General features: G+C 43.0%; 3 protein-coding genes, 2 non-coding genes and 1 pseudogene across 17 annotated transcripts; 3 read left to right on the plus strand and 3 right to left on the minus strand.

Moving 5' to 3' along the window:
- Positions 1-4,799: 4,799 nt before the first annotated feature.
- On the minus strand, positions 4,800-112,747 carry LCP1 (lymphocyte cytosolic protein 1). 2 transcript variants are annotated; one of them, XM_086328940.1, is made up of 16 exons: positions 112,590-112,747; positions 49,534-49,621; positions 48,261-48,424; positions 47,958-48,087; positions 45,385-45,517; positions 42,650-42,731; positions 40,350-40,515; positions 38,593-38,735; positions 35,643-35,738; positions 29,864-30,059; positions 27,688-27,766; positions 26,107-26,221; positions 24,936-25,069; positions 17,240-17,363; positions 8,996-9,120; positions 4,800-6,940 (listed from the first exon to the last, which is right to left on the minus strand). In XM_086328940.1, the coding sequence occupies exons 2-16, from the start codon at positions 49,595-49,597 to the stop codon at positions 6,808-6,810; spliced, it is 1,884 nt and encodes a 627-aa protein (XP_086185066.1). In that variant the 5' UTR covers positions 49,598-49,621; positions 112,590-112,747; the 3' UTR covers positions 4,800-6,807. The 2 variants fall into 2 exon arrangements, with proteins under 2 accessions (XP_086185066.1, XP_086185065.1); XM_086328939.1 differs by lacking the exon at positions 112,590-112,747 and adding an exon at positions 74,241-74,303.
- On the plus strand, positions 32,133-33,324 carry LOC147361425 (heterogeneous nuclear ribonucleoprotein D-like pseudogene; annotated as a pseudogene). Its single transcript, XR_015137888.1, has one exon. The product of XR_015137888.1 is annotated as a heterogeneous nuclear ribonucleoprotein D-like pseudogene (transcript).
- On the minus strand, positions 47,601-47,673 carry TRNAR-CCU (transfer RNA arginine (anticodon CCU)). Its single transcript has one exon. It is a non-coding gene; the product is annotated as a tRNA-Arg (tRNA).
- Positions 112,674-146,862, plus strand: LRRC63 (leucine rich repeat containing 63). 4 transcript variants are annotated; one of them, XM_086328941.1, is made up of 11 exons: positions 112,674-113,075; positions 113,710-113,947; positions 118,544-118,759; positions 125,153-125,824; positions 126,759-126,827; positions 130,675-130,835; positions 135,495-135,593; positions 138,076-138,212; positions 142,792-142,875; positions 143,833-144,072; positions 144,621-146,862. In XM_086328941.1, exons 2-11 carry the CDS (start codon positions 113,863-113,865, stop codon positions 144,676-144,678), a joined length of 1,821 nt encoding a protein of 606 aa, XP_086185067.1. In that variant the 5' UTR covers positions 112,674-113,075; positions 113,710-113,862; the 3' UTR covers positions 144,679-146,862. The 4 variants fall into 4 exon arrangements, with proteins under 4 accessions (XP_086185067.1, XP_086185069.1, XP_086185068.1 ...); XM_086328942.1 differs by lacking the exon at positions 118,544-118,759 and having other exon boundaries at positions 112,680-113,075; XM_086328943.1 differs by lacking the exons at positions 142,792-142,875; positions 143,833-144,072; positions 144,621-146,862 and adding an exon at positions 140,611-142,226.
- LOC147361428 (small nucleolar RNA SNORA48) lies at positions 135,010-135,154 on the plus strand. Its single transcript, XR_015138538.1, has one exon. It is a non-coding gene; the product is annotated as a small nucleolar RNA SNORA48 (small nucleolar RNA).
- A 23,012-nt stretch (positions 146,863-169,874) lies between the features above and the next one.
- Positions 169,875-213,162, minus strand: RUBCNL (rubicon like autophagy enhancer). 8 transcript variants are annotated; one of them, XM_086328951.1, is made up of 14 exons: positions 212,860-213,162; positions 194,300-194,926; positions 190,696-190,778; positions 190,023-190,233; positions 187,826-187,924; positions 187,021-187,081; positions 186,117-186,249; positions 184,368-184,513; positions 182,586-182,650; positions 178,627-178,865; positions 177,272-177,333; positions 174,449-174,602; positions 173,163-173,253; positions 169,875-171,753 (listed from the first exon to the last, which is right to left on the minus strand). In XM_086328951.1, exons 2-14 carry the CDS (start codon positions 194,832-194,834, stop codon positions 171,641-171,643), a joined length of 1,992 nt encoding a protein of 663 aa, XP_086185077.1. In that variant the 5' UTR covers positions 194,835-194,926; positions 212,860-213,162; the 3' UTR covers positions 169,875-171,640. The 8 variants fall into 8 exon arrangements, 6 of the variants coding, with proteins under 6 accessions (XP_086185077.1, XP_086185078.1, XP_086185074.1 ...); XM_086328952.1 differs by lacking the exon at positions 212,860-213,162 and adding an exon at positions 210,581-210,718; XM_086328948.1 differs by lacking the exon at positions 212,860-213,162 and adding an exon at positions 210,244-210,428.
- Positions 213,163-256,432: the final 43,270 nt, after the last annotated feature.

Below are 256,432 nucleotides of genomic sequence, written 5' to 3' on the forward strand. Positions count from 1 at the left end.
AGACTCCGTGTTCCCAGTGAAGGGGGCCAAGGTTTGATCCCTGGTCAGAGGACTAGATCCTGCATGCTGCAACTAAGAGATTTGTGCTAAGTCACTTTAGTCATGTCTGACTCTTTGCTGTGAACAGTAGCCCTCCAGGCTCCTCTGTCCACAGAGATTTTCAAGGCAACAACACTGGAATGGGTTGCCATGCCCTCCTCCAGGGGATCTTCCTGACCCAGGGATGGAACCCGCATCTCTTATGTCTCCTATATTGGCAGGCAGATTCTTTACCACTAATGCCACCTGGGAAGTCCAAGAGATCCCACATGTGGCAATGAAGATCCCACGTGCTGCAAGACTCAGCACAGCCAAATAAATAAATATAGATAAATAGATATTAAAAAAGAGAAGACATCTCTTTCATGACAGTGTTTCTCAAACTTAAATGAGAAAACCCATGGATTAACTGGGAATCCTATTAAACTGAAGATTCTGATACATTAGGTCTGGGGTGAGGATGAGATTCTGTTTTCTAAGCAGCTTTTGGGTGCCCCTGGCCTGAGCCTCAAACTTCGAGCAAGGAGGTTTGAACATTCTGACTCTTAACAGGGGGCCCCTGGTCTAGCCCAGCTCAACAATGCTGCCAGCCAGATCATTAACTCTTATGCTGTATTGCACAGAACTTTAGAATTAAATATTTGCATGCATTTCTAATCCTTTAAAAAGTTATTATTCCAAAAATTATATACAGTAACTCTTTATTAACCAAAATGCTTATTTAAATGGAACTCTCCAGTTTTTACATGCCTATTAATATTGGATTGGCCAAGAAGTTCATTTGGGTTTTTCTGTGAGACGGTATGGAAAAACCTGAATGAACTTTTTGACCAACCCAATATAAAAATCCCTGCCATTTTCCCAACCTGTCCCTGAGTTGTTACAGGTGAGATTGTGGGTACTGACTGGTTTATCTGTGTTTTTATGCTGGACCTAACATGGATTACTAAGTATATGTAGACATTAGACATGAGAAAACATTTACACAATTTACTTTTTCCTTTTTTTTTTTTTGGTCACCCACGCACAGTCTCAGTTGGTAAACTCTGTTTTACAAAAAATGGGGAGAGACAACATTGTGGAAACAGCGGTCCTTGGCAGCTGAGAGTTTAATTATTGGAATTTTATTAGGAAACTGTCAGAGGAACTAGATTTCACAAGAGGCTCAGTCAGCACCGCTGACTCATGCGGAGCATCAGCTTCGGTTATGGGATCACGGGCTGGCAGAGACGTACCATGTCCAACTCCCTAAGCAGTGCCAGCATTTAATCCGAGAGCACTGCACATCCTGGGGGCGGGGGGCAGAGAGCAAAGGTTGACGACAGCTCTACAGCTGCTGACTGATAAAAGGTAGAGTAACTGCAGGGAGAGTGGGCCTTGGAGCCACCCAGGTACACCAGGAGTCCAAGGGAATGTCTCTTCTGTATCAAGGATCAGTCCAAGATGGGCTTGTTTTAGGTGGACTGAGTTTCCTTACTTTTTACAATCGAGACCACAACTGTGCTCTAAATCATGTCTCACTTTTTTGCGACACCATGGACTGTAGCTGGCCAGGCTCTTCTGTCCATGGAATTCTCCAGGCAAGTATATGGAGTGAGTTGCCATCTCTTTCTCCAGGGGACTTCCCTACCCAGGGATTGAACCCCTATCTGCTGCTTTGGCAGGCAGGTTCTTTACCCCTGAGCCACCTGGGAAGCCCGTGTGTGTTTAGGTCGATAAAATCACTAGATTGGCTGAGACTTGAAAAGCCCCTCTAGTCCAGAGCATTGCCTCAGCCAGGCTCGAATGGCATAATTTCCAAACAAACAGGAATCCATCCCTTTTTAAACACTCTGCCGAAAGGTCTGTTTCGCAACTCTTCTCCCAATAACTTCTCTCTGCTTGGCATCTCTCACAGTCAGGAAACACTCGTTTATGTCTAATACAAATCAACTTTAAAAAGTTAACCAGCTCTCATTAAAAGTCCAGTAAGTCCTTGGTATTCCTGGGGACATGAGCATGACGGGGCATGGTTCCTGCCCATGTCTCACTAGTTAGAACTCAACTCTTCTGTAAAAGGTTGCTAATCTTTCCTTCAGAAATAATTTCCCCCCTGAACCCCTACAGGCTTCCCTGGTAGCCCAGATGGTAAAGAATCTGCCTATAATGCAGGAGACTTGAGTTTGATTCCTGGGTGAGGAAGGTCCCCTGAAGAAGGGAATGGCAACCCACTCCTGTATTCTTGCCTGGGGAATCCCAAGGACAGAGGAGCCTGGCGGGCTACAGTCCACGGGGTCATAAAGAGTTGGACACAACTGAAGCGACTTAGCATACACGCACATAAGCCCCCATATTTCATTTATAAATTTGTTATAGCAGGGATCACATTCTGCTTTTGATTACATCTTCCCCGTGCATATGATCTCTTTGCTGGATTAACCTGCTTTAGACAGAAAATGGAGACGATGGGAGGGGTTCAAGCCATCCTAGCTCAGGGCTCTTTGTCAAATACTTTGAGAAAACTTCAAAGGAGGATTTAAGCGTTACTTTCCAATGTTCAATATCTTTGCCAGAGCAGAAACTTGATTAAGTACCTGTTAAATGAAAATGAATGTTCCAAGCACAAGAAGTGGACACAGTCTTCACTGTGGCTTTATTTGCTGTAGCAAAGGATGGAAGCAACCTATTCATTTATCGGCCACTGGTTAGATACAGGTTGGCACAGCCATATGACAGCATACTATGCATCTGTTGAAAAGATTGAGGCAGGTCTCTATCTGCCAACATGGAGCAATCTCAAAGGTACGGTGTGACGAAAACACACAATGTTGTGTATGGCATGATGACATTTCCAGTAAAAAGATGTGTGTGTGTAACAAGAGCACAGAATGTTTCTAGAAGGATACAAACTGAGGGACTGGGACAGAGGGAGTGGTGGGCTGATGAACCAGCCCTCAGGGGATAAAAAACCCTATCTGTAGAGTCTGATTGTTTCTGTGGTGTAAATACCCTCATCCTGGCCAACTTCAAAATAATACGGTCTGACAACTGGAGCCAACTAGAACCAATATGAGCTGGCTCATAGGGGTGGGAAGGTGGCAGGCTTTCCACTATAGAGCCTTCGGTACAATTTTACTTTCTGATATCATACTTGGATAGACTAAAATGTTAATAATAAACTCTTAAATTTTGAAAGGACTTCCCTGGTGGCCCAGTGGCTAAGAGTCCATGTTCCCAATGCAGGGGGCCCACATTCCACCCCTGGTCGGGGAACTAGATCCCACATGCTGCAACTAAGAGTTCGAATGCCCCAACTAGAGACCCCTTATACTGCAATGAAGACCTGGTTCAGCTCAGTTCAGTTCAGTTGCTCAGTTGTGCCCGACTCTTTGCGACCCCATGAATCGCAGCACGCCAGGCCTCCCTGTCCATCACCAACTCCCGGAGTTCACCCAGACTCACGTCCATCGAGTCAGTGATGCCATCCAGCCATCTCATCCTCTGTCATCCCCTTCTCCTCCTGCCCCCAATCCCTCCCAGCATCAGAGTCTTTTCCAATGAGTCAACTCTTCGCATGAGGTGGCCAAAGGACTGGAGCTTCCACTTTAGCATCATTCCTTCCAAAGAAATCCCAGGGCTGATCTCCTTCAGAATGGACTGGATGGATCTCCTTGCAGTCCAAGGGACTCTCAAGAGTCTTCTCCAACACCACAGTTCAAAAGCATCAATTCTTCGGCGCTCAGCTTTCTTCACAGTCCAACTCTCACAGCCAAATAAAGAATTTATCTCAAAAAAATAATCCTGAGATTACATGGGTTAAAAAAAGAAAGGTAACTAGTGGGATGTCCACTAGAGTGAAAAAATAAAAAAAGGAACTAGCATTAAAAACCTAAAAAAAAATCTTTTAAGAAAAACTGTCCTGCTTTGATTGCTATATTCCATTGCCTTCCAGTCTGCAAGACTCTAGTTTTCTTCCCTTGATAGTATTCTGCTTACCTGTAGCTGTTCAGTCCTCCTGGTCAGGACCTATCAAGGCAGTCTTACATACAAAAGACAACACTTAGCCCTCTCGATATGTAGGGAAGACCACTACCTTGAACGTGTAGAAGCTGCAGGAATATTAGGCCAGAAAAGAGCCATCTCCAAAGACTGCTGCTGGAGGAGCCGGGACACACAGCTTAAGCACAAGAGCCCAACTCTGCAGCGGCTGTGTGGGTGAGGGACACCTCGGGAAGTCAGGATGTGACCACGCCAAACAACAGCTTACCCGAGGGAGCCAGTTACAGCAGAATTCTTCAGCACTCTGAGCATCCTCTGCAGCATTCTGCAGCATCACCTCTACCAGCCAGTGTGAGGCCCAGACTAGGGAGGAGACGCCAGGGACCGCCAGCCCCAAAGATTCCTCCTCGAATCACTTAGAAGCCCTTTCACACCAATCCCCAAGTCTGGCTTTTGGGCACAAGTGGGTTCCATGTGTTTCTGAGAATTTGTGTCTTACCTTTCATTTTGACCTCCTAGTGGTCTGACTCCCGCCAACTTACTCTTCAGCTTTCAGCTAAAATATTTCTCCTTTGGGGGTTTCCTCTGTTGTAAGCCCCTCTCACCCTGCCCTCATCAATTACTCATAGCACCTGGCAGTGGTGTGTTTTTCCTGATCAGTCTCTCTTGATCAGCTGAGCTCAAGGCCTGCCTCATTTGCGGGCATATTTCCCAAACCTGGCACATGTAGGGCCTCAGTGCATGTTGGCTGAATGAATAACTCATGAAACCTTCAGAAGACGTCCGATATGGGGAACATTTTATTTGGAGAGATCTTGATTGAGCATTATTTTATCTTCATTTTCCATTAAGGCAATAACATTCCTCCTGGAGGCAGACGGGGGGGAGAATCGTCTGGGGGCTACATTAAGTGCAGATTAAGACAAAGCCAACCACTCTGAAATCAAATGCTTTAGAAATACAGATTATGGGCTAGGAGAAGCCATATCTTGGCTTCCTGAGCCCACTGACAAGGAGCAGACTGGGATAATGCATTTCAGTCGCTTTGAAAAATGACTAAGTTCCACTACACACCCCTAAAGCAGATACCTCCTCCATGAACACGTTCACCATGACAGAAGGGGTCTGGCATCAGTGCCCAATGCTCTGTTGCTATTTAGCCTTTGGTAAGTTTTCAAGGAAATTGCAGGCTATTAGAACTGCTCAAGAGTACAGTGTCCCTTGGGTTTTGTTTAAGAATTCTTTAAATATCCAGTAAATTAACTCTTCATAAAGCGACTGTGCCTGTTCCTAGCCAGCTTGATACCTGGCTAGGTATGTGTATATGTGAGGGTGTTGGTGGGGGTCAAGTTTGGGGTTGAGGTGGGGGTACTGTTCATTGGCACATATGACCCCTGGGCATTTGGGGGTACCAAAAAAGTAAACATTGATCCTATGGCCCGGCAGACATCATATGCACTATGATCTAAGAGCTAATGAAATCAGAACAAGCAGTTCCCAGTCGCCAGATATTTAGCCACACTGTATAACTAGATCTAATAAAACATTAGTCACGCAGTTGTGTCTGACTCTGTGCGACCCCATGGACTGTAGCCCGCCAGGCTCCTCTGTCCATCGAATTCTCCAGGCAAGAATACTGGACTGGGCTGCTGTTTCCTTCTCCAAGATCTAATGCTGCTGCTGCTGCTAAGTCGCTTCAGTCATGTCCGACTCTGTGCGACCCCATAGATGGCAGCCCACCAGGCTCTGCCGTCCCTGGGATTCTCCAGGCAAGAACACTGGAGTGGGTTGCCATAATACACAGGGCTAAATGCACAGAGGCAGCACCTGAGACCAGAAACTTTGTTATGACTCCACACTGCCCTCTAGTGGTTTGCTGCTCAATGACCCCCCCTCCTTGAACACTTCCTTCCACCAACAGTTAAGAATCTATCTGAAGGCATGGTATTTAAGATAGTAGATCTGGTCAGAGCCCAGATCCTAGGGTTAAAAACAGAGGGCTTCTCATTGACTGAAAAAATAAAATCTGATGACATCTGGGACCCTAGTTTTGAGAAAATGTTCTGATGATAAGTCTTCGTTCTGGAGATTAGTAGACACAGTTCTAAGAAAATGTTCTGATGATATGTCTTAGGTCTGGAGGTTACCAGACACTCTTGGGGACCCCAATACAGTCTGACTTGTCAGATGACCCAGAAGGCCCAAGAGGAGGGTGGCCAGCAGAGGGTAGCCACAGAGAGGGCAGGTTCTGCCGGGGTGGAGAGCAAAGTCACAACAGGTAGACCCAGGCAGAAGGGCAACAGGAAGGAGGCTTGTAACAGAGCAAACGCTGGCCTCCAGAAGCCAGCTTTAGGCTGGTTTCACGATTCTCCCCTCCGATGATTCTCCCCTCCTGGTTCTCACCCCGAACAAGAAGGCAGACAATGTAAGCTGGTTTGAAAGATTATGTTAAAATGAACTACACTTGAGACTTCTATACCTGACTACAACGGCAAAGGCAGGAAAGGTGCCTGGGAAGTAAGATCTCTTTTTCTCTACATTTTCAAAGAAGCAATCAATTCAATGATAAAAAAATATTTGTAAGAGACTGGGTCTTTTGCAAAGAATAAAGCACTTTTTGTTAAATACATGAAGGCTACTTGGCGGAACAGATATACATTTTTTTTTGGAACTGTGAATAATGTCATCGAGTTGAAACTTTGGAATGGCTGACTCCTCCCGTGTTTCCCGGGGGCACCAGGCATGAGCAGCCAGAGACCCACACACACCCCCTACCCCGCCCACTGGGCCTTACACCCTCTTCATTCCTTTCCCCATGAGGCAAGCGAACACGGTCATGACCATCTTGGGGTTCACTTCCACCAAGTCTTCTGGAAGCGCATACACTCTCGCTCCAATTTTTCGGGCCATAGAGATGGCATACCTAAAAGAGAAAAGAGGAGGGATGAGGGGAGCCTGAGCAAGTATGAAGGGGACCCCTCAGGGTCAGAGTTATTGTCATTCTATATAATATATACTATACACTCTATGAAAGAAAGTGAAAATGTTGGTGACTCAGGCGTGTCTGACTCTTTGTAACCCTATGGACTATAGGCTGCCAGGCTCCTCTGTCCATGGAATTCTCCAGGCAAAAATTCTGGAATGGGTTGCCATTCCCTTCTCCAGGGGATCTTCCCGGACCCAGGGATCAAACCCAGGCTTTCTGCATTGCAGGCAGATTCTTTACCATCTGAGCCTCCAGCGGAGCCTTCTATGCTGTAAACTACCTACTGTGCCGAGGTCACTCCTGGTACGGCTGCAGCCAATCAATCACTGGCTTCCTCTCGAGGTTTGTGGGCAAGTCTTAGCTTGACAAAGCTCCCAACTCCATCAAACTTGCTGTCCAGCCTCGTGATAATCACCAAATGTATCACTTGTCCTTAAAGAGCTTCCTAGCTCCCACCACTTTTGGTGCTTATTTGCTTGGGGTCTACTGTGGCAGAAAAAGTCACAGACTTGAACAAGAGTGTGTGATAGGGAAGGACCGCAGACTCCACTTCAGCTACAGAACATTGTTTACAAGGCAGAAGAAAAAAAGAGGAAATGCATCTGTAATACCATGACCCTACCCATCAATTCTTTATTTTTTTAAAATCTTTTTTGGCTGCAAGGAATATGGGATCTTAGTTCCCTGACCAGGAATCGAACCCACGCCCCCTGCTTTGGAAGCTCAGAGTCTTAACCACTGGAGCTCCAGGGAATTTCACCCTGCCCCCTTTCTTTTCTTTTCTTCCCCGTCCATTCTTTTCTTCCTTTTTCCATTCTAATTCTTGCCCACATGCATGTGTATTTATTTATGCTACTATAATCGTAGAATAACCAGAGTTTTATATTACACATTTTTCACATAAGATTACCATAGCTGCATCAGAATATTTTTGCTCTGTTTATAGTTACAGGAAGATAGTTTTATTAGTTGTAGTCTACTTGCAAATAAGCCCACACTATTATTATCTGGCAGTTCTTTTATTCTGCTCATTTGTTATCTAGCAACCTCTTACAATGGTTGCTCCAGAGATTCTTCATTCCACCCAAGGCCCCGTGACTCCCTCCACTCTTCTGAAATAACTTTACTCATACTTTAGCGATCACATTAATGTAAGAGCTCCAGGCAAGGGTAGCCCCATTCTTTCTCCTTGTCCATCTCTCAGTCACTTCCTCCATATTAATGATTAATGAAGTACAATTAATTTTTCCATTATAAAATATAGAGGAAAAGTTGTTCAAAAATTAGAAAACAGAACTTAAAAAATATGCATGATCTTGCCACCATAGCCATTTTTAGGATTCTATATTTGGGGCTTCCCTGGCAGCTCAGATGGTAAAGAATGTGCCTGGCATGCAGGAGACCCAGGTTCCATGGGGAAGATCCCCTGGAGATAGGAACGGATACCCACTCCAGTAAGAATACTAGAGAATTCCATGGGCAGAGGAACCTGGCAGGCTACAGTCCATGGAGTTGCAAAAGAGTCAGCGACTACACAAGAACAACCCTCACTCTGCATGTAACGCAAAGAGCAGCTGCTCTCAAACCAGTGACGACTCTGGCCTTGAACCCCACCCCTGCCCAGGTACATCCATGGATATTCACAAATAGGGCGTTTAACTCCGCACCCACCATGTACAAACTCTACTCAGGAAACCTCCTATAGATTTTGATAAGGAAATTAGTGTTAGGAAATTGTAGGCTTGCTTATCAGTTGGAAGTCAACTGTTTTCCATTTCAATTGTTACCAGTTGTGTTCTTGTCTTGTTCCCTCTCACACCTGGAACCTTAAACTGTCACTGCACAGTAGCAGATATAAGGGTGATGGGACGCAGTAAGTCACGAGAAGGAAAAGCATCAGTAGTGAAACTGAATTGTCTGCATGGAGGCATGGGCACTCGACCCCACAGCCACCCGCTCCTTCCCTCCCTGACCTCGGGCTTGTTCACGTACTTTGCGTTGTTGAGTTTTTCTTCTTCATTCAGGTTCTCCGTCTTCAGAAGGTCATAGTTAATGGAACCTGGCTGAATGGCATCGATGAGATCAAGGACCGGCAGACTTGTGCTGATCTTCGGGTCCTGCACAGAGAGAAAGCATGGGCTTCATCAATATGCTCCCAGGTTACTTCTGTTTGGCTCAAGGAAAGTGGGTGGTTCTTTTCAATTTTTGGTTGCTCCATGTGGCATGTTCCCTGATAGCTCAGCTGGTAAAGAATCCGCCTGCAATGCAGGAGACCCCAGTTCAATTCCTGGGTAGCGAAGATCTGCTGGAGAAGGGATAGGCTACCCACTCCAGTACTCTTGGGCTTCCCTTGTAGCTCAGCTGGTAAAGAATCCACCTGCAATGTGGGAGACCTGGGTTCGAAAGATCCCCTGGAGAAGGGAAAGGCTACCCACTCCAGTATTCTGGCCTGGAGAATTCCATGGACTGTATAGTCATGGAGTTGCAGAGTCAGACAAGACTGAGCGACTTTCACTTTCACTTTCCATGTGCCATGTGGGAGCTTAGTTCCCTGACCAGGGATGGAACTTGTGTCTCCTGCATTGGAAGTGTGGAGACTTAACCACTGGACCGCCAAGAAAGTCCCTTCTCTTTCCTTTTAAATATGAAATATACACGTCCTGGTCTGGGAAATGCCACAGTGTGGCACCTGCTGTTTCAAACCAAGTGCTGTTTCTCTAGGGGGCGTCAGCAGCTTCCTGGTGGTTCACTATGCAGAGGAAACCCACTGTCTGCCAACAGGCAGGGAGTCGTTCACCCAGAGCTGTGAATGCACAAAACTCTGCTCTCTCTCTTGGGTACCTGAGAGTACAGACAGGGAGAGGCGACTGCATGTCACCATCTGAGCACAGTCAAGTCTAAACTAGAGATCTCTTCAAAAAAATTAGAGATACCAAGGGAACATTTCATGCAAAGATGGGCTCGATAAAGGACAGAAATGGTATGGACCTAACAGAAGCAGAAGATATTAAGAAGAGGTGGCAAGAATACACAGAAGAACTGTACAAAAAAGATCTTAACGACCCAGATAATCACGATGGTGTGATCACTGACCTAGAGCCAGACATCCTGGAATGTGAAGTCAAGTGGGCCTTAGCAAGCATCACTACGAACAAAGCTAGTGGAGGTGATAGAATTCCAGTTGAGCTATTTCAAATCCTGAAAGATGATGCTGTGAAAGTGCTGCACTCAATGTGTCAGCAAATTTGGAAAACTCAGCAGTGGCCACAGGACTGGAAAAGGTCAGTTTCCATTCCAATCCCAAAGAAACACAATGCCAAAGAATGCTCCAACTACTGCACAATTGCACTCATCTCACACGCTAGTAAAGTAATGCTCAAAATTCTCCAGGCTTCAGCAATACGTGAACCGTGAACTTCCAGATGTTCAAGCTGGTTTTAGAAAAGGCAGAGGAACCAGAGATCAAATTGCCAACATCCGCTGGATCATCAAAAAAGCAAGAGAGTTCCAGAAAAACATCTATTTCTGCTTTATTGACTATGCCAAAGCCTTGGACTGTGTGGATCACAATAAACTGTGGAAAATTCTGAAAGAGATGGGAATACCAGACCATCTGACCTGCCTCTTGAGAAATATGTATGTAGGTCAGGAAGCAACAGTTAGAACTGGACATGGAACATCAGACTGGTTCCAAATAAGAAAAGGAGTACGTCAAGGCTGTATATTGTCACCCTGCTTATTTAACTTCTATGCAGAGTACATCATGAGAAACACTGGACTGGAAGAAACACAAGCTGGAATCAAGATTGCCAGGAGAAATATCAATAACCTCAGATATGCAGATGACACCACCCTTATGGCAGAAAGTGAAGAGAAACTAAAAAGCTTCTTGATGAAAGTGAAAGAGGAGAATGAAAAAGTTGGCTTAAAGCTCAACATTCAGAAAACGAAGATCATGGCATCCGGTCCCATCACTTCATGGGAAATAGATGGGGAAACAGTGGAAACAGTGTCAGACTTTATTTTGGGGGGCTCCAAAATCACTGCAGATGGTGACTGCAGCCATGAAATTAAAAGACGCTTACTCCTTGGAAGGAAAGTTATGACCAACCTAGATAGCATATTCAAAAGCAGAGACATTACTTTGCCAACAAAGGTTCGTCTAATCAAGGCTGTGGTTTTTCCTGTGGTCATGTATGGATGTGAGAATTGGACGGTGAAGAAGGCTGAGCGCCGAAGAATTGATGCTTTTGAACTGTGGTGTTGGAGAAGACTCTTGAGAGTCCCTTGGACTGCAAGGAGATCCAACCAGTCCATTCTGACGGAGATCAGCCCTGGGATTTCTTTGGAAGGAATGATGCTAAAGCTGAAACTCCAGTACTTTGGCCACCTGATGCGAAGAGTTGACTCATTGGAAAAGACTCTGATGCTGGGAGGGATTGTGGGCAGGAGGAGAAGGGGATGACAGAGGATGAGATGGCTGGATGGCATCACTGACTCAATGGACGTGAGTCTGAGTGAATTCCGGGAGTTGGTGATGGACAGGGAGGCCTGGCGTGCTGAGATTCATGGGGTTGCCCGACTGGACACGACTGAGCGACTGAACTGAAATGAAGTCTAAACACCTCATACCTCGAGGGTCCAAATCAGAGTCAATTCTAAGCAAGAAACAAGACACAGGACCCCTGCAAGATGTTAGGTCTCCAGCACAGGCCCTCTGCAGAGGTACAAAAATATTAAAAAAAAAAAAAAAAGAAAGAAAGATCAGAAGGGTAGGGACTTCCTTGGTTGCAGTCCAATAGTTAAGACTCCCCCAATGGAAAGGGTAAGGGTTCGATCCCTGGTCGGGGAACTAAGATCCCACACGCTGTGCAGCACGGCCAAGAAATAAAAATGAATGAAATAATTATAATAAAACAACGTAAAAAATAGGATGGGTCCATTTTTACTTATTTCTGGGTAATATAAGTGAAAGTCGCTCAGTCGTGTCCAACTCTCTGCAACCCCATGGACTACAGCCTACCAGGCTCCTCTGTCCCTGGAACTCTCCAGGCAAGAATACTGGAGTGGGCTGCCATTTCCTTCTCCAGGGGATCTTCCCAACCCAGGGATCGAATCCAGGTCTCCTATATTGCAGGCAGACTCATTACTGTCTGAGTCACCAGGGAAGCCCAGGTAATATAAGACCTACCACAAAATTAAAATCAATATACATATAACCATTTCTAATTTCCATTATTAGCCAGAGCTTCTATCTCCATAGAATTTTTTGGTGAAGAAGCACAAGGAAAGCAAAATGGAGAGACTGGAGTTTCAGCTTCTTCCCTACTTTCTTTTTTTTTTTTTTTTTGTGGTGGCACTATTTATTTCATATCTAATTTCACATCATGGTAGCTAACATTATTTGGGTGAAACTCTCTGGTACATATTATAATGATGAGTGATGAGCTGAGTTGTACAAACTCTCTGACTACCCTTCATGATGAAAAAAGGCAATAGACCCCAAGAAGGACTTCATTAAGTGTGTTTCTGGTCCAATAATCAGTTTCAGGACATACTGCTTCATCACCATCATCGAAGAGAAACTCTGACTGACCTCACAGATTCTAATCATGCTGTCACTTCAGTCATATCTGACTCTTTGTTTTTTTTTTTTTCCTTGTTAATTTTCTGTTTAGTTGATCTATCCATAGGTGTGAGTGGGGTATTAAAGTCTCCCACTATTATTGTGTTGTTGTTAATTTCTCCTTTCATACTTGTTAGCATTTGTCTTACATACTGCGGTGCTCCCATGTTGGGTGGATATATATTTATAATTGTTATATCTTCTTCTTGGATTGATCCTTTGATCATTATGTAGTGACCATCTTTGTCTCTTTTCACAGCCTTTGTTTTAAAGTCTATTTTATCTGATATGAGTATTGCTACTCCTGCTTTCTTTTGGTCCCTATTTGCATGGAAAATCTTTTTCCAGCCCTTCACTTTCTGTCTGTATATGTCCCCTGTTTTGAGGTGGGTCTCTTGTAGACAACATATGTAGGGGTCTTGTTTTTGTATCCATTCAGCCAGTCTTTGTCTTTTGGTTGGGGCATTCAACCCATTTACGTTTAAGGTAATTACTGATAAGTATGATCCCGTTGCCATTTACTTTATTGTTTTGGGTTCGAGTTTATACACCATTTTTGTGTTTCCTGTCTAGAGAATATCCTTTAGTATTTGTTGGAGAGCTGGTTTGGTGGTGCAGAATTCTCTCAGCTTTTGCTTGTCTGAAAAGCTTTTGATTTCTCCTTCATACTTGAATGAGATCCTTGCTGGGTACAATAATCTGGGCTGTAGGTTATTTTCTTTCATCATTTTAAGTATGTCTTGCCATTCCCTCCTGGCTTGAAGAGTTGCTATTGAAAGATCAGCTGTTATCCTTATGGGAATTCCCTTGTGTGTTATTTGTTGTTTTTCCCTTGCTGCTTTTAATATTTGTTCTTTGTGTTTGATCTTTGTTAATTTGATTAATATGTGTCTTGGGGTGTTTCTCCTTGGGTTTATCCTGTTTGGGACTCTCTGGGTTTCTTGGACTTGGGTGATTATTTCCTTCCCCATTTTAGGGAAGTTTTCAACTATTATCTCCTCAAGTATTTTCTCATGGTCTTTCTTTTTGTCTTCTTCTTCTGGAACCCCTATGATTCGAATGTTGTAGCGTTTAATATTGTCCTGGAGGTCTCTGAAATTGTCCTCATTTCTTTTAATTCGTTTTTCTTTTATCCTCTCTGATTCATTTATTTCTACCATTCTATCTTCTAATTCACTAATCCTATCTTCTGCCTCTGTTATTCTACTATTTGTTGGCTCCAGAGTGTTTTTAATTTCATTTATTGCATTATTCATTATATATTGACTCTTTTTTATTTCTTCTAGGTCCTTGTTAAACCTTTCTTGCATCTTCTCAATCCTTGTCTCCAGGCTATTTATCTGTGATTCCATTTTAATTTCAAGATTTTGGATCAATTTCACTATCATTATTTGGAATTCTTTATCAGGTAGATTCCCTATCTCTTCCTCTTTTGTTTGGTTTGGTGGGCATTTATCCTGTTCCTTTATCTGCTGGGTATTCCTCTGTCTCTTCATCTTGTTTAAATTGCTGAGTTTGGGAGTCCTTTCTGTATTCTGGCAGTTTGTGGAGTTCTCTTTATTGTGGCGTTTCCTCGCTGTGTGTGGGTATGTAGAGGTGGCTTGTCAAGGTTTCCTGGTTAGGGAAGCTTGTGTCGGTGTTCTGGTGGGTGGAGCTGTATTTCTTCTCTTTGTTCAGTCGTGCTGTGGGGAGGGAGGGAGGGATGCTGCAAACAAATGACACTGGCGTGCGCTCGCAGTGCCTCAGCCACACTGGGTCTGCCCCCGCTCACGGCGCGTGTAGCCTCCCTGCCCACACTGCTCAGGCTCTAGGTTGTTCCGCCGGGAACAATCCGAGGCTGACCCTGGGTTGCATGCACCTCCCAGGTCCAAGCCGCTCAGGTTCAGGCACTCAGGTAGTCCTCAGAGGCGGAGACTCAGTTGGGCCTGCGTTTTGTGCTCTTCCCAGGTCCGAGCAGCTCAGGTGATGAGGTGTTTGGCGAGCGCCAATGCTGCGACTTATCGCCTCCCCGCCACTCAGTTATCTGGGTGTAAAACCGGCGCACCTTCTCAGGCAGATGTTGACCGTCCAGACCCCCAATAAGTTTTAGTTAGCAAAGAAGCCAGTTTTATAGATAATGTCTCTCTGGGGCTGCGATTGCCCCCTTCCGGCTCTGGCTGCCTGTCACCGGAGGGGGAAGGTCTGCAGCCGGCTATCTCTGTTTAGTCCTTTGTTCCGTGCGCGGGCTGGTGGTGTCTTAGGTTAGGGCTGGCTTTTCGCATGGTAGATATCCCACAGTCTGGTTTGCTAGCCCAAATTATTTCGCTCAGATAGTGCTCAGGGTATTCAGGCCAGATTCTTACTCTCAGCGATGCAGCCCACGCCGCGCCTCCCTGCCCAGCCCCCGCTTGCTAATGGCGGATGCAGGCGTCTGCGCCGCTTCTCCGCTGGGGGAGTTACCGTAGGGCTCGCAATCTGCGAGTTTTAATTGTTTATTTATTTTTTCTCCCTGTTATGTTGCCCTCTGTGCTTCCAAAGCTCGGCACGGATTCGGCAGTGAGAAGGTTTCCTGGTGTTTGGAAACTTCTCTCTTTTTAAGACTCCCTTCCCTGGACGGAACTCCGTCCCTCCCTCTTTTGTCTCTTTTATTGTCTTTAATATTTTTTCCTACCTCCTTTCAAGGAGTTGGGTTGCTTTTCTGGGTGCCTGATGTCCTCTGCCGGCATTCAGAAGTTGTTTTGTGGAATTTACTTGACGTTTAAATGCTCTTTTGATGAATTTGTGGGGGAGAAAGTGTTTTCCGCGTCCTACTCCTCCGCCATCTTGGCGCCTTCCCTCCTTCCCTACTTTCTTCCCACAGTCTTGGGGGGCTGATGGGCAGCGAGATGGTCAGCAGTCAGCAGCGTTCATAGGTGAGGGGGGACCAGGACTGTTTCTACAGTGGCTAATGGGGGGTGGGCTATGCTCATTTTTTTAAAGGTTTCACTTAAAATCCCAGTCTGGTGCTCTGTGATGAGGACAGGGGGACGGGAGGGAGGCTCAAGAGGGAGGTGATATATGTATTATTATGGCTCATTCACATTGTTGCACAGCAGAAACCAACACAACATTGTAAAAATTAAAAAACAACAAAAATAAATCGTGTTTCTTTCGTTTTTTTTTTTGACCAATTCTGTAATGCCTTGGTGAGAAGACAGGAGAAAATTCACCCTGAGCATCACAAGGAGAAAAAAATTATCAAACATTCCAAAGAGGAACACCCCAGAAACTGCCAGGTAATGCAAAGGGCTGCATTCCTGTAAAGTGGCAGCTGTTCTACCAAGAGACACACTCCCGGGACTGTTTAACCATCGTGTCATAGCCACGGTCACGTGATCTACAGATACACTCTGCTCTAGAACCTCACCTTGCAGGGAGAGGTGCTTTCCATTCCCTAGTGGACACCACCTGCAATTACTAGCTGTGACTTCAGGAGTTAAATGAGCCCCCAGATTCCTCATTATACAATCAGGAAAATGGTGGGACTTCCCTCGTGGATCAGTGGTTAAGACTCCATGCTTCCATCACAGGGGGCACAGGTTCGATCCCTGGTCAGGGAACTAAGATCCCACATGCCACGCAAAGCGGTAAAAAAAAAAAAAAAAATCAGGGAAATGGTAACGCTATCTTCACGATATCTGTGAACAAGAAGGCCTTACAAACAAGACGGCCCTGGTCCTCAGAGTGCAGTCCATCCTGGGAGAGCCCTTCACCACCTTCCCTGATCTCTTTCTGGAAAGATTTGTTCACGTTGATCACCAGTCTCTGCTTCAACCGCTGCTCAGCTCTTCAGACCAAACAAATGGTAGGTGGAGGGCAGACAGAGCTGGCTGTTTCCTGTGCTGAGCTCACAGAGTCCAGGCGCCCCTGGTATAGCCCAGCCCAGAGATACATCCCTTGCCCTTTCTGGGAGGGGAGAGATTTTCACTTTTCTCTTGATTTTGAAGCAGAGGATCGACATCATGACAAACTGCCTCATCCACCCTGTTAATATAACTCTGAAGGGGTCCCTCCCCCAATCTTGACCTTTAAATAGAGAAAATGTAGTTACGACGGGACGCCGACACTATACTGTGGATCAAGTGCTCAGGGCCCTTGAGAAAGAATCCAGCTAATGTTCAAAACATGAGACGAGAAATGTAATAAAATATAATGCTGTTATTAATAAAAATGGGATTTGGATACAAGTACACAATTGCTTTTTTTACTTAAAAAAAAAAAAAGAAGAAAATACCCGTGGGAGATCTTCTAGCATTTTACATCTCACCCACATCATGTTAACAATCTGAACCATGGAGCTGTGCACGCTTAAAAAAATACTATATTTTATATTACTTTGGAAGAACGATGCCTAAAATCCCTTATAAAAAATGACTGGGTTTTTTAAATTAATTATTAGGGAGGAAAATGACAAGAAATTTGTCAATGAAACGGCCTATGAACATCAAAACAATAAGGGGTCATTCAAGCAAAATCAAAATGGGAGGGGTGCCTCAAAGACCTCATACTGAAGGTCACTCTTGAAGACAGAGTGAAAGCAATAAAGATCAGCATAAAGCTCAGGGGGCCGCGCGGGAGACAAAGCACGTTACCTTGAAACTAGAGATGCATGAATTCTTCTCCGCTTCCTTCAGTGTTTCATTCACCCAGCTGACAATAGTGTCATCATTGACCTTCTGCCCGCCTCCAATGTCTTCAAGAATATTCAACGTGTACCTGAACAAAACCAAGAATGACTTCTGGAGAAAAGTCACTAAAGAATTCACAATTGTATAGCACAGGGAACTCTTCTCCATACTCTGCTGCTGCTGCTAAGTCGCTTCAGTTATGTCCAGCACCGTGTGACCCCATAGACAGCAGCCCACAAGGCTCCTCCGTCCATGGGATTTTCCAGGCAAGAGTACTGGAGTGGGGTGCCATTGCCTTCTCCATCTCAATACTCTATAATGACCTAAATGGGAAAAGACTCTAAAAGACACTGGATATATGTATTTGTATAACTGAATCACTTTGCTGTTCAGCAGAAAGTAACACAACATTGTAAGTCAACTATACTCCAATAAAAATTTTTAAAAATATATGAAGAAGAATTCACTATTCACAGAGTTGCCAGCATAGAAGTTTTTATTTTTTCCTGTCGCAGAAGATGGCCTGGATACCATTGCAGTTGAGGAACAAAGAATATGTAATAACACTAGTTCCTTTTAGAATAACAAAATAGAACTTTATATGTAGAGTGTGATGCAGAGCAAATACCACCGTCATTGTGGGAAGGCAAAGCAGAAGGGAAGCAAGGAGAGAAAAATGAAGCAAAGGCTTTGAACCAGTGGTGCTTTTCTTAAAGGAACCATGAAAATCAAGGAACAATTCAATGTTAGGCAAGCCCATAGCCCAAGCACATATATTCAGACAAGACTATCATTCAAAAAGACGTATGCACCCCTATGTTCAGAGCAGCACCATTCACAATAGGCAAGACATGGAGACAACCTGAATGTCCTCTGATAATGGATAAAGGAGACACACACACACACACATACACACAGGAATATTACTCGACACAAAAAGCATGAAATAACACATTTACAGCAACATGGATGAAACTAGAGGTGATCGTACTAAGTGAAGTAGGCCAGAAAGAGAAAGACAAACACCATATGATATCTTTTATACGTGGAATCTAAAATATGACATGCATGAACCTATCTACAAAACAGAAACAGATTCACAGACACGGAGAATAGACTTCTGTCTGCCGAGGGGGAAAGGGGCGGGGAAGGGAGGTATTGGAAGTATTTGGGGTTAGCAGATACAAACTGTTAATTATAGAATGAGATAAACAACAAGGCCCCACTCTATAGCACAGAGAACTGTATTCAACATCCTGTGACAAACCACAATGGGAAAAATATGGAAAAGAATGTATAAACATACATATATATATGTGCATGTATACCCGAATCACTGCTGTACAGCAGAAATTAACACAGCATTGTAAATCAGCTACAGGTCAATAAAAAAGGAAAAGCCCGACCAGCTAACATAAGAAAGAAAAAACATAAAAGTTTCCCCGGTATAAGACAGAAGTAGAAATTAATCTCTAGTTAATCTCTAGTTTGAGAGTAAGAACGATGGTATGGGGAGGGAGGAGGGAGGAGGGTTCAGGATGGGGAACACATGTATACCTGTGGTGGATTCATTTTGATATTTGGCAAAACTAATACAATTATGTAAAGTTTAAAAATCAAAAAAAAAAAAAAGAACTGCCTTTGAGACACACGATTATGAGAAATGTGGTGGTGGGGAACATTACGATGCTTCAAACTCTTAAAATTCCAGGGAGCCGAGAAGGCTCACCATTCCCCAAGCTGATCCCTCTCAAAAGGGAAATAGAGAGGCAAGCAGTGAGCAAGTGGGCAGGTCGGCTGGCCTCAGGGTTCAGTCTTGTTAAGGGGGAGAGGGAGGTGGTCAAATTACCCACGAAAGACTAGGGTTTCAGTGCGCATCGTCCAAACTGAAATTCAAGTCTCCAGCCTGTCTGGAGGGCCTCCCTAAATGAGGTCACCCTCCGCCCGGGGTTTTGCTTACATAACCCATCGGGTATCTTCCTCCAGTTAACGCTTCTGTGGAAAACACCGTCCTTCATGATCTCCCACACAGCTTTCAAGTGTTATCTCTGAAAAAGGAGTAACGACCCACTTTCTTCAGATGAAAGCACTTCCCCATCACTGGTGATGAGGAGGAAAAGAGCTTCTGCAACTTGTCTTTAGCAAAAAATAAAATTTGGTGGAGGGGGGAGTGCTTCCCTGGTGGCTCAGTGGTAAAGAATCTGCCTGCCAAACTAGAAGACATAAGCGATGCAGGTTCAATCCCTGGGTTGGGAAGATCCTTGGGAGGAGGAAATGGCAACCCACTCCAGTATTCTTGCCTGGAAAATCCCACAGACAGAGGATCCTGGCGGGCCACAGTCCATGGGGTTGCAAAAAGTCAAACTCAACTTGAGAGATTGAGCACGCACACACGTACGCTTATTGTTGATTCACTTTGCTGTATAGCAGAGCCGTCTATGGGGTCGCACAGAGTCGGACACGACTGAAGCGACTTAGCAGCAGCAGCAGCAGCAGAAACTAATACAACTGTAAAGCAATTATACTCCAATAAAGATTAAAGAAATGAAATGGCCCCATGAGTCCCAGCTTTAGGCTGGGCCTCATCCAACAGCAGGGGATGGATGGGATTTGGGGCTGGAGGGGCTGTGATTATGACTTTCGTGCTTTCCTGCCATGGAACTCGTGGTTTATTGATATAATATGTGACCCGGAGGGGCAAACCTAGCTGCTTTGTTTTTCACAGACCTATCCCCAATTCGCTGTCCACAGCCTCTTTGATGTGGAGAGAATTCCCTCCTTTGCCTGCTGCAGACTCGGCTCCTTTGCTGGAGTCTACTGTTGCTGTCTGCTGGCAGTCTACTTGCCTCAGGCTTTTGTCTCCAAATGTACACACACGCAATCTGCCAGCTTTCCAATCTGAGAACAATTTCCAGGCTACTGAAGGGGAAAGGGAGGTTTAGGCTCTCATTTGTTTTTAGGGGGGAAATGACATGCCATTTATTGTCCAGATAAATGACCAAATTAACACATCTGTGCAAACCAGTGACATAAATTTCAGCTAGAACTGGCTCTAAATTTATTAGACCTGTTAATATGTGGCACACAGAGAAAGAAAAAAATCCCCTTCTGCTGGAATTTACATAATCAGTCATTTCATCACCTTCAACAGTAAGGAATTTCTCTGTCCATTTTCTTATATGAAATTATTATTATTATTTTTTAATCTTTTGACCATGCCACACAGCATGTGGGATCTTAGTTGCCTGATAGGGATCAAATCGTGCCCCAAGCATTGGCAGCTTGGAGTCTTAACCACTGAACCACCAGGGAAGTCCCCACAATTCTTATACAGTAAAGATTCATGAGAAATAGGACTTATTAACCAGGAAGAGACTCAGCTCAAACTAGCCCTTGTTATATATATATATATATACCAGCCTTGTTGTTGGGTCACATTTTTATAAAACTCAAAACAAAGATCATATTACGAGGTGATTTTCAGATATTATGAAATTCAAAATAGAATAGAGTTGGCCTGAGTATTTTTTTAAGTCACTAAAACAAAATATCAAAGATGCTTTCATCTCCAGACCCAAGAGTCAATTTAACTGTGGCAACTAAAAAGACTTTGGTTTTGGTTTTCAAAGCAATCAGTACCAAAAGCCATTCTGTTAAGAATTAAACACACACGGGAAATAAAATAGTGGGGAGTTCAGAAGGCGTTTCTGAAAATACACTGGTAAGAACAGCTCTTAGGAACTTTCAGCAATGTTCTAGATACAGGCATTGTAACAGGGACTACAGTTAAAGCTGCTTTAGCTCTGGTGTTTTCTGTGCCAGAGAAGCCTATGACATCTGCCTTTGATCATTAAAGAGATCCCAGTTGAGAAAAGGGTAATGGAGCATCATATTTGATAAAGTAAATGTAAATCAGGTAGTGATTATGATCACTTCTGACCACCCTCCATCACCTGGGAACACTGACATAATTACTCTGAGGACCATTATAAATATTAGGACCTGCAGACAGTGGCCTGGGAATAGAGCTTCTGTGCTTCAGGAAATGACAACCCTTGTCTCTGCCATTACATTGTTAGATATAATGTAATGTGACATATGGTTTCTGGGGCTTCCTTCCAGGTAGAAAAATGAATTAAGTCATTCTAACTTAGGCTCTCGGAGAAGGCAATGGCAACCCACTCCAGTACTCTGGAAAATCCCATGGGCAGAGGAGCCTGGTAGGCTGCAGTCCAGGAGGTCGCTAAAATTCAGACACAACTGAGTGACTTCACTTTCACACATTGGAGAAGGAAATGGCAACCCACTTCAGTGTTCTTGCCTGGAGAATCCCAGGGACGGGGGAGCCTGGTGGGCTGCCATCTATGGGGTCGCACAGAGTCGGACACGACTGAAGTGACTTAGCAGCAGCAACAGCAGCAGCAACATAGGTTCTAATTAAGGAATGGAAGACTTCAGCCTGCTCAGGGATATCAGTATAGGAGGAAAAGAGCAAAGCATATAAAAGTGAACAAGTTAATGCTTACAGCTTTGCTATCTAGAATTCTCCCTAGGCTCATGCTTTTGTACCAAAAATTGTTTACTTTTCTCATCATTTATCTTGCATTTGTGTATCTTATTATATTCTACTATTGATTAAATAATTTGTCCACAGAGCTCTCACATTTTAATCAAATTTATATTTGGCTCTACAAGGTATGCACATGAGTTTGAGTGAACTCCGGGAGACAGTGAAGGACAGGGGAGCCTGGTGTGCTGCAGTCCATGGGGTTTCAAAGACACGACTGAGTGACTCAGCAACAACTAAAAGGTATCTAAAGTTCTCTGTTATAGAAGTAGCAGGAAATTCTGCTTCTGGTCATGATGGAATAACAGGAATCAGACTGACCCTTCTGCCTTAAACACATAAAACCCAATGAAAAAACATGAAATGGTGTTGTCTAGACTTGATGACTGAAAGCACAAAACAGGGGTCCCTGAGAAGGAAAACGAATGTGGTGAGCCCTAAGATTGTCCCAGCTGATCGCACAGAGAATTTCCAGGCTGCAGTGCAGGGCAAGAGAACTCAAACAGAGCATGACAGTCTCGATGAGCTGATGGGACAGGGTTGCGAACTCAAGGAAGCCACGGTGCTAGAATGTGTGTGGCAGAAGAGCAGAGAGAAGAGAGCTGCCCAGAGAGTAGAGTCATCTAGAACAAAAGCTCCAGAGATCTTCAGAAGTTCTGCCTCGAGTGCTTAGCAGAGTGCGACTTGGTGCATGCATTTGAGCAAATACACTGAGGCTGGGAAAAGAACTTGCAGAAATGAATGGGCAGAGCAATCCTTGGAGTTCACACAAGCGTGGGATACATCTGGCTCCCACCAGTCAGAGTAGACAAATCTCATGATATATGGAGCATCAAATAAAGTACTCAGATGAGATTATCTCAGTATTGAGAAGCAAAATGAGCTCGAGATTAATTAAGATTTTAAGTAAGCCCCCAAAGAATCAAATTTTGTTTAAGTAACGTAACTGCATCCCACCAATCCATCCTAAAGGAGATCAGGCCTGGGCGTTCATTGGAAGGACTGATGTTGAAGCTGAAACACCAATACTTTGGCCACCTGATGCAAAGAGCTGATTCATTTGAAAAGACCTTGATTCTGGGAAAGATTGAGGGCAGGAGGAGAAGGAGATGACAGAAGATGAGATGGTTGGATGGCATCACTAACTCAATGGACATGGGTTTGGGTAGATTCCGGGAGTTGGTGATGGACAGGGAGGCCTGGCTTGCTGTGGTTCATGGGGTCGCAAAGAGTCAGACACAACTGAGCAACTGAATTGAACTGCATCCCAGTGGCTCAGAGGGTAAACTGTCTATCTGCAATACAGGAGACCCAGGTTCGATTCCTGGGTTGGGAAGATCCCCTGGAGAAGGAAATGGCAACCCACTCCAGTACCCTTGCCTGGAAAATCCCATGGACGGAGAAGCCTGGTAGGCTACAGTCCATGGGGTCGCAAAGAATCAGACACGACTGAGGGATTTCACTTTCTTTAAAGGAATACAGAAATATCTAGCAAATGGCAAGGTAAAATTCACAATGCCTTACATACAGCGAAAAATCAGTAGGCATTCCAGGAAGCAAGAAAGTATGAGCCATAGTGAGGTTAAAAATCAATTAATAGAAACAGAAATAGCAGTTATTGTACTTATATTCTATAGCTCAAGAAGGTTAAGAGATAAAGGAGATGTCAAAAAGACCTAAATCAAATTTCTACATATGAAAACTATAAAGTCTGAGATGAAAAACATATACACCAAATGGAATTAATGGTAGACGTTGTAGAAGAGAGTAGTGAATTTAAGACAATAGAAATTATCCCAAATGAAACAGAGAAGAAAAAATGAAACATAAAAAGATGATCTGAGTATCAATGAATTCTGGGACAACTTCAATGATCAAATACTTAAGAGTCCTGAAAAACTAGGGTGGGTGGATACAGGAGTCAAATTTGAATAAATAAAGGCCAACGTTTTTCCAAATTTGATGAAAATTGTAAACCCACAGATGCAAGAAGCTCAACAAACCTCAAGTGCAAGAAACACCAAAGTACATCATAATCAAACTACTTAAAAGCGATGATTAAGAGAAAATCTTGAAAGAAGCCAGAAAAGAAAAGACATGACCTACGGAGGAACAAAGGAGAAGTCAATGGCAACCCACTCCAGTATTCTTCCCTGGAGACTCCCATGGCCAGAGGGGCCTGGCAGGCCATGGGCCACAGGGTCGAAAGCAGACACAACTGAAGCGACTCAGCACTGAGGAACAAAGATAAGAAATACAATAGATTTATCACTGGAAACAATGCAAGCTAGAAGACAGTGAACGCTACCTTCAAAATAACGAAAGAAAAAACTATTAACCTAGAATTCTACACTCAGATAAAATACCTTGCAAAAATGAAATAAAGAGTTTATCAGACATATAGAAGCTGAAATAATTCCTTGCCAACAGATCTGCACCACTAGAAATATTTCAAGTAGAAGGCAAATGGTATCAGATAGAAATCTGGATCTAGAGCATGAAAAGAGAAGCACCCGAAATGACAGATATGTAGGTAAATATAGCATATTTCCCCCCTTTATTTTGAAAGTCCCTTTAAAGGATAAGCAACTGTATTTACATCAATCAGTTAAAAGTTAGAGGATGGGGGAAAAAACGTATCATGCTAAAACTAATCAAGAAGCTGTATCACTATCTGGAAAAATAGCTTTTAGAGAAAAAGAGTATCATCAGGCATAGGGTAACTCCATATGAAAAAGGGTGATTCATTAAGAATTAAGGTTGTTATGACAACCTTAAATGCTAATGAACTTGACAATAGAATTTCAAAGTACCTGAAACAAAACTGATAGAAATGAAAGAAAAAACAAACAAACAAAAAAGCAGGACACGCCCAGCCCCCCTACACACTCCTTTGGGTTTCATTTTAGCTTAAAATATAGTTTTACTGGATTAAATCACATTCCTGAAATTTGCTAGTACTTTTCTAGATTAAAAAATACATTCAATCAAACCAATATTGTAAAGCGACCATCAATTAATTAAAAATAAACAAATATAATTTAAAAAATAAAGAATTTGTTCAACAAAATGCCATTCCCTGAGCTGTATTACCTTCTCATTAACTGCCAGACCAAGGCCAACGTTAGGGTGCGGTTTCCTTCATTGAGGTCTTGTCCCCCAATGCCAACCAGGGAGAACTTTGCTTGATTCTTCCCCAGTTCCACTGCATAGTTACAATTCTCAAGCTGTTAATGAGCAGGAAACAATCTAATCATCATCTCTTTGATGATAAATACCAGAGGAAGTAAGATGATAAAAATAGACACAAAATGAAATAATAAGGTCAGACTGAATAATCTCTCAAGTCTCTAGTTCTGCAATTCTAGGATTCTAAATTAGTCAAATAATTTTCCATCTTTTTAAAAAATTTTATTTGGCTGCACCGGGTCTCAGTTGGGGCATGCAGGATCTGGTTTCCCAACCAGGACTGAAACCCCAGACCCCCTGCAATGAGAGCTTGGAGTCTTAACCACTGGACCATCAGGGAAGCCTGATTTATTTCCACCTTTTCTTAAAGAGTGCCACTCACTCTCATCAAAAGAAAAAAAAATATTCATAGTATACCAGGTGTAAAGCCAAAATGAGTTATTATGATGACCATTTTCATGGCTCTATCCCATGACATAACTAGAAAGCCATACTAAATAACCTGTCTATAATATCCCTAAAATAGTTGCATTTGTAGAGACTGACCTGGAAAATCCAGATCCTGTAAGCACACAGTAGACCGACATATGGGATGGGTGTTCCCGTGGCTACGATTCACGGATTACTGGGTCACAGGGACGATAAATGGTGGGAAATGTTCGTGCCACCCCCATGGCTGTGGCTGCTTTTACAAAACAATGTGTTCTCACTAGACATACTATTTGTACATGTCAAACTGTTAGCACAGGTTTCGATCCTTTAGAAAATTAGAATGAGGATCTTGCTGGAGGGAAAGGCACCCCACAGCTCTGCTTGCTCTAATTATCTTAATTAGAATTTTTACATCATGACGCTTAAAGACATCCAACACAGAATTATAAATAAGCAATCAGCTGAAATAATGAACTCCCTTTAATAAAAACCACTCAGGTTTCTGATTGCTGTACTCTTAAGTTAATCCCTGGATAAGCATTTCTTATCTGAGCTTGGCTTCCTGATAAAAGTATTCACACAGTGCTCTTGTGGGCTTATGACTTCATCTGACGACCAGAACCTCACAAGAGTCATCATTTACCTTCTTCATGTTACCCCCCAGTTTGGGGTATGGTGGTTTGTTTACTCTGCTCCAGTCAACAGGGACTTTAATCTTTTCATAGAGCTGGAAGATGACCAGGGCATCTGATAAGTCACTAAATGAAAACAAACACAAAGAATTCTCAGATACCCAACATTTATGGAGGGCCTGGAGCGGGCCAGGCAATTCTTTACATATTAGTTCAAGGAACATTCCCAGCAACTTGGCCACACTGGTATCAGTCACTTCATCTTTAGAGGGGAGGAAATTCTGACTCAGAGAAAGGGAGGGAGCTTCCTAGAAGTGTCCTCCAGGTGTGACCACTAATACCTCTTCAGCAGAAACATATATTCTCCAGAAAAATAAATAGCTCCAACAGCATTGGAGACACGCCCACAAACTGAACATTTACTGTTTGGCCTGCTTGTGAGCAGATCTTGGGTAGATGTGTCAGAGAGTCGATTTGTTCTTTTGCTGCTGGATTATGAATTTTGTACAGTAAGTCCCCAACATATGAACCTTCAAGTTGCAAACTTTCAAAGACGCAAATGTATGTTTGCATGTCTAATCACATAAGTTAGAGCATGTGTCTGGCATACATTGTCATGCGCCTGCACCCTCTACAAGTGGCTATGCTTCTGGGTACTTGACTGTACAGGCTTCCCTGGTGGCTCAGACAGTAAAGCGCCTGTCTAGAATGCGGGAGACCCGGGCTCGAGCCCTGGGTTGGGAAGATCCCCTGGAGAAGGAAATGGCAATCCACTCCAGTACTATTGCCTGGAAAATCCCATGGACAGAGGAGCCTGGTAGGCTACAGTCTATGGGATCACAAAGAATCGGACACAACTGAGTGATTTCATTTCATCTTCCCTGGTGGCTCATCGGAAAAGAATCCACCTGCCAATGCAGGAGATGTGGGTTTGATCCCTGGGTTGGGAAGATCCTCTGGAGAAAGAAATGGCAACCCACTCCAGTATTCTTGCCTGCGAAATTCCATGGAGAGAGGAGCCTGGCAGGCTATAGTCCATGGGGGAACAAAGAGTCGGACACGACTGAGCAACTGAACATGCTCGTAGGATGCGCATATAGAGTACAGTATCTTTATTTCTTGCCTGTCCGTTGATGCCAGCCCCTGTGTGCCAGCTGCTGTACTGTACCACAATACTTTCCAAGGTACCGTAAGATTAAAAATGTTTTTCTTTATTTTTGTGTTTGTTTTTAATGTATTATTTGTGTGGAAAGTATTATAAACCTATTACAGTACAGTACTACATAGCCGATTGCGTTAGTTGGTTACCTAGGCTGACTTTGTTGGGCTTTTGAACAAAATGGGCTTATGAACACCCTCTCCGAACGGAACTCATTCATATGTAGGGGACTTGCTATACTAAATACATAGCAAGGTTGGTGTATGCAAGTGAGTTTTTCAACACCTGCTGCTCAATTCGGCGTTTCCCCTCTTCTCACTGAGGTGCGCACATTTTTCGAAGAGAACTGCACACCAGAGTGATATCTGAAATCTTGGGCATCTTCACAGGTCTTGGTATCTCATATTCAGGAAGAGGCCCTCAATATTCTTACCTGTACAAATGATTGACTCGCGGGTTTACACCCAAGGAGTTCATCCAGTTCCTAAACGTCCGCTCTTCTCTCGTCTCACCTAAATGAATGAAGGCTAGTTATCTTTCAGGCACCAAGAAAATATGCTTTTTTATGATCAAAGTTTAACTAAAGCAGCTGTCACAAACACCGAAAGTAGAATTAAAAAATATAAAAACCCTAACGGATTTGAATGAGGGTTGCTATTCTGCATTAATTGTTTTTCCATTTCAGTTCAATGAGAACAGCATCTATTATTATTAACAGCGTACAAGAGCCCATGAGGGTAAACTGTTCAGGGTTGTCCCTCAAAGGCTTACATTCTTTCTGGAAGAACATGTGTTTTGAGAATCAAAGAGGGATCATGCAAGCTAGAGGGCTACCATATGAGGTGGATATTTATATTTGAGTTCAGATAAAGGAGAAAATTGTACAGGCTACATTTGGAGGCAGTGCAATTTGAGCTCTACCTTAGAGGGCTAGTAAAATCTGGATGGTAAAGAGAAAATAGGAGGGGATGTGGGGGGACAAGTAAGGAGGGCGGGGTAGGAGATTATGTAAATATGAACACAAAGGGAACGACAGACAAGGTCTGTATTAAGACTATTAGAAACTGACTTTTCAGATATCTGTGTAGTGCAGTCCACACCGATAAGGCTGTCTAGTGGCTGGAACCAGAATCGGGGATCTTTGGATGCCAGGTAGCAGATTTTGGTTGATATATTAGACAATGACAGTCATTATGGGTTCTTTTTTAATTACTATAATAAATTCTCGAGCAAGGCAGAGTTATAATGAAAGCAGTACTATGATGTGTTTGGCAGCAGTGCGCAGAATTACTGAAAGGCAATATGCATTTAAATTAAACACACAGAGGGGACAGTGTTTGACACCAGCACATAGGAGCATTCAAGTGCTTGATGGATGGAGGGCTAGGCCCCTAAGACCTATTGAAACAGTTTGTGTATGATTTAGTAAGAGTCCGGAAGAGCAGAAAGGAAAAATAACAATCTAAAAGTCGTTCTGTGGGAAGAATTATTAGTATTTGCTGATTCAAGAGATTTAGGGGTGAAGGAGAGGAAGATACCAAAGTGGAACCCAGGGTTTTGGTGACTGAAGAGAGAAAAATGTGGTATGATTCATGGAAATGGAGAATTTCTAAACGAGAGTGGATGGGATGGGAGGTTGGGGGGTGGGTAGAGAGGCAATGCAGGAGGGGGGAAATGATCAATTCTGCTTTTCATATTGATCAATTCTGATCAATACGCTGAATTTCAACTGACAGTGATGGACCCAAATGTAGATTATCTAGAAGCAGCTGGAAATGGGTGGTGAGAGGGCTTGGCATACAAACTTGGTAGTCAACAGAATGCATGGGCCCCTGACCACCACACATCAATCATACAAATGCAGAGCGCTGGAACATGGATTGACTGCATTTCCAGCTGGAGTAAAGCACTGCAGAAAAGGATTAATCTTTAAAATGTAGATTTCCTTTCTTTGGGGATATTCATTTATTATTATTTTTGCATTGATTTTTCTATCTCAATATTGGGACTCATTCACAATGGAAAAAAGAGAAAAACATCTCTGGCAACTTCACCTATTAGAACCTGACTAAAAGCTATGTGACTTTTATCTAGGTTTAGGGCATTAACCCCCTAAATATAACTGTCATGGATTTTGCCTCAAAATATTATTCCATGACCCCCATTACCCAAATCAGAGACAAAACAAAAACCTCAGTAAGCACCTCTTAGCATAAGTTAAATATCACTTTTAGATGACAAGTGGCTGCAATTTCTTGCCTCTAGGAATTAACACTCAGTCCATTAAGTACATAAATTAGGCTTTTGGAACTCAGGATTTATTTCATCCAATAATTAAATGCACTGTCTTCCCTAAAACATTTAATTCTGATAATGGATGAAGCCCATGTATAATGGATACGATAGAATGGTAGTTGATTATTCCTCCTTGGCTGTAATTGACTTGATTAATCTATTTATTCTCTTTGTTAGGTACCAGAGAATTGATGACCTGTTCGCAAATCTCCCACGTGAGGGGCTTATGTTTGCTTAGGAGGTGATTCTGAATTACTCTTGAATTACAACTGTGACTGCTTCTCAGAACATTTACCCAACTGGTTTCCAGTTACCTTCAAGAGCCCCCCAGTCGATGTCCTGATTCTCAGGCTTGTGCAGGGCAGGGTATTTGTTAAAGAGGTTGGCAATAAAAGCCAAGTTCAGCTTGGGGTTTCCTCGGACAACATCCGTGGCCGTGACAAACTGGCGGCAGCCCAGCCTCTCCGCCTGCTGCAACATGCATTCTGCCCTCTGGATGTCGTCTTTCTCCTGCGATGGAAAAGGACACCCATCTCAAGGCTGGGTCAGAGCTTCTCCAGGCACAAAGCAGACACGGGTTACATGAAAAACAGACGGGCATCTTACCAAAACCCTCAGTGTTCGACCTCAGGGAGACACCTAATAAGAGCAAATCATTCCTTCCATTTGCCTGGACCCACATCACAAGGGCGCTTCCCTGGTGGCTCAGACAATAAATAATCTGCCTGCAATGTGGGAGACCCAGGTTCTATCCCTGGGTTGGGAAGATCCCCTAGAGAAAGGACTGGCTACCTACTCCAGTATCCTCCCATGGACAGAGGAGCCTGGTGGGCTACAGTTCATGGGTCATGAAGATTCAGACATGACTGAGTGATTAACACACATACACACACACAAATCAGAGTTTCAAGTAAGAGGAATATCCACTTAATTAATCGAGTCTTCCTATCTTTATACAGAGCAGGACCATTTCAGATGAATGGCTGTCTCGTTTTTAAAGAGATGCAATAGATTCTACAATTTTATCATTTAAGTTGATCTTAATTATTTTCAACCATTAGGCTTTCTTTTTATTATCTTCTGGCATAGCAGCAGCAGTAGTAATATTAGTCGCTCAGTTGTGTCCGACTCTTTGAAACCCCATGCACTGTAGCCCATCAGGCTCCTCTGTCCATGCGATTCTCCAGGCAAGAATACTGGAGTGGGTAGCTGTTCCCTTCTCCAGGCAATCTTCTTGTACAGACTTCACAAAAAGTTCATTTATTAAATAATAAATTACATTTATTTTTAGTTCATTAAAAATATTTACATCTGCAAACAAGCGCTTTTGATTAGTTTAACTTCTTTACCCACATTCAGCTGGTGTACCTGCAACTCTGACAAGATAAAATTTAACCTACATAGTGTCACTGATAGAATATATAACACCAATTTGGCTTTGCAGACTTCAGATTGAACATCAATAAACTGTGGAAAATTCTGAAAGAGATGGGAATACCAGACCACCTGATCTGCTTCTTGAGAAATTTGTATGCAGGTCAGGAAGCAACAGTTAGAACTGGACATGCAACAACAGACTGGTTCCAAATAGGAAAAGGAGTTCGTCAAGGCTGTATATTGTCACCTTGCTTATTTAACTTCTATGCAGAGTACATCATGAGAAACGCTGGACTGGAAGAAACACAAGCTGGAATCAAGACTGCCGGGAGAAATATCAATAACCTCAGATATGCAGATGACACCACCCTTATGGCAGAAAGTGAAGAGGAACTAAAAAGCCTCTTGATGAAAGTGAAAGTGGAGAGTGAAAAAGTTGGCTTAAAGCTCAACATTCAGAAAACGAAGATCATGGCATCTGGTCCCATCACTTCATGGGAAATAGATGGGGAAACAGTGGAAACAGTGTCAGACTTTATTTCGGGGGGCTCCAAAATCACTGCAGATGGTGACTGCAGCCATGAAATTAAAAGACGCTTACTCCTTGGAAGGAAAGTTATGACCAACCTAGATAGCATATTCAAAAGCAGAGACATTACTTTGCCAACAAAGGTTCGTCTAGTCAAGGCTATGGTTTTTCCTGTGGTCATGTATGGATGTGAGAGTTGGACTGAGAAGTTGGCTGAGTGCCGAAGAATTGATGCCTTTGAACTGTGGTGTTGGAGAAGACTCTTGAGAGTCCCTTGGACTGCAAGGAGATCCAACCAGTCCATTCTGAAGGAGATCAGCCCTGGGATTTCTTTGGAAGGAATGATGCTAAAGCTGAAACTCCAGTACTTTGGCCACCTCATTCGAAGAGTTGACTCATTGGAGAAGACTCTGATGCTGGGAGGGATTGGGGGCAAAAGGAGAAGGGGACGACAGAGGATGAGATGGCTGGATGGCATCACTGACTCGATGGACGTGAGTCTGAGTGAACTCTGGGAGTTGGTGATGGACAGGGAGGCCTGGCGTGCTGTGATTCATGGGGTCGCAAAGAGTTGGACACGACTGAGCGACTGATCTGATCTGATCTGATCTGATACAATACAACGCTCCTCCGCCACTGCGGCCGCGACTTGGTCTGAGCGCCAGGACCCTCCGGCGGACCACTCCGCAGCTATGGAAGACATGAACGAGTACAGCGACATAGAAGAATTCGCAGAGGGATCCAAGATCAACGCGAGCAAGAACCAGCAGGATGACGGTAAAATGTTTATTGGAGGTTTGAGCTGGGATACAAGCAAGAAAGATCTAACTGAATATTTGTCTCGATTTGGGGAAGTTGTGGACTGCACGATGAAAACAGATCCTGTTACTGGAAGATCAGGAGGATTTGGATTTGTGCTTTTCAAGCATGCTGCTAGTGTTGATAAGGTTTTGGAACTGAAAGAACACAAACTGGATGGCAAATTGATAGACCCTAAAAGGGCCAAAGTTTTAAAGGGGAAGGAACCCCCAAAAAAGGTTTTCGTGGGTGGATTGAGCCCAGATACTTCAGAGGAACAAATTAAAAGAATATTTTGGAGCCTTTGGAGAGATTGAAAATATTGAACTTCCTGTGGATACAAAAACAAATGAAAGAAGAGGATTTTGCTTTATTACATACATAGACGAGGAGCCAGTAAAGAAATTGTTAGAAAGCAGATACCATCAAACTGGTTCTGGGAAGTGTGAAATCAAAGTTGCACAACCCAAAGAGGTAGCAACAGCAGCAACAAAAGGGAGGAAGAGGCGCTACAGCTGGTGGGCGAGGTGGTACTAGGGCTCGAGGCCGAGGTCAGGGCCAAAACTGCAACCAAGGATTTAATAACTATCATGATCAAGGATATGGGAATTACAGTGGTGCCTATGGTGGTGATCAAAACTGTAGTGGCTATGGCGGCTATGATTATACTGGGTATAACTATGGGAACTATGAATATGGACGGGGATATGCAGACTACAGTGGCCAACAGAGCACTTATGGCAAGGCATCCCGAGGGGGTGGCAATCACCAAAACAATTACCAGCCGTATTAAAGGGGACACTGCCGAAAACAGGAAGAGATTGCCAAAGTAACCATCTTGCAGGAGGACACTGAAGGTTGGTCTTCTGTTGATCTAAGATGATTATTTTGTAAAAGACTTTCTAGTGTACAAGACACAATTTGTGTCCAATTGTATATAGCCGCCAATTAGTTTTCTTGGTTTTTACTTTGTCTTTTGCTATCTGTGTTATGACTCTGTGGATTTGTGTTTATACAGACTTTGTTTGTATGATTACATGTTAAACCCCAAATAAATGCTTCCTTATGTGATTGTTTTTCTATATCAGGTACTAAATAACTCTGTAAAAGTGTAATTTTAAATAAGCAATGATTAACGCACAGTTTATTTTGTAGGGAGTCTTGCTCCATAGGAAGAGAAAACTGTGGTCCTTTATGAATAGGCAGCTACAGTGTCTGCTCTTTTGCCCTTGTTTGTTAGATGTATTCTGTGCTCTCAAGGGAGAAGGAAATGGCAACCCACTCCAGTGTTCTTGCCTGGAGAATCCCAGGGATGGGGGAGCCTGGTGGGCTGCCGTCTATGGGGTCACATAGAGTCGGACACGACTGAAGCAACTTAGCAGTAGCATGCTCTTAAGACTTCATTTTCCTCTCTAACCGAGGCTTCCATCATAACCTTTAATGTTGTTTCCTCTCTGCCTATCTGGAGACATTGTCATGAAAGCTTCTGTGGCATAGTTATACTGTTGTGATTAGTGGGAGCTTTCTAGTAGACCATGAGTCTCTGGTTATATTTTGAAAAGTAAATTTTTAATGGCACAAAGCATGCTGGTAGCTCCTTTTATGAAGAAAATGTTTTGCTTTGTTCTTGTCTTTGGAAAGGCATTTTTCAATGGATTGTTGTATTCAGTGGTCTGCTAGAAAGAGCTTTGACTAATCATAATATCATAACTTTGTTTTCTTGATTTAAATGTCCAGATATACCCATTGCGGAGTCGGGGGCCTAAAGCTGTGTTATAAGAGCTACAGGTTAAGAATAGCAGATATGGTTAGATTTTACACAACAATTTTGGCAAATAGGTATGAAGTTATTAAAGTTTGAACAAAACTTAGATTAAAAGATTTGAAGTAGTAGTTAAGTCAATTAATTGTATTCTATTCTGTTGGTTTAATGTCACAGCAAGCACCAAACTGAACAAAATGTTTTCTCTTGGGGCCTTGTTAGGAAGCTGTACTGGGTGTTAACTGTTAGATGGTGTGAGTTCTTAGAAGGCATGGGTAGTGGGTTTCAGTCATTTTTTTATGTGGTTAGTGCATGAGCTGAGTAGCTGAGCATAATCACACTCAGACATAAAAGAGTAATGGAGAAGGCTAACCCTTGATTCTCATGTAAATGCAAGTCTTGTGTGACCAAGTCATGTCATTACAACACATCTTCCTGGTGCATTAAAAAGAAAGCCTTTTAGCTCTAGATTTGGGAGGATATCCTAGATAAGTTCAAGTCTTGAATTTTACATTCAGTGTAGTTAACTGAGTTTAATGTTTTCGGTCTTGTTGCCTTGGTTTCATGTTCGCCATTAGGATTGGCATGCATGTTTACCTGTGGAATAGTTCACCTCACCTTCAGCCACGTGTAAATGTTTTTGTGCTAATGAACCTGCCTCTTGCTTTCCTTGGTGCTTGCAACTTTCTTTATTCCAGTGATGTTTGTACTTGATGGGCTATCAAGTTATAATGCTTTTGGCCTTGTTTTGCTATTTGACCTTAAACCTAAGCCAAGTACCAGTGTTGGCTATTGCAAGGGATTGTTTATTCTTTCAACATGCAACCTTAGGGGACAGAAAGGAGATTTTCATTTTAAGTTATGTTGTCAAGTCAGTAGGTACAGTGTCTTTAGGGCAGTAAATCTTGTAAGTTCAAATATATGATTAGGTGACAAGTTGACACTGAGATTGTCCTTCCCCTGATCAAAAATGAATAAAAGCTTTTTTTAAACAAACAAACAAAAAAGTCTATTCAAATAGGACTAGAGAATTTCTAGTCATTTATAAGCAGACTCTTGTAATAGAAGACTTAAGTTTTGTTGAAACACAGTTCACTGCCTTTTAATGCTCTTGAAAGTCTATGAAAGCACTAATTTTCAGACAACTAGAACTTACTAAAACTGGAATTATCTCTTAATATGATGCTTTACTAGTTAATACTATAGATTATATATTTCAGATGCTTTACTTCTCATTCAGGAATAAGTTTTTTTCTTTCAAATTTATTTTTAAAAAATATTTATTTATTTTTTGGCCGAGTTAGGTCCTGGTTGTGGTACGTAGGAACTACACTGTGTAATTCAGGATCTTTTGTTGCAATGCATGGACTCCACTCCTCTCTTTGCTTAATGTTTAGTTCCAGATTCAATTTTCCACAATTACTACCCCAAACTGTTAACAGTTTTTAAAAATTTAACAGGGATGTTAAAATTTAACATTTAAAATTTTAAATGTTAAATTTTTAAAATTTAAAAATTTAAGCAGAGATGTCCACTCATGGACCTCGAGCCAGCATCACGCAGGGCAATGGAACCACCAATGCAGAAGAACAATGGCATCGACACACGACTTGGGGTGTGGACTTACCCTCAGTCCTGACATGTCAATAACAACAGCAGGAATACCTTCTTCATCTCCTTTTGGAGCCACCTGTTCAAGCAGGTGGTAATAAGCTTTCGAGTCCTGTGAGAAATGAGGAAATTACAATTTCAAGATGGCATAGCTAATTAGACACTTAGCACAACAATAATTTCCCCAAAGCAAACATATTTCATTTCTTATCCAACTATCATTCAAGAATGCAACTTAATTAACAAAGCTGGGAACATTCACTAATTTTCATTTTCCACTTGTCCTTTACATATTATATTTATTTGCCTTTCTTTCTAAAAGAAGTATAACAGTTAAAAATACAGGACATACATAAAAGGCAACCCAAAGAAGCAAATACTATTCTGCTGCCCTCAGGGGAGAAAATAATTTATTTACATGTATTAAATTGTATACAGGAAAATATATATACCTTTATATTGCTGTAGAAGTCAGTCAGCTAAGATTTAATTTAAAAAAAAAGTGACAGAAAAAGGAAGCAGAAGTTTAAAGCAGAGTTTAAAAATACATTTAAATGGACAATCAGCAAAAGAAAAAGATTTCACAGACAAAAAATTGAAGCATTCACAAGCAGTCTTTATGCCAAAGGAGAAATATTAAGTGCACTTAATATTGATCAAGAAGCTAGAAAAAGTGATTAAATTTCATTATCTCAGGATATAGATATTGCATTATCATGTTTTCTTAGATTCTGGAAATAGGTTTATTGACAAGAAATTTTCAGAATCACAGTCAAAGTTCCTCATTCAATGAAAGCATACGAATTTTCAGGTAATTTGTTATTTAAATCGCTGAAAGACATCTGTTTCTCTGTTTGTTTTTGAAAACTGGGTAGAGCCTGAGGAAACCAGAGGTACGCTCACCCTTGTGACCTTGGAAAGATGAGAAGAGACAGTGCCAGGCCCTGATGCTGCATCCGGGACCAGATTTGAGTCTCTTCACGCTACCCTCCCCTTCTCTTACTTTCTGCTATAGCTCTTTCAAAGTCAGTGAAAGTTCCATGCAGCTGCTCTGTTGTTTAGTCCCTAAGTTGTGTCCTACCCTTGCAACCCCATGGACTGTGGCCCACCAGGCTCCTCCGTCCTTGGGATTCTCCAGGCAAGAATATTGGAGTGGGTTGCCATTTCCTTCTCCAGGGAATCTCCCCGACCCAGGGAGCGAACTCAGGTCTCCTGCATTGGCAGGCGGGTTCTTTACCATCTGAGCCACCAGGGAAGCCCTCCATGCAGATGTTAGGCATGAATAAAATCTGCATGTCACATGTCACATCCATTTAGCTTTGCTAAGAGTCATCTCATTTCATGGGACCCTAAGAAACGTGTTTCACTCTGTGTTGGGTGTTTTCCCCTCCTTTGCTGACTTGCTGTGATTTAAAGGCATCCCCTCAAGTTGCCAGAGGTTGACTTATACATCTCAGCACTGACCTAGGTGGTGATGCAGCTGCTCCTGGAGAACAGCCACAACCCCTGTACCTGTGCTCAGCCTGCCAGCTCCCATCTCATGTTCTAAAGAACACAGCCTTTCAGTCACAGGAAATCAGGTACATTTATGGCTCAGACTAAGCATCCTAATTTTGTCTGAAAAGTGTGGCTGAAATAATGGCCAAGTCTAACTGTTGAGTGCAGAGGGAGATAATGCTGTCCAACTGCTAATTCTAGGCTGGCTGCTCATGCCAGAAGAATGTGAATAACCAATGAAATTGTGTAGTTAGAAAAAAAAATGGCATTACTAGCTTATGTCCTAAGGAATAGGGGACTTTCCATCTAGAAGCTTTGCTCTAGATGGCAGACCTTGAATTCTAAAAGCCAGAGAAAGAGGGAAGCTGTCACTCAAGAATCAAAAGCTGGAGTTGATGCTCAGTGAGTCACGTGACCTTTCCTCTGACCCTTCGTCTTTGGAGAAAATGTCTTTTTTTTAACTTTTGAGAAAGTGGAAGACTGAATTATTTTCCTCACGTTGCACACCATCATCTCATACCATTTCCTGCCGGGGACTGACATTCCTTCCTGCTCCTTAAGCTCTTTCTATCTGGATATATCTATCATCAAAGCCAACAAGCTGGTCCTTTCACCCTGACATGGAACTTTTCACAAACTTGCAAACCGCAAAGCATGTTTCCTTAGCTTTTCAACCTTTGGATCCCTGTTGTAGGATTAATTGTGTCTTCTACATTTTCTGGGGTTAATTCTCATTGCAGATGATTTCCAGAATCATTATCTTTACAGTATCACTCTGGTTTCTACAAATGCAAAGCTTTCAAGAAGTTTACAAATTGTTTTTAGAGGAGCACTGTGTATGGTGGTCAAGGACCATGGAGATCAACTGCTCAAGTAGAGCCCGGGCCCCATTCTCCAGCTCTGTGAACTTGAACAAGTTCCTTATATTCTCTTTACCTGGGTTTCCTTACCTGCAAAATGAGCAAAGAATAACTCTTATCTCAAAGACGTGTCATGAGGATTAGTAGAGTCGATACATGCATAAGGCAGTTAGAACAGTACCTGGCGTGCAGTCTTTGCTATGATTAGTGTAATTAGAAGAGTAATCCTGGTTTGATTTTCTTTGGAAAGGAATCCCCATCTGATGCTTCCGTTGACAAAATCAGAAAGACATTAGAATCCTATGGAGGCTCTCTCCACCTGAAAATCAGTCTTATCTCTTGCCCTTTGTCTATTTCACCCTCATCGCTCTGTGTCGGGATGTTGAAACTCTAGGGAACACCCATCATGTTTGATGCCATGCAGTTACTAGGGCCTCGGACAGATCTGCATGTGGCCCAGAGCTGGGGCTGCACACGGACCTGAGAACAGCCACTCCAACCAGCCCTGAACTTCTGAAGAGATGAAACCTGTATCTTTGTCTGTCTCCATTAACGCCCATATTCCCTCCACTGCTGTGGTTAATCGCATTCCAACTCCAGTCCTCCTACCTTGATGTCGCTGCTGAAGTTGTTGATTTTGTTGCAGCCTGCGTTTTCCAGGTGGTAGTTAGCCCATCTCAGCAGGAGCTCCTCGGGAGAGAGTTTCATCAGGTCTTCCAGGCTCTCCCCTTCTCTCAGAAGAGCAGCCAGCGCTGAAGAAACACAACGACCGAATAAAAATGAACACAGGGGATACTTGGGGTGGGAGGGGATCAGTGACAACTTAAATAAATGCAGGGGATCAGGAGTGGGGGGTTAGTGACAACTTAAACTGAGCCCTGCTGGGAAGGCAAAGGTAGCAAAAGCTATCTCTCTGGGATAGAGGGATGTATAGCCTTGGCCATGGAATAAACATCTTAGTATTATTCCCTAAAAAGAGGTATAAGGTATTATGAGCCTATTTATTATCCCCATTTTGGGGGTGGAGAAGAAAGTGAAATTGAATTGCTTAGTCGTGTCTGACTCTGTGCGACATCCGGACTGTCCATGGAATACTCCAGGCAAGAATACTGGAATGGGTAGTCATTCCCTTCTCCAGAGGATCTTCCTGACCCATGGATCGAACCTGGGTCTCCTGCAGAATTGCAGACAGATTCTTTACCATCTGAGCCACCAGGGAAGCCTCTATGGGTGGAGAAGGCATGATACCAGTGAACGTCAGCACGAGGCCTAAGAGTACACGGGCAGAGCTGTGGGAATGATCAAGACCATCGACTCGGAACACTCTGCTGGGTCTGTTAGAACACATTTCATGATAGGACATTTTTACTTTCAAGAGATCAATTTTGTGATAACGACAATGTCCTCTTGTGTATTTTCATAGGTGTTTTATATTTCAAATGCTTACCTGCATAATGACAGCAAGTCAAAAAAGTGCAATTAACTCTTTCCTCTGTGTTTCCTGGATGAATTAAATCACTTCTGCTCAGCGAGAAGGTCTAAATGTAGCTGAGGTCATTATTTGCAAATCAATATTCTTTCTGATGTGTTCTAAGTTTCCCTATTTGCTTTTTAATTCTTTATATTCTGTTTAATATAATACACTGGTTTTCAAATGGTACCCCAGAAGTCTTCACTGGGTATTTTGATTTGGACATGTTCACAAAATGTATATATAACTAAAGGCCAGAATCTGGTTACAGATGTCATATTAGTAGGATCTACACAGGAATCCTACACAGGAAAAATGAAAGGTAACAGTGCTTAGTATTGAATCTGTCAATACTACTTCTGTCGAAGGAACAGGCTGAACTGTTGAAACAGTTAGGATGCTGACAGCAGATGGAGTAAGACTGACAGCTACAATATCTGGTTGAGAACTCTGAACCCCTGAATATAATTTCCTACAACCTTGGTAAAAAGAGATTGCATTTCTCCTAATCTGGTACTATCACTGCTGTATATGAACGCGAATTGCTTTGTAAAATCCAAGTTTAAAATAGCCTAATTTGTTACAAAGCGTCTAAAGGCAAAGTGAACTCACAAAAGCTCTTGAGGTTGGAGTCCCAGACAGCTAGACAGAGCTACAGGCTCTAAACAAGCCTCCTTATGAGTCTGTGGTCTTTAAAAGGCATTTGCTCTGTTGTTTTAAAAAGTCTTGGCAGTGTGGACAGAATGGGTTATAGTAAAATGGACTGGATATAACTATAGCTTCAAAAACTGAAGATTCTGAGCTTGACAACTCATGACATCTTCCTTGTACAACCCTCAACATCGGCATTAACGAAAAGTCAGGACATTATTCATGTCTGAGGCTTTGTTCATACCTTCGTTTCTGCTGAGCTCGATGTCGGCAAATAACCCAATCTTGATGACCTGCCACAACAGTCCCAGGACCAGGTAAGGCTTCCCCTCCTTTAAGTCCTCAGCGCCGATATTAACCACGTGGCACCCGATGGCTGAGGCAGAGTTCAGAGCCAGGTTCAAATTTTCCTGAAGGAGAAAAAGTAATGCAAGTCTTGTTTTTGACTTTGCAGATGCCAAATGATCATTATTGACTGGCAAAGCAACAGTGTTTTGCTTCTGGAAAGTTCACGGGTCTAGAGGCATTGTTTTCACTAGGCTTAAATATCAGAAAAAAGCAGGAATATCTGGAAGAGAAAATCTAGCAACCTAGATACTAGGATCAGGCAGCTCACCCTGGTCAGGATGAAACTAACGAGTCCTATTTTTTCATACTGCTCTGTGATGGAGCCTTCACACTCAGCATCTCCATCAGCCAGCAGTCAAGGGGCACCTTTGAGGACAGTCACTGTCTTGTCACTGGTTATTGTCAATAACCCAGCTGTTGATGAAAATCAAGGTCATAAAAGAGAACACCAAAACAGCTTTTTGACTTGCAGACTAGATACTGAAGGAATGAAAAAGATACAAATCAACTTCCTGGAAAAGACATGGTAGTTTTTACTAGGATAATTTATTGAGTATCCATAATATCTAGGGTCCTTGAGTACACACAACATATATAAAGATACACATATGCCTATCTACACACATACAGATTATATGTTCTTATAAACTAATAACAATCTATGTAAGGTGACACATATACAGTTGGAATAGGGTCAGTGAAGTTTTCAATCAGGGTTTTTATATAGCTGACCTTGAAAGCCATGGGTTTGAGCTGCTCAGACCCACATAAGTGTATGGACCCACCATGTACAAATATTGTGTTAGTCACTCAGTCATGTCCGACTCTTTGTGATCCCACGGACTAGGGCCCACTAGACTCCTCCACCCATGGAAATCTCCAGGCAAGAATACTGGAGTATACATTTCCTTCTCCAATGTATAAATATAGTGAATATTATAGTACTCCATGATCTATGGCTGGTCGAATCCACAGATGAAGAACCATGGTTATGGAAGAACCAAATACAGGAAGCACAGACTGTAAATTATATTCAGATTTCAGATGGAGCAGAGGGTTGACACCCCAACCCTCCTGTTGTTCAAGGCTCAACTGTACTACTATTCTGGGTCTGCAAAGCAGGACTTACCAGAATCAAAGATCTGTAGAACTTGTTTACAAAACACAGGCCACCAGGGAATTTGGAAGAGAACTATGAGAAGAAAGGGCTTCCCAGATGGCTCCATGGTAAAGAATCTGCCTGCCAATGCAGGAGACGCAGGAGATGTGGGTTCAATCCCTCGGTCGAGAAGATCTCCTGGAGTAGGAAATGGCAACCCACTCCAGTATTCTTGCCTGGGAAATCCCATGGACAGAGAGGCCTGGTGGGCTACAGTCCATGGGGTTACAAAGATTCGGGCACAACTGAGCGACTGAGCACACACACACAGAGCTCAAATGACAAGTAAAAAAAATACGGGGTCCAGTTACGGCAAAGACTAAAATTTAACAGCAAGATTAAATATGACGTTAAGTGCCTTCATATACATTTAATCATAGTTCTTGCTTTGATCGCAGCTTCCATCTTTTAGGAACACAGGGTTGCTTAAATCCAAACAGGACATAATTTATTGTTCATGATTTAAGAAGTGAGACGTGGCTTCCGAGCGAGAAGATTATAATAATGTTAAAATGCTGGAACACAGCACAGAAACGCAGCTTACTTACTACCAGTCACTGTTCCAGTTAATCAACAAATCGAAGGCATAAAAATAAGTTATATTTATCACACTGGTGGCTGCGCCCTTCACCACTGTGGAGGCTGCCAGAGCACTTCCCGTGTTCACCCCCTCACTTCTTAGAAAGGCTAATCTTTTCAGATAAAATGCTGTGTATCTGGCATCAGCTCAAAGATAAATTGCCAGGGGAAGTCTGAGTTAAAACTTGAGCCAGTGTGAATTTTATTCATAAGTGGCCAAAACAAACAAAGTCTACCCCCAATGACTAACACTCACCAACTCCCCCTAGCCCCACAATATTAATAAAAGATGAAGTAAAAATGTTTTCCCCTGTGCCCACTGGTCATGACAAATCACCAGCCCAGAGCCTGGGTTGGAGGAATAATGTTTGAGCGTCTGAAAAAGCCCAGCTTGGCAGTGATGACCCATGCCTTCTAAGCACAATGCTGCATTAATTAAGGAAACAGGGAAGATGTACCTGAATGGTGAAAGGGGTGAGTTTCTTTTTGTTGATGGTCCTCTCATCAATTGTGTCTGGCACTGACAGATTGATCATTTTACTGAAAGAGAAACAATGAAAGAAAGCAGGCTTCTAAATAAAAGAGCCTAATGACATGGAATTAAAATTCTAGTGATGCCATAAGCAGATAAGACAGCACCATAATCTGCGCTACTCAGTGTTCAAATATAAAATCGGTCATGCAATTTTAACTAGATTCAAACTATTTGTGGAAAAGGTTAATCCTCCTTGAAGTCTTACTAATACAGTGAAGTAAGAAATAAGGATCCTACTTCATTCATTCACCAAAAAGCTGAACAATTATTCTGGTTCCTTTAATTAGGGAATTCTGGGTGGATAGCCAAAGCAAATTCTCCATGAGTTCTTCTCTTTCTCAGTCATGAGACTTGCCCCCACCATATAGATTATCCATACATAATCTGAGTGTATATAATGTCTAAATTTCTATTTGATATCTGGTCAAACTCTATACCTTCAACTAACCATATGATGAAATGTTTTATTATCTCCTGTAATCATTACAGTATCTGTACTTTGGAAATGTCTGCCACTTAAGTATCTAACATATTGACCAGACATTCAAAATAAGCAATTATTAATTATGAAAAACTGATTTTATCCACTTTGCATTGGTTTAACCTCCATGAGGTTATTAAAAATAAAAGTTCTTTGGCCACTTCCATCTTATTTAAAGAAGTTGGGGGAAAAAATCCAAAGGAACAACAACAAAATCAAAGAATAATAACCTTGAATGTGATTATTCCTTTTTTTAAATAAAAGAAATCAGCATTGACATCTTTCCTAACAATTTTTAAGCAACTACCTTTTCTTATGGTTGTTCTTTAAGTATGTATTTCCACAACTTTGCTGTGTGTGTGTGTGTGTACATTATTTAAATAAAAAGCACTTCACTGAAATTTAGGCAAAACAAACCCCTAAATCATTATTTGAAAAATACGAAACTAATAGTGAACTGGAAGCTATGAGAGATGGAAGGAGAGCAGCGTGGCTCAGAAAAGAAAAAGATATCCCTGTCTTTGAAAAGCTTATAGTTGGGGGATTCTCCTGGTGGTTCAGGGGCTAAGACTCCACGCTCCCAGTGGAGAGGGCCAGGGTTCAATCCCTACTCAGGGAACTAGATACTGCATGCCTCAACTAAAAAGACCCTGCATGCCCCAGCTAAGATTAAAGATCCTGTGTTTTGCAACTAAGACCCAGTGTAGCCAAATAAATAAATTTATTTTATTATTTAATTTTACTTATTTTATCATTTAAAAATAAATAAAATTTATTTATTAAAAAGAAAAGCTTATAGTCAAATTTCAGAGACAAAAGATAAAGTTATGTTAACAGCCCAAAGCAGAGCACTATAATGGCTCCCTAAGGACTACAAACTATATGCGCTTTAAGAATTCAGTGAAGGGAGAGATCACCAGGAGTTGGAACAGACCAGAAACGTTTATAGTAAATGGATTCATGTAGGAGGAGAGGGTGGGGAAGGGCATTCTTAAAAAGGAAAATAAAAGGCAAAACCAGAGTTGCAAGATGTAAGCAGGCTGTGTATGGGGAAGAGTGAGCATGGCTGCTGGTGGAGCCCTTCACTGGTACCCTGGACTGGGGGCCTGAGTCATGCAGGTCTTGGCAGGTAGGGCTAGGAGATTGAGGGAAGACCAGGCGATGCATGGGGTACCCGCGGAAGGAGTCACGACCTGATCCTGTGCGCTAGGTTCTTGATGCCTTTTTTTTTTTTTTTTAAGTTGAACTTTATAAAAATGAAATCTCACAGTGAACTCTAATAAATAAAATGCAATTGCTCTGGTCAGAGCAGAGGAAGGATGGAGGGGGGAGGTTGGTTAAAGTCCTGCCCACTCATCCTTTCCTTCAATTCCTGAGCCCACCTGAGACGAGGCATTTCAAGCCTCCTCAATTACTCCACGTTTCACGATGTCAGAGAGGCTGCCAAAGCAACAGCCACAGCGGCTCTTTCAAAGACACCGTCCTGAACGGACCGACGGCGCTGAGAGGCCTCCCATGGAGAGGATACAGCCCTCCTCTTCCAGACACCCCCAGCATGTGAGCACCACTCAATAGTCCCTCTGCTTGAGGACTGGCGTCAGGTGCTTTGATCATCATGCTGCTGTTTCCTATTCAATTCTATGCACTCTCATGACGGGCCATGCTCAGATGAAGAAAAATGGCATAGAATCCAAAAGTAATTGCTATTGACCTTGTGTTCCTATGGCCCTGTGTTCACGTTTCTCTCTGATCTATGCCTCCTTCTCCTCCACCCGAGTGAGAGTAGTTTTATATTTCTCATTATTAGTTGCTTTAAAAAAAAAAAGTGTACCATTTTTAAGTCTTTATTGAATTTGTTACAGTATTGCCTCTACTTTATATTTTGGTTTTTTGGCTGAGAGGCCTGTGGGATTTTAGATCCCTGACCAGGGATTGAACCCCCACCCCCTGCGTTGCAAGCGGAAGTGCTAACTGCTGGACCACCAGGGAAGTCCCATAAATTGCTTTTGAAATCAGTTTGCTCTCCTGGACCTTCCACATGAAAATCCAGAAAAGCATCAGATCCAGCTTAGCATCAAAGGAAGTGAGCCTAAAAGGATCAACACAGTGATGGTGGGTATTCCAGAAAATTCTAGGGAAACTTTTGGAAGCCAAGAAGGGAGTGTTTTTTTTTTTACCAAAGCACGATGCCATCTCCAACAGCACTGAAGAGATCATTGGTGTTAGGATCCATTGGGATGACGTGCCGACAATCGGGGTCATTTTCCAGGGCTTTGTTTATCCAGTTGACAAAGGCATACTTCTCTTCCTCTGCAAGTAAATGATTAAAGTGACTTATCTGCAAAGTGAAAATCTGGTACAAGCAAAATCATATACACACATGGCTCTTAGATTCTCATGCCCAGAAGAGACATTGTGAGGTTCATCAGGTCCATTATCCTATCATCTCACCTTTATTGATAATAAAAAATCTCAGATGATTTGGGAAATAGGCACAGAATCTCTTTTATGTCCAAGTCATAAAACATACATATAGTAAGCAAATTCAGAAGCTATAGATATGCAAATATATTTAGAAGTAAATGCAAAAATGAAGTGAAGTGAAGTGAAAATCACCCAGTTATGTTCAGTTCTTTGCAACTCCATGGACTACATCCCAACAGGCTCCTCTGTCCATGGAATTTCCCAGGCAAGAATACTGGAGTGGTTGCCATTTCCTACTCCCTGTGTAGGGAATCTTCCCAACCCAGGGATCAAACCCAGGTCTCCTGCATTGCAGGCAGACCCTTTGCTGTCTGAGCCACTACCTATTTTTATATATGTAAATACATAAATAATTAAATGTTTATGTGTATTTCTATACAATCTAAATATGAATATGGTCCAATGCTTACATGATAAAACTCAGGGTTCAGCCTCTCACCCTGCTGCTTTCAGCGTGGGGCGATCACAGGCAATCTTTGCAATGTCTCTGAGATTCTTTACACAATTACAGGCATCTCTGCTTTTCAAAAGTTCACTTGATGCCACCTTGTTTTTGCAAAAGAGCTACATCAGTACCTGTTTTTGCTCACTACGAGAAACCCGCAGGGGATTTTCGCTTTTATGAAAACAGGTGAAAAGTAAAAATAGTGCTCAGTGTTTGTTTTGCAGAAGCAGTGGGTATCCCAGCAGGGAGAGGACCACCGCCCAGCTCCTTTCTTGGGACTACACACAGTATCCCAGCATCAAGCTGCTATCGCTCTGAACTGAGTCTGTGAGCATCTGTCTCATCTCAATGTATTCCGTGCATCCATCAGCAAGATATGACCTAAGGTAACTGCTTCTTCACTTTGCGATGGCAGCCCACTCCAGCACTCTTGCCTGGAAAATCCCATGGACGGAGGAGCCTGGTGGGCTGCAGTCCATGGGGTCGCGAAGAGTCGGACACGACTGAGCGCCTTCCCTTTCACTTTTCACTTTCATGCATTGGAGAAGGAAATGGCAACCCACTCCAGTGTTCTTGCCTGGAGAATCCCAGGAACGGGGGAGCCTGGTGGGCTGCCGTCTATGGGGTCGCACAGAGTCGGATACAACTGAAGAGACTTAGCAGCAGCAGCAACTGCTTCTTCACTTTGCACCACTTGGGTTTACAGAAGGTTTCATAGAAACACTGTACTTTCAGATAGTGGGGGGAAATTGTATGATGAAATTGCTATGAAATGAAATCACTTGTGATATGATATTTCTTTCGTATCAGTAAAGCTGCTAGAAATTTACTTTAAAAATTTTAATAAAGCTTCAAGTTATGCCTTATAGCCCAGCACTGTGTTTCCCAAATTGTGCATTACTGAAAGCAAGAATGTCCCTCAGAAGAATTCTGACTCACAACAGTTTGGGAAACAATGCATAGCATATTACTGTCTTGAAGATTTCACACAGCATATTATTGTCTTGAAGATTCCTATGCACATTTACAAAGCAAAAGCCTGTAAAATTTGCTATATTTAAAAATAAAAGACTGAACTTGGTCTTTGCCATTAAGAATGATACATAACCATGAGCTGATCTTTAAGATCAAACTGTGTTTTGAAGACCTCAGGAATTACTGGAATTATTGGATTACTGTACTGTTTGGGCTATTAGAAGTTTCCATGAAGGCTGATGGATGGCAGCCTTCAGAATAAATACACAATTTTCCTCCAAATCAATGAAAACACAATTTTTTTTTGGACTGCTCAGCAAGAATTAAGAACCATCATGAATTTTGGAGGTAGAAGCCTTTTTGTTCAAAAGATTTTCAGAGGAGTTTTGGCAGCCTTTAATATGCTTTTTAAATTTGTTTTTTTTTTTTTTTTTAATTCACGTATTTATTTGGCTGCACCGAGTCTTAGTTGCAGCAGGTGGGATCTAGTTCCCTGACCAGGGATTGAACCCAGGGCCCCTGTATTAGGAGTGCAGAGTCTTAGCCACTGGACCACCAGGGAAGCCCCTGTAATATACTTTTTAAATGCTGATGAGATTACTTGGCATTGGACCCTATCTAGAGCCGGAACTGTGGGCCCACTTATACACAGGAAGATAAGCAGTAGTTAATAAACTCAGGTTAACTTCTGTCTTTCTTTGCACCCTTTAGGTTTGAATGCTGAGTCTGGAATCTGTAACCACAAAAGACGTGGATCCTTTCGACATGGTTCGCTCTCCCCTTGTCCCCAGTTCATCCAACCATCTCTCCACCTCTGCTTCCCGGCTCCCACGCTGGTACACCTACCTGAGTATGAGTGTTGAGTGCCAACACTAGACTGCTCAGAAGTGCCCCCGATCGCACAAATCCCTTCTTTCTTATTGATAGCTTTTCTAAAGGTCTTGGCAACCTCTGTGCTTTTCAAGCCATGAAAAACCTGCAAAAACATAATGTCTCTTTAGAAACCTAATCTGTGATGTAGAAAACCATAAAGGAAACAATAAGCTATGCTGAAGCAAGAAAGGTGAGACTGTATTTTGTATTCCTGGTATTTCTCAAATTGAACTTCCAGTTTCAAATGCATCTCCTTGGCTTCTGCATCCTACTCACCTTGATAAACTCATCAAAGCTGATCTTCCCATCCTGGTCCAGGTCACCTGTGGTCATCAGGTTTTCTGTAATTTCTCTCACCCGGTACCCAGGCAGAGGCAAGCAGGCAGCCTTGAACAAGTCATTCAGTTCATTGCAGCTGATGTACCCATTGCCATCAGTATCTGTAAGGCAAATGAGGAGCTGATGGCTCAGGGCAATTTGGGTCACAGCACAAAGAGAGGTGAGAGAAGGCCTGATGGGAGGACAGTGGTGGGGAGAAGGGGTCATTCGGGGGTTGTGAGCTGACCCCATGCAAAGTCAGAATCTCACAAGAGACCTCCTGCTATTATAAATGGGTGTTACCATCATTTCCAGCATCCAAGAGTCAAAATTTCAACAAAGAGGTTCTGCCAACAAGCTGAAGAGACTCTTACAGAAACAGATGGGAAAATAAATCACAGACTTGGAGCTACAGATTAAGAAAAAGTATTTGTTGTTGTTTAGTCACTAAGTTCAGAGAAGGAGATGGCACCCCACTCCAGTACTATTGCCTGGAAAATCCCATGGACGGAGGAGCCTGGTGGGCTGCAGTCCATGAGGTCGCTAAGAGTCGGACACGACTCAGCGACTTCACTTTCACTTTTCACTTTCATGCACTGGAGAAGGAAATGGCAACCCACTCCAGTGTTCTTGCCTGGAGAATCCCAGGGATGGCGGAGCCTGGTGGGCTGCCATCTATGGGGTGGCACAGAGTCGGACACGACTGAGGCGACTTAGCAGCAGCAGCAGTCACTAAGTTATATATCTGACTCTACAGAGACCCCGTGGACTGTAGCCCACCAGGCTCCTCTGTCCATGGGATTCTCCAGGCAAGAATACTGGAGAGGGCTGCCAGTTCCTTCTCCAGGGGATCTTCCCGACCCAGGGATCAAACCCGAATCTCTTACTAGATGGTAGATGGATTCTTTACCACTGAGTCATCTGGGAAATAAGGAATACTGTAAAAACAAAGGAAATTTAAAAAAAAAAGACAAGCTATAAAAGCTGAGACTTAGTGGTCATTTCCAGGAAAAGCTACAGGTGAAAAAGGGCTCATATGCCATGTTTTGATAGAGAAAGAAGTAATTTTCTTGAAGAATAGCTTTCAAAAATATTTCCCTAGCTCCTGTAATCAATAGCACTGTATTCCTGCCCTTTCTACTATTTTGCTCATGTTACCAGTCATTGATTCTGTCCTGAAGCTACTAAAAAAGTAGAGAATTGTGTGACTTGAGGTATCAGGTTCACTCACCCACTTTGGCAAAAGCTTCTCTGAGCTCCAGCATTTCTTCATCGGACACTGATCCTCTGGCCATTTTTTACTGCGTTAGGCAACAGTTCTGCAGAGAGGGGACAACACAGGAGTGACTGATATGCATCTTCTTAAGATACCACATCGAGAAGAAATTCTTATTTAGTAAGTAAAGAAATATTTCTTTGCACCCCTTATGACTTATAATTATCTTCCCAAAAGGTAAGAAACAGACTTTTTCTTATTTTATCTTTTTCAAATTTTTTAACTTTTTACTTTATATTGGAGTTTAGCCAGTTAACAATGTTGTAATAGTTTCAGGTGGACAGCAAAGCAACTCAACTATACACACATATGAGTGAGCGAGGGAGAGTTGCTCAGTCATGTCTGACTCTTTGCGACCCCATGGACTGAAGCCCACCAGGCTCCTCTATCCATGGAATTCTCCAGGCAAGGATACTGGAGTGGGTTGCCATTCCCTTCTCCAGGGCATCTTCCCAACCCATTCTCCCCTAAAATCCCCTCCCATCCAGGCTGCCACATAACACTGAGCAGAGCTTCCTGTGCTCTACAGAAGGTCCTTGTTCATTATCAAAGAAATAGCCTTTGTCTTAACTGGACTCCACTTTTTGGTCCCCAGAGATTGTCCTCAACATGCAGAAAACTAAGATCATGGCATCCGGTCTCATCACTTCATGGCAAATAGACGGGGAAACAATGGAAACAGTAACAGACTTTATTTTGGGGGGCTCCAAAATCACTGCAGATGGTGATTGCAGCCATGAAATTAAAAGAGGCTTGCTCCCTGGAAGAAAAGCTATGACCAACCTAGACAGCATATTAAAAAGCAGAGACATTACTTTGTCAACAAAGGTCCAGCTAGTCAAAGCTATGATTTTTCCAGTAGTCATGTATGGATGTGAGAGTTGGACTACAAGGAAAGCTGAGTGCAGAAGAATTGATGCTTTTGAACTGTGGTGTTGGAGGATTCTCTTGAGAGTCCCTTAGACTACAAGGAGATCCAACCAGTCCATCCTAAAGGAGATCAGTCCTGGGTGTTCATTGGAAGGACTGATGTTGAAGCTGAAGCTCCAATACTTTGACACCTGATGCGAAGAGCTGACTCATTTGAAAAGACCCTGATGCTGGGAAAGATTGGGGGCGGGAGGAGAAGGGGACGACAGAGGATGAGATGGTTGGATGGCATCACCAACTAATGGACATGAGTCCATGAGTTTGAGTAAACTCCGGAAGTTGGTGATGGACAAGGAGGCCTGGCGTGCTGCAGTCCATGGGGTCGCAAAGAGTCAGACACGACTGAGCGACTGAACTGAACTGAACTGAAAGAAGGTCCACACTGTTTCTCTCCTCCCTGTGATCCAGGCTGCTCCTCACGTCAGGAGATGGAGCTGATTTCCTCTCCTTGAATCTAGGCTGACTCTGTGACTACTGTTAGTATTTAGCGGGCTGGAGAAAGCCATGTCTGGGCTGGAAACTTCTTCCTGTGTTCGGGAATGCTCCCTCCTTCTGGGATGCTCATCCTTGGGATGGTCCCTCTTGGAAACCAGCTGCCATGCTCTGAGATGTCTAAGCCACAGGAAGAATGATAATTGGATGCTCTGGTTAATGGTCCCTGCTGAACTCCCAGGCAGCAGCCAGGATCAACTGCCAGCCAGCAGAGCGAGCCAGTTTGGACATTCCAGCGCATTTAAGCCCCTGGGTGATGAACACAGTCCCAGACAACATCACATGAAGCAGAACTGCCCAGAATTCTGATACCAAGAGAATTGAAAGATAGGTTTAAAACCCCGACATTTTGGAGTAGTTTGAAACACAGAAATATATGACTAAAACACAATTTTCACAGAAATGTCATTTTTAGGGATATGGTTATGTTCATATTTCAAATGAATATGTTTGGCCAAGTCAACAGATAACTTCAAAGGCAGTTATCAAATTTCTCTAAGTATTTTAGAAAAGAGGAAGGGAATCTGATTGTCTAAGAAGTCTAATGGGAATTTGAGGGACTTTTTAGGTATTCTCAGAAAGGCTAGTGTTGATTAAGAAACTTTGCTAGTACTGGAGTAATTTCCCTTTCCCTGCACGTGATTGCTGCCCTCTAGTGGGCAGAAAGAGAATGCAACAGAAAATGGATTTGTCTTTGGATGGAGGAGCCTGGTAGGCTGCAGTCCATGGGGTCGCCTTATAAGAGTCGGACACGACTGAGAGACTTCACTTTCACTTTTCTCTTTCATGCACTGGAGAAGGAAATGGCAACCCACTCCAGTGTTCTTGCCTGGAGAATCCCAGGGATGTGGGAGCCTGGTGGGCTTCCGTCTATGGGGTCGCACAGAGTCGGACACGACTGAAGCGACTTAGCAGCAGTAGCAGCGGCAGTGTATTCTTGCCTGGAGAATTCCATGGATAGAGGAGCCTGGCAGGCTACAGTCCATGGGGTAGCAAAGAGTCGAAACGACTAAGGGACTAACACAGTAGCTAATTCACAGGCCCATGTTTCAAACAGGAGTTCCATTAAAGCTTACGGAATTTCCCAATGGGGAAGGGATAAGTGGGGTGAGAAGTGTTTCTATTTACATTTGGGGCATTTTAGTGAAGTTACTGACTTTAAAAAATATTTACAATTTGTGACAGAATGTTGTTTTAAATGGATTTCCTTTTTTATATCTGCACTTCACTTCTGCTGTACTTTTTCTCAGTGACAACGAACCACACAAGACAGTGAAGAGTTTTAACACAAACCTGTTGGCCAAAAAAAATGCATTATGCTCAATTTTGCAAATACACATCCCGTATTCACCAACTCACTATACCGCCTCATACATTTATCCCATGTATTAATAGTTTCAAACTTTCATTTTCCTAAGCAACCCTCTGTGAACAGAATCCTTACATGTAAACAACAGTAACAAAAATAACTCTGGGGAGGGATAAATTAAGAGTATGGGATTAACAGATACACAGTCCTATATATAAAATACACACACAACAAGGATTTACTGAATAGCACAGGGAACTATATTTGATACCTTGCAATAACCGAAAATGCAAAAGAATCTGAAAAAGAATAGACATTTATAAAGGAATCATTGTGCTGTACACCTGAAACTAATATAATATTGTAAATTATTATATAAAATAAATACCATTAAAATATAAAATTAAACATAAAATAACTATTATATTAAAATATAATATTGTAAATCCAATCTAAAAAAAAAAACAACTCTGAAAGACTTCGGTTGAAAAAAACCCAAATGCCCCCCCGTCCACCTCCACTATCCCATCTTCTTGCCACCTTACACACTGGTGGGAACTCCAAAGAGCATGATTTTAAAACTGTGGAATTATATATATTGTTATTATTTTGATTCCTTTAAATTGTGGGGTTTTATATATTGTTACTATTTCAATTTATATTGTTATTATTTCAATATATAATTTAAGTTATATATGGTTATTATTTCCATTTTTCAATATATATATAATTGTGGAATTATATATATTGCTATTATTTCAATCTTTTATTATCAAAAGTATCTATGGTATTTTTTTTTATGGTATTATTATTTACCTTATATCTAAAAAGGTATTGGCCCATTAGGTTCTCTGACAGAAGGCAGAAACCGTTGAGCGCTTAACTGTGTAAGGAAACGCAATCTCACCCATCACAATAACCTCAGAGCCCGGCAGCACCGGTTACCTGACTTTCTTGCTTTCACTTCTCTTCCTTCCTTTTGTGCTTGTCTGTTTCTCTGTCTCCCTCCCTCCCTCCCTTCCTTCCTTCTTTTCTTTCTTCCCTTGAGGTTTGTTGTTATTGTTAGTTTCCTTTTTAAAAATCAAGCCAGAAGACGTAGGAGACATGGGTTAGATCCCTGGGTCAGGAATATTCCAATATTCCCCCAGAGAAGGAAATGGCAACCCACTCCAGTATCCTTGCCTGTGAAATCCCAGGGACAGAGGAGCCTGGTGGGGTACAGTCCACGGGGCTGCAAAGAGTCAGACATGACTGAGCGCACACGCGTGTACCATGCACTTGTTCCAAACCAATTTGAGCCCAGTTACAAGGATAGATGCAAGCCTTAGACCTACACCCAACAAAAGGTGATCGAGCATAAGAGTAATAAGCACGGGTGAAACAAAACAACGGCGAGGGACAGCCTTAATCCTTCAAACACTGCACACTGTGAAAATCTAGTTCCAAGTTCTCCAGAGGTTAAAGGCGAAAAAGGAGCTATCACTTACACAATTCATTCTATTTATGTGAGAAAAGTCAGTTTTCTTAGGGCAGCGGAACTGAAGCCCGAGGGCAGTACCTTCACCCAAACTGGGTAAGAGGACATTCACGGGGTGTCCTGTGAATGCAAGTTCTGTGTTTCTTGTAATGTCCCACAGTGAAGACTGACGGCTCGGCTACACGCATTCGCACTTCATAGAGCAGGAATCAGAAGCTCAGAGAAGTTAAGATTCATCTCTCAGACCACAAAGCCGGGTAGAGTCTCCTCTCCTCTCCCATGCTGTCTGTTCAGGACGCTTTGCATCTCTCTTAGATGCTCATTTCATCCACCCATTCACTCATCCAGCAATAATTGAGTATGTATTGGATTGGCCAAAAAATTCGTTCGGGTCTTTGCATTAGCTGCTGACCTTGAACAGACTTTTTTGCCAACCCAATATATAACATGTCTGGCCTATGCGAGATTAAAAAAAAAATAAACTAGAATATGAAGTGTGTATCCAGGTGTTCTAGCTTAGGAAGTTTTTGCTTTCCTGTGTTAAGAAATTAAGGCTTCTGATGGCAGATACCAGTGTGTAATTTTGCATACTTCACTAAATTCTTATGACTAATTTGGTTTGATTCTTCTTTATACTCAATACCAATAAGAGAAGGCTCTCCTCCATTATATTTTAGCAAAGTCTTTGGTAAAGCCTGGCCCTTCGTGTTTTGGGGGTGTCTTATTTCTTGGTTCACAGATGTTCACAGGGTTACTAGATACATCGATTCACTTACAAATATTTATGAAAACCTACTACAAGGCAGGCACTGTTCTTCATTTGAGGTGAGTGTGCTGCCCTAGCTACTCTGAAAACATGAACCAATGTTAAAGATCAAGAGAATGAATGGGGTCTCTGAATCTAAACTTGGCCTATTCTTTGACAGAGGACTTTTAGATTTTAGAGCACGTGAGTGAGTGGTGAGAAAGACGTGTAAAGAGGCGGGGAATGAGACTGCCTTTTAAGGATCAAGGGCAGGGTTGAGGAAAAAGCAAAGAATTACAGCCTTGGGTGACAAAGAACATCTAAAGATCATGGTTCAGAGGACTTCCCTGGTGATCCAGGGGTTAAGACTCCACCTTCCAATGGAGGGGGTGTGGATTCCATCCCTGGTTGGGGAGCTCAGATCCCATGTACCTTACAGCCAAAAAACCAAAACACAACATAGAAACAATATTATAGCAAACTCAATAAAGACTTTAAAAATGGTTCACATCAAAAAATAAAAAAATAAAGATCATGGTATAGTGGAAAAACAAAAAATACTTCAGCATGAAAATTGCAGGACCCATTCAAATAAAAGATCTAGGGAAGGAAATAGGGTTATTTTAAAACCTTCTAAAAGATGTATATAAATGGGGAGGATTAACTCAGACAGAGGATCTCAGGGGAGGATCTCTCAGAGAGAAATCAGTCCTGAATATTCATTGGAAGGACTGATACTGAAGCTGAAACTCCAATACTTTGGCCACCTGATGTAAAGAACTGACTCATTTGAAAAGACCCTGATGCTGGGAAAGATTGAAGGCAGGAAGAAGGGGATGACAGAGGATGAGATTGTTGGATGGCATCACCGACTCAATGGACAAGAGTTTGAGTAAACTCCGGGAGTTGTTGATGGACTGGGAGGCCTAGCGTGCTGCAGTCCATGGGGTCGCAAAGAGTCGGACACGACTGAGTGACTGAACTGAACTGAACCAAGATGCCAAATAGTGAGACAGCCTTTCAGTGAAAAAAATTCAAAACCCTCCCTGGTGGCTTAGGTAAAGAATCTGCCTGCAATGCAGGAGACCGGGGTTCCATCTCTGGGTCAGGAAGATCTCCTGGAGAAGAAATGGCAACCCACTCCAGTATTCTTGCCTGGAGAATTCCACGGACACAGGAGCCTGGTGGGCTACAGTTCATGTTATGGGTCACAAAGAGTTGGACACAACTGAGCAACTAACACTTCCGCTTTTCAGTGATTTAAAAGCTAAAGGGAAAGAGAATAGATTGAATTCGTTTGAGAGGAGAAGCAGAGAAGTAGTCACCAAACTAAATTACTTCGATATTGTTTGTTGTTTGTTGAGCCCAAACAGGAATAGATGTTGAGGGAGTATCTCTTTTACCATCAGAGTGAGCTGTAAATCCTGGAAACACAATCCAACTTGTATCATTTAGCACAACTCCCTCATTTTATAGAGAGACAGACTGAAGTTCCAATGAGATGAAGTGCTTTGCTTATAAGTCTTCAAAGCACTTCCCGGGTAGGGTCTGTAACAGAAAGAGCAGAGCAGCAGAAGGCAGGAGTGACCATTAATCGGGCCATTAAGATCCACAACTACAGAACAGACCCTTTAATTAAACAGCGTTTCACAGAGCAGGGCAGGAAGAAGAGGTAATTAATGGAAAAATTTGCAGAGTGGACCATTTCTAAGAAGGACATGGCTGGGGTTACACTCATAAGGTACTTCACACAGTCTATTAATATGAAAAAAACATTTGCCCATGTTAATTCTTGTGTGTTTGATGGCTTGTGTTGTAATTATGTGAGTTAGTTTCATAAAGATAATTGACGAGGGTCTGTTTGTAAATTACTGGCACCATATTGGCAGCTGACTCTAGAGAGGTCACTGCAGTAAGGAGACTGGCTATGGTCATTTGGAAGCTCCCATGTGGAGCTTAGAGAGATGGCTGAGGAAGGCGTGTCCCTTCCAGGGCGTGAACGAGCCCTTTCTCGCAGCTTCTGCAGTAAGTGGGGTCCTTTTAAATGATTGCATCATCTAACTATAACTTTGCCAAGAACCACTTTAAGGTCTTTTGAAAATCAGTGGTGAGTTCTGGAACCCCATTTCTGAACCACTGCCCAAATCATAAATCTAAGAAGACAAACCTCACATCATTCATCTAAGTCACGTCTGGCCGCTCATTTTTCTGCAAGCACTTAAATTTATTAAATCAATGATTACAGAATCCCAGGACATTTGGCCAAAGAACGAACCAGTCGTTCTTTTCAGAAGGTTATTTTTAAAGCCTCAGGAAAATCAAATTACCACTCCTACCCCCCTCTCCAAGCTTCAAAAGCCACAAAACCTGTTCCTTCTTTTAGGTCATCGAGTTCTAAGTCTCTGTTTAAAGGAGGCTGGTATTTTCCAGATGGGTAGTGAAAAAGAATTTCTCAGAATGACTTCTTACACTAAAAGCATCTCACTCAAGTTCCCTGAAATCTACATGTAGAAACTATTTGTAGGAGTTTATTACGGAACACAGTGCTGGAGAACTTACAGAAGGAAATGCATGCTGTAAAATGAATGTTAAAATGGAAGCTGAATTTTCTCTGAGGAGTTTCCTAACTGACAATGAAAAGAAGCAGAAAGGCTGATAACACGTGATCTGTGCAGAGTGGAACGGCTACCTGGGCTCACGTCATTTTTGAAAGCAGGTAATGCTGTGTGGGTGGGTACTTTGATTCGATAGATTGATACCCAATTACATAACTGCTAGGATCAGAGTCCTATCTGTAACCTGGCATTACATTGCCAAGGGACTGTTTTGAATGTGCCCTACTTTTTCTGCAACTTGACACAGTGGGGAAAGTACAACAGGAAACTGGGGACCCAGGTTCCCAGCTTTCCCTCTGATTCAGTACGTATCCAGGAGAAAACTGTACAACTTCCAAACCCCTCACTGAGCACTAAGTAAACCCCAAACAACACAACATCCAGAACATCATCGATCTACCATCTCTAGCCCTGCACTCTGATGATGAACGAAGTGAAACATACAATGCTTAGGATTCCAAAGCCAAATAAAATCCCCATAAATTTTTGGAAAAGCAATCATGCTACAGTTGTTATCAGATAAGGAAGGAATTTTGCTTTCCCTTAATCCTGTTCCCTTTCCTTTACAAAGCGGAACACTGTGTGGTCAGCGGGGGCTCAGGGGGCATAATTTTCTATGTATGCTTGGAATACCATTTCTCTGTGGATACAGATACTCCAAACTTTCACAGACAGGATGATTCTCAACACGTATTTTTCAAATGCCTTTGTTTTTAAGAACCAAATAACGATGCGTGTGTGCCAAGCCGCTCAGTCGTGCCCGACTCTTAGAGACACCAAGGACTGACTGTAGCCCGCCGGGCTCCTCTGTCCGTGGGATTCTCCAGGCAGGAATGCTGGAGTGGGTTGCCACGCCCTCCTCCAGGGGATCTTCCCCACCCAGGAATCGAACCCAGGTCTCTTATGTCTCCTACACTGGCAGGTAGGTCCTTTACCCCTAGTGCCACCTGGGAAGCCCCAAAATAACTATAAATGTCCTTAAATACAGACGACCATTTAAAGGGGTCCTTGTGAATTCTGCGGTCAGGTCAGAATCTCTTTTAGATTGCCTGTTCTCTCCCCGCAGACACCACTGGTTCTCCCAAGGCTCTGCAGACGGCAGGACTCTTCTCTGCAAGTCTCAGAGGGAAACATGCAGCAGTCAGTGAAGCATGGGACACTGTTCCCGCACAGGCTCAGCGGCTCTCTCTCTATCTCATGTGGTGAAAACACCCCCGGGGAGCCGGCAGCCCCAATTCCTCCAAACCTGATGGACCTGACCTTGCTGTGGGGTCTCTGTGATCTGATCAGCCTCAGAAGCTGAGGGGCTTCTGCAGCTGCATTAGCAATGGCACACAGAGCCCAGCTCTGGCCCCAACTAAGGAGTGCCCAGCTCCCCATCTCCCCTCCCAGCACACCCCAATGCCTGTTTTCTACCAAGCTGCCCACTCCACTAAGGATGCGACACAGGGTAAACCTCTGGCAAGCAAAAGGGATGCTCCAGGCTGGAGTTGCCAGGCCCTCCTTGCCTTGGCCTCTGTCTCCTTCCTGGGGCTGTAGACAGTGATAGTCTTGGCATTCACATCTAGAAAGACCACAGCTACCCTTCATTCCACATTCAACCACAAGGACTTAAGATCCAGACTTTCACCTATTGGAAGCTCAGGGAACCCCAAACACGTCTTTTCAAAAAGCTGAATGTTATTAAGGGCTAATTGATAAGCCACTATGACAGCATTGTCTCAGTATCAGACGTCATTCATTTCCTTCATTCATTCACTCCACCTATGAGTCTATGTGCAAAGTACCACCCTGGTTACTAGGTACAAGCAAGGGACTCCCTGGGACGTCATGAAGCCCACAGTTAAACGTCAAGTTTCAGATCCAACACAGATAACAGCTCGTTACTGCCAAATGGGTAACAGAATGAAAAGAGTTCTGAAGATCAAAAATGAACCCATGAAAAGGCTAAGCACAGGGCTGCAAGGGTCGAGGGGGGTAAGATGAGATAAGAGTAAGGAATTAGCACAGAAGCTTATCAAAACATAAAAACATCAAACATCGCAATCAGCCCATGCAATACAGGGAAGCAGATAATTTATACATGTGGACATCTCCAAGGAAACCACAAAACTAGCAGGGAGTAGAAAAGAGAGCTTGGGGATTGGGAGACCCAGGCTGCTACCTGTCTGTGCAACATCAGGCTCCACTGAGCCTCTCTGGGCCTCAGCTTCCTCATCTGTAAATTGGGAGATGAAGTCCCTTCCGTGTTAAAAGTTCCAAGTCTGTTCACTAGCTGACAAATGTAAAGTACAAGCTAGAGCCAGGGTGAGGTGTGTTTCAAGTGAGCCTAGAATAAGGGCCAGGGGCCATGAGGAGCTGTGGCCGTGGCCCTGAAGCATTTCTGGGGAGAAGAACCTTCTCTGCAGTAGACCCAGCATCTCCCAGCCCCACCTGGTTCCTGCTCTTACCTCAGCGTTGGGAAAAGCTCTGTCCTCATGCATTCTCCTCACTGACCCAGGCAGATGCCCATGGCTCAGCGGCTCCACTGCTCATCCCAGAGCAGGGAAGCTTCCAGAACGCCACGTGAGCTCTGCTTTCTGGGAGGTCGCTGCACACATCTTAAGTCTGGCTGCTCCAGTTCATTCCTGGTTTCTAGGCAAGACTGCACGCGCACTGTCCCAGAAAGAGAGCCATCTACTATTTTCTCAAAAATATCCAAATAAGGCAAGCCGACAAACTCTCCGGTGTCTCACATCCCTACCCTGTAACCTAAATCTTCACTGATATGATGAAAGTGCACTCTCTTGGGCTATTCTCAGAGGGAATTACAGAAGCGGCTCGATTCATAAAAATTCCGTCACATGCCTTGGTGAGAGCCACTGGACCTTCAAAAAAAAATTCTTTAGACCTGTTTTTGGAGGCTCTCTTTCTCCCAATCTTTAAATAGTTTTCTTTGCTATCTTCTGGGTCTATGCCAAGTTCCTTAAATGAGAATACAAGAATAACAAGAGTCATAGGATGTAGAGATAAAAGGACCAGATTTCCTATCTGGTCACTCCCCTATCACAGAGGAGTGAAATGACACCCAAGTTAAAGAATGTGCCCAGTGTCACAGAGCTCACTGGGACTGCAGTCCAGGGCTCCTTACCTCTCCTCTTTCCTTGATAATAAGTTTTCAAACGTAGGAGGGAATGCTGTTCTTTAAGTAAGACCTGCTCAATGTAATGGGAAAGTACAAACGCCCCATGATTTCAAATATCTTATGAATACAATTTCAGGTATGTTTCTTGCACTGGAAGGAGAACTTAGTCTAGGTAACGAGAAGGCAGTGTCCAGGTACAGAGTACAAACAAAACATGCCCATTACAATGTACAAATCCTACCGGCACTTTCAGGGTTACAATGACTGAGGCAGGACGAACGCCCTGTGTATTTATCTGCAACTTCATTTTTTACTTTGCAGGAAGGACTTCTGATAGTTTTAAGCAGCCCAAAAGTAAACCACAGTAAGATAACTCACACTGAGGCATAACATTCTAAAAACAAAACGCCAAATTCATAGGGGAATATGAAAATGACACCCTCAGACATCTCAGATTAGCAAGGTTTGAGACATCCTGTCCTTCCAGCTGCTGAGTGGGGCTCTGTGAGTCCTTCCTTCTCTGAGGTGCGGTTCAGACCTCTATGGCTCAGCCCCCACATCAACACCTCCATTTCTCCCAGCAGATTCTGAGATCACAAACCATTAGTCATCTCACAGCACTGCCTCGTGGCTGGTGCTAGGTAGGTACGCAGGAAATCAGTTGTAGGTGTGAACAAGCAAACCCATAAACTAATGGTACCCAGGGCTTGAGAAGGCTACGGTCACCTTCTTTGAGGAGCTAAATACTAACATTTTCATGTGAAAGTTAAAAGTGTTAGTTGCTTAGTTATGTCTGACTCTTTGCGACCCCATGGACAAAAACCTCTGTCCATGGGATTCTCCAGGCAAGAATACTGGAGTGGGTCGCCATTTCCTCCTCCAGGGGACCTTTCTGACCAGGGGTCTCCTGCATTGCAGGCAGATTCTTTACCATCTGAGCCACCAAGGAGGCCATTCTTGTGTTCACACTTATCATATCCCTTCCACTGAGAGATACAAACATCAAAACAAGGCAAGCGGATGCGTCAAGTTTATACGAGGACACTTGGCGGGAAAAGCGACTCTGCAAGTGTCCCTCGGCTGTCTCTGAACTGGGCTGGGGGTGTTCCTGGGCCCTCGCCTCCAGCCATGGGCAGGTTCCGGCCGAGATAGCAGGGCCTGGGGCTGAGCAGTTTCTGTGAACCCTGCTGGCCACAGCTGGTGCCTCGGTCCCTACCTCAGTGTACAGTGTCTTTGGAGCCGAGTCCTGCTGCGGGGGAAGGGACTGTGGCGTGGAGACAGATCAGGACAGAAAGGAGGGGAAAATCAGCCTGGATGCACAAACTCAACAGGAACACAAGCAGGAAAGAACTAGGAATGGCTGCCAGAGTTCACCCGAATATAATTTGCACATCACTATCCGGACTGTGAAATTGCTCCTCTGGTAATCCTAAGTGTCCACCGCTAAGTTGTTTTAGTTGCTCAGTTGTGTCTGATTTTTGGGACCCCATGGACTCTAGCCCGCCAGGCTCCTCTGTCCATGGGATTTTCCAGGCCAAAAATTGGAGTGGGTTGCCATTTCCTTCTCCAGGAGATCTTCCTGACCCAGGGGTCGAACCCACGTCTCCTGCATTGGCAGGCGGGTGGGGTCGAACCCACGTCTCCTGCATTGGCAGGCGGGTTCTTTACCACTGAGCCACCAGGGAAGCCCCCTCAAAGGGTGAATAAATTGGCTTATTACATTCAGTAGAGCATGCAACAAACCAAACCAACTGAAGAACAAATTCCTGAATAAGGCCCTCTGAATTGTCATCCCCACTAAGTCAGTAGGGATGGAGAATCCCCTGGTGGCTCACAGGTTAAAGTATCTGCCTCCAATGTGGGAGACTCAGGTTTGATCCCTGGGTCGGGAAGATCCCCTGGAGAAGGAAATGGTAACCCACTCCAGTATTCTTGCCTGGAGAATCCCATGGACGGAGAAGCCTGGTAGGTTACAGTCCATGGGGTCGCAAAGAGTCGGACACGACTGAGCGACTTCACTTTCTTTCACTAAGTCAGTAAATAATAGCTATGTGATATTTGGCATTTTGCTGTTTTTACTAACTTGTTTTTAGAGTAATACATGTTTATCTTAGAGTAATATATGTTCATCTTAGAAAATGTACGTGAGTAAAAAGAATAAAATATAAACCACCTGTAACTCCCACACCTAGTGACGACTGATCTCTTTTGGTGTATATGCTTTTACATGTTTTATAAATATATACACCGTGTATGAATGTACACTTCTGCTTTCAGTCAACATCTGCCAAGTACCTACTCTATTCTAGGTCGTGGTTGGATGCTGGTGATGCAAATACAAGATGCGGCCCTGGCCTGTTAGGTAAGGGAGAAAGACACCAGTCACTAGAAAACAGGGGGACTTTTTAGATTCGCAGGAAGGGGGAACACAGCTCTCCCCAGGGGAGACATGCACGGTGCCCCGGAAGTAGTGAGATGTGACCTGAGTTTCCACAGATGGGAGGAGCCTGCTTAACGATCAGTCTTTTCCTTATACAGAGCAACGAAGCCGTACGCTCCCCACAGAAAGGTTATTTATGTTGGGCCAGAGAAAACAACAGCTAAAGGACAAACGGAGGGCGAGCTAATGTTCCCTCAGTGGTTACTCAACACTAAACGTCTTCTATGCAGTATCACACTGAATTCCACCACAACTCTATGTGGCATAACGATTATTTCCTCTTTATAGATGAGGGAACTGAGATTTAAGTAACTGGCCTGGGGTTACATCGCTCTGAACCAGGGAAACCTCAGACAGTATGGCCCTGCAGCATGAGAAAATGGGAAAATGGGGGCCCTGAAAAGGGACGCTCCTCCCCAAAGTCTCAAAGTGAGTCACTGAGTCATCAGAGAAGAGGAGAAGAGCCTCCAGAATCCTACTTTGGTCTAAAAAGTATGAGAAAAACACAAGTCAATTATGGGCTTCCCTGGTGGCTCAGATGGTAAAGTATCTACCTGCAATGTGCAAGACCCAAGTTCGATCCCCAGGTCAGGAAGATCCCCTGGAGCAGAAAATGGCAACCCACTCCAGTATTCTTGGCTGGAGAATCCCATGGACAGAGGGGCCTGGTGGCTACAGTCCATGGGGTCCCAGAGTTGGACACAACTGAGCACCTACCAAAGTCAAAGAGGTTAAAAAAAAAAAACAACCCTGAGATGCACAGTCCATGAAATGTAAGATGGACTTACATCTTCTGTATTCCATATGTGGATGGGGAAGAGGATAATGGGAGGATTTCTTCCACTGGTTTCAAGAACAGCACACGTTTAGTTTAAAGCTTTACCGAGGCTATAACAAGACCACTTTCTCCCAGTCTAAGCGAGTGTGAGGGCATGACAGGTTTCTTACAAACCTCATCCAACCACTGATGATCTTATCTTTCTTTATGAAATTAGGCTTGCTATATACATAAAAAGGAGTGAACTAGGAAATAACATCATAAAGCAAAAAGATGCTGGATTTTCTGATGCAGTGGCTTCTTCCTGCATACTTGCATACACATTACTTAAATTCTATGAGTCTCGGTTTCTTTATATGTAAAACGGGGATATCCAAAAACAGAACTACCATATGAACTACCATATGAACTACCTCTTCCATAGAGGAAGAAATGGCAAACCACTCCAGTGTTCTTGCTGGGAAAATCCCATGAACAGAGGAGCCTGGCAGGCTACACTCTGTGGGGTTGCAAAGAGTCGGACATGACCGAGCACTCAAGCACACACACATACACACACATGAACAACCTAAGTGTCCATCAACAGGTGAATGGATAAAGACGATGTGGTACGTATATACAATGGAACATTACTCAACCATGTAAAGGAACAAAACTGGGTCACTGGTAGAGATGTGAATGGACCTGTCATACAGAGTGAAGTGAGTCAGAAAGAGAAAAACAATTATCATAAATTGATGCACATATAAGGAAACTAGAGAAAAGATACAAATGAACCTAGTTTCAGGGCAGGAACAGAGATGCAGATGTAGAGAACAGATGTGTGGACACAGGGCGGGGGTGGAGGGTGGGATGAACTGGGAGATTAGGGTTCACAGACTATCATGTGCTAAACAGACAGCTAGCGGGAGCCTGCGGTACAGCACAGGAAGCCCCGTGTAGTGCTCCATGATGACCAACATGGGCAGGCTGAGGGTGGAGGTGGAATAGAGGGTCAAGAGGGAGAGCATATGTATATACACACAGCTGATTCTTTATCTTATATGCAGAGTACATCATGAGAAACGCTGGGCTGGATGAAGCACAAGCTGGAATCAAGATTGCTGGGAGAAATATCAATAACCTCAGATATGCAGATGACACCACCCTTATGGCAGAAAGCGAAGAGGAACTAAAGAGCCTCTTGATGAAAGTGAAAGAGGAGAGTGAAAAAGTTGGCTAAAGCTCAACATTCAGAAAACAAAGATCACGGCATCTGGTCCCATCACTTCATGGCAAATAGATGGGGAAACAGTGGAAACAGTGGCAGACTTTATTTTCTTGGGCTCCAAAATTACTGCAGATGGTGATTGCAGCCATGAAATTAAAAGATGCTTGCTTCTTGGAAGGAAAGTTATGACCAACCCAGATAGCATATTCAAAAGCAGAGACATTACTTTGCCAATAAAAGTCTGTCTAGTCAAAGCTATGGTTTTTCCAGTAGTCACGTATGGATGTGAGAGTTGGACTATAAAGAAAGCTGAGCACCGAAGAACTGATGCTTTTGAACTGTGGTGTTGGAGAAGACTCTTGAGAGTCCCTTGGACTGCAAGGAGATCCAACCAACCCATCCTAAAGGAAATCAGTCCTAAATATTCATTTAAGGACTGATGCTGAAGCTGAAACTCCAATACTTTGGCCACCTGATGCAAAGAACTGACTCATCTGAAAAGACCCTGATGCTGGGAAAGATTGAAGGTGGGAGGAGAAGGGGACGACAGAGGATGAGATGGTTGGATGGCATCACCAACTCAGTGGACATGAGTTTGAGCAAGCTCCACGAGTTAGTGATGGATAGGGAGGCCTGGCATGCTGCAGTCCATGGGGTTGCAAAGAGTTGGACACAACTGAGTGACTGAACTAACTAAATAGCTATAGCTGATTCACTCTATTGTACACAATTACATTCCCACGAAAATAATAATGTCACAGTGCTCATCCATAGAGCTGTGTTAGAATAGAACAAGACAAAGTGTGTCAACTGCACAAAGCAGTGCTTGGTGAAGGAGGAAGAAAGGAAGAAAGGAAAGGGCAGACGGAGGGAGGGAAGAAAGAGACAAATAAAAAAGGACCAGAACTTCTGTTACAAAATTATCTTGGGGGAAAAAACCCAATTTCCATTATGAATTGTATGAAATATTATGTAGAGTCACTGCTTAAAATTCACACTTGTTATGTGTGTGTATGTGTAAATCTAGATTTCACACTTATGCTTTATCTTCAAATGATCTTAGCTTGGCTTGCTCTGGCTCCTGTACCACTTCTCTCCTCCGGAGTCCTTGAAGTCAGTTTCAAAAGCAACTGCGGAATTAGTAGATGATACCCACCAGAAGCCAACAGGAACACTATTGGCTGATCTCATGCTGAGTGGTCAAGGGACTCTGGGCTCAGTCTTGCCTGAGATACTTATTGTGGAAAGTACCTTCTAACAGTTGAGGAAGTGTGGCCAGAGTGGGAAAATGTTAATCTTAACATTAGCAATCTTAAGAAAAGCCTGACCACATCCATTATGAGTCATGAAATGAGAAGAGATCTCTGAGTATTGGTGATGAAGACCGCTGGCCTACGACTCCTCACTCTCGGGTACACTGATGCTTGGGGGCTGATTCTGTTGGCCTTTTTTCTGCCTCTATCTCTTATCCACTCCTGAAGTCTCCAGGCATTTTTTGGAAAAACACTAAAACATTGTGCAGTTGACAATCGTGTCCTAGGGCCGACAACGGAAGCTTCTATTTATTCTCAATAAGGCAACCTCATTTTCTATGGGCTCCTTGGAATAGTTCTTTTGGAATCTCTAAAGACAAGCTCCTTCTCAAAAAAAAAAAGACAGGAGTTACAGGTAAATTGAGGCAGAAATTTGTATTTGTTTGATGTACTATACTTATCTTCACTTTGTTGGAAGCCACAGTTCAGGGGGCAAATATTTACCAATTCCAGTTTACTCATGGGGTAAGCTGTAACATTTCTTTTGTCAAAATTTTAAATAACTAAATAGCCTAGTTGAATCCCTTCCTAACTCTTATTTTAAGGACTTTGCACCATCGAATCCTCAAGCATTTATATATTTGTTTGTCAATTATGTTTTGTATACCAGGAGACCCATGAAAAGCAGAGTTCGGATCTCTGCCTGATAGAAAATTAGGAATAATCATTGAATATTCAATCACAGAAAGGAAAACTTAGACTTATTAGAAAGCAGCCAGTGGATCATGTGAGAAAATACAATGCAAAGAAAACAGGAGAGGTTTACACATTTAAGAAACTGTGAATATTAGAATGGGAAAGAGGCAAGGCATCAATCTCGGCTCCGACCAGCTCTGTGACCTTGGACGTAAGTCTCCCCAAACCTCAGTTGGTCATCTATCGTAAGATGATGATAACATCGCTCTTAGGCAGTTTTTGTGTAGAAATATAAAAGCAAATACTTGTCAAGTGCTTAGCACGATGCCCCACAAATAGTAAGGGCTCAACAAGTCAGTGGGGCTTCCCAGCGGCCTCAGTGGTAAGGAATCCACCTGCCAATGCAAGAGATGCAGGTTTGATCCCTGGGTGGGGAAGATCCCCTGGAGGAGGAAATGGCAACTGCTCCAGTATTCTTGCCCGGAAAATTCCATGGACAGAGGAGCCTGATGGACTACAGTCCTTGGGGTCACAAAGGGTCGGACACGACAGAGCGTGCACACACACACGAGTTGGCATTGATGGTGAGTGTGGCAGAGTGAGAGGTACACAGACTGATGAACTGGGGAAACGGAAGAGGAAATGGACCCAAGAGCAGAGCCAGGGAGTAGACAGCACTTTCCTCTATTTTGTAGATGAGGAAACCAAGCTTAAGAGACCTGCTGGGGTTCCACGTTTAGTGAAAAACTAGAAAAGGGAACCTAAATTTGCTTGCTTTTTATACCATGCTTATTTGTCTCATGCACAGAAACTGTAGATACTGAGACTCACAAGCTTTAAAAAAAAACTGACATTATGTATGATATTTAATCCATTTATATTACATGCATTATATTCAATCACCAGACAGATTAAGTGTCCCAACTATCTCTCTCCATGGTCACAGGAAAGAAACAGGGACTCAGGGATATTTTGGTGAAAAATCTCAAAAGACAATGAAGGAAGGGAAAAATCTGAAAAAAGTCCTCAAAGGTGCCTATGATAGTCCATCTTGTCAAAGGGAAATTTTCTTAAATGTTATAAAGCATGAGAAGTGAGGGGAAAGTTCATTCACGTCTTTGAGATGACGAAAAGGGGGCTCAATATGCAAAACTGCATACGTGTTCCTCATTTTCTTCTCACTTTCTCTTTGCTTCCATGATGTAGCTTTCTCTATAAGGAGTGTATATTTCACTCTTCTTTCTGATCTGGCCCCCCTGGTGAAGGTAATGTGAGCAGATGACATCAAGGACATGCAAAGGATCCACATTTTAAAATGTGACACCTGAAGTTAACAAAGATGCAATTCTAGTTCGAAATTTTGCCTGAGGAATGGCGAAAGCGAAGAGGGTGCAGATAGTATACAAATGCATTCGTGCACCTCTTCTCTTCATTTGGATCTACAGTTTGGATAAATACTGGTGACAACTACCAAACTGAGGGATCCAACTGCAGGCTATCATTGAATTGTAAAGTAATTAGTTCATTCATTTACTTCCCTCTCGAAAGTACAACCAGGAGAAAAAAAAAGGAACATAAATTATTTGGGAGGTTGCAATTCACAGGCAGCGTTAATTTGTCTGTCAGATTTGGTGTCTTGGCTTTTCTGCCTGTAGAGAATGTAATCCATAATCTCTTTTCCATTTTAGCTCAGCCAGTCAAGAGGGTGTGTGGGGGTGTGTGTGTGTGTGTGTGTGTGAGAGAGAGAGAGAGAGAGAGAGAGAGAGAGAGAGAGACAAAGACAGGTGTTGAGGGGGGAGGTAGAGGGAGATAATACAGACAGACAAAGAGAGACAGCATGAGAGTGTGTCCATCTGTCCGTGGAACCGCTGCTAGACTAAAACAAGAATCAATGTTGCAGCCACAAAACTGTGGCTTTCTTTGCAGGTTCCTCAATTTAACATCTTAGCTTTTCCTTCCGCCAGAAAAAACAACCGACCATATTGGAGAAACAAGCCTCCTTACAACGTAAAGTGGGGCTGAGGCAGGCATGGCTCTGAAGTTGAGCAAAACTCATTTTAACTCAGTAAGTGGGTCACTTTTTACCTCTATTCTTCAGCTCACAATTAAAACAATCTTTTATTCTTTGGCAGTTTTAGGACACCTATATTTGGCCATTACTATATAATTATAGATATGTGTGCTTGGTATATCTATAATTATATAGTTATAGCCAAATATAGGTGTCCTAAAACTGTGAAAGATTGTGTGCTTGGGTATAAATACAAACTTGTTTAATTTATTCATGTCTATCAATCACAATAGTTAGAAAATGGGAAAGCCACTTGGCTAAAGTATTCTAACCTTCTAGGATGGAGAACTTTTCAAAGCTTTAGGGGTAGAGATATTTTGTGACCTAGGCTCTGGTCTATAAGTTGGTAAAAACAAAACAGTCAAGAGCAAAGAGGGACTGAGTAAATACTGATGATGTTGACAAAGAAGAGTCTTTAAAAAAAACAATTAATAATACAGATGCATTTATCTGGGATACATTATTATTACTTGAGTGCAACTCAAGGGTCTAGGCACAAATAACCATCATGGTCTGCTACCTGTTTATTCCAGGAGGTTTTCCCTGGAATTTAGCAGTTAATACAAAGTTGATTCAACTGTAGAAAAGTGAAGTAATATCAAATATTCGAAGCATTAACCTGCTTTCATACATGAAGTACCTATGTCACAGGATTGCTGGGATGACTAAATGTATTAATATGGTCAAAACACTTAGAAAAACAATTCAAAATAGTGCTACAGAAGGCTTAGCTGTTACTATAAAAGTAATGAACTGAAATTCTTTGTTCCCTATATGCTGTTTGTAGTATCTTATAAGACGGAGCGATTATGAAATTACTGGGAAGACTGATGTAATGACTGAAATTGACTAACAAAACAAGGGGAACGGTCAGTAGCATAAGGAAGTTGAATCAGGAGGGGACTGAGGAAAGCAAGAGGGGATGGCCATCCGGGGAACTCGGTGTTCACAGTAACTGGAGGGAGATGCCCCAGATGATGAATATCTGATCAAGTGGAACTTCTTAGAACTTCAAATGAGAACAACGAGAAACATGAAATCTTTTGATTTCAGAAGTACGTTAAAAAAAAAGAAAAAGAAGTGCATTGCCATCTGGCAAAATACGGAAACTTGAAACTCTTGGAAACTGCAGACACTGATTAGTTTTATATTTTGGTGGACCATTCTAATTTTTATTTCTTCAGGATTCAATAGGTAGGTAGAATAGAATCATTGGATGGTATCTGTGAGTTGGAAAGCTAGCAAACAAACAAAAAAATCCTAAGAAGGCAATTAGATGAACCTAAATGTCACTTTGGCAGCCTGGGTGGGAGGGGAGTTTGGGGCAGAATGGATACATGTATGTGTACGGCTGAGTCCCTTTGCTGTCCACCTGAAACTGTCACAACATTGTTAACTGGCTATATCCCAATATAAAATCAAAAGGTTTTTTCTTAAGTAGCTGAATTTAAAACCAAGGAAGGATAAAACATGATTTTTCTGTGAAAAGTACAATAAATAAATAATGTCATTTTGCTATAAAATCTATTAGTCATAAAGTCATTAGACTTTATAATCTTCACAGACTTTTGACTCTTCATAAATATAATCTTATGAGAAAATGTCTTAGTTTTATTTTATCAAACTTGATTTTTTTAAATATTCATTTGCCACCTCTCCTATATACACAGAGAGGCCTTTGCTCTTTTTGTAACAAGAAGAAGTTGGCAAGAGATTTTTCTGAGAAGAGTGCAAAGTGAATAAGGAAAAATCAATGATACCCGTTCCTGTGTTCTTGGTCATATGCTTACGATCAGGTACATAATTTTGGTATGGGTAGCTAAGCTAATGTGTTTAAAACACTTAAAGCTCAGTTAATGTATTTAAACTAAAATAATGAGATTGATTTTGCCTGTTGGCTACAGTCATCAGACACTTTCTTCAATTCCTTGAAGTCAATGTCCATTTAGTGCTCTAAAATGAAGACCAGTGCTTTGACAAAAAGGAAGCGTGTTAGAATGTAAAATTCTATACTGTTGTTATATCTTCTTGCATAGCAGTCACTGGGGGAACTCAGTAAATATTAAATTAACAAGTGAGACCTACGAAAAGACTTCCATGCATTTCTAAGGAACTGAGAAAAACTGAATAAAGATCATGAGCACCTCCCACCTGCCAGGATGGACACAGAGCAGGAGCTCAGACTGTCGGCAAATTAAGGGCTTGAAAACAATACGATTACTGCCCTACTTAAAGCATTACGCAAACAAACACAGAAGAAACAATGGAGGCAAGGAAGGTGGGGCAGGAAGCAGTAGGAAAGACCTGCAGGAGGACAGAGGTGTTTACATAAAAAAGAAAGCACTTGGAAAAACCACTGGAGTGAAAAGAAGTGAAAAGAGCACGGAACTTTCTGGCGGCTTGTGGTCTTGGGCACCTAGAATGTGGGTGTCAGGGGAGTAAGAAGATGGTGGGCGGCAGCTAGAGCAGAAGGAAGTGACAAAGAAATGAGGTTGGGGAAGTGGTTGAGGCAGGTCGGTGGAGGCGCACAACTCTTGAGTAAAATTATGCATTCATTAAAAGAGAACACTTCTTCATTCTATTATTATATGAAACCCACAGTGCTATCTCTTACTTATGAAAATGTTTCTGGATTTACGGCAATTTTTTTCTTTTCTTCTTTCTCTCTTTCTTCAAATCGTAAATGCCAACATCTCTTCAGTCAGCTTCAGAACTAAAAACCTATCACGATCTACATCTGGGGAAAAGATGCTGGTGTGGAAGAGAGGACCTGGAATACACAGATGCTTCCAGAGAGGCAGGATAGAGCCTGAAATCCTGGCTTCTCACAGCCCCTCCCCACCTCCAACTGCCCAGTGACCTTGGGCCACTTCTTTCAACAACTAAGCCCACTCCTCATCTCTAAAGGTAGTTGGGTGTGGGCAGGGAGAAGGGGGAGAATTAAATGAAGTCATGCATAAAGAGTGGCTTACGCAGTGCACTTATCAACAGTAAGTGTTATTACTACTTTCTTTGTCCTCTCTAATTTAAATAAATATATTTGAATGAGAACGTTACTTGTTGGTCTCCCATTCCCCAAAGGGTTCAGCAAAAGAATTAGCTTGTTGTTCAGTCGCTGAATCATGTTCGACTCTTTTGTGACCCCATGGACTACAGCCCGCCAGACTCCTCTGTCCATGGGATGCTGGACAGAACACTGGAGTGGGTTACCATTTCCTCCTCCAGGAGTTCTTCCCAACCCAAAGATCGAACCTGCGTCTCCTGCATTGGCAGGCGGGTTCTTTCCCACTGAGCCACCTGGAAATTAGAAATGGTGTGAAAATACTGAAATTGTTTCCCAAATTACAGATTGTTTCGAGGCATAATCTATGAAGGAGACAAAATTTAAAATGTGACAAGAGAAAACATCTTTGGGATAGCTAATAAAATGTCCTGCCTCAGCAGTGTTGTTCACAGGGCATGATCCAGAACATTTTTCCCTGATATTACTGGGGGTAAACGAGAATGAAGAGAAATGGTATTTTGTAACATATCATGATAATTGATGATTTAACAATCTAAACTTGATTCCATTTTCATTTCCTCCCAATGTAAAGAAAATACTGACATAATTTTGCATCCTAATTCATTTTTTTCTCATCAATATTTTTACTTAAAACATGACACAGTATATTTTCAATCTCTTCTTTTTGGGGGTTCAATCCTTCTCCCTCAACTCCACATTTTTGCTAGTTTAAAACTATTCAAGTGAGATGTGTCCAACAATATTGATGATCACATTTTACAACTTCAGAAATTCACATTTACAGGTAAATGGTTAATTCCATTCAAATTTGTGCAAAGATGTTCTTTAAACCATTTTATTTACTAGAAACCAATTATGATAAATTTATGCAAATTCAAAATCAAGATATGTGTGGATAAACCACCTTTATTTTAATGATAGTTTTTTAAGTTGTCCTGAGGAGGTAATTTTAGAAAACAAGTTGCTATAGTTAATTGGGCTTCCCAGGTGGCTCTAGTAGTAAAGAACCCACATGCCAATGCAGGAGACGTAACAGACATGGGTTCGATCCCTGGGTTGGGAAGATTCCCTGCAGGAAGGCATGGCAACCCACTCCAGTATTCTTACCTGGAGAATCCTGTGGACAGAGGAGCCTGGTGGGCTACAGTCCACGGAGTCGCAAAGAGTCGGACATGACTGAAGCAACTTAGCACATACTTAATTAAGAAAAATTAGGTTTTGATAAGTATGCTGATAAATGAATCCATTTGCAATCTGAATGGCTTTTATGTTTATCATTTGTCAACGGTTCTTAATATCGTTGAATAATGACAATTAATCAAGGCTGATGTTACAAGTTTCAAGGACTGAGTTTCAACAAAGTTTCTGGAAAAAATATCCCATAGCAACTTTATAAGAATTTCTATTGCAGACAGAAGCCCTTCCTCCATAACTTAACGGTCATTTGTATGGTTATGAGGACATCAAGTAGTTCAGACAATTCTACAAAGCAGTACAATTAAGCAACACAAATTGCTTTTATTTTTAGAGAATAAATGGAGAAGAGACAGCCTCTAGTTCAATGTGGCTACTAAGCACACCCATTAAAAACTGTTGGCACCAAAAATCACTCAAACCACCAGTGTCACACTCAAGACGTTAACATATCCACTAAAGTACCGTAAAGAAGCTTTTTCCTTTAAAGAAAAACATAACCACAGGAGCTAAAATTAAACTATCCCCATCAGGCCAATGAGCAGTAATGACCATCTAAATGATCAATATCCACTTTCCTGAGAACATTTGAAAGTAGATAAAATCACAGTAAACAGCCTCCCTGAAATAAAGCAATACAAATAAATCAGAACATGGTTTGGTTTTAAAACGAAAAAAAAAAAAAATCATGTGCTATAGGGTACAGCATAGGGAATTCTGCTCCGTGTTATGTGGCCGCCTGAATGGGGGAAAATGGATACATGTATATGTAAGCTGAGTCCCTTCCCTGTTCACGGAAACCATCACAACAGTGTTAGCTGGCTACCCCTCAATGCAAAGTATGAGCAAGCACCGGGACATGAGTTTGAGCAAAGCTCCGGGAGATGGTGAAGGCCAGGGAAGCCGGGCACGCCGCAGTCCATGGGGTTGCAGACTGAGTGCAGGATTGCACGACTGAATGACAACAACACAAAACAAAAAGATTTTAAAAAGGAAAAACAAAACAAAACATAGCTTTTGGGGAAGGAGTGATAACTGTGGATAGCTGGAGAAGTCACCTCCCAGAGCAAGATCGGAGGGGACGGGAGGGGTTCCCCTCTAGGCGACCACACGGGGTGGCTGCAGCTTTGCTGAGCACTTCACCTGGGGCGGGGGCAGAGTTCACGGGGGACAAGCGTGACAGGTGCTCGGATCTCTAGTCCCCTGAAAGCAGAGTCCACAACCCACAGAACCAGAACCGCCCAACAAGCAGAACATCGTAAGCACTCGGGAACGGTAAAAAAAAGACAGAGAGAAAATTTACCTGGCAGCCAAACTGTTCTCAGTGGTGCTGGCGTGTGACCAGAAAACCCCTTCTTTCTGATCTGGAGAACAACTTTGTTAACCCCGGGTGTGTGGTCACAAGGCAGGAAGTTACTAGAATGACAAATCATCAGCCAGGAAAGAAATAGATTTTGTCTTTATAAGGACATTTTACTTAACGTGTTTTTTTTTTTTTTCCTCATGTCCCCTCCCCCACAAAAATCACCTGACAGGTCACACTGAAATCCAGAAGCTTCTTACCACTTCCTCTTTATAAAGCATTTTTCTCTCTCCCTCCCTTTCTTTCTCCTCTAGCTGGCTTGTAGACGCTGGGCTACTGAAACCTGTTTGATTTCAGATAACTACCTTGACTTTTCACTCTGACCCTAATTGAGAATGCAATGCTCTGGTGCTTAGCTTCTGACAGCAGAGATAAACAAATTATTCATTTTTAATGAAAGAGCCAAAGGAAGAGGTGGCGGTGTCCCCAAAACCAGCTAAAAGGGATTTCCTTGGGAAAGCCTCGCCCCAGGAGAAACCAAACCCCTCTTAAGAGTCCTGAACAATGATCTTATTGGTGCAAACAAAACAAAAAGATCTCTTTAAGGGAAAGGGCTCAAAAAGAAAGATATATTATTTACTCACTCTTTTATTTATAGAACACCTATGTACTAGGGATCTCTTTAACCCAGTTAAAGATTTCAATTATTTAGACATTTCCTACCAAGAACACCTACAGCAGTGACCAGGTTCAGTGGGTTGGCTAAATTCCTTCCTAGTCTTCCCAAGTAGCTCAGCAGTAAAGAATCCACCTGTCAATGCAGGATGATGCAAGAGATGCAGGTTTGATCCCTGAGTCAGGGAAGATCCCCTGGAGGAGGAAATGGCAACCTGATCCAGTATTCTTGCCTGGAAAATCCCACGCAAAGAGGAGCCTGGTGGGGCTACAGTCCACGGGGTCACAAAAATTCCATGACTGAGCACACAAATTAATCCTATGGACCAGGTTTATTTTCTGAATACACATTTTATAAAATTAGCAAAAGAATAAAAAAACTCAACTCTATGCCAAAACCTTGACTGCCCATCCTGAGGGCTAATTCTTATCTTCAAAGGGAAGTGCTCAATGCTCAAAAAGCCTAAACACTGGTTGTGAAGGTTGTGTAGCATCCTGAGTCATGCATGACAGAACGTTACTCATTGCCTGTCTCCATGTTGCCTGGAGCCTGTGTAGCTCCAGCGACCAGCCTGCTATGGAGGAAAGAGAATCTGAGGCTCTGCTCCGGCTGATAGTGAGTTAAAGATGTTTTGATCATTCAATAAGTTTCTGTATTTGCAAAGGCTCTGGTTGGGGCAGGGCGGGGAGCTGCCCTTATACTTCTTTTGCTTCTTTGATTTCTCCTCTAGAAAGTTCTTGCTTCTGACCTCAAATGTCAGATCAAGCCCTTCTGGTATCTCCATCTACTTCATTCGCCAGCGGTGTGACAATGTCTTGGTCAGAACCCTACAGGGGCCATCTCTGGGGAGAGGGTGGGCAGAAGAACAGGAAGAGATGGTGGAGATTCAGCCTGTTATAGAGTGCTTCACCTCACAGAGAACCCTCAACCCTTTTGTGACTCCCCAGGGAAGACTGAGGGGGTGAACTAGACCTCATTTTCTCCATTGCATCTTTCAGTTCAGTTCAGTTCAGTCGCTCAGTTGTGTCTGACTCTTTGCGACCCCATGAATCACAGCACGCCAGGCCTCCCTGTCCATCACTAACTCCCGGAGTTCACTCAGACTCATGTCCATTGAGTCAGTGATGCCATCCAGCCATCTCATCCTCTGTCGTCCCCTTCTCCTCCTGCCCCCAATCCCTCCCAGCATCAGAGTCTTTTCCAAGGAGTCAGCTCTTTGCATGAGGTAGCCAAAGTACTGGAGTTTCAGCTTTAGCATCATTCCTTCCAAAGAAATCCCAGGGCTGATCTCCTTCAGAATGGACTGGTTGGATCTCCTTGCAGTCCAAGGGACTCTCAAGAGTCTTCTCCAACACCACAGTTCAAAAGCGTCAATTCTTCGGTGCTCAGCCTTCTTCACAGTCCAACTCTCACATCCATACATGACCATAGGAAAAACCATAGCCTTGACTAGACGGACCTTTGTTGGCAAAGTAATGTCTCTGCTTTTGAATATGCTATCTAGGTTGGTCATAACTTCCCTTCCAAGGAGTTTGGGGTTCAAGAGGCACCTAAATTCTTTCAGGACACCAGAGACACATCCATGCATCACTGTGACAGGACTGATCACCCTACGAAGCAGCCAAAGGCTGGTGGTTTCCACTTTGGTGGGTCAATCATAGGTCATCCATGCAGCAGCACAGATAATGTAGTGGTCCTAAAGGATGAAAGTATGTGAGATCGCTGTGGATCTCCCTTGTGGTTTCAGGATGGAATGGAGGGGTGACAGTAATGTTTCATAAAGAAGAACAGAGACTCATCTCATTTACCCTCTGCTCTCCCGTGTCTACTGGAGCCTGGTCATCAGACCTCCGAGGATCTAAAGGAAGAACAATATACACTGCAGCGTGGCTTCAGTGGGTGTTTGAGTGCCTGTCTGGCAGCGCTGGTGATTCAGAAATGAGTAAGACACGACTGCAGCTCTCAAGGAGCACACAGTCTAGAGGAGAAAAACATGTAAGTCAGTAAATGTCATCGATGAAAGAGGTGAAAAGGCAGTGGAACACTGAGCCAGAGGCAGATGTCAGCACAGAGGATGTTGGAAGAGGGTGAAATGTGTGGTTATGCCTAGCAGCTGATTCAGGTCAAAAAAAAAAAACAACACACATCGGACTCCAGGCGACATCTACATTCTAGAAGATGAAAGCCATTGAATTGTGCTGCCTGCAACCACCCACCTGCAGGAACCCTCCATGCGAGCACTGGCTCAGCCCTGGCCCCACCTCAGCCAACCACCAGCACCTCACCCACATCCTGAGCCACTCCTTCAGTTGTAATCTCACCATCTGCCTCCCAGCAGCACCAGGCTACCCAGTGGAGGCAGGCAACTGTTTAGGTGTTAGACCAAAGTTTTTTCAGAGGAGTATTTTATCTCTGTCAGTGTTTAAAATTGCTTGTGCAGCATGCTAATGAACAGTAGACCCATCTGGGTTTCATTATTCTTAGGGGCTTCCCTGATAGCTCAGTTGATAAAGAATCCGCCTGCAATGCAGGAGACCCCAGTTCCATTCCTGGGTCGGGAAGATCCCCTGGAGAAGGGGTGGGCTACACACTCCAGTATTCTTGGGCTTCCTTGTGGCTTAGCTGGTAAAGAATCCACCTGTAATGTGGCAGACCTAGGTTTGATCCCTGGGTTGGGAAGATCTCCTGGAGAAGGGAAAGGCTACCCTTTCTGGTATTTTGGCCTGGAGAATTCCATGGACTATATATCCATGGGGTTGAAAATACTTGGACGCGACTGAGTGACTTTTACTTTCTATAGATCATGCCCCACTGATGCTGCTTGACTTTCATTTTCACTTTCTATAAATCATGCCCCGAAGATGGCCTGTGCTCAGAGAGGACTCCTCCCACCTCCTACCCCACCATGCACACACCTGTCCTGCCACCTCCGCCACTCCCCTGGCCTGTGCTTTGCCTTCCCTCTACTCCTGCAGCCCTCCCTCCTGTATCCCACCCCCGTATGCTCACAGCCTCAGTCCCTAAAACATCAGCTGCTATGCTCCAGCCACTGAACCGCTGCTGCAGAAAGTCCCAGAAACAGAGTTGAAATGCTATAAATTCAAGCTACTTGCCTTTGAATTACTTTATTAGACATACTTAATTAGACATACTTTTGTTCAATTTCATTCCTGCCTGACAGCAGGCATCCTCAAACTGGGATTCACGGACTCCAAGCATTTTATGCATGATTTTGTGTATGTGGGCTTTTTTTCTGGCTTCATCATACTATTTATCATAGTATCAAAGAGATCATCACAGAATCCCAAAGTTAGACTGAAGAGATTCTCATCTCTCGCCTCAATCTCTCATTCCACCCTCCTGCATCCTTTCCTGCCCCAAGATTCCTGCCCCTGTTGACTGAGATGATACCTAAGTCATCAGGTGTGAATCCCTTTCTCCAGCCTCCTCAACTCTCACAAGACCCACCTTCTCCTTCTCTTTCATGCTTAGAGGGGGAGGTGTCATCTCTCCTTTCAAGGTCAATAGGTCTGCATTTTAATCTTTATCTTGTATCATCTGTTTTGATACATTGCTCCATCAATTATCTCGTGTTTTTTAAGCATCTTTAACTGCTTATGATTTCTCCATCTGCCCTTCACACACTGTGGGAATTGATCAAAGGGGACAACACCTCTACCTCACCCTACTGCCCCTCCCCTGCCCCTGATATTTGATGCGCAGGACATAAGAGTAATTAAGATGAACATAATCTCCATTTTTGCAGAATGTCCACTGTAGTCAAGGATGCAGACCAGTGACTTCGCAGTGGTACTCAGAACCACGACAGAAGAAAAGCTGGGTGCCCATGGGAATACACACCACTAACCCAGACTCAGGGTCTGGGAGGCATGCAGAATAAAGACTAGGAGTACAGATGCTGGGCCACTTCTCTGGTTGTCAAACCTCAACTCTACTGCTGTATTGGAGAGGAAATGGCAATCTACTCCAGTATTCTTGTCTTGAAAGATCCCATGGACAGAGGAACCTGGCAGGCTATAGCTCTTGGGGTCATAAAGAGCCAGACATGACTTAGCAACTGAGAATGCACTGCTGTATTAGGTGTGTGACCTTGGGCAAATTATCTACTGTTTTTCATCTAGAAGGTGGGGAGAAGGATAGTGTCTGTTTGGTACGCTGCTGTGAGGGTGACATCAACTGATGCACACAGAGAACTTGGAAGAACGTGTGGCACATAGGAAATGCAATGTAAGTGTTAACTAGTCTTTTACTCTTTAGACCAGGCTCTGGACTTGGATGCCCTGGTGGCGCAGATGGTAAAAAAAAAAAAATCTGCCTGCAAAATGGGAGACCTGGGTTCATTCCCTAGGTCAGGAAGATCCCCTGGAGAAGGGGATGGCTACCCACTCCACTATTCTTGCCTGGGTAATTCCACAGACAGGGGAGCCTGGTGGGCTACAGTCCATGGATGGGGATGCAAAGAGTCAGAGATGACTCAACGACTAACGCTTTCACTTTCTGGACTAGATAGTTCACCTACATTATTTTACTTATTCCTCAAAAAATCCTATGAATTAGGTATTATTTTTAAATTTCCTTCAATTTTTCTAAAACTACAGTTTCCAAATCTACACTACCTCTCCACTGTAGAATTATACACTGACATCTTTGCTCTGAGATGACTCAGGACCTCCCACCCAGGCTGGTACAGCATGCTCTCCTACTGCTGCTGCTGCGGCTGCTGCTAAGTCACTTCAGTCGTGTCTGACTCTGTGCCACCCCACAGACGGCAGCCCACCAGGCTCCCCTGTCCCTGGGATTCCCCAGGCAAGAACACTGGAGTGGGTTGCCATTTCCTTCTCCAATGCATGAAACTGAAAAGTGAAAGTGAAGTCGCTCAGTGTGTCCGAACCTCAGCAACCCCATGGACTGCAGCCCACCAGGCTCCTCCGTCCATGGGATTTTCCAGGCAAGAGTACTGGAGTGGGGTGCCATTGCCTTCTCCGTGCTCTCCTCCTACCTGGGCTTGTTTCATGCAACTTGTTTGAGCTTTTGACTGTTAGCAGAAAAAACACAAACAGAGGTCTTGAATGTGCTTCCATGATTCGACTTGGTCTCCTGTACTTCTGAGTCCACTGACCATGAGAAAACCACGAGCATGCCTGTGGGCTCAGTCATTTCACTCATGTCTGACTTTTTTGCATCCCCATGGACTGTAGCCCACCAGGCTCCTCTATCCATGGGATTCTCCAGGCAAGAATACTGGAGTGGGTTGCCATGCCCTCCTCCATGGGATCTTCCTGATCCAGGATTTGAACCCCACGTCTCCTGCATTGCGGGTAGATTCTTCACCACTGAGCCACCAGTGAAGCCCTGAGAAAACCACATCTTTGTTCAACAGGAAAGAGGAGATGCTTGAGGTGAACCTGAACCCACTGCACAGCCCAGGCCAGTTCCAGTTGACCCATGTTCCGAAGCAGAGTCATCCCAGCTGACCCAGGAACCTAGGTTCCTTGCTGTAAACAACTGAGATTTGGAAGTTGTTTACTAGGCAGCCTTAACACAGAAATGGATGACATGGGAACTTCCCTGTAAGTCCAGTGTCTGAGACTCCACGTTCCCAATGCAGGGGGCCTGACTTCAATTCCTGGTCTGGAAACTAGAACCCACATGTTGCAACTAAAGATCCCACAGGTGGCAATGAAGATCCCACCACCTGAGGCAACTAAGACCCAGCATAGCCAAATAAACATTAAATTAATAAATATTTTTAAAAAGAGATGACTTGGACTTCTTCCCCAACCGTTTAAAATTGCAGTCCTACTCTTGTCATTTTCAATCACCCTCATCCTGCTCTATAGCTTCTACAGATTTAATACCTTCTAAAGTATAGCCTTTTAAATTAAGCGTACTGTCTCCTTCCAAACATAAGCTCAGTGGCACTAGCAGTAAAGAACCCACGTGTCAATGCAGGAGATTCAGGAGACTCGGGTTTGATCCCTGGGTCAGGAAGATCCCCTGGAGACGGGAATTGCAACCCACTGCAGTATTCTTGCCTGGAGAATCCCATGGACAGAGAAGCCTGGAGGGCTACATTCCAGAAGGTTAGAGAATTGGACATGACTAAAGCGATGAAGAGACTCAACGTGCATGTAGTTTAGTTCAATTCGGATGCTCAGTTGTGTTCGACTCTTTGCGACCCCATGAACCGCAGCACGCCATGCCTCCCTGTCCATCACCAACTCCCGGAGTCCACCCAAACCCATGTCCATTGTGTTGGTGATACCATCCAACCATTTCATCCTCTGTTATCCCCTTCTCCTCCTGCCCTCAATCTTTCCCAGCATTAGGGTCTTTTCAAATGAGTCAGCTCTCCAGATCAGGTGTTCAAAATATTGGAGTTTCAGCTTCAACATCAGTCCCTCCAATGAACACTCAGGACTGATTTCCTTTAGGATGGACTGGTTGGATATCCTTGCAGTCCAAGGGACTCTCAAGAGTCTTCTCCAGCACCACAGTTCAAAAGCATCAATTCTTCAGTGCTCAGCTTTCTTTATAGTCCAATTCTCACATCCATACATGACTACCGGAAAAACCATAGCCTTGACTAGATGGACCTTTGTTGGCAAGGTAATGTCTCTGCTTTGTAATATGCTGTCTAGGTTGGTCATAACTTTCCTTCAAAGGAGTAAGTGTCTTTTAATTTCATGGCTGCAATCACCATCTGCAGTGATTTTGGAGCCCCCCAAAATAAAGTCAGCCACTGTTTTCCACTGTTTCCCTGTCTATTCGCCATGAAGTGATGGAACCAGATGCCATGATCTTAGTTTTCTGAATGTTGAGCTTTAAGCCAACTTTTTCACTCTCCTCTTTCACTTTCATCAAGAGGCTCTTTAGTTCTTCTTCACTTTATGTCGTAAGGGTGGTGTCATCTGCATATCTGAGGTTACTGATATTCCTCCCGGCAATCTTGTTTCCAGCTTGTGCTTCTTCCAGCCCAGCGTTTCTCATGATGTACTCTGCATAGAAGTTAAATAAGCATGGTGACAACATACAGCCGTGACATACTCCTTTTTCCTATTTGGAAACAGTCTGTTGTTCTGTGTCCAGTTCTAACTGTTGCTTCTTGACCTGCATACAGGTTTCTCAAGAGGCAGGTCAGGTGGTCTGGAATTCCCATCTCTTTCAGAATTTTCCACAGTTTATTGTGATCTACACAGTCCAAGGCTTTGTCATAGTCAATAAAGCAGAAATAGATGTTTTTCTGGAACTCTCTTGCTTTTTCCATGATCCAGCAGATGTTGGCAATTTGATCTCTGGTTCCTCTGCCTTTTCTAAAACCAGCTTGAACATCTGGAAGTTCATGGTTTGCATATTGCTGAAGCCTGGCTTGGAGAATTTTGAGCATTACTTTACTAGTGTGTGAGATGAGTGCAATTGTGTGGTTAGTTTGAGCATTCTTTGGCATTGTCTTTCTTTGGGATTGGAATGAAAATTGACCTTTTCCAGTCCTGTGGTGACTGCTGAGTTTTCCAAATTTGCTGACATATTGAGTGCAGCACTTTCACAGAGTCATCTTTTAGGATTTGAAATAGCTCAACTGGAATTCCATCACCTCCACTAGCTTTGTTCGTAGTGATGCTTCCTAAGGCCCATCTGACTTCACGTTCCAGGATGTCCGGCTCTAGGTGAGTGTGAGTGAACACACCTTCGTGATTATCTGGGTCATGAAGATCTTTTTGTACAGTTCTTCTGTGTATTCTTGCCACCTCTTCTTAATATCTTCTGCTTCCTTTAGGTACATACCATTCCTGTCCTTTACTGTAATTAAGTTTATAGCATAAGCTTAATTACAGGCAGGTCTTTAGTGGCTCAGTTATGGAATGAGATGAAGTAGTGAATGAATGTTTACTGCACTTTTGCTTAACAGCAAAAATATGAAAGTAACAGGGGAGTGAATAAATTGTGGTTCAGTATAGTAGAGAAGGCAATGGCACCCCACTCCAGTGTTCTTGCCTGGAGAATCCCAGGGACGGGGGAGCCTGGTGGGCTGCCGTCTATTGGGTCGCACAGACTCGGACACGACTGAGGAGACTTAGCAGCAGCAGCAGCAGCATAGTGTCTAGCAGGGAAGATGAGTAAAGTAGAACTAGATTGCCAAAGCAAGAGAAAATCTTAAAAATATAAAGGTGGTGGAAAGCAAAATTGCAGAATAATACCAATATAATCTATACATTTTAAAGAACTATTATAGTGTGGTTTCTGGATGTCTCTGTATATGTGGGTGTTCATAATAAAAACATGTCTAAGTAATAATAGATAGCAGTTCAAGAACATAGTTACCTCTGGCAAGTTAGGGAGACAGTGGGAAGGCAGGCAGAAGAATCCAACTATGTCCACAGTAAAATGTTGAGACTTGGCAAAAGTAGGTGTTGAATACATGAGTGTTGATTAGGATACTCTCTTTCATCACATTTTAAATACTATTCATTTAAATTTAAAAATTACTTTTTTGATTAATAAGATCTTCACAGGGCTCAAAATGTAAAAGATGCAATAAATTATTCAGTAAAAATATTATTTTCCAACTCTATCCTCATGCAACCTAATTCTTCTTTTTTAATAATGGCTCTTTCGAGATATGATTCACATGCCATAAAACTCATCTTTTAAAAGTGAAATTCAGGTGTTTTTAGTATACTGACAGAGTTGGGCAACATCACACTATGTGCTTCCAGAACATTTTCATCACCCCCAAACGACACCTTGTACCATCAGCAGTTACTCCCCATTTAACCCCACCTCCCAAACTGCCAGCTATTATCTGCACCAACAGATTTCTCTGTTATGGACATATTATATGAATGGAATCATACAACATGTGGTCTTTAGTGACTTGCTTCTTTTACTTAGCAGATCAGATCAGATCAGATCAGTCGCTCAGTCGTGTCCGACTCTTTGCGACCCCATGAATTGCAGCACGCCAGGCCTCCCTGTCCATCACCAACTCCCGGAGTTCACTCAGACTCATGTCTATCGAGTCAGTGATGCCATCCAGCCATCTCATCCTCTGTCGTCCCCTTCTCCTCCTGCTCCCAATCCCTCCCAGCATCAGAGTCTTTTCCAATGACTCAACTCTTCGCATGAGGTGGCCAAAGTACTGGAGTTTCAGCTTTAGCATCATTCCTTCCAAAGAACACCCAGGGCTGATCTCCTTCAGAATGGACTGGTTGGAGCTCCTTGCAGTCCAAGGGATTCTCAAGAGTCTTCTCCAACACCACAGTTCAAAAGCACCAATTCTTCGGCGCTCAGCCTTCTTCACAGTCCAACTCTCACATCCATACATGACCACAGGAAAAACCATAGCCTTGACTAGACGAACCTTTGTTGGCAAAGTAATGTCTCTGCTTTTGAATATGCTATTTAGGTTGGTCATAACTTTCCTTCCAAGGAGTAAGCGTCTTTTAATTTCATGGCTGTAGTCACCATCTGCAGTGATTTTGGAGCCCCAAAAAATAGTCTGACACTGTTACTTAGCAGAATATTTTTAAGGTTCATCCATATTTGTATGGAGAAGGCAATGGCACCCCACTCCAGTACTCCTGCCTGGAAAATCCCATGGACGGAGGGGCCTGGTGGGCTGCAGTCCATGGTGTCGCTAGGAATCGGACACGACTGAGTGACTTCACTTTCACTTTTCACTTTCATGCATTGGAGAAGGAAATGGCAACCCACTCCAGTGTTCTTGCCTGGAGAATCCCAGGGACAGGGGAGCTTGGTGGCCTGCTGTCTATGGGGTCACACAGAGTCAGACACAACTGAAGTGACTTAGCAGCATATTTGCATGGGCACTTCATTCCTTCCTACAGGAGAATAATACCCACTGTATGGATATGTTGTGCCAGTCGTTCAGTCGTGTCTGACTCCTCGAAACCCCATGGGCTGTATGTAGCCCACCAGGCTCCTCTGTGATTGAATCTGGGTCTCCTGCATCATAGGTGGATTCTTTACCATCTGAGCTACCACGGAAGCCCATAAGGAGATATCACATTTTATTTATTCATTCATTAACTGATAGACATTTGAATTTCTTCCACGTTTTAGATATTCTGAATAACGTTGCTATGGACATTTGTGTACATGTCTTTTGTGTGGATATTAGTTTCAATTTTTTAATAAAATAATACATGTGCATAGTTTTAGAAGTCAAATATTACCTCCTGGTTTATAATGAAACACTGATCTCCTGACACACTTCTTCTCTACCTCTGACACCCATTCCACCGAAACAATTATTTTCAACAGTTTGGCTATCTCTCTGCCACGTCATATTTCTTGACGCTTTGCTTATACTATGCCTTGCTTGTTCAGGTTCAATATATTTTTTTAACTTCTTACTTGGGAGGTGGAGATTTATCCCTCACACTGTGTACACATCAGCCTTCCCACCATTCTCTACAACAAGATCTTAAAGGCTATGACACTCTTCAAACCAACGCGCAGTTTTCACAACGCCTATGTAAATATTCAGAGCTGAGTTCCGTAGAGAAAAATGTTTACACTTCCTTTCTTGTATCTTTTCTTTTCCATCTATTTGGCTTCTGTGTGCCCATTATTAATTCTATACCAAACTCTCTCCAACAGAACTAAAACACAATATGAAAAACCAAAAATCCAAACAATGGATCCAGTGCTCTTTTTTTTCCTCCTGGAGAGGTCCTTCCGAGAGTCTTCTGTTTTGCTCTCTGGTCCTGCTGTCCAGCTGCCATCTAGAAACTTCCATTCACCATCATCCTGGGAATCCCCTTCTTCCTCTGCATTGGATCTTCTGCTTCTGGACCACAGACTTTCCACTTTCTTGGTCTACTTCCTTTTCTTCATTAGCACATCCTTTAGTTAGATTCCCAAAGAAGACTGCATGGGACAGAAACTTCCTGAGATGTTTTATAGCTGAAAACATACTCAATCTACCTTCGTTCTTGGAAGTCCACACAATCATTTTCTTTCAAAATTATGAAGAAACTGTTCCAGTGCTGGCTGTTGAGAGGTCTGCCAACATATGGCCCTGGCTTGGGACCATACCCACAAGGACATGACCCTTGTATATCATTTTTTCTTTCTTTCTGGAAATATTTAAAGGTTTTACTATATGCCTGACATTGCAGGACTTTATGCTATGTCTTAAAGTGGGTCCATTTCCATCCACTGTGCTAGGGACTCAGTGGTCTCTTAATTTGGAAATTCAAGTATTTCAGTTCTGGGAAGTTTTTCTCTCCCTCTTTCTCTCTTATTTTCTTTCCTTAATTTTTTGATGTTCTTTTTCCTTGGGATCAGTTTTATTTGGGTGTTGGGCTTCCTGAACTGATCTTCTAATTTTCTGCCCCCTTGGTTTTTTCTGTTCTACAGTCAGGGAAGTTTTTTAACCTTTTCTTCAAAACTTCTTTTGAACATTTTATTTATCATTTTTAAAAATAACCCAAAGCTCTTTATTTGAATCTCCCTTTTTTAAATGCAAGGTAGGGGTCAGGATGGGGTGAGGAGTGTCTCGCTGACCCTTATATAAGCTTTCTATCAGCCCTCCTGTCTGACAGCTCTTTCCTGCACCCCTGCCTTCAAAGATACATGTCACTCAGAGGCCTGAGCTTTGTGAGAGTCTACAGTAGGCTTTGAATTCCTTCGTGTTCTCTCTCTTTACAAGCTTGGGGTCCAACTTTGGCATGTGTGCTCAGGCACTTTCCACAATCCATTGATTTAACACCTTCAACATCCTGCTGATGTTGCCTCATTTGATATTGGTCTCTCCTACTAGACTGGGAATCCCATGAGGCCAAGGGCTGGGTTTGTCTTGTTAACTTCTAAACACGACACCTGGCATTTCAAAAGTATTTGTTGAATAAATAAAGTGAAGAGGGCTAAGCTGAGCTTTCAAGGATGAGATGGAAAGGAGAGGCAGAAATGTACTCTGACCACAGGGGCTGGCATGTGCAGAAGGTCGTAGGTGACAGAAAGCAAGGAACATCTAGAACCTGACACAGCTGAGCATTCCTGCAGTGACGAGTGCAAGGCAGGGACTTCCCTGGTGGTCTAGTGGCTAAGACTCTGCTCTCCCAATGCAGGGGGCCCAGATCCAATCCCTGGTCGGGGAACTAGATTCCATAGGCAGCAACTAAGAGTTCACATGGCACAACGAAATATCTCGCAACTAAGATCTTGGTGCAGCCAAAAAAATATATATATAAAAAATTTTAAGTCATTTATATTAAAAAAAATGCAAGGCAGCTAGGGGTGGGGGTGGGGGAAGGTGCAAAGAAAGAGGAAAGGCTGGACAGTGTAGCAGAGACCAGATGGTGGTGTGTCAAGATGGCAGCAAGGCTGGTTCCTCCTGAGGGCTGTGAGGGACCATCCGTTCCATGCCCCTCTCCCAGCTTCTGCTGGCTGCTGGCAGCCTTTGGTTTCTTTGGTTTGCAGAGGCATCACCCACATGCCAGCCGTGTCTGAATTTCCCCTTTTTATGAGGAGACAGTCATACTGGCTGAGGGCCCACTCCAATGACCTCATATTAACGTGATCATCTGCAAACAGCTTATTGCTAAATAAAGTGACATTCACGGGCATTGGGGATTAGGACTTCAACATCCTGTGTGTGTGTGTGTGTGTGTGTGTGTGTGTGTGTGTGTGTGTGTGTTGGGCAGTGGCGGTTTGGGGGACATAATTCATAAGGGTCTTAGAAAGTGTCACAGTCAGACCTGTATTTCAGACAAATAACGGTACCTCCAATGAGAAGAAGGAGATGTTGAGGGCTGGAGTCAGGGAAAGGAGGATAAAGATCAGACCATTGCAGGTGGCCTGCTTCCACACAGTATAAGGTGATGACAAGCGGTGGGTAGATTCAAGGGACATGTGTTCAGATGAAAAGACAAGAAAGGACTGAATGGACATATAGGATGAGAGTAAATAAGGGGTAGGAGGGATCAAGGAGGCCCCCGTTTCTGGATGGGAACCTGGGTGTGGAGAATGGTACCGTTCAATGAGTCAGGAGGTGGCGCAGTGATAAAGAATCTGCAGACGAGGGTTCACTCTCTGAGTCAGGAAGATCCCCTGGAGAAGGAAAAGGCAATCCACTCCAGTATTCTTACCTGGAGAATCCCATGGACAGAGGAGCCTGGTGGGCTATAGTCCATGGGGTCACAAAGGGTCAGACAAAACTGAGTGGCTAGGCAGGCGCGTGCACACACAGACACACACACACGAGACAGGAATTCAGGAGGAGTGCATTTGGAAAAGAGGATTCTGAATTTAGGAAATGCTACCTTATTTCCTCAATTTTCTCAAAGGTTTTATAGGTCTAGCTCTTCTAAAACTGATCTGAAGGACTTGACTCAGTCTTAATGGCCTTGCAATATTTGATCCTGTTACCCATTTTTTATTTTTGCAAACTCTCTTCTCCATGAATGATTATTTATATGTAATTGCAAAATGAATAATTCCATTTTGAAATCCTGCTGTCACCTCAAATACCTAAAACTGAACTCATAGTTCTTCGGACAAAAAAGCTCATCCATACCCCATCCCTAACCTCAGTCCAGCCAGTGGTCTACCGTTAGCCCAGGACAGACCAGAGTATTCTCTACCCATATTTTTTTCTCATTCTCACATGTGGTCAAAATTGCATCTATTTTTCCCTCAAGCGTTCGTGCATGCTCATTCACTTCAGTCATGTCCTACTCCCTCAGTCCATGGGATTCTCCAGGCAAGAACACTGGAGTAGGTTGCCATGCCTGCCTCCAGGGGATCTTCCTGACCTAGGAATCGAACCTGCATTTCCTGCATTGTAGGCAGATTCTTTAACTGCTGAGCCACCAGGGAAGCCCCTTTTTCCCTCATGCTGCTGCTACTGCTGCTGCTAAGTTGCTTCAGTTGTGTCCGACTCTGTGTGACCCCATAGACGGCAGCCCACCAGGCTCCCTCGTCCCTGGGATTCTCCAGGCAAGAACACTGGAGTGGGTTGCCATTTCCTTCTCCAATGCATGAAAGTGAAAAGTGAAAGTGAAGTCGCTCAGTCGTGTCTGACTCTTCATGACCCCATAGACTGCAGCCTTCCAGGCTCCTCCGTCCATGGGATTTTCCAGGCAAGAGTACTGGAGTGGGGTGCCACTGCCTTCTCCAATCTTGTGCTCTCTGCCTCTTCTACCTTATTTAAGCCCTTACTACCATAACCCTTGGGCCTTGCATCAGCTTCCCGATTCACAATTTCCTGCCTGGCTGCTCCTTAACCCACCCTGCCTCTCACCACTCACTGCATTACTTTTCATAAAGCTACACTGTCCTCCCAACACTGTCCTGCTTGTGAATCAGCTGACAGCACTCATCACTTCCAGGACAGTGTCCAAACTCAGCCTCCATCCATCTTTCAAGCCTCATACTAATACCATAAACCCTCTGGTGCTCTTCAACTGGTCTGTCAACCCTCTGACATGCCTGGCACACCTCTCACTTCATGTGTCAGACTCCCGTGCCCTCTTCCTGCCTGGTCTCCCCACCTCCTATCTATAAATCTCAGTCATTCTCCTAGAATCAACAATAAGACTGGCTACATAATTTATGAACCCCAGTGCAAAGTGAAAACATGGTCTTTCTGTTCAAAAATGATTAAGAATTTTCAGACCCTGACAGCAGAGCATGGAGCCCTTCTGAGCACAGGGCCCAGTGTGGCATGGGCCACACGCTCATGAAGTGACCCCCGATCCAAGAACCCTTCCTTGACCATCAATCTATTCTTTCTTCCCTTCCTAAAATCTACATTGTTTGTTTATAACCCATTCTTTATACTGACAGCATACTACCTTTGTCAATTAATCTCTATGACTATCTGTGTTTGCAGCATCTTTGTTGGTTCCTCAAGCTCTTTTGTTGTTGTGGTGGTGGTGTGCTATGCTGTGCTCAGATGCATAGTTGTGTCTGATTCTTTGTGATCCCATGCGCTGTGACCTGTCAGGCTCCTCTGTCCATAGGATTCTTCCGGCAAGAACACTGGAGTGGGTTGCCATTTCCTACTCCAGGGGATCTTCCTGACTCAGGGATTGAACCCACATCTCTTGCTTGGCAAGCAGATTCTTTTACCACTGTGCCACCTGGGAAGCCTTCCAGCTATTATTAGGAAATTTCTATGTGCCAAGCCCTCAGAAAATAAGATCGAAAGACTCAGTCTCACAAACTGGAGGAGTTAACAATCTGGGAGGTTACCAAACACACTGACAATTATCATCCCCCGTGACAAACACTGTGACAGAGACACGCCCGGGGTACCAGTGGCATGGGAATAGAGAAGCAGGCAGGAAGGCCTCTTGGAAGATGTGGAGCTGAACTTCCCAAAGTGCACAGACGCTGGCCAGGCAAAGGAGCGGAAAGAGAGTGACAAAGGGCATTTCAGAAAGAGGGACCAGCATAGACAGATAGTGCAGAGGATGTTACGTGCCTCTCCCAACTGAAACGTCAGCTTCCAGAGGACAGGAATTGCACCTTCTCCTAGCACCTAACATGATTCATTTCTCATAGCAAAAATACAATAAATATCTGGTTCAGTGAGAAGGTAGGTTGATTCTATAAACAGTATGGCATTTCAAAGTTAAATCAGAGAGCAAAAGTAATTAGATGTTTCAAATATACCTCTAAACTTTATACTCTCTAAGCATGACAGTACTTCCACAGAATTTATATATGCAGCTGCCATATAAAGACTGACTCTTACACCTGTTTAATACTAATTTACTATCCCTTTTTGACAACAGTTCAGTGAAAGCTGATGAGAGCTCTTATCGCTAGGTAGATTATAAAAGGAAGAGGCTGCTCATAGCTGCAAACTTTATTTTCACAAAATGTTAAGTACATAAAAATATTATCTCTGCAATATTTCTAAGTATTAAAAAGTTGAATCCAGCACACTACGTGGGCTATGACCATTTCAAAAGCAGAAGGTCTGTGCATCTTTAGTTTATAACAATGCCCTAGATACTCACTGACATTTAATAACCCGTTGGCACTAACAGAGTCATTAAAACGGATGCAGGCTGAAATGTATGCTACCTAAGTTCAACTTCTCATGTAGGAAACACAGTATTTCTCAACTTTTGTAAATAGGTATGCTGCTACTGCAGCTGAGACCACGTTTGAGATGTTCCCAACCACCAAGAATAGAAATACAAGGACAAGAATGTTTAAATAAGCACCAACAAAACAATCTGAAGTAGGGAATGGCAACCCATTCCAGTATTCTTGCCTGGAAAATCCCCTGGACAGGGGAGCCTGGTGGGCTACAGTTCACGGGACCGCAAAGAGTCGGACATGACTGAGTGCCTGAGCATGCACATAGAAAACAATAAAAGAAAAAGTGTGAAGCAAGTATTCAGATAGAAAGCCAGAGCCTTTTATCAATGCAAACCAAAAAATAATCAAAATTTTAAAACACACAAGAAAAATATTTGAGGACGGTAGACAGGAAAAGCAAAAGGACTGAAATTTAAAATTTTAGAGACAAATCCTGATTCCAGGGTACACTAGCAGATCTTGAGTCAGGCATTTCCTCTTTCCTTGGCTGAACTTATATGTACATTGGAGAAAAATACCACCTATATCATAGGGTAACTTCAAAAATTAAATCAGTTGACACACACTAACTGTGGTCCTTGTTAGTGCCAAATTTTACTTGACTCTGAATTCATAAGTTGTTATTTATATGAAAATAATGAAATATTTCGCTATATTGATTCAAATTCATTCAATCAATCTTTAAAATTCAAATTCAACTGGAATTGATTTTGCATCTACTCTTGCTCTGTGCTGGGTACCATAACACATCTTATTGAATACTTTCAACAAACGCAAGTGGCCTTTACTTTATTTTATCTATTTATTTATTGTTTTTTTATTTGGCTGTGCCAGGCCTTAGCTGTGGCAAGCAGGATCGCTGTTGCCACTTGCCAGGATCTCTAGTTGTAGGCATGTGGGATCTAGTGCCTTGACCAGGGATTGAACCTGGGCCCCTGCATTGGGAGCACAGAGTCTTAACCACTGGACCACCAGGGAAGTCCTTACTCTATTCTAAAGTAAAGAAACTGAGGCCCAGATGAAAAGTCTTTGTGCTTTCTGTTTATCTGCACTGTAACATGAAAATATTTCTAGTCAAGTTCTCCATTCTTTAAAGAGAGGTATGAATCAGCCACTAATTCTCTACATTCCAGGCCAGAGGAAAGTCAGCATGCTGCTGCTGCTGCTGCTAAGTCGTGTCCAACTCTGTGCGACCCCATAGACAGCAGCCCACCAGGCTCCTCTGTCCCTGGGATTCTCCAGGCAAGAACACTGGAGTGGGTTGCCATTTCCTTCTCCAATGCATGAAAGTGAAAAGTGAAAGTGAAGTCACTCAGTCGTGTCCAACTCTTCATGACCCCATGGACTGCAGCCTACCAGGCTCCTCTGTCCCTGGGATTCTCCAGGCAAGAGTACTGGAGTGGGGTACCATCGCCTTCTCCGTCAGTGAACTCATACGACACAGTTTCCGGATTTCAATCACTCACTCATCAAGCAAGTGTTTATTGTGTACAATGATATGACAAGGAAGACACAAAACAAATCACCGAGGTAAAGAGAATCTTAGGAAACTTGTGTGGTAGAAAGTAAAACCATGAAATAGAAGATTTTAGATTAGTCTGGTGGCAGACAAAAGGAACAGATGGGAAGTGATTGGGAACAGGAAGAATGAGAAAAACAGGGCTGTGGATAAGGTATGAGGCAACAACTGCCCGGCCTGGATGGTAGCAGTGGGCACGGAAGCAAGAGATATTTTTGAGGCTGACTACCTCCAGAAGATACGTGAGAAGGTGACTCAAGGATGACTTTGAGGTCAGTCAGCTAAGGAATTCAGGGAAGAGGGATCTCTTGGATAGACATGTGGCATTCAGGGAAGGCAAGGGTGAAATCCACTGGGCCACAAGGAGATGAAATCCACTGGGCCAGAAGGATATTAGGGCCACACTGAAAACGCTCAGCGGAGCTCACCCGTGCAAAATGTAAGCTACGTAACTGGAGAGTGAGGCTGGGTGAAGGCAGAAGATACAGACTGGAGCTTCATCACCATAGAGCTAACGAAAACCATGAGATGGCGTCCACCTTCCTGCAGGAAAAACCACTTAGAAGTACATGAGCAGAAGCTCCAGGACTGACATCTTAACATTAAGTGGGAGAATCTAGAAAGACGGTACTGTGGAACCTATTGGCAGGGCAGCAATGGAGATGCAGACAGAGAGAACCAACTTGTGGACACAGCTGGGGAAGGACACGGTGGGGCAAACGGAGAGGGCTGCATGGAAATAGATACACTGCTATACGCAAAACAGATCGCCAGTGGGGACTTGCTGTATGACTCAGGGAACTCAAACCCGGGCTCTGGGACAACCTAGAGGGGTGGGATGGGCTGGGAGGTGGGAGGGAGGCTACAGAGGGAGGGGACATATGTATGCCTATGACTGATTCATGTTGATGTGTGGCAGAAACCAACACAATATTGTAAAGCAATTATCCTTCATTAAAAATAAAGTTTTTAAAAAGAGAGGGAGAAAAGAGCCAATTTGCTCAATTTTTTGGCATGTACAGAACTATATTTAAATAAGGCTATTTTGTTATTTCTATTACTTTATAGATTAGATACGATAATAAAGGACTACATTTTATTTTTCTGTATCCAGTAAAGGTTAAGTATCAATAAGAGAGAAGGCATGCACACTTTAAATTCTGTCCATTTTGAGAAGAACTGTACTCAGGGAACGGAAATGACAGCTGAACATGAAGTCTCTTGAACCAAATAGGAATATTAAAAGTCCATTTTCATTTACACCAATGTGTAAGCCCTGCTTCCATCAGCAAGTCCCTGGAAGTGCTCAGCAAGTCTGAAAACGTGCTTCTGCCGCACTGATCCCAACAAATTCACCCACTATTTTCCTCACTCATCCTCCTTACTGCAAGGCACTCTCAGCCGGACACTGAAAGGTCAGTGGTGCTGAAGATGGACACACTGCTCTTGTGGAGTTCATAGTCTAGTCCATGATGGTTTATACCCTGCCTCTTTGCTTCCAACCCAAAGCAATCAGGATTGAACCTCAGTGACATCTCTATTGTCCTTTGGTCACGTACTTCTTTTTATTTTTTGACTACGCTAGGTCTTCACTGTGGCACGTGGGCTTTCCCTACTTGCACTGTGCAGGCTCTCTAGTTGCGGTGCACAGGCTTGGTTGCCCTGCGGTATGCAGCATCTTAGTTCCAAGACCAGGGATCGAACTCATATCCCCTGCATTGGAAAGTGGATTCTTAACCACTGGACCACCAGGGAAGTCCCTTGTATTTCTTATGGATGAAGGCTGAGGGTGTGGTAACCAGTAAGTGGATGAACTTCTTTTAGATGAACTAGTCAGAAAATGGGACAAATATATGCCCCAGTGGTTACACATTTAAACCTGAGTAGTTGTGTGGTCCCTGCTACCACTCCAGAGGGCTGTGTTGGTTGCTACAGTGAGGTCTGGGGCCTTACAGAGGCTTCCTTGTTGTTGTTCAGTCACTCAGTCATGTCCAACTCTTTGAGACTCCACAGACAGAAGCACATCAGGCTTCCCCGTCCTTCACCACCTCCTGGAGTTTGCTCAAACTCATGTCCATTGAGTTGGTGATGCCATCCAACTATCTCATCCTCTGTCGCCCCTTTCTCCTCCTGTGCTCAATCTTTCCCAGCATCAGGGTCTTTTCCAATGAGTCAGCTCTTTGCATCAGGTGGCCAAAATATTAAAGCTTCAGTTTCAGCATCAGTGCTTCCAGTGAATATTCAGGGTTGAATTCCTTTAGAAATGACTAGGAGGCCTCTGTTCTCCTTGCTCTCCAAGGGACTCTCTAGGAGAACAGAGGCCTCCCAGTCCTTTGTAACCAGTGAGAGGAATAAGAACATGAGACGGAGAAGAATCCTTTGTCACCTCATCTCCTTTCTCATCATATTGCTCCTTTCCATGTAAATCAAGAGAAATGAAGGATAAATGAAAGATAAACAGGAACTTCCCTGGCGGTCCAGCAGTTAAGACTTTGCCCTCCAATGCAGGGGTTACAGGTTCGATCCCTGGTCAAGGAGCTAAGACCCTACATGCCTCGGCCAAAAACCCAAAACATGAAACAGAAGCAATATTGAAACAAATTCAACAAAGACTTTAAAAATGGTTCACACACACAAAAAATCTTTAAAAAGATTAAAAAATATATATTTTTAAAATTAAGAATAAAAACAAAAACAGGCCCTGGAAGAATGAACTTCTCCAAAACTATTTCGGGGGGTGGGATAGATTCACTGAAGCTACTGAATTTATAAATTTTCGTTTTGTAAGTATTCAGAGAGAGGAAGCAAACTTCAGAGGAAGTGTACCAACTCCGCTTACTCTAGCAAGATGGCAGCAGCAGGCATCAGTGAGCACACAGGATTGTTCCAATCTCTAAGCCATTTTCCTGTGTGTGATTTGAGTCATTCTCAAATACCTCCCTAGACCAGAGAGGTAACTAAACTGAGCTAAAGGTGCCAAGTGTAAGTGGCAGGGGCCGACACACTCTGGAAAATGTATGTCTTATCCAAGATAGTAGAAGGAATGAAAATTGTTCAAGAGAAACCAATAATCTGGATTCTTCTGGGAAACCACCTGATGTTTTTTAAATATCAGCAATGGATTTTAAAAAACTTAAATGTCATCTTGGTTAATCTGTGATTCATCCAGAGGTCATCAATTTACAGCCGCTGGTCTATGGCAACTTTGCTGTGTTTGCACGGAAACACGGAACTCATTACAGGTTTAGAAACATGATTCATCTTAGTGCTGGAAATCAGTGCAAGATACATAAGAATGCTAAAATGACCCAAAGGAAGAGGCATACAGCTATAATTGAAATGAAAAAAGAGAAAAATTTAAAACTTTAGAAAGATGAAAAAATAATGACCATTACTGGTGTACATACTGGATGAAGGCTGATAGTAAAAATGATACTAAAAGGTTGATAGCAAATCATGCAAAATGTTGAAACAGGATTGACCTATGTTTTAATTATCACCACCATCATCATCTGCTAGAATCTAGGGGAAAGTCTTTAGTGTGATAAATATCGTATATCTAATATTAATTCAGAGGATGAAAGCTAAGTATTTTGAGTAATAACATTCCACGGCAAATGACTGCTGAAAGTTGTGGCAAAGTATGGGTAAGTCCATTGGTTCAAGGCCTGTTTCACTAAAGCTTGTGTTAAGGTTCTAGCACAGATTCATGCATCCATCCATTCATTTGACAAATATTTATTGAGCAAGTACTATGTGCCAAGTACCATCAGAGACACTGGAGATACTATACTGCATGAATCAGACAAAAAGTTCCTGACCTTTTCAAGTTGGCATTCCAGTTGAGGCAGATAATATATTAATACAAGATACATTGGTTTATTCTATATTAGATGATACGTGATACGTCTTAGGGAGAAAAAAATTGAGTCAGGGAAAGAGAATAGAAGTTTGTGTGTAGAATGTGTGCATCCTTCTGCAGAGAGAAGGGTGAAGTGGATTTGAGATTCCAAATAAGGAGACAGGAACGGCCTCACTGAGAAGGTGACATTTGCATAGACACATGAGGGAGGTGAGGGCTGACGGTGAGGGAGCAGAAGTGAACCAAGACTTGAGGTAGGGCAAGAAAAGTCCAGGCAGAAGGAACAAGCGCAAATGCCCCGAGGGAAAGGCGCATGCGTCACTCTTAATAACAACACGATGAAGCCAAGAACTAGGAAGGGCCAGAGCAGTAGCAGTTGAGGTCAGAGAGGCCTGATCACACAAAGGGTTGGCTTTTTACCAGAATTGGCTTTTTCCCTGCAGGAAGTCACTCCAGGGAAGGCGGTCTAATAAAAGGAGTTACAGGATTTGACATATGTTTTATTTTTACTTCTTTTTGTTTTTTGGCCATGTCAAACAGCTTGCAGGATCTTAGTTCCCCAATCACAGATCAAACCTAAGTCTCATGCAATGGAAGCATGGAGTCCTAACCACTGGACTGCCAGGGAAATCCCTGACATGTTTTCAAAGAATCCTTTGGACTGCTGTCTTGATTGAACTAAAAGAGAGCAAAAGCAGGGTCAGTGAGACCAGCTGGGAGCTGTTGCAATAATCTAGGTGAGAGACAACAGTGGTTTGGACTAAGGTCTTGGCAGCGGAGATGGCAAGAAGGCATCAGATTCTGTGTAGATTTTGACATCAGCCCTGAAAGGATTTGCTGACCTGGTCTGCAGCACATGAGAAAATGAAGAGTCAGTGATGACTCCAAGGGCTCTTGCCTGAGTCATCAGAAGGATGGAGCTGGCATTAACAGACATGGGGAAGACTGGATGAAGAGCAGGTTTGAGAGGGTGGGGAAGAACAGCAAGAATTCAGTTTGAGACCCTTTAAGCCTGATGGGGATCCAATTAAGAGATGCTGAGTAGGCAGTTGGATACAGCGTCTGGAGGTCCACACTGCAGGTTTAAATTTGAAGTCATCAGCATATATTCAGTATTTAAGGCTGTGAGGTTGGATGAGATCACCTACAGGGTAAATACAGATGAAGAAGAAAACAGATCAAGTTCTGAGCTTTGGGGCACTCCAACATAAAAGGTTAGGAAAATGAAGAGGACCAGTAAAGCATACTAAGAAGGAATTCGAAGAGATAGGAGATAAATCAGGTGACTGTGATGACCTAAGGCCTAGGGAAGATAGATCTCAAGTTGAGAAGATTCAACCTCTGGAAAGCTGCTGATGGTCATATGAGGACAGACAGCAACTGACCACTGGACCCAGAAACATGGAGGCCATGAGTAAACAGGCGAGAGCAGTTTGGTGGAAGAGAGGGACTAAAGTCCCATGGGAGCAAGGCTCCAAAAGAATGGGAGGGATGAACTTGGAGACAGCAACTATAAACCGATTTCAAAAGGCTTATTGTAAGGGGAAGCAGAGAAATGTTGCGGAAGCTTATTCAAGGGGGAAGTGGGCTTAAGCGATTTTTTTTTTTTTAAGACAGGAGTAATAACAGTTTGTTCCTATGATTCCAGGAATTACCCAGCAGAGAGAAAGATAAAAATAATCCAAGAGACAGAGGAGAGATCTGTTGGAGCAATTTTCTTGAATAGATAAGAGAAGATGAGCTCCAGTGGATAAATGGTGGGGTTGGCCTTGGTTAGGAGTGGGACAACTCATCCACAGACAGAGTGAATGGTCACAGGGACTGAGAGGCAGGACTGTGGGAATTCTGATCGCTTTTTTTTTTTTAAGGATCAATTATGGTGCGTTTTTTTAAAGGATTTTTTTTTTTTTTGAGGATCATTTTTAAAGTCTTTCCAATATTGTTTCTGCTTTATGTCTTGATGTTTTGGCTGAGAGGCACTTGGGATCTTAGCTCCCAGACCAGAGATTGAACCCTTGCCCTCTGCATTGGAAGGCGAAGTCTTAACCACTGGATTGCCAGGCGAAGTCTTAACCACTGCCTCTATTTTCACAATGAAGGATTTGGGGAAAGGAGCCATAGAAGGGTTGTAAAAAAACTATTTAATATAAATAATTGTCTAGGAGTTTGGAAGAGTGAATGCTTTAGGAACAGAGGGTAAGATTGCTGAGCAATATCCAAGGCTAGGGATTACATTTAAAAAAATATTTTTCTTTTAATTTCTTAAACTTTCATTTTTGAAGTCATTTCAGAATTACAAAAAAGACACAAAAATGGTTCAAAAGAATTTCCATATGCACCTCACTCAGCTTCCCCAAATGTTAACATCTTATTTAATCACAGTACAAGTGTCCATATCAGAAAGTTATCACAGATCTACCTTCACTAAACTACAGACTGAAACTACTGAAATTTTGAAAAACTTTCAAATTTAGCAAACTGTCGTATGAATGTTCTTTTTCTAGACTAGGATTCAATCCACAATCCCATATTCTACTTAGTTGTTTTTTCAGTCTCCTCTAATCTGGGACAAGTCTTCAATCTGTCTTTCATCACCTTGACACCTTCGAAAAGGCTAGTCACAGAAGATGCCTCTGTTTGGGCTTGTCTGTCTCCTCACAATTTAAATCAGATCTGTGTTTTTGACAAAAGTGAGGTGTCCTTTTCAGTTCACTGCATCATGGGGCACATGACCTCTGCCAGGGTCTTCCACTGTAAAGGTACGGTTTCCTTTGTAATTAATAGTGACAATTAGGTGATCATGGATTTTAAAATATAAGCATTCTGCATGGTTTTCCCCCCACCCCCACACATCTCCACTGGAGTAGGTACTGAGCAGGTGGAGGGCTGATTTAAAAACGTGGTTTATTAAGTGAGGACCTCAATCAAGTTATAATGTTGAATAGTTGCAGATGCCATTAAAGAGAAGGGTTAACAGCCTCAACAGATTTTCAATGTAAATCAAGATAATCAATTACAGAAAAAGATGTTTGACAGACTGATTATCAAAGAAGATAAACTGTCCTGATTTTAAAGTTTTCCAAGACTGGTTGATTTATACCCATCTTTACAGGAAATACTTCTGGGAAATACTTCTTAAATCCATTTTTGTCATAACAGACTTAAGTAAGCATACTTGTTGATGTGTGGCAGGGGCCACCATAGTCTTGTGAAGTTATTGTCCTACAATTAAAATAAATAACTTAATTAAGAAAAAAAGAATATTTTATAAAAAAATAAGTATATCTGAAAACAGCCTTCTGAAATATATCCTGTTCATAAGTAGAAAAAATGTTCTAGACTTTCATTCATCCATCTAACAAATATTTATTGGACCAATTTGTAGTTCAGTCACTAAATTGTGTCCGGCTCTTTGGGACTCCACAGACTGCAGCACGCCAGGCTTCCCTGTCCAATATCAGGTCCCAAATTTGAACACCTGATTTGTACTACAGGTCATAGGAAAAAAAAAAAAAAGATTGTGCCAAATACCTAATTAAAACATTCCAGGGGCTCCATGAAAAATCAAGTGAAAGTGAAAGCTGCTCAGTCATGCCCCGCTCTCTGTGACTCCATGGACTATACAGTCCATGGAATTCTTCAGGCCAGAATACTGGAATGGGTAGCCTTTCCCTTCTCCAGGGGATCTTCCCAACCCAGGGATCGAACCCAGGTCTGCCACATTGCAGGTGGATTCTTTACCAGCTGAGTCCCCAGGGAAGCGAAAAGTCAAGGTTCTCCCAAATGAAACTGAAAATACGATGAAATATCCTGAACTTCTGATAAAGTAGATGTGCCTTATTACACATTTTTCTTGAGATAGGATCTTGAGCTACTATGTGGCTTCAGCTGTATACTCTCAAAGAAATGGCCAGGGGCGAGATGAAAAACATACCAGACTACAAGTCAAGAGAGCCCAGATCTAACTTTGACTGAGTTTCAACCTGTGTGGCCGATGAAGTCTGCAGAGCAAGGTGATTAAGAGCGCATGCTCTGGAGTTACACAAGCTTAGGTTCCTAACCTAGTTACTAGGGTTATTGTCTTTGTGCCTTTGGACAAACTTCTCAATTCCTCTAAGTCTGTTTCTTCATCACAACAGGAGCAGTAAACAGCACTCACAACCTAGCCTAGTTACAAGCTACACGAAGAGATGCACAGAGCGAATTTAGCAAAATGAACAATACACAGCATATGCACCGAACAAAGTCATAGCTAACAATCTTCATTATGGTTACTATTATTATTAGTCTAGAGAAGGCAATGGCACCCCACTCCAGTACTTTTGCCTAGAAAATCCCATGGACGGAGGAGCCTGGTAGGCTGCAGTCCATGGGGTCGCACAGAGTCGGACACGACTGAATCGACGCAGCAGCAGCAGCATTATTATTAGTCACCATTCTGCACTTCATTCTACATAACTGTAAAATGAATGGCAGCAACTAGACCAGAATTTCCCTAACATGAATAAAAATCTGGAAAAAATGATCCCAAACTTTGCGAGTTGTCTTTATCTTTATTAAAAAGCAAACATAAAACTTGGCATAAACTGCGTATGCCATTAGATTCCTAAAATATAAATCCAAAATCAGGTTAAAATGAAATTCAAAACAATAAGAACCAAATCAAATTAAGCATTTTAATGAGGCTAGTGGTGATTTTCTGGAATCAAATCGCCTCATGAACGTGGTGCCGCTCCCCTGTGGTGCGGCCCTTTTGTGTTCACCACTCACATTGTCTTCTGTGTTCTCATTTTTCCCGCTTCACTTTCTTTGACCTACTGCAGCCTTCAATGGCATCGCTTGGCCTTCACTTTACATGAACTCATGATTTACTTGGAGCTGGTTCTTTCTCATTAGCTCTTGAAAATTATGGGAGGAAGCTGGCCTCAATTCCAGATGCGTTTCTTAATGCCGATACCATGGATTCCCAGCTCCAAGTCTTTTAGTCACTCCCTACTGCCTGTCAGGATCCTAATATTTAAGTCTCTCCCAGACTTACATTTTCAGCCTTACCTACCCAACTTCTCTCTAGCCAAACTAGGAGAACTCCATCATAAATTGAATTTCCATGTCCCTTCAAAACTTGTATGTTGAAACCTAATCTCCAGGGTGATGGTTCTGGAGGTGAGGTCTCTGGGTGGAACCCTCATGAATGGGATTAGTGCCCTTATAAAAGAAACCTGGAGAGTGCCCTTGTCTCTTCCATCATGCCATCATGTAAAGGCACAAGAAGACAGTCACTTATGGAACAGAAAATGGGCTTCGTCAGACACCGAATCTGCTGGTGCCTAGATCTTAGATTTTCCCGCTCCCAGAACTATGAGAAATAGATGTTTACTAGGCACCCAGTCTGTGGTATTTTTGCTATAGCAGCTAGAAAAGACTAAGACACTTGCAAAATATTCCTTTAGAACTTGCTGAGATTTTCTTTATGGCCAAGTAGGGATGGTCGGAGAAGGCAATGGCACCCCACTCCAGTACTCTTGCCTGGAGAATCCCATGGATGGAGGAGCCTACAGTCCATAGGGTCGCTAAGTGTTGGACATGACTGAGCTACTTCACTTTCACTTTTCACTTTCATGGATTGGAGAAGGAAATGGCAACCCACTCCAGTATTCTTGCCTGGAGAATCCCAGGGACGGGGGAGCCTGTTGGGCTGCCGTCTATGGGGTCGCACAGAGTTGGACACGACTGATGCTACTTAGCAGCAGCAGCAGCAGCAGCAGCAGAGATGGTGATTGCAGCCATGAAATTAAAAGATGCTTACTCCTTGGAAGGAAAGTTATGACCAACCTAGATAGTATATTGAAAAGCAGAGATATAACTTTGCCAACAAAGGTCCATCTAGTCAAGGCTATGGTTTTTCCAGCAGTCATGTATGGATGTGAGAGTTGGACTGTGAAGAAAGCTGAGTGCCAAAGAATTGATGCTTTTGAACTGTGGTGTTGGAGAAGACTCTTGAGAGTCCCTTGGACTGCAAGGAGACCCAACCAGTCCATTCTAAAGGAGATCAGTCCTGGGTGTTCATTGGAAGGACTGATGCTAAAGCTGAAACTCCAATACTTTGGCCACCTCATGCGAAGAGTTGACTCATTGGAAAAGACCCTGATGCTGGGAGGGATTGGGTGCAGGAGGAGAAGGGGACGACAGAGGATGAGGTGGCTGGATGGCATCACTGACTTGATGGACATGAATTTGAGTGAACTCCGGGAGTTGGTGATGGACAGGGAGGCCTGGCATGCTGCAATTCATGGGATTGAAAAGAGTCGGACACAACTGAGTGACTGAACTGAACTGAACTGAGGCATCAATCTTGGTCAATGTTTCTTGTGTACTGAAGACACTGTGTGTTTTCTGATTACTGGATACAGTTATCTATAAATGCCTGTCTGATCAAACATCAGTTGGGTTGTTCAATTCTTCTATATCCTTAGTAATCTTTTGTTTGCTCAAGCTCTTAGTTACTGAGAAATGTGTTTTTAAAAGATCCCCATTTTAGAAGTGAATTTATCAATAACATCTCCTTGTAACTTGGTCGATTTTTTTTTCATGCATTTAGAAGTTATGTTGTTTGGTACAGACAGTCTGATCTTGGCATATCATCTTGATGAATCATTTCCTTGCATCCTTAAAAAATAAGTCCATGAGAGACTACTTTGCAATATTCATGTACTTCTTGCCCAGCCTAATGGTCCACTTCCTTGACACTTCATTGGCTAAGGTGTAGATTTTCTAGTTCTGGAGAATGGGTGTCAGTTTTGAGGACATTCTCATTTAATTCTCACAATAACTCCACGTAGGGGAGGCACCATTACTGTCTCAGTTTTACAGATGTGAACATTAACAGCCAGATCGTTGAGAAACTTGATCAAAGTTATACAGCTAGTAAATGGTGGAGATGGTACTCAAACCATGCTTGTTTGGCTTTGGGGCCCAAATATACATAATATCTCATCTTAAATAGCTGAGGTAGATAAACTGGGTACATTAGGTATACACACACACACACACACACAAAGATCCCTTCAAAATCATCAGGGGGAACAACAAATACTAAAATATAAACGTAGGCAAGACACTAGAAGAAGTCATTTATAATAGAAAACAGTAATAAACAGAGAAAAAGATGTTTAAGCTCATTAACAATCATATGCTAATTAAAATAAGATATTACTTCCCACCTATTAGCGTAGCAAAGATTAACAAATTGATGAATTCCCAGGATCAGTTAGACTGAAGGAAAATAAATATTCTTACATACAACTGGTGGGTGCTTAAATCAAGACTTCTAGAAGACAAATAGGGAATATATAATATGGAAAAAAATTCTCACATTTTTGAGAGAACAGTAAGGTTATAAAATAGCAATGGGGCAGAATATTTTAAAATTTAAATATATATATGTGTGTGTGTACATGTATATAAAATACTGTTAATTATCTACATCATATCAAACTGTTAACAGTAGTTATCGCTATTTGAAAGAATTACAGGAAATTTTTCCTCTCTCTTTTTAAATCTGTATAATTGATTTTTCGACAATAAACATACATTAATTTCATGACTCCTGAGCCTGAAAAATCAAAGGCTGGGATTGGAAAAAGTAAAGTAGGTCTGTACTGTCCCATAAGATGGCTGAGATAAAATATCAGGTGAAAAAAATTAAGTTACCAAATACTATAGATAATATAATCTCTTCACATAAAAGTTATATATTATATACATCATATATATATATATAAATTCTAGATTATTATACACACCAAACATTTAGGATTGGGGAGAAGGCAGAGAAGACATTTATTTTCTATCCTTCTGTATTATTTTTTCCCAATAAGCATTAATCAGTTTGTAATTAAAACATTCAATTAAAAATATGAAAGTTGGAAGAGCCGCTGATCAAAATCCATCAAGCAGGCACATATTTTGTTCATTAAATCACAGACATATCAAACTCAAGTGCTTCCATCCACCAAAGCTTAACAGATGTTATTTAATGGCAAATAACATTACCCAGTCTAATACCTGAAAATCAAATAGATTTATAGACATTCTTACTCTAAGACTAGTATATGGAAATATACCAATGTTGGTATAACTGAATTGAATATTGGAAAATACTGGTCAATGCTGGAAAGTATTAACATATTCAATAATTATTTAGCTACACATGCTAATTGGGGATTCCCTGGAGGCTCAGCAGTGAATAATTCTCCTGTGATGAAGAAGACACAGGACACTCAGGTTCAATCTCTGGGTCAGGAAGATCCCTTGGAGGAGGGCATGGCAACCCACTCCAGTATTCTTGCCTGGAGAATCCCATGGACAGAGGAGCCTGGTGGGCTACAGTCCATAGCGTCAAAAGAGTTGGACACAACTGAAGTGACTGACCATGCACACACACACCTATTGATTAATTGATCAATAACAGCTCATGAATGTAAATTAGTCATAGAACCTCAGAGCATGAATATGGAAGGAGGCTTAGAGGTGAGGAAACAGGTTCTCAGAAGAAGACCATGGGAGGCAGGAATAGTCCCCTGAGTCCCAGTTCAGTTTTAGAAAATTTCTAGATGGATAACACAGATGACAACCATCCCAACAGTTCTAATGGCTCTTCCTATGGAGACTGAGGATGGAGCTGTCCTAGAGTGACTCAGTAAAGGTATTTCTTATTTCACCATCGCACATTCAACAAACATACCCATTGTTTAAAAAACAATGTATAAAACCCTATAAAGGGCAATTTACTGTTTTAGGAGACAGGATCTTGATCTTATCTCTGATTGGGGCTGTGGTACTTCCAACTTCCTGTGCTTCACCCAGACCCCTTCAAAAGCCTGTCCTTTCTAAGAGAGGCACTATGAGGCACCTGGCAGAGAGGTGCCTGTTCATCTCTGTGCAGATGTTCCTGAAGGGCAGAGGTCATCTGGGGGAGTCCTAGAGGTCAAGCAGGAGACACAGTCCTCACTTGCATTTAACCAAAGTCCTTCCCTCTGAGGCTGCCTCATCCTCCAGCCACAAATGGTTAACTCAGAAAAATTCTAACCTCTTCATAGACATACCTTTCACAACTAGAGCAAGTTCTTGAAGCATTCAGTGTTCTAATACTTCCACATGTTATAGAAAACACTTCTCTCTGAAAATGACTTTTTCCTCTTGAAAATAATAAATAAATAAAATAATTTTTTTTTTTTTTTGCCAGACTACATGCCTTGTGGGATCTTAGTTCCATGACCAGGGATTGAACTTCTATCCCCCGCAGTGAAAGTGTAGAGTTTTAACCACTGGATCACCATGGAATTCCCAAAATGCATGTATTAAAAACACTTTGGACCAAGTCTAGTCCTCAGGTGTGGGTCTAAAAATTACAGCTGCTCTAATTCATTAAGAGCTGTAATCTCTTCTTACAGCTCACAGGACGAGATTAGCAAAACCGGTCCTTCTTGTTCCTAACGAAATAATTCCTACTATGCAAATGGTGGCAAGCCGGATTTGTTACACGCGTGGTTCCACTTTCAATCACTGTGGTGGCTCACCTTAGCTCCTCACTGACCCCATCTCCCTTCACTGGGGACATCAAGTGCCTCACAACTATGTGCTGAGAAGAAGCAGAGACCGAAAGTGAGGAGATGTTTTTTTCTCCTCCCCAAAGGGATCACTTGGGCAAAGTGATATGCAAAGGTACAAATCCTCTCTGGAAGCAGTCGTTTGCAATGTAGGGAGTCTGGGTTTGGGAAGAAGGGGATGGTCTGGTTTCCTTAGATGTTGTTGGAAGAAGAAGTGACTAAAAGTATCTCCGGATGGGTCTGATACAGGTGGTTTGGGGAGTGATGGGGGTGCGGGGTTCCTGGGTGCAAGGGAAGTACCCCACCAGAAATGGCATGCAAGGTCTCCATGACTCAGGACAAGGTACCCTCTAACGAGAAGCAGGAGCACAGACTTACTCTCATGCTATTTGGTGGTTGGCTGAAAATCTCTTGTAGTTACGGAACCTCTTCTCTAAAGCAAGTCTTAAGAAGAGCCATATATTAACATGTCAAACAGATTAAAAGAGTAGTTTCTTTGCTTGGAATTGCAGTGGAGGGAAGAATAAAGCCCCATAATCTGTCTTCCCTAAAGCCCCTGAGCAGAGCTGGACTCCATATCTCTCCCATTGGAGGGTATTGGTTCACCTGGAATAACTGGCAGGGTGGAGGAAACGAAGGAACAGGGTGAGGAAAAGAGCAACGTCCTGGGACTCATGGATTTCAATCCTGATACAACGTTCGACATCAAAACTTCCAGGAGCGAAGATCCCATGTACCTTACCGCCAACAAACCAAAGCATAGAAGCAATAGTATAACAAATTCAACAGAGACTTTAAAAACGGTCCACATCAAAAAAAAAAAAAAATCTTTAAAAGAAAGCATAAAGGTGGGGTGATTGAGACTGTTGTAAATCTTGAACTGTCAAAAGCAAACTTGCTGTATGATACTGAAATAAAAGGGATGGTTCTGTGTGACCAGTTGTGGTGTAACAAGTGAAAAGTTCTTCACCAACACAGAGCATATCAAGCACCACAACAGGTCCAGGCAACCGGTGCTCTTGCCTACCCACGGTCCCCGCACACAATTTAAGCCACGCAACTTAGGACAGATGGCATAATATGGCTTCACTGGTGGCTCAGTGGTAAAGAATCCTGCCAATGCAAGAGATGTGAGTACGACCCCTGGGTCAGGAAGACCCCCTGGAGAAGGAAATGGCAACCCACTCCAGTATTCTTGCCTGGAGAATTCCATGGACGTAGCAGCCTGCTGGGCTGCAACCCATGGGATCACGAGTCCGATACAACTTAGCAACTAATCAACAACACTTAGGACCAAGGGCATAAAACAGAACGATAGGTTTGAAAAACGAATCCACCATATTTACTGTTTATGATCATAAATTGCTACTTGCCTTAGAATGAAGAGTAAGTTCATTACAAAGCATTTCTGCTCACCTACGGATCTAAATGCTAGACGTCTTTTTTTGAGGACTGAACCAAGAGCAAGGAACTTCTACACCTCATGGGAACTGCATGTGCCTTTGAAGTTTGGTACAAAACCCTAGAAGGTCCCAAGGAATCAGTAGATTGTTCTCCCAAAGTCCGGAGCGCACATTAGAGAAAAAAAAAAAAAAACAGAAAAATATATGCTTTCAGAACATCTTTCCCTCTAGCAATTCCAAAGAGGGTCACTCTGCAGCTCTTTTGGGCTTTTTCACTTTTGTCTGGCTCGCCAGCTGGGCTGGAGGACACGGAGAACAAGGCAGCTTTCATCTCTGGGTCACTGGTTGACATCCATCATGGATTAGGTCCAGTTCCATCCATGTGGATGGCGACTCACGGACTCCTCACCTGAACGACACGGGTCAAGGCACGCCCTGCACCAGGATATTGTCAGGCACGAGCTGTCCCACGGTTGCTCCACAGCCCAGAGGGGCATACAGACCAATGACAGAACAGAGGGCCCTGCCCGGAGCATTGGTTAACGACCTGAGAACTGCATGCCTCTTTCACCAACGTATCAGAGATGTTAGCACACCAAGTGTGATATTTTATGGATAACTGCCCAGGAGTCACCCTTGAACCCTCCAAATAACTTCAGTTAACATCAACTATAATCACATAAAGCAGGGACAACACAGACGGGAAATCCGAGCCATTTGTTTTTAATCACTAGCATCTAATGAGAACTCAATTCTACCCTGCAAGAACTTAAGTCCCTTGACCCAGTTCTCTCTTTAAATCCTCACAATACGCTGAGTCAGGTACCATTTTACCCCAATTTTATAGGTGAAGAAACCACAGGAGGTTAGAGGGGTTGAGTAGCTGGATCAAGGGCATAGAGTTATCAAGCGGTGGCCAGGGATCTGAACACAGCAGAGCTGAGCTATGCTGCTTTTGGTTGAGACTTGATGCAGATAACACAATTTTCAATTAACATGAGAACTCTGGGGTAATATACAACATAAAATCAACACTTAGACGAGTCCCTTCCACATGGTAAGTAACCACCATCAACATTTCATCACTCACAGAATGAAAGACAATGCTTAGTCAACTTAATGTTAAGGAAACAAATATTATTTACCTTTTTCTGGTGAAGGACACAATCATACAACATATACAGATGCCTAATATCATCTGAAGGGCTTGCCAGGTAGCTCAGTGGTAAAGAATCTGCATGCCAATACCGGAACAATAGAAGACACAGGTTCGCTCCCTGGGTCAGGAATATCCCCTGGAGAAGGAAATGGCAACCCACTCCAATTTTCTTGCCTGGAGAATCCCATGGACAGAGGAGCCTGGCGGGCTACAGTCCACGGGGCTGCAAAGAGTCAGGCACGACTGAGCATGCGTGCAACACGTGCACGCACGCACAATATCAGCAGGTCACAGATAACCTAAAACAATCACTGAAACTAAGGAAATACGGAAGTCTTTCTGAGTATTCCAGGTAGTGTGACTAAATAACATTATTCTACCTGACCAACGTAATAAAAAATGTTTGAAAATTTAAAAACTTCAAGTTGTCATAACTATATATAAATAAAGCCTTTGAAAAGATTTAAAATGTCATTTTAATGTCTAAAATTATAAAGCTTCCCAGTGAATCACCTGTTGTTTTCTTAAAGTTTAAAGTTGAGCACCTAGAAAAGAGCTTTACGCATAATTTCCAATAAATCATTCTGGAATGAATGGCTGAATTCATGAATGTGCTTTTAAAACAGATAGACATTGTTCTTTCATTACGTTTGGGATTTTTTTTTTTTATTCTGTGATGCAGGTTGTATGCTGCTGCTGCTGCTGCGTCGCTTCAGTCGTGTCCAACTCTGTGCGACCCCATAGAGGGCAGCCCGCCAAGCTTCCCGTCCCTGGGATTCTCCAGGCAAGAACACTGGAGTGGGTTGCCATTTCCTTCTCCAATTCATGAAACTGAAAAGTGAAATGAAGTCGCTCAGTCGTGTCCAACTCTAGCGACCCCATGGTCTGCAGCCCACCAGGCTCCTCCGTCCATGGGATTTTCTAGGCAAAAGTACTGGAGTGGGGTGCCAGTGCCTTCTCTGGCAGGTTGTATGACCTTCCCTTATTAATAATTTTTTTGGAAAAAAAAAATCCCAGGACTATCATCCTGAAAGACAACAAGAAATAAATAACTAACTAAATAAATAAATAACTGGTTAAAAATTAAGAACAGAAATGAAGTTTTTGCTTGTGCAACAAGACGTGTTTGTGTTAGTGTGTGTTAGTCGTTCAGTCGTGTCCAACGCTTTGCAACCCCATGGACTGCACCCACCAGGCTCCTCCGTCCATGGGATTTTCTGGAAAAGAATACTGGAGTAGGTTGCCATTTCCTTCTTTAGGGGATCTTCCCCATCCAGGAATTGAACCCAGGTCTCCTGCATTGCAAGCAGACTCTTTACCGTGAGATAGGAGAGGTTTAAAAAAAAGAAGCTACTTGAAAATATCTTTATTAACATTTAAGAAAATACAAAATTGTTCTGTATGAAGCAGAATGAAAGAACATGAAACAAAAGTATATGTTTAAGCCACTGTGACTGATAAAAAGAGTAAAGACATTTTTTAGTATATATATAAAAAACTCAGGTCAAGAAAATACCTCCTTTTCAAAAGCATTTTTGTGCCTTGGCTTACCTTGGAGACTTAACGGTTTACCCAATGTGCTCTCAAAATTAACTATTCATTTTTTAAAAGAACTTCTAAGAATTAATACGAGCATAAACATAAAAATCACTGCCGTTATTTCCATAAAGTAAAATGCTAAATTAAATTTACGCTGACCAAACTATTCCAGAAACCTCCAATCCTTTTAAAAAGGAAAACAAATTAACAGAGCCTTATATAGAAAACAGAGAAAATTTCTACCAACAGTTTCTACACGATTCCAACAAAACTGAGTCTTTTCACCAATAGCAAATCTGAGATCCCCCAAGTATCCCCCACTCATTAGAAAAATCAATAGCACTACCTGCAGGGTGTACAAGGTTGCTTGTGCATAAGGCTTTTATCTCATTTTTAGCAACACTTTTTAAAAAATGCAGGATGTACACAACCTTGGCACTCACCATTACCGTGGCCTCCTGAACACAATCTGTTAAAAGTGTTGCGGTTCAGTTTGTCAAGCTTCATCGCACAGTTCTGCCAAATTGCAAAGCTAATGGGACAATCAAAAGGCTGCCTATACTGTACATTAGGTAAAGGAAGCCTTTAAAATCAAAGAGGGAGTTGTATTATTTAAAGAGACATGATTATTTAAACAAAAACAAGGAGAAAATGAGATTGAGGTAGCAATACTCTCCAAAAAATTTTTTAAATTAATAAATTAAGTAAAAATAATAAAAGAACCCAAATTGAATGTAATGTGTACTTTCTAAATCTGGCGTGCACTTGTATATCATTTCCATAGATAAAGCATATAATTTGTGTTAGAAAAACTGATATATATGTGTGTGTGTATATATACACACATATAACACCAAACCATGAATTTAATTTTCATAATCACAATCTCATTTGCCTAAACATTGCATGCTAAATAACAGAAGTAGGAAGCAGTGGAAGACAAAATATTCACACCTCTGGAGGTTACATATTAATCAGCCCTAGTTTCTGCCTGGTATTTGCTAGAAGAAATCTGCAGGCAATGAAGCCTGATGCCTGATTCCATGTGTGACAAAGCATTTTTTAAAAAACTATTGATAAGCATATCGCTTTGATTTTTGACTATGCAATCCTAAGCATAAATTTCAAAGGCCAAGCACTGGTGGGTAAAACTTAATCTCAGTAGTTCTTGCAGTTCAAACAACTTTTATGAGGACAGAGGGGGTAAAAGTGCAAGTGTTAAGTCTCTCAGTCAAGTCCAACTCTTTGCCACCCCATGGACTCTAGCCCAACAGCTCGTCTGCCCATGGGATTCTCCAGGCAAGAATACTGGAGTGGGTAGCCATTCTCTTCTCCAGGGGATCTTCCTGACCCAGGGATGGAACCCATATCTCCTGCATTGCAGGCAGATTCTTTACTATCTGAACCACCAGGGAAGCCCCAAGAGGATAGGAACCCTGCTCTATCTATTGGAACATAAACCTTTTTTATGGGTAAAAATATAAACATCTTTCACACTTACAAAATATGCACAACACATATTACTTGAGATAAAATCTAGCAAATCAGATTTGCATATTGTCAACTCTCTCATCTTGCTGAGAAGCTACTTCATCTATGCAGTGGATACAGACAAAAATGGAATAAATTCATGGTCTGGGGCAGCAGTGTAATCGGGACATAGCTATTTTAAAATTAAAAGAAACCACATGCAAAGGAAAAGAAGGTGCAGAATATTTCCCAGAATCTGATTAAATACTTTTTTGACTTTTCCACTTTTTTAAATTGACTATTTAAAAATGTATGCTTGTTCCTACGGAGAAAAAGGAAGAGTAGTTAGGGAGAAAATCTTGAAAGATCCCTAAAGTTACAAAGATTTACACACAAGTCTCATCTTCCAACAGCTGTTACTAAAGTTCCTACACTTGTAAAATAAAGCACAACAAAACACAAGACTGGAAGGAAACTCCATCTACTTTACTTTCTGAGTTGGGATTCACACATCTGCCTAATGAATTTTCTCTCTCACACTTTTTCCCTCAAATCTCCAAAGAGACGTATGCACATTCATGCAAACACACACGATGTATCAATTACTGGACATGCAGGTTCATCAACACCACGACCCAGGACACAAATCACGAAATGAATCAGGATAAATAACGAGGGCAGTGAGAAATGGGTTTCTTTCAAAGCCCGCTCGATCCTTTATGCCCTATTTCTTTCTACAAGTTTCCTCTTCAGCGAAGAACTTTAAAGGATCAGGAAGACAAAACAGGTTGCATTAAAAGAACAGAAACAGAATGCTCGCTATTCTGGAGCCCTGCAAAATCAGCCAGGCGACTAAGGCTGCGCAGAAGTGCAGGACGAAAGAACACCAGCCCGGACCCTAGATACCCGAGTTAAGCATCTTGCAAGTGAGAAAAGTAAATACATGATAGTGGTCACTGTCATTAAGAATAAAAGCAGTAATAACGATCGTCACCACGGGGTTCCGTACAGCAGGTGCACGTGGAGCGGGCTTCTCCTGCAGTCGCGCACAGCGGCCGACGAAGGCTAGAGGGCTCCGCGAGCGCCGCCCGCTGGGGCGGGACCAGCTGAGCGGGGCTCCGCGGGCGGGTGCGCGCCCCGCCCGGCCCCGCCCTCCCTCCTGCGCCTGCGCGCCCGGCAGAAGGGACGTGGGTATTGGCTTCTGGTTGCTAGGAGACTTGCCCGCTTGGCCCCACCTGGCCGGCGGGTGAAGGTGACCTGGGTGAGTGCTTTCTTTCGGGACAGCATCCCGCCGGAAGACCTGCGACCTCACTTCACCTTAATCTGCCTCCGTTCCCAAGAAGAGGAGATTAAAAAAGGAAAAGCTGATTGTTTTGAAAAGCAGCTGATTGCCCTAAAGGATAGCATCGGGGTCCAACTTTTCCAGGCACCTCTTCCAAAAATAAGAACGGGAAATTACCAGCATCAAGTGGGACGTACTACCAGGAAACAGATCGTGAGTGCTTGCGTGCCAAGTCATCTTTGGAGGGGTATAAAGCAGGCCATTTGTGCTCCGGAGCGTACCCGTCTAGACTGACAACGGAATAGCCATGTACTAGGCTCTTTGATACGACGAAGCACACAATATTTGGTTCGATCTTCAGGCATCATTTCTAAACAGTACTAATAGGGACTGGGATTGTAGAAAATCTCATTATATTGAAGGCATTTTATTTGGGGGTTAAATAGTTACGGGCCAACTGTAGTGACTGAATTTAAAATAAGTCATTATTACAGAAAGAAAACAACTTTTTGGTGAAGAGTTAGATATTGTGGATTTTCAGAGGCCATGGAGGGACTTCCTCACCTTTTTTGACGAAAAACTCTTCCCCAGTTTATAAATTGATAACATTTTGGACGTAGGAGAGAAAATGAGTGTCATTTCTACCATTCTGGAAAAGAAGTATTTACTAGCTGAAGTAACACTGCCAGATTGAATTTTTGGTTAACATTTGAAATTTTAAGATGGTCCTGATTGGTAATAGTCTATGTATTTTTAAATTTTGTGTTAATTATAAGCCAAAATTTTATCTAGATTCTTTCTATAAGACTTAAGGAATTGTTTTTCTTACCCTCTTTTTCTTTTACAGAATTCTGCTTGGACTCAGTATAGTATTAGCACGGAATGATTTTCATTAGGATTTAATCTGGATTCGAATGAATTTTTCAGCAACAATTGAAACATATTCAAAAACTTTTAAGTTCTTCACCCATAGCTGTGACAAATAGTGCTTATTATTAAAATGCAAAAACACCCACAACTTCTTCGAAGACCTTTACCTCCAAATCTCCCTAAGCTGTCTTTATGTCAGAAGAAAGTCCATGCAGGTATGTGTATTAATCAGATATGTTATTAGCTTTTTTGGTTTTTCATAGAATTTTCTCAACCTGCACAGTTCAGCATCACAGTAAAGACACTCACTGGGGACTTCCCTGGTGGTCTAGTGGCGAAGACTCCAAGTTGATAATGCAGGGCCCCCAGGGTTTGATGCCTGGTCAGGGAACTAGATCTAGACCCCACATGTTGCAGCAGCCAAATAAATAAATATAAAGATACTCACTAATGACTACAACTTACAGATTTTTGTGTAATATGGTAACATCTAATTCAAATTACAAATACAGTTGATTCTCATTTTTTGTGGATTCTGTAGGAGTGAATTTACCTAACTGCTAGAATCCATTTGTAATCCCCAACCCAGAACATTGTACTATGTTTTGTCTTTTTAACTTCAAAATATACCATGAAGAACACTTTGGAGCAGTATATGGAGCTCTTTCTCTCTCCTTTTATAATAGTGAGACTGTGTGCAGCAAGAGGGCGTATATGGTAATTCTTGGATACAGCCAAGGCAGTGAAAGCATACATATTCCCAACAGTGGTGGGAACAGGATACTGCTCTGCCTTCTTGTTTTAGCTCCCATAAACAGCTGCCACCTTTCCGGTCTAAATAGTGCCATAATTTCTGAATTCTGTACTTTTGGTTGGTGATTTAATTGTCTAAAATAGCCCCCAAGAAGGCTATGATGTGCCTTCCAGAGAGAACATATGCTTTAGATAACCTTCCTTCAAGCCTGAGTTACAGTCTTGTTGCCTGAAAGTTCAGTGTTGATGAATCAACAATCTAAAGTGTCTTTAAATAGGAGCATACTTAAAACAAGGTTGTGTGTATTGATTGGTTGCTGATAATGTTGAGATCAGAGGCTTGCAGGAACCTGACCCTGTATTTCCCCAAGAAATAATAGCTCAGTGTTGGATAATTCAGTGCTTACTGAGACTAGAGAACAGAACTGCCCTGAATCATGAGAATTGACTGTATTTATAAGCACAGTGCTAAGAACTGGAGATATAATAGTGAGTAAAACAAACTCTGCCAATTCTCTTTATTAGTTACCCTTTGGTGAGATCCAACAATCATATAATTAAATGTAAAATTACCCTGTGATAAATGCTATGAAGTAAAGGAGAGCCACTTATGATTATAACTTTATATAATACTCTTAATCCTCTATTTCTCTATATGGTATATATTGACTCCTTACTGATAAGCAATGATAAAATTAGCATACATCCTTTTCTTCCCCCCTTTCATTCTCTTCTATCACCTGATTTTAGTTGATTATATTAATTATTTTAGTGTCAACATTTATAAGCATATTAAAATATGCTTAGTCTATAACTTGATGTACAGTGCTAAATCCTATTGATGCATGGCCATAAAAGATGTGTGAATCAATACACCTATGTTATATACAATTTTCTTTCCTACATTTCCCACCTACTTTTGGTATATCATTTCTATATATTTCTACACTGTTTTATATTTCTGCATTTACAATCTGTTCTATAATAGTAATACCCACAGTTATATAGATATACTTCTCACTACCAGTTCTTTGGCTGTAGTTTTCCATTTGTTTTTCTGTTGAAGTTCATCATCTAGCACAGAGTTTCTCACTATTGCCATTTTGAGCTGGATAATTCTTTTTATGGTGGGGAGGGGGGTGGGTAGGGGGAGTACAGGGATGGATCATCTTGCTTTGGCAACTCGGATAGTTAATGACCTTGACTGTTATTAATCTTATGTCCCCAAAGGCTCTTGGCAGAGTACTTTGTATGTAATAGGTGTTCAAAATACTTGTTGAATGAATGAATGAATGAATACCTAAAATGTCTGAAGTACGATTTATAAAAATGAGTAGTCAAATATCGAAATAAAATTGAAATAAATATGTACAATTGGCATACAACACTAAATGCTGTAGAGAATTAATGACATGAATCTGGTCCCTGTCTTTCAGGACTTTTCAAGACCTTTAGTTAAACTCTATTGTGTGTATTGATATGCATGCAACGAGAACCTAAAATAACAATACAAAGCAGCATAGAATTTATGTCCAATTAATGGTACAGACAGCAGTAGTTCATAAATGTGAGAAACCCTGGGGCAGCAATGGGGTATGAGCTAAGACTTGAGAAATTAGTAAAAGTGAAGTGAAATATATTTAATTATAAATAAATTATATATTTAATTATAAATAAATTATATATTTAATTATATTTAATTATAGAGGTGTAGTTTTTGACGGCAGAATAGTCTATTGGAAAAGTAGAATTTTAACATTCTAAGAGAAAAAATAAAATAGAAATCATGGGGAAATGTATCCAAAAATAGGGAAGTCTGAACTGAGAAGACAGATATCATCTTCATTGAGCAGATTTCCCTAAGCACCTCTTCTCTTTGCATCCAGTCAGAGTACTTTCCTTTATGGTCCCAGAGTATCCCCGACCTACCCTCTGCTGACCTCTAATTCTCTAGTTTAACTGTTTCTGCCTAGTAGTATCTGTTGCTCAATTGTGTCTGACTTTTTGCAACCCCATGGGCCATAGCCCACCAGCCTCCTCTGTCCATGGGATTTCCCAGGCAAGAAGACTGGTTGTTTAGTCACTAAATCGTGTCCTACTATTATTGTGTCTGACTAAATAGTCAGAACCAACTATTTTCTGACCCCATGGACTGTATCCCTCCAGGCTCCTCTATCCATGGTATTTTCCAGTCAAGAATACTGGAGTGAGTTGCCATTTCCTTCTTCAGGGGACCTTCCTGACCCAGCGATCGAACCTGAGTCTGCTGCATTGCAGGCAGATTCTTTACCACTGCGCCACCTGGGAAGCCTATTTTCTATATTAAATTGCAAGACCTTTGATGGGAGTAAGATTTCTGCTGTGTAATTGTAGTCTCAGCACTATGTGTACAGCTAGCACATGTAAAAAGGTGAAAAAGTGTTTGTCTCTCAGTCGTGTCCAACTCTTTGCAACCCCGTGGACTATAGCCCACCAGGTTCCTCTGTCCATGGGATTCTCCAGGCAAGAATATTGGAGTGGGTAACCATTCCCTTTTCCAGGGTATTTTCCTAACCCAGGGATCGAACCCGGGTTTCCTGCATTGTAGGTGGATTCTTTACTGTCTGAGGAGGTGTTAAATGTTTGTTGAATTAATTAATGAGAACAAAAAGTATGGGTTGTGTTAATCAAGAAAGGTGGATTGTATTGGCTTGGTAATATCTTACATAAAAAACCCTGAATTTTAGCCATCCAATATAAGGTTTAAGGTATACTTTGAAAGAAGAAAATGATTTAAATTGGTTAGTAAGAGAAGGTGTTACACACTGTTTGATCAAGATAAAAAACTCAGGTCTGCCTAAAAAAAGAACAGTGTCGGAAAAGTGATCTCACTCAATCTAATAGGTAACTATTCTAAGCAATAATAATAACAATGTATTGGGTGAGTATAGTACAGGGATAAATGGAATGGATGACAGCAATTTTATATGGAAGGGAGGGAAGAATTGGGACTACACTGTTAAAAAGATACTGACCATCGCCAATAAGCAGTGTAGTGTTTGTTGAAAGTAGACTTAGATTCATTGTAAATATCTATTGCAAACTCTAGGGCAAGCATTTAAAATAATTTTATAAGTGTAATTGATATGCTGACAGAGGAATAAAACCGAAGGACAGAAACTGACTCATAAAATTCTCAACTAAAACCAGAAAAGATAGAAGAACGGAAGATTTTTAAAGCGATGGCAAAGTAAAACAGCTGCAACAAATAGAAAACTTTACAAATGTGGCCGGTGTTAAGTCAGCAATGTCAATCATTTGTTAAAATGTGAATGGTCTAAGTATGCCAGTTAAATGGTAGAAACTGTCACAGTAGGTAAGAGACAAGAGCTAATTACATATTGTCTGCAAGAAACTCCCTTTAAATATAAAAATGAGTCAGGCAGTTCAGTCGCTCAGTCGTGTCCGACTCTTTGTGACCCCATGGACTGCAGCACGCCAGGCCTCTCTGTCCCTCACCAACTCCTGGAGTTTACTCAGACTCATGTCCATTAAGTCAGTGATGCCATCCAACCATTTCATCCTCTGTCGTCCCCTTCTCCTCCCACCTTCAATCTTTCCCAGCATCAGGGTCTTTTCAAATGAGTCAGCTCTTCGCATCAGGTGGCCAAAGTATTGGAGTTTCAGCTTCAACATCAGTCCTTCCAATGAATATTCAGGACTGATTTTCTTCAGGATGGACTGGTTGGATCTCCTTGCAGTCCAAGGGACACTCAAGAGTCTTCTCCAACACCACAATGGAAAAGCATCAATTCTTCAGTGCTCAGCTTTCTTTATAGTCCAACTCTCACATCCATACATGACCACTGGAAAAACCATAGCCTTGACTAGATGGATCTTTGTTGGCAATGTAATGTCTCTGCTTTTTAATATGCTGTCTAGGTTAGTTATAACTTTTCTTCCAAGAAATAAGTGTCTTTTAATTTCATGGCTACAGTCACCCTCTGCAGTGATTTTGGAGCCCCCCAAAATAAAGTCTGCCACTGTTTCCACTGTTTCCCCATCTATTTGCCATGAAGTGATGGAGCAGCGGATGCGCGGCACAGGAGTGGCCAAGAGAAGCTACCCCACATCCAAAATCAGGAGCAACCAAGAGGAGCTACCCCATGTCCGAGGTCAGGAGCAGTGGCCAAGAGGAGTTACCCCACGTCCAAGGTCAGGAGTGATGGCCGAGAGGAGATACCTCACGTCCAAGGTCAGGAGCGGCAGCCGTGAGGAGATGCCCCACATCCAAGGTAAGGAGCAGCGGCTGCACTTTGCTGGAGCAGCCGTGAAGAGATACCCCACGTCCAAGGTAAGAGAAACCCAAGTAAGAGGGTAGGCACTGAGAGTGGGCATCAGAGGGCAGACAGACTGAAACCACAATCACAGACAACTAGCCAATCTGATCACATGGACCACAGCCTTGTCTAACTCAATGAAACTAAGCCATGCCGTGTGGGGCCACCCAAGATGGGCAGATCATGGTGGAGAGGTCTGACAGAATGTGGTCCACTGGAGAAGGGAATGGCAAACCACTTCAGTATTCGTGCCTTGAGAACCCTGTGAACAGTATGAAAAAGCAAATAGATAGGACACTGAAAGAGGAACTCCCCAGGTTGGTAGGTGCTTAATATGCTACTGGAGATCAGTGGAGAAATAACTCCAGAAAGAATGAAGGGATGGAGCCAAAGCAAAAACAATACCCAGTTGTGGATGTGACTGGTGATAGAAGCAAGGTCCGATGCTGTAAAAAGCAATATTGCATAGGAACCTGGAATATTAGGTCCATGAATTAAGGCAAATTGGAAATGGTAAAACAGGAGATGGCAAGAGTGAATGTCGACCTTCTAGGAATCAGCGAACTGAAATGGACTGGAATGGGTGAATTTAACTCAGATGACCATTATATCTACGACTGTGGGCAGGAATCCCTTAGAAGAAATGGAGTAGCCATCATGGTCAACAAAAGAGTCCGAAATGCAGTACTTGGATGCAATCTCAAAAACGACAGAACCATCTCTATTCATTTCCAAGGCAAACCATTCAATATCAAGATAATCCAAGTCTATGCCCCAAACAGTAACTCTGAAGAAGCTGAAATTGAACAATTATATGAAAACCTACAAGACCTTTTAGAACTAACACCCAAAAAGAAGTCCTTTTCACTATGGGGGACTGGAGTACAAAAATAGGTAGTCAAGAAACACCTGGAGTAACAGGCAAATTTGGCCTTGGTATACAGAATGAAGCAGGGCAAAGGCTGATAGAGTTTCACCAAGAGAATGCACTGGTCATAGCAAACACCCCCTTCCAACAACACAAGAGAAGACTCTACACATGGACATCACCAGATGGCCGACACCGAAATCAGATTGATTATATTCTTTGCAGACGAAGATGGAGAAGCTCTATACAGTCAGCAAAAACAAGATCAGGAGCTGACTTTGGCTCAGATCATGAACTCCTTATTGGCAAATTCAGACTTAAATTGAAGAAAGTGGGGAAAACCACTAGACCATTCAGGTATGACCTAAATCAAATCTCTTATGACTATACAGTGGAAGTGAGAAATAGATTTAAGGGACTAGATCTGATAGACAGAGTGCCTGATGAACTATGGATGGAGATTCATGACATTGTATAAGAGACAGGGATAAAGACCATCCCGAAGAAAAAGAAATGCAAAAACGCAAAATGGCTGTCCAAGGAGGCCTTACAAATAGCTGTGAAAAGAAGAGAAGCCAAAAGCAAAGGAGAAAAGGAAAGGTATACCCATTTGAATGCAGAGTTACAAAGAATAGCAAGGAGAGATAAGAAAGCTTTCCTCAGTGATCAGTGCAGAGAAATAGAGGAAAACAATAGAATGGGACAGACTAGAGATCTCTTCAAGAAAATTAGAGATACCAAGGGAACATTTCACGCAAAGGTGGGCTCAATAAAGGACAGAAATGGTATAGACCTAACAGAAGCAGAAGATATTAAGAAGAGGTGGCAAGAATACACAGAAGAACTATACAAAAAAGGTCTTCACAACCCAGATAATCATGATGGTGTGATCACTCACCTAGAGCCAGACATCTGGAATGTGAAGTCAAGTGAGCCTCAGGAAGCATCACTACAAACAAGGCTAGTGGAGGTGATGGAATTCCAGTTGACCTATTTCAAATCCTAAAGGATGATGCTGTAAAAGTGCTGCACTCAATATGTCAGCAAATTTGGAAAATGCAGCAGTGGCCACAAAACTGGAAAAGGTCAGTTTTCATTCCAATCCCAAAGAAAGGCAATGCCAAAGAATGCTCAAACTACCACATAATTGCACTCATCTCATACTCTAGAAAAGTAATGCTCAAAATTCTCCAAGCCAGGCTTCAGCAATATGTGAACCGTGAACTTCCAGATGTTCACGCTGGTTTTATAAAAGGCAGAGGAACCAGAGATCAAATTGCCAACATCCGCTGGATCATCAAAAAAGCAAGAGAGTTCCAGAAAAACATCTATTTCTGCTTCATTGACTATGCCAAAGCCTTGGACTGTGTGGATCACAATAAACTGTGGAAAATTCTGAAAGAGATGGGAATCCCAGACCACCTGACCTGCCTCTTGAGAAACCAGTATGCAGGTCAGGAAGCAACAGTTAAAACTGGACATGGAACAACAGACTGGTTCCAAATAGGAAAAGGAGTACGTCAAGGCTGTATGTTGTCGCCATGCTTATTTAACTTATATGCAGAGTACATCATGAGAAACGCTGGGCTGGAAGAAGCACAAGCTGGAATCAAGATTGCTGGCAGAAATATCAGTGACCTCAGACATGCAGAAGAAACCACCCTTATGGCAGAAAGTGAAGAACTAAAGAGCCTCTTGATGAAAGTGAAAGAGGAGAGTGAAAAAGTTGGCTTAAAGCTCAACATTCAGAAAACGAAGATCATGGCATCTGGCCCCATCACTTCATGGGAAATAGATGGGGAAACGGTGGAAACAGTGGCAGACTTTATTTTGGGGGGCTCCAAAATCACTGTAGATGATGATTGCAGCCATTAAATTAAAAGATGCTTACTCCTTGGAAAGTTACAACCAACCTAGACAGCATATTAAAAAGCAGACACATTACTTTGTCAACAAAGGTCCATCTAGTCAAGGCTATGGTTTTTCCAGTGGTCATGTATGGATGTGAGAGTTGAACTATAAAGAAAGCTGAGCATCAAAGAATTGATGCTTTTGAATTGTGGTGTTGGAGAAGACTCTTGAGAGTCCCTTGGACTGCAAGGAGATCCAACCAGTCCACCCTAAAGGAGATCAATCCTGGATGTTCATTGGAAGGACTGATGTTGAAGCTGAAACTCCAGTACTTTGGCCACCTGATGCGAAGAGTTGACTCATTTGAAAAGACCCTGATGCTGGGAAAGATTGAAGGTGGGAGGAGAAGGGGACAACAGAGGATGAGATGGTTGGATGTCATCACCAACTCAATGGACATGAGTTTGGATGAACTCCAGGAGTTGGTGATGGACAGGGAGGCCTGGCATGCTGCAGTTCATGGGGTGGCAAAAAGTCCGACACGACTGAGCAACTGAATGGAACTGATGGGACCAGATGCCATGATCTTCGTTTTCTGAATGTTGAGCTTTAAGCCAACTTTTTCACTCTCCTCTTTCACTTTCATCAAGAGGCTCTTTAGTTCTTCTTCACTTTCTGCCATAAGAGTGGTTTCTTCTGCATATCTGAGATTACTGATATTTCTCCCGGCAATCTTGATCCCAGCTTGTGCTTATCCAGCCCAGCATTTCTCTTGATGTACTCTGCTTAGAAGTTAAATAAGCAGGGTGACAATATACAGCCTTGACGTACTCCTTTTCCTATTTGGAACCAGTCTGTTGTTCCATGTCCAGTTCTAACTGTTGCTTCCTGACCTGCATACTGGTTTCTCAAGAGGCAGGTCAGGTGGTCTGGGATTCCCATCTCTTTCAGAATTTTCCACAGTTTATTGTGATCCACACAGTCCAAGGCTTTGGCATAGTCAATGAAGCAGAAATAGATGTTTTTCTGGAACTCTCTTGCTTTTTTGATGATCCAGCGGATGTTGGCAATATGATCTCTGATTCCCCTGCCTTTTCTAAAACCAGCATGAACATCTGGAAGTTCATGGTTCAAGTACTGTTGAAGTCTGGCTTGGAGAATTTTGAGCATTACTAGCGTGTGAGATGAGTGCAATTCTGCAGAAGTTTGAGCATTCTTTGGGATTGAAATGAAAACTGACCTTTTCCAGTCTTGTGGCCACTGCTGAGTTTTCCAAATTTGCTGACATATTGTGTGCAGCACTTTCACAGCATCATCCTTTAGGATTTGAAATAGGTCAACTGGAATTCCATCACCTCCACTAGCTTTGTTCGTAGTGATGCTTCCCAAAGCCCACTTGACTTCACATTCTAGGATGTCTCGCTCTAGGTGATTGATCACACCATTGTGATTATCTGGGTGGTGAAGATCTTTTTTGTACAGTTCTTCTGTGTATTCTTGCCACCTCTTCTTAATATCTTCTGCTTCTGTTAGGTCCATACCATTTCTGTCCTTTACTGAATCCGTCTTTGCATGAAATGTTCCCTTGGTATCTCTAATTTTCTTGAAGAGATCTCTAGTCTTGCCCATTCTATTGTTTTCCTCTATTTCTTTGCATTGATCACTGAGGAAGGCTTTCTTATCTCTCCTTGCTATTCTTTGGAACTCTGCATTCAAATGGGTATATCTTAAGGACAGAGAAAGATACTCATACTAATACTAATCAAAAGAATTCTGGAGTATCTATGTTCATTGGCTTTAAAAAAAAGTATTTATTCATTTGTTTGCAAGTTGCTGAGTGCAGGATGTAGCTCCCCGACCACTGATCAGACCTGATCCCCCTACCTTGAGAGCCCAGAGTCCTAGACACTGGACCACTAGCAAAGTCCTAGCGTGTTTTCTTATTTGTTGAATTTAAGAGCTCTTTATTTGGATGCAAGCCCTTTATCAGATGGGACATCTCTCTCCCAAGGCTTTTCTAGTCACTTTCATCTATTAGCCTTGTCTCATTTTTAGATACTAAACCACAGTGAAGTCAAGTCGCTCAGTCGTGTCCGACTCTTTGTGACCCCATGGACTGTAGCCTACCAGGCTCCTCTGTCCATGGGATTTTCCAGGCAGTAGTACTGGAGTGGATTGCCATTTCCTTCTCCAGGGGATCTTCCCGACCCAGGGATCGAACTTGGGTCTCCCTCATTGTAGACAGATGCTTTACCGTCTGAGCCACCAGGGAAGTCCTATTAAACCACAAGTCCAATCTAAATCGATACTTTCATCTAGCATGCAGTTAAACCTTGCCCTTTCACCCAACTCAGACTAGGTCTGCTAATTTTTAGACAAGCCCAGAGAAATACCTTGTTCTTTTGCTTCTCTTGCCTCACTCATAATTTCTGGTATTTTCATCGGTGGGGGCTATGGGGGAGGAAGAGTTAAGGAGTTAAGAGTGAATGTGACCGTCAGTCCTGAGTCTCTGCACTGCTCCCCCCCCTCCCCCCCAGCCAAATGCCAGGAGGTAGAGGTCAAGTAGCTTTAAGGATTCTCTTGTCTTCCTGCAGTTGGGACACAGCACTGGAAGGGCCGAATCATTTTTGTTACTCTGTAGGTGTATGAGGGTGGGGAAACCATGGTAGGGAGTGGTGAGATATTATTTTCTCCTTGTGGCATACACTCCTGTTCTCTATAGATGATTTAGACCCTAACTTGGTTGGAAGTGGGGATAAATCCTTCTTCCACCCACCATAAGGAGAGGAAGATCAGGGAAACACAAAACACTCCAAGAGCTCTATTCAGAGAAAATTCTCTCTACAAATACAGATCAGGCTCTTGCCATCTCTAATGTACGAACAACAGGTGAGAGTTGGTCTTGCTTTGGCCATCTCTTTGGCCAAATCTTGCCTTAACGAATCTACTGTCTCCTCATTAGAATACTGAAGTGCTCATCATTTATTGTGCTCAACTGAGACGATAGACAAAAATGTCATTTAACATTCCATCACATCAGAAAGAGAAAGGAGGTAGCGAAGTCCCTAAGAATGCAGGCACATTGCATTTCCTGGACCTAAGAGAGAAAAGAATACTTCTGGTTGTAACCCGGATGAACTTGTGGTACCTTTAGCCAGCATCAGAATGCTATCATGCTCAAAAGACTCCTTGGTCTGACATCTGGCTTTGAAAAGAAATGTAAATCCTTCCTCAAAGAAGTTTCAGATGAGGAAGAGATAATGATAAATAATAAACAACCCAACTTCAAGCCATTTTAACCTTCTATATTGCCAGAGATTTTAGTGGCAACTGTTCAAAAATCTCCCTTTATGTCATGCTGTTCTCCATCCATTCTATTCTTCTAAGAATAGCTCCATACTCTAACACAGTTTAGCCTTTTTAGTTCTCCAGTTATTCACTCAAACTTTATCCCTGTTAGCTAAACAAAAGTCCTGATAATTGAGTGAGTATTACAGAAACATCTTAAGAAGGTGAGGGAGGGTGAGTGGATTAAAAAAGCTATGAATGCTAATACATTAATAGTTTTGCTCCTGACACCTTGATAAACATAATCTAATTCTGCTTTCTTTTTTCTTTTTCTGGTTTAGTCGGGACTGGTGAAACTAGCCTACCACATGTACACTTCGTTCAAGAAAAAACCACTTCATTTGAAAGAGATAAAACTAGTTTTCCTGTCGTTCCAAGGGATCGAGCACAAACCCCTGTCAGTATTCAAAACCTCTTCCTTGATCATCATGTACAACAAAGAGTGATGACTATTTCAACAACTAGAAAATCTTCTAAGCAAGTCTATTGGCACATTCCAGAGACTGCTACTGGTTCCATATTTTTCCCCAGGTGTCGTTCAGCTTCAGCTCGGGTTTTTGGGAAAGAAATAAGCAAAATGGAAGGTCCAGAGAAATCAGAAGGGCCATTAAAAATACAAAACATTTACGCCAGCATTTTAAAAGACATTCTGATTCTCTCTTCGGAGTTCTCCAGAGTTCCAAGTGCCACTCCTTCAGCGCCTAGTCCCAAGCTCAAGGAGGTTCACTCCGACCACTTTTTACAAGAGAGCAACATCTATACTTTTAAGCAGCCCCTGTTTCGTTTAAGCGCAACAGTGCCGATCCCTGTACCGAGGACGCCTGTGAAAGCCCGTCAGTGGTCTGACCGTGTACGCAGCCGAACGGTGACACTCAATATTACTGATTTCCCAGGTCCCATGCTCATACCGTCACCAGTTTTACCGAGGAAACCTCTAAGACAGTCTGTGATAGGTAAATCCAGTCTGGAGATGGTCTGTAATAACGGGGTCAAGTAGAGCAAGGCAGAGGTGCATCCCAGCACATGGTGGTTCCCGCTTGGGTTTGCAGGATAGAATGATGGGATTCCTTTTCGCCTGTATGTTTAATAGATGGGGCAGAAATGCAGTGACAGGAATCCTGACCTTGCCGGTCTGGCGAGGACAGACTGGAAGCTCCACCCTCGATGGTGGTGATGGGAACCAGATCAAGCCTTTCAAAGGATCAGTTTAGTTCAGTCGCTCAGTCGTGTCCGACTCTTTTCGACCCCATGAGTCACAGCACGCCAGGCCTTCCTGTCCATCACCAACTCCCGGAGTTCACTCAGACTCACGTCCATCGAGTCTGTGATGCCATCCAGCCATCTCATCCTCTGTCGTCCCCTTCTCCTCCTGCCCCCAATCCCTCCCAGCATCAGAGTCTTTTCCAATGAGTCAACTCTTCACATGAGGTGGCCAAAGTACTGGAGTTTCAACTTCAGCATCATTCCCTCCAAAGAAATCCCAGGGCTGATCTCCTTCAGAATGGACTGATTGGATCTCCTTGCAGTCCAAGGGACTCACAAGAGTCTTCTCCAACACCACAGTTCAAAAGCATCAATTCTTTGGTGCTCAGCCTTCTTCACAGTCCAGCTCTCACATCCATACATGACCACAGGAAAAACCATAGCCTTGACTAGATGGACAGAAGCTCATAAAAAGGAGCAGTAGGAATGAATGGGCCTCTGTAAGGTGGTTTTGATGAACTCTAGAAGCAGAATGCCAGTGCAGATGGATGCCTTCCTGGGTGCATTTTTTCCATGGGTAACCTCAATTCATTAAAAGATGAACAATTATAATAATGTCCTAACATCCTCAACATGAAATTTCATGCACATCTAACCATGGTCCTATTTTAATTTTTTTTCTAGAAAGCCGTGTAACAGAACATGAACATATAGAAACTGTCCCAAAGCAAAGCGTGCTGAGCCTACATGAAGGTAAATAGAAGGTTTATATTGTTCTTTAAAAAATTATATGTATGATTCTCTCGCCATGGAAGTATTTGTGATTTTGTGCATTTGTGTATATGTGTGTGATTCACATATATGTCACACCTCATTATCAGTCCTTAAACTATTTACTCAGCAACTTTTTTTTTTTTTTTTTAATTTATTTGGCTGTGCCGGGTCTTGGGTGCAGCATGCAGGATCTTCAGTTACAGCATGCGGAATCTAGTCCCCTGACCAGGGATGGAATCTGGGCCCCCTGTATTTGGAACACAGTCTGTACCACTGGACTGCTACAGAAGTCCCCAGCTACTGTGTTTAAAGTGCTGACTATAAACCCAACTTTGTACTGATGTTGGGATCATAAAAGCTAGAGTATTCTTAATCTGAGTGGGGAAGACTGATACGGCATCATGACAGCTCCTTGCCATGTGCCAGCACTGTTTTAAATGCTTTGACCTTAGTTACTGAGCAGAAACAAATGAAAAATCGTGTTTAAAGAAAGATTACTTCATCCTACACCTCACATTATTTCTATAAGCAATTTCACAAATAGTGTGTAGTTAACAGTTCACAGTTTTCAGGTACACAAAGAAAGACAAAATGAATGGGAACTGGCAGAAAGAGTAAGCAGTAGAAACGGACCCACAGGTGTTAAGGGTGTTGGGTGTCTCTAAACTGGGCTTGCGCTGGACAACGCACTAAGGAACACAGCAGGAAACATCGGCTGAGACGCTAAGTGAGCATGAATTTTACCAGTTGCACAGGAGACAATTCTTAAAGTTTTCAAGCTCTGTTGAAGTGCAAGGGCTTTGGTAAGCTTTCAGCTGAAGACCCAGAGGACCCATGCCTTGGCAATAAGAATGGTGTTTGAGGAGAAAGGACAAAACTAAAATAGGTTATCCCCTACAAAACTCAAAACCAATCCTTGATAAATCACAGTGATACTTCCTGTCCAGTCAAAGAAAACCTAGAGACAGATGATATTGTCCAGACCCTTTAAAGTTGTTATCCAGAATGTCCAGCTTTAAATTGTAAAATCACAATTTTTTTCAACATCCTAGAAACAGGATAAAATGTCTGAAAACCAGTAGAAAGAAATAGGTAATAGGATGAGAATCGCATGTTCAGATACTAGAATTTTCAAACGAGGATTTTAAAATAATTGTGATTACTATGTTGAACAAAAATAGTTGGAGAATTTTATCAGAGAACAAAAATTTTTGTTTTTAAAAATAATCACATAAAATTTTAGAACAGGAAGCATAATATAACAAATTAGTGATTCAATGGATGGGTTTAGTAGGAGATGGTGGCTCAGATAGTAGAGAATCTGTAATGCAGGAGACCCAGGTTCGATCCTTGGGTTGGGAAGATCCCCTGGAGAAGGGCATGGCTCCCCAGCCCAGTATTCTTGCCTGGGAAATCCCATGGACGGTGGAGCCTGGCGGGCTGTAGTCCTTGAGATCTCAGAGAGTCAGACACAACTGAGTGGCTAACACTTTTCAATCTCACACTTTACACAGAAGAACACTCCAACCATAAAACTTTCTTTTTTCCTCAGTTGTATTGAGATATAATTCACATGTAACTCTGTATACATTTAAAGGGAACAGCACACTGATTTGATACATGAATACATGGTAAAATGATTACCACAATAAATTTAGTTAATACCCATCACTTCACAATTTTTTCTTGTGATGAAAATTTTAAACTTTACTCTCTCAGCAACGTTCAGATGTAGTTTCAAATATTTGTGTGTGATATCATTAACTGTAGCAACCACAGGGCTGTCTGCGCACACTAGCCTTCTAGCCACTCCTGTCCCTGTCTGTGACATAAATTACCTTCTGGGTGTCCTCCATGTCACGTGGGTGTGTGTGCTTAGTCGCTAAGCCGTGTCCGACTCTTTGCAACCTCATGGACTGTAGCCCACCAGGCTCCTATCTATGGGATTCTGCAGGCAAGAATACTGGAGCGGGTTGCTATTCCCTTCTCCAGGGGATCTTTCTGACCCAGGAATTGAACCCTCATCTCCTGCATCTCCTGCATTGCAGGCAAATTCTTTACCACTGAACCACTGAGAAGCCCCTCGATATCATAGGCCTGAACAAATCAGGTTAGCGTCTCTAACTTACAGAGTTTATTCCTCTCTGATGTTTCCCTCTTTGAAAGTTCCAGGTGAGTTTTAGCATCCTCAGATCCTTCAGAGATCTGTCAGGGAATTTCTAACCACCTCTGCCGCCTCCATCTCCCTACCTTTCAATCAAAAACCAACTGTGTAAGCTTAGCTATGAGTGTGGGTGGACAGAAAGCAGGCCGCAGACTTATGTCTTCACTCATTTTCCATTCCTGTTGCTCTAGTCCCTCCCACAAGACAAGGAATCTCTGTATCACATCATACGTCTTCATTCTGTGGCTAACTTTCACATCTGTTGATCTGAAGTGGGTCTATTTTAGAAATTAACAACTGAACATTGTTGTCTCTGGTCTAGCATGCCCCATTTCTTTTCACTGAAGCATAATATAAGAGCTGCTGAGATGATAACATTTGTTGGCACAAGTAATACAGCAAGAATGGCTGGGAATGTAAAATATATTTCAAAATATCTTCCTGCCACTCCTGGCTGTCTGCTTAAATAAGACTTAAAAAAAAAGATAGTTCTATTTATTTATTTTTGGCCAAGCTGCATGTGGGATCTTAGTTTTCCAGCCAGGGACTGAACCACCACTCCCTCACCCCCTGAATTTGAAGTTCAGAGTCTTAAACACTGGACCGCCAGGGAAATCCCTTGAGTAGACCATTCTTGAGGAAAGGTGAAACCCACAAGGATCATGATAAAGTAAATGCAGGTGGTTGCTGTGTGGCTACTCCTGAGTTGTTTAGGTTTTTATTTTCCTTTCCCTGTGTGAGGTCTTCAAACCGAGTTACATAGGGTATTGGAATCATGTGTCAAGGTGATACTAAGGAAAAAAGCAAGATTGCTCCTTGGGATGTGATCTCTATCTGAGATATGTTTATATGATGCCCTTTCTTCATTTTGTGAAGCAAGAAGTTGTTTCTGTAATTCATTGTAAAATCAGATATTTTTATATATAGTACAAAAGTCTGATGGAATCTAAATTATTGAGGTAGAAATCTATTAGCTTATGGTTTTCTTTTTGAAAGACAACTGCGCTATCTAATATTAAAAAGTTTGGCCAGTAGAACCAACTGAGGTTGGGTGGATGAAGGTTGTAGGGAATTTCTAACATGAGGTTTGAAGATTAAAAGGAATCTCTTCCAAAGGATGTATCTAGGTAACCTACTTCTGTTGACTTACTGGGCTTTTCTGGTGGCTCAGATGGTAAAGAATCTAGGAGACCCAGGTTTGATCCCTGGGTCAAGAAGATCCCCTGGAAAAGGGAATGGCTACTTGTTCCATGTGCTTGCCTGGAGAACTCCATGGACTGAGGGATCTGCAGGCTACAGTCCATGGGGTTCCTAAGAGTCAGACACAACTGAGTGACTAACACCTTCACTTTTCACTGCTGTCGTAGAAGCTTCCATGGTGGCTCAGTGTTAAAGAATCTACCTGTAATGCAAGAGATGCAGGAGATGCCTGCGGTCCCTGGGTTGGGAAGATCCTCTGGAGAAGGAAATGGCAACCCTTTCCATATTTTTGCCTGGGAAATCCCATGGACAGGGGAGCCTGGAGATCACAAACAAGTCTGACATGATTTAGTGACTAAACAACAATAGCAACAATTGTTACAATACAAAAATACCTTTTAAGTTTCATTCTAAGTGATGACGCATTTATGTTTCACATTTTGTTTTGTTTTGTTTATTTAGGTAGCATTAAATCTAAAAAAATAGAACCCACCGTGGCACCTGTCATACAAGGTGAAGGTTTCAAGACTGTTGTGGCAACACGCTATGAAACAATAGTAGCCATGACCAACCTGGCCATAATAAACTGTCAAATCCATGGAAGAAATGCACTTAATCTTAAGGTATGCTGGATACTTTTAATGGCAATTTCCTGTTGTATTGTCAGGTATTTTTTCTTTAGGTTTCCTAACTTAGGTTACTCTCCATGGTATTGAAGGAATAACATGAAGTGGTTGGGGCAACGGAGTTGTATAGTAAGAACAGTTTTGTGTTCTCTGGAAGTTAACTTGGTATCAATCCAAACTAGATGATTTAAACTTAGGATGCCAATTTAATTTTTATGGTAACCATTCCTAAAAAGCTGTCTATAAAATATACACAAAAGAGCATGAGAAAGGAATCAACATGACAGATTACAAAAAATTAATTGAATGCCAAGGAGGTAGTAATGGAGTGAACGAGGAATAGCAACAACAGCAAAATTCTAGAAAGGCAAAACCATGGTGACAGTAACGCTGTCAGTGCTTGTAATGGTTTTGGGGGGAGGGAGGGAAGCATGAACAGCAGGAGCAAAGGGGTTTTTTAGGGAAGTGAAATTATCCTGTATGATTTAATATTATCATAATGGACACATTTCATTATACACCTGTCAAGACCCATAGAATCTATGACACAAAGTTTGGACTCTGACATAAATTTTGGATTTAGGTTGATAATGATGTGCTAATGTTAGTAATGTTCAAAATTCTTCAAGCTAGGCTTCAACAGTACGTAAACCGAGAACTTCCAGATGAACAAGCTAGATTTAGAAAAAGTTGAGGAACCAGAGATCAAACTGTTGGATCATAGAAAAAGCAAGAGAATTCCAAGAAAAAACTTCTGCTTCATTGACTACGCTAAAGCCTTTGACCGTGTGGATCACAACAAACTGGAAAATTCTTCAAGAGATGGGAATACCAGACCACCTAACCTGCCTCCTGAGAAACCTGTATGCAGCACAAGAAGCAATGGTTAGTTAGAACCAGGAACTAGTTCAAAATTGGGAAAGGAGTACATTAAGGCTCCTTGTATATTGTCACCTTGCTTATTTAACTACTATGCAGAGTACAACATGCACATTGCTGGACTGGATGAATCACAAGCTGGAATCAAGATTGCCAAGAGAAATAGCAACAATCTGCAAATGATACCACCCTAATAGCAGAGGGTGAAGAGGAAATAAACAGCCTCTTGATGAGGGTGAAAAAGGAGAGTGAAAAAACTGGCTTGAAACTTAACATTCAAAAAACAAAGACCATGGCATCTGGTCCCATCACTTCGTGGCAAATAGAAGGGGAAGAAGTGGAAACAGTGACAGATTTCATTTTCTTGGTTTCTCCAAAATCACTGTAGACTGTGACTGCAGCCACAAAATTAAAAGACACTTGCCCTTGAAAAATAAGCTGTGACTAGCCCATATAGTGTATTAAAAGAAGAGACATCACTTTACTGCCAAAGATTTGTATAGTCAAACCTATGATTTTTCCAGTAGTCATATATGGATTTGAAAGGTGGACCATAAAGAAAGCTGAGAGCTGAAGAATGGATGCTTTCAAACTGTGATGCTGGAGAAGACTCTTGAAAGTCCCTTGGACTGCAAAGAGATCAAACCAGTCAGCCCTAAAAGAAATCAACCCTGAGTATTCACTAGAAGGACTGATGCTGAAGCTCTCATACTTTGGCTACCTGACGCAAAGAGCTGATTCATTGGAAAAGACCCTGATGCTGGGAAAGATTGAGGGCAGGAGGAGAAGGGGACGACAGAGGATGAGATGGTTGGATGGCATCACCGACTCAATGGACATGAGTTTGAGCAAAATTCCGGAGATAGTGAAGGAAAGGAAAGCCTGGCATGCTGCAGTCCATAGGGTTACAAAGAGTTGGACATGACTTAGCTACTGAGCAATAGCAACATTAGTCCATTGATTATAACAAAACATACTGGTATGTGAGATATTGATGTTGGGAGATACACTGGTATGTGTGGGGAATAGATATGTGGAAAAGAAAGATCTCAAATCAATAACCTAACTTTGTACTTTAAGGAACTTGAATAAAAGAGCAAACAAAACCCAAAATTAGCAGAAGGGAATAACAAAGATTAGAATGGAGATAAATGAAATAGGAAAGGAAAGCAAGAGAATCAAAGAAACCAAAAGTTAGTTCTTTGAAAAGATCAACAAAGTTGACCTTTAGCTAGACTTAAAAAGAAAGGCAGAAGGGACAAATAAATAAAATCAGGAATGCAAATGGAAAAGTTACTACTGGCTTCAGTAAATGGGATTATAAGTAAACACAGAAGTAAATGGGATTATAAGAGAACAGTAGGAACAGTTATATGCCTGCAAATTAAATATCCTGGATGAAATGAAACATTTTCTAGAAAATCACAAATTAACAAAACTGACTCAACAACAACTAGAAATCTGAGCAGACCCCTAAAAAGTAAATAGATTTAATAAATAATCAAAACTACCAAACAAAGAAGAATGCAGGACTGAATGGCTTCATGGGTAGATTTTGCTAATTGTTTAAAGGAAAATGAACATCTATACTTCCCTAAAACTTCCAGAAAATAAAAGAGATAGGGACACAATCCAATTCCACTGCTGAATAGGGGAATTCCATGCCACAAAACAATTCTTGAACACCAGCTGAGTGTTCTACAATTCAACTCAATTCTGACAGTGTCTATCCAGAGATAACATTGGGTTCCACAGGGAAAGTGCTCAGTCCCACAAGACCGCCCTCCACTTCGGACACCAATCACAAGCCCAGGATGTTGACCTGCGATTCTGACCAACCATCTACAGATTGGAGGTTCCAAGGACCCCCTCCAACTCAGGATGCCAATCATAAGGTGTTACCTATACTTCTGACCATGTCCATGCTAAATCGCTTCAGTCGTGTTGGACTTTATGCGACCCCATGAACTGTAGCCTACCAGACTCCCCTGTCCATGGGATTTTCCAGGCAATAATACCGGAGTGATTTGCCATTTCCTCCTCAAGGGGATCTTCCCAACCCAGGGACTGAACCCTCAGCTCTTACGTCTCCTGATCGGCAGGCAGATTCTTTACCACTAGTGCCACTGGGAAGCCCCATACTTGTGACTGACAGGCCGTAAATCAGAAATTCTCACAACCCACTTCTTGGCTTCCATTAATTTCCTAGAGTGGCTCACAGAACTCAGAAAAGCGATTTACTTACTTGATTACTGGTTTATTACAAAGGATATTAAAGGATATGAATCAACAGCCAGATGAAGAGATACATTGGGGAAGATATGAAGAAAGGGTTCAGAGGTTCCACACTCTCTTCAGGTGCTGCTCTTCCCAGATCTCCATGTGTTCACCAGCCTGGAATGTTCCACACTCTGTTCTTCTGGTTTTACGGAGGCTTCATTTATGGGTATAATTGATTAAATTTTTGACCATTGGTGATTGAGCTTAGTCTTTAATCATCCCCCTCTTCAGAGGTGAGGGGATTGAAAGTTCTAACCTTCTAATCACATGGTGGGTTCCTCTGATAACCAGTCTCCATTCTTAGGAGCTTTTCAAAATTTACTGCATTTACATAAGGACAGTTGTGCTATAAAGGGGTTTGTTATGAATAACAAGACACCCATTTTGCTTTTATGGCTCTGAAGCAACTTCAGGAACTGAAGATAAGGAAATAACTATTATGGCAAAAAATGTTCACATTGCTCTTATTGTCTAGGAAATTCCAAGGGTTCCGGGAGCTGGTAGCCAGGAACCATGGACGAAGTCGAACTATGTATAAGAAATATATTTTGGTCTTTCAGATGACCAAATGTATTTTTTACTAAGTAAAAATATCACAATCCAGAACACATTTTATGCTATCAGTATAACCCAGATATCATAGGAAGATGAAGACACCACAAGAAAACTATGGATCAATACACTTTGTTAATTAATTAATAAAATTGCTAAATCCATGATATGATTAAGAAAAAAAGAAACTCTGAACACCAAATTCAAAACTTAAGGAGAAACCACATTTTCTCAGACATTAAAATAGAAAATAATGAAATAATAAGAACAGTATTTTCCCAATAAATACAACTGTGATAAAATGGAAAAATTTTAGTCCAAATTAAGGGATACATCTTCCTAAGTCAGAAACTAGCATATTTAGGCAGTTAAAAATCTTAGATAGATGTTAGATTAATAAAAAGATAACACAGAAATAGAAGTAGAGACATGAAAAATAGAGGGTAAAGAGAATTAAATAACTCCCTGGCAACGGGCAAAGAGGCACCTGGTTGGTGGTGTTGCTCTTATATCAGTCAGGGGCAAAGCAGATGTCTAGTCCTTTGTTCATCCTAGCTTGATGCCTGGATTGGTGGCCAGAGCTATTTCATGCCTGGGGCACATAAAAAAAAAAAAGAGAGAATTAAATATAAAATATATGTATTTATTTCAGCATGTAGTGGACAGTCAATAAGAGTTTGCTTGTTATCAGTTGAAATAATGCCTGTCACACATATGACACTGTATTTATTACATGCATAAATACTTGGTAGTTTTCCTGTTTTGTTTATTTACATATTTAAGAAATTATTATCATGAAAGGCTAAAGTAAATGAATGGAAGATTATTCTAGGCTTGCTATTATATCAAACATTGTCATTTAGATTATGTGCTCATCTTTTTAAACTCTTGTATAAAATATTTTGTGCATGGTAAATAACTTTTTCTCTTGTCACTTTCTTCTAGGGCTTTTTTCTCCTAAATTGTCCAGATCTAACACCTTTGGCTTTCCAGTTGATATATCTTAATTTATCATATAATAACATCTGTTACTTCCCCACAGAAGTAAGTCCATTTTATTATTGTATAGATTGTCATAATTTCTTACTATTTATAATAATTATTAGTTTAAAATAGACAATTATGGTACCCTGGAGTTACTGTAGAGTAAATGTATTTTGGATTGCATCCCAAAAGACTTACTTTCAAAAGTACCAGAAGTATAGTACATTTTTCTTAGGCTGTCCGAATGACACAATCCTCAAAAGACTGTGTTACAGTCTGGTTCTCAAATATGTTCTCATAATTAAACAATGCATGTAAAATTATTTTTTTCCTGATTCTGAATAAAATCTAAGATATACCTTATCTATGTTAATTGGAAGTTTTAAAGACAATCTTTAGTGACCAGGTAATATGATGTTGTAACAAGTATTAATTATCGTAGGCTGAAATAGGATATTCTGCTCAGTAAAACATATCAAGGATAATCAGATATGGGAAGAGGTAATTCAGTGTCATTTTATATAAATAAGTCATTATGACTAATGAGGACAATTATAGCCATTCCTTTCTCCAGGGGGTCTTCCCGATCCAGGGATCAAATTCAGGTCTCCTGCATTGCTGGCAGATTCTTCACCATCTGAGACACCAGGGAAGCTCAGGACAGATTATGTTTTCTGTGTCTTTAGTCATTGTTTAATTGGTCATGGGGTGTTTTGTTGTTTTGTGAATTGATTTCCAGAATATTGACTTTTAAAGCGAATTGATTTCCAGCAAACTGACTTGCTTTCTGTTTCAAATATGCAGTATTGAAAACACACATTTTCATAATTTCTCTATAATATTGTGTTTTGCCTTTTCATCCTGTTCATGGGGTTCTCATGGCAAGAATACTGGAGTGGTCTGCCATTCCCTCCTCCAGGAGACCACATTTTGTCAGAACTCTTCACTGTGTCCCATGGATGAGATGGTTAGGCAGCATCACCGACTCAATGGACATGAGTGTGAGCAAACTCCGGGAGGCCGTGAAGGACAGGGAGACCTGGCTTGCTGCAGTCCATGGAGTCGCAGAGTTGGCCAGGACTTAGCGACTCAACAACAACTGTGTTTTTATTTTTGCTAGAAGAGTTATTTTTTCTTTTTGAGTATGTCACACTAGTTTGCTTAATTTGACTAAGACAAATTGACAAGAATTCCTGAGGAGTGTAGGGATCTTAGTTCTTCATGTTAATTTTAACCTTTCTTCTAAACAGTTATATGTGAGACATATGGATCTGTCAAAGACTACTTTAACCACTAAAACATATAACTGTATGGGAGATTTTCTGTTGTAAAATATAAAGTGCTCATTTTTAAAGTGATAGAAATAAGTAGAACTTGCCATTAAAAGGCAAATCCGTGCTGTATAGCTATAGATAAAATATTCCATTGAAAATGGCAATATCCAGACTTGGAAGTGCTTTACTAGGGGCAGGCAAATGATGCCAAGTTAAATGATGCTTAGTGTAAAAGAAATGAATAGAAGACCAGAGGCTGGCATAAATGTGGTAACTGGATTTATTACGAGTTTCATGGAAAATTCAAGGTGGTAGATGCTGGCAGAGGACAGAGCCTACTGCAATAGTTTAGGATAGAAAAAAGTAAAAGCAAAAATGGTAAATGTAACAAACCGTATAAATATTTACTTGGTCTCCTTTCTTCTCTTAGCCACAAAATCACATACAGTGCTAATTAAATAATGCAGGTCTGTAACATATACGAATGTAGTATGTATAACAATTATAGTACAAAAAAGGAAGAGGGAATAGGGCTATTTAGTAACATTTCCATATCTCACTGGAATTCAGTTAGTGTAAATCTGAAGTAGATTCTGATAAGTCAAGGTGGATATTACAAGCCTTAGAGCAATCACTAGTAACTGGGGAGAATATAGTGGGAAAAAATCATTAAAGTAATTAAAATGCTGTACTATAAAATATTCAGTTGATGCAGACAAAGACAGCAGAGGAGGAGCAAAAATGACAAGACATATAGAACACTGTGAGTTAAACTGTGATGTAAACCCAACCATGTCAATAGTAACATTAAATGTGAGTACATTCAAACACCCCAGTCAAAAACTACAGTGTGTCAGACTGGATTTAAAAAAACAAGCCCCAGTGATATTCTGTCTAAAGGAGATAGAGTGAAAGAAACAAAGAGGTTAAAAATGAAAGTATAGGAGAAGATATATCACACAGGTATCTCTTACATTCCTCATTCTTTGCATAGTTGCTTCTTACAAAACCACGAGATTGATTAAACAGGATGATTTCCCCATTTAGAAAAGGAACATCCTTAAGTCAAGGATATATAAGTATAGTAGCTACACTATCTTACCAGATCATAGATATGAATGAGGGTTAGTTATTTTGAAGACTTAGCAAAGGTACCTATTGAGATATGTGATATATTGAGAAAAATGAGTGTAAGCTACTGATTTTTCTGCTTTAGTTCAAAGGGTTTATTGTCCTACTCATGTTTATTTCTCTTTTCTATTCCTTAGATATATTGTCTCAAACATTTACAAATACTGAATCTGAGAAATAATCCTATCAAAGAAATCCCGTCTACAATTCAACAACTTAAGCTCCTTAAATCTTTGAATGTTGCCTTTAATTTGATTACCACTCTTCCACCCGGGTAAGGTTGATAGTCTGAGATTATAAACAGAGAAAATAAAGAATTTATAATTTAGAAAAGGATCAATCTCCCTTTTGAAAGCAGCTAGCTACTTTTGAGCCATTTGGTAATTCTTCTTCTGCTCCCATTAGCTGACTTGATTCTTTTTATCTTGTTAAAAAAAAACCAAAAACCTATAAGCTACATTGATGGCAATTAATGTGGGGGTGGTAAATGCACATCTAGACATGCGTTGTCTGAGTATGGATGAAGTCATCTAAAGAAGCTCAGGTGAGAACTTTATACCTATCCCTGGGGAGCCTCTTTGGATGTGGAAAGAACTCTGAACTTGGAATTAAGAATTCTAGCCTTATAATTGAGAATTTTCTATTTGATCTGGAGAAAATCACTTAACCATTCTAGACCTCGATTTCCTAATCTATAAACTAAGAATCTACCTGTATGATATCTCAGATCCTTTAAACTCCAGTAAGAATGTTGACATATGGATATAAAAGAGATGGATTTTTTTTTTCCCACATATGGACTGGTAACTGTTTAACTCCTAACGAAAGTTTTGAACCAAAACCCTAACCAAATGCCAAAACAAGGTATTTCTTCTAGATAGATTTTAACAAACTGAATGTAAGTTAAGGGCAACAAGTTAAGAGCACAGGGACTCCTAAAGAGTTGAATAATGTTTTGCAAAAGAGGGTTCTTATAGTAATTAAGAATGTACATCAAAATTTGTTTATAAAATTGTTCATCTGGCATTGTTTGCAATTAACAATCCAACAAGATCTATATTCATACATTGTAAAACTATTCGGTCATTTAAAAAATTAAAAAGTATGTAAAAATTATATCATTACTGTGTAAAAATACTTGTATACATATAAAATGTATTAAACACACATAAAATGTATTAAAAAAGAAAGAATCAATTCTAAGGGAGTAAAGATATTGCATTATGGGTTTTATTTTTGTTCAACTCCTCTATATCTCCACAGTAACATAAATTGTAGTGCCTTGCCCTGCCTTGATATGAGAATCAGCCATTTCTCTTAGGAAATCCTATTTCCTTTTTAATTGGAGGATGGTATTTCAAAAGCAAGAGCTGGGTGCTGGATAGTCCAGTTGCTACTGGAATGATATTGCTTGTAGACACTCTCAGTGGACAGAGATAAGTAACTGAAGTATATTAATCTGTGTGTACACACATGTCTATAATTGTTTCTGTGTGTACATACACACATATGTACACACAACTCACCCTCTGAAGTTATGCAGGCGTGACTGTAACAAAGGTTAAAAAAAAAAATCTTAATTTTTTTCTCAGTGAATAACAGGAGAAAAATGACATAGAAAATTACCACTTTTAACTGACAGACTGAAATTTTTGCCTTGCTTTTCTGATACAGTTTGATTTGATTAGCCAGCATGTTCTTTGGGAGAGAGAAGCTGTTTGAAATAAAGAACCTAAGAACATGCTTGTGAACATACTTACTTCATACCTGAAGTAAGAGCTGATTCTGAAAATGAACAAATTTATTCTCCCATATTGCCATTGACTAAAGATAGGGATTGAATTACTTTATGCCAATATATCTGAAGAACTGAGTGGTATGTTTGATTTCATACTAACTTGGATAAACTATTAATATTCTTATAGCTTCCATTTTTAAAAATCTGTAAATAATATTAATAGTAATGCAGTGGTCCAGTGAGCACTAAGATCATCCTAAATTGCCATGAACATATGATAGGCTCTCAATAAATAAGTTGTATTTCATGGTAGTGTGATGTTATTACATGCAATTATTAATGCTGGCACGATCTTCAGAGCCATCACCAGGGGTCTGGTTTAAATAGCTCATTGCTCAGTGATGTGCTGATAAATAAAACAATGAAATAAATGTAAAACATTCTATACATCCTAAAAATTGTGATAGATTTTTTACTAGTAGGGTATAGATTGTCAGACCAAACTGAGGATTTTTAAACAGATTGCTGTCTAAAACAGATTGCTCTCTAAAACAGATCGCTCTCTAAAATCCTATATAAATGAGATAAATTTCATCTCTAGAGCCTATAAAGTTTCTTAGCTTTCTCAGTGCTGCCTACAAGCCCAATTAAACATCACAATCAACAAGAATATATTATCAAAGATGAAAGCCTGGAATCAGACTAGTTTGCCTGTACTAAAGAAATAAAGGAAGACAAAATGATTCTAGAAACTTCCTGAGGTAAAAAAGTGAAATAACATAATTTTAAATAAATAAAAAATTGGAACAGACAGTGTTAATATTTTCTTTCCAGAGGTGAAAAAGTCTAAGATGAACATTAAACTGAAAAGGTTTGTTTATCCTTTTTTTTTTTTTTTTTTTTGCTTTTCTATTTGATCTCATTCATTTCTCAGAGCAAATGATTTAAAATTAACCAGGATCACCACACCTTTCGAACTATGATGCTGGAGAAGACTCTTGAGAGTCCCTTGGACTGCAAGGAGATCCAACCAGTCAATCCTAAAGGAAGTCAATCCAGAATATTCATTGAATGGACTGATGCGGAAGCTCTGATACATTGGCCACCTGATGTGAAGAGTCGACTCATTGGAAAAGACCCTGATGCTGTGAAAGATTGACGGCAGGAGGAGAAGGAGGTGACAGAGGATGAGACAGTTGGATGGCATCACTGACTCAATGGACATGAGCTTGAGCAAACTCTGGGAGACAGTGATTGGTGTCTGCAGTCTGTGGGGTCACAACTGAACAATAACCACCATGCCTTTCGTTCAGTTGTGATTTCCTAAATACTTTTGATGTGCTTGGCAGCATGCAAAGTGTTAGATACATTGAAATGTAAAATTGAATCCTTGGCCTCCAGAATGTCACTGTTTAGGAGACAGACATTTGTCATATAGCGTGACAAATTCTCTGATAGAGGTAAACAGAGAAGCACAGAAGAGGCTGCTCACCTATTCTGAAAAATTCAGGAAGAGTTCCTTGGAAGAGTTGACTTCCAAGTCAAGACTTAAAAAAAGGAAGCTATTTATCAAAGGGTCAAATTTTGGGGAACTGGAGATATGTGAGAACTGGGCTAATTCAGGGAATTTTAGCAAACAAATCCTGGCCTATATGTGAATATAGGGTGAACTGGACGAGTAGCCTGGGGACAGATCATGAGGACCATTACAATCCACACAAAAATAGTAGGAAGTTATGAAATATTCTGTTCATGGTGCTTTAGTTAATAATCATGCAAGTAACTTTTCATCTTTATGGAAAACAGGAAGGTATTTGATAAGAGCATTCACAAAGAGGGGATAATTACTAGGGATTTTGGTGAATGTCATACTCAGCCTTTCCATTCCAGTCTTCAAGAAGCAACTCCCACTTCCCTCCTCCAGACAGGGCTCTCTGCCTTAGTCTTCGTATTCTTTGGTTCTTACTTTTAAGTACTTCACTTAATTGGAGAAGAAAATGGCAACCCACTCCCATATTCTTGCCTGGGAAATCCCACGGACAGAGGAGCCTGGTGGGTTACAGTCTGTGGGGTTTCAAGAGTCGAAAACGATTGAAGCAACTGAGCACCATACTTCGCTTAATGGAAGGAAAAATCAAGGATATTTCCCTAGGAAAGTCTTAATGAGACTGCACTGGGTTGGAAGGTGTCCCTCAAAAGTTCATCTCCGTGCAGAACCTTAGAATGAGACCTTATATGGAAATAGGATCTTTGCAGATGGAACTGGTTAACAAGAAGTCATACTTGATTAGGGTGGGATTTGAGGGGGCTCTAAATCCAATAAATGGTGTCCTCATAAGAAGGCCACATGAAGACAGAGATGGAGACTGGAGTTATGCCTCACAAACCAAGGAACACCAAGGACTGCTGGCAGCCCCCAGAAGCTAGGAGAGGGGCAAGGGACAGCTTCTTCCTCAGAGCCTCCAGAGGAACCCACTCTGCTGATACCGTGATTTTGGACTTCTGGCCTCCTGTACTGTGAGAGAATAAATTTCTGTTGTTTTAAGCCCACCCAGACTGTGAGAATTTGTTCCGTCAGTCCTAGAAACTAATACAGCAACCAATAAAATATATATTTTAAAATATTGTTAAGAATTTCTCAGCATATTCTCAGGTGGCACAGTGGTAAAGAATCTGCTTGCCAATGCAGGAGATGCCGGGGACAGGACATCTGATCCCTGGTCAGGAAGATCCCTTGGAAATGGCAACCCACTCCAGTATTCTTGCCTGAAGAACCCTATGGACAGAGGAGCCCGGCGGGCTACAGTCCATGGGGTCTCAGAGAGTCAGACACTGCTGAGCACAAGGAATTTCTCAGGTGGTTTTTTTTCTAGGTGGGGCTTTATCCACTCCAAACATTTCTAATCAGTCTTAAGGGATAGATGAATTATTTTAGGAAAATTATTGTAATTATACCATCTATAATGCAAACAAAAGCCTATTTGTATAAGTTTCAAGATCTTAAAAATATATGATTTATCTCTGTACTTCCACCTACTGAGGAATGAAATGATTTATATCCAGTAATGATAAGCATATAAACATTTTTACAATTCATTTTCTCTTTCTATTAAAGGCTATTTTGCTTGCGTTATCTTGAGGAACTTGATATTTCCTACAATAGTATTGCTTTTATTCCAAATGATATCCAGAAACTCAGGTACTTTGCAAGTAGTAAGTACCCACAAGACATATGCCCCTTAAGGATAGAGCAAAATACAGTTATTTACTTCTTTACATTCATTTAAAATCAAACTATGTAAATATTATCTTATCTCTGAATGCCTTTTACTAGATTTTAGTTGATTTCTAAGGAGCATTATTATCTTTAGTAAAATTTGATCATTTTATTTCTGCTTTTCTAATATTTTGACCAATTATTTAATTTCCTGTGTAACAATTTTCATATTTTCATAGAAGAATTCAGCCTGTTCATATTTGTTATGGCTGATATATTTAATTTTTTGCCTTCTGTTTAACATTGTATTTACTGTCTCTTCACTTTCTCCTTTTCATATCTCTTTCTTTTTTTTTGGAGATTTTTTTTTTCAAGATGCTATTTGTTCTCTCTTTTTTTTTTTTTCTCCCTTGTTAATTTTGGAACTCCACTGAATTTTCCAAGTCTATTACTGGCTATCTTTCCTTCCCTAAAATTCATAAACACATTTTTTCCTTAATATTTTATAAAAAGCTTCACCTAACACAATGGTCTGTCTCCCCCCCCCCATTGCTGCCTCAACTAATAGTTGAGACTTCTCCCCTGAATGAAACAAAATGCATGTGTTGATGTTTAATTTGTCTATGAAAATAAATTTTCTTTGTATCCCTATTATATTATACGTTATGTAGTATAACATTCACTCTGCTATGTTTGTGATTCTTTCTTTTTCCACAGTGATGACTTGTTGCACAAAACATGTGCTTTAACGCTACCCTTTACACAAATGCGCTAATTTGCGTAATATATCAGTTGGTTGCTTTTTAAGTTAAATCTCTGGATTTTAAGGAAATACTTGACACTCATATTTTATTACTACTAAGTTTTATACCAATTTTGGGGCACACGGGGACAGATGTCCACTTTTTCCTTTTAAAATATGGTTTCCTTTGTTTGCAGATCACTTGAAAAATTGATGGTTGATGGAAACGAACTGACTAGCTTTCCACATGGAATTTTAAAGCTTAACCTGAAAAAAATCCTATTTGAGAATAATTTCACTAATCCTATTTTTTGGAAAGAGAACTCTATGAATGATCCACAACATCTTACTCAAATTGCAGCTTTGTTCTTTCTAAAGAATAATCTACATAAATATTATAATGTGATCCCAGAGGAAATCCAGAAGTTACTAAAATGGTGAGCAAATTCTGAAGTCCTTTTTACAAGACACACTTTTAAGCTTTTAAAATACAGTTTATTATAGGGCCAGATGATAGTTTTATAGTTACAACACACACACCTCACACCACACCACACCACACATGCAATTCTTTAGATTGTTCCTCTGGCTTTTCTGGCATAATAATATATTCAGCCGATCTTCTAATACTCTCAAGCTATTACTTAAATCTAAGGTGAAGGACGGATTGCGGAGATGGAGCTGGCAACTTCTATACAGTTTTAGTTAAGTCTTTTCTGTGAACCACGAGGCTTTCCTGGTGACTCAATAGTAAAGAATCCACCTGCCAATGCAGGAGACTTGGGTTCAAATCCCTGGGTTGGGAAGATCCCCTGGAGGAGGAAATGGCAACCTGCTCCATATCCTTGTCTGGAAAATTCCATAGACAGAGGAGCCTGGTGGGCTACAGTCCGTGGGGTCACAAGACTCAGACACGACTGAACACATTCCTTTGTTATTTTGTTTTGTATTCCCCAATTACTAATGAAATTTTATTTTTTTGGAGGTTCTTGGACGTTCAAATTTCTACTTCTGTGAATAGTCCGTTCATGTGCTACTGTTAAAAGTACTAATGAGCCGGTGTCTTTTTTTAACTGACCTATCAGGAAAAGGTCAGTTTTCATTCCAATCCCAAAGAAAGGCAATGCCAAAGAATGCTTAAACTACCGCACAATTGCACTCATCTCATACGCTAGTAAAGTAATGCTCAAAATTCTCCAAGCCAGGCTTCAGCAATATGTGAACTGTGAACTTCCTGATGTTCAAGCTTGTTTTAGAAAAGGCAGAGGAACCAGAGATCAAATTGCCAACATCTGCTGGATCATGGAAAAAGCAAGAGAGTTCCAGAAAAACATCTATTTCTGCTTCATTGACTATGTCAAAGCCTTTGACTGTGTGGATCACAATAAACTGTGGAAAATTCTGAAAGAGATGGGAATCCCAGACCACCTGACCTGCTTCTTGAGAAATCTGTATGCAGGTCAGGAAGCAATAGTTAGAACTGGACATGGAACAACAGACTGGTTCCAAATAGGAAAAGGAGTACATCAAGGCTGTATATTGTCACCCTGCTTATTTAACTTATATGCAGAGTACATCATGAGAAACACTGGACTGGAAGAAGCACAAGCTGGAATCAAGATTGACGGGAGAAATATCAATAACCTCAGATATGCAGAAGAAACCACCCTTATGGCAGAAAGTGAAGAGGAACTCAAAAGCCTTTTGATGAAAGTCAAAGTGGAGAGTGAAAAAGTTGGCTTAAAGCTCAACATTCAGAAAACGAAGATCATGGCATCTGGTCCCATCACTTCATGGGAAATAGATGGGGAAACAGTGTCAGACTTTATTTTTTGGGGCTCCAAAATCACTGCAGATGGTGACTGCAGCCATGAAATTAAAAGACGCTTACTCCTTGGAAGGAAAGTTATGACCAACCTGGACAGCATATTCAAAAGCAGAGACATTACTTTGCTAACAAAGGTCCATCTAGTCAAGACTGTGGTTTTTCCTGTGGTCATGTATGGATATGAGAGTTGGACTGTGAAGAAGGCTGAGCACCGAAGAATTGATGCTTTTGAACTGTGGTGTTGGAGAAGACTCTTGGGAGTCCCTTGGACTGCAGGGAGATCCAACCAGTCCATTCTGAAGGAGATCAGCCCTGGGATTTCTTTGGAAGGAATGATGCTAAAGCTGTAACTCCAGTACTTTGGCCACCTCATGCGAAGAGTTGACTCCTTGGAAAAGACTCTGATGCTGGGAGGGATTGGGGGCAGGAGGAGAAGGGGATGACAGAGGATGAGATGGCTGGATGGCATCACTGACTCGATGGATATGAGTCTGAGTGCACTCCAGGAGTTTGTGATGGACAGGGAGGCCTGGTGTGCTGTGATTCATGGGGTCGCAAAGAGTTGGACACGACTGAGCAACTGAACTGAACTGTGAGCCTTTAGAAATATGCCTGCGTGCGTGTGTGCTCAGTCATGTCTGACTCTGTGACTCCATGGACTGTGGAATATATATGCACCTCACAGACACGGAATATATACGTGTGGCTACTAATCCTACACTAGGTTATAATAGTCCCTTTGTCTTTAAAACAACATATATATTTATTTTGAGTGATAAATAAGATATGTATGTATTACAAAAAATTTGGAAAATACAGAAAAATTCCCTGTGGTCACATATAGGAGCAGCTATACTTTCCTGTTTTAGAAAATTAGGATTATTTTATACACATTTTGTGGGAATTGTCCTTAGGGTGTTTTCTTACTCTAAAGCTATACTTTCCTATTCTAGAAAATTAGGATTATTTTGTACAGATTTTTTTTAGCATTTAATTTTTCACTTGTGTATGTCAAATCCTCAGAGAGAGGGCAAGATCAATAATGGGAAAGGCCATGTTTCATACTGCTTTGAGTCTGACATAGCCTCAAGCAAAATGTCTTTCCTCTAGTAGACAGTCATGTTTCCTTCATTGCAGCACATCACAATGCGAGTGGTGTCATGGTCCAATGTTCGGTGAAGGCTTTCGCATCATCCGATCCTACGATGTTTTTGGAGTAACACAGCTTCCTGTTATATTTTATGTCTGTTCCTCTTCCTGCTATAGGAAAGTAAAGGAAAGCAACATTGTTTTCGATCATGTTCCTGAAAAAAGAATATCTCTAAATCCTGAATTGATGAATCCTACAGTGATGTATGAATCCCACTTTAAAAACCATTAAAGTTGACATATACAATCATTCATGTCTTTAAGAGCACAGTTTCTGTGTGGAGATGTCTTCTCACATGAATCCTCTTTGTAATCCTAGCTCCTTATGAACGTTTGTGATTGTTAGGGAATCTTCTCAGAATATTTTTTTGAGAAGGATTAGTAAAAAAGTATTTGAGGATTTCGAAAAAGATCTAGAAAATTTCTTTCAGAGCATGTTTAGTCTAAAAAGAAAAATGTTAAAATCCTTTGCAAAAAGGATTCATCTTACAATTGGTCTTAGTCATTGGTGGGGCTTGAGCCTATATGGATTCAAAGTCATGCAGCCAGGTTCTCAATATATGTGCATTTCTATGGAAATTTGTCCAGTGCCAACTGTCTTAATTGCGGATTGCTTTGGGGAATAAAGGATTAATTCCAATACTATATTTAGTTGTTTGAATTCATTACCCAGGCTCTTAGAAAATTGGTACCATCTTTCAATTATCTTGACCACCATCTCGTAAAGCCTGAATCCATAGGCCCGTGTCAGCATTCATTAGGCTTTCAGTAATGGTCCGGCAAGAAAATAAAGTACAAAATTACATTGCAAAGCAACATATGCATACAGTAGAACTTGAGGATTCCGGGAGTTGGTGATGGACAGGGAGGCCTGGCGTGCTGCAATTCATGGGGTCTCAAAGAGTCGGACACGACTGAGCGACTGAACTGAACTGAAGAGGAAGGTAAAAGGGCATTTTGATATAACAAACAATTTTAGAAAGGCATAGAATTGTTTCATGTATGGCATAACTTTAAAGTGCAATTAAAACTAAAATGTTATTTCTAATGAAACCTGATGAGATGAAATTATTTTAATATATACAACTATATGGCACACGGGCTTAGTTGCTCCACAGCATGGGGATCTTCCCAGATCAGAGATCGAACCCATGGCTCCTGCATTGGCAGGCGGACTCTTCACCACTGAACCACCAGGGAAGTCTGCTGCTTAGAATTTAAGGAGTGTGTGACATCTCCTGGTCAGAGGTCACTCACTGATGTCACTGTTTAACCAGTTTAACCATAACCTGCCCATAGAGGCAGTGCTTTGGGTTTTTTCATACACCTGTCATCCTACACCCTGAGCCTGGACTCTTGATAATCTGACTTACATATACTGCCCTTCTTACAACACTCCATGAATGACATCTGAAGGTTCTCCATTGGGTCACTCACTGTCACTGAGATAGCAGAGGTTGGGGTGGGGAAGCTTCACCTTCCGGGGCTTTCTCCAGCCCTGGCTGGGGCAGTTTCAATGAGCATTCCAGGTGGTCCCCCACCCCCAGGGCTCTGCTGCCTGCAGGCTCGGGGGCCAGATCCCTTCTGGCTTGCTCACAAAGGGCAGACAAGTGTCCTGTGGTGAGCAGGCGCTCCACAGCCCAACCACCCTCCTCTGGTAATGATCCATCCCTCCCCAACCTCTCTCTCCTCCCACTTTCTGGCAGCGAGGGCTGATGCTTGGTTGGAAAGCCACATATGTGTGCAGAGTTGTTCTAGCCAGCAGACACCACCACTTGGGCAGCTGCTATGCAGCAGGGCTGGTGCGGGGAAAGGAGTCAATTCTCTCCTGTCCCAAAGCCGAGATTCAGAGTCCATCCTTCAAAAAAGGCCAGGAAAAGGTGAGAGGCCCAAAGCTCCTCCACTCGATATAGGACTGCTAAGACCCCTAATATGGGACCTGGCAAGAGTTGGGGCTCAGAAAAGGGTAGCTCTTACTTTGAACATCAGTATGTGGCTCCTCAGCCCCAGCCCAGTCCTCACTTCTGTTCCATATCTGCCTTCAAGAGAGTTATGTTTTGGGTTTTTGTTTTTTCAAGATTTTTTTTTTTCATTTAAGTCACTTTTAAAGTCTTTGTTGAATTTGTCAGACTATTGCTTCTGCTATTTATGTTTGGTTTTCTGGTCACAAGTTATGCGGGATCTTTGCTCCCCAACCAGGGATGGAGCTCCTGCTGCCTGCAATGGACTGCTCGCACTTCACGCATGCATGCTCCGTTGTGTCTGACTCTGCAACCCCATGGAAGGTAGCCCACCAGCCTCCTTGTCCATGGAATTTTCCAGACCAGAATACTGGAGCGGGCTGCTACTCCTTACTTCAGGGGATCTTCCTGACCCAGAGATGGAATCCGAGTCTCTCGCACCTCCTTCGCTGGCAGGGGGATTCTTTACCATTAGTGCCACCTGGGAGGAAAAGTCAGCCACCGGACCACCAGGGGAGTCCTATGGTTTGTTTTTTTAAACAGATTTTAAACATATTTTCCAACTTCTTTTTTAAAATTCTTGACACAGTGATGCTTCCAGTTGACTGAATGTCAGTTGAGGATCTCTGATTATTTTTGTTGTTTTCATTACATTGAGTAGGGGGAGATGATATAAAGATTAATGACAGAAAATTGATTCTTCTTTCTATTTTCTCCAAGATGTGCTTAGTTAAGCACTTCTAATCTTTAAATAGGATTCCTTTGGCTAGGCCAGCAGTGCAAATGTTCCCAGTGCAATTAATCTCAGAAATCCTGCTGCTGCTGCTGCTGAGTCACTTCAGTCGTGTCAGACTCTGCGCAACCCCATAGACAGCAGCCCACCAGGCTCCCCTGTCCCTGGGATTCTCCAGGCAAAAACACTGGAGTGGGTTGCCATTTCCCTCTCCAATGCATGAAAGTGAAAAGTCAAAGTGAAGTCGCTCAGTCATGTCCGACTCTTGGCAACCCCATGGACTGCTGCCTTCCAGGCTCCTCTGTCCATGGGATTTTCCAGGCAAGAGTACTGGAGTGGGGTGCCATTGCCTTCTCCGCTCAGAAATCCATACCTCCACAAATCAAGAGTGCCAGCCCATTTTTACTACCTAACCACTTTTTCTAACATGTTTTGGAAATCTCTATTTTCCCACCAATAAGAATTGCTATATATTTGACCAGAAAATGGTGGCTGGGGAACATATATATGTAGGTGGTCAAAGGATTCAACAGGTCTTGCTCATACTTCCAGTGAGACCTGAAGATTAGTGTTTTTTTTTTTTTTTGGTAAGGGAGGAAGAAAACAAATAATAGTCACATTCACTATTATTTAAATAAGACTTTCAAACTAATTTTTTTCAGCTGGTTCAAGTCATCAGTGATTTATTGAGCACCTACTAGATAATGAGCACCATGTGCTTCATCTGCAAAGCTCTAGAGACTTTTCTGGTGGTGGAAGTGGCTAAGATTCCTCACTCCCAATGCAGGGGACCTAGGTAGGTTCGACCCCTGGTCAGGGAACTAGATCTCACATGCTGCAACTAAGAGTTCACATGCCGCAACTAAAAATCCTGCACACTGCAACTGGCACAGATGAATAAATGAGTGAATAGTAAAAAGTTAAAAAAAACCAGTCCTTAGATGTGGATATAAAGGGTTGTATGAGCAGAAAAAGGGTCAAGTTAATCCGTGGCCACTACTTCCACCTTCGCTGGTTCCCACTTGCTCAAAAAAGCAGCTGCAGCGCCCTCACCATTGGGCCCTCATGGCCCACGGACACTGCATGGGTGCAGGGTCCCTTCTGAGAGGATTTCCACCCCAGCTGCTTCTACAATTGGAAAGGATATTTCCTGGCACCCAGAGTGTGAGAAGAATAAGGATCAGTTTAGTTCAGTTCAGTTCAGTCGCTCAGTTGTGTCCGACTCTTTGCGACCCCATGAATCGCAGCACACCAGGCCTCCCTGTCCATCACCACCTCCCGGAGTTCACTCAAACTCACATCCATGGAGTCAGTGATGCCATCCAGCCATCTCATCCTCTGTCATCCCCTTCTCCTCCTGCCCCCAATCCCTCCCAGCATCAGGGTCTTTTCCAAGGAGTCAACTCTTCGCATGAGGTGGCCAAAGTACTGGAGTTTCAGCTTTAGCATCATTCCTTCCAAAGAAATCCCAGGGCTGATCTCCTTCAGAATGGACTGGTTGGATCTCCTTGCAGTCCAAGGGACTCTCAAGAGTCTTCTCCAACACCACAGTTCAAAAGCATCAATTCTTTGGTGCTCTGCTTTCTTCACAGTCCAACTCTCACATCCATACATGACTACTGGAAAAACCACAGCCTTGACTAGACGGACCTTTGTTGGCAAAGTCATGTCTCTGCTTTTCCATATGCTATCTAGGTTGGTAGTAACTTTTCTTCCAAGGAGTAAGCATCTTTTAATTTCATGGCTGCAGTCACCATCTGCAGTGATTTTGGAGCCCAAAAAAATAAAGTCTGACACTGTTTCCACTGTTTCCCCATCTATTTCCCATGAAGTGATGGGACCAGATGCCATGATCTTCGTTTTCTGAATGTTGAGCTTTAAGCCAACTTTTTCACTCTCTTCTTTCACTTTCATCAAAAGAATAAGGATAAGTCTCCTCAAAATGTCTCATTAGTTTTGAAATGTTGTTTGACCCTCCTTAACAATTGCTGAATATGTTTGTATGCATGCTAACTCACTCCTGCTGCTGCTGCTGCTGCTGCTGCTAAGTCACTTCAGTCGTGTCCGACTCTGTGCGACCCCATAGATGGCAGCCCACCAGGCTCCCCCGTCCCTGGGATTCTCCAGGCAAGAACACTGGAGTGGGTTGCCATGCTCTCCTCCAGGGGATCTTCCCAACCCGGGGATTGAACCTGCGTCTCTTAACACTTCCACATTGGCAGCCTGTCTCTTTACCACTAGAGCCACCTGGGAAGCCTGAATATGTTGATCACTTGGAAAAGCTGAACCAATTAAATTTTTACTGTTTCAAAGACAGAAAGTTGACATTAGGAAATTCTGCAGAAGCCACAGTTGGAACTTTATGGGGACAACTGGCATATTTTTCAGGAACTCAGGCCACTTAACATAATTTTAAAAAGTTCAGTAAGAACCATGGGCTAATTTAAAACTGTACAGATAATCATCAGCTTGATTTTCTTCCTTTTTTTAGTTCAATCCATATAGGTTTTAGTAAAAGGTTTTTTTTTGTACTAAAAAAAGATGTACACTAATTGCATTTTTTGATCCCTGAGTTACTCTTGCTTCGGTCATAAACTTTTAATTTAAGGAGTGAGGCACTAAAAAGTAAGAATTACCCGAGTAATTTATAGCAATGCAAAACTTGGCCCAGCACACAGATCAATAGTCTCCATAAGGCCTAGGGCAGATGCAGAGACAGTTACAAAAAGCCATTATCTAATTGGGAGATAAATGCTCAGACACCAGATTTTCAGTTGACCTTAACTGAAGATTCTCTTGGCCCCAAAAGCACAATAATAGACAGTCCTTGAAACAGCATGCAGACAAGGGCACTTTTTTGTAACATCATGTATCATAGGCAGAATTGCCTTAACCGGAACTTTTCAATTTCATTTTCCCTTTCCACTTGGCAAGACCACTGAGAAAGAGACCCCAAATGATCTCTAGTAGTCCTTTTGGCAACTTCTCAAAGACCCCTCAAACAACCCTGAATTTAGATTGCAGCTGCTTTCATTCCATTATAATAACAGAGGCTGTTTGTTATCGTAACCACTGGATCTGTCTCTTCGACCCGCTTTTTACAGTGCAAATGGAATTACAGCTATTTGTAGTTCCCAGTGGACGCAAGCAGAGAGCACATCCTGTGTAAAAGACAAATAGGTTTTTAAAAAAATAGGAAAACCATATTACCTTATATATGGACTTGAACTTGAGCAAACTCTGGGAGAGAGTCCTCCTCTAGGAGGACAGAGGAGCCTGGCGTGCTACAGTCCATGCGGTCACAAAGAATCAGACACGACTTAGCAACTGAACGACAATGCACCTTATAATGGTAATGGGGATACCATTAAGCACCATCCCAGCCTGAGGATCTAATCTTTCAGTTGACAAAGCAGAGGGCAGGTGAAGCCCAGGTTTACTCTATACCCAGCTCTGAGGTGGAGGGGACAGAAGTCTCCAAGCGTGTGAAGAAGGCTTGAGGATCCGTGATTGAAGACACCATTCAAGGAGGCTTCTAGATGCATAAGAAGTGCCCTAAGAAGGACCCGGGACAGGTCGATTAGTCTACCCTCCTCTCGCTTTCAGGCAGCCCTTCCCCATTCTGACCATTCCCTCTTTCTCAAGTGCCAGGTGACTAGCTCTCCATCCCGGAAACACTGCTTGCAGTGCTCTCTTCCCTATTTTCTGTGAGTTCCTGTTGAACACTCACTTTACTACCTTCCAAAACAGCCGAATTCTCTTTTCTTTCACAACAGGCCTTGACTTGCTCATCCTAACCACAGCCCCATCATTACCAGCCAAGGCTAATCTGAACCGCCTTTCCTTGGGGGCCAAGAAGGCTGGTCTTCAAAGACCTTTGAAAACCTTCAAAGAGATCCAGAGCCTGATCCTACAAACCTGCCGCTTAGAAAGCTTCATCAGCTCACATGAAACACACAGTTTCAGGCACTCAGTGTTCGCTCGAATGCTCCCTCAGAACACGAAGATTACCCTAAAAGCAACCCATAAAGCTTATGTGTATAGTTTCATGTCGAAGAAATCCTCACCCCTTTTTATGGCAATATGTCTGAATTAAATTGAAAGTTCCAGTTTACATAACTTTGAGACATTTAAAGAGATCTATTTCCAGAAGTGAATGGGCAGGGAGTAGACCAGAGATCTCATCCTAAAGTGGTATTTAGGTTTGCTCTAGAACATAGAGTAACAATACTCCAAATTTTCAGGCCACCATATTGTAATAATTTTTATCTGAAAAGATGCTTAGTTTTTCATCAGTAATTATGCCTAGCAATTGTCAAGCACACATTTGTGTGCTAGTTTTCCAGAAGTTAATTCTCAAATCACTCTGTGAAATAGTCCCTGTTAATATCTCTATTTTAGACACAAGGAAACTGAAAGGATGAGTTTAAAAAGGATATATTCTGAATAGTATCATTTCATATATATATATATATATGTATGTATGTATATGTATAAACTTGCTGAAGGCTCTTAATACAGAAAGTCACTCTGCTTTCTGGAAAATTCATGCCCCTACTCATGAACACACCAGCAGTCAACATCATCTTTTCTACCACATACTCATCAAAACACTGAGGATTGTACTTTAAAATATAGAATCACTTGGCAGGGTAAATGGGTGCTTTGTCGTGATTATTTTAACTCTCTCTTAGAAATCTCCCGTTTTCTACTAGTTTACTTTTGTAGTCTTTCTATTTGGGGGAGCAAACACGGTACAAATCCTAAGGAAAGGAATTAAATGCTTCACTATTTTACCTGGAGCCAGATTTAGTTGTTTTATTCTTTAAAAAAAATTAGAAAAGGGGGAAGCTTAAAGTATCCCACATTTCCAGAGCTGTTCCAGAAACAGAAGCAGCTCCTGTACACTGAAGAACCAGAAAAAAGTTTGTTCCTCTTCTCAACAGCCAGTGGATCCCCACCAGCATCGGTGTCACCGGAGAAGCTGAGGGCGACAGATCCATGTGAATGGAAGCAAGTGGGCAAGTTCTGTGTCAAAACTAGGTGGAGCCTCACTCTGCCTTTTCTCCTTTTTTAATAAAAACCCATCACTGCCAATGGTCATGTTGTGGTATCTCCACGTGCTAAGAATTTAATGCGACATAATGAATACCCAGTTATCACACATGCAATCCCAATACCTGTCCTCGAGAATAAGGAAGTGGGTCAAATAGAGGCGCTTGCTGCCTTTCACTCTGCATCAAAGGGTTGCATCAAACAGGATGTTGGGTGTTGCAAGGGGCAGAGATCACAAACCGTCTGCCACCCCTGCCAGGCACCGCGGAACCTCAGAGTTGACACCCTCTCAACCCTTTCCTGGCAAACAGTGTCTGATGCAGCACGAGAGGGCCACTCTAACTAAAAAGTACAATCAGGCAAAAGAAAAAAAAAAAATCAGCTTATCAGCCATTTTAGAGGACATTTGAATTCCCAAGTGGGATGACTCCCAAATGAAGCCATTGTTTTCTAACCAAAGTAGCTCAAAGCAATTGAGAAGCAGCAGGAGAGAAGCTACACTCCAAAAGGAAGCTGGCTTTCTGCTTTGGCTGGTTTTGTTAGAGCATATTCTACCCCCAGATAATACTATGAGGTGTGTCCTGCAAAAAGCTCTGTCTTCCAAAAGATAATGTAAAGACTGCTTTAAGAAAGCAGGAATAGGGCTCCCCTGGTGACTCAGCAGTAGAGAATCCACCTGCCAATGCAGGAGACACGGGTTCGATCTCTGGTCTGGAAATACCCCACATACCACAGAGCAACTAAGCCCATGCGCCACCACCGTTGAGCCTGTGCTCTGGACCCTGGGAGCCGCAACTGCTGAGCCCACAAGCCACAACTTCTGAAGCCCTGTGCCCTGGAGCCTGTGCTCCACCAGGAGAGAAGCCACCACGGTGAGAAGCCAGCACCGCAACTAGAGAGTAGCCCCTGCAGCAAGGAAGACCCAGCACAGCCAAAACACAAAGACAGAAATATTGATCAATGGAACAAAATAGAAAGCCCAGAGATAAATCCACGCACATATGGACACCTTATCTTTGACAAAGGAGGCAAGAATATGCAATGGATTAAAGACAATCTCTTTAACAAGTGGTGCTGGGAAAACTGGTCAACCACTTGTAAAAGAATGAAACTAGAACACTTTCTAACACCATACACAAAAATAAACTCAAAATGGATTAAAGATCTCAACGTAAGACCAGAAACTATAAAACTCCTAGAGGAGAACACAGGCAAAACACTCTCCGACATACATCACAGCAGCATCCTCTATGACCCACCTCCCAGAATATTGGAAATAAAAGCAAAAATAAACAAATGGGACCTAATTAAACTTAAAAGCTTCGCACAACAAAGGAAACTATTAGCAAGGTGAAAAGGCAGCCTTCAGAATGGGAGAAAATAATAGCAAATGAAGCAACGGACAAACAATTAATCTCAAAAATATACAAGCAACTCCTACAGCTCAACTCCAGAAAAATAAATGACCCAATCAAAAAATGGGCCAAAGAACTAAATAGACATTTCTCCAAAGAAGACATACAGATGGCTAACAAACACATGAAAAGATGCTCAACATCACTCATTATCAGAGAAATGCAAATCAAAACCACTATGAGGTACCATTTCACGCCAGTCAGAATGGCTGCGATCCAAAAGTCTACGAGCAATAAATGCTGGAGAGGGTGTGGAAAAAAGGGAACCCTCTTACACTGTTGGTGGGAATGCAAACTAGTACAGCCACTATAGAGAACAGTGTGGAGATTCCTTAAAAAACTGGAAATAGAACTGCCTTATGATCCAGCAATCCCACTTCTGGGCATACACACTGAGGAAACCAGAAGGGAAAGAGACACGTGTACCCCAATGTTCATCGCAGCACTGTTTATAATAGCTAGGACATGGAAGCAACCTAGATGCCCATCAGCAGATGAATGGATAAGAAAGCAGTGGTACATATACACAATGGAGTATTACTCAGCCATTAAAAAGAATACATTTGAATCAGTTCTAATGAGATGGATGAAACTGGAACCTATTGTACAGAGTGAAGTAAGCCAGAAAGAAAAACACCAATACAGTATACTAACGCATATATATGGAATTTAGAAAGATGGTAACAATAACCCTGTGTATGAGACAGCAAAAGAGACACTGATGTATAGACCAGTCTTATGGACTCTGTGGGAGAGGGAGAGGGTGGGGAGATTTGGGAGAATAGCAGTGAAACATGTATAATATCATGTATGAAACGAGATGCCAGTCCAGGTTCGATGCACGATACTGGATGCTTGGGGCTGGTGCACTGGGACGACCCAGAGGGAGGGTATGGGGAGGGAGGAGGGAGGAGGGTTCAGGATGGGGAACACAGGTATACCTGTGGCGGATTCATTTCGATATTTGGCAAAACTAATACAATATTGTAAAGTTTAAAAATAAAATAAAATTAAAAATAAATAAATAAACATCAAAAAAATAAAATAAAATAAAATAACTGTTTATTTATTTGGCTGTACCAGGTCTTAGCCGTGGTACACAGGATATTTTGTTTTTAGTTGCATCGTGAGAACCCTCAGTTGTGGCATGTGGGGTCTAGTTCCCTGTCCAGCAATCAGACCTGGGCCCCTGCTCTGAGAGTGTGGAGTCTTAGCCGCTGGACCACAAGGGAAGTCCCTAATTTCCTCTTTTGAGTAGACTATTTTTTAACTGCACTCACCTTTACTAAGGGTTTCTTTTCAGTGGGAGTCCCAGTGAGCCCTGGGTTAAGAAAATCTTACATTTGTTTTGGCCACAGCTCTAGCACTTTCCCTGGAGAAGGAATTGGTAACCCACTCCAGTATTCCTGCCTGGAGAATTCCGAGGACAGAGGAGCCTGGCGAGCTACAGTCCATGGGGTCACAAAGAGTCAGACACAACTGAGGACGCACACGTGCGTGCATGCTAGAGCTTTCGGTGGCTCTGGGCTGGTTTGCAGGGTCGCTTCTTGACTCCAGTTTCACAACCCATGCAAGCAGGATACATTGAGACATGATGCCTGTTCGTGGTGCATGTCCACCACAAACAGAGTTTTTATCCTTCATGGTGACTTTTCCCCCCATGTGCCCACAGATACAATTAATAGTCTCACAACTTCTTCAAGCAAGTGGCCCACATTTTCCTAATATTGTATTTATTGCCAGAGCTCGCTGCTCCAGGTCTTTCGTCACAGCCCTCCAACCCCCACTTTTAGCAGGAGTGTCCTTGTGCAAAACCTGCCAACTCCTTGACTCAGTTAGGCAACACTGGATCCCTTCACCCTCCCCGATTGCCCTGTGTATCCTTATATAAATTCCCTTAACAAGAAGTTAAGAGTGACGAGCTGTCTCAAAGTGGTGATGTGCTGTGCTGTGCTCAGTCGCTTCAGTCATGTCCTTTGCGTGTCCAGTGACTCTGCAACTCGGAGCCCACCAGGCTCCCCTGTCCATGGGATTCTCCGGACAAGAATACTGGAATGGGTTGCCTTGCCGTCCTCCAGGGGATCTTCCTAAGCCCGGGATCAACCCCGAGTCTCTTACACGCCTGTCACCTGCACTGGCAAGGGGGTTCCTTACCGTTAGCGCCACCTGGGGAGCCAGAAAGTGGGGATGTTTGAGCTCAAATTTGAAAGACAAAAGGGAGTCAGCCCTGAAGCTGTCAGGGCAGGTGGGCAGCAGAATGCAACTTTCTGTAATGTGGAAACTATTTCAAAATATGAAAGATTTTAAAAATTAAGGTATTAGAGCCAAGGAGGAGAAGGAGAAGTAGGGAGAGAAAGAGAAAGTAAAGGAGAAAGAGGAAGAGAAAGAGGAAAGAGGAAGGGGTGGGGGAGGGGAGGGAGGGGGAGGAGGGGGAGGGGAGGAAGGCTGTGCCCCCTGAGCCCGCACACACCCACAGGCTCCCCTGCAATATGATTTCACTCTATAAACACACCGTCAGAGTCGCTTTTGTCATAAGATTTCCAATCTGACAGTGCCTTCAAAACTTCATCTTCACTAAGCAACTTAATTGTAGGAAACTAGTTTGTGTGTGCTCAGTCCCTCAGTCGTGTCCGACTCTTTGCAGCCCAGTGGACTGTAGCCTACGAGGCTCCTCTGTCCATGGGATTCTCCAGGCAAGAATCCTGGAGTGGGTTGCCATTTCCTCCTCCAGGGGATCTTCCCAACCCAGGGATCGAACCCCCGTCTCCTGTGTCTCCTGCATTGCAGGCGGATTCTTTACCACTAACCTATCAGGGCAGCCTAAAGACCCAAACAATTTGCTTTGAAAAAACACAGAGGACAGAATGTTGCAGTAACCCTCCCTCTCCTTTAGCCCTCCCCTGGCGTGCGGTTTCATCCCCTCTCACAGCACTTTGGCTTCTCGGGGTGTGTGTACTGCTCTGGGACACCTCCATCCTTTCCCCTCACCCTCTGGCCTGGTGTGGTCACTCAGGCCACCCTTGCCCCTTTCCACCTTGTGACTTGTCACCTGGAACTCCCACCCCTCATCACCTCTATCTTTTGATAACTTACATCTCAGGGAACAAGGGACCCAGTTCAACCACCCCACCAGGCAATGAACCACAGGTCCAGCCAGTTGAAGGGTTGGACACCTAGGGTCAGGTGTGGCTGGAGAGGAGAGAGAAGGACAAAATATGGGTGTCTGAACCCCAGGGGGGTGGGTGGAACGATGTCCCTTAAAGGGGCTGTGGGTGTGGGCTCAGTCTGTCAAATATAGTCTTGAATACTTCAGTCCTCCAAAAGGCTCAGTGGTAAAGAATCTGCATGCGATACAGGAGACTCAGGTTTGATCCCTGGGTTGGGAAGATCCCCTGGAGAAGGAAGTAACAACCCACTCCAGTATTCCTGCCTGGAGAATCCCATGGACAGAGGAGCCTGGTGGGCTACAATCCATGAGGTCGCAAAAGTCAAACGTGACCGAGTGACTAAACCACCACCAAGCTGGTCCAGAGGAAAGGAACAGTACAGAATCTGGTGTTTTCTTTCCTCTCTCTTTTTTTCGACGTCTGTCTCACATACACACACAGTCACGCACCAGCAGCATCCTTTCATTTCAGCTTCACATTGCTGTTAACTCACTTGATGCATTATTTTTTTCCTTCCAGAAACACTGTTTCTGCCAGGCCATCCAACTCCACAGAGAATGTTCCTGGAGTCGGTTCCCTGCCACTCTGTTGGTTTTGCAAGTCACTCACTCTCACCAGCTTCAGTTAGCCTTCTGTGGCTGTTAACTGCAAAATCTGATGGTCGCATCCCATCCTTTGCAGGGTCTCTTCTGGCTCAGGCAGTAAAGAATCTGCCTGCCATGCAAGAGACGTGGGTTTGATCCCCTGGGTTGAGAAGATCCCCTGAAAAAGGAAATGGCTACCCACTCCAGTAATTCTCGCCATGAGAATCCCATGGACAGAGGAACCTGGAGAGTCCGTGGGGTCGCAAAGAGTCGGACAATGAGTGAGTGACTGACACACACACTTCCAGCTCTGAAGTCCGTGGTTCAGTCGTTCAGGAGAAATCTGACCGAGGAGGTGCATTCTGGCAAAACTGCCTGCAGGGCCTTCCAAATGGATTTGAAAACGCTTTGAGGCAAAAACCGTGTGCCTCGCGCCCTCTTGTGGGCAGATCTGACATCTCAGCGCCTTGAGGAAATCAACAAAATTTAAAGATAATGGGTGAAGCTGACCTGAGAGCTCACTGAGCGAGGGTGCTGGTCTACGGATGTCAACACCTGTTCCCTGCGGTAACCACAAGGCACCCTTGCCCGGTGGTGGTGATGTTACTTCCTCTTGGAGCAGAGGAAACCGAGGAACCCAGGGCTGAAGCCAGCAGTCCAGTCACGCAGCACACAGGGCACAGAGGGACCCAACTCACGGAGGGGGATTTCAAGAGCTGTCCTCACGACTCAGCGTGAGGCCTCGGAGGCCTCATCAGAGGAAAATTCCTTCAGATGTTTTTGAAAATGGAAAACCACGTTGGAGATAGTCTTGCCAGCCTTTCCCCCAGTGGCCCATTATCTGGAGGGCATTCTGCATGAGGATAATAAGGTTGTGGGTATGTGATGGTGGGGGTGGGAAAGCAGAATATTCCGTGATCAAATGAAACACGGGGTGAAAAAAAAATTATGGTGACACTTGTGTCTTCAAGGGCTTCCCTGGTGGCTCAGATGGTAAGGAATCCACCTGCCAATGCAGGAGACCTGGGTTCGATCCCTGGGTCGGGAAGATCCCCTGGAGAAGGAAATGGTAACCCACTCCCCAGTATTCTTGCCTGGAGAATTCAAAGGATGGAGGACCCTGGCGGGCTACAGTCCATGGGGTTGCAAAAGAGTTGAACGTGACTGAGCGACTAACACTTTCTGTCTTCATTGCACTAATATGTGTGGATAAAGAAAGTGATGGGATGTGCTCCATAAATCTCAAACTCATCAGATCAGGGCTTCTCATTATATCTTTGGAGGAGGAAATGGCAACCCACTCTGTGGGGTCACCACAGGGCGAGGGAGCACGCTCATTATATCTTCGTTCCTCAACCTTATAACACTCTGGGCCAGATAATTCTTTGTTGTGGGGACTGTTCTATGCATTGAGAGATAGTTAGCAGCATTCCTGGCTTCATCCCTGGCTTCTATGCCAGGACAGCCCCCATTCCCAAGTCCTGATAACCAAAGTTATCTCCAGGGACTTTCCAGGCAGTCCAGTGGATAGGAAAACATTCTTCCACTGCAAGGGGGTGTGCGTTCGATTCCTGTTTGAGGAACAAAGATTTCACATGCCGTGTGGTGTGGCCAAAAAATAAAATAAATTTTAAAAAATTTTAATTAAAAAAAAAATTATCTCCAGACACAGCCAGCTGTTTCCAGAGGGACAAGACTGAAACTACTGCTTTAGACCATAGAACTCTTTTCTTCATGGAGCAACTCAAAGGACTAATGTTCCAGGGAATTCACTTCTGGAAACACTGACTTGGTTCGTTTATGCTCAGTTTATGGGAGAGGAAATGAAGGCCTGGGGAAGTGAGGTGACTCGCTTATGTCCATCATGTAACTTGAGTGATGTGTGTGAAAACTAAGGCTCCAAGTAAACCCTGGTTCTTTGGGCTTCAAGACTAGCCTAGCTTCTCTTAGGTGATGCTGGCAGTATGGGCTGGGGATGGGATCAGGGGACAGCCCTAACTCAGCTCTGTGAAGCGCTATCTTTTCACTGGTGCTGCTTCACAGCTACACAATACTGGACACGTCTTTCCCTCTCCTATTGAAGCAGCTTATGGACCCACAGCATTTGGACACTCACTGAAGGACAGACCAGCTCATGGTTGACCCTATGGTCAAAGTCCTACCGTAATGAATTTCCGTTTTTCAAACAAAAGAAAAAGGCTAAGTTCAGAAAGAGTCCTTTTCCTTACTGAATTCTCCATAGTCCCTTCTCCTCATGGATTTTGTGGCAGTGGTAGTGTTGGGGCAAAGTTTGCATCTCACGCTTTCTTTCCCTGCAGAACCTTTGGAATGGGGGCAGATTTCCATTTATTGAGGCTGATTTGAATGTGCAGTTAGGACTGGGGTATAGATGGCAGGGGAGTCAGGGGACTTTGGCAGAGGGGGCGCCACTGTGCTTTCTGAGACCAGAACTTCACAGGAGCGGGAGGTTGGACCAGGTACAAATTTAGGTTTTACTCTGCCTCTCCACAGGTGGCGCTAGTGGTAAAGTATCCACCTGCTAATGCAGGAGAGGAGGGTTTGATCCCTGGGTCGGGAAGATTCCCTGGAGTAGAAGTGGCAACCCACTCCAGAATTCTTGCCTGAATTCCATGGACAAAATTCCATGGACAGAGGAGCCAGGTGGACTACCGTCCATGGGGCTGCAAAGAGTTCAGACACAACTGAGCAACTGAGCACTGCTTCTCCACGAGTTCGGTGTGTAGTCCATTCTAAAAGCAGAGACACACCTCATGCCTCTCCGTCCACTCCAACTTGAGGTTTCTACCACCTAGATTCTCCTTGAGGGAGAGGAAGTTTCTGTGGTCAGCTGTCCCTGGCTTGGGGTGATGAGCAGTTCGGTGCACTGCAAAGCTGTTCCCACCCCTGAAATGCATATACGCTGTATTGACAACATTCACCGTCACTCGCTTCATGCTGTCACCTCCACGCGGCCAGTACTGTTTTACATGCTTTACACTTGCTGTTGTTCAGTTGCTAAGCTGTGTCTGACTCTCTCGCGACCCCATAGACTGTAGCCTGCCAGGCTCCTCTGTCCATGGGATTCTCCAGGCAAGAATACTGGAGTGGGTTGCCATTTCCTTCTCCAGGGGATCTTCCTGGATCAGGGATTGAACATTGAACCCCACATTTCCTGCACTGGGAGGCAGATTCTTTACCACCAGGGAAGCCCATATTTCACACTTACTACTCATTTAATCTTTACAACAACCCCACATGGCAGATGCTGCTGTTATGTTCATTTTACAGATGAGGAAACTGAGACATAAGCCTTACATAACTTGCACAAGGTCACAGACTAGTAAGAGCCAGCTTTGAAACCCAAGAGCTCTGAGGCTCTGAACCTCTGTGCTGTCTGGCACCCATACCCTACACCCCAGCTCTAAAACAGCCCTGGGAGCCCCACCTTTAAAGAGATAATGACAGTGAAGATTTACCAGGAAACACTCCTGGTGCGGTGTGTTGCTTTGTAATGACTGGAAAGGCAGGAAAAACCAACTCTTCCTTATAAAAAGGTGACATGTTATCCTTAGTGAAAATGACATGTTTATACTCCCATCGACCACCTTCCTAAAGGGTGATTTTCTAGATAATGATAATTATTGATTAGCTGCTTCTCTTCCCATGGAGACACCAAATCAGGCTTGAAGTACTGTGGATTTTGGTAGCTTTGATACGCACATGCATCATTAAGGCTCAAACTCCAAGCAAGACTGCCATCTGCTGTAGAGATGGGCTGATACTTTTTTCTGTTTCCTAAAACAATGTTAACAGTCATAAAAACAAAGAAGGGAGAGAGGAGATGATCAATTTCAATCACTCTCCTTAAGTGTTGAGTCGCTGCCTAGCTGTGGTCATGGCCAAAGACACAATTGTGTTACTGCATTTCTTCTCAGGAGTGAGCACAGGTATACTCTGAAGTCTTAAAGTGATGTCTGGACAACAGACCCATCAGCTTCTTTCAACCCCACTGCTGCCACTGCAGGTTTAGCCCTTCCCTGAACCTGGATGGTCTCCAAATGATCACCCAGCCACTGTGTCTTCCCCTAAACACACCCTTCTCCGAAGTGATCACTTTTAAATGTAGACCAGAGCATGCTGAAGCTGAAGTTCCAATACTCTGGCCACCTGATGTGAAGAGTCGACTCACTGGAAAAGATCCTGATGCTGGGAAAGACTGAAGGCAGGAGGAGAAGGGGACAACAGAGGATGAGATGGTTGGAGGGCATCACCGACTCAATAGGTATGAACTTGGGCAAACTCTGGGAGATGGTGAGGGACAGGGAGGCCTGGTGTGCTATAGTCCACGGGGTCACAAAGAGTCGGACATGATTTAGCAACTGAACAACAAAGAGCATGCTATTCCCCTTCATATATCCTCCAATGGGCTCCAGGTTCATACAGATTTAAATCTGGACTTGTTCCCATGGCCTCTGCAGCCTTAGGAGATTTAGCTCCTGACTGCTCTCTAACCACTGCCTAGGCTGCTCCAGTCATGATCTGGTTTGGGGACAGAGCAGGCATATTTGGACCTTGGCATTTGCCATTCTTCCTGGAAAGCTCAGGCCACAGACATTTGCACGCCTGTCTACTTTTTGTTATTTATGGCCCAGAATCAAAGTCATTTCGCCAGAGAGAATTTCTGGCCATTCATTTTAAAATAGAAAATCTCAGTCTCTACTGCAGTGTGTGCTCAGTTGTGCAGCATGTCTGACTCTTCGCAACCCCATGGACTGTAGCTCACCAGGCTCCTTTGTCCAAGGGATTCTCCAGGCATGAATACTGGAGTGGGTTGCCATTTCCTACTCCGTGATCTTCCAAACCAGGAATCGAACCCATGTCTCCTGTGTCTCCTGCATTGGCAGGTGGATTCTGTACCGCTGAGCCACCTGGGAAGCCCCTACTTCTACTACATAACAGATGCACAATAAGTATTCCTTTTCTTCCTTTCTCCAGACATCCAAGGCTCTAGTGCTGTTAACACAGACAAAGCCATGGGTAGAAAGAATTATCATTTGAAGTCCTCACCTGCCCCCAGTTCTGAAGGTGGTACAGAACTGGGAGGACACGTTCACCTGTTAGCATAATTTAGTAAAGTTGGGAAGATTAAGGGCATAGTCATAAGTAGGTGAGTTCAGCTTGTGTCCATGTGAGGCTGAGATCCTTGGGACAGGGGGTCTAGCTGGAACACCAGAGAACCTTGTTAAAGGAACTGGACTAAACTCAGGGAAGGCTGGGGGCCACAGCCACCCTTCCCCCACAGTCTGACCTGTTCCTCTTACATCCTTATCCAGTTGCCCACGGCCTGGGTCCCTCACAGCTATCACCAATCCACATGTATGAAAACAAACACTCCAGATCCAGATTAGCCCTCTCCTCTCAGGCTAAATGTCAGAGATGGGTCTCAGGGCACAGAGGAGTGGAAGGAAAGGCAGGATGTTTCAAGGCCAGACCGGAAGTAGTGGCATTACCTCTACTTGAACTTCACTGGTCCCTCTTTGGCTGCATTGGCTCAACCAGACGCACGAGGCTAGGACGGTGTACCTAGGAGAAGAGCAGATATTGGTGGACATGCTGCAAGCTGTAAACACATCTTTCCTTTTGTGTTTTATAGGCCCATGGTTAATGGGAGCCATTGTCCATTCCCTTGATATAATGAAGATTGTCCACCAGCCACTAATAAGCCATCTTCTGTTGACTTTTGATTGAAAAGCTATCCCCAGGGTCTCCCCCTTTTAGTGGGAAGACAAGGTACTCTTGTTTGATCCTTCCTTGGGCCCGTAATGAACAGAGTTCAGGGGAAGGAGTTCAGATCCGGGTAACTGGAGTCTGGAGTCCAGCCCTTTCCCAAAGTCACCTTTATCTGCCTGGCAACAGCACCCACTCAACAAGTGGCCAATGGAATGGCTTCATTTTTTTTTTTTTTAATTGGGGTATAGTTACTTTACAATGTGGTGTTAGTTTCTGTTGCACAATGAAGTGAATCAGCTGAATGTATACACATATCCCCTCCCTCTGAGAACCCCCTCCCTCCTACGTGCCCCTACTCCTCTAGGTCACCGCAGAGCATGGAACTGAGCTCCCGGTGCTATACAGCAGTTCCCTTTAATATTGAAACTTATGTAAGTGAATGAGACTGCAGGCGAGAACAACAGAGTGGGGGAAGGGAGGTGGCTCAGCTGGTAAAGACTTCTCCTGCAATGCAGCAGACCCCAGTTCAATTCCTGGGTCTGGAAGATCCCCTGGAGAAGGGCACCCATTCCAGTATTCTTGGGCTTCTCTGGTGGCTCAGCTGGTAAAGAATCCACCTGCAGTGTGGGAGACCTGGGTTCGATCCCTGGGTTGGGAAGATCCACTGAGGGAGGGAAGGGTTACCACTCCAGTATTCTTGCTGGAGAATCCCATGGACAGAGGAGCCTGGCAGGCTACAGTCCATAGGGTCACAAAGAGTTGGACCCTTCACTTCACTTCAGGCAGGTGGAGAAGGGACCGCTTCCCAGTGAGCAGTTAGAAGCTTTTCTGTCCCTGCCTGGGTGTGGCAGGAAGGCTTTACAGGCCCAGGGCCCCAGACGGCGGGGCTGGTGACTCCACGCATCCCAGACTCCTTGCAACCGGCTTCCTCTTCTCACCGAGGGGCACGTTGTGAGCGTGTCAGGAGAGTTGGGAACTTCAGTCCCAGTCACCATGGTGCAGTGGGTTTCAGGCCAGCCAGATGCCACATCAGGAAGCCTCCATCACGAGACTTCTCAAGGTCTTCTCCAAAGCGGAATGTGGGGGAGCACTGCAACGCCTCATTGTCAACATCCTTGTGAGATGTTTCCTCAAAACAAACATTTAAGGACCTCTCTATTGAAATAATTCCCCAACTGGTTTGGGAAGGAGAAGCAGAGTTCTCTTTTTCACTTCACCAGAAACTCAAGCAGTGTATTCATGAGTGGTGCCGTGGGAGGCAGAGTGCAAACACAGCTGGAAAACCTCAGCCTAAACTGAGAAACACACTTCCCCGCTTCCTCACACACGAAGGGGCAGTTCTCCAATGCAGAGGGATCCCAGAGATTAATCACAGAGCTGAAGCCAGTCCTGAGCTCTTCTCTGCATCATGTTAGGCCTCTGCCAGGCCCTCCAGGTGCCTCAAACCCCAGGTCCACCACGACCCTCATCCAGCTGGGTTCCTGCCTCCACGCTCCCGCCTGGGGTCAGTCAGCCCTCTGCTGGGTGATTTGTTTTCATGTCAGATCCTCATATCAACTACACACTGTTACCATCCCCTTATTTCCAAACAACTCAGGTCATGGATGTAGTGTGGTCAGAGTCACTTGGGTAGGAAGCACAGATGTGGGATTTGGTCCGTAGTTTCAGCCAATGATTCTCACCCAAGTCAACACAGCAGAACATCTTTGGGATGGCTTGCCCTCCTCACCCCATGTGCCTTGGTATAACTCCCTACCTGCAGAGCATCGGACTGTAAAGCATATGTTACTGGGATTTTCCAAGTGAAGAATACAAAGGCACAAAGTTAATCACTGGGATCAGGGTTCTGCATCTCGGTGCCCCACAGTGGACCATGGTCTGATGAGAAATGCCAGGTCTTCATCTTCCTTCCGGCAATCGAGGAAGAATCACATGGGCAAACCAGGCAAGGAGTAAATCCTATTGAAGAGCAATCTATGTGACAACAAGGGCCTCTCAGGTGGCTCAGTGGTAAAGAATCTGCCTGCCAATGCATGAGACCCAAGAGACTCAGGTTCAATCCCTGGGTTGGAAAGATCCCCTGGAGGAGGAAATGGCAACCGGCTCCAGTATTCTTCCTGGAAAACCCCATGGACAGAGGAGCCTGGTGGGCTACAGTCCATGGGGTTGCAAAAGACAGACACAACTTACAAACCAAACAACAACAAAAGTCACAGCTGATTACTTCCCCCCAAGATGCTGCACGTGAGCTCAGGCCGCTTCTCTGTTCCAGCAGGCACCTGAGTGAGACAGAGCCTCTATTACCATGGCTGGGAGGAACCACAGTCCAGTCAGATGTGTACACTGGCTATTCCAATGGCTGCATTCTTCCTCAAAACAAAAATTCACAAGTATCACTTCCTGGGTAGCTCCTGTGCACTCTTCCTCAACAAAAGATGTGTCACACACCCGTGCGCAAGCACGAATACATACTCACACAGACCCACACACTCACCAGTGCCTCACAGACATGGCAGCCTGAACACAGAGCCCTTCATGCAACGCGTGAGCCACAGCAACTCCCGCAAATAAACACAAGGGAAGGATGCGAGAATGCCCTCGGCACGATGCCACCAACTTGGGGGTGACCAGCTCTTACAAGTTAAAGGTGTCTTTGTTATCATTTCCAAAAGAGACCACGGAAGAAGTGGAGGCTGTGACACAGTCTTTGGAGGCAGGCAGAATACGCTACCTGTGGGAACCTAGGGAAGTTATTTCTCTTCTCTAAGTCCCAGTGTGCTCACCTGCAAAGAGGAGATAATGACAGGAACCTTGTGGAGCTGTTCTCAGGAATATCAACATGTCCCTCGGACTCTGAGTTCCTAAGAGGGAATGTAAGCTATGGGTAAGACTAAAAGATTATCAGAACTTCCTTGGTGATCCAGTGGCTAAGACGCCTCGCTCCCAATGCAGGGTGCCTGGGTTCCATCCCTGCTCAGGGAACTAGATCCCACATGCCGCAGTTAAGACCCAGCGCAGCCAAATAAATAAATAAATAAAATATTTTAAAGGAATAAAACATTGTCTTAAATCTCATCTCACTTATCCTCAGTTCAGTTGCTCAGTTGTGTCTGACTCTGCAACCCCATGGACTGCAGCACGTCAGGCTTCCCTGTCCATCTATGTGCCTAAATTTCTATTTAAAAAAGACCCAGCTTAAATAATGAAAAGGGGCCCTGTTTTGGCAGAGGTACCTGAGACAAGAAAACATGGACAGAATGAGAGAATACCCGTTTCACAGGAGACACTCATTTCTTGCATGGATTCAATTTCACCCCAGGACTACCCCGGTGGCTTTGCAGTAAGGAATCTACCTGCCAATGCAGGAGATGGGGCTTCCATCCCTGGGTCAAGAAGCTCCTCTAGAGGAGGAAATGGCAACCCACGCCAGTATTCTTGCCTGGAGAATCCCATGGACAGCGGAGGCTGGTGGGCTACAGTCCATGGGGTCACAAAGAGTCAGACATGACTTAGTGACTAAACAACAACATTAACCCACTGAATGAAACACACACACAGGACTCGGGGGGGCGGTGGGGGGGGGGAACCGCCTGTCCCACTTTACTGCCGGCCGTGATGTTTGACAGGCTCATTCCGAGCAGGTTTCCTCAGGGCATGGGAATCCCGGGGATATGACACCACATTCCAGACTAAAGATGTGCTGAGAAGGGACCCAGCCCCAGGGCTCTTTCTCAAGCAGGATAAAAGTATATAGGAGGTGGAAGAAAAAACAAGCTCACATGTTTCAAGAAAGCATGCAAACATAAGAAATAATAGGAGTACGAGACAGCAAAAGAGACACTGATGTATAGATCAGTCTTATGGACTCTGTGGGAGAGGGAGAGGGTGGGAAGATTTGGGAGAATGGCATAGAAACATGTGTAATATCGTGTATGAAACGAGTCGCCAGTCCAGGTTCGATGCACGATACTGGATGCTTGGGGCTGGTGCACTGGGACGACCCAGAGGGAGGGTATGGGGAGGGAGGAGGGAGGAGGGTTCAGGATGGGGAACACAGGTATACCTGTGGCGGATTCATTTCGATATTTGGCAAAACTAATACAATATTGTAAAGTTTAAAAATAAAATAAAATTAAAAAAAAAAGAAATAATAGGAAAAAGGGATTCATAAAGGTTCAGTGATTCACCGAACCTTGTTAATGAAATGTCTGTGATTGTAGTTATTACTAGCATCACATTGTTCATTAACAGCATTTCCCCTGTATTTGAAGACATAAATAGCTTATTTACGTTTTCAACTACTTTATGTTCAATTTTATATCTGCAAGACAAAGTTCTGAAAGGCAGGGATAAAGTTCTAGTCACTCACACATCCCCTGACTTTGTGGAATAGAGTTGACAAGAGGTTTGATTTGTGCCCTTTGAAGGGCGCCATCTAGAGGCAAGTACTTCAAATAGCACCTCCATGCTCTGTTAAAGAAACTCAAAACTCATCCATACATACATGTAACTGCAAAAGTAAAGCATACCCCGGACACAAACCCTGGAAGAAGTAAAGTCTCTATGATACAGTTACAAAATTGAATTTAGGCCAGAAACAAAGCCAGAGAATACAGATTTTTGTTTTCAGTTTTTGTTCATTGAAAGTAACAATTCCTTTCACAAAACAAGCTTTATAGGAATAGGAACTGAGTAATTCACCTTGTCAGTTATAATTCATAAAAAACAGGCTCCACCATTAGCTAAATACAACCATTTAAATACAATTTAAGAAGTATCAAAAAACCCTTAAAAAAAACACCAGTAGCAGCAAAAACATTGAACATTTGTAAACAAAATCACCAGTAACAGTTCAGGTCAGTTCAGTCGCTCAGTTGTGTTCAACTCTTTGCGACCCCATGAACCACAGCACAGCAGGCCTCCCTGTCCATTACCAACTCCTGGAGTCCACCCAAACCCATGTCCATTGAGTCGGTGATGCCATCCAACCATCTTATCCTCTGTCGTCCCCTTCTCCTGCCCTCAATCTTTCCCAGCATCAGGGTCTTTTCAAATGAGTCAGCTCTTCGCATCAGGCAGCCAAAGTATTGGAGTTTCAGCTTCAGCATCAGTCCTTCCAATGAATATTCAGGACTGATTTCCTTTAGGATGGACTGGTTGGATCTCCTTGCAGTCCAAGGGACTCTCAAGAGTCTTCTCCAACACCACAGTTCAAAAGCATCAATTCTTCAGCGCTCAGCTTTCTTTATAGTCCAACTCTCACATCCATACATGACCACTGGAAAAGCCATAGTCTTTTTGGCTTTGGCTTTGGCATAGTCTGTCTTGACTAGACAGACCTTTGTTGACACAGTAACGTCTCTGCTTTTCAATATGCTGTCCAGGTTGGTCATAACTTTCCTTCCAAGGAGTAAGCATCTTTTAATTTCATGGCTGCAATCACCATCTGCAGTGATTTTGGAGCCCAGAAAAATAAAGTCAGCCACTGTTTCCCCATCTATTTGCCATGAAGTGATGGGACCAGATGCCATGATCTTCGTTTTCTGAATGTTGAGCTTTAAGCCAACTTTTTCACTCTCCACTTTCACTTTCATCAAGAGGCTCTTTAGTTCTTCACTTTCTGCCATAAGGGTGGTGTCATCTGCATATCTGAGGTTATGATATTTCTCCCAGCAATCTTGATTCCAGCTTGCACTTCATCCAGCCCAGCGTTTCTCATGATGTACTCTGCATATAAGTTAAATAAGCAGGGTGACAATATACAGCCTTGACGTACTTACTCCTTTTTCTATTTGGACCCAGTCTGTTGTTCCATGTCCAGTTCTAACTGTTGCTTCCTGACCTGCATACAGATTTCTCAGGAGGCAGGTCAGGAGGTCTGGGATTCCCATCTCTTTCAGAATTTTCCACAGTTTATTGTGATCCACACAGTCCAAGGCTTTGGCATAGTCAATAAAGCAGAAATAGATGTTTTTCTGGAACTCTCTTGCTTTTTCAACAATCCAACAGATGTTGGCAATTTGATCTCTGGTTCCTCTGCCTTTTCTAAAACCAGCTTAAACATCTGGTCCATGCTTGAAACATTCATGGTCCATGGTTTACATATTGCTGAAGCCTGGCTTGGAGAATTCTGAGCATTACTTCACTAGCATGTGAGATGAGTGCAATTGTGCGGTAGTTTGAGCATTCTTTGGCACCAGTAACAACTCTACTCTTAATAACAAAGATCCGAAGTCTCCAAAAATATTAAATATATATAATAAAGAGAATATTGGTCATCTTTTTTCTTAATAGACAATAGTCAAACAATGTTATCAACAGGAGACACAAGCGATGTGATCGTAAGGCATGTTGCATGGTCTTTCTCGATATAGTCAAGTACATCATGTTGCTGCAGAGGGTAGACTTTCCAGAAGTCTTCTCCTCGCTGTGATCCTCGCACACCGGGGGCACTTGGAGGACTGGAAGCACTGCTTGTGAAAGCAAGCTCTGCACGCTGCAAGCAAGGAGGAGAGCCGTCAGCAAATGGGTAGCTGGTTTCTCAAATATGTAACAGACACTCATCCCCAGCCTGGGGAAAGAGGACCTAAAACCAAGAGGTCCCTTGAAGACAAGAGGATTTGTCTCCAGTAGATCATGAGGATGGGCCTCCCTGGTAGGTCAGTGGTAAAGAATCCACTTGCAATCCACTTGCAAGAGACACGGGTTCCATCCCTGGGTCGGGAAGATACACTGAAGAAGGAAATGGCAACCTGCTCTATATTCTTGCTTGGGGAATCCCATAGACAGAGGTAGGCTACAGTCCATGACGTCACAAAGACTCAGATACAACTTAGCAACTAAACAAAAACAACAACAAGGCCATGAGGACCAGTGAAACCGGCCCAAAGAGCCTGGGTAGTGGACTGCAGTGCCTCCCAGATCCGCTCAAAGACCATCCACCATGGGTGCCGGGCGAGCTGGTGGCTGATGGCTCAGGAGGTGACATCCCTTCTCTAGAAATGACCCTAACTAAAGAGAGCTGCCTCTATCAAGGTTATGCCCCCTTGCTGGTCTCAGACCATATCCAGTGACTGGTCAATATGAGCTTTAAAGGCCTGGCTGGCTCTCTGTCCTTAATTTGGGAAAATGGTGAAAATCCACCCCAGCTCTAGAGTTCCCTGAGAGATGCACTGAGCCTTCATGACAACCATACCATTTTCAACTTCTTCCTTGGCCCAGTCCTGCTGCCTTCATACCCTCGTGGGCGTGGAGCCTGAGAACAAACCCCAGGGCAGCGGTTCGCAAACTTTTGGCACCAGGGACCAGTTTTGTGGAAGATACTTTTTCCATGGGTCAGGGTGGGGGATGGTTTTGGGATGATTCAAGTGCATTACATTTTTTGTGCATTTTATTTCTATTATTATTAGGTCAGCTCCACCTCAGATCATCAGGCATTAGATCCCAGAGGTTGGGGACCCCTGCAGTGAACTTGGGGTTGACTGTTCAATTACAAAACAGGTGCAGCTGTAACTTGCCCTGATGTAGAAGAACTGGGGGACAGGTCAAGCAGGGCCACCTCCTACCTCTGAACTCTGTTCCCTGAGACATCATCCTTTATCCCTGCCCCACTCACACCTCCTCCCTGTGCATCCAAAACTTTACCAGCTCCAATTCAACAGAGAAGCACACACTAGATCATTATACCTTAAGGAAATCACACTATGCTTTAGTTATTAAGCTGTTATTAAGCTTGATAGCTCAGTTGGTAAAGACTCCGCCTGCAATGCAGGAGACCTGAGTTTGATGGGGTCCCAAAGAGTTGGACACGACTGAGCGACTTTCAGTTTCAAGCTTAAGTTAACAAACTTTGCGCTTATGTTATTATACTGCTATTAAGCGTACGGTATTATGGTATTAAGATACCTGAACATCTTCTACACGTTGCAGTCTGAAATGGGAAAATGACAGCTGTACTCCGGCAAAATTCACAAATGAAGCCCTTTCCTTGACATAGCTGTAAGAATAGGAGTCAAAAGTTAGTCTTCATGGCTAACATTTCTCCTGATGGAGAAACTGAGTTCCACTTTCACAGAACTCTATAAACACCAGATTTCCACAGTCCTCCACCCCAGGTATTAAAATTTCTTATTCTAAAATCCCCTAAATTGGTTGTGGAAGTAACACGTTTCTGCATTTAAAAGGTTTATATAAATCTGTGAATTGCAATTTTCATAGAAGTCAAAATGAAACATTCTGCACAGGACAAAAGATAGGCCTAAGCAACAGATCATATTTGCAGAAGGCCACCAAATGTCATGGATACAAGTAACAATTAAAAAACCTGTCTATGTCAAATGAAAGAAAAATTTCAGTTTGGTATTCTATAAGCCAAGATGGTAAACTCCTCTCACTATGCAAGAGTTCTAATGATACAGTTTCAAAAACATCATTTTTTAAGTGTCTGTGACTCCAGCCTCTAGAAGGAACAGAATACTATCTCCTGCCACAGTGGATGGGTCAGAGCAATAACTGTGCGTCCGTTTTGTCTGGACAACTGCATCAGGGTAGTTTGAGGCACCAGAGAAAGATCATGATTTTAAACATGTGTTCTTAAATGATTTCATTTTATTTCTGGGAGCTCCCCTGCAATTCATCAGTCCGTGAAGACACAGAGCTCCTGTCCCACTGGATCCTGAGTCTATGCGGCTGCACTTGGCACACCAGAGCAGACGAGAATGGAGGGAGGCCACGCACCGGGCTGGGTGCTCAGACAACCAGTCGCTTGGCCCAGGCTTGCATACCAGCAGGACACTCTTGGTCTGGTACTGAACAGCTCTGAACCTCATTTCACTCATCTGTAAGGAGTGCAGGGGCTTCCCTGGGGGCTCAGTGGTAAAGAACCCACCTGCTAATGCAGGAGACGTGGGTTCAATCCATGGACTAGGAAGATCCCCTGGAGAAGGAAATGGCAACCCATTCTAGTATTTTTGCCTGGAAAATTACATGGACAGAGGAGCCTGGTGGGCTACAGTCCATGAGGTCGCAAAGAGTCGGATACGACTTAGTGACTAAACTACGGCAATGAAAAGTGTTGCTGGCACTTTCCTCAGTTTATGAGGGTAAAGCAGCTAAGTGCAAAACAGCCCACCCAGGATCGGCCGCAGAAAGGACAGCTCAGGGACACACCCGCTGGGGCAAGCAGATCTCACCTCACAGCTGGCCACGTGCTCGAGGGAAGCTTTCAGAATGTCCTTGAGCAAGGGCGCCAGCAGCCCTTTCTTGACCTTGACCATGTCCTCCAGGGAGAACAAGTGGAGCGCCTCCGTCAAGTGTCCCGGCAGCTGCTCAAACTCCTTTAATGTGCTTCCGGAGAGAAAACCAGAGGAAATCAGAAACCCACCCACACAGGTCGGGGCAGGAACCAGGGACTGGGGAGAAGGGTTTGTTTTTTCCTGGCTCTCAAAACTGAAATTTTTCAACTCAACTTAAAAAAAAAAAATAGCCGTAGGAACAAGTTAACTCCCTACTTTACATTTTGCAAGTTTTGCTTGGAAGCCAGAAAGTTAAAATTCCGTAAATAATGATTTCAAAAAGCTGAATGAGAAAAGTGTCCCTGACAGCTGCCCATGTACACTGAGTGAAAGAAAACTTAAAATTTGGTTTTTGAGTCTTGACAACACGTACTGAGATAATAATGACCACTTTCTTCAACTCCAGCTCAGTTTCAAGTCCATCAGTGTGACTGATGGATATCTCAGGAAGAGTTATTGATGCTATGACTCCCAAACCTCAGGTCCAGCACTGATATTAAGACACAAGCATCCAACTGAGTTGGGAAGATCCCCTGGAGAAGGAAATGGCAACCCACTCGAGTATTCCGGCCTGGGAAATCTCATGGACAGAGGAGCCTGGTGGGCTGCAGTCCCACAAGGAATCGGACACAACTAAGCAACAACCACAAGGGCGGGCTGCTTAAAGGCACTTGGATGCCCCGAGGGCATTCAGAACTGTATGTAATCTCCTCCGAGCCCTCCGGTCTCTTTCTGAACCCCCTATGTCAGTTAGCAGCATCACCATGCACTGCATTCCCAAGCCTACACTGAATTTGATGCTCTAGGGATACTGCTGCTGAACCCAGTTTAATTCTCTGCCCAGCTACGGGTGGTCCTGGCTCACACTATTTCCTCGGCCGGAGGGCCCCTGAACCCTCATTTTTCCTCTGACTTGCTCTTCAAGCTCTGGCTTTGTCCCTAGGAAGCCTTGTGTGCCTGCCTCCCCACCTTGTCCCTTAAAAAATATGTGCTGCCCCTCCCCCATGCCCTCAGGAGCACGTGCACCAGTGACAGGCAAATCTTTGGCAAAGATCTCTCTGTGCTGACTTCCTCTCCAGACTTCCTCTGAACACGTGTCCTGTGGCTTTTTCATCGGAAGCACAGAGTGGATATTCAAGACATTTTTGCAGATGGTAAGAACTGTGGATGTTGTTACATGTTACAGAGAAAACTGAGGCCCTGAGAAGAAACTAATTTTTCACCCCAAAGCCAGGTGGTAGAGCTCAAGGCCATATGATTATAAAGGACAAGCTCCTCCCCAAGAAATGTAATTCAGAAGTAGTGCATCATTAAATAAAGATCAGAAACAGAAAGCAGCTTTAAAAGAGAACAAAATTTTTTTGAAAACCTGTAATCCCAACTGGTAGCTCAGATGCTAAAGAATCTACCTGCAATGCAGGAGACCCTGATTCAATCTCAGAGTTAGAAAGATCCCCTGGAGAAGGGAATGGCAACCATTCCAGTATTCTTGCCTGGAGACTCCCATGGACGCACCATGGGGACACAAAGAGTTGGACACAACTGAGAGACTAACACTATGATCTCAGCTATTAAAACAAATAATCCTAACTCCTTGAGTAAGCTACTTTCCCTCCTCTTAACAATATCTCTGCTGAATGAATTCATGCCTGTGCCTTTATGGCCATGGCCTCCTATGGACATACCTATGGATGTGGTCAGAGATTCAGCTGAAGCTTAGTGTTTGGGTGTGATTTTTTTTTTTTTTTTGGATAACAAAAGATATTTAAAATGTATTAGGTGTTCAGTAACAGGACAATACTTAAATGAATACCACATCATAGTACAGAAAAATATTATACAGCCAATAAAAGTTGACATGCCTCTTTATCACTGTTTTAAAAGGCAGTGGTACACCCATGAACACAGCAGCACTGGTCACAAAAACCAAAAGAAAGCAACCCAAGATAGATGGATCAATCAACAAAAGATGGACTATACAGACAATGTATGAATACTCAACATCACTCCGCCTTTCAAAGGAAATCCTGACATGGGCCACAGTGTGAGTGAAGCTTGAAGACATGATGCTACATGAAACCCCAGGCACAAAACAATAAACACTGTGATTCCACTCATATGAGGTACTTAGAATAGTCAAAATCATAGAGACAGAACAGAGAATGGTGGTTCCCACAGGCTGGAACAGAGGGTGGAGAACTACTGTGGGTAAAGAGTTTCAGTTTTACAAAATGAAAAGAGCTCTGTGGATGGATGGTGATGGTGGTTGCCTACCAACATGAATGTACCTAACCGCTTAACTGTACACTTAAAAATTTATGTTATGTGTATTTTATCACAACTTAAATCCCCTGCAGAAGGGAAAGGCTACCACTCCAGTATGCTGGCCTGGAGAATTCCATGGACAAAGGAGCCTAGTGGGCTACAGTCCATGGGGTCACAAAAGTTGGATACAACTGAACGACTTTCACTTTCATTTTTTTTTCCCAAAATAATAATAAAAGTCCACTGGCTAGGGTTGTTTTATGCTTATACTGGTCCATTCTTCTTAATGTGTTAAATTCCCTGGTAGTGAGTAAGAACGTTTAGCAACGTTCAAGAGAGTGTCTACATCGCCAAGGAGAGGCATGAGACGGTCACTCTGCACTGGTGGAGACGGACCACAGAGTGTGGAGGTTATCAGACCTCCCATTCATAGCCCAGCCCAGCCCGCAGCAGTACCTTTCAGCAAACCTGCAGGTCTTCAACAGCTTCTTGATATGAAACAGCTGCTCCTGGATTTCCTAATGTGAGAAACCAAACGGGGGGAGGGGGGGAAGTGTAATATGATTAGTAACACTGGACATGCATAAGTCAAAATTAAATGTTAGTTCTAACCTTGAAATGCTACAACTCTAGACAATAAGCCTTTGAAATGCACAGTCTATAAAGCATATTGACTGTGCATATATATAAAGCATATAATGCACAGTCTATAAAGGGGCCCATGACTGAGTCCAGAGATCTACAGAGGGTCCAAGAAGGACCCAGGTCTTGGGGACTCTAAAGCTTACACAATGTTGGGGGCCTTCTTTTTAAAAAACACCAAACTATGTACAAAAGAAGGAGATTCTGTGATTGGAGACACCATGGATGTACCTGGAGGACATAATGCCAAGTGAGTGAAGTCAGACACAAAAAGACAAAAACTGCCTGATCTCATTTATACAGGGAATCTAAAAAAGTCAAGTACATAAAAGCACAGACTATAAGGGTGGATCCTGGACTGAGAAGGTGGGGAAATGGGGAGATAATTGGTCCAGGACACAGAGTTACAGTTACCTAGGATAAGACCATGGGGTCATGAAGGAGTTGGACATGATTTAGCAACTAAACAACAAGGATAAGTCTAGAGATCTCATGTACAGCATGATGACTATAATTCACGAGACTGTATTAAAAACTGGAAATTTGTTAGGAGAGTAAGTTTCAGGTGTTCTCATCACATACACAGGTAACCCTGTGAGGGGATGGATGTCTTAATTAGCTTGACTATCAATCATTTCACTGTGTATATATATACATCAAGTCATCAGGTAGTACTCCTTAAACACATACAATTTTTCTTTAAAAGATGGTGGTGGTTGAGTCGCTAAGTTGTGTTCGATTCTTGCATCCCCATGGACTGTAGCCCACTAGGCTCCTCTGTCCCTGGGATTTTCCAGGAAAGAATCCTGGAGTGGGGTTGACATTTCCTTCTCCAAGGGATCTTCTCGACCCAGGGATCTAACCTGGTCTCCAGGAATGCAGGCAGATTCATTACTGACTGAGCTAGCAGGGAAGCCCCATTTAAAAGATAATAAAATTCAAAAGCTAGGTACAAACAAAACTAGGCATAAAGGTAAGATTTGGGTAGGGGCTTTGAAAAGAGCCAAAGCAGGAGAAGGTCTCTGAAGCATAAGCTCCAGCTGCTGTATGGTTAAGTCCACCCCTTCAAGGGTCTGTCTGGATCACCGGAGCCGGGGGAGACGTCCACTTACTGCCGCAGGGCCCTTTCGGCCGCTGGACTCCCTCCCCCAGGAAAGGTGGCTGCTCACCCTCACTCTGTCCAGTTCCTTGGCCTTGGTGTACAGGCCGTGGCTGACGTGCAGCAGGTTGAAGATGGGCTCGTGCCATATGTGGTCCAGCAGGCGTTTGGAGAAGTTGCTGACGTAGTACTTCCGGAAGTCCCACATCCTGAGGATCCGGGCGGGAATGCAGGACTCCGAGTAGGAGTGGCAGCAGTCGCAGAAGTACTTCCCCAGGTATTCGCAGTACCGGAGCCGCTTCACGAACTCTGCCGGGGTGCAAAGGACGATGAGCACCAGGTCACCTGAGGCCGGAAACCCACCCGCGCCCCACCCTCGCCTCCAACGCCGGCGCAAGGTCAAGACTCAAGATGGCTGTCCTCATGCTGCTGAAGCCATGCTGGGGAGAACAGCAGACACTGGAGGCCCTGAGTCACGGAGGGTCATGAGCTTCACTTTTGTGGAATGGGTGTTGGAAAACAGAACCCTCCCCCCAGCACTCCTGGATTTGGAATATGGGCCTTTAAACTGACACGGGGCCAACAGAACATGAGATTCAAGGTCTGGGGATTTGGTGGGCGTGCAGACCCAACCTCCTACTTGGCAGGAAGACTCTGACAAGCCCGAATCTCTTCAGGCTAATTGTCCTGAAGCCACCAAAACAGCCCAGAATTGGATTCTGTGATACCACAGGTATGAAAAATGCTTTGTAAATGATAACGCATTCTATGTATGCTATTGGAAAGTAGTACCCTAAAAGAGTTCCTGGATAAATCCATGAGGAAAAAAAAAAAAAAAAACAGAAAAATGCACAAAGGATGGAAATACATGGGAAGAGAAAACATAACCAGTAAAGATCTGAAAAACATATATGGTGACCCCCATCCCCTACACACACACACACACACACACTCCTTTGGGGACAATCACTTCCACACACACACACACACACACACACACACACACACACTCCTTTGGGGACAATCACTTCCTTAGGCAACTTTTCACTCCCAAGCCAATAAGCCTGGATTAAGTTCCCTGGCTATAAAAACCATAGCATTCTTGACTTTCTCTTTCATTGAAAGTATCACCCAATTGTTTACTTGGCTGATGACATCCTGTCAGCAAGCTCCAAGAGGGAAGGACCACATTCCAATCAACATTGCACACCTACATCTTCACATCTGAACAAACTCTGGGAGGTACTTTAAAAGTTGGTGGAATCATAGTCACACATCTTCACAGTTTCAAACTCATACATTCAGTATTTACTGAGGCACCAGGATACAGTGGTTAACCAGAGAGATATGGTCCCCATTAGACTTCATCTGGGAAGATGAGTCATTGAAAGAAAATCACTTCCAACTGTGATGCATGGCAGGCACTATCATTCTACCATGGCAGGCATGGTAGAAGGAAGTTCAGATGGACTTATGCTTCTTGTTTTTATTTCTTGAGGTGGAGATGCTCAAAGTCTTACTCCATCCCAGAACGCCTATCAAAGGCCAAGGGAACCCTTTCCAGCAAATCTTCTCTTCCTAGGCTTTCACAGGTCAGACCTATGGATGCTCTCACAGCAAAATAAGTGATTCCCACTCTCAAGTGGGCAACTCGCCTTTCTGATTGGGTGAAACCTGATTTTCTAGGCCCTCAGGCCACTCCCTCAAACTTTCTCAGAGGAGTCTGGTTAGGTCCTAGGTAAGCCATCCAATCATTTAACAAATATCTTTCAAGTCCCAACTGTGTGCCAGGCATACTTGTAGGAGCAGGAGATAAAGCAATGGATAACACAGACCACATATTGATAATATGTATATAATAGGTAACTAATGAGAACCTATTGTATAGCCCAGAGAACTCTATTCAGTGCTCTGTGGTGACCTAAATGGGAAGGAAATTCAAAAAAGAGGGGATATATGTAAACATATAACGGATTCACTGTGCTGTACAGCAGAAAGTAACACAAGATTGTAAAGCAAGTATACTTTAATAACAGTCAATTAAAATAAAACAAACCATGTATCTGTCCTCATGGAACTTAGAATCTAGTGAGAGACAGATAATAGTAAGAAAAATCAATAAGAGTATTTTAGGGAGATAAGGACTTGAATAAAAACAAAAAGGAAGGCGAATATCAAGTGTATGTGTGTGTTTGTGGCCAAGAGGGTGATGAGGTGGAGTTTCAATAGGGCAGCCAAGGAAGACCTGAGAGTGCAGATGGGAAGGAAGGAAGGGAACTGGGCCTGGTTGGGGGAGGTGGGGGGGGTGCGTGACCAGGGGAGGGCATTCCAGGGAGAGAAAAGCACAGATGCTCACAGGAGTGAGCCTGTCACCTTCAAGAACCAGCAGGGAGGCCATGTGGCTTGAGCTCAACGCCCGATGGGACAAGAGCTGGGAGATGAGAGTCGGAAAGTAATGGGCAGTCACAGTGAAGGTCACAGTGGCCTCTTCAGCAAAGAGAGGGCAGTGTTATGAAATGACTATAACAACTTCTCATCGTGGACACCTCTCATAAAAACAACGCATGTCCCCCCTTTCTGTGCTATACACTAGGTTCTCACTAGTCATGTACTTCATTCATAGTTGTATACATACATCAATCCCAATCTCCAACCCCCAAAAGAGAAGGTACAGTCTATTTGCAGGACATACATTAAGTGAACCTTAAATACATATTCCAGTATACATTCAGTTCAGTTCAGTCGTGTCCAACTCTTTGTGACCCCATGGACTGCAGCATGCCAGGCTTCCCTGTGCTTCACCAACTCCCAACTCCTAGAGCTGGCTCAAACTCATGTCCATTGAGTTGGTGATGCCATCCAACCATCTCATCCTCTGTTGTCCCTTTCTCCTCCTGCCTTCAATCTTTCCCAACATCAGGGTCTTTTCCAATGAGTCAGTTCTTTGCATCAGATGGCCAAAGTATTGGAGTTTCAGCTTCAGCTTACAATATACATTAGGTGCAGACAAATACTATTTGATTGCACTTACGTGAGGTACCAAGAAAAGTCAAATTCATAGAGTCAGAAAGTACATTGGTAGATGCCAGGGGCTGGGGGATAGGAGGTGGGCAGAGGGAATGAGGACAGTGTGTATTGGGGACAGAGTTTCAGTTTAGGAAGGTAAAAAGTTTGAGAGATGAATGATGGTGAGAGTTGCACAACAGTGTGAATATACTTAGTGCCACTGAACTATACAGTGGAATGTGGTTAAAATAGTATGTTTTATCCATACATGACTAATGTGGATGGACTAGTGATGTATGGATGTGAGAGTTGGACCATAAAGAAGGCTGAGAGCTGAAGAATTGATGCCTTCGAATTGTGGTGTTGTAGAAGACTCTTGAGAGTCCCTTGGACAGCAAGGAGATCAACCCTGACTATTCACTGGAAGGACTGATGCTGAAGCTCCAATACTTTGGCTACCTGATGTGAAGAGCTGACTCATTGGAAAAGACCCTGATGCTGGGAAACATTGAAGGTAAAAGGAGAAAAGGGTGGCAGATGAGATGGTTAGAAAGCATCACTGACTCAATGGACATGAATCTGAGCAAACTCAGGATGATAGTGAAGGACAGGGAAGATTGCATTAATGCAGTCCATGGAGTCGCTAAGAGCTGGACAGGACTTAGTGACTGAACAACAAGAGTATGTTTTATATTATGTGACTTTCAAGACAATTAAAAAACATTAAAAAAATAATGATGCAAACTGCTCAACTTTCTTTGGATGTATAGAGAGATAAATAGGAAATCTAAAATTGGTTATTTGGGGGGCTTTTTTACTTATGATATTTAAAAATGTAAGAGTATGGGTATGAAATTTTGTAAATTTCATTCATATGCTTATTAATCAAATCACTGTTGAACAAAAGATTTGTTGCTATATATTGTCTTGCATGCACTTGAGAGAAATGAATATACCAATATTTATGCTTTAAGGTAAAAATATCATTGCCTAATAAGTAAGCAACCCAAAATCCATACTTACTAGGTTCTATTGGAGTTCCACAGCCAGCACAGAAAAAATTTTGGGCTATTACCACGAGATCCCTCCTGAGGACAGAAAATGATAACAGTTATATTTCAGAAAAGGCCAACAGAGCATTTTTCACTGATTGGAAAAGAAATTGACATGAGGATGTTCTTCTTAGCTTCAGGGCTTAATTTTATCATTTTTTCATTTGGGAAAGAAATAAAATTTTTCTTTCCCAAGAACAGAGCTTTCCAGTTGAAATCTCTGGGTCTTTTAAAAGCTCTTGCTACCACCAAAGCAGACGTCAGTATCACAAATAACCATTCCACCAAAGAGTCTTTAGAGACTTCTCATGGGGCATCACAGAGTTCTCTCTCCTGAGAGAACTAGAAGCATATAATACATGGGAGGAGGTTCAGGGGGATAAGACACCATCCCCAAACTTACTTGGGAAGTTTACAAATGGATCCAGGGACATTTAGATGAATATGAGGTATTGTAAGACAATGCTGTCAAAGATTTTTGGTGAAAGATAGAATATTGAAGTGTTTGCTATTCAACTGTTAGTGTTACAATTCCATATGGGATTTGGCAATATGGAGAAAGTTGTAACACTTTAATACAGTTTAAGGTCAGGAAAAATGGCCAAGGTAAAAATGCATGGTAAAAATATGTGTGCGTGGTAAAAAATGTGTGCTTTAGAGAGAACCCAGAAAAATCCCAGAGGAAAGACAATCCACGTCAAGGGAAGTGACCCCGCCCAAGGCTTGGAGAGGGAACTCTTCTCCCTAAGCAGCCCCAGAGAACTTCCTCATACTCTCCCAAGAGGAAAAAAGGATATAAGGCACCTCTGTGGGGCACAGGCAATGACCACTGCCAGCCCCTTCATAACTCTGCAGTTTGTACACTGTATTAAATACCAACCAAGAGGAATGAAAAAGAATGCATTTGGTTAAAATATCCTTTTGTCTACAATGTCATATACTCTCAGAATAAACAAATTAAACTACTACTTTAAATTATGGGATTCCCAGGTGACTCAGTGGTAAAGAACCCACCTGCCAATGCAGGAGATGCAGGTTCCATCCCTGGGTCAGGAAGATCCCCTGGAGGAGGAAATGGCAACCCACTCCAGTATTCTTGCCTGGAAAATTCCATGGACAGAGGAGCCTGGCAGGCTACAGTCCATGGGGTCACAAAGAGTCAGACATGACTGAGCAACTCAGCACAGCACTACTTTAAATTATTGTATATATTTATATATATATCTATATCCTTTTTGCACCATCTTATTTCTTTGTCTTTTAGAATTTTGTTACTTCTTAGAGAACAGAGATGTTTTCATTTGCATTCTGTCACGTTTTTTAACTGTAAGAGCTCTCCTCAAGATGAAATTTTCCTTTAAAAAAATGAATTCACTGACTTTATTTCACATTGCCCTGGAAAATAGAGTGGTCTAGTCTTAAAATTACTGTATGATATTTTTAAGGTTCACCATTAGCCACTTAATATGAGCCTGTTTACTTTTCAATTATTATGTAATGTTCATAGTTAAGGAAACATAGTTAAGTTCTCAACGTGTCAAAACTTACAGAGACCAAAAGCCCACTATATATGGGGTGCCAAGAAAGCTAACTCAGAAAAATGTGCCCAAGTTTCTTTTTCCTAAAACAAATTTTCCTTTGTCCCTTGGTGTTTTATTTTTTGCCTTCACCCATCTCTATGAAGAGACAGAAGGAACCCATCACAACTTTTGTTTTAACTGGACTGGTGGTCCAAGCAGCAACCTAGACTTACTTGAGTGGTGGATGAATATCAAATATGATTTGAAACCTAGGGGGCGCCCAGTCTCCAGTCCCTCTGATCCTCGACTTCAGTTTAATTTCCTGGACAACATCTGTGCTGGATTCAAAGTCTTTCTGGACCCGCTCTTCATTTATAACCTGCATAAATAACCCAGAAGAGGATTCAGGAGCAACTTAAACAAGCACATTTCAGGAACTGAAATAAAAAGAATGTTCAGATGTATTCCCAACATTAACCTTTACCTTGAAAAATAAAAACTGCCTTTAAGTGAATAACAGAACCTGGCCAGAGCCGTCTCTGTGTCTAAAACCCTCTGCAGGAGAACTGCTTCAGACGCCACCCAGCTGAGATCACTCTGCTCGGTATTTTTAGTTAGTTCTTTTGTTTCCAGACTGCGAATTACTGTAAGTAGGTCAGTGTGAACTGGAATGCCTTCCTGCCTTGCAGAAGCCGAAGCCTCACCCTGCCTAGTCAAGAGCTGACAGACACTGTGGATCTGAATCTCCTTCTCCAGGAATTGTTCTCTGCAGACACTGCCCAGCTTGTACACGTGCAGACCCCACCTCTGACCATGAAACTTTTCTCTTAGCATCTAAAATCAAGACTTCTCTGATTACCATCCACATCCTCCACAGTTTGGCCGCTTTTGAGCCTTACTTCCCAGGAAGATTAAGATGAACGATCCCCCAAACATACCCCACTACCCACAAACATGTTCTCCAACTACATTAAATGACTCTGCTCAACAAACACCACGGGGACTTCCCCGGTGGTCCAGTGGTGAAGACTGTGCTTCTACCGCAGGGGGCGCGGGTTTGATCCCTGGTCAGGGAACTAAGATGACGCAGCCAAAAGAACCAAAACCCAGAAGCACCGGGCACCTCCCAGTCACTTCTACTCCAGCTGCTCCTTTGCCAAGAGTGCCCTTCATACACCCCTACCTGACCTGCTACAGTTCTGCCTGGCCTGATACCTGGCTCAAGTCCTGAGATCTCCATTCAGCCTTTTCAGGTTCCCCTGATGACGTGGAATACCGCCTCCCTTGCACTTCCAGTGTGCTTTCTCTCCTACCCGATGACAGCCTCTGCCACCCCATCCTCTGCCCGCACTGAGCTGCCTGTTTGGAGGGCAGAGCACTCCACAAGGGGACCAGCCTGGACTTTCAAATGAGGCAGCCTGGGAGCTCAACTCCTGCTTTACCACTGACCAGCCCCGCTGAGGGTCTGCAACTAACACCTTAAACTTAAAATAACGGGCTTCCATGGTGGTCTAGTGGTTAAGAATCCACCTGGCAATGCATGGCACATGCGTTTGATCCCTGGTCCGGGAAGATTCCACATGCCGCAGGGCAACTAAGCCTGTGAGCTGTAACTACTGAGCCCATGCGCTGCAACAAGGGAAGCCACTGCAATGAGAGGCCCTTGCACTAGCCCCGGCTCACCACAACTAGAGAAAAACCTGTGCCTAGCAATGAAGACCCAGCACAGCCATAAATGAATGAGTAAATAAATTAAATTAACAATAGCATCTACCTCACAGGAGATATGTGACGATTAAGACATGAATTGCTGAGCACAGGCCCTGGTGCATTACAAATGCCCAATAAACATCAGATTCGTCCTTCCTTTCGAGTCTCCCCTAACGCCCAGGAGCCATACAAGGAAACACAGAAACCTCTGATGTGGAGAGCAGGCAAAATGAGAATTTAAGAACTGAAGATCAAATTCTGTTGAGACTTACTATGGAGCCAGCTGCATCGAGAGAGCCTGTCAGCTGATAATGAACTTCTGCCAGCATCCAGCATTTCCTGAATACGCGGTATAACTCTTTGGCTATTAGCTCAGCAGAATTGAAGTTTGGCTCATGAATGACACTGCAATGTAAGAGATGCAAACATGGAAAATTATTTTCATAAGAAGTGTGTTAAGGGTCTTTTGCTGTGGGTTTTTAACTATTTCCCCTCCCCCCTTGAAAAAAGCAGAGGAGATGACACAGAGCAGACCATGTGTGTGTCAACCACACCCCAGTGGTTATCTTACTTAACTCAATCCTTCCACGTTCCACAGAGCAGCTTGTGTTTATTGAGGGTACCAAGGTGGGGAGGGGTGGTGAGAAGAGGACCAGGTTTAAAGTCAGAAGACCTGGGTTCAAGCCCTCTCTTTTGTGCCCCCATGGACTGCAGCCCAGCAGGCTCCTCAGTCCATGGGATTTCCTAGGCAAGAATACTGGAGTGGGTTGTCATTCCTTCTCCAGGGGATCTTCCCCACCCAGGGATCGAACCCATGTCTCCTGCATTGGCAAGTGGATTCTTCTCCACTGAACGAACTGGGAAGCAAGTTCAAGTTCCCCCACTGCTATTTAACAGCATGGTGTCTGGATGTACATCTCATCTGAACCTCAGTTTCTACACCCATAAAATTGGGTTTAAAAACCCCTGCCCATCCCACCCATGAGGATTAAATGAGAATGTGTACAAAAGTCTTTCAAACACTCTAAAAACACTGTAGGAACTTTCGTGGTGATTGTTTCATTTCTAAACAGTGATCCCTGTCATTGGAACTGACTGAATTTGGCCCAAGATGTCAGAGGCCTGGTGTGATGGCCTAGGGGTCTGTGTGCTAATGAAAGTGGGAGGGAGAGATACCTCTTAGAGGTGTCGGAGGAACATCCACAGGGCTCTGTGGTATTGCTGAAATCTCCAAGTTCTGTGGGAAAATCAAAGAAAAGGTAATGGAGGGCTTTTAGTCTGTTTCTCTTAACCACAGTCAATTTGATACGAACACAAAACTGCTGCTGCTAAGTCGCTTCAGTCGTGTCCGACTCTGTGTGACCCTGTAGACGGCAGCCCACCAGGCTCCCCCGTCCCTGGGTCCCTGGGATTCTCCAGGCAAGAACACTGAAGCAGGTTGCCATTTCCTTCTCCAATGCATGAAAGTGAAAAGCGAAAGTGAAATCGCTCAGTCCTGTCTGACTCCCAGCGACCCCATGGACTGCAGCCTACCAGGCTCCTCCATCCATGGGATTTTCCAGGCAAGAGTACTGGAGTGGGGTGCCATTGCCTTCTAACACAAAACTAGCTGCCTACATCTCAGAAAGGACCAGTTATTCAAGATCTCCATCCTTCAGGTTCTTTTGCGTTTCTGTTGTGAGACAACAGCTATTATGAGGCCACAGATGGGATTTTATATATGCTTATCTGAAATTTCACCAAAATATAAAGGAGGGGGCCAAACAGATATCAGACCCTAATGGTATCTGCTTTTGCATTCAAATCTACGTGAGATGAGGGATTAATATCAAGACATCGTATTTTTTTTAATACCAGGGACACGGTCTGATTTGGGGAGGGCTTTCCCTGAATGACACGGTCATGTATCGTGCGTGATGCGTGTCATCAGGCGTGTGGGGGAGGGTGCCTCCGTCACGGCCCACGAGTTTCCAAATCTCACCTACGATAACGAAGTCATCGAAGTCACATTTGCAGTCCTCTTCCGTCACCTCAGAGAAAGTAGGTGTTTCAACCACCGGGCTGACCTGTAACACGCAACCTAGAGAAGACAGGAAGAAGAGAAAAAGACTGTCCAACCTGCAACACCCGGCTAAATTGAAACGGAGGAATGAAAGGGCTGCGGTGACTTGAAAAGAATTTTAAAATTCAGCTGCAATAATCAGGAAGGTCAGGGGGTGAGGAGGGAGGTGGGAGGGGAGTTCAGCATGGCGGGGACACATGTATGCCTAGGACCGATTCATGTTGATGCATGGCAAAAACCATCTCAATATTGTAAAGTACTTATCCTCCAATTAGAAAGGGCAGGGAGCTATTTTTGTGTTGTCCTTATGTTCACAAGATTAAGTGAAACAGACTGATGAGTCTATTGGGGTCCATAGGAGTATTCTACTTATTTGGAAGTTTGAAATTTCTACAATACAAAGTTTAACAAATGGAAGAGACGGGAGAAACAATCTTTTGTTGTTGTCGTTCACAGTAAGGAAAGGAGTACAGGTGACATGAACATTGCACTAGGTTGAGTGTGCGTGCTCGCTCCCTCGGTCGTGTCCAACTCTTCGTGACCCCGTGGACTGCAGCCCTCCATGGGATTTCCCAGGCAAGAATAACTGGAGTAGGTATCAAACCCATGTCTCCTGTGTCTCCTGCATTGGCAGGCAGATGCTTTACCATTGAGCCACCTGGGGAGCCCACTAGGTTGAATATGTTCCCCTAAATGTCCCCTACCAGCACCTGTGAACATGACTTCATACGGAAATAAGGTCATTGTAATCAAGTTAAGCTGTGGTCATGCTGGATCAGGGTGAGTCCTAGAGCCAATGTGAGTGATGTTGTAAAAAAGACAGAAGTTTGTACACAGACACGGATACTCAGAGACCAAACATCCTGTGAACATGGAGGGATGCTCTACAAGCCAGGAGCAGCAGCAACTGCCCAGAGTCTGGAAACAGGCAGGGACCAAATTCTCCCTCAAAGCCTCTAGAAGAAACCAACCTTCCAGACAATTCCATGGCCGACCTGTGACCTCCATGATTGTGAAAGGATCCATTTGTGTCGTCTTACACCACCCAATTTGAGTATTTTGCTACAGGTCCTTCAAGACACTAATACAGATATGTTCATGCTTTCCTATCCCTAATACCAGTTTGGAGAATTAGCCTAAGAATGTCTTTACACAGAGAGACAGAAAAGTGAAAAAGGAAGGTTGTGATCACAAAGGAGTTTTTAAATCCATTTAAAGTGTTAAAATATTGAAAGCCACCTAAATGCCAAATAACTGGGGAAAGACTTTGCAAATCATGCTGTTACTTCAAGAAACACCCTCACTGAAAAACTGTGATCACAGATAAACCATTCTAGCTGGGGGATATCAGCTTCTCAGCTTTGGTTTCCTCCTGGGTTAATGGGGGCAGTTTCACCCACTTCTGTGTTTCTTACACTCTTTTGATCATGATCAGCAGTAACATACAATTTACTTTGCAACCTGGCACAGGCATAAAATATATATAACTGATAAAGTTCCAGGAAGCATCGCTCACCCCATGTGAGGCATGTGCTGATACTGTGCAGTTGTTTGCTTGCCTTTTTAATACTGTCTGGATCAAGCTGCAATTTGTTGAACTCTGCTCTACCTCATGAAGTAACCTCTATGACCACAAATGTCACAAGGGTGGTACTTGATATAAGATCAATTTTTTATCTGGGTGGTAGAAATATTTTAAATTTTTATTTAATATATTAATATTAAAAAAATTTCAGCTATACATGAGCTTCCAGTCAACCATTCAACACATACTTATAAAGTATTTCAGGCAAAGCCCTACCTGTGGATTCCCAACATCTGTGGATACCCAGTGCATCACGGACTCCTTGTTACCAGGATGAATGAAAGAGGACAAAGTAGGGAAGGAAGCCAGTGTAAAGAAGAGGAATGCTGGGTGACAAGACAGAGGAAGGGGAAGAGCAGGATGAAGCCTAAGAAAAAGCACGTGGATTTCACAACTGAGTGGTACATGGTGACCACTTCCAAGCCAAGTAGCAGAAATGGCAGGGATCATCAGGTTACTCCAGAAGGACAGGGTTTGACAGATGTGTGGGGAGAATACAGCAGAAAGCTTCCTCATATTTCCCCCACTCACCTTCATAGCCACTGTCAGACGAAGTGGAAGACCCAGATTCCTGCTTTACGTGGGTATAAAAGGTCCCTTCCAAGTCTGCCTGACTGTTCCCAAGTGACCTGCTGGCCTCTTCTGTACTCCAGGTCTCTGTGTGCTGCTGACTTAGAATATTACACTTCATTTTCTCCATGACTGATATAATCATATCTGCAACGTAAAAGTGGGCATTTTCCTGCAGAGGCAAAGATGATCAGTTAAAATTCTCACAAGCATAATCAACTTGGTTTTTTTTTCCCCCCAGTGAGGGTGTATTAGATTGAAACATCAAGAAGTTATATTTAAGTGAAGTTAATGCATAGACATGTATTTATTTCACTGTGTTATCATAGGTCATTACATCAAGAATAGCCCATATCTTCCAGAGGTGGAAGATTTAGCCCACTGCAACCAAAAGATGATGCAAGTTGAATTTCCTGTGGTATTAAATCCTAGATTGGTGGTGTTGCAATGGGAGACATTACTCATCAATCATGGAAAATTTCCCAGCTGAGGTCAGACCCTACCAGTCAAATGTTGAAATGAAACATTTGCCATGCCTCCTCCAGTGCGGTTTACAGACTGAAATCAGAACAGGCATACTCCAAAGTGTTAATCCTCTTGGTGGTTTTAAAAAGAAGAAGGAAGCCATGTTCACCTTTTCTACATCAACAGGGAGAACGAATGCCTCTGGTGAGAAGGAATTTGAGGAAACAGTTCTTCCGCCAACTTGAACAGCATCTGCCAATACAGCAAGTTATTAAAAATGGAGAAAAAGAAATTCAAAGTTTATCTACGAAAACAATTTTAGGGAGTGACTTTCAAATGTTGTTTAAAATATTAGCACAATTCTAGAATAAAATAGGATGACACAAGAAGAAAGACTCCTCTGATGGTAGGCCTTGTAGGTGGCAGAGGGTCATTATTTCTGCAAGAAGCTATTGAATAACTTGAGAGGAACCCTTAGAGAAGGCACGGGAGAACCATGGGAATGGAGGAGAGCAATGAGGAAAGAGGGGAAAGAGAAGAGAGTCATGGAAACTACCTACAGGAGATGGAGGGTGAGAAGGAATTGTCTGGAAGCAAGACCATAAGAATTACGGGATCCTTCCTCCAACTCACTGCAAATGACCTAAAACTTCCTGTTTACAGTAACAAAATCTATCTGAAAAAGGTCAGCACCGCTTCTCTAAAATGATCTTCCTCTAGTCAGAAACAAGAAGAAACTGCAGAGGTTATATTCGGCTGACTCATCCATTCTGCATCCTTATTAAGCCACTGCATTACTGGCAATGAACGCCACCAAGACAAAAATGAGGTCTGTCATGTGATATCTGATTGCAGCACATAAGGCAAAACATTTCTGTGACATCCATGAGCGCTGCTGTATCAACCTGATGAATCAGAACCAAGTGCTACAGATGTCTTGATGGTTTTAAAGCTCTCGGGGTGGCAAGCAGACAGGCAAGCAGGATTCCTCCAACTATTGCAGGGAAAACTGACTCCATGACGGGTCTGCCGCTTTTACTTTAACCTGTGCTTCCCCATTGCTTTGGTTCACTATCCTGTCCATACCTAATGGTCTGCCTCAGGGAACCCTGCTGCTCTGCCTGAATGTTAAACCAAAATGCCTTCTGTTTAGGACCCTGTCCTCCAGTGGATGGCTATAGGAAGGAAGAAATTAACACATTCCTTCCTGGAGGCTGGCCATTCCAGGAGGTATTTGTAAGATTAATGGTCTTTTTTTACTTTACCTCCTCACTTCCCCCATATCTGTTCTATAAAAGAACCTGGCATCCAGACCCTCATAAGATGGTTATTTTGAGACATTAGTCTACCATCTTCTGGGTCAGCCGGCTTTCTGAATAAAGTCATAGTCCTTGCCGCAATACCTCATCTCTCAGTTAATTGACCTGTCGTGTGATGAGCAGAGTGGGTTTGGACTCAGTAACATAACCCCTTCCTTGCCTCGTGTTCAAGAACTCCAGTGTTCCATTGAAGACTTTGGTCCTCTTAGCTTCAGAAGCCATCTGGGGTGGGCAAACTTTTTCTGAAAAGGACTAATTATAATAAATGTAGGACCTGAGGGCCACACAGCACCTGCTGCAATTATTACTTGGTTCTGCCATTGCCCTGAGAAAGCAGCTATAAACAAAACAAACACAGCTTTATCTATAAAATCAGAAGTCTGGTGGCATTTGGTTACAGGTCCTGGTTTGGGGACTCTGAGGATAGAGCGGGAAATGCAGAGAAAAGTCAAGCAGTGGCTTCCAGTTCCAGCTCTCTACACACCAGCTGTGCCTCTATAGTAAAATTTCCTCATCCTAGGAATTAGGATAATCATTTTATTAGGAAACCGAAGGAGCTAAGGAATGTAGAAGCACTGTAAACGTGTAGATGCTTTGCCAACAAAAGGAACTGTTTCTTACAGCCTCAGGAAATGCAGACAGGCTCAGCTGTGTTTCCTTCCCATATAATCTAAGAAAGGAAATTCCCGCTACTGCCATTTGAGATGCAGCAGATCCAGGAAAATGCCTCATAATGGCAAATGCCTGTTCTGCCCATTGCTGCCCCTACACCAAAGAAAGAAAGGACCACGTCACTCGGGACTTCTTTTCCTTAAGCCCGGGGAATGAATCCCCTCGCCAGGTTTAAGACAGGTGGCCAAAAAAATGGAGTGGTTTGTTAAAGGTCCTTAGAGAGATTGCTAGGGTCACTGTCTTTGGACAAAAGGGGCTGGTGTGTTTGTTTTCTTTCTGGGGCAAAGGATAATTTTATTTACTTTTCTTTACAGATATCCTTTGATTTGGACCATTTTTTTTAAAGCCTTTATTGAATTTGTTACAATACTGCTTCTGTTTTATGTTTTGTTTTGTTTTTAAGCTGAGAGGCATGTGGGATCTTAGCTTCCTGAGCAGAGATTTAACCTGCTCCCTCTGTACTGGGAAGCGAAGTTGTAACCACTGAACCACCAGGGAAGTCCCAGAAAGGATAATTTTAAACTGCAGAACAACTTCTTGCACAGGAGCCAAAAAGTTATTTGGGGCAGGGGTACACTAGGTCCTAAAGATCATCTGCTCTTCATAACTTGTCGTGGTGGTGGTCTGTGGGAAAGAAGACTTCCAATTTTCTCTCTTTTCTCCTCACCCTCCCGTGAGACAATCAAGTAGGAGACTAATTTCTAAGTTTTCAACCACTAAATTTGCAAGTCACTTTTTTCCTGAGAACTATCCAGGCAGGTGAGCAAAAGGAGAAAAAAGGCCTGCAATCAGACTGAGCTACTGAGCACGCACGCCATCTGACTGTGCCATACTGCTCAAACTTGGTTCTTATCTCAAAGTTAGCTCATTGAAAAGATTGTCCAGAATCTGCTTATTCTTAAATTGTATGTTAAAGATTGTCACCAGCTTTGAGTTTTCAAAAGTTTCAGTAGAACAAATAAACCTCATATTTTAGAAAAGGGAGAGGACTGGTTTCTGCTAATGAGAAATAAATATACTTGCGTGTACACACACACACACACACACACACAGGCAGCTTTTAAATTGCTTTGAAATAAACTTCCTTGACTATTTGAACTAGGATTCCAACAAAAACACAAATTAATGCAAAGTGTGAATATAGTATAATTAATATTTAAAATTACCTAACCATGCCAGAAATCATAACAAGAACAGCTTAATTTATTGACTCAAGTGGCATCTGGCATGGATTACTTGGGTTTCAGAATTTTGGCATTTTAGGAATATGTGCCTGACCTTAGAGCAACGGGAGACCTGGTTTTAATTGGAAAAAAGTTTTGTCCAGTTTGGAGGAATTGTGGTTCCTGTTTTTAAACCTTACTATTTTTCTAGTCACACCCTGTCCAGGTAAATCTAACAGGTGAGGCGTGTTCCTCTCCCACACGAGCACTGGTGTGAACTGGGGCTCACTCTGTGGGGATCACCTTCCACCATCATGCTAAATGCAGAGCACTTCTGGTGCTCTCCTGCAGGGCCCATACCCGTGCTCTAAGATGACAGCTGACACTGATTATTGAGTAAGTTCTCCTACAGTCTCAGGAGAAAGGGAATTCTTGACTCCATCAGTTGTGACCCTCCCAGTGGCTGGGCTAAAGACGATATGAACTGAGCTGGTGCCCTGGCTGGTGAGCATCCTGGAAAACCGGTAGCCTTTTCCTCACGAGGAACACTCAGCCTCAGCCCCAAGCAAGAGCAGGTGTGAGATCAGACAGGAAGGGTGGAAGTCCAAACTAGAGTTACCTGCATCAGCAGAAGCTGTCAGCTGGGAAGGCTTGAAAAAAGCCCTGCCATCCTCAGGACATGGGGGACCGGACACAGTCTTGGAGCTCGTGATCAGAGACGTGTGAGGACAGCGTCTTGGAAGCCCTGCCCGCTCTTCCTTCAAGGTAACAGAGGAGTCACTGCCATTGCCAGCTGTGCCCCAGGCAGAGGAGCTGCCCAGAGAGTCTGTGGTGCCCTTCGGCAGTGATGTCTCCACCACGGAGTCACCAAGAGACAAGGGTGAAGTGCCCAAGGGAGATTTGGTGTTGGACGCAGTGTGGCTCTCTCTGTTCCCCACTGCGAGCACCTGGGGGGATGCATCCTGCAGTTGTTGCTGCGCACACGGAGGGTTAATCCAGGCAGCTCTGTGCCTTGTGAACCTGATGTCTGATGGGCAGAAGGGGTGCTCAGTGTCCAGGAGGCTGGGCAAGCCATCAGTGTTGCCTGGGTCATCGCTGACCCCTTCCCAGGGTTCCACAGGTGAGTCCTGCCGGCCCGAAGACTGTGACACCATCTTCAGGGCTCAGGGCTAGTGTGAATTCCCTTGTGCTGTTGGACTGGACCTTGAACTCACCACATGGTGAGTTGGAGGGCTGGAGAGCTTATCTGCAATGAGTGAGAAACATTTACCATAAACAAGGGCTCAATCATATTTTTTTAACTCCACATTCTTATGAGGAAGCAAAGAAACTTCATGTTTCAACAGAGTCTGGATTTTTCCCTATACAACACAGTAAACTCCACTTAGATTTACAAGTAAAATATTAATAAATAAGTTGGCCATAAAACTAGCAGCAAATGTAAGGGATATGACACTGAGATAGGAAAGGGGTTTCAAAGCATAAAAATAATTCTTTTCATGCAAGGATAAAGCCGTATAAGGATACTGCTGATAAAAAACTAAAACAACAGCAAAATGTAAAACATCCCATGCATTATTTCAAAATTAAATGTCAAACCCAAAATGGGAATGCTGCCTAGGAGTAAAGACATGTTTTTGTAGGTTTTTAAATTATTATTATTGGGGTATAATTGCTTTACAATGTTGTGTTAGTATCTGCTGTACAAAAGAAGTGAATCAGCTCTAAGTATACCTATATCCCCTCCCTCTTGGATATTCCTCCCAACCCCCACCCCACCCTTCTGGGTCATCACAGAGCACTGAGCTGAGCTGCCTGCTTAACAGTAGGTTCCCACTAGCTAGCTATTTTACATATGGTAGTATATGTATGTTTCTTCTTTTTATTTAGTTTGTGGTCGTATTTCAACAAAGTGGACCCATGGCATGTGAAACGGAGAACAACCAACAGCACTAAAAACTTGGTTTTGTGTAACTTTACACGAGCTTATGAAACTTACTTAGATTATAAAAGCAATAAAAATTCATGATTTGCTTACAATATCTAAAGAACACACTGTGATCTAGATGCTGTCTTTTTAAAACGGTCCACTCGCTTTTTAGCTACATTTTTAGCATTAGTAAATTAGGCAATGATTACAATGTTGAGAGCGACACAGATGAGAAGCACTCGTCACTAATTACAGCCCAGCACGTGTGTCTTCCTAACACTCTCCCACTGTCCCTCACATTGTAAAGCTGAGCCTTCAACAGTCACTGTGAGATTGGCAAGGGGAAGGTTTAGCAATGAAGGTGTCTGCTTGGACACTGAGCCTAAATGAAGGGTGAACTCCATGGGTACAGTTCAATGAGCCGAGGCTCTGGTCCTCATAAAGTTCCAGGGCTTTAAACGTCATCTTTATGTATACAGGTGACTCCCACATAGATCTGTATTCCTGACCTCCCCTGACCTCCCCTGAACTCCAGACGAGTGTATCCTACTGCTTATTTGACATTTGTCTAGGGGCATCACACCTGATATATCCAAAGAAACACCGATTTCTGCACTGCCCCCCCCACCCCGCCCCTCCAGCCAAATCTGCTCCTTCCTGGTTTTCCCCATCTCAGGAAACATACCCCCGCCCCAGTTGCTGAAGTCTCAAATCTAGGAGTCATCATGACCCTATCTTCCAGAGCTCTCCATCTTTAACCCACCAGCAAGCTTATTCCTGAACTTCCCCAGTAGCTCAGAGGTAAAGAATCTGCCTGCTGATGCAGGAGAGGCAGGAGACTTAGGTCCGATCTCTGGGTGGGGAATATCCCTGGAGGAGGAAATGGCAACCCAATCTGGTATTCTTGTCTAGGAAATCCCAAGGACAAAGGATCCTGGCAGGTTACAGTCCACGGAGTCACAGAGAGTCAGACGTGACTGAGCACAACAACAACGAGCTTACATCTATAGCTGCCACCTAGTCTAAGGCACCATTTTTCCAGTGGTCTCCCTGATTCTTCTCTCACCTGCTTATAATCAAGTTATTCAGAGATATTTTTTATAAATCTAAATCAATCCCCTATCTGACCCTGTCAACTACACATTGGCACTTGCCGTCTACCTCTACAAGGATTAAACGAGATGCTGAAGCTACTGATTTTCAACACTCCCTGAAGGGGTTCAGGGTGGAGAGCAGAAAGGAGGCACCCTGTGCTCCGGGGGCGAGCAGGACCGGCAGGATAGGTCTCCAGATAGTTAGATGTTTTCAGGAGCTGATTTTATGATCCAACTTGTATATCTCCTCATATCTAGAAAAGCCCTAAAATCCTTCATGGTGATGACTACTCATGACTAGCAGAAAGCATCACGAAGACTAGCAGAAAACTTTTGGGAAAATATGTGCTTGATTGCATATACTCTCGCAATACTAAAATCACATATATACTGACCTTCCCCCGCCTCCTTGGAGCAGTTTCTCAGAGCTATCAGAGGTGCTGTCTCCCAGGCGAGACCCCTCATTTTGCCTCAAATAAAACTTAACTCACAGGCTTCCCTGGTGGCTCAGTAGTAAAGAATCCGCCTGCCAATGCAGGAGACACAAGTTCGATCCCTGGACTGGGAAGATCCCACCTGCTGACGAGCAACTAAGCCTGTACACCACAACCACTGAGCCAGTGCTCTACAGCCCAGGAACTCAACTACGGAGCCCACGAGCTGCAACTAGAGAAAAGCCCGTGCAGCAACAAAGACCCAGCACAGCTAAAAAATATATAAATGAAAATTATGTAATTATAAATCACATCAATACTTATATTAATAATTATAAATTATATTAATATAAATAAAGTTATATAAAATAAAACTTAACTTGTAACTCTCACGTGTATTTTTTAAAGTTGACAACTCCCACCTCCATCATAGCTTCCCATTAAATCTTGAATAAAATCCAAAATCCTTACCTTGTTCTCCACGCACGACACAACCCTGTCCTGCAGACTTCTCTGGCCTGTCCACCCTCTGTCAGTCCCAGCTATGAAGCAAGCTCTTGACTCCCACAAGCTCTTGTTCAGCTTCTGTTCTAGTCCCTCTGCGTGGACGGCTCTCCCCTCAAATGACCACACGTCTGACACCTTCCTGTCTTATATACTCCTGGGTTTATGAATGACTTCCTCAAAGAAGTCTTTCCTAACCACCACACAGTTCCCTGGTTACACCTTATCACACCACTTTGCTTAATCTTCAGCACAGCAGCTGTCACTTCCTGCTGCTTACTGTCATCCTCATCTACCTCTCCACCCCCGACTAGAAGCTCCAGGAAAGCAGGGGCCTTGTCTCAGAGTGGCCGATGGGGGCTCAGTAAGAGCTACAGACTGAGTGAACAAATCCACCAAAATGAAAACAGAGTTACAGGCTAGAGAAAAGACTTCTGTGATTGATACAACTGCTGTAGTATCATGGCAGACCTTCTCATCAGAGATGAGAGTGAATCCCTGTTTCCTAAAGATATGAAATTTTTCTCACCCAATGCTTACAAATAGACCCAAAAAGGCAATGTGAAAATCGTTCTAAAGATCTTTGGGTTTTCTTGATTTGGGGGTCTTCCATTCTAGGTCACAGCTTTTGGAGTGATGCAGGAGACAATGTTGTTCAGTCACTAAGTTGTGTCCGACTCTTTGTGACCCCATGGACTGTAATCCACCAGGCTCCTCTGTCCATAGCATTTCCCAGGCAAGAATACTGGAATGGCTCACCATTTCCTTCTCCAGGAGATCTTTCCAGACCAGGAATCAAACCTATGTCTCCTGCATTGGGAGACAGATTCTTTACCACTGAGCTACCAAGGAAGACTGATGCAGGAGACAGACAGACAGACATATATGTGTGTGTGTGTGTGTGTACACCAACTCAATGGACATGAGTTTGCATAAACTCCGGGAGTTGGTGATGGACAGGGAGGCCTGGCGTCCTGCAGTCCATGGATTCACAAAGAGTCAGACACAACTGAGCGACTGGACTGAACTGAATGTGTATATATATGCCATCCTGAGAACACAATCTCCAGATCATCAGTCACAAAATATCACAGGATTTGGCGATAAACTGCCAGCTGTCACTATCTGAAGTGTTTCATCTTCCTTCTCCTGAGCTCAAATCCCACCTGTGCCCCAATTTCTGTCACACATCTTTTCCTCTCCAGTAATTTCAAGTTATAATTACAAAAAAAAAAAAAAGCCAACCCATGACTATGGTTTTATAAAATGCCCCAAACATAGAAGTCTAGAGTAAAAAGTGAGGCCTTCTCATCACACCAAGCCCCACCAACCCCAATTCTTTCCCAGAAATAACACTGTTAACCATTTTATTCCTTCCAGATCTTCTATGAATTAACATACATATGTCAGATCAGAAGATTTGTCATGTTTTCTTTTTTATACACACGTGATCACATGGGACATATGCTGAATATACTTTCTTTTTCTCTCAATAATATGTCTTGAGGGCACATACTCTTTTTTTTTTAAACTATCTTACCACTTTTAGGGTATAAATGTATCATAATTTCTTAGTCATATTCCTATTAATGAAAATTTATCTTCAGTTTTTTACTATAATAAAATATACAGCAATGAACATCTTCACATAGCTTTTGTTGATTTTCTTTTATTATATCTTTTCTTTTACTACTTCTAATTTTAGTTCTCAGCCCATGGCCTGTGATAATCTTACTATTTCCAAAAGAATGGAGCTATGTAAGTCATGTTTTATTCTCATATTTCTACATATCATATTTAGTTTTCTGTGATAGATGATTACAGCTGAGAAATCATATGGTAAGTAATAGTGTGATCCCTGTGTTTTTATAAACAGATTAAAGTTAATAATTCAAAGAGAATGATGTTAATTATGAGCCTCTCAGATATGGAAACAACTGCACTGAGCAAAAACAGACTTTCTTATAAAAAGTAATTTTCAGAAGCAGGTGCTTGTTCTACTTCCTTCTAGAAAAATGTTCTTGTTTCACACAAAGAGCCCACAGATCTTGGCTGTGCCAGGTTATAAAATAAGAACTTTTTAGAGTGGGAATAGAACCACAGAAATTCAAGCTATATCTAAGGTCACAGCTGGGTAGTGGCAGAGAAAGGATGGCAAGCCAGGCTGAACACTCATTAAGAAGCAGGAGTTTCCCTGAGAGGCACTTGAACACAGAGGGTACAGCAATGATTGGAAACAAAGTCCAGTTCCTGGTGAGAAGATATCGTCTCTATCTCTTGATCTTTGGGGCAACAGATGATTCATGAGCTATCAAGAAATTGTTGCTGGTTATGTTGCTTATTGCCACACTGGTTACAAACTGTAATTCAACTAAACAGATATTTATTGAGCATATACTACATGACTGGCATTGTTTTTGTTTTGGTAGCACGGGGGGGTAACAGTGGTGACTAAGATAAGCTTCCTGCCTTCCAGTAGCCTACATTCTGCCAGAGAGGGGACAGGGACTAAGCACATACGTTGATACATCACAGGTACTGACTGGCAGTAGATCATCTGAATCTAAGGAATGATTGGCATCTTCTCAAAGTCCTTCCCACTGTCATAAATGAGCTCCTTTGGATCAGAGATGCTTATGTGCAAAGATAAAAATCAATCTCCAACCACATATTAAAGGAAGAGAAATTTAGTTGCAAAGCTTACTGTCATTGCTACTGGGATTTTCCTTTTGAGAGTAAACACAGGCCAGATTACTAGTTAACACATGGGCAGCAGCAAAGGCCCTAGACAAAGGAGAGATTCCAGGACTTCCCAACACATGGGCAGCAGCAAAGGCCCTAGACAAAGGAGAGACTCCAGGACTTCCCCCACCCACCCTAAGTCATTCTGGAAGGTCCCTGTGCACTGGACTCAGTGGTCCCACTGAGAATGACTGGGGTACAACATCCACTCCAAAGATGCAACCTTTGCAAAAGGGGAAGATGACTCATTGTGAGCCACCATGACCTCTAGAGTGGCCCCCCAAAGCCCAGTAGATCACAGTATTAGTCGCTCAGTTGTGTCCGACTCTCTCTGATCCCACGGACTGTAGCCCACCAGGTTCCTCTGTCCATGGGATTCTCCAGGCAAGAATGTGAAGTGCGTTGCCATTCCCTTCAAGAGGGGATCTTCCCAGCCCAGTATCGAACCCAGGTCTTCTGCATTGCAAGCAGATTCTTTACCATCTGAGTCACCAGGGAGGCCCAAGCAGCCAGCGTTTTGATGGTAGATAAACACCTTTAGCAGCCAATACCCCTAACAATCTTAAAGATACTCGATGAATAGGTAAAGTACGTCAGGTTTAGGATTTGGGGTTTTCTCTGCCTCAGCATTAACTAGTGCCTGAACACATCGCTGGGAGCATCAGAGTAAAGGCTCAGCTTAAATGTTATCTTCTCAGATCGGCCTCCCTGGTTACCCTATAAATAATGGCAACTGCCCATCCCTAATAGCTTCTCTCCCCCTTGGCAACTCTATTTTTTTCCTCCTTACTCCTCACCACTAATGATCATTTTGTTTAACCTCAATGACTAACACCCACTCGAATGTAAAATCTTTGAGGGCTCTTTTTATTTATTTATTTGGCTGCACTGGGTTTTAGTTGCAGCATGTAGGATCTTTGACCTTTGTTGGGGAGTGTAGGACCTAGTTCCCTGACCAGGGATTAAACCCGGGCCCCTTGCATTGGGAATGCAGTCTTAGCCACTAGGGAAGTCCCCAGGTTTTGGGGTTTTTTTGTTTTAATTGGAGAAGCATTGCTTTACAATGCTGTGTTAGTTTCTGCTGTACAATGAAGTGAATCAGTGATGTAATTTTTATTTTGATCACTGCTCTGCCCCTGGTATCTAGAACAGGGGCACATAATAGATAGGTGCCCAACAAATACATTGAGTGTATGAATAAAAGAATGAACAAACTCACCAATAGTACCTAAGCATGGTTATATTGGCTATTTCTATTGCCTAAGAAAGGAATCCAAGAACAGGCATCACCCTGTAGAAGAAACTGGAGATCACGACCTAAAACGGCTGCCAACAATTTCCTTAGAACAGAGGATGTTAGAGAAGAGAAATCGCACACAAGAGTTGAGCGTGAAAGGTCACATTCATTCTTTGCAGCTTTGTGGTGTCTTAGTGAGCATGCCCAGTAAGAGACAGAAGCAACCAGAGACTGAAACGATCTTGAGCCATGCCACGTGAGCCCTTTGGTTAAGACAGTTCCCCAGAACCTCTTCCCATCTCTCTGTATCCACTTCCCTTTGTGTTTTGACTTTAAACAAAGGCTCATATCCCTCCAGGACATCTGCCAGACTCCAGCAATCACAGCTCACCCAGAAATCATCAAGATGCCCACTAAGGAGACTTCGCGGCTTCCATGTCAGGGGCTGGGAATCGGAGTCAACTGCAGTTTGCAGACAGCTGTACCTTCCCTGTGCATGTGCTGCACACTGTGCTCTCAAGAGAACAGCGCAGGGAGCAAGCAGTACCAGCCTGCAGAGGTGGCTGGTGGCACCACCTGACTCCTCTCTGGGCAGCTTAACCTTGGCAGTGACCCTTACTCGTGAAGGTCATTTGTCAGAAGAACACAGAGGAAGGACAGAAAGCAGGGTGGGGTGGGAAGGGGAAGACCCAGCCAGGGCAGAGGTCAAGGAACCCCAGATATTTGCCTAAGAAGACTTCAGGGTTGCCCAAGATGCACAAATGACTGACTTCCGCTGTGGTCACTGCATATGTCACACTTAACACTCTCATTCTGCACAGTGAAAAGTTATGACGTTTCAGGTGTTCTTAGGCCAGTCTGGGAACTGAAGTGCAGCCCATCAAGGGACTCGCCCAAAGTCTATTAGCAATCAGCAGAACAAAAATAAAAGTCCGACACCTGATGCAAAGCTCCTTCCCCTGGTAGTTACGTGTTCCATGTGGGCTGAAAGTAGCAGGATATTTTCAATTTCCTTAGCAAAGTAATTTTAAGAATTTCCCCATCAGATGTGTCACAAGCATGGGATTAAGAACCACACCGCTGCATATATTTGATCCCATGCCTTTAGAACAGTTGTCCCCAGAATTTTATATGACTTCCTATTTGATATGACTATTTACTTATAAATCTTACATATGCATAGATATTCTGATACATTGTGTAACTATAAGGCATTGTTGAAACAGATCCAAGAGCATAGCATTTTGTTCTTGCTTTCCAATGACTCATCTTGTACCCTAAAGGTACATAACTTCCCCTTTAGGGACCACTGCTCAAGTAATGCTTTACTCAAAATCTTATATACAAAAGTCAATAACAAAAAAGACTTATACATGAATATAATTAGATAACTAAATAAGACTTAGAAAAATATTAATATAAAAGTTTACCCAAAGTAAGGCTAGGTACCTGTACTTGAAAAATGGCTAGATTCCCATGTTTGGGCCAAATATTGGGTTGGAAAAATCCAGATGAACTTTTTGGCCAGTTCAATAAAGTGGGGAGCCATATTAGACAACAGTTTGAGAGTTCTTCAAAAGGTTCAACACACAGTTACATGAGCAAGCAATCCCATTCCTGGCTACATGTCCCAGAGAAACAAAAGTATATGTTAACATAAAAACTCCCATGTAAATATTCTTAAATTGAGATATATTTCAGTTTAAGGGTACAGCATAATGATTTCATTTACATACATCATGAAGCCATTATCACAGTAAGTTTAGTGAACATCCATCCTCTCATAAAGTCATAAAAGTAAAGAAAGAGAAAGAAATATTCTTCTTCGTGAAGAGAACGCTCAGGATTCACCCTCTTGACGACATTCACACATAACACACAGCAGTGTTACATATATTCATCCTGTTGTACATTCCAACTCTAGTACTTATTTATCTTAGAGCTGGAAGTCTGTACCTTCGACGGCTTTTATCCAGGTGTCCCTCCCCGCTCCCTCCACTGTCATCATTGGCAACCAAATGTCTGATCTCCTCTTTTAAAATTTGTTTTTGGAGTATAGTTGACCTCCTACACTGTAATAGTTCCTGTTACACAACACAGTGATTTGTTATTTCTATACACACATGAGTGTTAGCGGCAGCATTGTTCAGAACAGTTAAAAAGTAGAAACAACCCAAATGTCCATCGATCAATAAATAAAGGATGCTACTCTGGCCACCTGATGTGAAGAGCCAATTCACTGGAAGAGACCCTGATGCTAGGAAAGATTGAGGGCAGGAGGAGAAGGGGGACGACAGAGGATGAGATGGTTGGATGGCATCACCAACTCAATGAACGTGAGTTTGACCAAACACCAGGAGATGGTGAAGGAAAAGGAAGCCTGGCATGCTGTAGTTCATGGGGTCGCAAAGAGTTGAACACAACACAGCAACTGGACAGACAGACAGCCATACAGTGTAACATCGTTCAGCCATAGTAAGAAGGGAAGTACTAATACATGCTACAATATGACTGAGCCCTGAAAACATCCTACTAAGTGAAAGAACTCATTGACAAAAAATAGTTATTTCTTTATGAATGAATGAAATTGTCCAGAATAGGCAAACCCATAGAGACAGAAAGTACATTAGCAGTTCCTTTGGGGGATGGGAAGATAGGGGCGACAGGTAAAAATATCTTTCTGAGGTTCTAAATGTTTTCAAATCAACTATGGTAATGCTGTCACATATCTGTGAAGATGGGTGAATTTATGCGATGTCAATTCTATCTGCATCTCAATAATGCTGTTGAAAAAATGAAATGGGCCAAGGCCATCTCCCTTCCAAAAGGTCTAGAAAGACTAGAGATGCTGTTAGTCTGTGGACCACGGGCATCCAAGGAGCATGAGCTGAGAGTCAGGCTGAGAACGGTGAAGCTGAAAGTTGAAAGGGGAAATAGAGACTAGACAAAGGGAGCAGGAATAAATATGCCGAAAGTAAGTATGGAGAAGGGAGAGAGCAAGAAGTAAGAATGCCACGACTGAACCTTGCAGGAAAACCCCCAAGGGCCGGTAACAACACCACCACCATCGGTGAGATGGCTGAGTTCCGGGCACTGCTTGTTTGCGCTGAGGGTTCCAGGCGTCCACCCTTCTCTTTACACCAGCACTGCAGGGGAGCTTCTACTGGTCCCAATTTATAGATGGGACGACAAAGTCAGAGCGGTTAGGTATCATGGTCATGTTCAGTTAAGTGCCTATCTTTCAGAAACATATACAGAAGGATTTAGAATGGATAGAATTTCTTGGATGTGTTTAAAATAATACAGCGGGAAGGTCCAGGGAGGGATATGGTTGAAACACGATGGGCCACGCTGATCATCGTTAAAGATGGGAGGAGGGCACATGGACTGTTCTCTCTACTTACTGTTTGAAATTTTCGATAAGACAATTCCCAGGTTAAAAACAAACAAACAACCTTCAACATGTGCTATGTCTTTCTGTGTCCCCGAGTTACCTGTCTGTCCTCACCTGTCACCTCTACAACCTACGCCTCTATACCCCTCTGCACCCTACACCCTTCTACCCTCCTCTTCCCACCCCTGTCCTGATCTTATTCAAGTCTACTTTGGACTGAGACATTCCCCATCACCCTTTTAAAAGCTGCATCCCTACAAGTGTACACTCTCCCCATTTACTGACCTACTGTGCTCCATAGCACTTAGCCTCTGATTGCTTACCCATCAGCAGTCATTCATTACTAACTCCTGGAGGGCGTTTACTACATGCCTGACACGGTTCTAAGCTTTCTAAACACATACACACACACTCAATCCTCCTAACAACCTAAGAGGTAGATAAGACCACACCATCTTTATTTCACAGAAGAGAAACTGAGGCACAGTTAGTCAATGGAGCCAGTTTCCAACCCAGGCTAGTCTTGCTCCCAGTCCACGCTCTTACCCACAACACCACAGGGGTGAAGGGAAGACTTACATCTCATGGACTTAACCATCTCTCCAGAAGATTGGGTAACATTGGTAACACTGACATGGTGACCTCCCCCAGCCCAAATCTCCATACAGACCAGAGTCTAAACTAACAGTGAGAACCCCAGCCCCAGAAAAAGACTGTATGTAGGTCATAGACAGTTCAAATGATCTGACAATTGAACCATATTGTTTAAAGTACCCTTGGGACTTCCCTGGTTGCCCAGTGGTTAAGACTTCACCTTCTAATGCAGGAGATGTGGGTTCATACCAGGTTGGGGAGCTAAAATCTCACATGCCTCCAGGCCAAAAAAACAAAACATAAAACAGAAACAATATTGTAACAAATCCCATAAAGACTTTAAAAATGGTCCACATTAAAAAAAAAAAGCAAACTTAAAAAAAATGCCCTTAAAAGTAAGTATATTCAGAAGTTCAAGTTTCCTCACCTACCAGATTTAAAGTGGCCGTCCTCAATTTCCAAACAAAGAGAGACCACAGGAATAACTTACATACATTTTCAGGACTTAGTTGTTCTCTGACTCACTATAGCTTGTTGGAATAAAAGAACGTATAAGAATATAAGGATAAAAAAAATAAAACCCTCCACCCTCCAATTTTCATCGCCTGAAATCAACCACAGAAAAGCATGAGTTGGCCCTGGGTGCCATTCAATGTTCCCTGCCAGAAAACGATTGAGGTCTAATTTGCGTTTATCTCTTTTAATGACGGTAATGCTAAGGATCTAAGAGAAGAAACTAAAGACTTTTTTAAAAACAATTTTCAGACATAATTGCTGGGCAAATCACCCCATGTGTAGTTCCCTCCAGGTTTTATTTATTTGCCATCTGCCAGTCATTTGTTACAGCTGACAAAAACAGGACTCTGAAACTTCCCTTTACACTCTGAGAAGCATTTCTTTCCAGTTCACACTCCACGTTCCAGTGAGAAATAAAGCATTCACTCAACATAGGATCGGAGAAGGCGATGGCACGCCACTCCAGTACTCTTGCCTGGAAAATCCCATGGACGGAGGAGCCTGGTGGGCTGCAGTCCATGGGGTCATGAAGAGTTGGACACGACTGAGCGACTTCACTTTCACTTTTCACTTTCATGCATTGGAGAAGGAAATGGCAACCCAAGCCAGTGTTCTTGCCTGGAGAATCCCAGGGACGGGGGAGCCTGGTGGGCTGCCGTCTATGGGGTCGCACAGAGTCGGACACGACTGAAGCGACTTAGCAGCAGCAGCAAAATAGGATTATTAGCACTGTTTTGTCCATGAGAGAAGTGAGGGTCAGAAAAAGGAAGTAAAGACCACACAGCAGGGCTTCCCTGGTGGCTCAGTGGTATAGAATCTGCCTGCCAATGCTGCAGACACAGGTTCGACCCCTGATCTGAGAAGATGCCACAAGCCCCAAAGCAACTAGGTAGGCCCATGTGCCGCAACTATTGAGCCCAAGAGCCATAACTACGAAAGCCCGTGAGCCCTAGAGCCCATGCTCCAGCAGCAAAAGAAGCCACCACAACAAGAACCTACGCACCGCATTGAAGAGCCATCCTAGGAAGCAGCAATGAAGACCCAGCACGGCCAAAAATAAAATTAAAAAAAAAAATAAAGACCACACAGCAATTTGGCAACTAGTTCAGCATCCAGGATCCCTGCTCCAAAGCCTTCAGTCTCTCTCACCCCGGCTGGGAGAAAACCCAGTGCAGATGTTAAGAAGAAGAAGAAAAAAAAAAAAGAGTACCAATCAATTACAATCATTATGCCAATCGAAGAGAAATTCCTCATTGCTCACTGTGTGACCTTGGGCAAGGCACTCAAACTCTCTGTGCTTCAGTTTCTTTACAGATTGTTGTGAGAACTAAATGGACTGTAATATGCATATCTGAGTCTGGCACACAACAGTCTAAAAGTTGGCTTTATTATCACCATCAGGGTTATTTTATAAGATTTACAGTTCTGTGCAAGACAGTCTCAGTTGTATTTCCCAAACTCTTAAATGAGTCATCTTTCAACTCCTTTTAGTTAAAATGGAAAAGCCAATCAGAGGTCCTATTTGGTATCATAAAAAGATAAAATATGACACAAGCGCTCTAGTATTGCTCACGTTTATAATCTCTGGAAGGCTGGACATGCTTATCTAAAAAGGACTGCTTAAATTTTAACAGTAAGGCAACCAACCAACCATGCAAATCTCTCCTTTCAGTATTAGAAATATGAATCTAAAATTAGTAATAAGAGAAACTATTCAGATTCCTCCCTGCTATTATCATGTGCTGTGTGTGACTTGTGTAGGAAACATATCCAGAGCTCCCATCTTCCTCTGAAGATGTTCGAATTAAAATGCTTATTCTTGGATGTCTACCCTTGGCTCTGACAGAATTTTCCCGTCAGAAAACAAGAACTCCAACTTCAGAAAATGTTTTTGGAGCTAACTGATCTCCCAGAGAATATGCCCAATCAAATCTAACCCCTCAGGGGCTTCTCCGGTGGCTCAGTGGGAAAGAATCTCCCTGGCAATGAGGGAGGCCCAGTTGGATCCCTGATGGGGAAAGATCCCACATGCCACGTGGCAACTAAGTCCAGCGAGCCACAGCTACTGAGGCTGTGCTCTAGAGCCCCGTGTTCTGCAACAAGACAAGTCACTGCAATGAGAAGCCCCCAAACGCAGCTAAAATAAGCAGAGTAGCCCCGACTCGCTGCAACTAAAGAAAGCTTGCACACAGGAAAACCCCTGCAAAGCCATAAATAAATAAAAATTTTAAAAAACCTCTAAGTCCCCCCCACCTAGCCGCCACAACGACGACTTTCAACTTTGCTCAACTCTCAGAGCACCGCTCCCACTTTGTACACGTCCTAAAGTTGATGAACCAAGCAAAGTTCTCATGCCCTGATGTCACACTCTGTTGGGCAGAGTAACTGGCGCCTGTGCCGTGAAGAGGAATTGCAACAAGAAATTGAGAAATCGGTACATCTCACCCGGCAGGTAACCAGGAAAACTCCAGCGCTGCTGAGAAGGTCCTTATCTCCGCTACAAGCAAGGTTCGGTTAGGGGCCAGGAAGGAGGTGTGGTCTGCGATGCTAAATTTGTAGAAACCACAGGTGATGCTTTTCAAAACCCCTCCCTGCCTCCGTTATCTTCCAAACCACCCAGGGAGGTGGAGCACCTCCGATCCTCCCACGTCTCACGCGAGCAAACTGAAGTTCAACGAGGTTTCCTGATTTGCCGAGACGTATTATTCGACTTCAGGACAGGGTCCAAGATACCCAAGTCGGCCGAACCCCAGTCCTTTGCACTCTTGCCTGCAAACCTATTTAAAGATCCTTTCAAATTGCACTGTAGTAACACAGGGCAGCGCTTGATCATCCCCTTTCCTTTGGGTCTTCATTCCCATTGAGGCTAGATGACCCCTCTTCGGAAGGTTCTCTACAGTCCCCAAGCTGACAGCATCAACTCCGCGGGAGATCGGTAGCAAACCTCCCGTGCGGTCACCGGCCAGGTGGGGTGAGGGTGAAACGCAACGGGCGCGTCCCCGCCACAATCTCAGCAGGTGGATCCCACACCTGGCGCTCGGCCGAAGAGAAGCCCCGTGCGCCGCTTTCGGGCTCTCACCTACTTCGGTTAAGCCGCAGAAAGTGGCTGTGCCAGTAGTTTATTGGGGCGTGTTGGGGAGGTGGTCCTCTGGGGGGCCCTCGCCATCTGGGTAAGCGCTTTTGTGGAACCGAGAAAAGCCACTCTGCATCCGGGACCGCTTCAGGGTCTGCGCTCACGGGAGAGTCGCTCTGCGCCCTGCATGTCTGGCGGTCCGGCTCCTGCGCCCCTCCGGACCCAAGCCGAGCACAGGGTCGCCCACCACCCCGCACTTCATCCCTTTGCAGGTCAACTCCGCAAAGATCTCCCCGGGTCGGGGGGACTCAGCATTGCCCTGACCTATCTTGGGGTCCCCCTCCCCCGCACTCTCCGCTGTGCGCACGCCTCTCTGGCATCCCTTCCACCACCCTCCTCGCCCTCCCCCGCCTCCCGGGCCGGGTTCCGCTCACCTCAGCGGCGGAAAAGCCAGCTGGGCGCCGCGCGTCGGCTCCTCTACGGGCCCGGCTCCGAGCGGCGTCGCGAGGTCACTGCGCCCCCCAGCGACGGAGAGAGGGGGCGACGAGGGGGTAGCGGCGCCCTGACACCGTCCCCCGCCCACATCTCCCCGCGCCAGCCAAAAATATCCCGGGCTCCAGCAGCAAATCCGAGAAACGCCCCCAGCGGAGCGAAGCGCCACTTCCCCGCCTGCTGCTCGCTGGGAGGCGACGGGGAGGCGAGCTGGAAGGAACGCGGGCCCCCTGCCCTCCTCCCGACCCCGGGCCCTGGTGGCGCGGGCTGGGGTCCGCCGGAGCAGCTGTGCACCCCGCCCCCCCCGCCCCCAGCTCTCCGCCCGGTTGCCTCCGGAAACCCCTCCCTAACCCTAGCCGGGGGACTCGGATGGAACCTTGCTTTCCGGGGTGGAAACGAGATCATCACAGACCTGGCGGACGTCCACGCCCAACCCCAGAGTCCCAGACGGGTGGTCTCTAGCACCAGTACAATTGCCTGAAATGATTATCTTAGCCATTTGGATTCAAGTGTGCGCTGCAAGCTCTGGGCCTGGCGGGGACCTGCAACTTACCCGGAGCGTGAGCCACGTCTCACTGACCTCAGCGGGCTGCACCCCGCGGAACCCCACCCGGAGGACGCCAGGGTCAGCATCCGTCCAACCTAATCGTCCTTGTCCGCTGGCAGCCAGGGTTTAGAATCCCATCACAGCTGTGCCGCGGGGAGCACGCGCATCGCGGGGGAGGCTGGGGAGAAGCAACCAACCAACACAGAAAGTTTTCACAAATAGAAACCCAAGCCCTGACAGTTTATACGGCCGAATGCATCACGTCCCACACCACCCCCCAGGGAGTTTCAGCGCGCTCCAGCAGCTCCCCCATCGTCTGTTGGGGAAAGAATCTCCCAGTTACCTGCCGGGTAACAACACACAGGTGAGCCAGTCCTGGCTGGCTTAGAAGAGGCCCTTCTGCTCGGTAAAACCAAACCCGCACCGCACTCCTTTTAGGTTCTTTGGCTTTGCCCTGTGTCAGTTCCAGGTTGTGTAACCACGTCGCAGGTGTTTGGGGCTATATTGCCGGGTGTCTCTTCGGAACACCCCCCCTCCTAGGTGCAGTCTGGCATGGAGTAGTTAAGGGGCAGCGCCGCGTAGACGTGGCTTCTTGGATGAAGCCCTAAGTGAGAATCAGGATCACGAGCCAAATGAGTGCGTGCTATCAATTACCCGCTTCCTTTGAGGAGGTGGCCTGAATGGTAGAGAAACCGCCTGCCAATGTAGGAGATATAAGAGACCCGGTTGGATCCTTGCGTTGGGAAGATCCCCTGGAGGAGGCGATGCCAACCCACTCCAGTATTCCTGCCTGGCGAATCCCATGGACAGAGGAGGCTGGCGGGCTACAGTTCATAGGGTTAGGAAGACTCCTATACGACCGAAGCTTCTTAGCACACACTGCATTCTTGCTGAGCCTAGATTGGCCTGACCTGAAAGAACTCTGGAGGCTTGGTGGTCTGTCCCAGGAACTCAAGTCCACTGAAGGCCGGCTGGGAACAGTTTGCATTAAATTAAATCAAGAAGGAAAAGGGTATGGGGTGCATACTAACATCTGAGTTTCTGGTATGCAGCAGGCACTTTTCCTAATTATTTTCAGCAATCCTAGCAACATCCCTGAGAAAAATCGTTTGTTCCCTTTTCACAGAGGAGGGATCTGTGGCTAAGCTAGGTTAAGTTACTTGCCCAGGGTCACACAGCTAGGAAGTAGCAGAGTCAGGCTTTGAAGGCAGGTATCTAACGTTAAACTGTGTATCCAGTTGCCAGCCAGTCACTAGCAAGACACAGAAGAATGAAATGAAGGAGGCCAATGTCATGCAAAGTAAATCAGAGAGTCTACTAGTCAAAAAAACAAAGCAAAAAACAAGTAAACAAACTGAGTCGGTGGTAGACTGCACAGAGTCCCAGGTTAGGATAGTGTTCTTGTAGGGAGACTAGGAGATTTTAGACCAAGATGGTATGGTTTGGTCAGTTCCCTCTGAAGCCACTTTGAAATCATCTTTACTAACAGGTAGAGAGGTATATCAGAGAAGGCTATGACACCCAACTCCAGTACTCTTGCCTGGAAAATCCCATGGACGGAGGAGCCTGGAAGGCTGCAGTCCATGGGGTCACTAAGAGTCAGACACGACTGAGCGACTTCACTTTCATGCATTGGAGAAGGAAATGGCAACCCACTCCAGTGTTCTTGCCTGGAGAATCCCAGGGATGGCGGAGCCTGGTGGGCTGCCATTTATGGGGTCGCACAGAGTCGGACACAACTGAAGCGACTTAGCAGCAGCAGCAGCAGCAGAAGCAGAGAGGTATATGGGCTTCCCTGGTGGCTCAGATGGTAAAGAATCTGGCTGCAATAAAGGAGACCTAGGTTCAGTCCCTGGGTTGGGAAGATCCCCTGGAAAAGGGAATGCCAACCCACTCCAGGATTCTTGCCTGGAGAATTCCATGGACAGAGGAGCCTGGTGGGCTACAGTTGTGGTTGAAAGAGTCGGACAGGACTGAGCAACTAACTTTCACAGAGAGGTAAATATACTGGCCTTGCACTGCTGTGAGGGGCATCCTAAAATTTGAATATCCACATTCCATGTCTAGTCACTGACAGAGGAGGCCCACATTCTGGAAGAGTATCTCTAGAACTAAGAAAGTTAGAGGACAGATTTTCTTTTTCTTTCTTTCTTTTTCTTTTTTTGGCTGTGCTGGGTCTTTGTTGTAGCATGCTTCGGGCTTAGTTGCCTGGCACAGCATGTGGGATCTTAGATCCCAGACCAGGAATCGAGCATGAATCCCCTGCACTGGAAGGCAGATTCTTAACCACTGGACCACCAGGGAAGTTCCCAGATTTTCCAAATTAGGAATACGCATGGAAATCTGCTCTATTCACCCTTCCCCTCTCCCCACCAACCCCCAGCCCCCAGGAATCTGGAAGCAGAATTTCCCAGGCACTAAGTGCTGAGGAATAGCCTTTCCAAGACTGCCTCATCGACCGGTCAGTCCTATGAAAGTCACAGGTAATTACAAACCAAGAACCATGCAGGAGAAGCAGAGGCAGATTTTATTTTTCCTGGAGAAGGTCGTCTTCCTGGTCGCAGTGCCCCCCCAGGCCCCAGGTCTCAAGGGCAGTGAGAGCGAGTACCAGGAACGACTCACCGCTTTAGCCAGCCGGGCTTCCGCCAGTGCCCGATGGTCACACACACAAAGTTCCTTTGTGGCCAGGGCGCCCTTGGAGGAGACTAGAAGCCTGGCAGCCGCCCGCCCCAACCCTGCCAGGCTGCACAAGAAGGGATTTGTGCCAGCAGGAGAGAGGCAACTCTGCTTTTGAGCTCATCTGATAGAGCCGGCCAAGGAGAAATCAGCCTCTTGCAGAACAGGAAGGAAACCAAACAAGCTGAGATGAACAGCAGAAGGGGCTGCAAGGAGGATCCTCATGGGCAGCGTCGCCACGCAGATGTGCAGGGAAGGAGGGACCATCCTGTGTGGGAGCGAAGCCAGGACACGCGCTAGGGAGTGAAAGAGCCAAGGAAAGTGGCATTTGGCTTGTCTCCCTTTCTTTTCCTCCTGTCTGTCTGCCTGAAAGATACCCACTTTTTTTTTAAATCCACAAAACCCCAAATTTGTATGATTTCATTTACATGTGGAAGCTAGAATAGGCAAATTCATGGAGACAGAAAGTAGAACAGAGGGTACCAGGTCCTGGGGGAGGGGGAGGGGGGAGTTGTTTCATGTGTACAGAGCATCGGTTTAGGATGCTGAGAAAGTTCTGGAAATGGATGATGCTGATAACCGGTTGCACATTATTACAAGTGTGCTAAATGCCACTGAATTATAGTCTTAAAAAATGTTTAACGAATTGTCCAACTTGCCATCTTCTTTTATTTCACTTCATGCCAAGTGACTTGGTGAGACTGGACTCCAAGATTTTTGAATATTCAGTCAAAACAGACTGAAAAGGGGAAAATAGTTTCAATAGTAAGGGTTATTTTAGCTTCCCAGGTGGCGCGGTGGTAAATAATTCACCTGCCAGTTCAGGAGACATGGGTTCTATCCCTTGGTCAGGAAGATCCCCTGGAGAAGGGAATGGCAACCCACTCCAGTCTTCTTGCCTGGAAAATTCCATGGACAGAGGAGCCTGATAGGTTACAGTCCATGGGGTCACAAAGAGTCAGACATGATTGAGCACTCACACATTAATATCTTACCATAATAAAATATTTTAATATTTTATTGTATTTTATAATTATTTTATTGTATTTTATAATAAATACATACATGTGTATTGAAAATCTACTGTCACAAGGCCTTCCTGATGGTCCGTGGTTAAGACTCTGCGTTTCTAATGCAGGGGATGTGAGTTCAATCCCTGGTTGGGGAACTAAGATCCCACATGCCTAGTGGCTCAGCCAAAAAATAAATACAATATTTTAAAAAGAAAAAAAGAAAATCTACTATCATAATGTGATACTTCCCCAGAGTGAAAGACCAGGTAAGAGCAATACACTAATAAGAGAGGGGCTCTGACCCCTGGGTATTAGTTTCTTAAATTTTAATAAACCTTGCTCTCTTTTGCTTTCATTGAGAGGTGCCACAGCCCAGCTTTCAGGTTGTTTATTGCACATCCCCCATTCAGAAGGAAGAAGAGCCCTGCCATGTTCAAATCAGAGCTTTGCGAGGCTCACAGAGATGCCACACCCCGAAAGAGCCTCTTTACCTTTAAGGGACCGAAGCAGTTAAGACAAAAGAAAGAGACACGGCAGTCCCACAGCTTCAAGCAAACCCTGATCCGCAGGGTCAGCGTGTTCTACTGAGATGTTAGGATGAGGGACTGTGCCCTTGTCTGACAGATAATGAGAAATTCTTGTCCTCGAGTCCTCCTCCTCTGTCTTCATTACACAGGTCCTGCTTTTCCTCTTTGAAGATGCCCTTAGCTGGACGAGTAGAACCGGAAGCTTCCCCTGTCCTGTGGTCTATTTTTATGACAAAAAATGTGGTATACATAAAAATCTGACGTCTCGCATGAGTGCAGTGGTAAACAGTTACTTGCATTAGGACTAAAAATATTGAATTGTTAGTATTCTGTTTTTGCCCACTGGATGGTGGCTCCAGGGGACCTTATTCATTTCTGAATTCCCTCCCTCATGTTGCTTCCTCCCCAGAACCTAGTCCTGTGCTTCATATGTTTTAGGTGCTTCATAAAAATTGTAACTATTCACGTGGCTTATGGGGTGTGGTTTAAATGCCATCTTACAAAAGAGGAAGACGTTCAGCTAAGATGATCCCATGTTCGGGGACAGTTAGCGTGCTCAAAGTTCAGTGTCAACATTGAAAGTGTTCTTCACTATAATCTCAACCCAAATTTTCAGTCTCTTCTACCCCTGCCTCAGGGCTTCCCTGGTGGCTTAGATGGTAAAGAATCTGCCTGCAATGCAGGAGATCCTGGTTTGATCCCTGGATCGGGAAGATCCCCTGGAGAAGAGAATGCTAACCCACTTCAGTATTCTTGCCTGGGAAATCTATGGACAGAGGAGCCTGGTGGGCTACAGTCCACGGGGTTGCAAAGAGTCAAACAAGAATGAACAATTAACAATTTCACTTCATTTCCACCCCTGCTTCAGTTACCCTAAGATCCACAAAGGCTCACCAATTGCTCTGGGAGAATTCTTCATATTTTCCTACCTTTGTATCTCAAGCCATTAGCCACATCTTATACTTTGCACACCTGCTTCCCAGTCTCATGCCTAACACTGCATTCGTTTCTGCGGGAGCCTCCTAGCCCAGGGCAGACAATACCTCAAGTCATTTCCCCATGGACTATTTGATTAAAAAGAAGGCTAAAACACCTAGAAAAAAAATCCTGTATGGCTTGTATTGAATTTTCTCCATAATTCTGTTACCAGAACAAAGTTACCTAATTTTTCTAAAATTTTCTCTAAAGTAAAGTAAGTTGGACTTGGTATTCCCACTGGAATAAGTGGGAAGAAAAATCTGTCATGTGGTAGAGAGACTTGTTTCCTCCCAGAGTTTCTCAAGAGCCCAGATGCTTATGTAACATCCGAGTGAAGATTTCTGGTCTTTGTTCCATCATGGTCATTGCATGTTTTTTTGTTTTTTTTTTCCCCTTTAATTGTTGGTTGCCCTGGGTCTTTGCTACTCTGCGAGCGCTTTCTCTAGTTGCAGAGAGCAGGGGCTGCTCTTTAGTTGCAGTGCTCGGGCTTCTCACTGCAGTGGCTTCTCTTGTTGAAGACCATGGACGCTAGGTCCAAGGGCTTCAGTATTTGCAGCATTCGGGCCCAGCAGCTGTGGTACATGAGCTTATTTGCTCCGAGACATGTGGGATCTTCCCGGACCAGGGATTGAACTCTTGGCCCCTGCATTGGCAGGCAGATTCTTAACCACTAGACCACCAGGGAAGGCCTCTCATTGCATGTTCTGAAGTCTATTAATTTGGAAATTTCCATCACTCTCTACCAAACATGGGCGCAAGGCTCCTTAACCAAACTCTTTGGGATGCATTTACTTAGCAACCAAATGCCCCTTCAGAGAATCTGCCTCTCTCTCACAGGCTCTCTATGTCTTTTCCATTCAAAAAAAAAAAAAAGAAAACAAAACAAAATCTCTCTTCCTTAGTTCCTTCTTGAGGAAGCTACTTCCCACTCAGGTGACTCCTGCCTTTCTTCTTATTATATGACAAAACCACAATTATACCAAATATAAAAATCTCTTAATTCTGCCCTGGGGGACTCAAATCCCTGCCCATCCTTTTCAAGGAGGTAAGAAAAAAGTGATCTCATTCATTCAAGTTTTTCTGCAAAGCGGTAAGAACACAACAACCGAATTTCTCAATATTTTGCCACATGAAATTTAAAAATTAAAACACATGCATTGTACCAGTACAATGAATACCAATGGATGAATGGAGGTTATATCTTTATAACATAGATGGATCCAACCAACATCTTCTTTCTCACCAATTCATTTCAATAGCCTTTAAAATCATTCAGCTTGATTTGATGTTCTGATTTCACGCTCCTCAAGCTATCTTTATTTAAAAATTGATTCTCTGTGTCCATTTGCCCACAGGGAAAGGAGATGCTGATTAGCCAACATGGGCATTCCCACCTCCTCCACGCCCCCAAAGTTATATGTGTCACAGTTCAGTTCAGTTCAGTTCAGTTCAGTCGCTCAGTCATGTCCAACTCTTTGCGACCCCATGAATCACGGCACGCCAGGCCTCCCTGTCCATCACCAACCCCCGGAGTTCACTCAGACTCACATCCATCGAGTCAGTGATGCCATCCAGCCATCTCATCCTCTGTCGTCCCCTTCTCCTCCTGCCCCCAATCCCTCCCAGCATCAGAGTCTTTTCCAAGGAGTCAACTCTTCGCATGAGGTGGCCAAAGTACTGGAGTTTCAGCTTTAGCATCATTCCTTCCAAAGAAATCCCAGGGCTGATCTCCTTCAGAATGGACTGGTTGGATCTCCCTGCAGTCCAAGGGACTCTCAAGAGTCTTCTCCAACACCACAGTTCAAAAGCATCAATTCTTTGGCACTCAGCCTTCTTCACAGTCCAACTCTCACATCCATACATGACCACTGGAAAAACCATAGCCTTGACTAGACGGATCTTTGTTGGCAAAGTAATGTCTCTGCTTTGAATATGCTATCTAGGTTGGTCATAACTTTCCTTCCAAGGAGTAAGTGTCTTTTAATTTCATGGCTGCGGTCACCATCTGCAGTGATTTTTGAGCCCCAAAAAATAAAGTCTGACACTGTTTCCACTGTTTCCCCATCTATTTCCCATGAAGTGATGGGATTGGATGCCATGATCTTAGTTTTCTGAATGTTGAGCTTTAAGCCAACTTTTTCACTCTCCACTTTCACTTTCATCAAGAGCCTTTTTAGTTCCTCTTCACTTTCTGCCATAAGGGTGGTGTCATCTGCATATCTGAGGTTATTGATATTTCTCCTGGAAATCTTGATTCCAACTTGTGCTTCTTCCAGCCTGGCATTTCACATGATGTACTCTGCATAGAAGTTAAATAAGCAGGGTGACCATATGCAGCCTTGACGTACTCCTTTTCCTATTTGGAAACAGTCTGTTGTTCTATGTCCAGTTCTAACTGTTGCTTCCTGACCTGCATACTGGTTTCTCAAGAGGCAGGTCAGGTGGTCTGGGATTCCCATCTCTTTCAGAATTTTCCACAGTTTATTGTGATCCACACAGTCAAAGGCTTTGACATAGTCAATAAGGCAGAAATAGAGGTTTTTCTGGAACTCTCTTGCTTTTTCCATGATCCAGCAGATGTTGGCAATTTGATCTCTGGTTCCTCTGCCTTTTCTAAAACCAGCTTGAACATCTGGAAGTTCACGGTTCACATATTGCTGAAGCCTGGCTTGGAGAATTTTGAGCATTACTTTGCTAGCGTATGAGATGAGTGCAATTGTGCAGTAGTTTGAGCATTCTTTGGCATTGCCTTTCTTTGGGATTGGAATGAAAACTGACCTTTTCCAGTCCTGTGGCCACTACTGAGTTTTCCAAATTTGCTGGGATATTGAGTGTAGCACTTTCACAGCATCATCTTTTAGGATTTGAAATAGCTCAACTGGAATTCCATCACCTCCACTAGGTTTGTTCGCAGTGATGCTTTCTAAGGCCCACTTGACTTCACATTCCTGGATATCTGGCTCTAGGTGAGTGATCACACCATTGTGATTATCTGGGTTGTGAAGATCTTTTTTGTACAGTTCTTCTGTGTATTCTTGCCACCTCTTCTTAATATCTTCTGCATCTGTTAGGTCCATACAATTTCTGTCCTTTATCGAGCCCATCTTTGCATGAAATATTCCCTTGATATCTCTAATTTTCTTGAAGAGATCTCTAGTCTTTCCCATTCTGTTGTTTTCCTCTATTTCTTTCCACTGATCACTGAGGAAGGCTTTCTTATCCCTTCTTGCTATTCTTTGGAACTCTGCATTCAGATGCTTATATCTTTCCTTTTCTCCTTTGCTTTTCGCTTCTCTTCTTTTCACAGCTATTTGTAAGGCCTCCCCAGACAGCCATTTTGCTTTTTTGCATATCTTTTCCATGGGGATGGTCTTGATCCCTGTCTCCTGTACAATGTCACGAACCTCAGTCCATAGTTCATCAGGCACTCTATCAGATCTAGTCCCTTAAATCTATTTCTCACTCCCACTGTATAATCATAAGGGATTTGATTTAGGTCATACCTGAATGGTCTAGTGGTTTTTCCTACTTTCTTCAATTTAAGTCTGAATTTGGCAATAAGGAGTTCATGATCTGAGCCACAGTCAGCTCCTGGTCTTGTTTTTGTTGACTGTATAGAGCTTCTCCATCTTTGGCTGCAAAGAATATAATCAGTTTGATTTTGGTGTTGACCATCTGGTGATGTCCATGTATAGAGTCTTCTCTTGTGTTGTTGGAAGAGGGTGTTTGCTATGACCAGTACATTTTCTTGGCAAAACTCTATTAGTCTTTGCCCTGCTTCATTCCGTATTCCAAGGCCAAATTTGCCTGTTACTCCAGGTGTTTCTTGACTTCCTACTTTTGCATTCCAGTCCCCTGTAATGAAGAGGACATCTTTTTTGTGTGTTATGTGTCACAGTAAATAGTAATAAATTATCATTCTTGCTTACACATGAATCTCCAGGGAATTTCTTCAGATTAAATCACATCCTCTGATAGGGAGAATGAAAAGAAGTCTCTCAGTTGTGTCCAACTCAGTCCATAGAATTCTCCAGGCCAGAATATTGGAGTGGGTAGCTTTTCTCTTCTCCAGGGGATCTCCCAATCCAGATGATCAAACCCAGGTCTCCCACATTGCAGATGGATTCTTTACCAACTGAACTATCAGGGAAGCCCCAGAAGAATGATGGTCCCCCAAAAATGTCCACATCCCAGTCCCCAGGTTAGGGATTAGGATGTAGTTATGTTGCACAGCAAGGGGGAGTTTAGGTTGCAGATAGAGTGGGTTGGACTCATCCAGTGAGAGGACTTCCCTAGTGGTCTAGTGGTGAAGAATCCACCTGCCAATACAGGCAGCACGAGTTCAATCCCTGGTCCGGGAAGATCCCACATGCCTTGGAGCAACTAAGCCAGTGCACCACAGCTACTGAGCCTGAGTGCTGCAGCGTCGCTGAGCTGTCATCTTGATTTTGGCTCCATGAGATTCATTTTAGACTTCTGACTTCCAGAACTGTCCAACAGCAAATTTGTATCCTTTTAAATTCTTTTTTCCCCCTAATGTTTATGTATTTACTTGTTTGTTTTGGCCGCAGCACGTCTTAGCGGTGGCATGTGGGATCTTCAGTGTTTGTTGCAGTGTGCAGTATTATATTCCCAAGCAGGGATGCGACTTGGGCCCCCTGCACTGGGAGTGCTGAATCTCCCCCGGTGGACCACCAGGGAAGTCCCTTAAGACACTAAATTCTTAACGGTGTGAATCGGCAATAGGAGACTGCTACAGCTCTATGATAGGGAACCATTACTATCACATCGAGCAGGCGGAAACTAGTACAGACCCCAAGGGACTGAGTGATTTTGCTCACACTGATGAATACTATTCCTGGAGTTACAGTATGGTATCCCTGCCAAATTGGTTCCTGGACTCCCCTGAAGATAGCTCAATGTTTTTCCCCCTTCTCTGATCATCAAATTCCTCTAAACATAATACAGGCTGTTAAAAATATGTGGTGAATCAATGAGTTTTTGGCAAAATATAGAGACTGTGAGCCATAACTGGTGTGTTTTTGAACCTAAAAAATTTAAGGCTTAACCCTCTTTCTCTCCAGTTATGTATGAATGCCTCCTCTATCAAAAAATGTATAGTTAAATTATATGGAATTGAAGTAACACAGAGTTTGTGATGAGAATGACTGGCTATCTTTTCCAGTTACAGGGAAAATGTGGATTCAGTTTAAAAAATCATGTATATCTGTGGCGGATTCATTTTGATATTTGGCAAAACTAATACAATTATGTAAAGTTTAAAAATAAAATAAAATAAATCAATGCCTAGTCTTCGTCTCCAGTAGTAATTTCGCCGCTGCAAGAGGAAGCTTCGTTTCTATTCTGAGGCATGTGGAAGCTCTTCAGGCTGGTGGAAGAGCTTGTGACGTTCTTGTCAACACAGCTGACACCCATATCACCTCCAACACTAAACGCTAGGCCTTTTTTAAGGAGGAAAGGCAAGTAGAGCGTATCAGTGAATCATCACAACACTTGGTCAGCTAAGAAGGGCTCCCAAGAGTCCTGTAGTCATTCTCTGGAGCTGAAGCTGCTGTCAGAGAGTCAAACCAAGTGTCAATAAAAAAGTGAAAGTCGCTCAGTCGTGTCTGACTCTTTGTAACCCCCTGGACTAAACAGTCCATGGAATTCTCCAGGCCAGAATACTGGAGTCCAGGGGATCTTCCCAGTCCAGGGATCAAACCCAGGTCTCCCACATTGCAGGCAGATTCTTTACCACCCAAATCACAAGGGAAGTCCGTAAATAAAAAGGTCCTTTGGAAAATGTCATCAGTTGCAAGTTGCTGACTCAAGAGCCCTCCTGGGAAGAGATGTGCTTCTCAAACTGAGTTGTGTGCAGAGCTAATGCCCTGAACCTGACCACATCCACACTTACCAGGCTTCTATGAGCTAGGAAACCTCTTTTGTATATTCATCATTCCTAACTGGTACTTTGCTGACAAAAGTCCATATAGTCAAAGCTATGGTTTTTCTAGTAGTCATGTACAGATGGGAGAGTGGGACCATAAAGAAGTCTGAGCGCTGAAGAATTGACATTTTCGAACTGCAGTGTTGGAGAAGACTCTTGAGAGTCTCTTGGGCAGCAAGAAGATCAAACCTAAAGGAAACCAGTCCTGAATATTCATGGGAAGGACTGATGCTGAAGCTGAAGCTCCCATTCTTTGGCCACCTGATGCGAAGAGCTGAGTCATTGGAAAAGACCCTGATGCTGGAGAAGATTGAAGGCAGGAGGAAAAGGGGGCAACAGAAGAAGAGACGGCTGGTGTCATCATCAGCTCAATGGACATGAGTTTGAGCAAACTCTGGGAGATAGCGAAGGATAGGGAGATAGCGAAGGATAGGGAAGCCTGGAGTGCTGCAGTTCATGGGGTTGCAAAGAGTTGGACATGACTGAGTGACAGAACAACAACTTCCAGGTGTGTAGGAATTACCTTGAATCTACATAAAATGCAGATTCCAGTCCAGTAGTTCTCAGGTGGGGCCCCACAGGCTGCAACAAGTTCCTGGGTGAAGCCAGGGCTGCTGAGCCTTAGACTATGCTTTCAGTAGCAAAGGCTGGAACAGAATCGCTTGTCTGCATGCATCATGGATTTTTTTCAGAGCCTACCAGAAGGCAAGGGAGCAGCTGGAGCGCACACACAAAGCTCCTTTCCATCCTCAAAAATAGCTGTGTGTTTTCCTGGGGTGATCTAATAGCCTGAGCAGAGAACATTGTGGCAATGTCCTTAGTCATTCATTCTGAGCGCTTCATTTGTTCTGGACAATTACTCGGACTCTCTGCACTTTGAGCTCAGAACTCTCTGTCTCGTCTTGCTCTCTGTGTACTTAGTAACCAAATAGGCGTTGAAATTCTTTTTTCCTGCTGTCTTGAGCAGGATAGATTTCTCCAGAACTCTTGAGGGTGACACCAAACCAACAACTTCACATTCTTCAAAAATGATCACCGTGTTGTGGTTTGGTTAATTTAGGGATGTGAAGGAAGGCTGCAAATAAACAAACAGGTTCATTTAAATTGATAGTGCAGAGACAAACACAGGACTCTTCTAGCCTTCGTTTTGTCAATATAGGACACGTATACACCATTGTATAGTATAAATGAAATGGTAAATGTATTTAGCACAGTGTCTATCTAGCACACAGGAAGCATCCGATATACAGCAGCTATTATTATCAAAATATGTACTTGTCAAGCTGTGAGAGTGAACTAACATGTGAAAAGCACTTAGAATCGCACACGGCAGATGCCAATCACACTACAGCAATCATGTATATGCAAGTTCGTGTGCCCCTGTGCGCAGTGAGAGCAGATAAACTGAAATGTCAGAGTCTGGGGCAGAGAAAGGTTTATTGCAAGGTCACACAAGGAGACGAGGTGGCTCATGCCCTGAAAAGCCCTGAGCTCCCTGAAAGGTTTTGGCAGAGCATTTTTAAAGGGCAGGTGAAGAGGAGGTCGAAAGGTAGTGATCAGCTTGTGCACGGCCAATTCTCTGATTGGCTGATGTTGAGACAGTCAGGTGGTATCACAGAGGTTATCAGTCCTTGGGCTCCAGGAGGCCTGAGGCTGTGTGCTCATGGTCAGCAAGTACTTCCTCCATCTGAGGGGGCAGGTGGTTCCCATCTGCAAAACAGCTCAGGAAATGTCCATCAGATACTATTATCTAGGTACTCCAGATAGGGGCTAAAGCAGAGGGTATGGCGGCGGGGGCCGTGGTGGTCTGTCCTGGGAAGGCCCCATAGGGTTCTTGTTGTTCAGTCTCTAAGCCCTGTCCAACTTTTTGCAACCCCATGAACTGCAGCACGCCATGCTTCCCTGTCCTTCACTTCCTACCGGAGTTTTTGTTCAGATTCACGTCCACTGAGTCGGTGATGCCATCCAACCATAGGGTCCTGCTTGGTTATAATCATGTGATGATGATAATGAGGAAGAGGGTATAACAATGATGAGCTTCCATTCCCTTTTCTCTCAATAGAATTGTCTTCCTATGATGAGACTTCAGGAGGATTAAGGAGGTAATCTGCTGCAATGCAGAACACTTGGGTTCCATCCATGGGTTGGGAAGATTTCCTGGAGAAGGGAATGGCCACCCACTCTAGTGTTCTTGCCTGGAGAACTCCATGGACAGAGGAGCCTGGCCAGGGTACAGCCCATGGGTTCGCAAAGAGTCGGACACCACTGAGCAACTATGCTTGCACTGAAGGAGGTCAGGTAACATGCTTAAGCTCATTTTGACAACCAACAATTACAACATAAGTCAAACCCTTTCTTGGCATTTCTTGAGTGTGGTCAAAGGTGATCCCTCTCATAACTCTACCCCACCCCCACTTCATTGAATTCCTTTCCCCCTCCCCTCTAACTCATTATACCCAGAATCTACACCCAAGCATCCCCCTTCTCCAAATACCACTTTTTACCACCACTTCAAGTTACTCAACTGACCATGGCTTCCACAGTATTTGGCACAGAGCCCACAACATCGTGAGGGCTTAGCTAACATTTGTGGAACTGAATGTAGTTTTATCAGAATACAGCATTCTTACTCTAAGAGTACTAGAGTAAATGGCTATATCTTTAAAATGAAGTGAGTGAAAGTCACTCAGTTGTGTCCCACTCTTTGTGACCCCATGAACTATACGGTCCATGAAATTCTCCAGGCCAGAATACTGGAGTGGGTAGCCTTTCCCTTCTCCAGGGGATCTTCCCAACCCAGGGATTGAACCCAGGTCTCCTGCATTGCAGGCATATTCTTTACCAGCTGAGTCACAAGTCTTTCAAATAAAAATTATTTATTTGGCTGTGCTGTGTCTTAGTTGAGGCATGTGGGATCTAGTTCTCTAGCCAGGGATCAAACCTGGGCCCCCTGCATTGGGAGCTCAGAGTCTTAGCCACTGGACCACCAGGCAAGTCTCTAAATGGCTAATTCTTATCAAAAAATAAAAGTAAAACTTTCAACCTCAGTCACTTCTCAAGCACACAAGACAGAAATGAGCCCTAGGAACAGGTTGTGGGCATCTCCTTGACATAATGACACATCAGCCCTTCCCCAGCCTATTAGGTTAATTCAATAGGATGGTGACCAGGGAGTGACCTAAGTTCAAAGTCAGGGTGCTGGGTGCTTCTCTCCAGCTCTAGAATGCTCTTAACTCCTTAGGATGTAAGGAGATGCTCTCCAAAAGTTCACAGCCTACTTTTTCAGGGGTATCCAGGTAACCACAATTATTTTTTAACTCATACCAAGGGGAATTGAATCCTGTTCTGCAAATTAATCTCTCCTCATCACCTCTATCAACCCAGATACACATGTGTATCCGCTCTCACTATTCTGATGAGTGAAGGCGCCTGTCTTGGATCCCTTGGATCACATCACAGCAGCAGAGCCCTCGGAGGCAGCTGACCCTAATGCAATTATAATAGGCTATTAGATAACACTTCTGGGGAAAAAGGAAGGAAAAAAGCATAGTCGGGAGTTCAAGAGAGGTCTGCAATACCTTTAAATATGGTATTAAGAGACTGTCTGATAAATGACTTTTTCTGATTTGTAATCATAGAATTTATAAAGTTATAAAAAATTACACTAAACTTACTTAAACATTTACTAATTTGCTTTTGTTGGAAAGAGAACAATGGAAGTTAATCACACTTACCTGGAAAATCCAAGAAAGAAGGCTACCTTGCCCATATGGGTTTGGTTCAAGTGCTACTGGGCCTAATTCTAAAAGCAGCTCGAATTCTCCACATCAGCTTGTATGCTTGGGATTCTGTTTTTTCTTTCTTCTCAAATTTAAATGGCTACAGATTTACTTTAACACACGTTAAGCCTTCTTCTCTTTTCTATTTCCTATCTAAAGTAGTCACTGATGGGCTCAAATATGATTTGGTAACAGCTCAATCCTATTTGCATTCCTGTGTGCTCAGTTGCTCAGTTGTGTCCAACTCTTGTGACCCCATGGACAGTAGCCCACCAGGCTTCCTGTGTCCATGGGATTATCCAGGCAAGAATACTGGAGTGGGTTGCCATGTCCTACTCCCTGGGATCTTCCCAACCCAGGCATCAAATCTGCCTCTCTGGTGTCTGCTGCATTGGTAGGCGGACTCTTTACCACTAAGCCACATGGAAAGCCCTCTCACATGGAAGAATAAATACCTTTATGATTTGAAAGTGAACAAAGATTTACCTAATCAGGACATAAGAAGCACTAATCATAAAAGATATGATGGTATTTGAAATAATACATTTAATAATACCTACAATTTAGCTGTCTTTTGTATCAGCTGTGGTTTTCATTTGTTAGAGATTCACAAGGTATTGTGAATGACTACTCAGATGGATCCAGATGCTCGCTCTCTCTTTCTCTCTCTCTCTCACACACACACACACACAGCCTTACATTTCACATTGATTTCATGGCTGCATGACAATTGCAAAATACCAGACCTTTCCCAACTCATGATTTACGAGAGAAAGAACAAAAAAGAGGAATTAGTTGTGCTCTTAGAATCCCCCTAAAAAGGCCATAGGATGGAAAGAAAACCACCTCTCAGTGCACAGAGCTGCTGATGGGGTGTCAGCAGGACTTGAGTCACGGGACCCTCCCAGCTGCTGGAGTGATGATCTTGCTTTGTTCAAACTTTTTTCAGCAGGTGATTCACCATCAGACCTAAGGATGAACTTACTAATATTAAAAGGTGGGTAGTTCTGGGGAAGTCTTTAAATAAAATGCAAGACCACGATTTGTGCAATGAATGGTACATTGGATTTCTCTATCGGAAAAATAGGACAATAAAGTAGATAATTTCTGGAAGCCCTGTAACATCATGATTCTTTATTACCTTTTTTTTTTTTTTTTTTGGCTGCACCATGTAACATGCAGAACTTCCCCCACCAGGGATTGAACCAGTCCCCTTTGTAGTGGAAGCACAGAGTCTTAATCAGGAAAGTCTGATCCTTTATCACTTTAACTGCTTTTTTCCAAGCTAAAATTTACGTCACACATTTGATTCACTGACTTCATACACCACCTTATTCATTTTAGTTTCTTCCATAAATCTTCGTCTTCCCCTTATGGTTTTTGGTTCCCTTCTTAAATTCTTTCGAAGTTAACATTAAGAACAAGCTGAAACAGGGTTGGTATCTAAGCCCAGTCTCTCTTCCTCGGCCAGCAGTCTTCTGTTTGTTTGGGGAAATGCTGAGCGGGGTGTTTAGTGCTGGGGCTCAGAGGCAAACATCTGTAGGTTTCCATCCTCTTTGTCACTTATGAGCTATGTGCCTTGAGCAAAATACTTCTCTCTGAGCCTTACTTCCCTTATTTGCAAAACAGACCTAATATTAAAACCATTTAGCACATAGCATTAGATATCCGGATCTTAGCACAAGGTCTGGAGCGGGGAAGCTAACTATTCATGGGATGATCAGACCTCTTTGATGCTCCAGAGTTGCACTCTCTTTTCACCCTACACTGAGACTCCATAAGATTCAACCCCCAAAGGCTTCCTGTGCAGTCAGACTTTCCTTAACTCCTAGAATCTGAGCTTCTCCGTGTCCCAAACACTAGTGTACATCACATTATTGTGGAAACTACAGAAAAATGGACACCTTTAAGAGACTGAGATCCCAGTTTGAGGATATGGGATCCTCCTTATCCCAGCCATTCACTGATGATCATCAATGGAAAAGTAACTTGCCCAAATTTGTCTATTGGTTTTGGAATGTATTTCACAGAGATAGGCCAAGGACTAAAGGGGACTAATTTTTTTTTTTTTTTAATCAAGGACGCAGAGCAATCAATAGTATATACTACACTATACGACATCATCAACTCAGTGGACATGAGGCTGAGCAAACTCCGGGAGATGGTGAAGGACAGGGAAGCCTGGCGTGCTGACGTCCATGGGGTCGCAGAGTCAGACATGACTGAGCGACTGAGCAACACTAAATTATACTTGATGCAGCTGTGAAGTCTAATTGACAGCCTTCAGCTTTTGAATTTTTAATGAATTGCAGTTATGAACATAAAGTGCAAATAAGATGATAAAATCTTTATAGTTGTGAGATATAATTATGAGATTTTATAAGATAAAAATCTTATAACTGCACTTGGGAATAGTTCAGTTTGTGGGAAGAATCTTATAACAAAGTTCCTATTATTAATTGGATAAAAAAATAATAGTATAAATGATGTATGTTCGACATTAGACCTGACATTTAAGGTCTCTAAGCTTCCATTTGCTTATTCATAAAGCATGTTCAGTGAGAAGAGTATCTAATTCAAATAGTGATTATGAAGATTAAAATACATATATGAATATTTAGTATAGTCTCTTGTATAGTAAACACTCAAACGTTGTTGATTTTTAATGCTGATGATTTCATTATGACTTAATTTCTCCATCTGTAAAAGAGGATAAAATACCTGTTGTATAGGTCTTTATGAATATTAGATGAGATAATGTTTTAAGATATGTGTGGTACCGTTTCTGATCAGTGTAAGAAATTACTAAATGCTAGCTTTTTAAAACAAACTTTTGTTAGCTGTTTATTTCACTAGCCACGTAGACACACACACACACACCTGTATGTGCATTTTCCCTTGTCACCATTGATATTGTTGAAAAGGGACAAAAGGGGTGTCCATTTTAATGTATTCTTTTCCCTGAATAAAACTATACTTGGGGGTTTTATAATAACCTAAAAAGGGAAATAATCTGAAAAGAATAGATACATATTATATATAACTGAATCACTTTGCTGTGTACCTAAAACTAACACAGCATTGTAAATCAACTATACTTAGTAAAAATAAATAAAATAAAATTCCTGGAAGCATCAAAAAGATTGTACTTTGAGGGATAAAAGGGCCATTTCTATTTATCCTATGTCCATTGATTTCCACCCCCCCCCCAATCCAAATGGAAATCATAAACCACATAATCTGTTTGAAACACAGATTTCCCTGTGGGATTGTTCTCTCTCCCCAAGTCATTGTCATAAGAAGCCAGTCACTTCCCATCTGGCAGCTCATAAAGCCCAACTGGTGTGGTCTTTGTCCATCAGCCCTCAGGTCATTTCGCTCTCAGTGAATCCACATCATCTTTTTTCACAGACTTTTATGTTGAGACGTATGAGTAACTTGGTAATGTGGTAATGGGTCCCAGTAAATGTCTTTTTTTTTTTTTTTAACAAAGGAGCAGTTGTTTAAGTGGCTAAATATAGTAATTACTCAATACATTTTTTCCTCCTCCACATATTTTTAGGAAAGGAACTGTGTTCTGTTGTTCTGTGGCAATGAAACAAAGCAATTGAGTATAAATGATGTGAAAAGCAGAGACATTACTTTGCTGACAAAGGTCTGTCTAGTCAAAGCTATGGTTTTTTCAGTAGCCATGTATGGATGTGAGAGTTGGACCATAAAGAAAGCTGAGTGCCAAAGAATTGATGCTTTTGAACTGTGGTGTTGGAGAAGACTCTTGAGAGTCCCTCGACGATCATAGAACCTCAAGGGTTCTATGAAGACCTACAAGACCTTCTAGAATTAACACCCAAAAAAGATGTCCTTTTCATTATAGGGGACTGGAGTGCAAAAGTAGGAAGTCAAGAAACACCTGTAGTAACAGGCAAATTTGGCCTTGGAGTACAGAATAAAACAGGGCAAATGTTAATAGAGTTTTGCCAAGAGAATGCACTGGTCATAGCAAACACTCTCTTTCAACAACACAAGAGAAGACTCTATACATGGACATCACCAGATGGTCAACTCCAAAATCAGATTGATTATATTCTTCGCAGCCAAAGATGGAGAAGCTCTATACAGTCAGCAAAAACAAGACCGGGAACTGACTGTGGCTCAGATCATGAACTCCTTATTGCCAAATTCAGACTTAAATTGAAGAAAGTAGGAAAAACCACTAGACCATTCAGGTATGACCTAAATCAAATCCCTTATGATTATACAGTGGAAGTGAGAAATAGATTTAAGGGACTAGATCTGATAGAGTGCCTGATGAACTATGGATGGAGGTTCATGACATTGTACAGGAGACAGGGATCAAGACCATCCCCATGGAAAAGAAATGCAAAAAAGCAAAATGGCTGTCTGGGGAGGCCTTACAAATAGCTGTGAAAAGAAGAGAAGCGAAAAGCAAAGGAGAAAAGGAAAGATATAAGCATCTGAATGCAGAGTTCCAAAGAATAGCAAGGAGAGATAAGAAAGCCTTCCTCAGCGATCAATACAAAGAAATAGAGGAAAACAACAGAATGGGAAAGACTAGAGATCTTTTCAAGAAAATTAGAGATACCAAGGGAATATTTCATGCAAAGATGGGCACAAAAAAGGACAGAAATTGTATGGACCTAACAGAAGCAGAAGATGTTGAGAAGAGGTGGCAAGAATACACAGAAGAATTATACAAAAAAGATCTTCACGACCCAGATAATCATTATGGTGTGATCACTCACACTCACCTAGAGCTGGACATCCTGGAATGTGAAGTCACATGATCCTTAGGAAGCACCACTACAAACAAAGCTAGTGGAGGTGATGGAATTCCAGTTGAGCTATTTCAAATCCTGAAAGATGATGCTGTGAAAGTGCTACACTCAATATCCCAGCAAATTTGGAAAACTCAGTAGTGGCCACAGGACTGGAAAAGGTCAGTTTTCATTTCAATCCCTAAGAAAGGCAATGCCAAAGAATGCTCAAACTACCACACAATTGTACTCATCTCACACACTAGCAAAGTAATGCTCAAAATTCTCCAAGCCAGGCTTCAACAATATGTGGACCGTGAACTTCCAGATATTCAAGCTGGTTTTAGAAAAGGCAGAGGAACCAGAGATCAAATGGCCAACATCCACTGGATCACAGAAAAAGCAAGAGAGTTCCAGAAAAACATCTACTTCTGCTTTATTGACTATGCCAAAGCCTTTGACTGTGTGGATCACAATAAACTGTGGAAAATTCTGAAAGAGATGGGAATACCAGACCACTTGACCTGCCTCTTGAGAAATCTGTATGCAGGTCAGGAAGTAACAGTTAGAACTGGACATGGAACAATGGACTGGTTCCAAATAGGAAAAGGAGTACGTCAAGACTGTATATTGTCACCCTGCTTATTTAACTTCTATGCAGAGTACATCATGTGAAATGCCAGGCTGGAAGAAGCACAAGCTGGAATCAAGATTGCCAGGAGAAATATCAATAGCCTCATATATGCAGATGACACCACCCTTATGGCAAAAAGTGAAGAAGAACTAAAGAGCCTCTTGATGAAAGTGAAAGAGGAGAGTGAAAAAGCTGGCTTACAACTCAACATTCAGAAAACTAAGATCATGGCATCCAGTCCCATCACTTCACAGCAAATAGATGGAGAAACAGTGGAAACAGTGGCAGACTATTTTGGGGAGCTCCAAAATCACTGCAGATGGTGATTGCAGCCATGAAATAAAAAGACACTTACTCCTTGAAAGAAAAGTTATGACCAACCTAGACAGCATGTTAAAAAGCAGAGACATTACTTTGTCAACAAAGGTCCATCTAGTCAAGGCTATGGTTTTTCCAGTAGTCATGTATGGATATGAGAGTTGGACTATAAAGAAAGCTCAGCGCCAAAGAATTGATGCTTTTGAACTGTGGTGCTGGAGAAGACTTTTGAGAGTCCCTTGGACTGCAAGGAGATCCAACCAGTCCATCCTAAAGGAAATCAACCCAGAATATTCATTGGAAGGACTGATGCTGAAGCTGAAACTCCAATACTTTGGCCACCTGATGCGAAGAGCTGACTCATTTGAAAAGACCCTGATGCTGGGAAAGATTGAAGATGGGAGGAGAAGGGGATGACAGAGGATGAGATGGTTGGATGGCATCACCAACTTCATGGATATGAGTTTGAGCGAGCTCCCGGAGTTGGTGATGGACAGGGAAACCTGGTGTGCTACACACAGTCCATGGGATCATAAACAGTCAGACAAAACTGAGCGACTGAACTGATAAATGATGTGCATTTTTTTTTTATCTTGGACAAGATGGTTAATTTCTTAGTCTTGGTTTAAAAATGAAAATTTGATAGTATGAATATTTAGTACAGTCCTATTCTTATTTTAGACAACGAATTATCTGTTAAAAGCATCTAACTTATAGGAAAGAAAGTTTTCCTATTTCCCATAGAGTCACTACACATTTATCCTCGTGGTCACCATTTCCAGTGTCCTGCAGTGCTCTGTGTGGACCCAGGTAGAGCGGAAGTAGAGCGCAGGGCCCCAGGTTCCTGCAGTTCCTGTCTGAGCCTACACCGTGAGTGCAAGTCCAAACCAATCTCTAGGCTTCCTGGGAGGAACCCCCTCAATGCCAGCACACCAGTTATGCAGGGTATTCAATGGAGTTGTAAGCAAATAAGCACCTTCAGGTTATTCCTGGGCATCACTTATCTCCTGGCAGTGATCATGCCATTGACCCTCTAAAGGAAAAGGACTTTGAACTGCTTCTTCAGCAGTTTTCAGTGGCTTTTCTTTTACAGACAACTCTGTAGCATGTGGCCCAGAAACCAAAGTGAACAGTTCACAAGACAATGAAATTTATCTTCTTGGCCTTAACGACATCTACTTTAATCACCTTTGCTAGTGGTTCCAGAAAATATATTATTTAATCTGGGAGTTACAATTCTTTAAAATATTCAAAATGTAGATTTTTCCCCCCTGATTTTATTTATTTATTTATTTTTTGTGATATAAGAATATTTCAAGATAAAGTTTAAATTTTAAGATGGAATTATGATATGACATTATATTAGAACATCTCAGATTCTAAGAATTTCATGTAATTTCTGAATTTATTTATAAGGAAGATGAAAGGTTGTTGTTGAATCACGCGAATACACCGGGATTCTTGGCCCCCGGAGGAGAAGAATTCAATCCGGGGCCAGAGACGAGGCTTGATCGCTCAGAGCTTTTGTGTAGTAAAGTTTTATTAAAGTATAAAGGAGATAGAGAAAGCTTCTGACATAGGCATCAGAAGGGGGCAGAAAGAGTACCCCCCCCTGATTTTAAATAAAATGAATCCATTAAAGGATAGTTGGAATGGAAAAATATCCTAAATTTCTAAACCATACATAATCTTACAACTTACAAACCACCATGCTTAATATTTTGTTATATTACTTCTATCTTTTTTGCATACATATGTACGTATGTTTATGTATATGTATACACACATATTACAAATAAGAAATGTACGTACAGTATTATTCATTTAAAAAGTACTATAGCATACACATTTCTGCAATTCATGAAATATCTTTGAAAAAGACCTGATTTTGAGTGACTGTGTGGCAGCCCATCATACAACTGACACACAGTTTATTTAACCAACACTTACCTCTTTTTTTTCTTTAGCCATGGACTTTATTGTTTGACTATTTGCAATTATTATTCTATACACAAACGTTAATTTCTTACAAAGCTCTGTATTCCATATCGCTAGGTCTCTTCACTCTTCATTTTATGTCACATTTCCATCAAGAACTATTTCCCTAAATCACAATCTGCCTGATTGTGTGTTGTGTTGTTCATTTGCTAAGTTGTGTACCGCTCTGCGATGCCATAGACTAGCCCACAAGGCTCTTCTGTCCATGAGATTTTCCAGGCAAGAATACTGGAGTGGGTTACCATTTCCTTCTCCACAACACTCACTTCTTCAGATGATAAAATTATTGTTCCACCACAGGGAATCTTGTATTAATGGGAAGAAAGAAATGCATCTCATGTATTGCTTAATATATATTCTCTTTCTGGGGATATAATTTGGTCTTTTAATGCAAAGGGTGAGTCAAGCTCTATTTCTGTAGTTAAAGACCACAGGATACTGTAATAGTTTAAATACCTGAAGTGGAAGATATATAAGAAATGACAGCAAAGAAGTACTTTGACTAGATCTCCATTTTTCACAATCCCTAAACTTTGCCTTGAAGGGAAACACCTTGTAAGTTTTTACCTGATTCCCATTCTTAGTTTTTCCCTCACGTATTCCCTGCTGCTGCTGCTGCTGCTAAGTCGCTTCAGTTGTGTCTGACTCTATTCGACCCCATAGATGGCAGCCCACCAGGCTCTGCCATCCCTGGGATTCTCCAGGCAAGAACACTGGAGTGGGTTGCCATTTCCTTCTCCAATGCATGAAAGTGAAAAGTGAAAGTGAAGTCACTCCCAGAGGATCCTAAATAATAAAGCCCCTTTGTCAATTAATTATTAGTTCACTTGATAAACTAACTCCTACCAATTGTTGCTATTCCTCTTGCCTGTGCTGAGTTACAGACGAATGAATTCTAATGTAAGAGGAGATTGGTATTTACCATTGAATGAAAAGGAATACTCAAACTAAGTTATATGTACATTTTAAATTCTGCTTATAAGTGATATCATTCAGGATTTGTCTTTGTCTGATTTATTTCACTTAGCATAATTCCCTCCAAATTCATCCATGTTGCTGCAAATAGCAAAATTTCATTGTTTTTTATGACCGACTATTCCATTGTGTCTATATACCACATCTTCTTTAATGGTTACCAATGGGAAAGTGGGGAGGGGCAATTCAGGGGTTATAATGGGAGTGGGAGTTGCAAACTCTTGGGTGTAAGAGAGGCTCAATGATACATTATACAACATGGGGAATACAGCCAATATTTTGGAATAGCTGCAAATGGAAAACAACCTTTGTATAAAAATTTTAAAATCTTTTTAAAAAGCAATACAAAGCTTTAAAAACAACCTAACAAATGTAAACTCTTCCTATAAATCCTAAACATACCTAGCTCTTCCTTTTATTTTCAAAGGTGAGGTGTCAATTGATTTTCTTTCATTAAAACTCTTTTTCTGGCATCGCCTAGCTTTGCCGTGAGCCCCAGCCCCACTCTCTGCCTCATGCCAGCCCCTTGTACCCACCACCCCCAGCTGTGAGCTCTCCCTGGCCCTCTAGGGATGGGCTTATGAGAAACCTTCTGCTCACTGCTTCTGCTCATTTTAATCATAGTCTCTTATTGATAGAGCAGCTGAGGGTGAGAGTAATTGACTATAAAACCCTATCACTGCAAACATCTCTTTATCCTTATCTAAAACACTCAAAGGAAGCCATATACCCAGCTACACTATTTTTGAAACTTATACAGCGCTATAGAATTCAAATAATCTTTCATTCAGTAATAACAACAAAAAAAAGTTGTCCTACATTCTGGTGGAGTGGGATGTGCATGGACTAGATTTTATCCAGGGCAAGTGGAAATGAAGAGGAACTTTGGGGGAGGGATGAGAAGGAGGCAGCAGGAGGGGAAGGACATCTAATCACTTTGTGCTGGGATTTTTCTTTTCTTAATCTGATGGCAGCCAAGGAGAGGACAGGGAGAACACAACTCCCAGCCCCGCTTGGGTGTGTTCCCAGCTTGCACAGGTAAAGTCAGCTCTGAAATTAAACTCTCAGCGCTGATTTTTTTTTTTTTTTTTTTTGACATGGATCATTTTTAAAGTCTTTATTGAATTTGTTACAATATTGCTTCTGTTTTATGGTTTGGTCTTTTGGCCTGGAGGCATGTGGGGTCTTAGCTCCTCAGTCAGGAATTGAACTCAAACTCCCTACATTGGAAGGAGGCTTCCCTGGTGGCTCAGATAGTAAAGTGCCTTTCTGCAATGCAGGAGACCTGGGTTCGATCCCTGGGATGAGAAGATCCCCTGAAGAAGGAAATGGCAGCCCACTCCAGTATTCTTGCCTGGAAAATCCCATGGACGGAGAAGCATAGTAGGCTGCAGTCCATGGGGTCGCAAAGAGTCGGACACGACTGAGCAACTTCACTTTCACTTTTCTTAACCACTGGACCACCAGGGAAGTCCCAGCATTGACTCTTTGAAGGGTTGCTCTTGTTCAGTCGCATTCAACTCTTTGCCATGGTCTGTAGCCCCCCAGGCTCCTCTGTCCACGAGATTTTTCAGTAAGAGTACTTGAGTGGCTTGCCATTTCCTTCTCCAAGGGATCTTCCTGGACCAGGGATGGAACTCAAGTCTCCTGCGTTGGCAGGCGGATTCTTTACCACTGAGCCACCAGGGAAGCCCTTTGAAGGGTATTTTTACATTAAATTCTGCTGTATGAAGTTTCCAGAAGTCACAGGATCCCACTTTCGTGGCTAACGCAGACAACTTCAGTTGCTTTTTGCAGTCACCCAATGTCCCTCTGCATGGAGCCACCAGATGTCTTTGCTTCAGGAAGGAGAGGTCCTGACTTGAAGTCTGTCTGAGAACAAGAAGTCATCATAAACTTCATGTTTCGTTTCCTCTTTTTTCCTGTATTTGATAGCCCACAAAAGGGTATGTGAAAGTTAATCTCACCCGTTCCTTGTCTTATTGGTAAAAGAATTTTCAGCTGTGCAAGGAATCCGGGGCATGAGGGTATGCCTGGGAATGCGGTGCTGCAGGTTCTTATTCCTGAAAGTCAAGAGTATTTGGGGGCTTCTCTGGCAGTCCAGTGGCTAAGACTCCATGCTCCCAATGCCGGGGGCTGGGGTTCGATCCCTGGGCAGGGAACTAGATCCCATATGCTGCAACTCAGGGTTTGCAAACTGCAACTGAAGATTCCCAGTGCTGCAACTGAGACCTGGTGCAGCCAAATAAATTTAGAAGAAGAAGTAGAAAAAAAAGAGTGTTTTGCTAAGATTGCACAGTCAGACCCCTCTTCAGACCTCAGCAGCTGGGAGCTTGGGTAAGAAATAGAACCTGCTGATGCAGGCCTTTGTAACCACCACACTCTGGCCCACGCTGCCCCAGTGCAGAGCATGAATGAGCTCGGAGCATTGGGTGCATTTATGCAACAATTTCTCCAAACCACAATGGAAGTATCTGACTTGATTGCCAATATAAAAGGTTTTTAATTTTTCATTTTATTTTTTTCATTCTCTGCCTCAAAATGACCACACTCAGTTTAAGTCAGTTCTGGGTGACACCACTGATACAGAAAGCTATGTCTGGAACAACGACAAGAGGCGAGACTTTCATGACTCATGGCAACAGAGAACACACTTGGGTCCTATTGATAAAATCGTGTGACATACATATAGCTGCACATGCAGGCTTCCCAAAAGTTTCAGCTTGAACCAAACACTCGCTCACATCACTACTTTCAAAAAGTTGTTATAATCTAGAATTATATGATCTCAATATCCTTTAAGTGATACGAATATACTCTAGAATTGGGGTACTTCAAAATGTGTTAGTGTGTACCCTTTTAAAGCCCTAGAGAAAAGCTTCTCTTCATAAGAGATTTAGTTGCTCCAGGTTGGTGGTTATTAATCCAAGATCAGCCAACTCATCAATATACTTTTCCTACCAGGAAAATGGCCTGAAGAATTCTCTTTCTTGTCTATAGAATAAGAGCTTGTATATTTACATGTGTGTGTGCGCTTAGTCACTCAGTCGTATTCGACTCTTTGTTGCCCCATGGACTATAGCCTGCCAGCTTCCTCTGTCCATGGGATTCTCCAGGCAGGAATACTGGAGTGGGTTGCCATTTCCTTCTCCAATGCATTAAAGTGAAAAGGGAAAGTGAAGTCACTCAGTCGTGTCCAACTCTTAGCGACCCCATGGACTGCAGCCTATCACGCTCCTCCGTCCATGGGATTTTCCAGGCAAGAGTACTGGAGTGGGGTGCCATTGCCTTCTCCGTCTCTATAGTTTATAGGTGGAGCTATAATTGTGTCTCCTAACTATGTAACCATTCACCCTAAGGTATGGAGAAGCCGAAAAGAAAACAGCTGATGCCCAACGAAGTAGCAGCTGTGGAATCGTGCCCATTCTGATTCCATTTAACCCGTAAGGGTAGTTCTACTCCTGTCTCCACTCAAACATTACCCCCTTATCTCACAGTTCTATACGATTTTTTTTCTCCTCACAAAGCTGCTTGTAGGTACAAGGAAATAGAGTGACATACACATTTAAGAAATGTGAGTTATATGTGGTTGGCCCAAAGGGAGGGCACACAGTTTAAATAGTCAGGAAAATCATTCATCTGACTTGAGGAACAAGCAGAGCTGGAGTTCATTAGTCAGCTCTTCCACACATAGCTCACTGGTGATCTATGAAAGCGACACTTCCCCTTTCTAGGGAGCAATGAGAAGCATTCCCTAAGCCAGTCTGAGGTTGTCTGACATCGCCTTTCCTCCACCCAAGCCCTCAGGCTTTACTGATCTGATTCTTGCTTCCGCTCTGACCAAAGTGGCACACGCACTCACAGACTCAAGATGTTCTGTGCTAAAACTGGGTCAGTCCCCACAAACTGGGACAGATGGTCAGTCACCCTCTCTGTTTCTCGCTCTGTCTCGTCTCTCCTGTCCAGCCTCCGTGTTTGTCATCGGTGTGGGTGTGCCCAGTTGAAAAGGATGAGGACGCACAGGATGTATTTATAGCTTGCTGAAAGGACTGTGAGGAACTTCAGCTGATTTTTTTATCCAACCTTCATACTTAGATACTGTTCAAGAAGCAATGTGGCCTTATGATTTGGTAAAATTAAAAAAGAGGTATTTTACCCTCTAAGTCCCTACCTAACTACCATACTGTGAACTGGGCAAATAATAAACTTTAAACTGTTGTAAGGCAGATGGAGAGGGGACCTATTTTGAGTATATCCAGGACTTTCGCATGGACTTGGAGCATGCCCTTATAACCAAAAGTCTCTGAAAACAGCCTCTATTCCTTGTCTCCTCCCTCTGTTGTCTCGTTTATGCGTCCACAGCTAAAACATAGATGTTTTCTGAAGGTTATCAGAACATTTGATCGTCAGAGTTCATGAAGAACACATATAAGAATGGCTGGAAGTTAAAAAGCCTGTTTTACAAAGTGCTGGCAAGGATGTGAAGGAACTGGAATTCTCAGACACTGCTGGTGGGAAGGAAAAATGGTACAATCGGTTGGTAAAACAGTTTAGCAGTTTCTGAAAAAGTTAAATATACACATACGCATATAAGCCAGCCTAAGTATTTATCCAAGAGAAAAGAAAGCATGTGTTCACACAAAAACATGAATGTGAATATTCAAAACAGCTTTATTTGTATTAACTGCAAACTGGAAACAACTCAAGTGTCCACTAACAGGAGGATGGCTCAGCAGAGATAGGGACTTTCCTGGCAATCCAGTGGTTAGGATGCCAAGCTTCCGCTCCAGAGGCCCGGGTTCAATCCCTGGTTAGGGAGCTAAGATTCTGCACGTGGCGCAGTGTGGCAAAACAAAAATAAATAAAAACAAACTGGGATACAAACATTTAAAAAAACATTTAAAAAGCACCAAAGATTGATCCATGTATCCATGGTATATCTACAATGGAAGACCAGTCAGCAAAAAGAGAGAGAGACAGGACCAGAAGGCGGGGGAGAGAGTGAATGTTGGAGAAAAACAGAGAGCTATCTGATAGATGCTTCGACAAGGGTGAGTCTCAGCCTCAAAATAATTAGGCCAACTCTCAAAATAAGGAACCAGATTTAAAAAAGAGTTACGATTTTATTTATATAAAACTGTATGATTTCATTTATATAAAACTCTAGAAAATCTAAACTAGTTCACAGTGGCTCTCTATGGAGGGCAGATAGGAGAGGGTGGGGAGGAGGGGTTACAAAGAAGCAGAGGGAAATCTGGGGGGTGATGGATGTGCTCATTAGCTTCATTGAGGTGAGGGTTTTAGGGTATATACATATGTGAGAACCATCTATATGCTTTATTTTTTTCTTAATTAAAAATATTTAATTACTAAAAATGCTAACTATTATCTGACAACACAAATCATCAATTACCAAAGTCATTAATTTATAAAAAACACAATATCTGTGATACACAATAAAGTGAGCTATGCCTGTATTCCAAAACGGTTTCTAAACAAGAATAGTTCTACAGAGGATGATTAAGTCTATTCTCAAAGAGAAGAGCGATTCCTTCATCTGTTTTATAAATATGAATAATTCTTTCTAGATGAAAAAAGTCTTGAGATATAACATAATAATCCTGAGACCTAATGTATCAGGAATTATACCAAGAATATCAAGAAAAGAGATTCAGTAAGAAAGGGATCAGTTTAGATATTGATATTTTTATAAAACCCCATTTGAAAATCACTGGCCTAGAAGATGACAGATGTACATAATGTAAAAGTTGAATAATAAATGAAATTAGGACTGATAGTCCTGTACCACCAGAATTTTGATAAATACAGGAAAACTTTTAAACTATGTGCTTTAAATATGTATGTCTTACTCCAGGTCAGTACTTCAATAAAGTTGTTTCTAAAAGCCCCATGTACTTATCAGTCCTATACCGACTTATCTAGATAAGTTGGTCCTATACTGACTTATCCAGAGTATCTGGGGAATCTGACAATGCTATTCTTTTCCAAATGCTTCCCTTTCCAGGCTCCCCTGATCACTTCCTGCCATCCCACACATGCAGGAAGAGGCTACCACAGTAGCTGTAGAGATGAGACTAGGGTCTGGCCTGCTGATTTTCAACATATAGGCCTATTTTTCTGCCATCATCTTGAGCAGCCACAATAATCACAGAGAAGCAGTGGAACTTCCAACAAACCTGCAAATCCAAATGACTCAATAAACACTTTTGTATTTTCTGGCTGCTGTACATCAGCAAGGAGGATGTGGGTGAGTGTGTTTAGGGGATACTTGGTATTTTTCATCATGTGTAAATGACTACATTAAATTAAAAAAAAAGCTAAGATCATGGCATCCGGTTCCATCACTTCATGGCAAACAGAAGGGTAAAAAGCGGAAGCAGTGACAGATTTTCTTTTCTTGGGCTCCATAATCACTGTGGACAATGAAATTAAAAGACGCTTGTTCCTTGGAAGGAAAGCTATGACAAACTAGACAGGGTATTAAAAAGCAGAGGCATCACTTTGTCAGCAAAGGTCCATATAGTTAAAGCTATGGTTTTTCCCATAGTCATGTACGGATATGAAATTGGTCTATGAAGAAGGTTGAGTGCCAAAGAACTGATGCTTTTAAACTGTCGTGCTGGGGAAAATTCTTTGAGAGTTCTGTGGACTGCAAGGAGATCAAACCAGTCAATCCTAAAGGAAATCAACCCTGAATATTCATTGTAAGGACTGATGCTGAAGCTGAAACTCCAATACTCTGGCCACCTGATGTGAAGACAAGACCCTGATGCTGGGAAAGATTGAAGGCGAAAGGAGAAGAGGGTGGCAGAGGATGAGATGGTTAGATAGCATCACCAACTCAATGGACATGAATCTGAGCAAGCTCTGGGAGACAGTGAAGGACAGAGGAGCCTGGCGTGCTGCAGTTCATGGAGTTGCAGAGTCGGACATGACGTAGCGACTGAACAACAACAACAAAACAAGTTACTAAGAGTCAAGAACAGGCTCCCAACTAATCTAACAGCCTTCCAACATACTTCTCAGAGCTGCAGAGGGCAGGAGTTTCAGCACACTTGCCTGGATGAGCTTTCTGGGTTTTCACCCATCGCTCCAGTAAATCTGGTGCAGAGCGTGGGGCCTGGCTGGGCTCCATCTTTCTTAGAGGCAGACAGACACAGCCCTGCCTGGACCTCCACACCTTCCTCTTCACCCACCCAGGAAGAGAAAAGCAACTTTTTCAGTCTTCATCCACCCTGCAGCTGCTCACATCGAGGATTTCAAGAAGTGGCAAATGGCCGTGCTTTCAAAAGCCACCCTACATTACCAGACGATGGAGTAACTTTCAGGACATCTGCTGCCAACCTTCTCGTTTGCCCAATAGTTACCCGGATATGTTATGACAAATGCTTATTTAATAAGTCACTACATGTGGTTTGAATTTAAGAGAAGAAGTCTACCAGATTGTGGGGCTGCAGTTTAACCAGGATACTGGAGTGCAAAGTCAGGAAATATCAGCCCAAGTTTCTGTCTACACACTCGGGTCGCAGCTCTAGGGCTCCTTATAGGAGTTACGTGCTTAGGTACTGACAGGCGCCTGTTTTGAGATTCCTCTGTTTTATTAAATTCAAGATTGTCATGGGTAACAGTCAAGTCTGTTTAGTCCCACACTTCATTTTTCATTTTTTTCTAGGAAACTTTCGGCAGCATTCCACTTTCAAGTGGTGTCTTAAGGGTAGATGTTCTTAAGACTTAGTTCAAAGATCTCACCGCAAATCCATTTGTTGACTTCTTCCAGATAAAAGATTTAATCCCGTGCTCTGGGAGAGAGACATTCTTTTCACTTTCTGGGGCGAAAACGCACACTGCCTGATGGAACCAATGTCTGATGGGAGATTGGGTGTGTTAAGATGAAGGAGGTCTGCTCCATCCAACAGTGAAAGGGAGGCTCCGGGAGGTCAGGGAGCTGTGATTGCTAGTGGGCGTTTTTGGATGCAGAAGTCAGCTGGCTGGAAGGCAGTATTAGTTCTCTGATTCATCAAGGGCCATTTGTATCATGAACCAGTATTAAAGGAGAAGACAGGTCACAGCGATGGAGCCATTTGCAGGGAAATAAAAATAATCAAATAATGCCCCAAGACCCAACTTCCCTTTGGGGGTGAGTCTGAATAGAGAACAGCTGCCTCTGGGAGGCAGATAGGCAAGGCTTCCTTTTTCTGTATTGACAAGAGTCTTAGCCAGTTCTTTAAAGAGTGTCTTACCTTAAGCTCCTGAACCTTGGAAACAGGACGGACGGAAGAGTACAGAAGGCTTACCCTACATGAAGTATTGAAACTGTTTCTTAACTTTGAAATCAAAAGAGAGAGACAGAGAAAGAGAGGGACCAGATGGTTCTGCTGCTGTATATAGCACAGTAGGTAAAATAACTGTGTGTGTGTGTGCACACATGCCTGCGTGCTCAAATATGCTTTCTTTAAAGAAATCACCCATCAAAGACTATAGCCAATACAAAGAAACATTTTAAATTGCGCAGTGAGTTTCAGCAATGTCGAAGGTCTGGAAAACTGAAACAATTCTTTAAATAATAGCAGTAATAGCTAAAATTGATCAAATATTTGACTACATACCAGAACTCATCGAACTCTCTCCACACACACAGTTTTTAATTTATTTTATGTATGAAGAAGTGAAGGCAGAGAAGAATCAATTTCCAAGGCCCACAAACAGGTAAATGGCAAAGCACAGATCCAAATGCAGGCCCAGGGAGCCTAGATTCCTCCATCATATTCCTGGTATTCTGCTGATCCTCTGGGAATGTGCTTTTCCTTGGTGGGGCTGTTTCGTTTACTTTAGTTGGGGGTGGGGCTGCCTGGGCAGTGAGAGTTGCCTGTGGTATCTAACAGTCTCTTAATGTTTACTGAGCTATTGTGTGTCTGTGGTACACAGACAGTCGAAACATCCAGATCAGTAGTAGAGCCCCCCGCCAGGAGGAGGCCCTGCACAACACAGCGAATTGAGTGGGGAATTGGGCATTGGAGGGCCCACGTTCCGGTCCTGGCTCCATCACTCAAAAGCCACACGACCTAGGTCAAGCATAACCTCTGAGCCTGTCTTCTTTACCAGTGCTTCAAGTCCTGCCCTCCTCACATATTAGTATTACAGGAAAAATGCAGTGCTTACTAGCTCTCTTTAACCTTTATTTGCCTCAAGAGTTTGGCTTGACTCAATGCTTTCCAAAGTGCAGAGAGAGGCGATGGAAAATGGACATTTTCCTCGCTTGTGAGGCCAAGGGGATCTGCCGGCAAGTGATGCTGCCTTTAGAGTCTCTGTACCAACAGCTGGGTTAGTGAGATCAAAAGGAAGGGGAACTGGAGAGCCCTTGGAGACAAATACAGAGAAGCCCAGGTGGCAGAGTGGTAAAGAATCAGCCTGCCGATGTTGAAGACCCAAGACATGGGTTTGATCTCTGGGTCAGAAAGATCCCCTGGAGAAGGGAATGGCAACTCCCTCCAGGATTCTTGCCTGGGGACTCCCATGGACAGAGGAGCTTGGTCAGCGCCAGTCTATAGGGTTGCAAAGAGTTGGACACAATTGAATTGCACACACCACACCAGGACAACTATTAGTTTTTGCCTGTTTTTTGCAACTTACTGCCTTGATCTTCAATTTACAGTAATTTAATCAACATTAATTGCATCTCTGTGCTAAACACTGGGTAAATGGGCATGAGCAGATGCCTCATCTCAAGACATAAAGTCTGCACTGAAGGACAACAACCCTTAAAGAAGGACTCAGATGAGGTACCATTTCACACCAGTCAGAATGGCTGCGATCCAAAAGTCTACAAGTAATAAATGCTGGAGAGGATGTGGAGAAAAGGGAACCCTCTTACACTGTTGGTGGGAATGCAAACTAGTACAGCCACTATGGAGAACAGTGTGGAGATTCCTTAAAAAACTGCCTTATGATCCAGCAATCCCACTTCTGGGCATACACACTGAGGAAACCAGAAGGGAAAGAGATACATGTACCCCAATGTTCATCGCAGCACTGTTTATAATAGCTAGGACATGGAAGCAACCTAGATGTCCATCAGCAGATGAATGGATAAGAAAGCTATGGTACATATACACAATGGAGTATTACTCAGCCATTAAAAAGAATACATTTGAATCAGTTCTAATGAGGTGGATGAAACTGGAGCCTATTATACAGAGTGAAGTAAGCCAGAAAGAAAAACACCAATACAGTATACTAACGCATATATATGGAATTTAGAAAGATGGTAACAATAACCCTGTGTACGAGACAGCAAAAGAGACACTGATGTATAGAACAGTCTTATGGACTCTGTGGGAGAGGGAGAGGGTGGGAAGATTTGGGAGAATGGCATTGAAACATGTAAAATATCATGTATGAAACGAGTTGCCAGTCCAGGTTCAATGCACGATACTGGATGCTTGGGGCTAGTGCACTGGGACAACCCAGAGGGATGGTATGGGGAGGGAGGAGGGAGGAGGATTCAGGATGGGGAACACATGTATACCTGTGGCGGATTCATTTTGATATTTGGCAAAACTAATACAATTTTGTAAAGTTTAAAAATAAAATAAAATTGTAGTTGGAAAAAAAAATACAATAAAAGTAAACATTTAAAAAAAAAAAAGGACTCAGATAAACATAGCACAAAGCAGCACAGTAGTTGCTGGCCATCACTGAAGGTCGGAGGGGGTGGAGCACCAAGGAAAAAATAGACACTTGTTTTTCACCTAGAAAATGTTTTAACAAGGAAATGGCACTTTAGTGGTCTTGCAAGATGAGCCGCTGGTTTTCTGAGGGTCGAGAGGCACGAGGATGGGGACAGACTGGAAGCAAGACGTGGGTTGGATCATGATGGTCCTCGTATGATACCTGGGCTTGACCTGTCAGAATTTTGGAATCATCTCATTTAAGTACTGTCTCACTGTGTCTCACTGTATCTCCGCTGTTCGCTGAACCCAGGGCAGGCAAGGCGAGAGCAGGGGAAGTTGGAAGAAGATGCGAGGAGCTGTAGGAACTGCAGACATTCTTTATTTACCATAGCAAGACAGAGATGCTTCACTCTCTAATGGTTAACAACAACAACTACAAGACTTGACCTCCTACAGGAGATTTTCTGGTGGTGCTTACAGGGGACCACACCAGGATGCGTGTGCACAGTGCCCCAAATGACCCCAGCTGTAGGACGTGAGTGGAGTGGGGTGAGAGTGCCTGACCACCACCACCTAGCCAACTGGTCTCTCCCTACTAGTACATTCTCTTTTTTTAAAGAAACTCCCTTGGAGAAGGAAATGGCAACCCACTCCAGTATTCTTGCCTGGAAAAATCCATGGACAGAGAAACCTGGCAGGCTACAGTCCATGGGGTTATATGACTGAGCATGTGTGCATGAGGGTGGAGGATGAGGGTTGGTAGCAATAAACTGGTAGAACTAAAAACAAAAAGAAAAGAAAAGAAACTCCCTAGGACCTCAAAGTATCTGCTCTAGCTGTTGTTGTCTGTTCAGTCGCTCAGTCATGTCTAACTCTTTGCAACCCCATAAACTGCAGCACACCATGCTTCCCTGTCCTTCAGCATCTCCCAGAGTTTACTCAAACTCATGTCCATTGAGCCAATGATGCCATCCAACCATCTCATCCTCTGTTGTCCCCTTCTCCTCCTGCCCTCAATCTTTCCCAGCATCAGGGCCTTTTCAAATGAGTCAGCTCTTTGCATCAGGTGGCCAAAATATTGGAGCTTCAGCTTCAGCATCAGTCCTTCCAATGAACACCCAGGACTGTTCTCCTTTAGGATGGACTGGTTGGATCTCCTTGCAGTCCAAGGGACTCTCAAGAGTCTTCTCCAACACCACAGTTCAAAAGCATCAATTCTTCAGTGCTCAGATTTCTTCATAGTCCAACTCTCACATCCATACATGACTGCTGGAAAAATCATCTAGTCAAAAACCTTGACTAGACAGACCTTTGTTGGCAAAGTAATATCTCTGCTTTTTAATATGCTGTCTAGGTTGGTTACAGCTTTTCTTCCAAGGAGCAAGCGTCTTTGAATTTCATGGCTGCAGTCACCATCTGCAGTGATTTTGGAGCCCTTGGCTACTAACAGAAAAGTCCCAACCAGTATTACTACATCTTTGGTGGGTGGCATATTCCAATCTGAAGTTGTTGAGAGACATGGCTAGCAGTAGAAGCAATGATTTTTGCTCAAGGAAGCCATCTTCCTCCAGAGAGACGCCAGATGTGATTTGCTGTTGCTATTGCTAAGTCGCTTCAGTCGTGTCCGACTCTGTGCGACCCCATAGACGGCAGCCCACCAGGCTCCCCCGTCCCTGGGATTCTCCAGGCAAGAACACTGGAGTGGGTTGCTGTTTCCTTCTCCAATGCATGAAAGTGAAAACTGAAAGTGAAGTCGCTCAGTCGTGTCCGACTCTTAGCGACCCCATGGACTGCAGCCTACCAGGCTCTGCCATCCATGGGATTTTCCAGGCAAGAGTACTGGAGTGGGGTGCCATTGCTGATTTAGTGGAATAAAAATTTCCTAGCACAACAAAATGAAAGGCCACAAGAGGGCACCAGACTTCACTTTTCTAGATGAAGAAACCACGTGGGCAATGCAAGGTACAAATGCAGGTCACAGTGGAAGGAATTAGTTCCTCTTACTTAACATGTATTTTTATTCTCTCATAAAATTAGAAATATAAAATATTCATAGCGTTTTGCATAAGTGTGAGTCTGGGCTGAGTGGTTTTATTTCTTACACTTTTGGGGTCAGGGTGCCAAGCATGGTTGGGTTCCAGTGAAGACTTGCTTGCGAGTTGCAGATGACTGCTTTCTCCAGGGTCCTTGCTTGGCAGAAAGAGAAGGAGATAACTCTCTGGGGTCTTTTCTTATAAGGGCACTAATTCCATTTGTGAGGGTGGCGCCCTCATGACCCCATCACCTCCCAAAGTCCCACCTCCTAACACCCTCACACTGGGGGACTAGGATCTCAACAGAGGAATTGGCAGGGACACAAACATTCAGCTCACAGCATCTCCTAACCCGAAAGAGTGGCAACACGAGAGGCCAGCAGTAAAATGGGCCGTGTGTCCAGGGAGTTTCGAACCTGAATACTCCATTCATGCCATTTTATCAGAGACCAGAAAGCCAAGCATGGGAAATGTGGTCTTAATTACAACCATGTGGAATTGCTCAGTGATGTGGTCGTGAGGAATTAGATTTCTGAGAGAAGGAGAAAAATCAAAGCCAGTTTGTTCGAAGAATTTTATTTCTTACTCAAAGGTAGACTGGAGGCACGTAGGTGACCCACTGGCAAAAAGCATTGCTGCTGGAAACCAGACAAGGAATATATTGACTCTGAGAGCATTTGCCAAACCTACAGTAAAATAATATGGTTCTATTTGCAGAGTGCCTCAGCTGTGTGACTCTCTTGGAGGTTTGCAGTTGCTTAAATCCCCACTCGGCCGGAAAACTTTCTGGAGGGAAAGAGTGAAATGGCACAGCTGGGGTCTGGGCACAGTTCACTGCGAGGCTAAAAGAATTCCACATTAAAAATAAAGGGCGTCACTGGTACAAAGCTCCCCTTTCCCCCTAACTGAAACAGACGACTAACATAGGATTTCATATTAGTGCATTCTCAATGCCTTGAGCCTAAGATAAATCAGGTTGGTTGAATAGAAAACAGATGGCAAGTCTTTTGCCCTCCTTCCTGGAAGCCTGGTTTTGTGGGTCGGCTGCAGGAATATTGTGGGGGTTAGGTGGGCAGGCCCTGGAATCAGACTGCCTGGTTTAAACCCTGGTCCAACCTTTCCAAGATGTATAGCCTATAAGCTAAAGTCCCCAAGCTTCCATTTTTTATAAGGTGGAATCATAATGATATCCTAGGGTTATGAGAATTACATTAAATGATAAATGTCAACTCCCAGCACAGTGGTATTGTTGGTATCACTATTACTACTAAATGGCTTTGTGATTGGATCTGTTTTCTCTTATTCTTAAGCAGATACAATAAGGTAGCATGTGATAGAAAAATCCAACAGCCTTGCCATTACCTGACCTTGGAGAAATCGTTAAATCACTAATCTCAAAGCTTAGTGTGATCATCTGTATAATGATGAAGAAGCAGATACCAATTGACTCCATAACCTGGGGTGCACTAGATACTAATCTTCTGTTTTTCTAAAGCCAAGTTTACTCTGACCTTGACCCTATCTGGGAGGGAGGAAATTTAGTCTCAGTCTTATTAATAGGCTCCTCTCTCCCCAACCAACACCGGAGAAAGGGCCTTCTGTCTCTAGTCCAAGAGTTGCATTGGTGGTCTGTCCTTTGTCCAAGCCTTTTGAAGACGGATCACTCTGCTCCTTCTCAGCCAAACCAGCAGAGGGTGCTGGCTGGGTATGGGAGCCGCCATGTAGGGTGCCCACCCAACGTTGCTGTTCCTACCCTTTGAAAGCCTGGTCACCCCCTCGTGATGCTGCAAAGGATGGAGGTTCAGGTCATCATTACTGCACCCCATCCACTTTCCAGGCTCAGGAGAAGCCTTCTCCCCACCCTATTAGCACAGCTTCTACTACTTACTTCCACAAAGGCATTTGCTCCTCTCCTCCCTCTCCAGGAAGATACTTTAGGCTTTTAAGAGCAAATGCCAGGAAGGTAGTGGTTTTAGAGGAGTTGTGTCTAAGACACCTGTGCTTTGGGTCTCGAAATACAAGAATATAAGGCCCCAGCCATCTTCTAGAATCAAAAGAGAAGGTTAGAATCCAAGGAAAATAGGACACAAATTAACCTTTCAATGAATAGTATCACTTCAAGGTAATGATACCACTTTAAGGAGAGGTTGAACTAGGGGAGGTTCTCAATTCTGTCTCCCCAAGAATTCCTTCCATTACTTAATTTTGTCCCTAAATATCAGTTATTAAATGCATACTTTCAATGAATACCATTGTATCCATGTTTAACATGACAAATGTATTTGTTTCTTTTCTGTTAATTAAGTTGACCGGGCTTCCCAGGTGGCTCAGTGGTAAAGAATCCGCCTGCCAATGCAGAAGACGTGGGTTTGAGCCCTGGGTCAGGAAGACCCCCTGGAGGAGGAAATGGCAACCCACTGCAGTATTCTTGCCTGGAGAATCCCACGGACAGGGGAGCCTGGTGGGCTACAGTCTGTGGTGTCACAAAAGAGCTGGACACAACTGAGCAACTAAACGACGACAACAAATGGGGACCTACCCCACAAACCAGCCGCCAGCTCACGCTGGAATCCCACTCGCAAAAGGAGTTTGACAACATCCCAACTGGGCCACGCCCTGCTCAGTAAGAAGAGTCTGGTGACCAAACATTTGCATTTCACAGCAATACTAAAGCCCGACAAGTTTCTAAATGCTTCTTGTCCATTTCTAGAGCTATCTTGGGTGGGCTGGTAGCAGTTCTGCCACTGGGAGAACCACACTTTGAGTAACACTGCTCTGCAAGCACTTCACCAAGGCTCCCTGTGGCTCTCTATGAACTAACAGAAAGGGGTGTGAACTCCTCTGACCTCTTTCTCCTCCTCTGAAAGAGTTGTGTATCTTCATCCATAGGCAACTTCTTCCTTCTGGTTAGTTATTCAATAGGGAAGCAGTTATTCTCTCTCCCCTGCCTCATACGGGTTCTACAGGTGTATTATCTGAATGAATGTGTTGCTCTGAGTTCACTTACAGAGTTTCAGGTAACCCTTTGAGAGTTAAATAGTAAAAACGGACATGAGTTTGGGCGAACTCTGGGAGATGGTGAGGGACAGGGAAGGCTGACGTGCTGCAGTCCGTGGGGTCGCAAAGACTCCGACAACGACGGAGCTACTGAACAAGCTGACAAAGCAAAATTGTTTTCTATGTCCTCTTCCTTATTCTTTTCTCTCCAGTCTCCTCTGTCGATTCCTCCTCCTCAGACCACACACAAGGGTTAGCACTGACTCCTACTTGTTATTACTCTCCATTTTTAGGGATATTTTCTATTTCCAGGGCTTTCGATCACCATGTGTATGCTTGTAAGTCTCAGATCTATGTTTTTGACTCAGGTTTTGTCTTCAATTCTCTTCCAGTACTTTGGCTTAATCACCTTTTTGTCTTTCTTGCATTTTGCAGGTCAGGAATTCAGGAAGGGCTCAGCTGAGCGGTTAGTATGTATCTCTGTAGCATTAGCTGAGTCACTGGGGCTGGAGGAGCCACTTCACGATGGCCTCTTCACTTCCATTTCTCCATCTGGGATGGGACGATGGCAGTTTCTGCTGAGTCTTAAGTCAGAGCCCAGCTGAGTCTGTCAATCAGAGCATCTACCATGATCCCTCCATAGGACCTGGGTTTCTTACAGCATGAGTACAATAATGTTTAATTTTTAGGTGGCTCAGTGGTATAGAATCCTCCTGCCAATGCAGGAGACCCAGGTTTGATCCCTGGGTGGGGAAGATCCCCTGGAGAAGGGAATGGCTACCCACTCCAGTATTGGTGCCCAGGAAATCCCACAGAGAAACCTGGGCGGGCTACAGTCCATGGGGTCACAAAAGAGTTGGACACAACTGAGCAATTCAACAAATCAAATTCATCACATTTTGCCTCACAGTTTATGTTTTCAAGATGCATTCTGAAATCCCTCGCCACTTCATGTCACAAAGTAGGGGGCAAAGCATAAGTGGGCAGCCACATGCCCCAGAAGAATGAAGAATGGATTTTTGCAGACACTTTTATGGGGTTACATGTGGGATTTCAAGGTGATATTGGATCCTTAAGTGATTGTTCAGCAGCAGAACTGCCCAGCCAACCTGATTATTCACTCAGAAATTATTACATGTGCTAGAAATGAGCTTCTAGATTCTTTAGGGGGATGCATTTTTAAGTCTCTTTGCTACAGCAGATTAACCTAACACATACATCCATCTTACAGACAAGGGAATGAAGATTGGAGGACTCATATACCTTCCCCTGGTTTCCACAGCTAGAATGCAAGCTGCCAGGTAATTCAACTCCAGGTATCAGAGAATGTTTTTCCCTCCTGAATTGGTTTTGCTCTGCTTTTTCATCTCAGAACTTCAAATCTTTCCATTTGCTTCCTTATGAGTTTTACTGCTCACTGAAGGCAATTCATAAAAACTCAGAGTCAGTATATGGTTTACACTCTGAAAGGTGAGGTGCTATTAATAAATAAAATATCAAACATTGTTTCTTTTAAAGGACCTCTTTCTTATCTGAATGCTACTTATTATTGGGTAAAATTTGGAGAGAGTCACAGTTAGCTTCCATCTGCTGAAAGGTCTAGTCTTAGTGATGGTGAGAGCCCCTAGAGACAGCAAGTTTAGTTCAGTTCAGTCGCTCAGTCAAGTCCAACTCTTTGCGGCCCCATGAACCGCAACACGCCAGGCTTCCCCGTCCATCACCAACTCCTGGAGTCCACCCAAACCCATGTCCATCAAGTTGGTGATGCCATCCAACCATCTCATCTTCTGTTGTCCCCTTCTCCTCCTGCCCTCAATCTTTCCCAGCATCAGGGTCTTTTCCAATGAGTCAGCTCTTCGCATCAGGTGGCCAAAGTATTGGAGTTTCAGCTTCAGCATCAGTCCTTACAATGAACACCCAGGACTGATCTCCTTTAGGATGGACTGGTTGGATCTCCTTGCAGTCCAAGGGACTCTCAAGAGTCTTCTCCAACACCATAGTTCAAAAGCATCAATTCTTCAGCGCTCAGCCTTCTTCACAGTCCAACTCTCACATCCATACATGACCACTGGAAAAAACATAGCCTTGACTAGATGGACCTTTGTTGACAAAGTAATGTCTCTGCTGTCCAGGTTGGTCATAACTTTCCTTCCAAGGAGTAAGTGTCTTTTAATTTCATGGCTGCAATCACCATCTGCAGTGATTTTGGAGCCCAGAAAAATGAAGTCAGCCACTGTTTCCACTGTTTCCCCATCTATCTGCCATGAAGTGATGGGACCTGATGCCATGATCTTAGTTTGAGACAGCAAGGCTGATGGACTATTGAAGAAAAATTTAAGTTAGACGTTAAAAAGGACTCTCACCCTGTATAGTCAGATGCACAAATATTCATATGAAAAATTCTTACAAAAAATCTGGAGAACTTGATGTGTTGTGTTTTAGCTATTATGACATCTGGGAAATAAGAATGGTTTGTAATAATTTTAACAGTCTTTACTCCCAGTCATCCTGTGAGGTAGATTACTGTAACAATGTAAGATATGAAGTAACTGAAAAATGAAGTAACTCTGCAAGGTGTAGTAACTCCTAGGTACACCTCCAGGAGTTGTTTGGCTATTAGGTCATCAGTGATCAAACCTGCCTCTCTGATAGGTGTAATTAGTTAAGGTATAATGGATCTAAACCAACAAGACCCCGCCTGAACCGGAATAAAATCCAGTTCTCTTAGTCAGCCATGAAATCTAATGAATGGGCATGTGCTCAGGTCGATGAAGAAGTTAAAAAAGAACACTGACATACAAGTGAGACAGATCTAAATTCTCCTCAGAACACTTTATGGTAACTCATGGGTCTATTTCATACAGTTAATTTTTCTTTTTTCAATCTGGAGAGCATATGAAAAGTGAACATAGTTGGAAAGCAGAAAAAGACATTACTAATGGAAATTGGAGCTAATTAAATTCATAGATGCATTTTATAAGCATCAACCTAAGAAGGATTGGAGATAGAGAAGCAGAGAGCTTATCTGCAAGTGTGCAAATAAGCTTCAGGGAGTGGGCTGACGATGGTAAATTCCTCACCATTGTAAGCAGTACCCAGTTCTCCAAGGGGGCTTAGCAAATTGCTATCTATGGTCTCCAGATTGTATACACTTGGAGACTGTATACTCTTTGATTTTGCTTTAAATTAGAAAGGAACTGGTGCTGGCCAGCAGCTTTACATTCTTCGAAAGCTGAGCTTCGTTTACTTAAAGAGAACCTTCAAATGCTGATCAAGAACAGTCCTTCTGATTACCCGTACTAAAAACCAGTTACGAGAATACTTGGAGAGTTACACACAGCTTTATTTTGTCACTTACATGTGAAACATTCCAAAAATCCAAAACATTGAAACCTAAGTCAGCAGGTACCCAGGCCCTAATCATTTGCCTGGAGACTGGTGAGGCCTTTGCGGTTCCAACCTTTGTAGGACAGAATAGTAGGTGGGTTTTTGGATTTAGACTTAAACATAGGGTACAAGATTCGATTCAATGACCAGAACCAGAGTGTTGACTGCAATGGGTCTCAGGATCAAAACGCAAGCTCAGGTCTCAGAATGGGAAAAGCGGCCTGAAGTTAGACTAGAGATGAGGGCAAGCTGATAACTTTGGCTAAGAACATAGTTCTCGAGCATTTTAAATCCGTAAGTTCAAAGTCAGAGTAGATGCTGGAACTTTCCTGGTGGTCCAGTGGCTAAGACTCTGAGCTCCCAATGCAGGGGGTTGAGGTTCAATCCCTGGTCAGGGAACTAGATGCCACATGCTGCTACTAAGACCTGGGGCACCCAAAAAAATAAATATTAAAAAAAAATTCAGGGTAGATCTTTCAGGTTAGGGCAATGGCGAATCTATCATTGCAGGCCTAATTGCCTGATTAGTGAAAAAGAGGGACAAAAGGCTTAGGATCCCAAGCAGGGCCAGCCACAGGAGGTTTACTCTCATTCACTGTGGGAGGACAGTTTCAACTCTAGAGATCTGAATTCTGGTATGATGGATTTATATTGAAAAAGAAATCTTTGCAAATCTCATTTTTCTCTGGGGGCTAGGTCTCAAATGTGAATCAACATATCGTTTAAGTCTATCTTTATTCCTCCATCTAGCAGAAAGCCAAAACATCCTTTAGGGCAGCAGTCTCTAAACTTTTTTTGAAAAATTGTGTACAACCATCAGTAAAAAGCTTTTGAGCACCTTCACTTACATTAATTTATCCATGTATAAGTAATATATGTGTACACTTTCCTGAAATATTATGTATATTAAAAAACAAAAATAGAAACTTAATAAAGGATGCATAGGGCTTCCCTGGGGGCTCGGTGTAAAGTAGCTGCCCGCCAAAGCAGAAGAGGTGGGTTCCATCCCTGATCTGGGAAGGTGCCACATACGGCAGAGCAACTAAGCCCATGCACCACAACTGAGCCTGTGCTCTAGAGCCCGGGAACCGACTACTGAGCCCTCGTGTCATAACTGCTCAAGCCTGAGCTCTGCAGCAAGAGAAGTCACAGAAATGAGAAGCCCGTGCACCGCAACTAGAGAGTAGCCCCCACTTGTCACAAGAAAAGCCTGCACAAAAACACCCAAGATATGCAGATAAATAAATCAATAAAAAATTTTTTTAAAAAGGCATAGAAATTCTCATATGATGTTGTTGTATCCCAGTAGATCTTCCTGCCTCACTTTGAGGGGGACACCTTCCATTTTGGAGATCTCTCCTTCGGAATATTAATGGTGAATTACATGGTCTGAATGGCATGACTGAGTTTTCAAACTACTCACGCCAGGTCTGGAAACATGGTTTTCATTCCTCCCATTCATTAGTCTGACAGGGTAGGCCTCACAGAGCTCTATCTTGGGTATTCTGAGTTATTCTGATTAATGGCAGACAGGGCTGGCCTCAGATGGCAACGGTATCCTGCCCTGATCATGACAGCAAACCTAGAGGCACTGATTCATTTTCTGCACAAAGAATGTTAGGCTCCAGCTGCTGAGGTCAAAGGCCAAATGAAACGTCACCGGATGCTGAATCCAGGAATTCTCCTAACACCTGGGGCTCAGGTTTGATCTGTTCCCTGCAGATCAGGGGCCCTGGGATCAGAGGACAAGCACTGCTGGACCCACATACGCTGCTAGGGCAATCCCAGGGGGGTCACTGGGACAGCGTCGTGCCCGCTACCACACCTTAGGTCCTTACACCTGTGAGCCTGAGCCTTGAGTCCCAGTAGAGTCTCTGCTGAACCCCAAACTTGCTGAGGAGTTCACAAAATCATCTTGCTACCCACTTCTCCATAGACTTTTAAATACCATCTTTATGAGAGATAATTCATATTTCATCAAATTCACCCATGTAAACCAAATGATTTTTAAGATATTCACAGACATATGCAACCATCACCACAGTCAATTTTGAAACAGTTTCATCATTCCAGAAAGAAATTCATTGGCAGTCACCTCCCAGCTTTCCTCAACAACCCTTCCCTCCTTCCCTCCAGCCCAGGGCGACCACTAAGCTACTTCCTGTCTCTATTAGATTTGCCTGATCTGAACTTTCAATATAAATGGAACCTCAGAATATGAGGTCTTCTGTGACTGGTTTCTTTTACTCAGCATAATGTTTTCAAAGTTTATCCATGTTGTGGCAACCCACTCCAGTGTTCTAGCCTGCAGAATCCCGGGGATGGCGGAGCCTGGTGGGCTGCCGTCTATGGGGTCACACAGAGTCAGACACGACTGAAGTGACTTAGCAGCAGCAGCAGCAGCAGCAGCAGCAGCAGCATGTATCAGTATTGAAACTTTTTATTTTCAAGTAATTCTGCATTGTATAGATATACTACATTTTATTTGTCTATTTTTCAGTTGATGGCTATTTGCACTGTTGATTTTTGGCTATTATGAATTATTCTGCTATGACTATTCAAGCACAATTTTCCGTATGGACATACTTTTTCATTTCTCTTGGGTATATGTCTAAAAGGAGAATTTCAGGGTCCTGAGGTAGGTAGCTCTAAGTTTTGCAGAACTGTCAGGTCATTTTCCAAAGCGGCTACATCATAGTATGTTCTTACTGTGAACAATGTAGGAGAGTTCCAACCTTTCTACCTCCTAGCCAACAACTGTTATTAGTTGTCTTCTTGATTATATCATCCCGGTGGGTACGAAGTGAATATCATTGTTGATTTGATTTGTATTTCCCTGAGAATTAATGATGTTGAGCATCTTTTTATATGCTTCTTGGATATTTGTGCATCTTCCTATACAAATGGGGAATGTCTACTCAAATTTTTTGCCCATTTTTAATTGAGTCATATTTTTTTTACTGGGTTGTAAGAGTTTTTCATATATTCTAGACGCAAGTACCTTTTTTGATATGATTTACCAAAAAATTTCATTCTGTAGGTTGTCTTTTCACTTTTTTGGTGGTGCCTTTTGAAGCACAAACGTTTTTAATTTTAATGATGTCTAGTTTTTTCTTTTCTTGCCTGTGCTTTTGATATTATGTTTAAGAAACTCATTCAAAACTATGTATGAATATTTACACCCAAGTTTACTTATAAGAGTTCTATAGTTTTAATGCTTATATATAGGTCTTTGATCAATAGGAGTTGATTTTTCTATATGGTTGGAGGGAGGCATGCAATTTCATTCTTTTGCATATAGATAATCATTTATCACAGAACCATTTGTTGAAAAGACTGATCTTCTCCCCACTGAACTGTCTTGGCATCATTGTTGAAAATCAATTGATCATAAAGATGAGGGTTATTTCTGGACTCTTCGTCTTTATGCTTCACAGATCTACATAGCCCTTCTACTATTTACTCAG

The sequence above is a fragment of the Bos grunniens genome, chromosome 12 (genome assembly GCF_055505025.1).
Source record: "Bos grunniens cultivar Pamir isolate PY7600 chromosome 12, Bosgru_T2T1.0, whole genome shotgun sequence".
In the NCBI taxonomy this organism is placed as follows: domain Eukaryota; kingdom Metazoa; phylum Chordata; class Mammalia; order Artiodactyla; family Bovidae; genus Bos; species Bos grunniens.

Excerpts from the sequence above, each read along its gene's own strand:
- LCP1 (XM_086328940.1), bottom strand. The coding sequence starts at position 49,597 with ATGGCCAGAGGATCAGTGTCCGATGAAGAAATGCTGGAGCTCAGAGAA. Across the intron at positions 27,767-29,863 it reads CGACTGGGGGGCTCTTGAAG|GTGAGACGAGAGAAGAGCGG; the intron begins GTAACTGGAAAC and ends TCATTCATTTAG. Across the intron at positions 6,941-8,995 it reads GAAAAACTCAACAACGCAAA|GTATGCCATCTCTATGGCCC; the intron begins GTACGTGAACAA and ends TTTCTCTTTTAG.
- LRRC63 (XM_086328941.1), top strand. The coding sequence starts at position 113,863 with ATGCAAAAACACCCACAACTTCTTCGAAGACCTTTACCTCCAAATCTC. Across the intron at positions 125,825-126,758 it reads TCTAAGACAGTCTGTGATAG|AAAGCCGTGTAACAGAACAT; the intron begins GTAAATCCAGTC and ends TTTTTTTTCTAG. Across the intron at positions 144,073-144,620 it reads ATCCAGAAGTTACTAAAATG|GTTCTTGGACGTTCAAATTT; the intron begins GTGAGCAAATTC and ends ATTTTTTTGGAG.
- RUBCNL (XM_086328951.1), bottom strand. The coding sequence starts at position 194,834 with ATGGTGTCACAGTCTTCGGGCCGGCAGGACTCACCTGTGGAACCCTGG. Across the intron at positions 186,250-187,020 it reads TCCTCCGACACCTCTAAGAG|TGTCATTCATGAGCCAAACT; the intron begins GTATCTCTCCCT and ends CTTACATTGCAG. Across the intron at positions 171,754-173,162 it reads AACGTGTAGAAGATGTTCAG|CGTGCAGAGCTTGCTTTCAC; the intron begins GTATCTTAATAC and ends CCTTGCTTGCAG.